Here is a 221140-nt window from a genome sequence, read left to right as displayed (position 1 = left end):
GGGGGGGCCTCCCCGGGGTGGTCCCCGACCCCCCCAGACGGGTCTGCCCACGGTTGTGGCTTTGCACCCTCCCTCCAGGGGACGGCAGCCCCCCGCGGAGCACCCCGGGCTGTGCGTGGGGCAGGGGATGTCCCCGCGAGAGCAAGGGGACTGTCCCCTGCTCCCCGCCCGCTCCCGCCCTCGCCGGGCTTCGGCTTCGGGCTCGAGGTTTCGCGGTGTTTTTCCTCCCCCCGCCCCCCCGGGAACAGCCGGGCAAGGCCGCGGTCGCTGTGTGTGTCCGTGTGCTGTGGGCAGAGGGTTGTGCTGCAAGTAAGTGAGAAAACCTGCGTGGGGAGAAGAATCGTTTTCTGGTCTGGGAAGATTTGGGGTCACAGGTGATACAAAGAAATAAAATGCTTTTGTGTTGTCATAAATCTGCAGCATCCCCAGATCAAATTTAGAAGATCAGGAATATAAGCAGGCAAAAATGGGAGACCTCTCCAGCTCCTACAGAGCCTCCATAGCTCTCCCCAAGCTTGGCTCCCTTCACCTCATGCACAGATCCCAGGCACGAGCTGCTTTCCCCTCTCCTTCAGACCCAGGCTCTCCTCAGCTCCAGGGACAGCATCATACAGTCATAGAATGGTTTGGGTTGGAAGGGTCCTTAAAGATCACCTAGTCCCACCCCCCCTGCCATGGCCAGGGACACCTCCCACTAGCCCAGGTTGCCCAAAGCCCCGTCCAACCTGGCCTTGAACACTTCCAGGAAGGGGGCAGCCACAGCTTCTCTGGGCAACCTGTTTGTGTCTCTCCATCCTCACGGGGAAGAATTTCTTCCTTATATTCAATCCAAATCTACCCTCTTTCAGTTTAAAGCCATTACTCCTCGTCCTATCACTACACTCCCTGATAAAGAGTCCCTCCCCATCTTTCCTGTAGCCCCCTGTAGGTACTGGAAGGCCACTCTAAGGTCTCTCCTGAGCCTTTTCTTCTCCAGGCTGAACAACCCCAACTCTCTCAGCCTGTCCTCATAGAACTCTGAAAGGGGACCGGTTATGGGAACGTGGAGCAAATAGGGGATTTTTTAGAACTTCAGAAGAGGGTCTTTGGAGGGGGGGAGAGGAAGGAATTCCCTAGATTTGTTCCATTTGATACTAGATAGCTTTTGGCTGTAGACTTCAAGAAGTGAGAGGATATAAATATTGAGGTTGATTTGCTTTACACACCCAGAGGTCAGCCAGCTATCCAAAGAAAAATGTAACTTTCCAAAAGCCACTTCCTGCCAGTGCTAATGCATTGGGTTTCTCCTCAATCTGTGCTGATAAAACATCAACCAACTTTAAAAAGTGAAAGTGAGCCAGGTCCTGTATTTGAAGGCTACAAAGCCAAATGTACCTATTTACTCAAGCTTCTCTTTATAGCCATAGATGTGTCTAAAGAAACTCTGCCAGATTTGGAGCCCTGATTTTCTGTAAGGAGATTTTTCTTTTCCAGGCAAAAGTGAACCCTGCACCTTATTGAGTGCTATTTCAGCTGGAGCCTGAGAACACATGTCTTGCAGAAGCATCAGTCAAAGCTGGTTACAACTTGACTGCTCTGCCTTGGCAAACACCCGATTCATGCTGTCCTTGCAACAACTTGTCCAGTGAGCGCTCTTCGGGTACTTTTTTACTTGTTTTATTGAATATTAATTGTATAGTGATGCACTTGTCTTTGATACTCCATGGACACAGCTGAAGGCAAAGGGCTGCATCCAGGCTGTGCTGTACTTTCCTAACTTCTGTGCGATGGCTACTGTAATGCATATCCTCGAAGTGAAACAAAGCATTTCTGACTGATTTACTACTTTTAACTGCCAGATTTCAGTCTTGTGTTTAAGGAGGGAGAGAAGAAGACACAATATCAAAGCCAAGCTCTATTACTTGAAGAATTATTTCAACCTCCCTCTCGATCACTTGAGACTCTTCCACCTGCCATCAAATTCAGCAGAAAAAGTTTCATGGAGTCTTGACCTTTTGTGCCTTGGAGAACACCACCCTGCATTATCTCTCCATGCTCTTCTCACTGGCTTAACTCTCCCATGAATCACACAGCTCCTCGTCCCAGCGTACACAGCACTGCAGGCACCTGCCTGGCTTTGTCAAACACAAGCACAGGTCCCAGCCCAAGGTGCTTGTTTTCACTTTAATTATGCATTTCTTAACTAGCTTGTAAAGGACTTTGAAGATACGACACTAAGTATTACTAATGCTAAATGGTATTATTGGACAGGCATAATTTGAGCAATTAAATACTTATACCATAAAAAAAAAGGTGCAGGACACAAAGGTAGAATTAAGTCACATATGCCTACTTTATATCCAAATCTTCAGCTGTTGATTACCCAGTACAGCCTGACACTCTGAAAATAAGTTTTCATCTCTCTTTTTATACACAGCCTTCCAGCTAGGAACTGCTAAAGCCCTGTGCTCAGACTAATGCTTTGACAGGTATGTGGGCGCTGCCAGCGAGGCTAGCAAGTGAATGCCATGGATCAGTCTTTGTGAAGCAGTGTGAGCAGGGCTCTCGCCTGCTGCCCACGGGTGTCCAAAATGAGCTGCCTGCATGGATGCACGGGGCACTGGGGAAAAGATCTGCAGAGCAGAACTGCAGGCTACAACCGTCAACGGTGAAGGTAACTGTGATGGGGATGAGAAGCCCTCACAATTCCCACGTGCCTCCTGAATGAGTGTATGATCAGTTCAGCAGTGTGTCTTGTCCCAACCTTCCCACACCCCCCCGAACAGCAAACTTGCAGAGCTGGCTGTCTCTTGGACAAAGCATCCAGGTATCTCATGCTCACAGGTCCCATGGGGATGAATGGCATGAGCTTCATGGTAGGACATCCCTTCTGTAACGCAGAATTTGCAATACTAGATTCCAGCACTGGAGGAAGGTCAAATGCCCCAAGTCCACTGGATAAAGTGTTGGCTCTGAAGGTTAGTGACGGCTGTGTAAACTATGTTTGTTTGGATATTCCAAGTCATGTTTGCTCTCTAGTCTGCCAGACAAACCTTTGGCCCGGTGACCCTTCTCCTTCCCCTGTGTGCAACCCCCTGTGCCATGCTGGCACGGTCTGTCCGCCGGAGCTGGAGCTGGGAGCCAGATGAAAATTAGCCCAGAAGAAGAATACTTTGTTTTCAGCTGGATTGCTCCCAGGATTTGATTGTGGTATGGACACACAGAGAGGTATGTCAGCACAACCGAGGGGGCAGCAGGATCCGGCACAGAGACAGGAACACACAGCACAAGCTGGAGCTGGGAACAGGACAATACAGCAAGAGAACAAGGGAACAGCATGGTGCCAGAAACCTCAGCCTCCGTGCCCAGCTGCTCTCTGCTCACCCCATCCCTCGCAGGAGAGAAAGGAATTGGGAAAGGGGAGGGAGGGATGAGAGTAGAAACTCACCTTTGGACTTTCCTACCTTCCACCCTGCTGGCACAGCAACGCCGAGGAAATAAGGCTGTGGTTTTGCAGACATCGTTTCTGGTGGCAGCGCTTTGATGGAGCGAGTGGGTTACGCTCCCTCTGTTGTGCTGGTGCAGCTCTTTGTGCCGTTGTGTCATCAAACAGACTGGGAGACTGCTTAAAAAAAGCAGCGCCCTCCCCACCTCAGTTATTTTTACCCTGGCTCAGTTCCCGGGGACAATTCACCTCGTCTCCACCGAGGTGCAACTGGAGGAAGAGCGTTGGAGTGGGAAGGTGTAGCCAGAAGCAAGCAAACAGGGGTCTGCCTAAATCCACAGTGCCCCTCAAAAAATGCCCATGGCCCAATGCCTTGGGGAGAGTTTCTCTTCAGCAATCACGGGCAACTTGTTTGTCAGAATTAGGGAGATCAAAAAGGAGGAAAGAAAGGTTCAATCCATGTAGGCACGTGCAGCATTTGCATACAGTTTTCCTCTGCAAAACATAAAAGGAAATCTGACTGTAATCATGTTAGAAATGTTCCCTTTTCCCCTCCCATTTAATCTAAACGTTTATGTATGACACTGACAACACTGTGTGAAACAGCAATCCAGCAGACCACTTAGGCATGGATGCTGCCTTTAACACCTGACTGTTCCTGCTCAAGTCACTGGAAACACTTAGATGGTTAAAGTTGCACATGCTTAAATGGTTTGTTAGGTCACCAGCTAATTTAAGGACAGAGAAGCACAGCTCCAAAAGAGAAAAATAGGTTAATAACACTGAAGTCGCAGCAAATCTGTAAAAAAATCTCCTGGAATAAGTTCATAATTAGTAAATCTACACTTCTCAAAGTAAATATCCTCACCTTTTCTTCAGTTCCCTTTTTCCCCTGTTTTTGCCTGTGGACTATCGTTCCTGGCTAAAGACAGGACAAACTGAAGAATTCTACACTTACAGATTAGCGCCTGTACCTTATAACGGCATCCAGGAGCCTGCACCGTGCACTGACATCTTCCTACAGAGCACTGCATGAGTGAGGTGTTTCAGGGGGGTAGCTGTCTTAAGGTAACCAATGCTGAACATGCAGTTTGGTGTGAACTCCCAAATTTTTCAGAGCAGTGGCACTGGACTCCTCTCATACGGAGGCACAGCCCAGGTTAGTCTCCTGAGGACAGGTACCTGCAATCTGAACTGAGCAGGGCTCGTTTTGCTCCATTTATAATGCAGGCACTGTGCATGAATAAAGGTTTCCAGTCTACGTTTTCCCACCTCCCAAAGCGCACCAGCTCCTTGGTTACAGGCAAGGTGGGTTTGTTACGCAGAGGCAGAACTTCAGGTTCCACCTTGAAAATTAAAATTCAAAGCTGAGCACCCCCAGCCCTCAATATCAGCCTAGTGGAGTCTCTTGGATCACAGGTTTTTACTGAGGTACCTCTGACCTGTCAATGTCCTGCTTCAGGTACTTAAGTGCCTTTGTGGACCCCACTTGAAGCCTTGCATTCCTGATGGGTTTATGGGGTTAGCAGACTGTGTTTTAGGAGTCTGTTAGACTCCTGATAAGATCCGGTCAAGGTCGTAACAGACCTTTAACAGTCTGTAAGACCTTGACCCAATCTTATCAGTAAATTCAGGCAAGGTTTCCAGCTCAGAATGCCCTTATCTTAATCACAAAAGTTTATCCACTTTTTTCACTTACGTTAGTCTGTCTAATAAAAAATACTACCTCTTTTATCCTTAGACTGTTGCTATTGCAGCACTTGTACTGCACTGTATTTATAAGAGAACTGTAATAAGCCTGCATTCAACACCTCACCAGTCCTATCAGCTTTACCCTCATGCTCCCAGGCTGGCTGTTGCCTCCCAAGCACACTGCATCCCACCAGCAGTTTGGCATCTTAGTTTTGGCTCTATTTTTTAGAAGCTGGGTGAGAGAAACCTGCCAAGAAACACTATATTAAGTCAGCTATAGCAGAAGCTGGAGAAACAGTGTAGTGGTCAAATGCCAGGTCTGGATTCAGGAACCTGCAGGATGTACAAGGAAATAAGAGCAGCTGGGCAAACAGCTTCTTTGCAAAATAGCTCCAATGGGCCATCTGCAAGCTACAGGTGCTTGTAAAGCAAAACTAGTTAGCAGAAGGCGCCCCAGGGCTTATGCATTTTTCATTTGATGGCCTCCTCTCACCCCTGAAGACCTTTCTCTGAGGCTCAGAGAAGACCCTTAGTAGCTTCACTTTGAGCAACAACTGTTTTAACCTCTTGACAGCCTTTCCCTTCCTTGCCACCTCCAGGAAAAAGCTCCTTCTCTGTACTTACAGGTCTTGATAGTTGTAGGACACACCTGGGATGAGGACTGCAGAGACAACGTCAGCGTTTGCCTTCTGCTCATACTATCTGTACTGGGCACCCTTCTTGCACCTCCATCTTCAGGGAACGGCACCTTAAGCAGCTCTTAGGCAGCAGCAGTTTGATCTGCCTCTGCTTCCGCAGCAACACCTACTTGGGTCTTGGGTGGCTACAGCCCATTTTCAACCATGATTCAATGGAGAACAAAAAAGCTCTTGAGGGTAGGAAGTGGGGCTAAGGCTTCTTTGGAAGCAGGATTTAGTAATCCTCATCACCACCTTTAAAAATCAGTGCCCTTGGGCCCCAGCCAGCCCTCAGCTCTGTCAACATCTTTACTGCCAACTTTACTAACAGCCACACAAATGTAAATCTAGTGTGAGAAGAGGATTAAGCCCATTCTGGTTTTATGGCCTATGAAATGTCTACTGCCCTGCTGCCACTGTGCAGTGATACATAATACAGAAGAGGAGAATTCAGGCTGCTATTGCATCTTCAAAATTTTAAAGGAAAAAAATGTAATTCCAGAAACTTTACCAGCCAGTGAAGTGTATATGCATACAATGTTTCTTCTAAGTAAGAAGCTAACAGCCTGTAACTTGCCAGATGCTGGTTGAAGTACATCAATTTTTTCCTGCAAAATAAGATTAGCAACAGCAATTTTCCATGCATTCAAGTTCAGGATTTTGTCTGCAAGGGAATTAAAGCTCAGGCGAACATGAGCCTGACTGGACACTGCCCTGCTCCATGTACTGCTCTCACTTGGGATGAGACCTGTGCAGGGAGCTATTTAGGAATCCCACTAAAATGATTATTTCTTCACTGATAATTCAGTTGGCTGAGAGTTGCAAGAAGGACTAAGGGAATTCGATTTGTTGTTTCTAAAAATTTCAGTTCAATGTGGGTTCCTGACTCCCTTAGGCTAGAAAGGCTAGAAAGGGTTCCTTTACTATAGAATTTATGATTGGATTTCAGCTCTTGGGCTGGGAATATATTTTAGTTCGAGGTTTCTATAATCTTAGAGCATGGCTCAGATCTCTTAGCAGGATCGCAATACTACTAAATGGTTGTTATGATTATTAACAGTGTAACTCCACGGAGACGTCAGCGGAAAAACAGCCGAGCTGAATACATATTTCAACTAAAGATGCAGAATTATGCGTATTTATGCACAAGCCTGAAAAGCAGACTACATTTAAAATGCACTTCAGGGCAAAAGATACAATTAACTTTTCATTACCTTTAGTATTTTCCAATTTATCCTGGTCTCTAGCTTGAAAGTCTCATTCAGTGCTTATCTGTGTAAAGTTGCTGTTGTCTTCAGTGTAAGGTTTTCTGGGCGACTGTGACTTTTTTGGTCACAGGGAATAGGTAGGGACTATAATGAGATATTGCACTGACCCTCGAAGACACAACTGACAGCATTTGCCAAAATGGAAATCCATCTCCCTGGCAGCCGCTCGCATACACTATACCTCTCTGTTTCAACTTTCAGTCCTCCCAGTGAAAATCTCTTGCAGATCAGAAAGAAAAGTGGCACATGGAAGTCAGACTGCAGTGACCTCTTGTTTTGGTATTCAGTGCCGTTTCTTTTGGCATTGCGGATATATTTAGTAAACTGGCATCTGTTATAATTTGTGTGGGGACAGTTCCCATATTTTGAGAAACATTCGCTGTCCTGCATCGCCTGGAGTCCTTAAATTGCTCTTTCATTTACACACTGGTCTATTTTAAAAGCAGCGTTAGGGGACACGTCCTCTCCCTTAAACCCGCCATGAGGATCCTGAGCTACCAAACAGTTGTGCAATGGCACAGCAAGATTTTAGCCAAGTCCTCTTCTCCTGAGCAAGCGATTTGGTATTTATTTGTAAATAGTTTTCCTGAAACCAAGGGAAATGCATGCTAAATAAGACACTGTTGTGTTTTCTGACTCTGTGACAGACTGTCCCCTGAAGCATGGCCCCAGCCCTCCAGCAGAATCGCCCTCCCTGTGACAGGCCCGGCTGTTTTTGGTTGTTGAGGCAGCGGTGCTGGGCACTGGGGGACCTTCTGCTCTGCAGGAGCCCATGAACCACCATTTCATCACATGTGGGCAGCCACCAGTCACGCGTTAGTACCAGTCATGGGTTTGCTTGCTCATCCGCTGCCCAGGGCTGGCCGCCAGCAACACCTTGCTTGCAATTTTTGTGGGAAAAAACTAAGTGTGTTATTTTGTGTTTAGCCCAAACATCAAGCTGTCAGCAATCAGCAGTCACCCTCAAATCTCAAAGAAAGGGAAGGAAAACGACAACAAAAAGAGCCCGTACCAGCACAAAGCTGGGGTTAAATGATTGGGATTGGTGCTGTGCTGCTGTCATCCTGCCCCAGCCCCTGAAGGGCTCCACAGGCAAGACCCCACAACCCCCTGTGTGTGTCTGGTGGGATTTTGGTAGTGGGGATCCACTATCCCCATCCCCTGCCCTCTGCACCACTTGGGGGGAGGAGGGAGAGAAATCAGGAGCAAACCTGAGTCCAGGAAGAAGGGAGGGGTGGGGGGAAGGTGTTTTTAAGATGTGGTTGTATTTCTCACTGTCCTACTCTGATTAGTAAATTAGTGGTGGTGGTGTTCAAATTCAGTTGATGTTCTCTTTCTTTCCCAATCAAGTCTGTCTTTTGCCCGTGACCATAATGGGTGGATCATCTCCCCCTGTCCTTCTCTGGATCCCTGAGCCTTTGGTTTTATTTTCTCCTCCCCATTCCTGAGGGGGAAGGAGTGAGGGAGCAGCTGTGTGGTGCTCAGTTGCCCTCTGGGCTTAAACCACAACACCCCAGTTCTCCCCACACCACTCCACAGCCTTGCAACCTGCCATCCCCACCCTGGGGATGTTGAACCCCATGGCTGACCTGTCACGGTGAGTCTGCCCACTGCGCTGGCTGCCATCCCCAGAGATGAGCCCGGCTCAGAGGCAACCGATCACACCTCCTACAGCCAGCTTTGGGCTTCCTCAGGGCAGCAATAACCCCTTGTCCCATCTGCTGATCAGGGTTACTCCTCTCATTATCACTCCTAAATTACTCCTGTCATGGGCTTGCCCTGCAGCAAGTCCCAGAGGTCTTATTCAGACATGTACTATCAAGACTGGGTCTTGGTGTGCAGTGGGGAGCTAAGCTGCCCCCTCCAGCTTTGGGCACCAGAGGAAGCTGCTGGACATCTCCCAGCTGCCATACAGTGAATCCCTGGCCCTTATTCCGCAGAAATAAAGTAAATGCTTTTTCCAAATCTTAATTTCTTGAGAATATCTACTGATCCATAGGCCAGTGCAATACATTATCATGTATCATATACTGCTTGCCTTGGAAAAAGCAAGGTTAAAGAAGTACACCTTGCAGGCATGGCAGAAATTTTGCGATGATTGCAGTTCTTCCAGGACTTGTTATTATTAGGGTTTGTAGTGCATAACATCCAGCACTCTCCTGTGGCAAAGGGTCATATTGCTGCCACCATCAGAAAAAGGGTAAGAGGAGCCTGTGCACGGCCCTGGAGGTGCCAGACCATGCAGGAGCTCATTCCTGCTGGAGTCAGGTGGAGGGTAGACCGATTCAAGCCTAAGCTTGTCAAACTGGTGCTTGAGCCTTCTCAGGGTTTGGTGGGCAGGGAGCAAAATGGTCCCAGTGAGTGTCTGGAGGAAGGCAGGAGCAGAGGAGTCCTCGGCAGAGCAGAAGCTCACACAGATGAAAAGGAGGGGGCCAAAGAGGGGCATGAAGAGCAACGAAGTCCTTGGAGGGCCAGGGCTTGGGTGGAGGGTGGCTGAGGCAAGACCTTGCTGGTGCTCCAAGAGGTGTTCCCATCCTTCCCCACTGCCTCCATCTGAATAGTCTTCACTTCTCCTCTGCATCAGGACTGGCACTTCTGGGACCCATAAATCCCAGCTTAAATGAGCCAATGCAGCTGCAGAACAGTCCGGGAAAAGGCATGCAGTTGATTTTCAGTTGGCTGGCTGGAGCCAGCGCAGGGGTCCATGGTTGACGGATCAGAGACGTGGGGACAAGCGATCAAGGCAAGGAGTGCAGCTTCTGGTGTCTCTGCCCACATGGGTGAGTGTGAGCCAGAGTTTTGTTTAAGCTGATCTATGTGGGGCGGTCACAGTAGGGTGATCCCATCCTGAGCTGCCTCAGCCGTGTCCTTTCCTTTCATCCTACACCAGTTCTAGTGATGAGAGGCCCACAGGGTGAGTCAGCTTAACTAGCAGATCCAACAGAAAACTACTAGGAAGCCTTTCTTTACAGAGAGAGTGGTCAAACACAGGCTTCCTAGAGAGGTGCTGGATGCCCCAAGCCTGTCAATGATTAAGAGGCATTTGGACAATGCCCTTAATAACATGCTTTAACTTTTGGTCAGCCCTGAAGTGGTCAGGCAGTTGAACTAGATGATCGTTGTAGGTCCCTTCCAACTGAAATATTCTATTGTATTCTACTCTTTCATGGAGGTGCTTTCTAGGATGCTTCTGATCAATCAGATCAGCTTACTGAACAAATACATCCCATGGTCATGTCATCACTAGATGCAATGCAAAGGGAGTAATCTTAAGTGTGTGGTCTTGTGATGTGGCTGAGCCCGTTTACCTGCCTGTGGCCCCCGAGGCACACGGCCAGGTCCCCATTCCCCTTCCCCACCTCAGTTCTGGCTGGGCAGGACTGCAGCACTGGCACAGGTACTCACTGACCACCAGCAATCTTGCTCTTCAGGGAGCTGAAGCAACCAACAGCTTGTTGCAAAAACTAAAAATAGCTTCTGCCTGGGCTGGTTGAGCGCCCCAACTCATGGTGCCAGTGAGCACCAAAGCGAGGGATGAGGGGAACTGGATTTGCCAGCAGTTCAATGAGCTGAGCTGTACCCCAAAGCCACCCCTCCAGAGTTGGACCATGGCAAGACCTGCAGTGCCAGCTGGTGGGCAGAAACCAATGCTCACAACCAGACGTGCCGTGAACTGTCCTGCCATGTGGCAGCATACGCTTCTCTAGCAAGATGCAACGCAGGGCTCCAGATGTTTCACCAACCCAGAATGAAGAGCCAGGTCAAGGTCTCTCCAGGCAATACAAAACAAGCTGCAGGCAGACATGCATGAGCAGACTGTATTTCTATAAATATTACCTCTTACATCTCTTAGAGCAAAACTCAACTCTTGCTAGCGCAAGGGAAGGTAAACTGGATGTGGGAGAGCACGTGCTTGTTGGAGCAATGAAACAACTCATCTGCAGGTGCCAGATGGGCCCCCGGGAAAGCCCTGTGTGACACAGAGATGCTGTTATTCCACTGCCATCATGGACTAAAACAAAATGTAAATCTCTCCCAAGTTCAAAGTATTACTCCCTGCTGTTTGAATGGCAAAGTTCACTGTGTAATTTGGCTCCGTGCTCCTTATTCACTTCAGGCAAGTCCAAAAGTGAAATGGGAATGGGGTACGAAACCAGAGCTGAAACACAAAGAGAAGTTGCTCATCGCTGATATAGTTCATGCCATTAAACCTTCATTTTCAGTGCTACTAATCCTTCATTTTCATGACAACTTTGAAGATCCATTATAATTATACTTTAATGAAAAAACTGAATCCAGAGATGTAGCTGCAAAAGGGTAATTGCCTACTGTGCATTGTATTTAGAAAAGGCAATTAACTGTATATTCCAAGGATGGATTGAAAAGATTAATTTTAACAGTGCCAGAGTTCAACTGTCAGGAAATCTTAATTTTAAAAATCTATCTAGTTTTTTTATTTTCTTTTACATTGGGTCTCCATAGTTATTTCAATTTTTAAAGAAAGACTGATTTCAGCGACTGTTAGAATGAATTAGATGTGACTAACCAGGAGGGTACCTGTAGCTTTTACTTATTCAAGTGTATCTGTATCTTACATGCATTTATTCACATTCCTAATTATCTTTTTAATAAAACTATTAGAAATGGTGAATGATGCTTTTTTTTTAACAAGGTTATTCCCACTTAGGTCAGACTGGATGGAGGTTGGGTTGCAATTAAAAATGAGTAAACAGATACTTTAAAATTTATTTTTACTGTACAAAATATCTTAACTGTCCTGAATACATATGGGAAAAGACATAGAACTTTCACTTCTAAAAAAAATAAAACCAACTGATTTTTTAAATAGAGGAGCATTTTCTGTAATTGGATTTGAACTTTTTTTTCTGGGTTTCAAGATTTCAGAAGTGCCAGCTCTCATCCTCAGCCATCTTCCATTCTTAGGTAAGAGGCAGAAAACAAGTTTTCCTCCTTTTTCACCTGTCAACAAGTTCCTTGAGCTATCTTTAACTAGGTAGCTGGATAAATTGAAAATAAGAAACACTCTTTCTGCTCCTGCAGAGCAGGCTCTTGTTGAAGCCAGAACCTTGCCTCGTGCCAGCGCTGGGTCCTGGAGCCTCAGACCAGAGCACCCTGTCAGGAGACTGGCACTGCAACCTTCAGTGGCTTTACAGCTATGTTAAACTGTGGCTGCCGTGGGTCATACTGAATTAAAAATAACCTTATTGACAAAGGAGTAAATACAATTAAAGCACTCCATTAATCTTAGTGGGTTTTCAGAGAGTGGTGCCAAGAGCTGGGGTAGTAGGTGGGCTCCTGGCAACACGTATCAGCGTGACAAATCCTCCTGATGTAGTCAAAAGCATTTTGGTGCAAATCTACAGAAAGTGTTTCGTCCAGGTCCTGGCTGGGAGGGGAGTCTCCCACCAGCACGGGGAAGGCCTGTCTAAATGAAGGACCTTCATTAAATGCTTTTAATCAAGACCCATGTGATTTGCAGAAGCAACGATGACATCTAGTGGGGAAGTGCATTAGTCACGTTAAGGGGGAATTGGAGGTTAATGCTGCGGGCCAGCAGGTAAGGGGTATGTGGGAGGGATTTTTCCAAAGAGGAATTACCACCACCGTTGCTAGTGGTTGGAAAGGCACCAACAACGAACGTTTTGAAAGTCCATCGCAATGATTTGTAAATGTTACGTGACCCCGAGTTTCTGGGGCAGAGCTGATACCTGGCACTGAGACCAGCCCCATTGTTTTTCACTCTGTTTTAAGCATTATGGAATCCAACCTTCTTGTTCCAGCCTTAAAACTGAAGAGTTAAAGCAGCAGAAGGAAGAGATCTCGCTGTCAAGCTTAATTCCACTTTGCCTATTTTCTACTACAGAGATTACTGCCGCATGCTTATGGAAACACTGAATAATGGCATGCGCTATATATTGCTGCTCTGCAATCATATCTGACATTAGTTGGGAAAACTTGAGAATTCACAATTTTTATGCCTGTAGTCCGTACCCCTCTGTGTGCTTTTAAAGGAATGTTTGCCAAGAAGTTGGATTAGAAGAGAAGTTAAAGGAGAAGGTGTTACCCTAGAAACCTGAAAAGGCAATAGCCAAGTTTATAGTCCTGATAAGAAGAAAGATATCAAAGGGAATGATAAGCCTCCCACATCTTAGAAATGAGTGTGAGACTAAGGTGGGAGAGCCCGTGGTGAGCTACCAGGAAAACCTACCACCAGAGCCAGCAAAGAGAAGCTGAAAAACCAGGAGAGACCTGTGCTTTTAAGGTTTATTTTTCTTTTTCAACTCAAAGCGCATGAGGTCTACCCATAAGCATCCTGTTAAAATTCCTCTAAGATCCAGCAGAGGTGGCTTCCAGGGGCTTTCCCAGGAGAGGGGCAGCGAGGCAGTATTGGCAGGGCTGCCTGGTCCCACAAACTGTGCAAAGAGCACGACCCAGGCACCTGTGAAAATTCTGCTTTTTTCAGTCTTGAATATAACAGACCTGTAATCAAATAGGGCACATTCTCAGGCAATATGTAGTAAAGAATGTCTGATTTTCATTGACTTAAGGAAATTCCTTAAAAAGAATTGATTCCTATGACTGCAAATAAAATTTACAAAACATGCCCTGTTTTTTGACAAAGAAAAAATTTAACCAAGACCTTAAACAATGAGTTCAGTTACACAGAGAGCTAGAGCATTCCTCAGTTTAGACTTGTTCATTAAAACCTAACAGTAATAGAGAACTCTGGGATTGTTCAGGATTACTGTAGTGTTCAGCCTAAATCTCAAGGTAAATACTTGCGTCATGTTTTGTGCTCTGGGAGCGTACTGAATAGGCAATAAAGCTTCTCCCTGAATAAAGGGTCTTGTGTCTCACAATATCCTTTTCAGCTGCTGCAGAAAGCCTGCAGACCCTGCAAGGCTCCCTGCCTGGCTCAGGGAGAATGGCAGGACTTAGATACGGATGGATGCTGAGTCCTCCTCATCCACACACTGCAGATGTGCTTCTCTGAAGTGATTTCCACTGCGATAGCTTCTTTTAAAGCAAATTGTCTTCACAGGCAGTTCCCAGTGTCCCATGTTCTTGCAGTCATACAGTGTGATTTTACTCATTACATTTCGGTGACTTTTTTTTCTCTTTGTTTGCCTTTGCAGTTTAGTGCTTTGTTAAAGCTTTATTAGGACCCTAACTTGAAACTCAGCAAACCTGCTCACAGACAAAGCAAAGATGCAGCTGCTGGAAGAGGACAAAAAGTAATCCCTGCCAGCACTGAGGTGTGTTTGCTTGCAGCAGAGTAAAGTGGACTGCATGGAAATTGTGATGCATATCAAACAGGCAACCACATCTGCATTTGACTCCCTTGTAATATTCTCTTCCAGTCTCAGATACTAGATCTAGAGACTGAAACCAATTCTCAGCATTGCCTCTTTGGCCAGAACAGTACCAGTATTTCAGACTCACCATATACACTTATGTCTTTATTTTCTCTTTTCAAACACCCAGGCAAGGCACACTAGTACCCTCCTCAGGGCTTATGGACCACAACAGCTACACGCAGCGGGGCACTGCTCTGCCTAGCATGAGTACAGAGGGTGGTAAAGCTGCTGCCTTCGTACATGTGCCAGCTCATGTCTTGCAGCTCCCAGCAGCTTGCAGGCAACCTTGAATGTTACTGATCAAACGCCTTCCAGTCCCATTTCTCTTTTCCATTAACGTTATCACTCAGTGTGCAAACTCAGGGCTCTCCTCTCCTCCACATGACACCAGCCGCCCACACAGATAACCGAACTCATTGCCGAGACTCAGGAAATCTCCACTCAAGGTGATTAAGCAGCAGTGCTCCTTTTTTACTTATTTACCAACAGCGGCTTATTTTTGTCCCCACCATGTGCCCACAAAGCACAAGAGAGTGCACAAGAAGTAGGAGAGCAATGAAAGCAGAAGGGTTCATTTCCCAGCTGTGTATTCAGGGCAGATGTGCAGCTTCCAAGACACAGGCTCTCTTTAATCTCTCCTTACTCAGGGCTCGCAGTAGTTTACTATGAATCAGTAACTTCTTATAGGTTACGCCTGTATTCTTGCTATCCTTGTCAAGCAGTACTTTACTCCAGGATTAGCCTAATTGACTCGAACAGGCTCATTTGTGACCTTTGAAAACTCCCTGCAAAACATGAAGGACAAGATGCAGAAGTACCGTGTGAAATTTGCTGGCCTGTGTTACACAGATTGACAGAGCAGATAATCAGGAGAGGGTTCAAAAGCTGTGAGTCCTCATGTCAGTGAGGGGATTTGCGGAGGAGAACTTCATGTAAATGGTTGGAGAACTTGCCCTGTGGAAGGGCAGCAAAGAAACTTCACTGAAAAACCAGACACTGGGATGGTAACAGCTTGGTGTAAGAGGTTTGGGTTTATTTTTTCCCCCTTGAAGTAAATAGGAGGCTGTTAGATTTCTACTGATTACATTTTTTCATGAGAGACGCAGCAAATGTTTAAAGGAGGGATCTGCATTGAGGGAGATTTGGGAATCTGGGCATACCAGGAAAAGCTACTGCAGAAATTTCATCAGAGAGTGCTCATGAGATTTCCGCGTTTCTCTTTACCATCATGTGGCCTGGAAACCAGAGTGACTAACCAGAGCCTTTCAACAGTCTTTATTAAAGCTTGGAAATGGGTGATGATAAGGCTGCTCTGCCTGTAAACAGTCTTACTTAAGGATACTAGCATCGTGTGAGATTTCCTGCATGACTGTGGTGTCCATGTGGGTGAGACTTGCTCACAAATCCCATGGTTTTGGGAAGGGCATCAAGCAGCTGGACTGAACGTGGCCCCAGTGGCTGAGGTTTTTGGGAGAACGGAGGACCCACTGCACAGGTGTGTGCAGCACAGCGCCAGGGTCTGCAGTCGTGCAGGATGTCTTGACGTGGAGTGCTCACAGAGACAGTCCACTGAGATTTTGTCTGCTGCACCTCTGGTAATCTTTAGCAAACAGAAAGGACGTAACCAGGGAAAAGCAGCGGATGTATGGGAGCTTTGAGTCCATCTGTAAATGCTTTCAGGCACTCTGACACACCCTCCCACATCCACTCCCCAGTTAGCCTCCTATTCTAATTAGCGTTAAAGAGCAGAGAGAGCCAAATGTGAGTGTCCTGGGAGGCTTATATGTGCTTTCTCACACTCACACAGGTTTCTCTTTACCTTCGTCTGGAAAACTGACTAATTTACTCCAAGCTATGTCTAATGTTTGCGCACACAAGCTGGGAATGCTGCTCCTCACAACCCTACAAATGGGGCACATTTCCAGAATATCCTTTCCAGGTCCCTTTTATTTTTTGCCACAGGTTTCTATCCCCCTGGTTTAGGTTACTTTTTGCTTGCACCATACCTGCCTCAGGGATGCCTAAAAGGCTTACAGTGGCCAAGTGCCACAGAAAGAAGTTAGTGTCTTCAGAACAACACCCCATGGCTTGGAGCAGGTCTCGGTGTGCACAAGCCACTTGTTGGGTTAGTTGTTCTTGCTCCCCGCTCCTGCATCCTGACCTCCCTGGCTACCAAGCTCCATGCCAGCCGGGGCAATGCCGATACTTCCGGATATTTTCCTACACGTTTTCACGCCTCCTTTAGCTCAGCAGACGGCAGTCTTGTCGGTGCACATTCGTAAATGCTGTGATTTATTTGATGCACAGATTGGCACATTTATGCACTCACTACATGTAGTAAAACCTCAGTTCTGGTGTGTGAGTACAGATGCATTTATGTAATTGAACATTTAGGGGTAATTACTCTAATTGCCTAGCTTGACTTGTTGAGACTCCCACTCTGAAGATGAAATTAATTTACCTAGAGAGGCTTCATCTTCATAGTCCCCTTCATTCATATCTACCCCTTCCACAGCCAAGGGTCTTCCCATAGCTCCTTCCCTGCACTGTGACCCCTCACGTTAGAGGTAGGCAGTGACTAGGGCTGCCTAATCCCCAGAGCCAGATGCAGGTGTCACGGGCGGCCTGCAGTAAGGTGTCTTTGCTTGCACAGCCCCACGATTTCTAGCAGATATATAACCCAGCTTGTCATGGTGTCCCCTTCTCCCTCCCTCTGTCCCCACTCAACAACCAGCACAGGCTGAAGAATCCTGCAGGGTCTGGCTATGCAGTGTGGGTTTCTGCAGATGTGGATGAGCTAATCCCTCCGTGTTTGCAAAACTCCCCAGTCTGGGTGTTCACAGACAAATCTGCAAATGAAAAAAGACTATGGCTTGAGCACAAAGCTGCAAAGACCTTGACGTTATGAAAACCAAGCCTCCGGCATACAGGTTGCAACTTCGCATTTTGACTATTTAGATAAGAACGTGCTGCCTGTTCTATTACTCTTTACAAAGGCTCAGGTTTAATCATCGATGTGCCGAAAGGAGATAAGCCTTCATTCTTGCAATAACTCCGCTGCTTCTGCTGAGGTGAAGGGTCCTGAAGGAATGGAGCCATTGTAATTATTCACCAGCTCCTCTCAGCCTTTTTGAAGAGGCAGACTTTCAGGTGTCGCTCACGTGCTGTCCTGATCCAGCTCACCCAGCAGCCTTTTGCTAAGGGGGTGAATTTTTGTTTTCCCAAATTCGACGGCTTTCCCAATTCAACAGATATTGAAATTATCCTCAGAAAAGTAACCAGTGGGATCCAGAATGGAGATACAGCTAACCAGTGCTCTTCCTTAGCTCTGCAAATGCGTTGAGTTGTGCTTTAAAGCCATGACATAGCAAAGATTAAAATAAACAGTACAGATGCTTTATGGGCTTTCTTCTCTGGGCTCTGGACAGCTGGACTTATAGCAACTTCTGCATTTATTTGGACAGGTGGAAAGAAAAATGGGGCAAACTCATTTATTCTCTTTTAATTCTCTGAAATATCTCTAAATGAGATTTTATTGTGTACACAGTGTATATAAAACAGGCAATGATCCAGCATAAAGCTCTGTAATGCTGTCCTTTGGAAATTTATTTAGTAAGTTTGTGGGTTTCCTGCTTGTGTGTAATACACATGCCAGACTCCCATGAGTAATAACAAATAGCCTTTAGAGCATGCCACAGCACGGTGGCCCAGTGTGAGAACAAATCTTTCCTTGAAATTCAGAGGTGCCTGCTCCTGCTTGGCACCATTTCTCGGTACCACTAGGTGGCTTTTCCACCCGGTAGTTCATACTCTTTCTTCAAAGTTACAAGTACAATGAATCTGCTCATAAGTGCAACCATCAAACTGGTGGAAAAGAGAGAAGAAAGCCAAGACACCCTTCAGCAGATGAGCTCTTAAATTCCCCGTACTTTTACAGTGAAATCTTTACCAATCCCTTGTCTGTCCTTCTAATGTTTTGCTTCAAGTTAGTTACAGCTAGCTAGCTTACTTCTAGATTTGGAGTAGCATAAGGTATCTGCTCAGATATATTCCTGCACAGCTGAGAAACTTTGCAAAGTACTGCATGTGTCTAATTTCATGATAGACATTTTTGTATTTCATCAGAATAAAAGAATTAGTAACACAGAAACAGGATGCGTACTGTCTATGACATGCATTGTCTCACCGTGTTCTCAAGAAGAGTAAATCCAGGCTGGCCTTTTCAGGTATTTCACTCTGGTTTTTAACTTCACTTAAGCTTTTTAACCTTAGATCTTTACTCACATCCAAACACTGAAAATATAAGGCTACTGATAGTATCTTTTTCAAGTAGCACTCAATGTGTCAAATTCTCTCCAAAAAGAAAAGCCCTGAGGGGCTCATTGACTGGAGTACAGAACACTATGGGGGGAAGGATGAGGGTCACAAATTACAGTTTTTCTTTAAGTTAATGTTGAGTAGCAAGCATTTTATTGGAAGCACAACACAACTGAGTTGGGCAGAGACAGACCTGAGAGATATTAAAAGTTTGGCAGAAGAACTCAGGATTTGCATTTTTCATTCATTTCAGACATTTTTTCCTTTTGCATATTTAACACTTGCTTTCTATTACAAAAATGGCCATATATTTACTGGAGAGAAACCATGGAGCTCTCTCCTGAAAAGTACCCTTCAGTGGTATGAAAAGCTGCATCAGCAGCTCTTTCAGGCAGAACACAGTGACAAATGTGGGATTCAGACGCAAATTTTAGGGGGGCTAATCCTGCAACTAATTATACACACATCAGGTAAGATCTCAAAGAAGAAAGCCAGCTGCTGACAAAAAGGCTGGAGAAAGCTCCTGCTTTAAAAAACAGTAGAGAGCCACGTTTGGACTTGATTACCTGTGTAAAAACTGGTTCCCACCTCCAGATAATCAGCAAAGATGGATCCAGACTGGCAAGGGGTTGAGAAAAACTCGGAGCTGCTCTGCATTGATGCAGCATTACTAGCTCTTGGCTGCCACGTGCTGATTTGCACCGTTTCAGTCCAAGTCTCTGCCCCGATTGTAGCAGTCAGCTTTTTACACCAACTGGTTTTTGATATGCAGCATTTCCAGAGGCCTGGACTAACAGCAGATTTCTGAGGGAAGAGGAGGATAATAGTTAAATCTATTGGAGCAAACTGGCGCTCAGTAAAACAGGGTAGTAATATAGCTGAATAAATAAAGCAATTAGGGATACGTGATTTTTTTTTCGTTATACAAGTACTTTTCAAGCAGCCTTTATAAAGCATAACCATCCATGGTATAATAATCCCCTCAGACCCAAGTGAGCTCTGCCTGAGCAGCCGACTAAAAGCCAAGTTATCACATTAGCCTGATGCTGATTCCAAGTCAACATATCCTGCTCCCAGGGGCTTTTCTGCGGGGGCTTGGCACTACACGAAGGCAGGCACACAGCTTTCGGTGGGCATGGATCACAGGCAAGAGCCGTCTGCAGTATCTCAGTGGATACCACACCAATGTACCCAGACCTACCTGCAGTACACTGTGTAGGTGAATGTCTAGGCTGATCTTTAAATTACAATAATCCTAACCAAAAAAATGTTTTGATTTGTCATGCTTGAGTCCTTTCATCATAATCTGTGCCTTTGCTTTAGTCCAGCACAGTTTAAAGCACCTGCACAGCATGAACATAAAGCCTTGCCAGTCAGTGCCGGCAGAATTTCACTCCCAGCAAGTGCTGGTAAAGCTCAGGACAACCTCTGATCTCTTGGCTGTCCCTCAAGCTGTATTATCTCTGCAAACATGCGCTTCCCTTGATCTCTATATAATCTTTTCCCAGACAGAGTAATTAAAAAACAGTTCCATGTCTTTTCCCTGGCTTCTTTTAGCTAAGCATTTTGCAGCCTCCCTGCCTTGTGCCCACAGTCCATAAATTTTGTCCTGTGGGGTTTTTTTTTAAAATCAAACTTTGTACTCCTCTGTCAGCTCTGCTCTTTATCCAAAACTTTTTTCAGGTGAAACGCTCTCTTTTCCCCTCTCCACCTCGGGAAGCTTTATTCACATGCCTGAAGAGTGTCTGTGGAAGCAAACTTTGATCCCTGCCCTGCATGGTTTTTAAACACTTCCCTTCACAAATTTCTATCATCCACTTTTAACTCACTGTGCTCACAAGCCGGAGCAGAGAGCTGGATGCCTCTCCCAGCCTGGCCCAGCTGCTGGGGCCAGGGTCACCTCCTGCCCACGAGGGCCCTGTCCCTCTCCCAGCCCTTGGAGATACCCACTACACAGGCTGGGGCTCTTGGCCGTGGGAAGATCTGATATGCTTTCCATAGGGCCAGTATTTCTGTTAGCAGGTATTCCTCTTGCAAGCTTCTCTCGTCATCTTCAGAATCATTTTCTTTGTTTTTATGCCTTTGTGAAATAGTCTTTTGCTAAACGTGGGACACATGCATGCTATGGTGTGATATTTCTTACTGTTTTGGTATAGTTAGAGGACATGTAGAGGGCTTTGACATCTAGTTTCCAGCACAACAAACAAAGGTTGTTATAATCCTGTATTCTCAATGACTTTCTTTTGAGTGCTGTTAGACCATATGGGGAAGAGTGTGAAAACAGCTTTTGCAAAGTATCAATTTTGTTTTATCAAGGACTGTGCTGGCAGTTTTAACCTCATATTTTAATTGTTCACAGTAAGGAAATATCAGTGGATTCAATGTAATATTTTTCTACGTGGGTGCCAAGGTTCCTGCATCTGAAAGGCTACACGAAAATTATTCACAAATGCTGTGTTGTATAACAGCTTTTCTGGCACTTCTCATCAGTCGATCTACAAAGGAAATCAGTGTCCTTATTTCCCTGTTATTGGTACAGAAGCACACAGAGGAAAAAGGACTTGATAACGTTTATGCCTGCTAACAACATAATAGCTTGCAGAGGTGTTAAAGACTTCTGTCTCCTCTTGACTTTATTTGGAGTTAAGGGAGCCCTGGAGGCCCATTAAGCAACTATCAACCTTGACATAAATAATTTCTTTACATTTCAATCTATTGTCTTTACAGAGAGTATTTCAACACTAAGAAAGGAAGTTGCATCTTAATTCTATTTGCAGTAGTTTCACAGGCTTCTCAAAACTCTTTTCAAACATTCTATAACCTTGCCAAGATTCAGACATTTTCAACTTTCAGCACTGAGTGCAACCCCTGTGACTCCAAAGGGACGTGTGAGCATGATGCATAAAGATAACTCCTTGCAGAACCACAGCATGAGTCAGTATCTTCACTGGAAATTAAACATTTCATAGTGAGGTATTACAAAGAGGTATTATTTTTGTACTTACACATTTGGGAGCATAGTGTGGCTGCTTTAATTCAGAGATCACTTCAGACTGAAAACCTACACAGACTGCGTTGTACAAAATAACCCCTAAAGTAAAAGGTGACATTTTCTGAGGTTTTTTTTAAGTACCACCCAGGTTCATGCATACAGGCTTCCTCCATTTTTGCCTCAAAAGAATACTTATATTAGTAACTGTATGTGGCCAAAAAAGCAGCTGAAACCTGAAAGCTATAAACGACTATTTATACAAACTTTTTAAACTTCAGTTTTTAAACCATTTAAGCCAAAATACATAAATCAAGCCAGATTTGTTGAACACATGGCTCAGGTTCAGTGACACAGATCATAAAACTTACTCAGGTAGGCTTACACAGAACCCGATCTGAGTTTCAGATTTGTGTTTTACGCTGGCTTCAGGTTTTTTTGCAAGTATTTTGCATGCCCTAACAAATACAACTGTATTTTAGCTTTTACAGTGTCAGTGTCCTTCATGCACCAACACACTCTGCAATCTCTTTCCTCTGCTCTGAGGAGTTTGGTGCCCATGTTCGGGCCCAGCTCTGTAACCTGGGACAAGACTGCAGGCAAAAGAGCTGTGAGAAGTCTCTTCCAGGCTAGGCTATGCTGGGCCTTGTGCCTGATCCTGCCCTTGCCTCCTTGACTTGCCTTCCTGGCTTGAATGTGGTTCTACCTCCTTGCTGTGGCTTTGCCCAGCCATCACTGGGCTTCAGCTGATCCCAGCTGCGGTCACCAGGGCTGCTCTGCTCAGCTTGTTGGGGTGCTGCGTGACTGTGTGCCGACAGACACTGAGCTCGTATTAAGAGAGTCTGACACGTGGATTTTCCAAGTACTTGTTTCAAAAATCAAACCAGCTTGTTAAGTTACAGAAAAAACTACTGCATCTTCATTAAAAACCTTGCAGGTAGTTGTTATTTAGCTAAACAACGGGGTCCGCCACTTGGGTGAAGTACCATTTGCCAGGATTTCGCTGAACATGATATGCAATAGCAGCATGATAAACAGTCTCTTGCACCATCTAGATGCTATTCCTTTCTGGGTACGGAAGTCCTGCTTCCATTTTAGTGCTTCCAGTTTTGTTGGAGAGTGGTGATTTTGTTGAGTTAAGAAGGTGTTCTTATTAAATCTGCACTGAAAATAGGGCTGTTAGTCATTGCTATACCATGTTTGTCTTGTTCTTTCCATTATTCTTTGGACATGACACAGAGCAAGACGCTACTAGCATGAACACCAAATCTTGCGGACTCAGGGGCTGGAAATTTCTCTAGAATAGAAGGGTAAGCTCTATTTACATATTGGATAATACACAGAAACCTGTGATTCTATCTACGAAGCTTTAACATTTTAGTTAGGCTTTGTTTATGATTTGGTTGTGTAAACGATATTGGATAATTATTTTCATACTCATCCAAGGACACATGATATGTCCTCAAGCAACTGCGTCACTCTGACTTTGTGTCTCCAGTCTCTTAATGAAGTCCAAGTTCACTAGGAAAAGTGAGGGAGAGTCCTGTCCTAGGCAGGACTTACAAGCCATATCACACAAAGAAATTACTCTACTAAGGGAGTGATTCTGTCTGGATTTTTTTTTTTCCAGAACAGATCCAATTTTGCCCTTGTTACTGTCATTGTCAGGAGGACTCTGGCAGTGCTTTTCTTCAGCTGGCACTTAAACGGTGAGAAAAATATGGTGAAACACAGTAATATGGCCTTGGTACTAAGTGTTACTATGACCAGAAGTGCGAATGCTCCACCAGTGCTGATAGGATCAAAGAGTAGGACAGAAGTGGTTGTACAGTTTGTGGCTGCAGAAGTTGTGCCAGACACACTGTGTGAGCAAAACCAAAGAGAGTTTTAAGAGTTCTCCTGACTGCACACACGGGTTCAGTATTGACCAAACAAATGCAGTGGAGAAAGCAGACAGAGCTAATGATAACAAGGCATGTGAAAAAAGGTGTACATGCATATGTATACATCTATATCTAGATATATAGAGGTGAACAGCAGGACAGTCATAAGGCAAAACCACATTACAGAAAGTGAGCATTTTCAGCCTACAAGAAATAAGGAGAAAACCACCTGATTAGCCAGAAAAACGGCAAAATTTAAGATGAGGTGAGTAATATACAACTCCAGCCCCTTCATGAATAGTGTTTTGTCTGTGTTTGTTGTCTGGCTAAGCTGGTTTTAAAAGCCCCTTCATCAGCAGTATGTAGTTGCTAGCACAATAAAGGTGCAAAACTAAACAATCCTTAGAACACTCAGGCTCTTAACTGATGAACCCATATTGCAAGTTCCTCCAGTTATGTTTAGTTATAAAAAATATTTTTCTAAAATACAGTGATCAAAAACATATGCAGTCTCCCACTGCCTCCAACTTCTTTAAAAAATGCTTCTCTTACTGTACATCATATTTTACTGCTTGCTTTCCAGCAACCACAGCAGATCACGAGGGTGGTATTAGAAGATGTAAAGGCAAACTAACACAGAGCTCCTGCATCCTAAAGTTATGCTTTAAGCATGGTTGCATCACAGCTCTGTGAATCAGCAGTCTTGTGTTCTTGGTCAGCTTCTACCATTTACATATCCTGACTCCAAATCCACAGGTGCTTTTTTGTTGCATGACTAATCCCACTGCACTCCAAGGGCAGGACTTAGGGTGCCCCCAATACAGTACTGCAGCTGCCAATACCTGTTGATTCAGATCACCTAATCAAGTGCCTCTGCTCCCTTTTCAGTCAAAGCAGTTAAGCTCCATTGAATGCAGATCTCCTACACCCCAATCACCAAACTGCAAGTCATGCACTGTCTTGCAAGATCTCTTTCTAGCCCTCTGTCTTTTACAGCCAACAGTCTAAATTCAGGAGGAGGGATAGAAGATGCAATGCCCTGGATTATGCCATAACCTGGTGGCTGCAGCAGCCTTCTGAGTAGTGAATGGGCTGCATCCCATCAGGCCAAGATGAAACTGAATTTAGATTTTCCACTCCCAAGCTGACTATATTTATTAAGCTGTTATGGGAAGGATGAGGTCTGTGCTTCTCTTCCTTCATCGTTTTCACAGAAGCCTTGTGGTTTCTCTGTGAACGGTGCTGGACTCAGCACCACGAGGCTCCAAGCATGCATAGCAGAATCGGCTTCTCCAGGGATTCGGGTGGAATATAGACACATCTTTGCTGTGTTCCCAAACCATGTCAGGATTCAGCCAAGAGCCTGGCCCTCCCTGTCACTGCCACCTCTGCAGTCATGGGCACTCCAGCTTAGTGACCTGGGGAACTGCCAGTACAAATGAGTAGGCAGCAGGAATTTTTACATACCTCCAGGGTCAGACAGCTGCCACAGCAGGAGATTTATAAGTGGCCAAATGAATCCACCTGAGTCCCATTTCTGGTGCCCAAAGCAAATATCGTAGAACTTACCCATTGTGATAATGCACTTCTGTAAGGACTTGGATGTCTGAGGGAAAGTCATATAACCCTATGTATTTTAACTCACCACCCCTAAAATTTTAATTACTTACCTCATTATGATATTTTAAGGGATAATTTACATTTGAGGAAATATCACAGACACCCACATAATTCTGAGCACTTTCTGTGTAATTAAGAAACGCAGCAATGTTCATGCTACCCTGAGAACGAGAGCCTGCAGAACTACTGGTTACATTCAAAATACTTGTCATACAGGTTCTGAATTGCCCTGGGATGCATGGGTTGCATTACCTGGAAAAGGGTGCAGTGGTAAGGCAAGCAAGTCGTTCTGAGCGTCATCATGTGTGTTGAGCACACCTGCCTTTCCCTGAGACCCTCCCCAGGACTGGGAGCACGTAACATCCCGAAGATGGAAGAGGGAGGGAGGTGGCTCACTGGCATTCTCAGCAGATTGAAAGGAGAAGGCTCTTGGTGATGTTGTGGATGTTCTCAATTCACCTGCAACAAACAGGACCATAGTGAGAGTGAATTAATACTGGCTACCACATTGTTAAAAGGCCTTAGAAAGATCCTTCCCAGGCAAGACCACTAGGTATTTACATCAAAAGTGGGCATTCTATCCTGTAAAAAAGTGAGATCTACCCACTTATTTATAAAAATACTCGTAACTGACCACCATCAGTAGATCCGGTATCACACATAATTCAAGATATCTCACTTTTAATCCTGCCTGAGGTGTGGGATGGAGTTTCAGAGCCATCCTTGCATTTAGTTTGTTACCAGCTAACTCCAAAGAGCTCTCTCATCAGCCTGTAGACTCCCTCGTCTGTCTGTCAAGGTATCTGCCTTTTCCATTGAATTGCAGAAGGAACATAAGGGCTTAATTTTGGCCTCTAGATAGTAGTTTGAAGGTTAGGAGTTAAAATGAAAATACTACAGTACTTAACATGCTCACACATACACTTTTTATTGGCTCCAGATCAGATCTTCATTCTAATATGGATGACCTCATTTATAATAACAGCTATGCTTACAAATGGTGCTCCTGAAACTCAAGAGAATTCATAATTAGCATGAATTATGAATATATTCCCCAAATTGTGGCTTCTTTTCCACCTCTGAATGGAAAATTAACAAATGTTGTCAGAAAGAACCCTAGGGAAGCTTTCACTCCTCTAATGATGAGTAACTTGACACACCCTTGAACATGAAAGGGCTCCATTTCATAATCTTGGCAATTTGGGATTTTCCAAGAAAAAAAGTACAGAACTGATTAAAACATGCATCTGTGCATGCTAAGGCAAATTCCCATCTGCTGTGTATCTTATACTTTGCATCCCAATTCTCTTGTCACATCAAATCTGCCTTCGCTGGTGATTTATTTGGGACATACGTGTATTGCCTGGTTTCCTGCACATGAACTTTTAAGCCTGATTTGAACATGCTACCTTTCTCCTCCCTTTCACGTCCGAGGATGCCACGTGGTAAACTCTCTGCTCCTGCTATTCAGGTTGATTCCCATGATTTCCTTCCCATTAGTGTAGTGTGGGGAGCATCCCTTTGATGAGTTTGAGTAATCAGAATGGGTCTAGCCTCTTGAAAAGGTGCTTTTTCCTTTTTTTTCATGAAGCTGTCGCTCCTAGGATGTGATCACCTTGTCTCTGATGGGGGTCCTGGGCACCCCCCTACTCTGGCTTGTTTTCATCCTTGGACTGGGATCTGCTCTTTGAACTGGCCCATCAGCGAGCGGGTTCTGCTGCTGGGAGACTGGGAGCTGGGATCCCTGCTGCTCTCGGCATGCTCCAACAAGAAGCTTCCCGCAGCCAAGAGTTCTCGGCAGTTGTTTGCCCCTGCAGCACAGCAGGTTTGCAGACACGGCTGTAACTCCCACTCTTGCACACAAAATTTGATCCAATATGCAATAATTGCCATTGATGCAAGTCAGCGTGAAAGAACTTCTTCCTTTCTTAAAGGACAAATATCTTTAAGAGACCTGCAGAGATTACAGTGATAAAAAGGCTGCAAGTATTTGTAGAACCACAAAAGTTCAGATGATGTGTGGAAGAAGGAACCCTCTAATTCCGGGCTGTAAGTTGATGAAGAGCTATGCACAAGTTTGGTTTGGTTTTTTTTTAATTCTATCCCTCCTCTTCTGTCTTGCTAGTAATAAAATACAGCTATAAAATAATGCAGTGATGGTGCCCAAACAGGCACATGCACTGGGTTAGTAACTTATCTCTTCCATAGACAAACAGCATGGATAATAAAGGAGAACATGAGAATGAAAGCACAGTCAGCTATTCCAAGTAAAAACAACCAATCTAATCCCTGGTAGCCTGAGTGAAGAAATACCTTCCGAAAATGAGAGTTTCACACCCACAAGTAGGTATTATTAACCCAAGCTTTTGAAAAAGTAGGAATCTAAACCTCCTCATCTTTATTTGATTTCTTGATTCTGAAAAAAGAACACAGCCACAAAGCAACAAACCTCTCCCTCGCCTTCCCAAATGTAATTGTTTTCAATTCCAAATCCCGGGATGAAGAGGCAAAAAGACCAAGGGTTTGTTGTTGCTGTAGGATTTGTTAGTCTCTTTGAGATACCACTGGGAAAATGTATCTCCATTATCTCACCATACAGACAGCAGATTACAAAATCAAAAATCTTAAATTACAGGAACCTGGGAATATGGAAGAAATGGAAGTATAATGAAACTGTTATCAAATCTGTATCTCTTTCCCAGCTGAAAAATGAAGGGGGTGGTAATTACATATTCCACTCCCTCATAGAGTTGTTCTGAGGAGCTGCCAATTAATGACTGTAAGACACTCTCATGTTATAATTGAGGACATACAATAATTTAAGATAATGTCAAAAATTGAATAATCTCATTTTTAACATAATAGAAACACTCCTTAAATAAAGTCACCTTACCTGAATTATGTTTGAAATGGCATGTGACATGGTTAAACACATGGATTTAAGTTCACAGAAGAATGAAGACTGTAACAACTACATTCCTAGAATAACTTTAGAGAGGAGACCCTATCACTGCAGTCTTTTTCATTACTAATTTTTTGTTCTTGTTATAACAAATCACAACAACATACACCTTGCATCTGCATACAATTACCTAGTCACTAAAATTCTGTGCCTTCCCAAGATTATGTGCCAATATAGACACGTGGAGAAAAAAAGAAAAACCAGTCCAAGCAGCTGGGCAGATTCAGTAATGATGGGCATACCCAGCCCTCATCTAAATGAGGCGGCAATATAATAAGAAGTACGTCTTGTGACATGAGAACATGTGCTGCTGTGCCACCCTGTGCTAAAACAGGGGCACACCAAAGCCACCCGATTCCATTCCCTGGAAAATTCAGGCTTGTAACCCTGAAGCAAAACATCCACCATTTAAACAAAGCCTGTACTTTCTGCTTGTGTTGCTCATGGTGCTATTGCTAAGTTAATGTTCTTTGGGCCTTCATGTTTCAGTTTATCTAGTCTGCCAAAGGATCAGATTTCTGAGGTACTCAGTGACCTTTCCCTATCGTACTCAAATGCTACAGCAAATTAATAGCGTGTGAACAATTTAACAAATTTACAAGAGTAAATAATACAGGGAAGGTGTTATAAAACCAAACAAAAAATAAAAAGGCACTCTTACATATGGAACTTTGAGCATTATCCTGCAGAAATAAATGTATAACCAGGCTAAACTGAAATCAGGAGATTGCAGCAAGTCATTGAACTAACTCCAGTTTGTAAAGTCTTTAGGATAGCAATCAGAATACCAACAAGAAAGAGACAAGAAGCAAGCCTTACTCTTTCCAAGCTACTTAACTTTTTTTTACCCAGGAAGAATAACATACTTGTTAGACCTCATCTAAGAGAAGTGCTACACTGAGTCATTAAATACATTTTTACTAAGGATAGCTAAATTCTAAGTTCCATTGAAAAGCTATCAATTGAATTCATGATGTAACTTGTACAGTTACATTCATGTAACTTGTACAGAGATAAGCTATATTTTAATAACTTAAATTGCTTACTAAGAAAGTACTGTGCAGAACTCAGCAATGATCAAGTACAGCATTAATGAGCGGAAAACCCTTCCATATGTTCTCTCTCCCACTGCTGTAATGGAACATTAGCACTTCCCCAGTGCTCCTTCACTAAGCTATTGCAGTAGCTCAAGAACAAATTAAAGCACTTTCTGGAGTTTATTGTTTACAGTAATATGTATTAATTGGAAAGAATATACATTTCCTTATTCTCCCATGTATTTTTCAAGACTAAATCTTATGATAAATACACTCGTGCCTTCTCAAGTCTGGGTATTCAACTCACCAATTTATTTTAAAAAAAACCAAACTGGTCCGATTAGCACATTTTATTAGTTTACATTCAAAATTGTCTAAAATGAAGCCTTCCTCTGCCTCTAGGCACTTTAACGTAATTAATAATATTACAAAACCCTAGCAACATTAGAATAATGATTTCAACAGGAAACTAGTCATTCAGACCTTTACAGATACTCCTTTCCATCTGTCCTCGTTTCGGCTGGGATAGAGTTAATTTTCTTCCCAGTAGCTGGCTGCCAGGTTACACCACAACACCATCCTTCATCATTAATTCTCTTCACAAAATGCTATCAAACAGATGTCTTTTCCACAAAAAGATGACCAGATTCAAGCTATTTCAGATGATGACAGAAAACAAGTCCCACAATCCTGGAGAATGCCCTGCCACCTGCTCCTTCAGCTATATTAGGAGAGAAAAACAACTGGCTGCTGATGACTCAGAAAAACTGGTCTCCGATTGTTTAAAGTTTTACAAGGCAGAACTAGGACCTTAAATATACTCAGTAACCAGTGGTCATCCAAATGAATGCCAAGCAAGATGTTCTGCTTCAAAAATGAACTCCTGGTTCTGCTCCTGTCACTTGGGCAGGGTGGTCATAGCAGCAGCTGTAAGCATGATGTATTCTGCACCTCATTTGCCATTGATTCCCACAGCTGTCTTGTCAAATATTTACAGCCTGTGGGAACGTGGCTGCAAGTACGCTGGTTTGCCAGGCATCCTTGAAAATGCATGTGTTACGGGTGTCATGCTCCGACGGCACTCGTGTGGTAAGCTGAAATGTACTCAGAACAGCTTTGGGGCCATCTACTGCAAATACTCCAAAGAAACACATTTTCTGGAAAAGTTCAGTTATAGGGTGCACTCCACACTCCTCTTGGAGTGCCCACTGCAATGGTTATTTAAATGCGCATAGATAATTTAAAAGCTACTTCGGTATTAATGTCATGTAACACACACACAAACACTTTCTGCTTTTTTAAGTTACCAATTGTATACCATAAAGACAAGTCTCACTTTATCCTTTGTAATCACTGATTTTTTTTCTTCCCTGTACAGTTATTCAGATCTCATTCCAGAATTCATCATCAAGTTAATTAACAGATTTCAGTTTGTTCTGTGTTTAAGGGGAGATTGTTTGTGGCTTGACTCTGGGAAAATGCACAAAAGAAGGCAGCAGCTTGTTTTTCAGCTCCTGTCTTTGCATTTTCTGCTCAAGAGCCAGGAAAAAGGAAAGCATGTAAATTAGGAAGCACATGTATCTTGCAGGATTAGTATCACACATTTCTCCAAAGGCAGAGAAATGACAGCACACCTCCCATTCTCAAGATAGAAAAATTGATTATGTACCATTTCGGGGTGGTTTTATTGTGTTTCTCTGCCAAGCTGCTGATCTGAAATCTTATTTATATTTCATTCATCCCTCTTCCAGTAATAGCAGCTCCTCCATTGGTAATATAATTGTTTACGTTATGATAATGCCTCAAGTGAGGTTAAGACTGTACGAGCCAAACATATGCAACATATAAATATACATAATGTACAATATAGGAAATCTATCAGGATTCATTTGGTGTTTTCGGATTCTCTTGGCCTTGAGGCAATTTTACATAATTGATGTTCAGGTTGTGAAATATTTCTTGGAGGATTATTATCCAGACTATATGAAATTTTCTTGTAAGGATCTATTCCTTCAGAAGTTGAAATGGAAATGCAGAGAATTTTTTCCAAGTAATCCCAAGAGTGTAAACTTGGGAAGCAAAAGGCCAAAACCTTTAGATATTGTCTTAGTAAGTACATTCTGCAGGCAAAACCTTAATTCAGGTCAGCTTTTTTATGGAGCATAAGTATTTCAAGGAAAAAAAAAATTGATTCTAATGCTCATGGTTATTAATGAAATGTCTGCTTCTGGCATTTAAAACTTACAACACGATGGTCCCACTAGGTTAATCTGACACTATGTGTATCACGGACCATCAGATTTCAACCTGTAACTAACCAATAAAATAAAGCATAACTTCTGCTCCGCTAAAAGATAACTTTCAGAAATATATCTAATTTTCAACAGAAGACATAAAGCGATGGAAAATCCTCAGCTTCTCTTGGGAATGTGTTCTGGTAGTTAACCATGTAAAAATGTGCATCTTACTTCCTCTTTGGATTTGTCTGGCTTTTGCCTCCGGCCATTACTTCTTATTATGCCTTTCTTCAATACATTAAAGAGCCCTTTAATATTCTGTATTTTCCCCGAGGAATGTTCCTATACACTACAATCAAGTCACCTCCCAATCCTCTTTTAGATAACTTTTAACAGCCTGAGCTCTTAAAATCTGACAGTGTAATGCATTTTCTCCAACCATCAGAACATTTTGCTTCACTCTTTTGCTCTCTCTTATTTTCCAATGTGCTGCTTAAAAACTGAAAACCAGAACTGTACGCACTACCCTGTGAGTGGTATTGCTGAGGCCAAACACGAGAAGCAAAATAAACATTTTTTTATTACTTTGTTTATACACTGATTAATCCTTTTCTGTCATAGCAGCATACAGGACAGCCCTTATCTGACTGCTTACTTATCCTGACTCTTAAATCCTTCCCAAAGTCATTACCTTCTCATGATATAGTCTTCTATTCTCCAGTTACAGCCTCCACACTTGGTTCTTAAGATAGACAGCTTTATATTTGGCTGGATTAAAATACACTAAGTCTGAATGAGATGCTTCTACCAACCATTCTGATCAGTACCCTGTCCTCATCATTATTCAGGACTCCATTAATCCTGGAGATTAATTTTTGCAGCAGCAGGTTTAGATCTGCTTCCAGATCATTGCTTAAAATGTTGTACAACATAGGACCTACTACTAGAACCTTTTCAGACACCATCTCTTTCAAATAAGTTTTCCTACAGACTTTCTCAAGATCTGGCAGCAAATTCCATTTGCATGGTTTATTGACACTGCATGCACCCAATGTGTGAGAATATCATGCAGTACTACATCTGTGTCAAGTACCTCTTCAAAACAGTATTAATAGCTATTTTTACTAAAACACTGTGTAGACTTCATAGAATCATAGAATGGTTTGGGTTGGACGGGACCTTAAGGATCACCTAGTCCCAACCCCCCTGCCATGGGCAGGGACACCTTCCACTAGCTCAGGTTGCTCAAAGCCCCGTCCAACCTGGCCTTGAACACTGCCAGGGAGGGGGCAACCACAGCTTCTCTGGGCAACCTGTGCCAGTGTCTCTCCACCCTCACAGGAAAGAATTTCTTCCTTATATCTAATCTAAATCTACCCTCTTTCAGTTTAAAACTGTTGTCACTCATCCTATACCTACCCTTCCCAATAAAGAGTCCCTCCTCAGCTTTCCTGTAGCCCCCTTTAGGTACTGGAAGGCTGCTCTAAGGTCTCTCCAGAGCCTTCTCTTCTCCAGGCTGAACAACCCCAACTCTCTCAGCCTGTCCTCATAAGGGAGGTGCTCCAGCCCCCTGATCATCCTTGTGGCCTCCTCTGGACCTGCTTGAGCAGGTCCATGTTCTTCTTATGTTGGGGGCCCCACAGCTGAACACAGGACTCCAGGTGGGGTCTCACAAGAGCGGAGTAGAGGGGGAGAATCACCTCCCACGACCTGCTGGCCACACTTCTCTTGATGCAGCCCAGGATACAGTTGGCTTTCTGGGCTGTGAGCGCACGTTGCTGTCTCACAGACAGTTTTCCATCCACTAATTATCTCGAAGTCCTTCTCCTCAGGACTGCTCTCAATCCACTCACTGCCCAGCCTGTATTTGTGCTTGGGATTGCCCCGACCCATGCACAGGACCTTGCACTTGGCCTTGTTGAACTTCATGAGGTTCACACGGGCCCACCTCTCCAGCCTGTCCAGGTCCCTCTGGATGGCACATCCCTTCCCTCCAGTGTGTCGACTGCACCACACAGCTTGGTGTTGTCAACAAACTTTCTGAGGGTGCCTCGATCCCACTGTCCATGCCACCAACAAAGATGTTAAACAGTGCTGGTCCCAGCACTGACCCCTGAGGTCAGGGGCCACTCGTCTCTGCTCTCCACTTGGACATCGAGCCGTTGACCGGAACTCTTTGAGTGTGACCATCCAGCCAATTCCTTATCCACTGAGTGGTCCAAGAGCACTTGTATTATATTTCTTCTTCTCAACGTTTTATTATTTGAATTCCCCATCAGATTTTCTATTTTGGTTAGGATAGCTATTAAGCTAACTAGTCACTCAGGTCATACTGCTCACCCATTTCAAAAATGGTACAAAGCAGCACATTTATCACTTGTTTAACCTCCTAAGGCAAGATACAAATACACTGAAGTATTAGCAAGCCATAGATCAGTATTAGTAGGACTGGCAGAAGCATCAGAGAGCACCGGTGACCGAAGTTTGCATTTCTCAGGGCATTTTCAGCAACTGTAGACTTTCAAAGTACCAAGTCTTCTGGTTTTGCTGAACTTTTAAGCCATGCACACCCACCCTGGAGGTGGTGTGGAACCTCCTTCTGACTATGGAGAGATGGGGTAAGGCACAACCACTTCCCTCACACCCAGCAGAAACCTCCGTGAGGCGCTGCCTGCTGCACATCCCTGCGGGTAACCCACCACCTCCATCGGTTAAATGGCCTGATCGCTGGGGCTAAGACCACTCACAGTCTCCACTTGAAATCCACTTTCCCTCTCATGTTTACACCACCAGATTTAGGCTCCTGGGGTCGATCCGGGCAGAGGAGGGCAGGGGCAGCCGGGCGCAGGCCTCTGCTGACACCAGACATGGTGGCCGAGGTGAGGGCGGCCCAGGTGAGAGTGGCCCAGGTGAGGGCGGCCCAGGTGAGGGCAGCCCAGGTGAGGGCGGCAGCAGCTCGCTCTAAGTCAGAAGGCAGGACAACTAGCTCGCTGGGGGCCGGTTGTGCCGGTGACTGGGCTGCAGTCGGCGAGAAGGAACCGATGCGCGCCGGGGGAGGCCACGGGTCGCCGACCTCCCTCGGCCACCTCCGCGCCTCCCGCTCGAGGCCCGAAGCATGCCGCGCGCTGCCTCGCGCAAGACCGAGCTCTGATTGGCTGTCTCTCCAGTGAGGGGCGGGATCTGGAGAGAGCCTCGGCCAATCCGCGCCGCGAGGAGGTTTCCCGGGGGGGGTCCTCGCCCGTGCGGACGGGGGTTGTGCGCAGGCGCGGCGGGGCGGTGACGGCGGGGGGAGGTGGCCGCAGCGTGCGCGCGCGCGTAGAGAGAGCGAGGGAGCGAGTGAGCGACCGCCGGGCGGAGCGGGCGTGAGGGGCCGGAGCGGCGCGGGGAGCCCAGCCCAGCCCAGCCCAGCCGAGCCGAGCCAAGAGCGGCGGTGGCGGCCCGAGCCGGGGGTAGCCGGGCGGTGTCCGTCGCTCTGCGGAGCCTCGCCCTCGAGCGGGTTTCTCCTCAGGGAACGGTTCTCCTCCCCTCGCCGCGGCGCGCTCGGGAGCCCCCGTCCCTTCCGCCGCCCCTCAGGCGAAGCCCCCTCAGCTCCCCGCCCGCCGGCGCGGGCAGCGCCTCGCCGCCCCTCAGCCCGCCCGCCGCGGGCGGCCTTGTCCCGCCGCCATGGCTCTCTGCCGGCGCCTGGCCCGGCTGGCCGCCCACCTGCAGGACCCGCGGAAAGTGGCCGCCTTCCAGCGGCTCTGCGGGGTGGAGGGGCCTTCGGGCTGGGCCGACGCGGAGCAGCGGGCCGGCGGCCGGGAGCCGGTGGTTAACGGCGGCCCCCCGGCCGCGGAGCGAGCGGGAGGGCAGGGGCATCCCGCCGGGAACGGGACCGTGCCCGGCGGGGCGGGCCCCCCGCAGCGGTGGAGGAGGAGGCCGCGCCGCAACTCCCTCACGGAGGAGGACGGCAGCCAGGAGTTCTCCACCCGCAGCCGCTTCCTCTACTATCTCTTCAGCCTGGGCACGGAGCTGGGCAACGAGCTCTTCTACATCCTCTTCTTCCCCTTTTGCATCTGGAACTTGGACGCCTGGCTGGGCCGGAGGCTTATCATCATCTGGGTGTGGGTGATGTACCTGGGGCAGTGCACCAAGGATGTCATCCGCTGGCCGCGGCCTGCCTCCCCGCCCGTGGTGAAGCTGGAAGTCTTCTACAACTCCGAGTACAGCATGCCCTCCACCCACGCCATGTCGGGCACCGCCATCCCCCTGGCGCTCCTGCTGCTCAGCTACGGCCGCTGGCAGGTAATGCTCACCTCCTTGTCCTTCTCCGTGTGTTTTCAGCCCCGGGGTATAAGGATGTGAGAGACGAGATTTCTTTTGGGAGGGGAGGTGGCTGAGTTTGTTTGGGAAAATGTAGAATTCGTGCCTTTTTCCCTCGGCGCGACACCCACCCCCAACCTCCCTTTTCCTTTTAATTTTTCTATGATCTAAGCGAGTGCTCAGGTAAGAAGGGCAGTTCTAATAATTTTGCCTTCTGAATGGAAGTTCTGAAGACTTTGTGAATGGTTAGCTCCGTATGCATTAAAAGTCTGTGTTAACAATCTGCGTTTTCTTCTTGTGAGGTTTTTTCAATTTATTTCTCGTGGGGCGAGTGTTTTGCACAAAGTTTGGATAGGCATCTGATATTTTTACAGGCGTTTGGTTTTACTGACAGGTTTTGGTGCAGAGCCACGGACTAAAGGGCTTTTTGTTGATCCTTCTTTGCTTTTAGTCACTTTGTAGCTTGAGTCAGTCTGTAGCTTTAGCCTTTTCTTTAATGCTGTCTTTTAGTTTCATTACCCGTAAACTGGAAATGGTTCATTACCTGTAAACTGGAAATGATCAAAATGTTTTGAGTAGTACATGTACTTTCAAAAGTATTTACAACTATTAACGTGCTAATAATTAGCAGGAACTGATAATCTACGATCTTTTCAGCACCTTAATTCAGATAAATCTTTAAATCTGCCTGTTGCACTTTGGGTCAATAGATTAAGTTAAAATAACACTGATCATCTGGTTTATGCAAGCTGTAGCTTGTGGTTCGGCGCCTGCTGTTAGCAGTATGGGCATCAGTAGGAATTCCAAAGAAAGCACTACACGTATTCAGCTCTCTAAATCACTGCACCACTTTAAGTAGTAAATGAGTAATTGCTTTCCCAGGCAACAAATGTTCAGTGTAGGGTTTTGACGGCTGTGTGTGTAATGTTTAAGAAGTTATGCAATAAGTCTGCTCTTAAGTCGTTAATGTTTACAAATTCTTATTGTAATACCTGCCTGTTTTAAGTCAGATGTATGTCATCTTGGTAGAGAGAACTCTCTTTTTAAGTATTATGCAGGGGCTGAGCTCTTGTCTTCCCAGTTCCTGTTAAAAATCCCCAGTTGCTTGCTGTCACAGTGTGATGCTTTGTGGTTCTATCTGAGCATATAGAACGGGTGCCTGAAAGGAAAGAGATAGTTGAAGGTTAGAGATTGTATTTGGCCTCTCTAACCAAAGTTTATGTATCTACTTCCACAAGGTGATAGAACGTCTCCAAAAGAAAGCTATTAGGGATTCATATTCTTTGCTAGGAAAATGTGAGGTATCACTGCTAGAGTTGTGCAGGCATCGAATAATGCCATGTTTTGTGGGTATTTGAAATAAATATTTGGAGTTCTGTCACTGAGATGCTTAATCTTAGAGTTGTTTATTTTTAAATGACTAAAACCTGAGTATTTGATTATTGCTTGTTAGATGTGTAGGGCTGATGTCAATTGGAAGAACGAACTGGATTTCTGTTTCTTTGCATGTGGGAAACCCCATTTAGTACTATCAGTCAATTAGCTCAGCACAGACTGATGTCACCTGTACAAAGGAGAACCTGGCTTGATTGTGTTTATAGAACCAGCAAACTGACAATGTGTGAAATGGTATTTTTGCCAGTGAACCAAGTTCGATCTTAGGTTTGCCAACTCTGCAACTGTGGTCTGTGAAGTACTGTACTAATTGACTAAACATATTTATAATGAATGCATGTTAAGAAATCATAACCATTCAGCCTTGTTATTATTCATTTAGAACCATGCTTAAGAAGTGAGGAAGCAAAGTGAGTCTTAATTTTAACTCCTTTTTCCTACGAAATGGGTATGAATAACAGACCTCTCTGAAACCAACTTGGACCATTTCAAAATGTTAACTTTTTCAAAAAATCCCCCTTCTAATTTTTAAATTATTTCCAAATATTAAGCAAAAGTTCACCTATGGCATATTGAGTATATTTTGATTCACCTCTAAAGAGAGTTAAGCTTTCATCTAATGCTTCTGATGTTCTCCATATTTTACTTGCATTGAAAGGGAGTAGAATCTATATAACAACTTTTTGTCATGCTTTTCTGGAAGTAGATGGGAGTTAAGAAAGACCAACCTCAGAACTTCTTGGAAAGCTATTAACAGTAAAGGATATATAAATGATAAATCAGTAATAACTCTGAATTTTATTAAATTATACATATTTATCAGTAGATTGTTAGATTTAAACTTGTTGGCAAATGTTGGGGTACAGTCTTTCTTCTAATCATGATGAGTCCACATCTTAGGACTGTTTGTTCAGAAAAATCATAGTGGAGCAAGACTGAGTGTGAATTTAAGCAAATACAGCTATAACGCTCTGCAGGGACTTTTATTCTGGAATACACATAACTTTAATTGAGCTTATCACTTTGAAGTTTATACTAAACCAAAGAAAGCCACTCTTGCTCTAAAAAAGTTTATTCCAGTGAGAAGGGAATCGCTTTCCTGTATAGCTTATTTGGAGTTTGCTTTCGTTGGGCTATGACTTCCTAATATTGTGTAATGTTTTCTATCAAAGACAATCTGTGAGTCTTTCCATTCAACAACATAGAAAACAGGGCAAATCTGCTCTTATTTTTCTAGGTATGGCCCAAATTGTCCATTTAAAAACAGTATTCTGATAGGTTTTCTCTTAACCTGTTGAATTAAGTTTGTGTTTCCTAGGTTTCAATGCCTATCAGTACTCCTATTACAGTTATTTTCCTTTCACATAGTATTCAAAAGGATTTTTGACTATACACAGTAAAACAAAAATATTTGCTTATAAATGCAATTGTTCAAATATTTTCAGAGATGATGTATTTCAAAGATGGTTGTGACAAATTTTCCAAGTTAGAGACTTTGGACATAAGGAATACTCAATGCAATCAACCTCCAGACAGAAACAAATTATATGTTAAGATAACTTTTGTAATAGTTGACTGTTCTGTCTGTTGTGGAATATAGTTTTTCAATTTCTCCTTGTATTATGAGAGCTCGCCTGAAACTTTGGATTCCACTTGCATAATCTTTATATATTTATTTAATATTGTTAAATTTCAGCAGGGAAAAACACTTGTTTCAATGATGCTTCAGTCACCTTGAAATACAAAGCTCATGCCAAAGACTTGTAAGAATTTAGGAGTGTTACAGATGTTGATATTTTTCTTTCTGTCTTTGAAGCTCTGATACCCTGAAAGAGGAGGACAAACACTTCAAAGACAGTGAGTTTATAGATCTTAATGTGGTGTAGGAAAAAGTACCCTTTATCACGTTGGGGAAAACCTGCTTTCTTTGAAATATTTACAGCTTGAGCTGGGCTGGCTTACATTGTGTCCTGAACAGGGAGGAAAAGATAGTGTGAACTGCTGGTTATCTACAAAATCTCCAAAAGCCTAGGACTGAGACTACAGGGAAAAAGTTGTCTTTATATTTTATTTGATTACTTTAAAGTGCTGATTTCAAATAGATATCAATACATATGTTATTAAAAATGGTGCTTGAGTTAGGATGGTACCTGAATGTGTTGTAATCTGACTGGTTTATTTTAAGGAGGGGGAAGAAAAAAATCAGAGAGACAGAAAATACACTTTTCTCCCAGAGTTCCTCCAGGATGCAGCCTGGCTCTATGAGTAGTTGGCTGGATTAGGAAGCGATGCGTTCACACTGCTTCCTCAGCTCTGCATAAAGAGCTCAGTCAGGAGCTGCTGACTCTCACTGTCAGATGTTGAACAAACTTCAATAAGCTGATATTCAGCAGGAGCCCAGAGCCTTGATTGATGAGTAGCTGGTCTCTGTAACTACATTAACCAATGTTGCTTGAGTGGGTTTATCTTCTGGAGCAGGTTAGGTGGCTAAATATGACAGCATTGTCCTCCCTGTGTACTTGTCTGCCAGTGTTTTATATGCAAATCCTTTCATCAGTGACTGTCTGTCCACCACACTGAGGATAATGTGACCTTAATAAGCACTACTGCTAAACCCACAGTGAAGTGCATCTATTCTGTAATGGTTTGAGTGACACACCTGAAAGTTTTTTTCAGTTTTCATTTACTTAGTGCTCTACTGACTCTCCATAGTACCAGTTGTGTAAGAATGTCATGTGGTACCATGTCAAACACCCTTCCAGAAACCTTCCATCTGCACCATTACTTTTATCAATGAAAGCTGATGAATCTAATCAAATGAGATGGGTTTGAGAGGATCTGTATTGGGATTTCAGAGATCTGCATCGTTCTGTGATTCTGATTGACCACTACTAAATACTACCTCTAGAATTGTCTGCCTGTTCTTTCATTTCAAAAGGCTAACCTCTCTCAGATCCCCACTGGGAATGGGGAATAATTGGTTATCTGTGTTGGGTGAATAGTCCAATCATGACACTGCTATAGTGAGAATTTTACAGAAAGTGGGCAAATCTAGTTTTAAGTGTCTGTCCTTGTTGAAAGGCTTGCATTATCAGCAGGATTGATGTAATGATAAAACTGGAAGCTACACGTAGGAGGCCATCTTATATACAAAGTCTGTGTATAAGAGCAAGTACAGACTCCTGTCAGAAAGAGATGCTTCATCTCTCGGAGAAGCCTCAGTGGATTTTGGTTGAAATACTAAAATCTTGTGAAGAAACTTAGGCAGAGATACATGCTTATCTAATTGGTTTTCTTACATGTGTTTCTTAAAATAAACAATCAAACAAAAACTCTTCTGACATAAGCATAGCTGAAGGGGTGATAAAACCCAGAATTGTCCACACAATGAAGAGCTCTTGAGAAAGAGATGGGAATTTGGAAGGTCAGCACTGGCTTTGTCTTGTGTATTTGAGTTGTAATGTCATTCTTTCGTGGACCATATTAATGCCTGTAATTTATTTGTAAAGGAAGCTGGAAAAAGTTATGTAGCCTGTTTGTTTCAGGTGCTCTTAAAACTTTGAAAAGAGCATAGACAGTTCTTACAAATCCCACTGGGGAATCTCTGCTAGAGGAATGCAACAGCCTGTTCTGTTGAACTGTGTTGATTGTCACTAAATGTATTTTTCAGTTCTGCATAAGCAAATTTTTAATTAAGGTACAGGATCTTGGGGGGGAATATGTAAAAACAAATGCTGTAAGATTAGATGCAGAGTTTTTGATGAAGGAAGGATCAAAGAAAATAGTTCTCAAGCAATTTTTTTTTCTGGTGGACTGTACTCATGTAAATCACTCCTAGTACTTTCAAATAGGGTGTGTTGATTAAATCTGAGAAAACTTCACTTTGCAGAAAAACTGTGTTAGGGACGTAAATAGAGCAAGCTGTAGGTGATATTTGCTGGGTATGTTCAGGGAGGGATTGTTTTGGTAATAACTGCAAGGAAAAGAAGTAACAGGCTCTAATTCCTATTATAAGTCTTTAATTTCTTTTCAGGTGATGTGTAGCAGAAAATTAAACCTTTTAACTCCCTGCAGGGTTGACATTGAAGTCTTTATCTTGGAATTTAAAGAAGGGGTTCTTATAATGACATGTAGCACTCCCAAATTTTTATGCTTTTTTATGTTAATTCTGGTCAGTGGAAGAAATAAGGAAATAATTGATGAATGTAGCTTAACCAGTGTTATTTACCCCTTGGCATCTTTTGAAAAGGCATTTTTTGTCTGTTCGTTTTTCCTAAAATGACTCGTAAGTAGTCTTTCCTTTTTAACCATCCTTTTCTCCCTTTTCTGCTCCCTCCAGAAAATCATTTATATGCTGTGCTGTTTGTGTTCATCTGGCCAACTGGTATCTCAGTCATTCATGTAAACATTTGTTGTAGCTTTTCATATGACTATTGCTAATACATAGCCCAGATATCTTATTAAAAGCATGGTGCTGCAAGTGCTGCTTGGATTTTTTCAGTGAACTCTGGCCCTGAATGATTGTCCAAACTCAAGCTGAACTTCTGAGCTATCATATGATTAAAAAAATATCATTGAGTAATACTGCAGAACTCTGAAAATGTTGGAAAATTAGTTTGGAACCCTTTGTGAATGCTGGAAACTTCTCCAGTGTACAATGTGCTTTTAAAAAGTAAAGAAATGAGCATCTAGAGTGTGTTTTAAGAATGTTCCATTATGAAAGAAGGAATTTTCTGACCTAGGTCAAAGCTTTTAGGACAGATTGTTTCCTTATGAGCATTTTTAAACAATGGTTATGTTATTAAGACTCTTGGCAAAAAGTCAGACTTAGGGGAGGGAGGAGGATAGGCACTTGAGGGAAACATTTTCTATGTGATCCAGTCAGAAGTTTGCAAGCCCTTTTTGGAGGATGTAATTGAATAAAATGGGATTTTTCCATTAAAAACATGGTGCATAAAATTCTCAAAGACTTACTGGGAGTAGTTTCACTGCTGCTTTCCAGATACGACCAATTTAATTCAGTTTGATTAAAACAAGATTCTGGATATGGGAACAAAACTGAGACCTGAGAGATGAATAGTCTACTCATTCAGCTTTATTCCTAGCTTTTTAACCTGATTTCTTAAATTCACATATTAGTTAACCTTTTTTATCTTTTTTTTTTTTAAATAACATGCTTGGTCATCTGTCTCTTAGTTATATACATTAAGACTGGGACACATCATAATGGGTATGATGCCTTCAAAGAAGCATATCCATTCAAACCTTTAAAAGCCAAAATGTCAGTAAAGGTATCTTTTCAATCTCTGTTGCATTTGTCTATCTCCAATCTCTGCCTTGCTGTCAGTTCCATCTGCCTTCACAAACATGTATTTATGCATATTATTAAAGTTTTATTCTGGCCTTTGGAAGAATATTTAGCAAGCTGGATATCAGTGATTTGATCTAATAGGGAACGTGGGGTACTTTTCTCAAGGAGAAAAATGCCAGGTTAATGTTGAGTTTTGAGTCAACGTGGTTTTTGAAGTTCAGACTGAATATTATGCGAGTGTCTTTATTTTTGTATAAGGTTAAGATCTTCAAATCACAAGTTTGGGTTTTTTAATTAGAAAAAAGCAATATGCAGTTCAGTACTCAAAATTGTTGAGGTGACATGGTAGCTATGTAAGCATAATGAGTTTTTGAGGACATACATACTATGGTCTTAATTGAGGGCATGCAGGCAGGGTTTGAGACGTTTGTGTCTAAAATGGGTTGTTCCTGAATATCTGGCTCTAAGTGGCTCTGAGTACAGTCAGGAATGAAGATATGTCAGTTCTGTTATCAGAAAGAACAAACTGAGAGAATGAAACCTGGGTTTTATGTCTACCTCTGCCAGCTGTGATCTCTGACAACCTTTCAGATAAATCTGAAAGGAGATATGATACAAGTTTGCCTTCTGATGCTTAAATGAGTAAGAATAGCAGTGAATTGGGGAAGAGGGTGGAAGTGAACTTGTGATCTTTTGTCCTTTGTGCCACTGTAGGTCTGATTTGGCATGCAAGGAACCATGGGGCTAAGATTGCTGTAATTCAGCAGTCTTGCTTTAATATCTTTAAGTACAGACTGTAAGTGTGTCTATATACAACTATATAGAAAAGATCTAAAAGTTTATAACTCAAAGGTAATTGATGACTGTTACTTTTCAAATTTGTGAATGCAGTAGTTTCCAAAATGAGACTCAAGCAAACATAAAGAAAAAAGAGTGCTTATGGCTTGCTTCCATGAACACTTGAGATTAGTTTATATTAAAGCTTTCACACTAGTCTTTCATAAAATGTGCCTATTTTAAGTAGAAAACATAGTAAAAACTGGTGTTTTTTTTTCTTTGAAGATTCATTTGAGATTGGGAGAGAAGCTTTGTGAAATTCACTGTTTATTATAAAGCAAGGCTGATAAATATTAATACTCTTAAAGCACTATACTAATAGAAGATGTTTGGTATTTGGGGTGATTTCATATGAATAAACAGTGAGAGGTTCCAGATGCACAAGCATGGTATACCCAGTGTATATATGCAAGATACATACAGGCAGTCATTTTCTAGATGAAATAACATTTAGAAAATGCTTGCTGGTACCTCAGTATTGCATTATTTTCAGACAACAATTTGGAAGTGTATTTATGGTGTCAGCTTTTTTGTAAGGATCAAGGTGATATCCCCTGTTATGACTTGGCATGCTGCTGAGCAGTCTTCTTGCTGAACTAAAAGGTGTGTGGGAGTGTTAATATTCTCCTTTAGTCACCTTGTACACTTATCCCTACATGTGAAGACAAAATAGGCAGTTGCCTTACCACCTCAAGGCAGATTTTAAGCAGGTGCTACCAGTTCAGTGGTGTAGGAATTCTTGAACCCAGTGGCTGCTTTTAAAAGCTATGAGTGAAAACAAGCCAAGGAGGAGGCAGGGTATTGTGCTTTATTTGTGTTGAAGTAGGGGGGAGGTTCTGCTTGACTTCAGCTAGTGTCTAAGGAAGCCAGTGAACTGTGGAGCCCCAGAGGATATATACAGCTTTATGATGCTCTGCAGGTGGGTACTGGGGTTGTGGGAAGAAAATCAGATCAGTTATGTGGGCAGTGCAGGGAGGTGTGGATATAACATTGGAAGAAACCAGGACAGATGAAGGTTAAAACCTTCTTTAGATCAAATTTTATTTCTGTATGTATAAAGATGTCTTTATCTAAACAGATAATTATTTTTCTGACTGATAACTGAGCTACAAAAATAAACTGACAGTTGCCCAAGTGTGCTGGTTACATAGTGGGAGCATAGAGGAGAATGCTTGGTGTGGGAACTAACCACAAAAATCAATTTAACTGTTGTATTGTGGAATATTATTCCAGAGGAAATTAGAATAATTGTTTCCATCTTCTGCTTTTTTTATAGTGGACTGGATATAGTACAGCTAGGTATACTGCAGTGAATAAGCTCTCTTGGGTGGAAAGGAACTGGGTTTAGGACTTCTGTGATGATTATTATCATGCATTAAGAATATCATAAATCAGCGGGTGCCTAATACTGCAGACACATTTGTGGACAGGTCATGCTAAAGCTGTTTCAGTAAGAATAATTTGTCTGGGTTTAAGTTAAAAATTCTTAATTACTTTAAGAATATATGAATTGGGGTTAAAAGTATAATTGGCTTTTTGTTGGGGACACAATAGGGAAGTGTTTGAGCTCTTGGATACAGATGCTTTGCTACAGAGGAACTAAACTAGCCAGTGTTTTTAGATGTTTTAATGGGTATTTATTCTCAATACAATTAAAAACAGAATTAGAGTGAGATATGTCAGAACCAAATATTCTTTCCAAGATTTTCTTCAAAGTTGGAGTTTCTGACAGTTTCCTTCTTCAAACACCCTTCCCTTGAGAGTCCATAACTGAGAGCAAGTATTCTTTTCATTTTCAGACTTTATCCTACTCTTCATGCTGTTTACGATGACCAGCCCAGGACTCTTAAAATAAGACTCCTCTTGTACACCTTTTCCTTCATACACCTTGTTCTTTGGGTCTGGCTGTTTATTCGCTTTAACCTCCCCCCACAATCCCAATTTTTTACCCACAGTATCATTAGCTGCTATATATAGCCTGCTGAGCCTGACACTTCATTGGTCTTCCTGCTAAAGCTCCAGCTTCTGTTTCTGTCAGGTATTTCAGAAATGCAGGAAGAGTCTTTAATAAAGAGAAGCCTTACCCCTAATAGGAGCCCGTAAGCACAAAAGGTGTGTGCCAGGAAACAAGAATGAACGTATGGTATCAAGTGATGGGCAAAACCATTTGAAACTTTTGACAGATGCATGAACACACGCAAGCTCATTCTACCACCAAATAATTGTGATACTATTAAATTTTTTGGCCAAGAGGTTTGTGTTGCTTCAGGAGGTAGTAAGTCTTCCCTTGCTAGTCTCTGACAAACAAGAAGTCTGTCTTCCCATGCTTTCGGAGAATATAGGGGATACCTGTCCCTCTGTATACAGTGTTCCTGCTTTGGGAGTCCTCTGCGGGGAGAGTGGAGAGTTACTCCTACCCAGAGAGCAATGGAAGTGATGGTAGAGATGTAATGGGGGTGAGTGGTGGGGCTACATTTGTATTCTTGCCGGGCAAGACAGGGTACACTGATTTCTCTTGTGGCTGCTGTAACAATGTCAGCATCTGATAAGTCTGCAGTCATGCCTGGAGTGCGACCTAGTTACTGGTGTCTTGCCCGTTATTAGTGTAATTCTGAAAGGCGGGAAACTGAATTTGTTCCTTCATCATTTCAGTTAGAAATGAATCATTAAGTACACAATAGTGTTTAGGTACGCTTTGTAGCTGAATGTAGTAGATACAAAGACAAATGTTGCTACAGGAATTAGAGTTTAAACCAGATGTAGCACAACTGTGAGCTGGGCACTGAGAATTGATTTTAATGTGAAATCTGTTTCTTATGTGAAGTGTAAGCATCCTGATTTTCTGCTTGAGAAAAATTCTTTAGGTTTGTCATGCTAACATGGTCCTGGAGCTGAGAATTCAAAGAATGTTGGAGTAATGTGAAAGATTGATAATCTGCTCTCAAACCTTCCACTGAAGGACTGATTTTGAAGCTTGTCAATCTGTTAAGTGACCTTCATAGAGGACTACAACTTTCTTCAATAAGATTAAAGATACTTTCTCTAATGTGTTGGATATTCCACCCTTCAGGCTGCCTGTAAAAGGAGCAAGGGAAAGGGCAAGAAAACTGCCTGTAATTCTTAGTTTTTATTCTGGAGTTTGAAACATCTGGACTGCTTGTTTATATTGAAAGTTTTTATTGTTGCTTTCATGTAGGAAGTGAAGCAATTTTGGAAACATGCCATTTTATCTTGTGACTGCTTCTTTTATAGAACTAATAATTATTTTTAATACTGAAAAAAGGAAGCTGTATCCTGTCTTGCACAACATTTTGCAATATGGTAGTGGGGAAAGTATTTCTTAATGTGCTTTAGGATGTGAATTAGCATACTTTTATCCAAAACCTAAGAAGGTTAAAATATTAAGTTTCTACACATGCTGATGTGTGTTTATTAAAACAAAGTACTTTGTTCCTGGTAAATGGTCCTTATTAATAAAAAATCTTCTATCAGAAGATGGAAATAATTGGTAATAATCATTTGATTTTTTTTTTTAAATAAACATGGAATGTAGGAGGAAATTGGGTTTGTAGAGAACAGAAAAGTTTAGTATTCTAGGAGTTTCATACTGATGGTCAGAGATTGAGTCAAGGATTGCAGAAACTCTAAAACAGTGCGTAAGGGATTGAATTTATTTGTAAATTATTATGAGTTCTTCCTTTTCAGGAGAAAGGTGAAGCTACTAGATTCTGCCTGGATAACTGTTAACAATACTAGTATATTATATAACTGCTTCACCCAGTGTAAAACTGTTCCACAGTTATAACACAAGGCTTGTCTCTGCCCATATTGCCAATTTAGGATATCACAACATGGCAAGACTAACTGCTACAAAGATCTATTAACTTCTTACCGCTTTGTCTGAAAAGATATGACCAACACACTGAAATTCATATACCCTGAATGCAAAGGAAGAAGTTGAAAAGCTTGACGTAATAATGTTTTAACTTTATGAAAAGTGGACTTACTTGAGGTGGTCTAATAGCCTTGTGTAGGCTAGGGCAAGGAAAAGGTTGCATTAATTGGAATGAATTATAGAATTATTATAGAGGGATTTTTTTCATTTCTTTTTTCAAATTCTAATACAATCTCTCCATTTTTTCCCTACCAGTATCCCCTTATGTTTGGACTGATCCTTGCATTCTGCTGGTGTTCTTTGGTTTGCTGTAGTCGAATTTACATGGGAATGCATTCAATTTTGGTAAGAAAATAATCCTACTAAACTTACTTCAACGTTGTTCTGATTTCATAAACTTCCATCACACTTAAGTTTTTACAGTGCACTAAGTGTATATAGATTTTTTTTTTAGAATGTCCTACCATATAGGAACAGAATACTTACATTTCTTCAGCAGAGAAATTGAGACAATAGCTAAAAGTATATGTTGAACTTCTGTTAATTTATACTTTCATAAATGCAGTTCACAGTTGAAGCTTAGCTGATGTTTAATAGCAGTTTCAGTGCAGAAATAGATAACTGCACTAAAGCGTAGTTTTCCTCTACAGAGTAGAAATTATTTTGCAGGATGAGAAAGTGGCTGTTAATGTCCACTTGGGTGCCAGGTCAGCTACTCAAAGCATGTGCATTTCAGTGCCATGCTAAATGCTAGGGTTTCACTTACCAAAGTTTCTAAAACCAAATAATAAAGTTGTCATCTTTGAAAAACTGACCTATTTATTAAAAAGGATAAAAAAATAAAACTGAAACACAGATGCATGTAATATAAAAAGGGGAAAACAAGACACTACAAAATGGTAATTGGAATGTAAGATGACTAATAAGGATGGTTAAAGAGTTTTTTGAGGATCACGTGCTGGAAGGAGAAAAGCAAACAGACAGGAAGCAGTAGGCCCGGTAGCGAGTTGTAAAGCAGGTAGATGAACGCAGTGTAAAAGGAGTGTGTGAAAATAAGGCAACTCAGAAAAACTGAATGACACATTTTGCATTAGTGATTAGGAGGCTTCCCAAGTCAGAACCACTTGTGTGGAGGATGATGGGCTGAACTGATATTTCAGCCCATGGTAATGTCATCTGACAGATAATGTCTTAGAACAAAGTCATGCAACGAATAGTGATGCATCATGTAGACTTGGTTATTCAGCAGTTTCATATCTGAATCCTCAATAGTGTTTGAGTGAATACGATTAACCACGTGTTGCCTGCAATACAAATCAACCATCGTGCCAGAGTTTGGGGTGGGGGGTGTAGGGTGGCAAATACGGCAGAAAGTTGTGTCTGACTTTCATATCAGTCAATTGTATTAGAGCTTTCACCAAGCATTCAATTAGTACATAAAAATGATTAATTGAAGATGGAGCAATACAAATACTGCTGACAAAAGTCCCAGCTCCTGGCTTGGATGAAGAGTTGATAAGCATATGAATGAAGCTGATCCGGTTTCTAGTGCTTGGATTTCTAAAAACCTTTCAACAAATTCCTCCTTAACAACTAAAGGTAACAAAAGTTGCAGATAATACTGTGCAACTGAGTGATTAATCAACAGTAATTGAAATTTAATGTTAAATTTAAAAATGGAGTAACCTTTTAATTAAGAAAAGACATTTTTAAAACAATAAAACTGAAAATCAAATATGAAGCTACAGAAGTTACCTCTTCCTCTCCTTTAACAGTTGGAAACAGTTCTCCATTCTTGCAGTATTGTTAATTCTGAAGATGGAGTGGAAAGTCTAAGCTGCTCTAATGCCTAGCTGCAGTGGGCCTTGCCTGCCTTACCAGCTGTTGCTGCCAGCCTGCTTGTGTGTTGGCACCCAGGCACTTAGATCCAGCATTGAGCTGTTCCAGCAAACTTAAGTTGGCAGAACTTATTTAGCTGGGCTAGCTTTGTGCTGACTGTAGGTTGGAACGCCCCGGTCCTGAACAAGGACCGTTGTAGCCAGCAGATAGAATCATAGAAGAATTACAGAATGGTTTAGGTTGGAAGGGACCTTTAAAGGTCATCTAGTCCAACCCCCTGCAGTGAGCAGGGACATCTTCAACTAGATCAGGCTGCTCAGAGTCCCGTCCAACCTGACCTTGAATGTTTCCAGGGATGGGGCATCTACCACCTCTCTGGGCAACTTGTTCAAGTGTTTCACCACTCTCATGGTAAAAATTTTTTTGCCTTATCTAGTCTGAATCTACCCTCTTTCAGTTTAAAACCATTGTCCCTTGTCCTGTCACTTACAGGCCCTACTAAAAAGTCTGTAGATCTACAATTTTGATCATGGGTCATTTGATCTGATCATGATGCAGGTGTCCTATTAATAAGTGACTAAATGCAATTCCTTACCTTATCTTTAACATAAAGATTTAATCTCGTATGGTAAATGGGAAAAGATGGGAATCCAGAAGTTGCTTTTAGCAAAAGAGCAACTAGGCTTGTCTTCTTGCTGATGTAACAATATTTTTTTTTTTTAATAGTTACTACACTGAAACCATATTTTTCTCTCTCTTCAACAGGATGTTATTGCTGGATTTCTGTATGCTATTCTTATCTTGGTTGTCTTCCATCCAGTTGTGGACCTGATTGATAACTTCAACTTAACTTACAAATATGCACCCTTAATTATCATCAGTCTCCATTTAGCCCTGGGCATCTTCTCTTTTACTCTAGACACCTGGAGCACATCACGAGGAGACACAGCTCAGATACTGGGCTGTGGTGCTGGAGTAGCCTGTGGCTCTCATGTTAACTACATAATGGGTCTAAAGCTAGATCCTCCTCCCGAGACCTTACCTTTATCTCTTTCCTCTCTCACTGTGACTGTGTTTGGAAAAGCCATATTGCGATTGTTGATTGGAGTAATAGTTCTGTTGTTAACAAAAGTAGCGATGAAAAAAGCCACTATTCCACTGGCATGTAAAATATTTCGCATACCACATGATGATGTACGGAAAGCAAGACAACGCATGGAAGTTGAGCTTCCCTATCGCTATATTACATATGGAACGGTTGGGTTCTCCCTCATGTTTATTGTTCCTTGCCTCTTCCATTTTATTGGTCTGTCTTGATGCAGTTTTATCACTTTAAATAGGGAGAACAGAGCTAGTTGCTTTTTTGAAGAGGTGCACTAGTTTGCTAAGGGAAGACCAGTGAGCTTGGCTTTAGCAGGGTCTTTAACAGCAATGCATAGCAGGCGAAGCATTTAAAGAACTTTGCACATCTTTGGGTATGGTGTGGGGCCAGAAGTCAAATATCAGGCCACGAGAAGTGCTGAACTCTATAAATGCTATGTCTAGACTTAATTGCTGTAACAAAGTCTGTGTGTGTGTGTGATGCAATGAATGTACCTGGAATGTCTGTCACACTGTACCTGTATACATTGACATTTTAACAGGTATGTCTGACAGCTAATCAGAAAGCTCCATTCATGATCTGTTTGCCATTTCATAGTAATTTATTCAAGTTGTTGGATCATAGACTGCTTTCCTTTATTCTGTCCTGAAGTCCTGCTTCAAGATGTTTCAGCTAATAGGCATTTCTAATGGACCAAACTTGTAATGAGGTTGAATTTTTCTAAAAAAGAAACAGAAGCCTTTTTCTTTAGCCCCCTCTACAGAGCAAAATGTCTGAATTGGCTTTGGTAGATATCACTAGCATATATGTGATTCAGGTACTGTATTTTATGGTTTAATTACTGTGCCTTTCTGTTGCTAAATTAAGAAATGCCATATATACTGTGATGTAAAAATGCCTAATTTTATTTAAAATCCTACATGATTAGGCAGATATTTTTAAATGTTGGATCGTCCACCTTACTGGCATGGTTCAAGTTAACCAGAATATTCAGTATAGCCTGATCAAAATTGCATAAATGAAATGACCCAAGAATCATGTCCTTAGGTTCAAAATGTTGTAAATGGACAATAATCCCTTTTGTAAGTATTTTTAATGTGTAATGTAAGTTACTGGAAGAAGATATATTTTTCTGGAGATTGTTTATACAGTGGACAGATATTCAAAATTAATTATCTAAATGTGTAAACAATAAAAACACCCCATTCTGGAAAGAAATGGGCCTCACTATTCCAAACTAATTTAGAAGGACCATTGTTTTTAGATATTTGCTTAGAAAATATAATCCTTATTCTAGAAAAAATATATGTATTTTTATGCATTAACATACTATATTTAAAGATGATGAGCACTTTTATGCAATTTACCTATAGGACAATATAATGATCAAATTAAATTTTTAGTCATTCTGATAGGCAGATTGTGAGCGGTCAAGACAGTATGGTCAATGCATAAACGGCTTGTGCATATCTAAATTTTACCAAATTATTATGCACTTTTCAGCTTTCATGTTGCTTTTCCCAGTAACAAGTAGAATATGACTCTTCAACTGTAATTTCATGTGCCTCTTTTGTGTTTGATTTTGACTATGTTAATGCGATGCCCACTTTGTTCTTTCCATGTCAGGAACTGTCATATTGCAGCAAGAGCTGTCTTATTATCTGGCCAGACATGAATTGTTTAGTTCTGTATTGTACATTTCTTTAAGGGAAAACATCATTTGGTTTGCTTGGGAAGTACAGTGATTAGATAGAATACAAAGCTTACATTTTTTGTAAACAACATTTGGAATCGGAAGGGTTTTTTGTATTGGAGATCATATCTCCAAACTGTTAATATGTAAATTAACCAAATTAACTTTGTATCTCTTTCCTGGGAGCAGTCAAAGTTACGGTACGCTGGCATTAGATGATGTGAAGAGCTGACTTTTCTGATGCATTTCTTCAGTGCATTCAGAATGCACCACTATGAATGTATTCAAACCGATGTATTCAGAACTGATAGCGTGTTAAACAACTTCTATAGTTGAAAAGACCTTACCTAGTACAAAATGGTTAGCTTGTTTCAGTGCATATTTCCGGATTTGATTTTTCTATCTGTTCTTTTGCAGTTTAATGCTGAATGTGCAGTAAAAAGTAAATCGGTTTCCAAGGTTTTGAGGGGAGGAATTTCCCACTGGTTTGGCTTTGCACACTAAGATAGTGATTAAATAGCTGGGGGGAATGTATACAAAATGCCTTACGCTTAGAGCCCTGAGCAAGTGGTGTATTCCAATTATACTAAATTAGTCTGAGGACCAGTGAAAATAGGATAACTTTCTCTGAAATTTAGGGCATATTCTCCTTAAATAGCTTTACAGTTTGTAGCAAAAAATGTTTAAATTCTAGCACAGAAGTGTGCAAAACTAATTTTTAACCTACATATTCGGCTTCTAGGAACTTCAAGTTTACAGCACAAGAGCGTTCTTAAAGCTGTCTTTTCTAGCTGTGCTTGCTCTGTTTTACTGTTAATGGAAAATAAAATCTACTGTGGAAGATCTAGAATGGGTGAAAAAATATGCAGGTAGGGCTTTCAACAGTCTAAGGAAAATTGCACTGTAGCTTATTCTCCTGTTACTCATAAATACATATTTTATATTTTTATACATTGCATTGGGTAATCTCAAAATGTCATGTCCCATGTATCACATAGTCTAGTACACAGGAAATGTATATCGGAATGTTTATACAGCACCTTTATAACCCTGTCTCTAAGACTGCAACTACTTCACTGAAGTTTACGTGAAAAAAGTTTTACTATTCTATTTTCATGTTTTATAAGGGACTAGGCTCAAGAGGACAGTTTAGCACAAAATATCATGCAATATGAATATTGTTATAGAATAAAGAACTACAGAAATGCAAAAATTTAAAAATCCAACTTAAATATTTGCATTTTAGTATATTTTTGTTTAATAATAAGCCAAGATTCCTTCAAATCAGGCATAAGAAAACAGCAGGTAAAACTGGAGCACTTTCTTTGCCCATAGCTATTCCTAGAGCTGAACATGAAAAAATGTTTCTAGTATGAGCATCAGCTGGTACCAAATTATTTATAAATAAACTTAACATAGCTTTAAAAGGTAGTTAAATGTCTTTTCAGAAGGATGATACACTTGAAACTTTTCATGAAGTGGTGCAAAAACATATTCATATGTCACTGCTGGTGAACTTCCTCAGTTCCAGGTTGTATAGTCCTAAAGAGAGAAATACTACTACTTTACAGAAGCAGATATAAATACACATTTATTACAAAAAGCTACGAGTTAAATTTTTCTTATTTGATTACTGTATGAAATAAAACCTGAAACTACACTCTACGTGACTGTTAATTTGGCACAAAATTCTGTTTTCCAAGAGGCTGAAGAGACTTGAATTAGTCTTAGACTGCCTTAAACATAGGAGCAGGATTTGTTATGACTTGGCCCTCAATCAGAACTAACATATGCATAGCATCTTGGGTAAGTCCTAGAATCTATTATTTTGAAAAAAGTTTCATGTTTATAAAAAAGCTATTACTTGTGTTTCTGATACCATGAACTGGGATTGAAGTGTCTTTGTCCTGTGTGATCACTTATGAAGCTCTTCAGTCTCTGATCACATTTGCCTTATTACCTTGCAAATTGGGGAGGGGACGAAAGGGGAAGGTGGAGAAGCTATTTTAAGGTAAATTGGCAAACCAAAGGGAGTTGTATTTTGGTTATTTATTTGGAAATTTTTTTAAGCTTACGTACAGCTTTTCTCCTGAAAAAAAGATGCCTTTCTTTTAAAATGGCATCTCTAAATGTGATATATGGTTTTTGTTTTTGTTTGTTTTGGCTGTTTTTTTACCAGAACAGTGTTAAATTGTCTGGATTTTAAGAGCTATTATGTTTTCCTTCGCTACTATTTTTTATTACTGCTTTCAGTAATTTTTACTCCATTTCTTGCTTATTTCCCAGGGAGCCTGAACTTTTTGTAAGCAATTGCTACTGATCTGAAGATTGTAATTTTGAACTTGTAAATACTTAAGGGCTGTTAGTGGCTGTTAGCTGCTCAAATACGTAAAAACAAACCTTGCATGCTGTAAGTAAATACATCTGTTGTGCTAAAAGTTGTTTCTGTTTCAGTATTTGCTTTCTCAATACAAAATTGAGATTCATTTATTTTTTTTACACACAATACGCAAGAGATTTATTAGTTCAGTGGTCTGAAGGGACATTGCTGTCTAACTCCTGTTGACTTTACTGGGAGTTCTGCATCTAGTTCCTTCCCATATTACACTGAGAATGAAACCTGAAGGTCGGATCCATGCTCTGACATATGTGTACAGGCATCAGTGTGTGCAAAGGGACTTACCTTCTGAGGTGTAAATGTAATATCCTTGCTTTTGAGGTCTGAGAGATTGTTCTCTTTGAAATCATACTTACCCCAGTTTTCACGAGACTTTTAAAGGGCTTAATGTGGAAGCTGTTTCTTAGTAGTTGGAATTGGCTGCACGTTTGCAACCCTTCATTGATGCTTTCCCCTCCATAGCATAATTGTGCTGAATGACAAAATCCCAGAATAATGTCAGGAGATAAAATGATGACGAGAATTGATTTCTTGGGGTATTGTGACTCAACTTTACTGTAATTGATTCTTGGGTGGGTTTTGGGTCTAATGTGGAATGTTTCTAGTTTATACAATTTATTTATCTGTTCTACAAATGACTTTGAGGAAACTTTGACTTTTTTTGTGGGAGGAAGTCTCTTTGAATGAATTCATGCCAGAACTTTATTCTAGTGAAAAGCTTAAGTGGCCTTTTTGTTTCAGAAAAAATATAGAAGCCTATTTTAAAATTTACTGTAAATACCATATTTGTCAAATTGATAGGTTAGTTGGGACACTAATGTTGTTTTTTTCCCTGTAATACTACTTGAAACAAAGGCAAACAAAGCTTAATTTGGAAACAAAATGTGGTATTTTGTGACAGAGGATATAGCTCTTTAGCTATTCTCTAAAAAGCGAATATCACATGCTGGAGTTGAAGCAAATTTAACTGTGCATTAGAAAAATTTCTTTGCATTCCATTCTGCACCAGAAGTAATTGCATGTTGGTAAGAGTCCATTTAACAAAATGAAGCAAAGCAATACGTGTTTGCAGTATATAATTAGTAACTGTTCCTGTAGTATCAAAGAATAGAGAGTACACAGGAGAATACTACCTTAAAGGTATTGACCAGTAAATGTAAATAAAAAGTCCTATCAAGTTGGAGAATTTTATTAGTCACTAAACTTTGACTAAATTAGTCACCAAGTTTTTCCCACAACTTTATTTTTGTTAGAAAGTGTAATGAAAGACAAGGGTGATATTCCTGAAGTGGAAATTAGAACTTAAGACAATTCTAGATGTCTAAAGTATCATAACTGAAAGAGATCAGGAGCTAGTAACCTGAAAAGTAAGAGCAAAGTCTGAGGGGGATTTATATTAAACTTAATGCACTTAAAAATGATGCCAAAATTTGGCCTATACTTGATTTATATGAAATCTGTAGTACAACATATAGAGATATAGATATAATATATTGTGTATTGGAGTTTAATTTTTTATGTATAGATTTTTCTTGTTACTGCATTTCCTGATAAAAGCAAGTGTTCATAAAAATAGAAAACAGCTTTGTCTGTATAAGGTAAGGCTGTATGTTAGTAGTATTTTGGGAGCTAATGCAGTTGTAATCCCCAGTCTCTCAACCTCTTGGAGAACTTTATTTAAAAAAAGTACTTTCAGATGCAGGCCCTGAGTTAGTTAAGGATCATATAATGGTTGCTGTATAATAGTGTACAACTGATGTTTTAAAAATTAATACATCGGAACTTTTTGTTATATTATTGTTAATGATTTTGTACTCATTGTACACTTTCTGCAGTTGTCAACTAATATTTAAACCCATATTGACTGGTAACTGAAGTGTCTAACTTCATCTGCAATGAGTGAGTAATAAACTACTGTTGGATTCAAATGTGTTCTGTTGTCTTTATTCTTGCCAGAGCTAAGGGACACGTGATTGGACACATACCACAAGTGTAAAACACTGATCACAAGAAAACTTACATTCATATTATCATATAGCATATATATCATATAGTAATGTTCATATTATTGTATAGCAATAATTGCCTTTTAAGGTGTGGGCTTTAGATGCAAAAGTTTAGGAAAAAGAATAAGGAAATACCGAAACAAGGGGGTTTTTTCCCACAGCCATAACATCTGGACTATTTAGTTTCATATACTAAATAAAACAAGCTATTGATTAAACTGTATACAAAGATTTAAGTTGTATCTTTCTATAGCTCTCTTGTTGCACACATAATTTGGAAGCATGCTCTTAGGCTAACTGACAAGAAACTTGCTTTCTAGGGAAGTGCCTGTTGTGGGGAAGACTGTCCTGCTGAAATTTGGGTTTCCAGTGGATATCTGATGGATGTTTTGACTTACGCTGCAGGGTGACTTTAATGAGATGGCTCAGTCAGAATCCTCATAGAAAGCAACCACATGAGTTTGTATCCTGTTTGGTCACCTCCTGGTAACTTCGGCTCACTTCCCAAATCTGCCTTGAAAATTGGCCAACTGTGGGTATTCCCCCCCCCCAAACTATTGGATATTTACAGATTTTCATGGAATGCATATAGGCGGTATATTTGCATGAGCTTTACCTCCTTAGTAAACCAAACTAATTGCAGAATACTATTAATTTCAAATGCTGTGAATTTTGTTTCACCATAGTTGCAAGATGTTTTGCTATGTAATATATAAGCATGAGAAAGTATTAGTGCATTTGTATGTTTTATTAAGTAGCCTTAAGTTATTTGGAGAAGTGCAGCAAAAAAATACTAGTCAGCATAACTCTCGCTTCCTCTCTTCCTGCAGTTGTGCCATGCCCAGTGAGGAAGTTTGAGCAGTTAAGTAATGTATCTGAACAGTATTGCAGAACATACTAGAAGAGGTGGGAACTGCCCCTTAAAAGGAAGCTGTTACGCTATTTCAAATCCATTTATTTGGCACTGTACAGTGTCCTTGTTTTGCTAACTGGGAAGACTTATGTGGAGCTAGTGCAGAAGACTCTACTTTTTACATAAGGTAAGACCTTACACTTTTATGTTAAGCAAATCTCCTACAATTTGCAGAGTTCGTGGTGATTTTTTTTTTGTCTTACCAGGGCCTTTTTGTCCTGTTAGAGCTGTCAAAAATGTAGATAACCAGGATGTGAATTCCAAGGACCACAGAAAATGTTTGATCTCTTGGTTATTAGTTTCTATAAGTTTCAAGATAATTTTCAAGATGCTGAGACAAAAAAAATCCCAAACCACTTGCAGAAACACAAAAGGATAAACTCAAAAGAAAGTACATGATGAAAACCTCAACAAATGTAACTAAATTTAGCACCACTTTGATGGCAAGATTTAATTCATCCTTCCACTGAGTTTGTAACTGTTTATGGTCTTTGCTGGGGAAACAAAGGTTTATTATAAGGACTTAACTTGTTTCCAAAGCAAAACTCTGGTCCCTTGCTTCATAAAATGACTTATTAGTGCTTGGTCTTTCTAATTCTTCATTCTAAATAAAATAATTTTGAAGGGATTTGGAGTAAGTATTCCTTCTCTGCTTAAACAGCTGATGGAGCTTAATTGATACCCTTATGGCAGTTCTAGTTTATGCCATGAACTGAAACCAGAAAGGTGTAATTGGAACTCTTTTGATTAGCCCATTCTGGCCAAATATTACTGAACTGATAACTAAATCTCCATAGACTTGCAATTTGGATCTTCTCAGTTGTACATTGTTTGTTTCTATTTCCATGAGGCTTCTAGATCCCAAGAGTGGACAAGATACAGGAGAATTGTGTAAACCTTTATAGGTACAAATCACCTTTAATAGTCCTTTGACATCAGTTTAGCCATGATTTGCACAGAGATTCTCTGATTTGCCTTTTCGCTTGCAAATTACTTTGCAGAAAGTAAAAGCAAGTTCCTGCCCAGAAGCTTAAACCTGCAGTACACAGGAATTGTCCCTTCCTCCATTTTACATTTTGTAATAGAATCTTCACTGTGCTTTAAGCTTAGTCTGTGCAGAATAGTTGGATGTAGAAACACTTATTTTTCTCTTCTGAAAGATTTTCTTATCACTCCTTTAATTGTCAAATATTTATTACACCCTTTATTGACTTAACTGAATGCTCTGACTTTATACGAGTGACTTATTCTGACCACATGCAATAACTTTTCCAGATGGTGTGGCAAATACTTGGTTTACAGATGATGTGGTTTTGGTACAGTATAGAGCAGGCCTTGCTAGGTATGGCTGGTATGCTTGCTTTTGCTTACCTCTCATGTTCTGACCTTCCCTCCCCCTTCTGGGACTAGTACTTTCTTCTGTCCCCACAACTGTTGAACATGGATCACATCCTAAAGACAAATCTTTAACTACATAATAAAGCTCTTAAGATTCTGGATCGGTGGGGTTTGGTTCCCCCCCACCCTAAAGTGCATGTACATTGCAGCAATTTGTAGCAGAGCCAAACTTGTTTCCTTAATCTCAGGAGGAAAGTAGCAAACTTCCTTTACGCTGCCATAAAAATCAGTGAAAGGCTGCTGTTTAAATAGATGCTTCATAATGAAATTCAGTGAAGTTTAGACAAGAGCAAACTTAACAAGAGAATCTCATTTCTGTGGATGCTATCCTAAACTCATTAGTTAAACAGAACTAAAGCATTTTTTCTACTCCAGAAAACCCTACAGATTAGTGATAGAAAAGGGCAAGTCTGCAATAGGTGAAATTACCTACAACTAGATTCTGGTCAGCCTTTCCTGGGTGGGAAAGCAATGATTTCTTGATTCTTTATGAGTGGCCACTCTTTCCTCCCAGCCATCTGGTGCTTTCCAATGTGCAGCCTTCCTGTATGCTACACACCATTTTTCCTCCCTTTCATGGCCACCTACTACTCATCTACTCTTCAGCTTTTTCCCTTCAAGTAGCTCCAAAGACCAACATCCTACCAAACTTTACAGCCATACTTCATGCTCGGTGATACACCACAGCACAAGGGCCCTTCAACTCACAACAGCACATTCATGTGCCAATCTGGTTTCCTTCACGTGGTCATCCTCTGCATAGTCGTGTGTCTCCATTCTGTGTGGCTGGTCTGAAATGTGCAGAGTAAGGTTGTACAAGATGAGAAATAGCAAGGAAGTATGTCACTAGAGCATTGCAGGAAGAAAAAGGGCGGATTCTGTCTAGCAGAAGTAAGATGTTGGCATATGGAGGAGAAAAGGGTTGTGGGAATGGGTAAGGGGAGGGCCTAAGGGATTAACAGAGGTGTTGGGAAGTAGTAAACTGAGAAAGAAATTGAGTTGTGAACAAGGCATGAGCTGTAAATCCTTTGCCCTTTTCAGAACATCCTTGGGGTTTGGAAAGTCTTTTAATAACTTTTAAAATTCCTTTTTGCCTTTTTTTTCCCTAGCTGATATGCAGTTATGTCTGGATATACTTAATATTAAAAAAGAAACTAGTTAAGTTTCCCAGAGTTGGAGAGTGGGGAGCTATCTTGGCTTAGAGTTGTGGTCACCTGTTATAGCAGCTAGAGAACAGTCCATGGTCTGTACTAATTCTAATGCAGTTTGATTCCAGGTAGTCTCAAATTTAAGTTTGTAGGTGGATTTAGCAGTTAATCTTCTCAGAATCTTACCCCCCCCCCCCCCCCCCCCCCAAAAAAAAAACCCCAAACCGAACTCAACAAAGTTTATCTTCTAAAAGGTCTTTTCCCCTTAAATGTGTAAGGCTAATTTGACATAATAGCAAGCATAAGCAGAAAGTACGTTCTGCTTCATATCAGTTAAAGACAAAAAATTTCCCTGAATTATTTAATACATCACATGTTTAATCATCTCTTCTGGTATGCCAGTAGCCCTATTTGGATAATTCCTGCTGTAGAGAATTCAGTCCTGGTGGCTAATCAAGTCCACAGCTGCCTTGGGAAGAATGCCAACAAAATGCCTGTTAAGAAGAGTTACTTCACAATTGCTAATCTCATACTGTTAAGCAAAGGGATGTAATCATGTTTGCCTCATACAGAATGATTAAATTTCAGAACATGATGACCTAGATTTCCACTGACCTGCAAAGATTTTTAAACCAAAAATTGAGAGAGGCTGTTACCTGTGCTTCCACTGTATGCAGTATGTACTTTAATTACTCATTTTTGGTGATTTACTATTTATAGCATTATTCATGCTGTAATGGCTACTAATTGCTTAGCAGTTATTGCTGTGGACTGTGGTGGATCAGTTGCAGATGCTGAAGCTATAAATTAAAGCTATTACTCAAACTGACACCTGCTTTAAGAGAATATTTCTCTGGGCCAATGTTTGTAGGACATAACGCTGTCTCTGATAATTTTTAATAAAGTTTGAGGGAATAAAAGCTGCCAACATCTTTAAGACAGTAGTAAAAGAACAAAGTCAACCAGTTTAGTGTTCAGACTGATTGCATTCCAGTGCTAATTAGTACTGCATTGTGCTTGCCTTGCAGCAGCAGTTCTGTTCTTTCCTGACACATTGGCCTCGTGACAGTATTGGGATTGTGTCTAGACTTCAGGATGACTAACCCTACTAATATATAATTGAAAGAAAAATAAAAAATTCTTATGGTCAGGTTTGGCTTTTTTCACTTAGAGGCATGTCCAGGCATCTCTTTCAAACATGTTTGCTGAGATTTCTTTCTTGTCAATGCAAATAAATGTCTATTTCAAAATTTATATACAAGATACTTCAGTAGTTATGCAAACACTGTAGCTGTGATACAGCAGTTCTGAAATATGTATCTGGTCTGATGCTTCTCTCTCCTGAACTTGGACTTTTGGGGGCGTAGTTGTCTGTAATTGATCTCAGCGTCAACCAATTTCAATTGGAGTTAGAAAACAAGAGCTTGAAGCAAAGATAGAAATGGTGTACACCCCCCCCCCCCCCGAACAAAAAAGTTGTACAGCATATGGAATGTGACAAATCCATGCTCTTAAGAAATTGCCCCCCCAAAAGTCAATAGGTGGCAGATTTGAGTTGCTTCATAATGCATGTCTGCTGTATTGAGGAACCTCACACATGAATGTGTTGGCTTAATACTGAGATTCTTGGGAAAAGCTAGAAATAAGAGTCATGGCTCAAGCTAGGCTATCCTGTTTAGTGTCTGTCTAAATACAAAAAGCACTGAGAATGCTGTTAGGTGAACCTTCCCTGGTGCACTTCGGGTGCCCTCTGCTACTGCTTAGATGGAAGGCTCCTGCAGTTGCATCAAGTTTGATCTTTCTGCTTCAGGGAGGAATAAGGAATTCTTGCCACTAACAAAATTTCCAATGAAAACCCAAATCGCAACACATCTACCCTTACTATGGGTGTTCAAAAAGACCAAATGACCAGGAAAACAAATACTTATGTGCAGTCTGTTCTCCCTACCTAAGCTATGCCTGGAACATCCACTCAGCCTTTTAGGGATAGTTACAGAGAACAGTTGGGCAGCATGGGGAGCAGTAGTCCACAGTGCATGGCCTAATTTCTGCTTTTGACAGGATCAAATATAAAATCTTAAACTGGCACTCTGTGCAGGTCATGAGAAATTGCGAGCATTGTTACCAATAGCAGCATTATTAAAATTAAGAATTCCTGCAGAAGACAGATGATGGACACAGCTCTTTCACCACAGGATGCAGAAAGTTAGCTTAGGTTCTCTGAAGTCAGAAGCTGCTAACTCTGAGCTGACCTCTAAAAACTGGTGTCCTTATCCAACAACTTGACTCTGCAATCAAAACATCCTTTTATTGTACGATGTAATTAGAGGATATGATTTAATCAAGTACCTTCAATAAATCCAGGAACTTGATAATCATCAGTCATGATAAATTTGCCTCATTTTTACATTTTGTGTCAAGTCCTGTAGGTAGAATTGCAAAAAGTGATGAAGTTTGCCAACTCTCCCTCCACAACAAACATGAGAACTGACAAGTGAAACAATCCAATGAGCTGTAACTTTTAAAGATGTTTGAAATAAACCCCTCTTTCTCCAGCAAATCACATTACTTTCTAGTACTTCAGCTGCAGGAATTTGCTGATGGAATTATGTTTGTTAATCCCTGGTATGTAACACTTCATCTATATGCATGTACCAGTTAATTAAAAAATCACTGTACTATAGAAGTTGGTATAGGTGGCCAAAATATAGTGCCACATAAATAACCTTGACATCTGGATAGATAGACAAGTAGTTAGGGTACAACTGCTTGATTTGACAGACCTTACCTGAATTGTTCCAGTTAAAACTGCAACAAGCAACATTCAGAATTATCAAGCTCTACAAACATTTATTTATGAAAGATCTTCAAAAAAGTAATTTCAACTACATCTAGATACTCTCATTTCCTTCTCTGCTTTGAATGCTATACATAAAATGACTCTAAAAATAATGGCGCTTTCATTCCCCCTTTCTTTTTTTAACTTAACTTTGCTGGGGGGAAGAAACACTTGTCACTGACCTGCATTTCACACAATGCAACCCAAGCGGAAAAAAAACCCCACAAGATGCAAAAAATGTTTGTGGTGCATTATGGTAGCACCCATAAGTTGCTGGCTATACTCAGGGACAGCTGTGTCACAACATATGTTGTGGCATTATGCAAACACACAGCAAAAAATTCCTGTTCTAAGAGAACTTGCTGTTTGAGTACTTGACCTTAGTCCTGGAGTACATGACACTGAAACTCAGATTTGTTCAGACTACTTCACTTTCTTTTAAGGTGGGGATCATAAAGATTAATTTCTCAAAATGCCTTTTGTTTTAAGTTATGTCTGTGAAGTAACTGTCAAGAGTTACAAGTGCTCTCTAGAGCAACTGCCATGCAATTACTGTGGTGAACTTCACAGATGTGTTTCTCCCTAATATATACTGTGACTCAGCAGTGTTGGTGTGCTATTGAGAAGGTTGTACTTTCTGTTAATATAGCTGGTTTCATCTGGGCGTACTGAATACCAAATCTGTGGCTGTAGAAGTATGGCATTCCAGTTGATCTTGCAGCTGTTTTTACTACATGAACAATGAACAGAAGGTATTTGTTGAATCTGCAGCAATAATCACCCCAGGAAACTCAGATGAAAAACTACTAACTAAAAATATTTTTCATTATAATATTGTAATTTACAATACAGCCTTAAGTATTATAATGTATATTTTGTTCAATTCAATGTTGCCTTCAATGAAATCATATACATCTTGTTTTGAAATTTTCAGAACAACTCTCACCAATTTGAGCAGTGATTAGTCCTGGGCGATAGACTTCAGTGGGGCCAGGCTTCACAACTAGGATGGAAGGTATTTACTGTGAAAACAGTAAGTATGTAATTTGGGTCTTTGTGCTTTGATGTCATGTGCTTAGATATTTTTCTATCTTCAGTGCACCATACAGGAAAAAAAATGGGCCCCAAAATAATTGTGAAGAAGCAAAAATAAACAAAAAAGGGTACTTTTTCATGGTAGTTGGTCTGTCTTCTGTGATACCTGCTTGGCTAAGAGGCTTCTGTGAACTGTGCACCTGTGACCCCTCACAATTACTAATAGCTGTATTAATATCTGGTCCTAATATTTAGATGGCAGACTTTTAAGCTGAAATCTAGGTGAATCAGCAATGCCTCTGTGAAATACAAGTCAAGTTGATCATCTCATGGTATTGCAGAGAGATCAGAGAAGGGTATTCTCTACTCATAGAAACCTTATTGTGCTGGTAGGTACATAAATAGCTGCAGTAATAAAAACTAGTTATACTGCAACATGTAGAATTAATTAAAATTTTGCACACTACTAGTGGCAGGCAACTGAAATTGTCAGTACTTTGAAGTATCTTTTGATTGACTTTCTGCTTTCATCACATGTCAGAGTTAAGAAGGCCATTAAACTGAGGTACAAGTTGTTATTTTTATAATGTTCTGTGGTTATTATGCATATGACTTGACCACATTATTAGGTTTATATAAAGCTCTTTATCTTGTTAGAAAAATATATAGTCAGCTCAAATGTTTAGATTTTAATTTAAAAAATGGCAGTGGAAACTAAGCTGATGAAAATATTCCCATGTTTAAAAATACTTCTTAATTTACTTATTTATCTATTATATTGGTAATATTATTTACCACAACTTACAGCATTTATCAGAGAAGACCACAAATCTGATTTTAACTAGTACAAAAATAAAGGTACAAACTATTTTTCTCACTGAATAACATCCATCTAAGATTGTGGACTGATGCAGTACTCTGGAATTGGGGCCAAGCAAACAACAATGCTGAACAGTAAAATAAGAATAGAACAAGGAGTTTTGAATTCTAACCCTTTGGGCAATATTAAATCCAAAGTTAAAAGAAGCAAATGGTAGTGTGCTATCCTTTATCTAATAACCTGTATATGCTAGCCTATTAAACTGTAATTAAAAAAAGGAAAATACTATTTGGAACTTTAATTGGAAGAAATGAAAGTCTAGAAAAATGTTAACAGTAAGTTGAAGGAAAAGGAAGTATAATTAACACTCCTGTCCCTCTTGTTTGGATCCCTCCCAGGAAACAATCCTTTCTGCTCCTGCTTTCTGGAGAATGGCAGCTCTGCCACACACCAGCACACCTACCAGCTGAGGGACTTGTGCATCGCCGTCCGTCACCCCAATAGCCTGGTATTTCCCCACATCTCCACAGGTATCAGTTATAGACAGTGTCTGTTACCGCTAAAAGGCTGTAATGGGAAATGCAGTCCCTACTCCAGTTGACACACCATGCCGTGGGGTATGTAGAGACAGTGTCTCATTACAGGAGCAGTGCACTCGTCAGGGACAGAAAAATCAAGAAATAGGCTGATTTTAATTATTAAAGGCCCAATTCTCCGTTTGCTTCTAGCCTTTTGGGTGACTCTTGTGCTCTGCTCTGTGCAACATGACATCATTTTCTTTTCGAGGCTCCTGGGGCCGGTGCCAGTGAACCAGAGTGATGCCCGAGAGTGGGCACCACTCCAGCCGCGAGGCTCTGCTCGCCGCCGGCAGCTCGGGCTCTCTCGGAAGACGCCGGCGGCGGCCTGGCACCCACCCCGGGCCCCGTGGGCCCCTCTAGGGGATCTCTCACGCAGCGCCAGCCGCTGCTTCCCCTTGAAGGGCCGTGAATGGCGCCGGGTTCCCTCAGCCGCGACGCCTGGCAGGGAAGCCCCGCCCCCGGTGCCATGGCAACGGGGCGGGGCTTTCGCGTGCTGAGCGGCGTCGCCGGGAGCCAATCACGCTGTGGCGATTGAAGCGCGGGCGCCACGCCCCCTCCACCACCTGCACCAATCCCCTTCCTCTGCGTCGCTTCCTCTCCCCTCCGCCAAGGAGGGAAGATGGCGGCCGGCGGCGCGGCCGCACCAGCCAATGGGGTGCCTGGGGAGGGTTCCGGGGGCCGGCCCCACAGGGGGCGGGGCGGTGCGCACGCGGCGGCCGGCCGAGGTGCGCGGCGGGAGGGGCCGGCTCTGAGGGGCCGCGGTAAGGACGCCCTGGAGGGGCCGGGCCGGGCCGGGGGAGGGACCGCCGCGGGGGTCGGGGGGTTCACTGGGGCAGCCGTGGGCAGGGTCTGCTGTGTGGGGAGGCCGGGGGGGTGTGTGTGCCTCTGAGGGGGATCGTCTCGGGGCGGTGGGTTGTGGAGGGTTGTTTGGGGAGGGTCCCCTCGGTTGAGGGTGGGTCCCCTCGGTTGAGGGTGGGGCCTGTGTGCTTTGGGGTGGGGGAGGATGCGGGGTGCCTGGGGCGGGTGGTTTGGGCTGGGGGAGCAACTGCCGGGAGGTGCCCCTGTCCTGCCCCTGTGCGGTCGGGAGGAGAGAGGGCGGGTCCTGAAGTTTCCTTCCCTCACCGCTGACTTTCCTTTTTCCATTAGGCTAAACTGAAGCATCTCTTGCTTTGCTGGTAGTGATGCTGCCTGCGTCGCTGCTAAAGCGTGAATAAAAACATTCGACTTACACTGTGAGTTCATCCTGTTACTCAGTGAAGCCTGGAAGCTTAGAAAGGCACACTGTGCTCTCAGAGCACTCTGAACAGGAGTGAGGGACTGTTGGAGGGTCGACACTGGCCTGGTCACCCTTTCTAGCTTGGATGCTGTGTCTGGGAGAGAGTGGGCTGGGATTGAGCCTGGCGTGAGGGCTGGGTCAGTGTATTGCTAATTTGGGCAGGCACATCTCATTAGGGTTGTGACTGGCCACTTACAGGCTGTCAGAGTTAGTTAGGACCTGTATTGACAGATAAAATGTTTATTAAAATGTTATACTGGTAAGTACCAGCTGACCTCATCTAGGTTTGGTGAAGATTGGGATTTTTTTAACAATAGTCTAAAACAAACAAAAACAAAATCTAGAAAAGGTCAGAAGAGGAAATAATAGGTTCAATTTTTTTTTGTTGTTTTATTTCCTGGCAAAAAGTAAAACAAAACTTTTTTTATGTTTTTGAAGAAAGTAGAGAAACTACTGCTAAAGCTGTAATACATATATCCTTAAATGATGTTTTATATAACTAACAGGTATTTCAAATGTGCTGTGTTGGAGAATGAACGTTTTTCCTACAAGATACAGGGAGTGGAATTGTCAGAGCTGTATTATGTTACAGACTCACATTCTGTAATTCCAAATTAATTTTTCCTAGAAATGTATATTTGGAAGAATGCAGAAACACAAGGTCTTTTATTAGTATGCTGGTTTTTGGGTCTGTAAAAACTTTGTTCTTAGAACTAAGCTGTGTCAATGCCATTTATTTCCTAACATTTTAAATGGGTTTCCTGTTTGAGAGCAATCGTCAGATTCAGTGAAGTGTGTGTGCAGAGCAGCTCCTATAAGATAATTGTCATTGCTGACAGAGTAACTGAAAAAGTTTCTGTTCGTGTCTATGCCAAGGATTGCTTTCTAATTGCTAATTTTACATAATGCTTGTTTAAACTTTACGTGTTGGTTTCTGTTTGCTTAAAGACTGTGGTAGCTGTTTGCATTTTCCTTCAGATATCTTTTGATGGGGTCAAGTAACAGCCCTGTAGGGAAGGTGGGCCTAGGACTCCTCTGCAGCCTCTGTATACGTAGACAATGACACAGGGCCTGGCTGTTTCTTGAGTGTTCTCAGACTTTTTGGAAATTATTATGTTCTTTTTTTGCCACATAAGAGTTCAGCTGTACATGGGATGATCAGTGGTGTTCAGGTAGTTTTTTAAATGCCTTAAGTATAAGTGATTTTTTTTAAAAGTTTTTTTTCTTTCACTCTATCAGTCTTGAGGGCATGAGTCCATTGCTGGACAGCCCTGGGATCTGGTCTGTACCTGACTGCATGGGAGGTCTTGTGTAAAACCAGATTGTTGTTATGTGCTGGCAGCATTTCCTAGCTGGGTTCTGTAGTTTTGATATGCTTTTACTGTAACTATACAAGTAATGGGATTTCTGAGGGTTTCTTGAGGAAAAAGGCAAGCAGGAGATCAGCACTACCATGCTGATTAGCTGTGTTGATGTAGAGTGGCCTGTGCACACTTCTAGGACTTGGTTTTAATTGGTGAGTGAAAAGACATCATCTGTGTGGGTCAGCTTCTCCTGTGTGATGACAACTCTGTTAGTGGGCTTCACACCAGACAAAAAAGGTGTCAAGACTTGTGAATCAGAGACTTGTTAAGGCCAGGTTTTGGAGGTGAGTGTGTTTTGCGACTTGCAAGCAGTTTAGGTGCAAGATGGACAGTGGAGGACATAAGAAAGGCAGTAAAAGAGTGTGTTGCCTGTAGCCATGTGGGGTTAGGAAGTTCAGCTTCAAACATGCCTTTGACCTCTTCAGACTTTAGCCTGACCCCACTATCCACTTCTCCCTTAGCTCTTCCCCTGCTCCAGTTCCTGTACTCTTTTCCTTTAACAGAAGGGTTACATAAATTCTTGCTGGTGCATTTTCCTCTTCTATTTACTCCTGCCACCTCCTTTTCCTTCCCCGTTCTTCCCCTCAAAGCTGCGTAAGACTCTTCCCTCCTTCTCGCCTGCAGCTGTTGAAGCCCAGAGCAAGGACAGCTCTACTGCAGTGCTTCACCTACCACCCAAGCAGGGCTGGTGCTGGTTCAGATCAGGCAGAAGCGTGTTTTGTTAATTTAGGGGTCTGGCGCAGTCAGCATGCAGAGATGGGACACGTTCAGTGCAATCTGTAGAGAAACTTAGAGCATTAATTTAGGGCTGCTTAGTTAAATATATGTGGAGGTAACTTAGTGCATGGACATGACCAACCAGTGTGCTGACTAGCTTCTATAATAAATGGCAGGGCTTGTGAAACTGTGTGTAGAAGATTGATGCTTTGGTAGATAAAGCTTGAGGCTGGGAGTGAAGGATGTCTGACACTGAAATGTTCTTCAGGTTATATTTCAGTATTTTGGATGAATTGTTTCTATGATGTATTTTTGCCTTAGCTGGTACTTTGATGCAAGTTTCAACAAAATATTTTGATGAGAACAAAGCAGGAGATGGGGGTGGACAGCTTGCTGGAAAAAGAAAGTAAGCCAGTCTTATAGCACTGAAATAATCATGCTCAAATTGCAGGAAAAATACTGAGTAATTTCATTAGACTGTTCTGAAGGTCCCAGCAGGTAATGTGTTTTCTGTCCTGTTTCTAGGCCTTGTGGGATATTCGAGTATTTTCAATGATCAAAATATTTTGTAAGTACTGTCAGGAAGCAAATACCGTGCAGCTGTCCATTCTTACAAGTTTGCATTAATATTTTCTTCAACACTCTTCAGTCTGATACATTTTTATTCTGTTTCATTATGTCAGGTGTTTAAGTCATTATCTAGCTTGATCTCCTTTGCGAGACAAACCATCTGTACTGTTGTTTACACCCTTTACAGGGTATACATAAATTTATCTATCCTTTTCATATTAATCTGAAGACACTTCTTGCAGACTGTTAATATTCTCAGATTTTTGTTATTTTTTGTTACACTGTTTGTATTCTTGAAAATGTTTTGAGGTGACCTTAATGTTTAGTTTCAGGCTAGAAGTTGCAACAGATAGAGGCATTAAAGAATTTTAAAACCTCTTAGGCCTTATTGTTTTGCTCTTTGAGTCTTGTTTTATATAAGACTTCACTGTGGCCTTACAAGGACACTTATTTTTTTCTTAAATTCTCTAGTTTTCCAGCTAAATGAAAACTTAATGAAAAATCAGAACTAAAGGGTTCTGGAAATTCTTCATTTAATATAGCAACTGAATCTTATCTGTGAAAAACCAGGTGCCTTGAAACACTCATAGTTCTTATGCTGGATGAAAATAGCTGATTAAAAAAAATAGCTTTAAAGTAAAATTACGTTTTTGCTGTATTCTTGTGTGTAGAAGCAATTGAATCTGAAAATGTTGAGCGTCTGTCTTGCAATTTCACTTTTCTTTTAGATGAATTAACATATTGCTAATACCTGTAGCCACTGCTGATGTTTTTTTTTTCTTCAGCAGAATCATAATATTTTTTTTTTTAGTTTATTAGCAACTTTTCATTTGCACCTCTCTCTGAAGCTAGCCATAACTACTGTGATATTTCTTTTTTCCCATGCCTGTTATTGCTAGGCAAAACTATCACTCAGCTTCCCATTAAAAATAAGATGTGGAAGTGCTGTACAGTTTGTAAGCTGTTAAATTGGTGAAATGACAACCCAGCATTTAACTAAAATTGGCAAATTGCTTGCTGGATGAAGTTATATGCTGGCAGTACCTGGAATAGGAAGCTTCGTATGCTGATTACTTCTTAATAATTTGAGGATCTTTCAGTAATAAACACATGTGTATGTTTGTTGCTATGGGAATGACTGAGAGCTGGATTTAAGTGTTGTTATTCTTTTGTGAAATCAGAAGGGATAAGCAGATGGCTGTGAAAGCAAAAATTCTTGTTTAGAAACACGCAGCTCTTTTACTAACAAACCTGACTTACTCAAGTTTTGTATACAGTTTGTGGAAGATTTTTTTGAGGTAAGTGAAGTTGATTTTACTTTACTCAATATGTCAGTATATTTAAGGAAGTACATGATTCAGTTTTGAAAGGGGGGAAAAATAGATTTAAGGAAAAAGTGAATTCAGGTGGTTTAATGCCTCAGGTAACTATTACCATGTCTGTGTATTGAATGTTCCTGCTTCAAGAATGTTCATAGGAGCCAGATGTGAGTGTAAGATTGCGAGAGGAAAGGTTTTATAGTTGTGGATTGGGTTTGTTCCCACTGCCCTTCCCTGGGAGAACTTAATGATGGGTGTTTCTGGACTTGACATTTGCTGGATGCTTAAAGAGCAAATACAAACGCACAAAAGTCAGTTGTTCCCTGTATGCTTCTGTGTGTGTTGCATGGAAATATGAGAGTCACATCTCGCATTAGCATGAAGTCTGAAAGATCAAAAGGTCTGAATTGAATTCACAAAAATGAGATTTTAAAAAAGAACGTGTAACTTATTTTTAATCTCTTTGACAGATCAGAAAGAGAAGGTTGCAGTGTAGTTGAATTTGGTTTTTTTTCTTCTCCAGTTTTTGCTGCTAGACAGTTCTAAGTGAGGGCTGTGATTTTTGATTAATAGTCTGATTTGAGGACCTGAGGCTTTTAAGAGGAAAAGAAAATGCTGGTACCTTAATGATGTTCCTTGCAGTACTTCAGGCTTATTTCCTGTGCCTTCCACTGTAAATTACGTTTTTGTTTCCTTGAATGTCACTCTGCTGGAGGAGACAATCAGCTTATCATACTCGATTAAAATGAGTGTAGGAATATATAAATGTAATAAAAAGAATAAGTGCTCTCCTTCTGAATCGGTGATCTGAACCTGTGACTGTAGCTGCTGGCGGGGGGGCGGAGCTCCGGAGCCGCTCCCGAGTGTTGGTCACCAGTGACACCCCGTGGGCTGAGTGCGAAATAACAGCGTGTGGCCCCCGGCCGGCAGGACTAAAAGCCTTCAGTTCTACGCCGCAGTGGCTGATAAACAGTCAAACTGGAGAGGGAGGCCTTGCGTTTCCTGCACAACAGTCTTTGCAAAAAGAGGCGGCTGTTTGGAGGGGCACGCTCAGGTCTTTAGTCTTTTATCCCGACAATTTCAGGGGTACGGGGCGAGGAAGCCACCTTACGCTGGAAGTTGTGTTCTCTCTGTGCACGTAGGTGCCCTCTTAGTACAATCTTAATGCTGCTTCTGAAACTGTGCAGTAAGCAAATGTCATGTCTTGCTATTATCGGTCTGGCAATGTAGTATCTTCCGGGAAGAAATGATGAGCCAGCTTATCTCGTAGTTGCTTGTTTTCCAGTCTGCCTTCCTATTTGTGTTCTTTGCTGTGCAAGGGCAGTTGTGGGTGCCAGGCTGATGAGATTATAAAAGTAGATGAAGACACTCAAGGTTTTTGCCCCTGCTGTTCTAATTAGAAACTATTTTGAAAGATAAACTTTATAATTTCTGCTCTAAATTTTATTTATGGTCAATTTATACTCTTAAAGTGTTGTGCCAGTATTGTTCTTGAGTAGCTCCCCTCCCTCCTCAGCATTTATTCCTTTGAAGTATTTGTAGATAGCAATCGTATCCCCTTTCAGTCTCTCTCTTTGCCAAGCTGTACAAGGCAAAGCATCCCAGCTACTTCTCGTAAAATAAACAGTCTATTCCCTGGATCATCTAACCCATCCTCCTCTGCACTTGATTATGGTTTCGTTATCAAGCGATTGGCTTCAGCAAAGAGCCCTGCTGGCAACCTGCTGTGACCCTGCGAAATATGGACTGACTAAAGCATTGAGAACAAACATGGCTTGAGATCAGGATTATTAAAATGCATAAAGTTCTTGACTTTGGTTTTTATCCTTGTCTTGTTTTAGAGCAACACTGTCTGCTGAAGATGTTGGAAAAGTCTTTGTGGATCTCGGAAAAATAAATTCCCCACCCAGGTCTTAGGGATTTCTGAGTGCTAACAAAAACATGTAGTTTTTGTTGTGATTTGCCAGCAGGGATTGCCTGTGTTGCTGCATACAGTAGATCTCTTGATCAGAAAGTGGTAGAGTATCAATACCTACATACTTGCTCTTTTGTCCTTCCCTTTCATGATTCCATTTCTTATGAGTGAGTCCTAAATCACTCTCATAGTGAAAAGGCAGTTGAACATGAACTTCCAGTGCAGTATGGTGGAAAATCACTGTGCACTTGGATGTTGTGAAAAGGGGAAAATAATTTTTTTATCTGTGTATGGCATTGGTGAAGCTAGTACTGGAGTGCTGCATATGATTCAAGTATAAACACTGTCTAAAGACTCTTGAAAACAGCTGAAGAGAGTGCCTTTATGGGTACAATGTGCACATACGTGATGCCTTAGCATCTTTTATGGAGACTGAAAAGTAAATTCTCTTGAACAGGCTAGAGTCAGCGTAGCTCTAAAACCTTTTATTTCAGCCCCTTCTATCCTACTGTTGTCACTTAGATGACATCTTTTCCTTTTGTCTGCTACAAAGCATTGAAAATTGAGCTTAGGGCATGATAAGGATTCAGCAGAGCCTCCAGCTGTCAGGCTGTGCACAAAGAGCGTGTTTGGAAATTGATAGTCAATGCATGGGTACACAAGGGTCTCCAGTTTCTCCTGTTGCTTTGATACTGGAGAGGGTCTGACAGATTACCTTGATGGGGTGATGTTCTGGATTAGCTAAATATCAAAAAGGGATACTGTAGGATGTGACTGGCGAAGATACCTTAGTGATGTGCGTGTTCCTGGGGAAGCAAATGAGGAAAAAGAGAAGTCATTTCTCCTGCTTAGGCTTGACAGATGTTTGTGCTTGTGCAAATACATCTGGAACTGCAGAGGATTGTTTAGGCAGTGATGTTAGTGTAGTGTTAAAAATTGCCAAGCACGCAAATGTCGTATTTGGAAAATACTGTTGCCGCGTCTGCACGTGTAGGGGAATGTCTTCTTATCTGTTCACCAGCAACATCCCAAGTGAAGATGAGGAACTGCAGTAGCTGATTTAAGCTTGGGTTTTTAAGAAAAGAGTCTTGAAAACATAATAGTCTTGTGTTTTGAAGAATGAGCTCTGGTAACAAAGTGTACTTAAGCTAAATTACTGTTGTGAAAGAATTTCTAAAATATTCTGGTAAATAAAACATTTCATCTCATTATAGGTATTTTAGCACCAGTGTGTGGTAGTGGGAGTTATTTTTCCTGCTGTAGCTAAGTTTCTTTATATCCTTTTATTACTGTTGCTGCTAAATTTAGGCTGAAACTTCCCAGGCTTCCTGTGGTGTAGAAATAAAATTCTTTGGAAGAATTTCAGCAAAAATTATTAATATTTGGGAAGAATCTTCTTACTTATGTTCATTTTTTTTATATGAGGATGTTGGTACCAAGTTGCAATGTCTAAATTGAAGGAAATAAATGGTGTTATTTCAGAGTCACTAAATTATTCGTGTAGCTGCATAAGTAATTTTTTCCTTTCACCTTTCTCTGTAGGGTGGGTGATTGGGGTTGCCCATTCATGTGGTGGTTTTGTTAAGCTTAAAATGGCCCTGAAAATCATCACTCTTGGAGTCCTTTCTTGTAATCTCAAACTTGAAAGGACACTGAAGCACTTTTTGATTGTGGAATTTGCAGGTGCATTCCAGCATTACTGTGGCTTTTGCATTTTATCTTGTAGTGTAGATGTTCAGAACAAGGCTTTTTCTTTCGAAAATCTGCTGCTGACTGTACTTACTAATGTTTGTGTACACAAGTATTATGAGTTAGACAAACACTGTCTTTGTTTTACTGATTAAGAAAGTAAAGAGTGAATGTTGCATTTTGCTGGGAATTACTCAGTATGCTGTTCTGCCAGAATCGGCACTAGTAAGTGTTTGTAGGCCAGGCTCTTGTTCAAATTCAGTCGGATGAATAGCTTTATTTCTGTCATCTTTATCTGTGAGATGACCATCTTGGTGCATAGCTCTAGTGCCAAGTCAAGCAGCAAGCTGTGTGACCTTTTAACAAAAGAAAATGCTGTTAGTGAGGAGGTGTGTGAGAAATAGTTCAGAGAAAGGTACAAACCTTCTCTTGGCTGCTCATGGTTATATTGTGGAAATGTGAATGGAGAAAAACTTCATAGACGTGCAGGAGAACGCTGTACCCTACATGTTTGATATCCAGCAGTTGCTGGCTGTACGTAATTGAGAGACTGATTAGTTCTGTATCTTCTTTCCTGTGCTTATGGTTACAAAAAGTAATGTCAGTATGGTGTCTATGGTGGGAGGTGCTCACAAGAGAAAGGAAATTACTTTTCTGTAGTCACTGTGGTCTGATGAGATAAGCACAAATGCAGAAGGCTGAGACTTGCATTCTCTTCAAGTTTTGTGGTGGGTTGACTGAATAGCCGTGGTTACGTTACAGACACCAGGACACAGAGGTGCTGCGGTCTGAAGCTGTGAGTTATCTGGCATCTGCTGGAGTTGGGAGCACTGATGTTTGCATAGCACGTGGGCAGTGAAGTGTTCTGGAGCTGGTGGATGCACACATCATCCACCTGCCGTTCCTCATGGGGGTGTTAACACTATGCTGGGTCCCATCGCGGGAGGAGGTCTCTGTTAGACAAAGGGCGGGTGTCGCAGAACTGGCCATGACTCCCCTGCTTGACGCTTACCCTTCTTTTAGAAGGTGATCTGGATGCCTCACCCCACATGTTGTCAGCGTGCTGGGCTCGAGTACAGGTTAGGCACTGTCTGTGCCTGGGAGAAGAGGGCAGAAGGGAGGAGGAGTCAGCACAAACCTCATATTTGACCCCCGTCTGGGAGACTTGCTCCAGTGCAAAAGCCAAGGCTCAGCGCTAGGACAGTTTTCCTGGCAGCTCTGGCCTGTTCTGTAGAATCCACCTGCGGATGCAGAGTTTGTCGTTTACCTGTTCAGAGGCTGTGAGCGTGCAATTTGGGCATAGCTCAGCTTTTGCAGAGGGCTTTTAAATACAGTATTCTTTACAAAAATAAAGGAGACTATATAGAACTTAGAAGATAAATGTCCCGATTAGAGTATCTCTGTAATTTAACCTTTGCCTGGGAATCTTTCGGATCTATCTTTATACAATAGGATTGCTTCTGCTGCAGCTTCTGTCAGCTTGATCTGAGAATAGCCGTGGGAGTAAAATAGAGCATCTCTTATCCTCTTACTACCTTGCAGTCTCCTTTATTGGATGACCACCTCATCAACACCTGGATGCAATGACATCCTCTGCCTGGTGAGGTCACTACTAGGAAACTGTCCCCTCACAAGGAAGTTCTCAGTTGGATCCAGTTCCTCATGTCAGTGTGATTTTGGTGACAGAGAGCTTGCTTTGAAGCTCCTCTGTGAGTAGGTCTCTGTCACTAGCGTGGAATCGAATGAAAAGAGAAGACTGAAAAAGGAAAATTCTCAAACATGTATGAAATAGTTTGACAGAACTTCTTAGTGTATTTAGGAACTATGTTTCCTATGTTTTATGTCAGGATTTCCTAAACTGTCCTAGAGAAGGTAGTTTAGGTATCTGAGCATCATATTTTTAAAATTTTCACTTAAATTTGAAGCCAAAATTAGTATTTCGAGCATTTTTATAGTTTTATATGTTGTTTTCTGGCTTATTTGAATTTTTAAATTGTATTATTCTACACTTAGATTTTTCTTACAATGACTTGTCATCTGAGGCCTTTGCAGCTTTTTACCATCTCTTTGGTTCATGAATTTATACCAATATCAATATTGATTGAAATTGATATAAGTTTCAGTTGCTCAAGTTTGAATGTTAAATTAATTGCAATTTGGACCTGAAGGCATAGCTAAATATTCTAAATCTTGCCTGCCTCCACCATATTTTCCAGTGTTGGATGCAAGATGAGAATAGGTCTTTCTAGTTGGAATGCAAAATCTTACACCTAATTTTAAAAGTTCTCTTTTGATGAAAATATTTAATGTATGGTTTTTATGATTTATGCATTTAAAACTATGCCTGGTCAAATCTAAAAGTTGTTTTTGTGTTCTCTCTGCAAGGATATCTGGTATAACATTCAAAAAGAGGTTTTCTGTATTGACATGAACACCTGCTTATTCCCCCAAAAGATGAGTACATAAAAGTTGTAGTTTCCCTTTTTTTAGATTATCAAACCCCGAAGCACTGAGCACCTGTGACTTTTTTTGCCTTTGTTCTCTCCTAGCTCTGACTCTTATTTGTTCCCTCTAACCAATACTGCACTTTAAGGCCAGTTCCTTGGCTCCCTGTTCCACCTACAGCTCTTCTCTCCACTGCTGAACAGGATTGTACCCCCCAGGTCTATACTGGTGGGAGGGTAGGAGTTGATTTCATGTAAGGCAGATAGTTTGATAGACCTAATTTTTTTGTTCTTCTCATTGACTTTGTTGTGGCAGTGTTTTATCTTTTTCATCCTTTCAGCTCTCTTGATATGATATTTTTCTCTGTACTGCAAATGCAAAATTACGTGGAGTTGTTTTCTTGCTGTGCTTTGTGTTTGGAAACTAGATGTAGCTGATTTGAAAGGATGAAATAATTCTCTTGGCAGTTTACATCTTGTCTCTGCGCTTTAGCCTCTCGCGCATCTTATTCCTTTCCTGCTTGATAGACTAAATGCTGTTCTCTTTGCCTTAAAATGGCTTTGTGGAAATGCTGGAAAAACACCTTAGCTCTCTGCTTTGGTAAAATAACGAAATCAACTATAGGAGTTTGTATCCTGCAGAAAATATGCATGCCTGATGGGTGTTTTGTGCTTCCCCTCAGCGCTGGGCTGATCCATCTTCTGTTGCGAAGCGGTGCCAGTGAGGAGAGGTCTCTAAAGGCATTTTGCATTAGTGAAGTGCAGCGTACTAATGTGTTCTCCTCAGCCAACCTTGCGCTTTGCGGTTTTGTTTTAAAATGCAAACCACATGTAATGTTGCATGCATGAATTGCTTTCCACTGCCCAGAGCTCCAGGTTTGTTCTTAGTTTGTTCTTGAACTTTTAATAATTGTGAAAATAAAGGGAGGGTCTGTTTGTATTGTTTATAGTAGGAAAGAACAGCGCAAGATTTCATCTACTGCTGTTCAAATCCCTTGCTATTTTTGGTATTTGACCTCTGCAGAGAAGATTGCCAAAACTACAGGTTGTTTTCATTTTTATAATGTGTTTCTACCCTCCTACTCTTGAGTTACTCTTACGTTACTGATTAAATCTTTGAGAAAGTTCCATTTCTCCCACATTTTCCACGGTATTTTTCAGAGAGGTAATTTTATGTTTCTATATGTTGTTGAGCTAACATTCCCTTTTGGAAATGAGAACTGTGCAATTTGGCAGCATCTTGTGTACACCACTAAAAGGAGAAGGGAAATAACTTATGAATTGCTGGTTTATTTTTTGAAAAACTTTCTGGATTGAAGAGGGCTCGTGAGCCTGTTGGCTTGAGTAGAGACTGCAGCGTTTAGAGTGCTGCACAAAGAGCACAGCAGTATGCACTGAGACGATATTACAAGTGTAGTTTGTGCGGATAGGTGCTTACCTTTCATTTCTCCGTCACTGGAGAGGCCTGCTTTCAGTACTTCTGGCTGTTTGCTTCTGGTCCTGCTGTGTGGTTGTTTCCACACTCCACTAGTGAGAAATACATACCAAAGGCATGTGACAATCTTGTCCTGCCTCTTTGGCATCCCTTCCACTTCACGCCTTCTATTCTAAAAAAATCAAGCTTATTTCTTTCTTAAAGGAGCCTTGTAGGATGCCCAGGAGGTCAAAATATTTTAGATTATTTCAAAGTACTGTATTCTGAGTTCCCAAGACGTAATGAGTTTCGAGTGTCCTTCAAGAAGCTTATTGTTTCTGGTAGTTGTGATATCAAGGAGACGTGCAGGCGTTGCATATAACTGTGAAGTTAATTCATAGAAAAGATCCCATGAATGTAGTTCCAGAGGACTAGATACAGTAACACAGAAGTTTTGGGGTTAATATGTAGAAGGTGGCTTTACCTTGCTCAGGGGTGCAGATGAGAGATGCAGCTGTTACACGCCAGGAATGGTGATCGCGGAGAATGGGATTGGGCTGCTTCTTCAAACACAAGTAGGACTGGCTGTAGCCAGACACCTTCAGCCACGTACTCATATGTCAGCCACGTGGTGGTATTTTCCTGGCACCTTAACGTCACCTGGAGTTTGTGTTGAGACTGTAGCTCCAGACCGTGGGCCATTGTGAGCTGAAATAAGTAAAGAACCTGAATTTAATTAACTACCTCATGTTCTGAGCAAAGGAGGTACCTTGGGGAAACAAGAGGTCTTGGCCAGCACTCTCAGCGATTTCTTCTGCGACTGAAACAGCTCAAGAGCAAGCTGTCTGTGCCCTGCAAAGGCTTTGTGTCACACAGTTTGTCACATTAGCACGAGCAGTTTTTCTCATTGATTATCACAACTGGCTGTTGTGCTATATCCAAAGTATGTCAGGTTTCAAAGATACTGAGCCAAAGGATTCTTTGTGGCCGAAACAAACCAGATAACGTGTGTTGTTGAGTTAAGGAGTGCTGAACTAAAAGTGCTTCACTTCTGCAGAGCACCATGTGCTTTGGAGGTGGCTGCAGTCCAATGCTTAGTTATCTCCTATTGTGTTTGGAAGACCATTGTTTCCTATTTGTCTAATAAATTTAACACAGATCCTATTCCTGCCATTTAAACTTTCCCATCAAAATACAACAGTAACTTCCCCTTCTGAAAAGGAAGGGCTGGCAGCCACACCCTGAAGTTTGAGCATGAATTGTTTATATAACCTTCAATCACAATTTCATAATAGTCTGAAGACTTTCTTACTAGGGCAGACATTTTACTGAGGTTTTAGCAAAAACCTGGCTGCCATCAAATGCAATTTTAAGGCTTCTTGGTTGTTGAGTCGAAATAGAATTGAAAACTGTACCCTCCAGCTTCCTGATGATATAAATTGCACATCTATCTGGAAACATGAACAGCATTTTCTGGTATTTCAGAATAGCTGTACCTATGTCATTCAGGGGTAAAAGCTTAAGAGCTATCTTGGGCTAGTTTTATTTCCCAGAAAATATTATTAAATCTGTATGAACATACTTTTGCAGACTCTGGCTTTTTACAACTTCTAGGTACTTGCAGGTTCCCTCCCCTCCTGAGCAGTAAAAGCTCTGACATGAGTGTTGTAGAAACTGCTCGTTGAATAATATTCTCTATCAAATTTGGTAATATTTAAACAACTGTAACTTACTTTCCAAATGGATGACATTTGTCAGGAACATGTCTGTTTGAGTTTACTTGGGCTTTTGAGTATAAAAAGTCTGAATATTTAGAGCTTGAAATTTGGGTCAATCTGGAAAACTAAATTTTTCTTACAAAAGGTTTACAGAGAGAACCCAATTTTTTCAGTAACCATAGCACTACAGGATAGCTGGTTTTTGAAAACTCCTTTCTCCACCTTCAAGCACGTGTTTTCAAAATGGTATTTAAATAGAAGCATCCATTGTAATTCTTCAGTAAATTGGGTTAAGTAGAAGTTGTCCTTCTCAATATTAAAATATTTTATTTCTCAATTTTAAATTATTTATTTGCATGGGAGTTTAGTGGTTTTGTGTTTGAGCACTGTAGCAAGCAGTGTTTGAGAACAGTTTGCTTTATGTAATAGTTCTAGTAAAAGCTTGTTCCATTTGAGGACATACCCAGGAAAGTAAGTAAGAAGCAAGCTCTGTGGGTAGGGTTGTACGCAAGGTAATGCCAGAAAACATGTTGAACTTCTTCTCTTCAGAGGGGAAAGGAGTTTCCACAGGATGTCTGCGTTTTATGGCAAAAATTACTTGTAGATGTGCTCTGAAAGGTTGCTTTGATGTAGAAGATTAACCTGGGGACCTCGTTGTCAGGATATTACTGAGGCAAATAGCTTAGTGAGATTATTTGTGACTTGGGAATTAAGCTTTTATGAGTGTGCCTACTTAAGCTGTTTTTTAAGAATTTGCTCGTTTGACGTGTACGGAACAGGAGGAGGGAAAGCAAAACCCTGAAACTACAAACACCACCAAGAAGAAAAAAAAGCAGAATGCAGTTTTGTCACAGCAACTTCTTCTTTGTTGCTGGTCTCTCATGGACCATTAAAATAATTACCCAAAAAGAAGCAGTACATGGAAATTTGCTCCTTCCATCCCTAAAAATATAGCCTGAAGAGTTTGCAGAAAAATTTGTGATGGGACAGCTGGGAAGGCATGAGAACATTGTCTTGCATTCTGGGTCTGCCAGTTTTTTACTCCGTTTCTGTTTGGATTTTTTCAGAAAGAGTCCTTTCATACATGTGGTAACTAGGATTGGGTGCTGGCCTAGTCCTTAGGGAAAGAAGGAGATTTCTGAGTACCACGTTACCCTTTTTTGCGTTAACTGAAATATCTGTACTGGTGAGAAGTCACTGGAGCGTTGACCCCCTAGAACCTGCTGTGATTTCCTCAATGTTCATTTTTTTAACACTGAAGAGTAGTCTAATTGAACCTGTAATTTTCACAGAAGTCATTCATGTGGATGATTATGCTTGCTTAACATACCCCACCTACATCTTTCTTTTAAAAATGACTGTAGTTTGTGAACTCACTAAAACCATGTATTGTTTATGGTGGCAAATATCTCATTTAAATTTAAATGCTTCCGTACTTTTTCTGACTCTAAATTGATGAAAGCCTTTGCTGCAATTACAGAATTGAATTTTCCTTTGTGTTATAGAAAGGAGAACATGCTTTTTTAAATTTTTTTTTTAAAAGGGCACATTTTTTTTTAGAAAAGAATCTGTGAAATAGTATGGGTTTCTAGGAGGGTTCAGTAGTGCCAGAGAAGAATTGCCTCTGAAGGGAAGATTTTTATCAGTTGCACTAAGAGCCAGCGTTATGTGGTTTTCTAGGAGGCTCCAAAAACATTTAGGTTCTCAGAACTGATGAAAAAGCCAAAGGTGCTTAATTCCAGTGAATTCCACTGATGTCATGTGGCCTGTTGAGGTGGTGTGTGGTATGCTGACAGGTGTTTATGTGCGTCATTGTGCACCTAAATACTTGTAAAATTTGTCTCATCTGGCCGTTTCAGACTGTAGTTCTACATAATTTTGGTCTCGTTCTCTGCCTACCCTTTGCACGTCCCCCAACAGAAAAGTTCACCTAAGAAGAGTCCTGCAGTTGTACAGATGCAACTATTCGTGGGCTGTGCCTCCGAGCAACTTTTTAGAACAAAAATTATTCCTCCTTAGGTAGTGGTGGTGACTTCTATTTTATCTCTGCTTGTGGAGAACATCACTTTACTGTTTACTTTATAAAAATAATAAAGCAAATTTAGCTAAGTGACTTTCACAGGATTCACAGACAGACTATTTAATCTTCTAAGGGGATTATATGATGTAGTGCTTACAGTCACAAGAGACTGAACTCCTTAACTCAGGGAGCCCTTTCCGGTTCTCTGTTTCTGTAAATGAAATTGTAGTGGGTAGGACACCAGGATAACTGAATTTTTACTTCATGCGTTATCTCTGCACAAGATGCTCTTTCATACATATTTTTAAAGCTAATATTGTTTAGAATGTCATAATTAAAATTCACCTTGGATTTTATTTCTCACAGGTTCCTGACAACGTTAGGAGCAGCATTTGATGAGATGACTGCAGTGGAGAAGATCGAGGAGCAGCTTGCTAGTCTGTGCATAGCAAAACGTTCTACGCTAAGTGAGGAACCTGCTTATTTACTGGATATAGATGTTTCCAAACCTGCTCAATCTGAAAGCAGTCGCTTTGTGGCAGTTTCGTGTTCCAATAAGTCAATTAGGGTATATAACAGGGAAACGTTAAACTTCCTGCGGGAGTACAGTAGCCATCCAGGGGTACTGAATGGAGTCAGATTTGCACATGCGTGTGACAGCGTAGTGTTTTCAGCATGCAGTGACGGTACAGTAAAATGTTGGGATATTCGTTTAGCAGCTCAGAAAGCTGTGCAGGTGTTTAGTGGCTATCCCTCCAACGTTTTCATCAGTTTTGATATCAACTGCAGTGATCTCATAATTTGTGCTGGAACGGAAAAAGTTGAAAAGGACACGTTTCTGGTGTTTTGGGATGCAAGAGGCATTACAAACTGTGCCAGCGCAACTAAAGAACCCTTGGGAGTCTATTCTGAAAGTCACAACGATGATATCACTAAAATTTGTTTTCATCCTGTCAAACCCAATTTGGTAGTTTCTGGGTCAACTGATGGGTTGGTTAATGTGTTTGACATTAACGAGGATAATGAAGATGATGCTTTGATATCAACTTGCAATTCAGATTCCTCTGTAAGTTTTATTGGCTGGTCTGGGAAGGACTATAGACAGGTCTACTGCATGACACACGATGAGGGATTTTGTTGGTGGGACATTGCTCAGTTAGATACAGAAGAACCAATAACGCTGTTGCACGTTCTGGACGTCAGAGACGCAGTCTGCGTTGAAAACGACAGCTTGCATTACCTAGTAGGTGGCTTGTACCACGACAAGGCAGACAAACTCTTTCTCGTTGGGGGAACATCCACAGGAAACATTCACCTGATCAGCTGCGGCACGGCAGGACTGAGCCTGGCGGGTACCCTTTGCGGGGGACACTCTGCCGCTGTTCGCTCTTGCTGCTGGAACCCGACAGATGAGTCTCTGTTGACGGGTGGAGAGGATGCTCAGCTGTTGCTATGGAAACCTGGAGCTGTGGAAAGGTCCCTCGCAAAGAAAGCGTCTCTGAAGATAGCTTCTTCCGTGCAGAAGAGAGTAAGAGTTCACAACAGCTCCCTCAAAAGCAGGAAAAAGTAAAATTCTGAAAGTGGGAGTCTCTGCTGTGTAGAGCTTTCCTGGTGTTTAATCTCTCGGGCAATACTTGGCTGTGCTTTATTTGGGGGTATTCAGTGGAAAGAACGACGATGCTTGAATTCTACCTGGGAATGCGTTTCAGTCATCAGAAGAATGCCTTTCTGTGTTTGTTTTTGTTTTTGGTTTTGTTTTTTTTTAAGTTGCTAATATTAATCAGAAAAGAGTAAATGTTTGCTCTTGAGTTCTCAAACAATAGATCTTAAATCATATTATATAAAAATGTTTCTGTGGTTGTTTAATGTCTCAGCCAACACTTTTAATGTGTAATATAGGCCTGTGGCTTGCATAATTTGTTACCTTCCCACTGAAATTCCCTGGCATGTTTTAAAAGCTTTTGTATTTCATGCTGTATTTTGCTTTCTTTACAGAGAACTTAAATTGCTCAATATATTAAAAGATTTTATGTCACGTCTTAGTGCCTGAGGGAATTACTTCTTGATGAAACAGAAAATAAGTCCTGTTTTGCACTGTCATATCACTGGTTTATAACAAGCTCATAAAGAAGCAGTTGATAGCACCATATTTTTCATAGCAAATATATGAATGTATTCAACCAAAGAGGAGCACGTGATTCCAAGCAGCTGATTTTTAAGTGTATGAGAACTGTTAAACTGGCATTATTTCCTGTGTGAAAATACCCAAGAACCTTGCAAGCAGCTTCATTCTCTCCGGGTAAGTGCAGATCGGGGGGGTGCACCTGGAAGACTGGGCATATCTTCAGTGGGTTGAAGAAATTGATAGGTATAATTACACCAGTGGTGCTTAAAATCCCAAATCCTGCATTTGAAATAAGCTAGTATCGGGTGCTAAGTGGGAATGTTAAAACCAGAAATGAACGCTGTCTTCTGAGACTGTAGTTACAGAGTAACAGACCAGTATGAGGAGACTTTAACAAAACCTTTTAGAGGTTAGTGTGAGTCCTTTAAGAAATGTCTCTCTCTGCAGAGAGTTTTTATGCTTAGACACCTCCCTCGGACAGCTTTGTTTTAGTATTCCATCAAATACCTATTAAGTGCTGCAAAAATTGCTCTGTACTTCTGAAGCGGTGGAGTCTTTATGTTTATTCTGCTCCACTGGCAGGCTCCAATCTGTGCATCTGGCTCTGCACACACAATTACCTTCAGCCTTCTGAGGACCATCGCAGGCGAATGGTGGTTGGTAATTATGCCGTAGTTAACATATGTGGACTACAACTGAAAACAGCACAAGAGTATTTAAGAATTGCTATATGTTATAGAATAGTTGGCAGAGGAATTCAGAGGGGTTGGTTTTATTTTTTTGCCTGAGGGTAGATAGCTAATTCTTTCAAAACAAGTTTTGAATGTCAAGTTTTGAGGATTAGCCTGGAGTTCAGAAAGGATTTCTGAGATACAGAAGATACTTCTGGTATACGGTTACAGCTGTGCTGGAGATGTCTTAATCATCTCTGGAAACAAATCCTATTCACCCAGAAGTATCAAGTTTCCACATGATATGTTTTACAAACTGTTAATGTCCTTCAGCCACAACTCTGAATCCACAGTTGTTTTGAGTCTGCCTGCTGGTGATAATTGAGATGATTCACTTGCTTTTGTAACTGCTGCTTATTTAAAAGTGCAGCTTCAATTTAAAAATCACATTTCTCTCAACTTCTTTTTTATTACTTGTGTTAAATTCAAGTTACGCCCAACATCCTTATCTGTTGCTTTTCAAATTACTTTGTGCTATTTTGAGACAACTCGGGCAGCGAGAGTCAGGGCTATGATGCACCTGGATCGTGTGCCCTTTCAGGATTTATTCTCCCAGGTGGACTAGCTATTGCCTGTTTCTGTGGAATTCATAGTTTTGTAACTGAGTAGACCAAAAGCTTCAGCTCCCTCTGAATTTACAGTAATGCCCTCACAGGCATGACTTGGTTCAGTACCAGTCGTGAGGGTGGGGAACTAAAGGATGATTCTGAGGCCTGTTTCATTGCTTTTGTGTGTTCATACACTCTTTTCCTGGTTATCTTGACACTCAGTGGAGTAGGGTCACTGGGTCTAACGCTTGATTTCTTCAAGATGGTGTGTGCTACATACAGAAATGCACACTGAGGGAGCTTTTGGTTGCCTCCACTTGCTTTCAAGTGTCCGTTGAGCGAGATTCTGCTGTGCTCTGCCAACTCTCTCTGAATTAAAACAGCAGAGACGGGAGCTCTGGTACCGAAGTGTTTGAGGTGCACAACCTGTATCTGTTATCTTGCTTCTGAATTAGATTGACACATAACAAATCAATATCCATCACAGTTAAAGCCATGCTTTTCTCCGAGAAGTAGATTTCTCCCTTTTACATACATAACTTAAATAGCAATGGAAGGGGAAAAACCTATGTGGATATCTTAAAATTCTGCAAAAGCACAGCAGCTCTCAGGAGACTCAGGCTTGTATTGCCTCTGAAAATACTTGATTATTTTCTTTTTCTTTTGTGTTGACTTAATTTCAGGTTAATATCCATAAAATAAACATAGATGGAAACCACATGTTAACAAGTAATTAGCATTGCTTGCTTCTATAAACTGCAAATGCTATTTTATAGACCACAGAGCACAGGCAGAATACATATGTCATCGTATAAATAATAATTGTCTTGAAATTAGGCAGGTTAACATGTCTGACTGTATGTAATCTCTTAGGTTAGTTTTGATGTCTCTAAGTTGGCTCCAGCATTGTTAAGAAACATATTTGACCTTTATAAAACTTATGTAATTGAAACTTATGTGCTAGTAGCAGGCATCCAGAAATCATCACCATGTGAATTGTTTAACCCCAGGGGAAGCTTTCATTCCGGAAGCAGTATCAGATTTTTTTCCAGTAAATGAAAAGCAAAAATCCAGATAGACTACCTCAGTGCAGAAAACAGTGTCCATCTTTATTCAGAGGTGATAGTAAACCTGTTGTACAGTATTTCTGAGCAGCAGGAGATTATCCTGCTGCGAACACATGAAAATAAACTTACTTGCATTTGGCACGTTCCTAAATTTCCTCTTTGTTTCTTTTTCTTTTCTCTGTAAGTGAAATCCAACACTTGCATGCTCACCATCGTTGTTTGAGGTGTGCTCCCATTGAATATGAGCTTGTTGCCTTTTCTTGAAGTACTGTTTTACTATTTCATTTTGTTCAAGTAAAAGAGATGTCAGGATGAGAGAGGAGGAGAGAGCCCGCCCCCCTAAATCCCTGGGCATGACATCACAGGGAATGAAATACTCCAATGAAAGTTAACTCCATCCTGGTCGAAACCAGGACAGTGGGTGATTTCAGCAATTATTTCAGTAGAGTATAGGGTTTGGCCCACACTTTGGGATGGCAGTGGAAATTCTTTGACAAATCTAAAGGTGTCAGTTCATTTCTAGGTGGAATTTATTTAGCCAGTTGTCAGTCATAAGCTATTTTGTGGCCAGCTTGTATATGGCATGTGTGTTCAAACAGACATAACTGCATATCTGTATTAAAATCTTAATTAGCAAAGATGGTGATACAGGAAAATGTTTTAAAGAGAAAGTGCAAGCTTTCAAACTATGTTTTTGAATGGCAACTTTCTCTTGGTTAGTGATCTTATGTAGCTCTGTAGGTCATGCTACTGTGTGAAGCAGTATGTTTTGTCATGTGAAGTGCTGGTGCAGAAAGAGGCTTTCAAAGGCGTTAGAGGCCGGGCACCTACACACTTACGTAGCTGCATCTTGTGCTTTGCGGTAAGGCACCTTGCCCGCTGGAATGGGGGCCAGCCCACGGGTAATGGGGGCTCCGTATGGATGCAGTTAGTTGCCATGTCAGTTATTCAGCAAAGCTTTTGTAGTCCTGAACAAATGGACGCTTTTGGCCCACCTCAGAAAGCTCATCTGCGTTTGCCATTGCTCATTTGGAATTGCTTCTCTCCATCCCTTCGAAATGGTCTTCTCTTACTTGGCTGCTTGCTCTTTTTTGGGGGGGTAATAGTGAGTTGTGCCTTGATACCTGCTTTTCTGGAGGGGCTGAGTCCTGCCCTTTCCCCCATGCGCTCTCCTGTCCTGTGCACAGGCTGCTGGACTCTGCACTTCTTATTACACCAAGTAGGGGGTGGGAAGCAGAGAGAGGGAGAGAATAAGGGAGGTTGGCCCCTGCCAACGGGGTATCTGTCCAGGGAAGCTCCTCAGATAAGGAGTCAGACCCTCTATCTTTGAAATACGTGTAATGGCTTGTTCTTGAGCTTGATGGAAGCAGGATGGGACCTTAAATAAAATATGCAAGACATAAACACCTTTCAAGCATAAAAGCCAGTTCCTGTTTGTCCGTGAGATGAACAGTTCGGCAGGGCAGTGTGCAAGAGAGGCAGAAGGTGTTTGGTCACAGGGGCTGGATATTCTTAACTGCTGCTAGCGGTGAGGAGAGCCACTGGCCAGGCCACGACTGATACCTCTACCCTGCAGGAGCCAGTGGACTTGGGGATTTCACATGCCATAGAAAAAAGGAAGGCAAAAGTGAGTGTGGTGAGGATAACGGAAGGTAACAATTTGATCTGTGAACTTACAGCTGTCAGGTGATTATACAGTGCTCCTTTCCTTGGCTGCTTACCAGAACTATTTGCAGATGACCTAACAACCAATTGTGAGGATATTTGGCAACTTCTTGTTTTCTGTTTCCCTTTTCTATACCAGTTTGCAAACTGGCACAGGTGTGTCAGCTAATGGGAGCGGAGTGGGGTTAACTTCAGTTACTGCTGCTGACGGCCTGGCCTCAGCTTGCTGTCATGGTGTTCTGTCCTACATGGATTTCAAGACATGCATTTCTTCAAGTTGTGTGCCTTTAGATACATTGAAATCTGTATTTTGAAAGTTCTCTACTTTTCTGGAAACAGAATGACAGAAAATATTATTCTATATACTCCTGTTGCAATCTTGGCACCAATATTTTTATGGGAATATATTACATTTTCAATTCAATATTAATTTCAGTCTTATTTTCTCATGCTCTGAATAAAGATTCAATGCTGCTAAGATCCCATAAAGGTACTTGAGCAGCCTGTTGCCACAGGAACTCAGAACTGGCAATGAGAAATGCTGGGAGGAGTTCAGGAGAGTTCTCAGTGCTAATTTAAGGTGATAATTGAGGAAGTCTAATAACAGTGGAAAAAAAAGAAGGTCCAGGGAACTCACAAGACACAAGCGGATCACCAAAGGGGCTGTCGCACTCCAGGCAGCACACTTGGTATTACTGGTACTGACAAGTGTGTTAGACTGCAGCTGAAGCACAAACACAGACCCACAGTTCACTATTCTGGATGCTTTTAATACAGAAATTCTTAATTACTAACGGAGTTGAGTACCTGTGAGTACAATGTATGTCAACACTCGCTACTTCAGATCCAGATTAAAAAATACGGAATGCACACATAGCAGGTGAAGTAGCTGAAGGGACTCACTGAACTTCTACTGGGACTTCTGTGGGGTGCAGTGCCTCTACATCAAGTACAGTGGTTCTGATTTCTTTCTTTGGTTTCAGTGCTGCAGATATATGAAGAACGAAGGCAGAAAGGTAAACCAGTAAAGCGTTTGTAACACTTCCTTAAACTGTAATTATTCCTGCCAACATTTATTCTGTGCTACTGGATGTAAAGTTTGCATTCAGAGTTTCATGTCTCTTGTTTTAGAGAAAAATGCTTTCTTTCTTTATGTGCTTTTGTTTCTGCTTATCAGAAGCGAGGGAGGAAGAAGTATGGACCCTGGACTGGAAATTCTGGCTCTGTCAGCAACTACCCAGCTGCACATGCCTCTGAATTATGTTCCTGTGTTTGAATCTGGTAACAATTGAAGATGTTTCTTGGGTATTTCGGCATTGCAAAGCCTGCAATACTCACCGGAGTGCTGCAGAGGATACTAGTTGATATGTGAGCTGATTGCCATGTCTTGAAAGAAATTGAGTCTGACATGTTTTAGGATGGGAACTATTACTTATAAATGGAGATCTCAAATGTTGTTTTAAAATTCTTTTACTTGGATATCTAGAGAATGCATAGTGTAACATTTTCTAACAGTAATTTGGGGATCATTTGAAGGAGGAAGCCTCAAGACTTCACTATAACAATGACCTTGGTGAACTGCCTCAATTTAGGATTGATAAATGAGAGGTCAGGGGAAATGGGGATGTTCCTTGCTGACGTACAGTATTTTTTTTAAAGTTTGCGTAGAGGTAGACTTGCAGTAGGAACACATAGAAACAGAGTTGCATTTGCTATGCTACACTTTTTAAAAATGTATACTTCGTATACTTGAACATGTAAATGTAACAATTATGCTACCAATGAGCCCGCAGATGTCAAGCAGTCGTATGTTTCAGCATTAGATCTTTTTGACAAAACTAAGAAGGGAACAATTATACTCGTCATTATGCCAGCACGGCAGAGACAATACCTGTAAGAACAACAGTGTCCTGGATCAACTATGATGGTGTGTGTGCTTCACACCCCCAAAATCTAGTACTAGTCAACCCAGTTTATTAGAAAGAAATGAACATTTAATAAAACAATCTTGTTTGGCTAAATGAAGACATATAATGATGTATGGGTCAGAAGGAATACCTCTAGACAGCAAACCACCAACAAGGTCGTAATAAAGATCTTGGGTAGTCTTCTATATGTGGTATTAGAGTGACAAGAAGATTAAATGATTGTTGGAATTAATTCTTATAGTTGGGTTGAATTTATTGAGTCCTAATTGTTGCAAATAGTAGAAAGTATGAAGGCAATTAAGAAATGTAATAGGAGCACACAGGCTTCTTACCACATGCCAAGGAATGAATGGTGGCATTTTGTTAAAACATCTTGGCTAAAATAAGCCCAAATCCTTATTTATTTTTACTCGTGTTATTATTTTAACATTTCTGTTGTGGTTTATTGCCAGGATGCCTAGACAGTGAGTGAACTGTAACTCTTGGTTGTTACGAGCTAGCTCGGTGGCATGTGCAGTGAGTGAGAACTTCTCTTCCCTTTATGCATTCACCTGCCATCCAGGACACTCGTGTTTCCCAGTTTTCACCTTTTGCTCCAGATGTTCTAAGCCTGCATCTTTACTGTATTTCATTTAAGAATTTGCTCCCATTTATTTTCTAAACTGTTTGAATGCCCCATTCAAATGAGACATAACTGAAGTATTTGTGGTTTCTTACAGGGATGTGTAATGTATTAGACACATTTGCTGATCACTAGATTGATTAACTTGGTAAAGTTAGCACATAGAGAATTACCTATTTATGCATTAATATGGCAGTTTTAACTGTCCTGTCAATACTCCTTAAATACATCAACAAAAAATCCCAAGAGTTGATTATAGTTGACAATTTCTGTAGGTGTGGGTGTTTTTAAAGAGTTTCATTTATGAAGCAATTCTGAAAAGCTCCATAGTCTCTTGTAAATGAAAAGCCAGTGTTTTCCAGATGGCTCTATAAATAAATTTGGTAGATGCAGAAATAAATAAAGGTATTTCAGGAGCTCCAGGCGTGTTTTTGCACATAATGCTATGGTGAGCTAACAGAGGAAATGAACTTCCTTCTGTTTGCAAAATAGAAAAACCCTCAAGTTCTTAACGTTTTTTCCACACTGCTGGGCGAGTTAAGCTACGCTGCAGGTTTTTCTTGTTGATCACAGGTTTCCATGTGTACCACGTTCATGAACCCTCCTACAAAACCTCAAGACCACAGTTAGCCCTAGACAGCTCATGCAGATGCAAACCAGAGCGTTCTGCTGGGTCAGAATCCAAGGCATAGGGGAGCAAAGCGTACACATGGAACTGCCCTGGAGCAGAAAATACGAAGAGCAGTTACTGCTGTGTTTGTGTCATCTTTCCATTCTTTTTGCTATTTTTTAAAAGTTGGCTTAACTTACTATGCAATCCGGGGTCATCTTACTACAAAAGAGGAAGAGTTACTGAAGTTCTCGAATATCTCTGAGAACCTCCTGTATTTGTTCCCTGCCTTGCTCTTCTTGATCTCAAACTATTTTTGTTCTTTAGGCAAAGCTGAACTTGACAGTTACCAGGATGATTTCCAGCTTGCCAGCGCAAGCACTGGGACAGCACCAAAGAAACAGGAAACATACTGTTTTAAAATCAATGTTTTTAATCCCCAAACTGCAGGAATGTAACTGAGTGCTCCAAAAGCAGTGTTTTGCTTGCTGACATTTTGGGCCATGTGGCTTCATGCAGCGCATTGAAAAGAGTGGAAAGTGTAGTGCCTTGTTACCTGTCTGTGAAGGGATCTCGCGTGTACACACACCTGCTGAAATGGTGGTCTGAGAGCTACTTGGTGTAACAGATCATGGAGGAGCTTCAATCGCTTATGAATGTGATCAGCTATCAGAAAGGTCTTAATATGGTTGATATTAAAGCAACTGTGTAAGTGGAATGGTCTAAATATACACTTAGAATAATAAACTATTGCTAATCTTCTGGAAGAAAATGGTGCTCTGTCATTCAAAGATTATTTTTCCCAGATTTCAGACAGGATTTAAGGTGGTGTGGTTTTTTTTTTTTTCCATTATCTCAAGTACAACTAAAATAAACCAGCTTCTTTTTAAAGGTATGTTACATAGTTATTCTCAAGGAGTGAAATTAAAACTTCTAAACTTCAGAACCCAAGCAGAATCTAGGTTTCTAAAAGTGCAGCTTTTTATATCTATAATATGCATTCTGTTTTGTCAAGATTGTTTCATTATTATACATATCATGAGCAGAATGGACTTAAAAATCATGAATATATCAGCTTTTAGAGAATGATACAAAATAGCATCTCTCTTTAGCTTCCCTAAGAAACTCTTCCCTGAGTGCCACTAACTGGCTTCTAACCTGTGTTCCTACCTGCTCATTTTGTTGGTTGTGGCTGGAGGCACCAGTGGAGGCCAAGGCCTCCCTGTACAGATAAACAGCTCTGTACATGCTGTACCTGGTGCTGTATGGGTAAGCAGTGAGTTGTCCTGCCAGAGAGCTTGTTGTTTAAGTGTGTCAAACAGAGAGTGGACATTGTATTTTTCATTTACCGACAGGGAAAGTGAGGCAAAAAGCTCCCCGGTTGCACATAAGAAATCTCTGCCAGAACTGGATCGGATCCGAGAACTCCTGCTTCTCTCCCTTTCCTCTGCACCACAAGACTGTTGGTGCTTTGGCCTCTTCTGGAGTTTATAATGTTACCAGAAGAGGTAATTTATTTTGTTAATTTAAAGCTTTGAAGCCTCTGTTGAGGTCTAGAACCCCAGAGGACAAAGAAACAAGGAGCACGCAGCTGATGTACTGGAGGGAATAAACCACACATGGACAGAAAAGGAAGGATAAAGAGATGAGGGCACCAGCTAGCCAAGTCACAGTCGTAAAACCAGAAAACCCTAACCTTTCCCCAGCCCCTTACCAATTTTTGTCAAGCTTTTGCAGACAGGGGTAGCAGGGAGGGGGATGCGCGCATGGCTTTAAAGAATTCTTGAAAGAGAACAAAGTCATGGTTTGGTGGTGGCTTCCTGAGAGTCCTCTGGGAGAGTGAGGGGTGGCAGCAGGGGAGAAAGCAGGAAAACGTTCATTTGAAAGTCAGACAAAGAGGTGATGGAAACTCCTACTAGATGTGTATCAGCCAGGCAGGAGTAAGACAGGTGTAACCCGTGTGGCCTGTCATGTGCCCCATCAAGGCTAAATTGCAAACTCAAGGGCTTCTGTAGGGACAGCAGGGGGACACTGAGGCCCCAGAGTCCTGTCTTCCTACAGCAGAAAGCCTCGGAGAGATGGCATGGCTCCAAAATGTGCGGTGATGTAGGGATACCTCTGTGGGGTGTGAGACTGCAGCACTGTGCTGCAGGCAACAGATGGGTAACGATGAACCTTCACAGGACCCAGTGGGCAACTCTTTGGAGGGAGGGGAGGAAAAGGCAAGATAACTGCAAACAAGGTGTGCAAGAGGAGCAGCAGCAGAGGGGCAGCCAGTGTCAAATGTGACGGGACGGAGGAGGAAGCAGCGCTGTTTGGGAACTGGCCAAGACGTCATCCATGGTATTTTATGATGATGCCCTGCAATGTGATCTCTGTTTACATTTTAATAGATCCATTTAGCAAACGCAGTGGTAGGATTCCTGCCAGCTCTGTTCAACCAACTTTGTTTTCCTTGCTAATGAGCACCAGTGGAAGGCAAGCACAGACAAGCAACTGCTTGTGCCAGTCCCACAGGCAGCTGTGCCTGCGTGTGGGGGAAGTGGGGCTCAAGTTTGTGCTTAGCTCAACTTCTCTCCCCTGAGTAAGGATTTCTGCCAAGCTCTGCCCTCAGACATCTTTACCCTGTGCACCTGTATGCACGTGTCATGTTACTGGAGTACAAACTGTCCCAGTAAAACGCCGCAGAGCTCGGCCCTGCTTTCTCTCCCCCTGCCCAGCCACACACCTCTGAGGCCACATCACAAACGTCACGAGTTGCCCATTTTGCACAGCTCAGCAGCTTACAGCTGGGGAACCCTGAAGTGGGATCTGCTTGATGGAATCTCAAGGCAGCTCGGCAGACATGGCAGTGCCTGTGTGACTGCTACACAGCTTCAGTAGGTGGCAAAAAAATTCCAATTGCAGAGTATAGCTCAACAGCAAGTGATTCAGGTTGAGTGCAAGAGGCAGAAACCTGTTCAGAGAGAGTCTGAGTGTTGGTAGAAAACTCCAGTTGGTGATCCTAAGTAGCCCTGAGATAAAGTTGAACGGAGGCTTTTTACCATGGGTGATGTTAAAGCAATCTTGTTAGGTTTTTGAGTGCTTTTGTCCTTAAAGAGCCAGAGGGGAGAGCATTAACAGTGAGTCTGAGGCAGGGATATGAAGGAGATGGCATGAACTGAGAGACCATGGGGCACAGAGAGGCTGTCACCTTCTGACCTCTGTTGTAGTGACTTGACTTGCCCGCTCTGCTCCTCTGTGGATTTTCTAAACAGTGGTAGCTCTTAATACCACGCACACTTGGGGTAACAGCGTGAGGTGTGTGCAGAAGCCAAGGCTGTGCTTCGTTGACATTGCTCATTATGTAAGAAGACCTGATAAAAGAAGTTTATTTCATTTCACTTAAGTTGGATAAACCCATGGAGCTCTCATGCAGGTCTGGTTGCTAACAATTTAGTAGTGTTGTATTTAATGCTGTAAAGGCAATGACAATGAAAATTCATCATTCTTAGAAACCAGGGTAGGTCTTAAATGGTTGTGATCATCACAGCCTCCATCACAGGAAGGCTGGAGATGGTTTTTAGTACTGTATCAGGTCTGGCTGAGGTGGAGCTGATTTTCCCCATCGCAGCCCTCTTAGTGCTGTGCTCTGTCTCGGTAGCTGGAAAGGTGTTGATAACACACCAGTGTGTTGGCTACTGCTGGGTGGTCCAGGCACAGCATCAGGGCTGTCTCTCCAACATTCCCCCTCACCAGTAGGCTGGGGGTGGGCAACATCTTGAGAGGGGACACAGCCAGGACAGCTGACCCGAACTGACCAGAGGGGTATTCCATACCGTGTGGTGTCTGCTCAGCAATAAAAGCTAAGAGAAAGGAGGAGGAGTGGGGGGCACTTGTCATTATGACATTTGTCTTCTGGAGCAACCACTACACCTACTGAAGCCCTACTTCCCAGGAAGTGGCTGGACATTGCCTGTTGATGGAAAGCAGAGACTAAATCTTTTGTTTTCCTTTGCTTCCACGCACGGCCTTTGCTTTTGCTTTATTAGGTTGTCTTTATTGTGACCTATTAGGTTTTTTTCCATCTTATTTTCTTCCCCGCCCTGTCCTGCTGAGGGAGGGGAGTAGTAGAGCGGCTTGGTGGGCACCTGGCATCCAGCCAAGATCAACCCACCACAAGCACACGTTTAGGTTTTCCCCAAGCCATGGAAACCACAAGACACAAACCCTAAAACCTTCTGAAAAATGTTAATTGGGAAGCAAAGTCACATATTGCCTTCCTCTCCCTTGTATACTTTAATAACATGGGAAAAAACCTCCTCACACAACTGCAGCCCTCACCTCTTGAGATGCTCTCAGGTGGAGCGAGGGCAGCTGTTGCCCTTTCAGAAAATGGTACAAATCACCTGGTGCAATGCTGCCTCTGAATCCTTTGTGATATTTATACTATATTTGTATATTATAATGCTTTGTAATAAAATTATACTCTGGGGTGTTTGGGGTGTACCAGTGCAATTCCAAGGGCTTCAGTCACCTGCATTGATGCCAGTATTGCATGGGGCAACTGGTAGGAGACTCACCTGTGAGACAAGCTGGTGGTGGTGATGTCACTGTACCACTTGCACCATGAACCTCCTTCAGACTGTGCTTACTGAAGTGGATTCCCTTAGTCCTGGGATGTTGGAAATGAAATAATGAGTTTTTCCAGAAATGAAATGGGGTTGGTCAAGCTGGCAGCTCTCAGTGAGACACAGAAGTGAGACTCAAGAAAAAAACCCCAACGCTAGTTCATTGTGAAAATTATAGTCATTTTGAGGGCACTTTTGGTGTTCTGTAAGTGGGGTAGTGGTACCAGACTTTACACTTACTGTCTGACTATGTAAAAGAAACTTACCTAATGTGTTTTTCATCTGGGACTAAGAATTTGCCAATTTCTTCCTGTCCTCAGTTAACTTAGCCTGACCCAGATCTAGACTTAGCTCCATAAGACAACTTTTTCATTAATTTCAACGTTGTCTAAATGTTTGGAGTAAAAATTTGTATTTCAATGTCTTCCCCGATGTTTGTTTTACCGTTGTTTCACTCTTATTGAAGTTTTGCGTTTGTTACTTTCTCTGTAAGTAAACAAAGAGTAAGTGCCAATATCATTACCTACCTGCAAGTTGTAAATCCTTAGTTGGCTTGAAATGTGCACCTAGCAACACAGCCTGCATTAGTAACGTAGAAATATACACAACAGACTGAACTCTACAAATAGTTGTCATTTCCCTAACTTACGGTGCTTTAACTCAAGTACAGTACATAATACAGCTTGTGTACCACTGAAATCTACTCACATATGAAAAACTTCCATCGTTAAATGCATAGAACTCAGGCTTCAGCCATGTTTAGAATTTCTTTTGGAACAGAGGCTTCTGTAAATACATTAGAATTAGTGGTAAAATTAATTAACAGCCAAGAATATAAGTATCTAATCCTGCCACACGTCTGTGAGAACTGCTGAATTCAGGTTTGGTGGGATGACTACACAGAGTGGGAGTCCTAAACTCGTCAATATTTTCCTTGCAGAGATCATAATGTAGAGGAAAAAAAAGCGACCCCCTCTCCCCTGCAGCATGTTGTTGTTTACATGTGTATATTATAAAAGTCAATTCTCTGTAGAATTATTTTCCACATAACATTAAAATGATAGGAAGCTTACAGTCTCTCTGAAGTGCATGTGAGTGTGGGCCATCTAAAGACAGGGTGTCTGTGGTGTTCTGAGGGGTATGTGCTGCTTTGGGACCTTAGGTTCAAATATGATCCCCTAGAAAGTACAAGGCTGGCTCCATGGCCTCTCCTCCACAAGACCCTGTAGTCCTTCACCTCTCCCACACGCTGGAGAAAACCACAGGAGAGAAAAGAGAAGGTTGCAGAGAGGGTGCTTATCCCTGCTTGAACAGCCTGTGGGCACTGCAGACTCTGCTCTTCAGTTGAGTGCATATAGGAATAAAATTTGGTAATAACAATATTTATTACAATAATCAACTTATGACAGGACGAATGCCTGGGAGCTGAAATTGGACATAATTCAAATTAGAAATAAGGTACATTATAATGGCAGAGGCCAGAATTAACCATTCCAGCAACTTGCCTACAGCCATGCAAGACCATGACACTGGAAATACTAAAATTAAGACTGGATTTTCTTTACAAGAAATGACAACTACTCATTTACTACAGCATCATGTTTAGACACTGATAAATATTTTCTTTTTTTCTCCTCAAAGTAATTTCACTGACAAAATACAGAATGGATCTTTTAACTCTTTAGCTAGGAGTATTAACTTTCATTGAATTCTTCTCCCTTCTCTTCCTCCCAGTTGAGAAATTTTCACTCTTGTTAATTCACTTTAATGACTCTCACTAAGGCATCATGCCCTCTACACTCCTATAAACTCTCAGTTTTCCTTAATTCGAAAGATTAAATGTTTGAACTTCAAATTCAAACACTTAAAAAGATGAAACCATCTCCCTTAAAACACCTGTACTAGCCTGACCTTTCTAAATCTGGCTCTGAAGTGACACTTGAGCCATCAGCAACACTGGATTGTTTCAGAACTGTGTGGATATGGTCCATGCTGCAGATGCAGCTCTGTGAGTGCAGAGTCGCGTTTGTTTAGTGTCTTTGTCTTAGTTTTTGAGTACTTTTCATAATAAAACTACAGACAAGAGCTCCTCTGCACTAAGGAAGGAGCCAAAGGAGCTGAAGGAGCCAAAGGATCAAGTAGCTTTTGCAACCATTTCCCTGTTCACTTGGTTGCCTTGATAGCAGCATGTCATGAAAGCACTCCCAGCTCTGAACGGATGTTGGAGGGATTTGGTGAGTACCAAAAGAGCAACTTGTGTAAAGAGATAGTGGAGCAATTACCAAAGCAATTGCTGAGGAAGATGCCGTAACTGTTAGTAAAGAATCTCCACATGTAGGACAGTGTCATCCTAAGCAAGAAAGCTCCAGGTTTCACCTTCCGGAGCAGAACCAGGTGCTCCACCTGGAGAATGAAGATATATCATTATTTAAGCAACTACTCCAGAGACACCTTAACATTACTGCCTCCTGCTGCTCACTGCCGCGCTGGGACAGGCTCAGCGCTCACTGGGTTCGATAAGGGACTGAAGGAAGGGTAACACCTCAGTTTTGGCTTCCAGAGGGTGCCTGTGCGTGTCTGTGGTGTATTTTCCATTTGTTTGGCTCAGGTGTATCATTTATCAATTTTCAGGGAAAACCTGCAAAACTGCAGTAACTTGATGCATCCTGGGACATGGGAACGACCAGAAGCTAGTAAAGGACAGTATGGGGGCCAGTTCTTTCCTCCTTAGAATGATGCATGAATACACTGAAGGTTTTTAACTTGCATTTGTAACAGAGACGAGAGCAGCAGGAACAAAGATATATTTAAATACATACTTCTATATTTCATAACTATATTTAAAAGGTGTTAAAGAACAACAAAGTTATGGGCGAAAATGATCCCGAGAAAGAAACGGAAAAGAAATAAGCAGTTCACAGGAAGAGGGAGAACTATGAGATGGGAGAAACTTGGCTGTGTATCGCATTGAGTAGTGGTTTTTTACAGTCTAATACATGTATGTTTGACTATGGTATTTTTGCCCTGATTTCCTCTGAAGCACTGCGAAGGAATAGTTCTGGTTAAGCTAAAAACAATGGAGAAATGGGTGGTATTTCTAGAGGAGAGGTATTTTTCACTTACTGGGAAGGTTTCAGAATTCTGCTTGCAACATTGTTGGCCCTGGTTCCTCTCTCTTGTTTATATTTTGAATTTTCAAGTCACATACTGAATTATGCCAAGTGACAGAAGGGAAAATGTCTGTGTGGAGCAAAGTCATGCTCCCACGAGGAACTGGCTTCCTTGGCATATCAGTGTTTTCAGGCACTAGTGACCCTCTGAGCAAAAAACGGAAAGAAGAAAGATGAGCCAGATTTTCAGACAGGCACGCACAATTAAACACATTTGAATGTGCCTTATTTACGCTCGTAAGGGGTTATTTGTATTTCTCTTCTGAACAGTTTGAGCCTACTGTAACCTTCTTTAATAGCCACAGAGGTTGCTGCCCTCTTCAAGGGCTTGATTAGCTGGACGGTGCTTTCATCCCTTTCAGCAGCGATGGAGCCGCTGACTGGGTAGAATAGATTCTGGGCAGCTGTAAGGCAGGCACAGTAGTTACAAGTTAATAGGGGAAAAACATGAGCTAGACGTAGGATACACATATAATGCAGGATCTGTGCATGAGTATGGAGCAAGAAGGCGAGAGGCTGAGTGTGATTACTAAAGGCTTCTGGCAGCACACATTTTAGGCTGTGATTACAATTAGCATTTTCAGATGCAGTTTCTCTCCCACTTAAAATTTGCAAGACTGTACATATGGCCCATTGCTTCTTAATACAGCAAACATCTGTAGGAATTATATATGCTCTCATGACTTGGCTTACACTTGAATCCAACTTTCTGGGTGAGGAATAACTGCTTTTGAGGACTCATTTGACCACTGATATAATTCATGATATTTTTACTCAAGCACACTTGTGCCAGAACGGTAATTTTTTGTACAGAGAGAAAAGTTATTCTGCTTTTGTATATATCTATAATAGTATAAACTACCTAATAGTATAAACTACTTAACAGTATAAACCTATATATAGGTTTATACTATTGTCCAGCTCCCCAGGTGAGAAAATAAGTCTACATGCATAAACATGTGTCTTAGTGTAATAAGCAAAATGGTTCACGGATGCTTTTGCTGAGTTTGAAAAATTCAGTGAGAAAGCTGAAGAGGCACAGCTGTGGTAAAAAATTGCAAAAAAAAAGGGCAAGTAGAAGATAAACTTTGTCATTTATAGTTTATTTAAAAAACCCTGCAAGGGGGTCAGTACAAGCAGTCCTCCAATCTTTCTTCTGGATTAAAGAACCAAAACAAGAACTGGAATATTGCAATTAGCAAGATATACTAAATTATTGCAGAGTTCAATGAATGCAGGTAGTCCACCTGATTTCAGTGCCCATCTTTCTGTGTCCAGGATACATAAGCCAAAGCAAATGGAAACTCCTCTCTATTTAATGGAAAATGTTGATAGGTTGTTTTTTTCTGTAATATTGATTTTTCTGAGCACAACCTTTTGTAAAAACCCCATCATCTCAAGAAACTCTTTGGCTGCACACACCAGTCAATGACACTTAGTCCCATTAGTGAGAAAATGGACACAACCACCTAGGGAGTCTCTCTTCAAGGAAACAGAAGAAGCTGTTGGAAGACAGGCTGAACAGAGTCTCATCTCTTACTCAAACTAGTTGGAGATTTTGACCAACAGTGTATTCTGTTTAACCACAGACAAACTACTCCATGAGGATGTTCCCATTATGGGGAGTTATACAAAAAATATCATCGTTGTGACCAGAACGCTGGTGAGACCTATAAAACCTCTGGTTTTACAGTTCTCGTCTCCTGGGTTGCTCTGAAATGACCAGATAGTGAATTGAAGGTCAAGATGGCTCATGATAAAGTGACAGAGTGCAATAGACATGGTACAAAACATCTTAAAATACAATGAAATTTGGCTTAACAATAGTTTGTTAAAAAACCAATGAATTGTAAAGGAAATTGGAAATGTAAGCAACTTTGATTTAGGAAATAATAAAGACTCAATGGGTTTTGGAGTGTGACCAGTCTATTGGATATCCTTAATGAAAATATGCATTTGAGACCCACTGGGAGCCTTATACATTGGTATGATGGAGGAAAATACCCCATGATATACGCTCACTGTGTACTGGGTTTTCGTGAATCAGAGAGGTTCTGGCTGATGAAGGCACACAAGGCTAGCTAATGCTAGACTAGCTTGCACTCAGCCATTTTGGTAAATAGTGTATTTGGAGGAGAAACATCAGAAATTTCTTAATTCTTCAGAATTACTTCCTAAACAAATGATGTAATTTTTAGGGCCTCTGAATGCAACAGAACAGATGTGTAGCCCATTGAAGATCACCCATGCAAAAAAGCTAGTACACAAGTTCTAGAAGAATGCAAGTGGGTCTTTCAAAAGCTTTTTCCTTTGATGCTTAATACTGAACATGCAATGGAAAGTGGGCACAGGCAGCTGAGATCAAGCCTGTTATTCAGTAGAGAAAAGTTTTAAACAAGAAAAGATGAAGCCCACTCCCAAATTGCTTTTCTCTCAGGACAAAACATCCTCAGCATTGTTTTCAAGACTTAACAGAGACTACTTGCCTGGACTTGCAGCCAAAGTAGCTCCCTTCCCATTGCTTCTTTTTAGGAAAAAAATGAGATGGGAATGTGTCCCTGCACACACACACACACACATATACAGGGTCAAGTCTCAAGCTGGCATTGCTGCTAAGTCACTGGGGCAATTGAAGTGGGGCTTCAACCCCAGAGATGGGGTTAAAGCACTGACAACATCAGTGTACTCCTGCTGCAGGGAAATCAGGCTAAGACATACACCTGTGGCCTGTCTTGAACATCAGCTGAGGTATCTCCTGCTGATTCGGCCAGAATCCTGATCAGGGACTGGCTCTGAGCAGTAAGGTGAGATCCAGTCATTCTAAGAAATACCATCTAGCTCCAAAAAATAGTTATTCTCGGGGTAAAAAGTAAACATGCAAAGATTCTAACAAACAGAAATATTGTACAAAGGACCTTCAGGCTTGACGATCAAGGACCTACATGTGGAAGCTGTTATCAGCCCACCCGCAGCTTTGGATGGATCAGCAATGTAAGGTATGCCCCACTGTACATCCATTCCAAAAAGCAAGAGGGTCTGAGCTCTGAAGAGTCTCCATGTAGGACTGATCTGGGCTAAACGGCTTTGTGGCTAGATCAGTGTTCCCACCTGCAAGAAGTATACTGGGTTTGGATTCCAGAAATAAGTCTGTTGCATGGGAAATGTGAGCCATCCTATTCAGCACAGTTTGTAAAAGTAGCAGCCATCTGTTGGGGTTTATAGAAGGCTGAGAAACACAGGATGTTTACTTTTATTCAGATGTGCAGTGGATGTGCCTTGTACGAGCAGACTTGTTACAATACTAATAAAACAACTGGGACATTAAGCTCAAGAGAAAAGCTCGTTTTATGTAGTAAAATTGTACTTGAGCAAGACAGAAAGCATTACAAATATACATGCACACTTGCATATACATAATCATTTAAGTAAAGGTCAGCAGAAAACAGGCCAGACAGAAATTCTGAACAAATACAGCACTAACTCTGAGACTAAACTGATTGCTTTCTGAGATGTTTTATGGAAACCACTCCTGAAAGAAACAATCTACAAAAGGTAAGATAAGGAAGGGTCCAATTTCAAAATAAACCTACATGGCTAAATTATGAGCTGAGATTAATTTAGATAAACTCTCCAAAAGGGGATTTGGCATTACCGCCAAAACTGAAACGTGGGTGCGTACAGTGTGAATCCAGGACCTCTAAAGATGAGGCAGAGGCATTCCCTTATGATTGACAGTGATGAGCAAGGCCACATAAGACACTCGAGAGGGAACTGGGCTCAGGTGTCTTCGACTGCAGGAAAACGTCATCCACAATGTGAATAACTTCATGCTGCTGCGAATGTTAACTACCAAAGGGGAAAAATTCCCATGAGAGTTCAGAGGATGCAAGCAGAATTCTGCAAATGCTAAGAGAATGAATCCAAGAAGTAACCAAAGATGCAGATGGAGACACTGGCAAACAGCATTAGCAACAGCTAAGGTTGTTTTTGCCAACAAAGGAAAAAGTTAAGTATAGTAAATCAAATAAAATTAAACATGTAGCAGCAATAGATGCCCTACTTTTTTCTGCAAATGTCTTTTACCATTTTTTTTCCCAGGAGGTAACGAGTATTTTTGTAAATCTCAGTTGAAAGCAGACTACCTTACTTATATTTCTGTCTAATGGCTTGAATAAGCAGATAACATTTCTGATGGCAAATATCTTTGCAACTAAACTAAAATAAAAGAATTCTGTGTATATGGCATTCTAGTTGAAATATCCTGTAGATGATCACCAGCAGGACCAACACTAGATGGTAATTTTCTTGAAGAAACAATTTGAACGGGATGATAGGCAATGGTACCATATGAAAGCTTTGGCATGCGTATTTGTTAGAATTCTGTCAATTTGTTAAAAACAAAGAAGTGAGTTGTACTGGGGAACAGGAGGCAAGTTAAATTGCTTACATATATGTATCAAAACAGCTTGCTAAGTGCAATGCTACCAAGAATTATGACAAAATCGCTAAAGCATATTCATTGTTGTGTATTAGAATAGTAGTGTGCAACTTCCTATAACATCCCAAAGAAAAATAGCTGGATCACATTGGGAAGAGGCCTGATGTGGGTTTCAGTGGGTGTGGAATTACATTTGACGCGATCAGAACAGTTTGAATGTCAAGGAATTAAATTCTGGATCAAAACCTGTGTACTTTGGAAGAAAGTTTGGTAACTCAGAAAGGATGTTTTATGTAGATGGAGAAAATTTATTTTCATATTTTCCAGGATGTGGCTTACATAATTTTTTAAGACCCTAAATGAAGCTGCAGTGAGCTTTCAAGAAAGAAACCAAAGACCATAATATGAATTTGACCTAGGTATAAATTAGTGAAAAGAAAAAAAAAATCACATTTTAAAATTGTACTCAAGCAGGCATTGAACAGCATTGCCCAGGAGTATCTCACACTCAAGCTACAAGATGGTGATTAAATTTCACGAACTAAGCTCTACAAAGATTATAGGTCTAACAAATTTGTTTCAACAGCCCATCATTAAAACCCAGTGACTGCAAGACACTGGAATTATTCTAAAGCAAACTTGCAGGGAGGAGCTTGTTTGAAGGGCTCTCATTAGCCATTTGTGTACTAAAAGCTCTCAATATTAGAATGTCATTGTCTAGCGTATTTTTGATGGACTTTAACACATGAACTACAGATGTGCACCTACAGAACTGCAGTTGGAGATGAATCTTCTCAGAGGTAGGAGCTCACCCAGAAAGACACATATTAGAACTAAACATGACTCAGAAGTGCACAATTCCGTTAAATATTTATTTATTCAAGATGAGCGAACAGTCTATGTGATCTGATTATTTTTTATCTCTATTTGAGCTGAAATGGCTCAAGGGGGAGCCATAATTTCTTTGAATGTACTAAATATAGCTTAAGATGAATTTTCCAGAGGTGTCTGCTGGTGCTGCTTGGTGCCTTAGCAAATCATGGTTTTAACTCCTCCTTGCATCTTCTTAAAAAGGAAAATCTCAACTCTTACTTTTGATCTTCTCTCATTCAAGTCTTGGCTACTGATTCTTGCTGTAAATTTTTCCAAGACCCACCTGACACTGGATAATGTTGAAAATTCTCTAAGTGTGGGGACTGGATAGCATGTCAAAGAAGCCACTCAATAATGATGCCAAATCTTATCATACATATCACAGATTTTATATTGGCTCAAATTCTTCTATATTTACTGAGTTGTCTTACCCTAAATCTGGTGTCTAGACTTCTCTATAGAACAGATTTTTAAAGTTGATAGTGGTGCATTTTTATTTAGCGGCAAATAAGCTTCTACACTCATTAATGTGTTGTATATGTAATGTATGTGCAATTATGGTAGCCTGTTAAAGTACAAGGACAATTTAATCTCCTTGGTACCCTTGGGCATCTGTTTTTTAAAATTTAGTTTTATTTGAACCTCTTCATACCTTTTGCCTCTATAACAGGATGTGAAAGCTTGTAATATTCCATCTTGCCAGGTAACACAAGGAGAATTAATACAAAGCAGTTTTGAAAAATAAGTCACTCATTCACCCATCTCCAGTCCATCCAAGATCTTGACAGATCTCTATCAAATTCAGCCCAAATTTTTTTTCTTCTGAGCTCAAGATACCCAGTGTATTAATCCTCTCGTTGTGTGGGAATTGTACCAAGACATCCTATTTCTTGGCTTTCTCTATATTCTCTAAATACAGTCTATACCAAATTACACAGAGTTAAAGATAAGGAAGGCCTCATGATGGATTTTTACAACGGTATAATGATGGTTCCTGTTTTATTCACTATTCCTTTCCCAACCTTAGCATTCTTGTCTCTTTTTGTCATCAAGTACTGGAGAGGCTTTAATGCCATTCCTTCTCAGTGTTGCCTAAAAATCAGTTCCTATCAACGTGCTCCATTAAAGTGAGACATTCTCATCTCTCCAACCAAGTTTTTAAACTTCCAGCACTTGCAGAGAACACCATTTTTGTTCTTGTTCCAGTTATCTATTTTTGTGTGGTCTGCTTAGCCAGGAGATTGTTTAGGTGGTTCTTTGCTATTTTCTGTCTAAATCTAATCAATTTCTGTCTTTTTCTAAGATTCATAGCTTTTGGATTTCAACTCAGTTCCTGTCGCATGTGAAGTTCTTTTCTTACTAGTCATTTATAGGGTATCTGTAATTCCTGTACAGGATCATGAAAGAACTACAAGCCTCCTTATTCACATAATTTTCTCAGTGGTGAAATTATCCTATTTGTTTAACCCTGACAGCAGATCTGGGAAGATTTTAGAAAATGCTCTTATAACCTTTCTTTTCCTGTCCTTCCTATTTCAGCAGTGTTCACACAGATTCCTTTCCAGTGCTTCCCTACAGTAATGTCTCTAGTGCTGGGGAACAGGCAGCAGGGCTGCCTACCTCGCACCCACACTGCTTATGGCTACCCCCGCTTACGGTGGTTTTGCTGGGTGCAAGGGCACACCTGCTCATGGAGCAGACTCCCAGGAGGGATTTGTGTTTAGACCTGTGACTAACACTCAGCCACTTCTTTCCAAGTAGCTTTGCTCCTGATGTCTTTTAACAAGTTGTTCAAAAGCTCTGTGGAAGTGCCCTCGGCACCCGTACGGCCCTTCCGCTGCCCAGCTTTGTACCACAAGCTTTGGAGCCCATCAGGACTTACACTTTAAGCTTATTTAAGTGCTGTAAGACTCCCTCTGATGTTAAGCATTCCCTACAATGCTGAGCTGAGCTACAGACTGCAGAACACTTTCATTTGGCATAATTTGAAACTTTGAAAGTATCTAATAGGTTAAAACTGTACCATGAGGCAAGATAAAACAAGTGGACAAAAATACAACACAAATACTTGCTTGTTCTCTTTTATAACAAACAGAACAAGATATCTCTATCTCAGCCTACTCCATCTTCAGGGTCTCTGTCCTGGGGGCAAATCTCAAGTGTTTTATCAACTGCTGCTATAACTGTGAGAGATGCACCAAGCTTGGGAGGGAGCTGGTGGGTACTTCACTGGGGCTGTGGGAAGTGCTGTGAGAGCAGCAGTTCCTACACTTAAAGCACGGCTGGACACCTTAACCACACACCGGTATTTTACCCGTTTTATGTTTGTTTCGGGGTGTGATGATGTAGGAAGCTGGGCCACAGCAGAGGGTGCTCATCTGAAGATGATGGCTTTGTACCGGGAGATGAACACATCACTAAATGCAGAGATAACTGAAACGAGGAGACTTGATCACAAAGTGAAAAAACAGAAGCAGATCCCGTTTCACTTGGGATTCAGACATACCCCAGTAGCACAGGAGACCATGTAACACAGGGACAGGTGCTCCGTTTCCAGTAGTTTTGGGCACCAGAGGCAGCTCCGTGGGTGCTGCCCCAGCGCAGGAGGGAGCGGGGCGGGGCAGGGGTGATGGAACTGGTACTGGAACCTTTAGAGGCAGTTGTGGAGTAACCGTTGGAGGAGGAGGTTGGCTGAGGAACCCACTGCAAAGCCCGAAGAAGACAAACAGGCAGCGAAGGGAAAGTAACAATTCAGAAAACGAGGCTTAAAGGAGTGCCGGGGGCCCGAAGGCAAGTTAAGGCACTGTGGGAGGGGAACAAAATAAGAACAAAAACGTGAATTGGGGAATAAGTGAAAGCAGTGTCATGCTAGGAAGAGGCAGCTAGCCAGCTGCCCAGGCGAGCAAGCTCCTACTTATCTTGCCATGTTGACTACAGAAACAGACTTCAAATGACACAGTGTCTATAAACAGAGAGGAAGAATTAGTTCTCATTCTGGTACTTGTGTCTATGACCCTAAAATCCTTACCCCACACATGCATCAGGAATTCAGTTCCTGAGGGCCCTGACAGTGTTATCGCATAGCTGATACAAGGAGGAGCAGTAGGCAAAAAGTAATAAGCACTTGCTTATTATTGCAGAAACTTGGTATGGTGATTACAAATGTTGCCAAAAAGTTGGACATACCATTCCTCCCCAAAATGTAAAACATATGAATCAGACGTCAACTGCCGGCTAAACAGACTAAATAGAATGTTTTCTCATCACACATGAATTGCATTCAAAAGTAAACAAAAAAATCTCAGATTGTGCTGTTTCAATCAAATTGATGGAGCAGGACAGTTACTTTGATGCGCTATTCCACTGTGTTCATTTTTGTTAAAAGATGTACCAGAAAAGCCTTGTTCGCATGCTGATTTGCCTCTTCAAACAGCAGTGCTGCTTCCTCCATAATGCTTTCTCTTTCTGGTCTTTTTCCTGCTGGCCTGAATAATTAGTTCTCTGGGGAGATCAAGTCTTTTCTTGCTTACTAGTATTGGAACAGGGAATATCTGAACTAATCCCATGGTACCCCCAATAATGCTCCTTTTGACATAGAGGAGATCCTTTATGGAGCATTATGTGACCTTACTGTAGACAAATACATGTCAGATGTGCTACGTGAAACATTTACAAGCTCCAGCTAGATCCATTTATGTTTATCACTCAGTGGAGCAGGACTTCCACAGTGGTTTCTATGTAGCAATCCTGTTTGATAAGCTGCTATGTAAAGAGCAGAATGCTGATGGGGATGAGAGCTCCGTATTCCTGCCTGGGTGGCCGTAACAGATGGTCTGTAGTGGAACTTCAGTCACACAAAAAAACATGAAGCGGCCCAAATCTGAGTCACTTGTACAAAATCTCTGTTTTGGAGGACTCCTGACTGCTGTTCTGACTGTTCAGGTGCTAAAAAGGACAATGCCTAACTGGTGAGGAGCTGGCCCTAAAAATTCCTTTCTAAGCTATTTTTAAAAATCCCTTTTATAGGACAGTAAGGCAGTATAACTTTTAAAAGGGATAGGCTTGTCTTGTGCCTTTGACAGCAGTGGAGAAGCACTGATCAAAAGAACTTATCATTGCTTGTAGATCTTCAGGAAGGGCTGCAGATATTGAATATGTGCATATTTTTATATATATGGCTACACACTTGTGAGATGTTGGTCATGTGAACTTTATCTGATGACAGTTAATTTTTATTCTTGCAAATTGATATTATATGTATTTATATAAACACATATATAAATATATACAGATACATATCTACATAAAACACCAGTAGCACTTGTTTCTTCTCCATCTCTGGGATTCACATAATCATTTTTAAAGTAGCAATTTTTACAAAATATAAACTAAACAGAGAATAGGAGAAGTAACAGTGCCCCTTTGAAATATTAGCTGGTTTTAGTCTTAAATCTCCTCACAGATGGAGACTTTACAGACCAGAGTAGAAAAAAGAAAGCAACCTGCAAATAAAAGGGAAGCCAACTCTGTAAACTGTGACAGCCAAGTGAAAAAGAAAAGGTAAGACTTCTATTTATTCACTGATAAAGCCTCTATTTTTCTTGAATTGTTACCATACAAACATCTGATATAAAACACATCACAAAAATGTTTTACACAATCAAAATGGACAAAACATACCACATGATGCATTTTTCATATAAGAAATAAGCCAGCTGAATGCATTATTTACCAGCTTGTTCAGCTTTACTGAAAAACAAATTCTATAGCTGACTATTATACAGAGACAGAATGAAAAGTAAAAAACTCTGTGTGCACAGGAGAGTGGATTTGGACAGCAGTCTTGATTTTTATCCCTTCTATGGCAGTTATTTTAGTAAATACCCACATCACATGCTTCAGTTTTAGATTTTTAGTGTTTTAGAAAGATAGATTTCATTTCATACTGGGAAGAAGTACAACCATGTAAAACGACATGCTCAACTTCACCTAAAAGGCCTAAGTCTAGCCATCAGACTGTGCTAGATGTTCCCTTTTGCAGAGTACGCTCTCAATAACTTTATGAGCTGCTCGTTGCACTGTTCAGGCCACATCAAAAGCAGCACACAGGACAGTGAATAAATCTGAGAATTAAAGTACATCGCTGACAAACACAACTAACAGAATTAAGTACATATAACAAAGCAAACCATGTGCATCTGCAGGTTCTGTCCCTCACTGATGGGGGCAACAGGAAGTTACACTGTTTTTGCAAAATTTTACCTTATATTGGTATAAACCCCCCCGACCTACATTCTTTGTTATTAACCCTTGCTTGCATTTAGATAATTTTAGCTGGTCTGGTTTAAGTGAATTTAACATTTTAAATATTTACAAATATGTGCAAATCTCTCTTACAAATTTAGGGTTATGTAACCATTCTGTAACTGCAGCACAGTTCAATCTCAGTTAAGTTTTGGTTTTTAAATACAATTCTTCTGAGAAATGCAATTGATATACAAAGGATGACAAATTCTACAGTTTTCTGAATTAAAATCATGTGGAATTTCATTTTCAAAAATGCCTTGACTGATTGATTGCCCACCTGTCCAGCAATAAAAGTGAAGGGATAGCATTAGGGCTGTTGCAGTAAATCATTTCTCAAGTAGCATTACTGTCTACCTGAGGAAGAAATAACTGGCTTGGTAGGTCAGCAGGAATGGATGTGGGGGTAAAACAGGTCAGCAAAATTGTGAATAGATCATACTGACTCAAAAGTATGTGTACTGGCACATGTAAACAGGAATGTAGTCTGTGACAGGCACGACAGCAGATGCCGGTGGTGTTGAGGCCTTAACTGTAGCACCATGTCCAGTCTTGGGTGCTGCAGTTCAAAAGAAGATGTGAATGGTTTTGAGACAACACAGGGACAAGAAATAAGCATCTTGAGAGGTTTAAAACTGTGACATGCGAGGAAGGACTGAAGTGATGTGCAATTGCTTAGTCTATAGGTAAAAAAATTTAGGGGAGACCTATTTCTTCAGGTATGCAAGAGGCATACTGAGAGACGAAGGGCCAAACTGTTCACGTCCACTACAATTACACTTCAGTAGCAGTGAGCTTTCAACTAGTGTTCCAGGTTCCTCAGTGTGAGCTGGACCAGGGAACTTACCTGGCTAAAAAGAATCAATTTTGAAAGTTTCACAACTCAAAACTTTTGAAAGTTTTAAGAAAACATTCTAAATCCAGTCTGCCACAGTCCCACCTCCTCAGTTATGCCAACACTAGTACTCACATACCTGGAGGATAAGCCAAATCAAGAAGCTGAGCGGGACAAAAACTAAGTATCCTTTGTAGGGTTAGTAAAGCTCAGAGGGTTCAGGCACTCACTGCCTGCACGAACAGGGGGAACCTGACTGACCCATCAAAGCAACCTGCTCTCAAACTGCCCTTAAGCTCATTTCCTAAAAAAAATGACTGTACCTCAGAGGGTTTTTGTCACATCAACACAGAACTGCTGCTCATATGAGTCATTTTTTTTTTTCTCCAGAAATATAGGGGAAGCAGTGGATAGTATTTTCAAACGTAATAATCAAATTAACACCGTTAGTTGTATTTTGGGGAAAAAAAACCCCAAACAGACACCAAGCCATCAGATAAAGACATTTTTAAAAAATATATGATATTTAGCAATCCTACATAGAAGCACCCGTTGTGCTGGCTGCTATACATATAAATACGCTTTTAAAAAACCGCAAAATGATTCGGGCAGCAATCATACATTGGCCGCTGGCTAAAGAAACCCAAGGGTAGGGGGTGCAGGGCTGCAGAAACCCTGTCGCCCAGCAGCAAGCCACCGCTTCCCAGCTCTCGTTACAAGCAAAACAAGGAACCTGCGGGCCGTGCCTGAAGCGGTTGGGTCCCTTCGGCGGCAACGCGGCCTCTCGCCCAGCCAGGCCGGCCCCGGGGCCCCACGGCGGGCCGGAGGGAGGCCCCTCCCGCCCACAGCCCTCCCCAGGAAGGGGGCTCTGAGCTCCCCTCAGGCGGCCCGGTGCGGCGGACAGGGACTTTACCTCCGCGTTAGCAGGGTTTTACCTCAGCACCGCCGGGTTTTTTACCTCAGCCGACAGGCCTCGCTCTGGCGGCGGCCGACGCTCGTCCGCCTCGCCCCCGGCCCGCAGCGGGACGAGAAGGGCGATGGCGGCGATGACGAGCCGCTCGCCGCCGCGCCCCGCCCCGGCCCGGCCGGCGCCGCCCCCTCCCCCGGCAGCGCTCCCCTTTCCCGGCTGTCCCGGCGGCGGCGGCGGGCGCCAATGAGGCGGCGCGTCCCGGCGACAGGCTCCAGTGGGCGGGCGCGGGGGGCGGGCCGCGGGCCGGGGGGCGGTGGCAGCACGCTCGGTTGTGAGTGAGTGAGTGAGTGTGTGTGTGAGTGAGTGCCATGGCCGGAGCCCGCTGAGAGTGACAATAGGAGCGAGCCGGAGCGCGACCCCGACGCCCACCGGGACGCCCCCTCTCACCTGAGCCAGCCGCCGGCGGAAGAGGCCTCCCCTCCCCTCGCTGCACCGCCGCGCCGCCCGCCCGGCCTGTCCCCCCCACCCCCCCCCCCTCCACGGCCGCCCGCACCGCGCCCGCCGCTCCCCCTCGGCTCGGCCCGCACTCGGCTCCCCTCGAGCCCCCCCCCCCCCCCCCCCCGCCCGCCTCCTCAGGGCCCCTCTGCCGGGCTCCGCCGGGAATGTGAGTGAGGCAGCAGCCATCGCAGGCAGGGGGCCGCGCCGAGTGTATGGGACTGAGCGGAGCCCGAGCAGCCGCCCGCTCCTGAACCCGCCGCCAACGCCGCCCTGCGCTGGGGAGGCCGCCAACGCCGCCGAGGCCTACAGGCTCCTGCGCCGCCGCTGCCGCCGCCGCCGCGGCAGGGACCGAGCCCGGCGCGTACCACCCTCGGGCCGCCGCCGCCAGGCATCGGCCGCGCTCCGCCAAGCCCGGCTCACGCCGCCGCCGCCTCCCTCCCGTCTCCGGCTTCTCTACCAGGAGGGTCAAGGTAACTCCATCCCTCCGTCCCTCCGCGCCGGCCGGCGGGGGAGCGGCGAGGCGGCGGCGGTGCGGGGAGGAGGCGCGGGCGGGCCGAGGCGGGAGGGGGGGGGGGGGCCGGGCCGGGCGGCGGTGAGGAGGCGCGGGGGGCTGCGGGGAGGACATGTTCCAGCTGCGGTGCTCCGCGGCTCCCTTCTGGAAATGACAGCCGATAGCAGCAGGCGGGAGGCAGCTAATTACACCTCTGCTTCCCCGGGCGCGGAGCGAGCCTCTGGCTCCCTTCCCCGGTGATATCCGTCGGTATTTTTACGTCCACCCGCCTCTCCGGGCATTACACCCTCCTCCCCCCCCCCCCCCCCCCCCCCGGGACCAGCAGATCTGATGTGCGTGGCTTCGTATTTACCAAAATACTTCGGGAATAGAATAAGATCCCCTGCTGAAAGAAACAAGAAGCAGTGGCTGGGTTTGCAGCTTTCCCACTCGCACACAATAAATAATCTCGGGCTTTCCCCCCCACCCCCCCACTGTTCGTCGAAACAGTGTGTTTCACTGTGATAGTGTATTCAGGGGAGCGAATGTTCATTTGGAGAGATGAAAAAAAGATCAGTGTTTACTGTAAGGTTGTTAGGCTGGATGTAGTCTTGTTGAATTAGAATTAGATTTTAATAATTTATAAAGCAGGTTAGGGAAACTGTTACTAAATTTACAGCAGAGAAGTGTCAGTAAAGCTTCTTGCTGACACAATGATCCTGCAGTTTAAGTGATCTTTTAGTCCCTGTCCATTATTGTTATTTTTTTTTTTTGGTTAGTAATTGAATTTTGAGAGAGTGTGCAAACATTTCTGCAGAAATGGTTACACTTTTATGATTCATGTGTTGAGGAGGTGAATCTTTTTGTTGAGATGAAACAGGGCCAACCAATTCAGGTTTTAAGAATATGTTTTTGCTGATATTTCCAGAATTTGGTTTATGTAACAGGTAACTTTGTATGTTTTTTGGCGAACTGTTGAAATCTTAGAAGTGGATTGCTGAAGTACAGGCCATTCGATTTCAGTTTATCTGACTTCTTTATTTATTAATCTTGACTGGGGTCTGAATGCCCTGGTGATGGTGGCATTCCCCCCCCCAATGATAAACAAGACTGCTTTAAGGTACAGGTTCATGTTGCTGATAGTGTATTATATTTAGAAAGCATAAGTTGGTAGTGAAAGAATACCTCAGGAGAAATCAAAAAGATGGAATAAGGTTTTTTCATTATTGTAATGCCATCTGCACAGTTCAGCTTCTGGGTGCTGCACATGCTTCCTCGAAGAAGCTATGGAGTTTATACTTCCATTTTTGATAGATTTAGTGCAAGCGATGTAATTTTGCATTAAATAGTTCTTACCTTTTGGAACTTGTTTACACTGTTGCAATAAATCATACTTTCTAAAGCTTTTCTTATGGAAGGCAAACCCAAATAAGGTCTGTTTCAATGGATTTAGTAATTTATGAAGCATATGAGTAACCAAATATTTTAATAAAATAAGTACTCAAAAGTGTTCTCGATATTGTGGCATCAACTTCTTTTAGCATACGAGTCACTTCGGTAATTGAAGTCAACAGACATTGAGGATGAGTAATGCTTTCCAAGGACATGTTCTAAGACCCTGATCCTGCAAATGCTTATGCCGATGCTTAACTTTGCACGAGTGTGTAGCCTTACTGAAATCAACATTGCTGCTCTTGTTAATGAACCTGTTATTAACGCAGATAGTTCTGTTGATATCAGTAGAGGTGCACATGCTGGTGAAGTTAACTGTACACAGAGCTGCTTGAAATGTGTAGGCCTAAATTCCTCCTATCTCGTTTCCCTTAAGTATTACTCACGTATTTCACCAAGATGTGATGGGCCTTTTTAACAGACAGGCCAAGACTGGGAAATACAATAATTGGATGGATTAATTCACTGTTTAAATGTTTCCTTTTCGTATTTCTTATTAGTATGGAATTGGCTACAGGAGTACTACCAAGGCGAGTTTTATAGGAAGAAGCAATGCTTATTTCTTAGACCAGCTGATACAGTTGGGAAACAAACAAACTTTTGCTCACAGAAACCTTTTTTGGCTCTCTGCCTCTCCCTGCAAACCTCGCCTGGCTTATGCCCTTAGTTATGTCTACCACACTGCTATTCTTACAGAAATGCAGAATGTGGAATAACTGTGTGTAAAGGTACTCACAGAAGAATAAATGGGTATTTCTAAAATGGAGAATAAGGAAGTAATATATAAAATTTGTCAGTGTTAGTGAAATTGTGAAGCATAGCAGTACTTTTTGCTATACTTTCTCAAATTTCTAAAAAATCTTGTAAGTAGCTGTGGCAAATAAACTGAATTTTTCTTCTGTCCTATTTTTTTTTTTTGTCTCATGCATATTGATGACTTTAATGCCAAAAAACCATTTCTACCTTTTTGTGTACCCGTTCTTTAGCATGCATGGTCCCTTGCAGAATGAGTAGAAATTACTTTGTCCCAAAGAATTAAGGCTACAATCCTGTGTAAAGTCTACAGGTGTATGAAGTTCTATTGATGTAACGGTGTCAGCATTAGGTTTGAATTTTTCCTGTTGTAGGATTTTTGGCAAATGGGAGACACAGATAAAGTGAGTGAAAAGAATTATTACACTGTTACATTAAGTTTATTCCATACAATTTATATGTATGTTGGTGGGTTAGCTCTCTTAACAGTCTATCTGGGTGAGTTGTCAGCAGGAGAGTGGTGCAGAAAGATTTTTGGAAAATTTAGGTTAATCTTTACAACTTCTAACATTTGTTTTCCTTCAGTAGGGATATGTCCTCAGCACCAACTACTCCTCCATCAGTGGATAAAGTAGACGGATTTTCTCGGAAGTCCGTCAGAAAAGCCAGACAGAAGAGGTCACAAAGCTCCTCCCAGTTTAGGTCTCAGGGCAAGCCTATCGAGTTAACTCCCCTGCCTCTGCTAAAAGGTAAGATCAAGAATGATTTTTAATAAATAAAACAATTTTACTCTACAGCTAACTTCTAAACTCAAAGTATTCTATTGCCAGAAATTGCAGGGAAATTTTGCCAGCAATGAGAAATGTTTTATGCCAGAAATATATGTATTTAAGCTCTGCAAAATATTTTATCTGTGACTTGAGGGTGTGGTAATTGTTTGCAATACTTTTGAAAGTTTTTAATGCTAATGTTAACCCGTAGCATGACTTGAATTGTCAAGGCACTCAGGCTATGTGTGAGTATTTTAGTTAGTGAATCCTCAACAGTTGATGTAAATGAACCATAATTTTGGTAAGTGTAAATTGTCTTGTGAGCAGAGGGAAACTGGTTTTTAGTATCTTTCCTTGATGGGTAGGTCTGTAGCCTGTGACAGTGGTGCCAAATGCAGCCCACAGGCATATTTTGAATGTCCTCCAGCAAGGTATTAGTGGGGAGTTGGGACCCCCTCTCATACCATTTGTGAATGGGTAGCTCCCATCTCCTGGCTGCTGCTGGGTATTGAAATTGAAACGTCCCATGAGCTGCAGCCTCTCGAGAGGAAAGATGCTGCCAATCAGGTCTTGGGCAAGATACTACTGTTTGGAGAGCCTGTGTATCCCAGCTCCGGTTGAGTTTCTGCTGGCAGATTTAACCTCTAATTTGGGAAAGAAAATTATGATCCAGCATACTACTCTTGAAAGGATGCCAGTATCTCTGTAATATCTTGAATGCTTCCCCTAAATCCCAGTTGTCACTGAATTTCAGTACAAATCCAGGGGCCAAAAGCACCTCTCAGAATTATGTCTGTCTGGTGAGGAAGGGGGAATTGCCTTTCAGAAGTGTTTCTTTTCCACTGAATTCTCAAACGATTTATTTAGTTTTGTGGACTGTTTTAATTGTTATTCTTTTCTGCTATAAGTACTGAAAATAAGCATGGTTGGTGCTGATAATTCTGGAAAATAGCAAGATTAATAGGTTTAATATTATGTCTGTCCCATTTTTGCTTTGTGGGTGAGTGTATTAGTTTCTCTACCTGTTTGACAAATTTGTTAAGAGTACTGAAATTCGTAATAAATGTGTAATTGCACTTTGGTTTTGGTCTTAACCCCAATTCTTCATAAGAAGAGAGGAGTTTCAAAAAAACCTCCCCAAACCAACCCCCCCAAAAACCTCACGCCTTAACGTGTGTCTTTTAACTAAATTAAAAGTCAGATTCTAGGATTAGTTCTGGTGGAGTTGTCATTAAAATATTTGGGGCTTCTTTCTGTGGGATACCTGTGAAAATGCACAAATGGCTGTACTGAGTCGAAAGAAAGGTCCATCTCGCCTCATGCATTGTGCCTGACGGTGACTGGCTTGAAAGCATAGAGGAGAGAAGAAGAGCGAGAGGCCTGGAGTGGTGCTGTCCCAGAAAGTTCCCCCCCTTCAGCATTTCTCAATTTTAGGGTCTGTTGGTGCCAGTGGATTTGACTTTGTAGTCTGCAATGAGTAGTATTTTATGAAATTTTCTCGTTGTTTTGTGACAGTATGATAACAAAGCAAATGCTCCTTTGAAATAATTTTACAGTTCAGTTTTATACTTTTGGAGGTTGTTTTTGTTATGCAGGTCATTTCCTTTGAAAATACTAGTTGCTACACTTCAGAAGGTGAATAGAGTTTATCCTTTGGTTTAAATGGCTAGATTACTGAAAAACATTGAGATTTGTATAAATGAAGAAATTGATGTTACAATTATTTCATTCTATCGTGTAGTCCCATTCGGGGAATAAACTAGGGATGTGCAGAAGCATAAAAAAATGTTACTTTGTCTGAGGACCTGGCCTTGCAGAAACATAGGCATATGCAGGTGCTTAATTTGACTACTGTAGCTAGTCCCATGGATTGAGATATAAAACTATAATAAGATAAAACAAACAGATGGGGAGCAGAGAGTGTTGGTGAGACATTTATGATTAGTGTCATAATGAGTTACAGTGGTCCAGCTTCAAATTAAGAATCTGATCCTGTGAGTTAGTTTTCCCTCGTTGACTTAATGCGGATTCCCAGAGGCACAGGGATCTACCTGTGCAGATTAATTTGCAGGATTTGGGCCTAACAATCTATGTGGAACAGCAGTGGTATTGGTCCCTGCTGGAGCAACACTGGCAGTTAAAAATCACGCTACTGTTTGGAAATATTCTTGACCTACATTAATATTTGTAGCATTCAGGCTTATTAAACCTGAAAGAAGTGAGGAAACAATTTTCTCCTGCATTTTTCGTACCTTTCTTGGCCAATTGGCTGAAAGTCCTAATTTTTTAAACTCTTAGATTTACACTTATCTTCAAACAAATGACTAGTCCTATTACTTCAAGTGAGTAACCATATGATTTTCAATTTTATCTTTATTGTTTGTCTTTCAAACCAAAACAGAGAAGAGATTTCAGCAAAATAACTTTTTGTAGTCTCAGAAAAATGAAATCAGTTTGGGGATCTACAGTTGCTAAGTTTAAATAAACTTCTTGTTTTAGGTAAATTTCAAGTTTAATTAAACCTCATCAGAAGTATTTCAGTACAGGAAACTTTTAGAGGACGGACCTTGATTGCAACATTAGGCATATTTCATACTCATGATGGAGGGGCTTTGCTGACAAAAACGTACATGCTATGATACCTTTTTTCTTTTTTTTTAATAAATATATTGCATATTGACATTTGCAGACTGCCTTCTCTCAAACAGCACTTTTATGGACCTCAGTGTCTTTGATTACAAGAATCATGTATGCAGAAAACTAGATAAATGCTTAGTCCATTCTTTGCAAGTTTTTATACTATGCCTGTCACCATAATGATTTGAGCACCTTCCAGTAGTGTATTAAGTGACGTGACTACACATCTGTCACATCTTATCTGCTCTCATTGCTTTCCCTAGGGGCAGAGGCACATATAGTGAAATGGCTTGTTTTGGTAGTGTTTTAATGCAGTCTGTTGCCTTCTGTGAACATACATGCCTGTATTGCAAAAACAGGTAGATAAGTCAGCGTTGTTGTTGTTCATTTGGTAATAAAAATGTTTCAGGAAAGAACAATAGAAGAGACAGTATGTCTTGATGCTGTGTACAACTGATGGATAACCTGCTATTTAGGAAATGTAGTAAGAATTGGAATTTTCAGTATTGCTTATTCCAGGAAAAAAAAGTATAGAGAAATGAAGTTGTTACTGTTGTATTTATTTATTTATTAACAGATGTGTGTATGTTTGTATTTTTTGTAAACAAACATTTAATGTATTAAGAAAAATCAGATGTGCCCTCTGAGGAGGCTCTGTTGGGCTGAGTTTAGGCTTCCAAAAGCCAAAAAGCTGCTCTGTTAGCCTACACTAAACTTTTCTGATACTTTAATTATATTTTTATTTATTGCATTGTAACTAAATCTGATTTGGAGTTACCTTTTTTAATATGATTAATGTCCAATATAACACTTTGAAACCAGCCTTTTCTCCTTTGTTTCAAGTGTAGAGGAATGGGATGAGAAGTGCAGATAGGAGTTGATACAATTGTCCTGAATTTTCAATGTGTGTACTCTTACATATGTTTCAATCTCACATGCATTTTTAAATGTTTGCGTGCTCTTGCTTGGGGTATCTTGCAGTACGTTACGGCTTTTGATTTTGGCTTTACTTTTAAAGAGGCTATTGCTATTGTTAAGGCTGGCTGGTCCTCTAGGTTTGTGATAGAGCAGTTGGGGTGAAGGGCCCTTTTCTGGGAATGAGTACTTCCATCTCTGTGCCTTAGTCAAACCCAGCCCAGGTTTGTTAACCAAGTTTGTGGCATGCCTCAAATCATGCTCATTCTGTAGAGGAAGACAGTATTGTGTGTGCATTGGATAGGAGTATTATTTATTGGAGGGTTATTTTACTTTCATTTTGTATAGATACTCTTTTTACTTAGAAGTCTCTAGAGGTAGATCGGTAGGAGCGCAGTGTTAGAGAGCAACTGGTTGGAAAAAAGTATATTGTAGTACTGTACACGTGAAAACTAAGGAATTTTAGTATTACCTGTAAAAGGGGAAGGGGGAGTTCGTTTGTGTTTCTGCCGGTATCTGTAATGGTAGGGGAGTGTCCAGAGGATGAAGACATACCTACAGGTGACTAAAAAGATGGTATGCCTTATGAATACGTGTTTAGTACCTTGGGAAAGGTACTGGACAGAAAGCTTGCATGTAATCCACATTATTCTTCCCATCCCCCTCACCCTCATTAAAAATACATAAGTTAGGTAAAGCAAACCATCCAAAAGTAAGACTGTTAAATTTTAAATTAATGTATCCCATTTTTGTAATTTCAAGGCATGCCTATTTTTTCCTATAATTCTCCCACATTTTCCATGATCCAATGATCTAATATAATTAGTGTAGTTTACTTTCAGATTTTGTAAAACTTTTGTAAATTTTTGTTGAAAACAGCTCAAAGTATGGTTTTTATTTTTAGATAATTTTTCTTCCTTAAAATAGGCACTCAGAACAGAAGTTCTCTGTCAACAATACCAATTGCTTTTCTACCTCAATATTATGAAATTTATTGAGCTTCTAATACATTTATCAGATAGTTTCCATGGCATTAAAGAATTGCTGTAGTGGCAACAAAAGAGCATTGCGTACTCAAAAAGGGGAAATCTCTTTTCACTTGCTGTTTGCTTTTGATCATTATAATATTTCCCTATAGTTGAGATTTTATTATAAGCTTTTCTTATGAATCCTATCTATAGGTCAAATGCTGAAGTTCCTAAATAGTGAAAAATCCTACCAACTCCAACAGACTCCAAAAGTGAGAACTGCAAGATGTGCACCTTCTTTTTCAAATACAATTACTTTTGATTTTTTCAAAATTGCCTTTATCATAAAAAAAGTCTGGCTTTTTCAGACTTACAGATACTGCCTTCAGAACTGTACATATGGGAAATAGTTATGATTTGAGTCGTAGAAGAAGAAAGATATAGCTTCTATTTTTCTGTTGACTTCCATGGGAGTTGTCTGCTTGCCTTTTCTGTGCTACTCTCCATTTGTGAAATTTGGAAGGCTCTACAGATACCAATGAACTGTTAATAATATACCTAAGCTAAATACTTTGTCCTCACTTATAAACAGGAATTCAGGGTCATAGTGGTTATGACTTTTCAAAATAAAATTTTGCTTTATTTCCATAATTGGAAATGGGTCCCAGGACTCTTAATTCATTGTGTGGAAGAAACGCTGGAACTTGGTTTGTACTGTGCATAATCAGTGGTGAATCAAGCATCAATCCTAGAAGTACTTTTAGGAATTTTGTGCCTATTCTGGTTGAAATAAATCTGAACATAATGGGCCATCTCTGTGTAAGATTTGGGAATAGGGCCACAATCCCAAAAGGGAGAAGGATTTAGCCTATTCATTATTTTTTCTTAAGATGTGAGAGGTTCTTGTCATACTTAATTAACTTCTTCACTTTCTCTTGTGCTCTTGGCAGGTGTTTTTTTAATATATACTTAACCTTATTTTTAATTTTTTCAGCATCTGGTGGTTGTAGGATAATTATTTCAAATAATCTGAAGTGTTTCTGTTTCTAAAATATATTTGTTTGATGGTGTATAGAAAGGGCCATATACTAGTTACAGTTTGTCTTTCTGAATTTTTCTCATCTTGTTACTGTCTCCCACATTTGGAATCTAGTTTTATAGAGCTACATTTGTAGAGAATGGGCATGTGTAGAAATGCTGACTTGAAGTTAAGATCATAGTAAAAGAATACTCCCTTATCTTAACAGTGTCTTAGTGAGACTGCAGTTGGTGAGAAATTCTGTCAGCTTAGCCCTGATCTTCTAATGTTTCCATTCAGTTGTCTTTATTTCTAAGTCTCTTTAGGTCTGACAATTTTTCTGTAGCTGTGGTGGTGGTATTTTGTTTGTTGGTTGTGTGGTTTTGTTTTGTTTTGTTTTTTCATTTTAACCCAAAGCCTTTACTGTAATTATTTTACTTCTGGAATTTCTTAGTCTGCCTGCTGGAAATGTTAAGTGATGGTCATCCCCACCTCTTCCTTTTCTTTTTTTTTGTATTTATTTTTAAAGTGGAGTAACTTGTATTCACTGTTTAAAATGTATTTCTGTACTCATCACAAGATTTAGTCTAAAATCTTGAAAATTTTCTGTAGGAATGTTTAGACTTTACCATCATCAGAAACTTCTGTTTTCAGTCTGTACAGTATGTCTCTATAATATGTTTCCCAGTATTATTTATTTCTCTAATAATATTACAATTTTCTTTCTGTGTCCAAGTGTAACCCTATAGGTCTGTAATAGAACCTCCTGTTTCTGTAATAAGTACCTCCTTTATATTCCTTTCCCAAAGTACCTTTGACAAATGTAAGTTATGGTTTAGCCATGCAATTATTTCTATATAGTATATATGATTGTTGAAGTATAGTGTTGCCTTTATAATTGATTACGATATGGAGCTTTACAGTAGTGAAAGGTACATTTTCTATCTCTGGAATCATGCGCGTATTTATAAAATCTGTGTTTGTGTATATTAAATGTGTATAATACATACCTGTGTATATATATATTTAATGTCATACATGACGTTTAGCTTTTGAGCTTATTTTCTGTTCTGTTTTTAAAATTCAGTACTTATAATGGGATACTACTTCTGTTCCTTGGTAAAGCTTTATAGTAAGTAAGCAGTCCCTTCCTGTTCATCAGTTGTAAGCTACTGCCTCCTGAAAAAAGAGCACTTTCATTTATGCTTTCTGGGGAGTGGGAGGAGGACAGAAAACTATTTTTAGATTCAGGGTAACTTCCCTTCACCTACAGTATTTTCATTCAAGTTATTACTGTTTCTTTGGCTCAATCAGGCAAAAATCCTTAGAAGTAACAGACAAGAGGAGTCACAGTGAGTTTTGGTAGGGTTGGGCATTTTTGGATTAGTGGTGGGACCATGTAATCTTGGTAACTGTCTAATTCACAAATATCAGGAAATGGGCACACATTACTTCATAAAAAGTTAAGGAAAATGAATTATAAAATACTAGAATCTTTCAGAAGGATATGTCAGGGCTTATCTTAGTTTGAAACCTCGCTGGTTCGAAGTGTCAGTCTTTGTTGCAGGTGCAGTTACATGAGGGTTTTTTCTGTTTGGCAAAGCTTCTTTGAGAAGTTCCCAAGCATACACCACAGTGCACTGCCTCGCTTCTGTGCTGAGGCAAGCGTCTGTGGGGCCACAATGTAAACCAGATAGTTAAAAACATTTTGCCTCATCCTAATTTTAGTGATGTGCTTGATCCTGTGTTCTCTCAAATAGTTAATTCAGCAGAACTGAAATGGTGAAGTTATACATAGGGTTGATAGCTTGTGTGTGTGTGGTTTTCTGCTTAAAAAAAAAATGTAGAAAAAATTGCGACAGCTACAGTCTGAGGATCTTTATCAAGCGTTTTCAAAAGATAAGGCAGCTGTTCAAAGAACTGGTGTAAAATACTTCTGTGCCCTTAGTTGTTGCACTGGATTGAAAAATTGTCTGTTTTGAGCAAAGTCTTGAAGTCAAACTACAGGGGAATCAGTTTTGATCAGGAGTAATAATGATTTACAATAATAGAAGGTTTTTCATCAGTAGGTTTTTCTAATCAGTAGTGACGTGTGTATAATTTTTAAAATGCATAAATTCTTAGATTTGTTTAATATAGCAATGTATTTTTTTCAATCTCCTGTAGGAAGTTTATTTTTCAGTCACAGTATGTCTGATATTAACTGTTATATCAAGTTGTATTGCTGGAAAACAAAGTGTAATATAATTTTATTTTAAAACACTAACATGATGTTTTCATTAATACATTTTTATAGAAAGGATCATTATTTTGCATTTATGCCTTTTATTAATTTTTACTACTACTTTTTTCCTTTTCAATCTGTATGACAGGTTCTTACCTGTGGGGTTTTCCTTGCATGTAAAGTGCATGGTCCTTCCCCTACCATCTGCAAGAGTTGGGAACAGAGAAAAAACACAATATAACAGAGTTGGTGTACCTGGTTAAATGGGCAGAATGTGAGAAAGTGAAAGGGATCCTTTCTGGGTAGCTTCATAAAAGAAGAAATAGAACAGCAGATTGCTGTAAAGTCAGAACATCATTGGACGTACTGCTTGCTCTTCTGTAACAGTAGCTTGTTGTGTTCCCTGACCTGAAGAGCTTGTTTTAATAACTTAATGTTGGACTTCACAACTGACCAAGTTACAAGAGAAGTGGAGGCAAGCAGTTATTCTGATTATAAAGGTTTGTGCATAATTAGGGGTGGGTTTTTTTGAAGAATTTTATGAAGTCAAAAAGATGTATCTGCTGAAAAACATCAGTTGCAGGCTTAGCCTTCCTTACTTGATGGGTGTTTTGCAGAAGCTAAAGTAAATCATCAGTGGTATGTCAGGGATGATGAATAAATGTAGATAATTGTGTGTACCTACTGTTAAAAGTATTAATTTTAAGATTTGACCCCCCAGTTGGAGATAATGGTTAAGTACTTGGATACAGTTATTTTTATTCAGAAAAATCAGAAGAATAAGGTTGAGTTGAAATTATATGTTGTCTGGAGAACTACTGTACTGTCAGATTTTGATTAAAACAATGAAATAAATGTAAGTTGCATAGTTATCAATTTTATGCTTTTCATTGTGAATAGTGACTAGGTGTAAATGTAGTTGGTGTAATGGGAGGGAAGCATTTCTTTAGGTATGCTTTTATCATAAGGCTAAGAAGATCTGCCATAAGAATTGTTGTTCTCAAGGGGTTTCTAACTCTTTTTGAGGAACACTAGAAAAAATGTTTAGTGTCATTAAGAAGAAGTAACTGTGGTTTGTGTTGGATGTGGTCTGTAGTTTTCTGTGGGATTCCTGGAAGATTTTCAGGAAGTTTTAGGGATACATTGTGTGAGATCTCTTTATTTTTTCACCATGATTGTGATATTTACCTGATCTGAGCTGGCCTTTTGTTTGGGATTTCTGTGCCTTGTTTGCAGTGTCATGAGTTTAATTTAACATTTTCCTGACTTTCTTGGCTTCTTTTTTGTGTGTGCTTGTACCAAACTTGGATTTTCAAGTTCTAAAATCCAGGTGACAGTAAATTTATTTGTTGCTTTCAAGGTTTTGAATATATTTTCATATGGATTACGTTGGAAAACTACTGCAAGTTAAATTTCTCATATTACAAATTGATATTGGGGATAGTCAAAAACTGAGGAAAGGATGATTCCAGATTTTAGAGGAATTCAATATTATTTTTCTTTCATGTTACCCAGTAGGATGTAATGTGAATGCATAAACTTCTGTTAGTTTTTAAGTTTAGCTCACATATTCTCCACTTTCACATTCCTACAGCGGGGCATAGATGTTGTATGCAGTCTCTTTATAAATAAGAAAGTGTATTTAGTAAGTGTTTTCTGACTTCACAGAAAGTTAACTGTTCAAAACTGTTTATGGAGACTATGTTTCCCCACAAAAGTGCAAAAGATGGTGATTACAGTTGAGACAGTACTTGAATCTCTGTGGAGAACATAACTTACTTGTTGAATATTGTCAGTGTTACCAAGGAAGAGTATATTTGGCAGCTTGTTATCTTTGGTGTTTTCAAATAACATTTTTGGGATAGCTTTTTGAAGAAGTTGAGGTGATACTGTGTTACTAGTCATCTTGGTTCTCCTTCACTTTTCCTTTATTCCACCCAGCCCATACTTCTTTCTTCTTTGCTTGTTCTTTATCACTGCCTTCCTTACTCCCACTTTTTACTTCTTCCTATGATCTGACAGATACAATTCACTTATTTTTCCACAAGAGGGTGATAAAACTCACTCTTACATGTAAAAACAAGCACTCCGGGTGGGGTGGATTGCAGAGGTTTTTGAAAATCTCAATATAATAAAATCAGCTATGTTTATAAAGAAAAAAAAAAAATCTGTTCATCTTCTTAAGCTCAATTGGTGTATTACAGTGGTTGTTTGTCTGCACTTCTGGAGACAAGACTAGACCTGTCACGATGGAGATCCACCCTGTGAAGAGCATGCCAGCTCCATCCTGCCTCTGCAGTAATCAGACCTTACTGCAAGACAGTCTTCCCTTTCTGTTATTCATGCAATAATTTTCCTTGTCCTTTGTCCTCCATGCACTCTCTTGGTTTTTTTTTTAAGTTGTGTGTTTGTTTTTTTTTTTTTCCTCCTCCCCCCATCCTGCTTATTATTAGAAGAAACGGAACCTTCCCCACCAATGCTAGGAAACTGCAGTGGTTGAAATTTCTACTCGTCTTTAAAAAGTGCAAAAAGGGTGAAAAGGCAAGGCAAAGAGAGAGAGGAAAAAATAGCCACCACTGTGATTTGCCTCTAATAGAGGATCTTAGTAGAAATCTGTATCTGCTTTTGGCAAAACCTAGACCTTAACAGGTATTTACTCAAGATTAAAAGCCACTCTAGTTTCTCTTTTTAGGACTAGAAAGAATGATGGAGAGAAGTGGTTATTAGTCCTTCAGAGAAGAGTAGCTTCAGAATTATCTGTCTTAAGTGATGGAGATTGTGGCTAAAGTTCTGGCACCTGGCTTTGTCTCTTGGAAAAGCAATGCAATTGTCTCAGGGTATCTTGGATGGCAAAGTGCAGCCTGTGAGGTATGTGGGGGAGGGTTGGGATGCAGGACTTTAGATGCACTTCGAGGAAGAGACAGTGTATCAGCGTGGTTGTTAGCATATATTTTGGATGCCATAATTTAAAAAAAAGTGTCTATTGCTGTAAACTGCTTTAAAATATCATTTGAGCTGCCAGATTAAATCTGGTTAGCCACAAGTAAAAAGAACTGCAGCAAGTCCCTTAATATTAGAGAAATGAGCAAATGGGATCTATGTTGTGGGTTAGGCATAAGCTAGGCAGTGAAAAGGCTCCTGGAAAAATTTTAGACATTTCATTGCAGTGAGTCAAAAAGAGTCTTAGCAAGGAAGGAGAAAGGAACAAAATGTTTGAGGTTATGTTTACCCCATCCTTCCATTAACTGTGAAATTTCAGGTGACGGAGTGAAATTTCTCACTCTTCCTTAATTTCAGGAAGAACAAACAAATGCCCCAAATAACCAAAAAGATGCAGTCTTTTAAGAAAAAGACAACCACAGAGTCAGTGATCTTGTCAGAGTATCTCAATATGTTGTCTCCCTCTAATAGTAGGAAATTGCAAAGGCAGAAGAAATGTGTTGAATTTCCCAGGACAAGTCTGTTCCTCTTCCTGTTCTTTCAGTGTCCTGTTGTCCCTAAACTACCCCATCCATAATGCACACAGTCAAGTTCAACAAACAGCGTTTGGAGCACCTTGCTTCATGGGCAAGAAGGGCCAAGTTGAAGGTTTGGTTCAAGTATCTCTAAATCTCAGGTGGGACAGATTCTTCCAACTAACACACTTGAGGGGGACAACCTCACCCCAAAGCAGCCCTTCTGCAAAAATAAAAACAAGCCCCACAAAACTCAAATCATTCTTAGAATTTCTGTATATGCTTCTGAGCCGTTTCTGAGAGAGTTGAAGGGAATTGGAGAGATTCTATTTTATATTAGCAAGGTAAAAGTATTTTTCTTAACGTTTTCAGGATTTTCTCCTAATGAAAGATGCCATGATACCTAGAAAGAGAAGTGGCTAGAAGCAGGTTTTGAAGTATCTCTAAGCAAGTTTCTTTTATTTCCTGCTTGGTAAGGAACAGTCATCCTGTTGCAGAAACTTTCTCAGGCAAGGATTTTGCAGAGAGGAGGACTGGCATGCCTTTCAGAAGAGATCCTGAGGTGACCTCCTTTGACATGAGTGCATCATTGGTCTCCCCTTGTTTTGCACAGTTGATCCTAGCATGAACAGGCATTGCACTACTGCAAAAATTCATTTGAGAGCCAGCGTCTTCAAAGTTACTTCACTTGTGAAATGTGCCAAAACTTCATGGTCAATAAAAAGTAAATGGCTTGGAAGTGAACATATTTTCATGTTTATTTGTTTTTGGATAAGCACTACGCTGCTGGCTTAAAAAACTCTGATATTTCAAATATAACGGAAGAGCTCTACAACAACACGTAATATACAATAGTAAAGCACAGACTGTTTTTTCATTACAGCTGGTCTTTTCAGATAAAGCTTTCAGTACTTGACAGTGTTTTTGCTCATGTAGTTTTAAATGTCTTGAGCAAGAGGACCTACCATGTGTCCAGAGCTGTAGCAAAGATGGTTGAATAGAGTGCCCACCCGTGTGTGTTTCCTTTCGGGAGGGGAGGCAGATGGGTGAAAGGGAAGTAATTCAGACTTCCCCCCCATTCCTAGGTTCAGTGGCTAGATAGTCAGTGCCTTCCCCTCTTTTGAGCTCATGCCCCATTTGTGATTAATGCAGTTTTTCTGCATTGTTGTTTCCCAGGTTTCTTGTCCATATTGAATATCTATATTTGGGATTATTTTTCCCAAATGTATTAGTTGGTCTTTTTCCAAACTGAATTTCACTTTCTTTTCTGGCCATGTAAGGAATTTGCTTGGGTTCCTTTGTATTATTCCTGACTTTACTGCTACTTAATGTTCCCTATTTAATATCCTCAGAAGATGTTATCTATATGCTATTTTAATCATATAGATCATTAAGGAAGTTAATAATGTCTGGACTAAATTGATTCTTACATCTCACTGGCATTTCTTTCTAGTTGGATACTTGGAGATTTTTATCCTTTTATTTCTAGACTTTTCGGCAGTACTGTGTTTCTCAGCCTCTCCTATCCAAAAAAACTGGAATCAGTTTTAAACATTGGACTTTTGGGGAAAGCAGAAGTGTGATTCATGCTGGAATAGAGTAAACTTTGTAAATCCAATCACAGCTGAAATTGAAGCTCTGTTATAATCGTTGCGTATATACCTCCACATTGATTTCAATATGCTGTCTTTGTACTTTAATTTGTACAGTAGTAGTTCTTAAATGATAAATTATTAAGTAAATATTTTCCTAGTGGAATGTGCTTTCTATTTTTGTCTATCATCTTGAGAACAGAATGTGATTCCTTTCTGTAGGGTCAGCTATTTGAAATACTTGCCTGTGTTTGTTCTAACTGCATAATCTATAATCCTCAATATGTCTTTAATCCACTTTATCTCCTACTGAACTGTATCTTTGGAATAGGGAAGAATATAGTGTGAGAGATAGAATCTAAGGGTATAAAGATTGGGAAGATTAAATATATTTCTGAAGTCACTATTGATAGATTTTGGCAAATAACAGATAGAAAAAATGACTATGAAATCAGATACTACTCATATTGTCATTCCTATGGAATGAACAAATAAGTAACAAAGAAGTTTTACAGTATTTCGTATCTGGAAATATGATAGAATTAAAGATGGAATTTGCCACCTGTTTATTCTTAAACATCTCCTACAGTGTTAAGGGAAAGGAATTGATTTATTTTCTTTTGATTCTTTATGGTTATTGTGTGAAGTCGAACTTAAAAATGTTTACTTTTGTGTGCATGACTAAGGTGGAAGCCAGAATGCCTGTATTTTAGCACTGACCACTTGAGATTGAGTGGATGCATTAACCTGAATCAAATTTAGCTGTGGGTTCAAGGAGGAGGGTGCGTGTGCATGCACACGTGTGTTTAGAACTCTGTTCTTGAAAGAATGAGTGCGTCCTGGTGTTGGTTAGTAGTGTTTTGGACAATTTGGTATGCTGGTTTTGTTAAGGATTGCACAAAGAGCTTCTGTTGTGATTGCTTCATTAGAATAATGGGGAGAAAAACTTGAAAAAAAATTGTCTCTAGCCTACATGTATTAATAGGCAAAATATAATGCATTAACAATATTATTGGTGCTGTTGGGGGGTGTCTATTTTGATGGACTTGATAAACTGTGCATTTTTCAAGTAGGAGAATAGGGAAGACAATCAACTATCAAAATTTCAGAAGATTGTTTTTAATTACCTCAAAATAAGCTTTATTTAAAACCACTATTTTTGTGTGTAAATTTCAGGTAGAGTATTTTATTAGGTGAGTATTGAAGTGTTAGATGCAAATACTGCTGAATTTTTTTTCCCACGTGTTGATGTTGCTTTTGTATGTTTTAGTAACTGACAGCAATTGAAGATCGTTAAATAAGGCAAGTTGTCAAAGGTCAGGTTTCTGTGTTTGTCTAATACTAAGGCATTAGGTATCATTTGTCAGAGGACAATGGATTTCTCATTTCGCCTAGTGACAAATAATCTGATCTTAAAAGGTCTTTGGGTTTGGGGGTGAGAATAATGATCATGTTAAATGGCAAACTTGCACAGCACAGTTTTTCGTTAATGAAGCCACACTACATAGCAGGCCTGGGTTCCACTACCACCAGCACTTGGGTTTTTTTAAGTAGTTGGTGTTAAACAAATATTCCTGTTTTCCTCTTTTAGAAGATCAGCAATGTTAAGTAAATCTGGCTCATCAGTCCTGATGTTTGTTGTTCTTGCAAATGGTTAGGAACATGCATAACACTGCAAACCCCACATTCTTATAACACTAAACAGAAGGAAAAAGTTGCGGAATTTCAGCATTCTATAGCTGTAAAACTTCTGAGAATCCCACAGGGAGATGTAAATTGGAGGGGAGCTCATTTGCTTGGGTAGAGATTTCCTTTATAGAAAAAAAAGACACCATGTAAAGCAGCATGTCCTTGTCTGCTACTTGCCCTTAAAACTGATTCCATCTAATCCATTCCCTGGAAGGGATGGGAACCTGCTAACAGGGCAGCAAGTGATTCTGAATGCTGAAATACAGATTTTGCACCTGCATATGCCATTGCGATAGCATCCATGTGGCTGTAGGGAGGGAGGGGCTGCATTTTATTTTTTCCAGTAAGGAACTAAGTGGGAATTTGCATTTTTTCCTTTTAGACAACGAGAAGTTTTCTACCAGCTTCATTGCTTAAATTCATATTGTGCTTTCTGTGCTGCCATACCATTTTCAGTAAAAGAGCAGTTGCATGGAGACAAAGAGGCTGCTGATTTAAGTCTCAATAGAGAAGTCTGTTAGGCTTCAACTGTGGGAGGATACTAAATGTAGCTAAGAGGTTGGCAGATGCTACCTGGACCAAACTACTTGAAAATATTAAGCAGCTGTTTAGTAGGTTTGCCTAAAAACCATTTAATGACTGGAAAAATTGCTGGGAAAAATGTGACAGAGTTTTGGTTTAAAAATGTACTTATTGCCTGGAAGTAATTTGCTGTTTGTGTTGAATAAAAAAAAAAGCAGAGGTCAGCTACAAACATTTTGCTAATGTTGATGTGAGGGGAGCAAAATACAACCCTAAGCCCCTCTTTCACTTCCCACCTGTCTTACAATTTTTTTGGTAAATTATGTCAGTTTATGCAACATTTTGGCTTTCATTTTCAAAGGGAGTAATACTGTTTCTGATTATGTAAGTTAAGCCGAAAGCTGTGGAGTGTTGTCTTCTGAAGTTTTCAGAAAGCTCAGTGTATCCACTTCTATTAATGTTTTTCTAAGCTGTAACACTGTGAAGATATACCTAAAGGGTTTATTTTGCGCTGCAGCCTTGAAGAGCACCATAAGGAGGCCAGAAGCAAGGTGGTGGGACTGGCCCTGAATTTCTGCTGGGTGCATGCAGAGCTCTGTGTACGGCCCAAGAGGGGAAGCTTCCTTCATCTCTGCTTTCCTCATCCCTGCACTGGCCTCCTCTGCAGGTTGGATAGTCCTGGGAGCTGCCCTGGCTTCTCGCCTTGTTGCCAAGCCAGAGTGTAAACGCTCTTTAGCCATACCATTTCAGCCCTGTGAGACATGGTGTGGGATGCATAACATGAGCTACCCCAGCACTTTTTGTTTTTCCTTTTGGCAGGTGGAGAGGGGAGATAAAGTAGTTGTGTGAAGCTGTTGTGCTGCATGACTAAACATAGAGAAAAGGCCTAAGGAAGCCATTGCTCAGGACGAGAGTAGTTAATTTAAGCAGGGAGTATGAACTTCTAATTCATTTCTAAGTGTGGTTCCCTTTATGACCTGTTCCATGGGGAGAGCTGATTACAGGATCTCTGTGCTGGGTCATTAAATAGTTAACATCAGTGGAGATATTTATGCTTTAGAAGCTGGTATTTGCACACGTGTGGGTATAAGCATTTCCAGTAGAACACATTTGATACTTAACCTGGAAAAAAGTCAAAGAGGTGATTAGTGTTTTGTACCTTTGGAATAGGTTTAATTTTGTGTGCCTAAAGCTTCTAGCAGGTGCTGTAGAAACTAGGGAAAGAAATTATCTTTTCAGCATGTCCCACCCATATTTCACATTGAGCCACAAAATAATATTCAAATGAACAAGAATCTCTTTGATTAAATCTAAATGGAAAATGTGGTTTTCCATGGCCCAGTTATTCCAGAAGTGATTATTTTATTGTAGGCAAATTTAACTAAAACCTAGGAGATTTCTGCAAAATTATCTGAAAGTAAAAATATTGTTCTCTTTTAAAGTGAGGCAAAGAAATAGCAAGAGTTTTTTCACAGAGTCTGTGTTGATCTCGGCTACTAGTTCTGCTTCTGATAGAAAGGGGTTTTCAGTTTTCATAAATATTATGTCATTTGCTTACTAATTTGTTACTATACAGTAATGTGACTAAAATTTCTGTACAGTTTCATAAATCTTCAGTTTTTCTTGTAGAATTTCTAAAAATTTCTTTCTGAAAGTGTACTTTTGCCCATGTGAAGTGTTGCTTTAGAACTTCTCTAGTAGTCCCTTGCTGTTTGTCAGGGGTGGTTTTTGTGCCCTGGATCAGCTTTTTGCTTTGTTCATGAATACCAACCCAAGTTTGGCAGAGTTCTGAGACGGCGGAAGATTATTTTGTGTGTAACAGCTAGATAGGGTTATCATAATTAAGAATGATCAGGCATTTAGCATCTATCATTAACTAGAGTGTGCGTGTGTCATCATCACAGAGCAAATGAGGATGATTTGTTTCCTCTTAGGTGTGACAGAGGCATCAGTGTTACTTCTCTCTGGGGCACTGGTAAGATCAATACTAGGATGCATCATGGGGTTTGGGACTTGGCGCACTTGAAGCTGTAGGAGAATGAGAGAGATGTGACCCATTAAATGATCGAAGACCCAAAGAAAATGCCTTATGCAATACAATTTGGAAAAAAAAAAATCTGTGTGAATAGTTTATCACAAAGTTTGAGAGTAGATATGGTCAGTCTTACAGGGAGAAAATACTGGTCAAATACAAGAAGAGCTAATGCTGTTAGCTAAAGCCAGAAATTAAGCATGCGTTTTTAATAATAAGGAAAAATATGAGCTGGCAGGAACACTTAAAGTGATGTTAGATTCTCTGTCTGTGTGCTTCCAAATCAAGAGTCATGACTTTCAGAAGAGTTGTATTTTATTTGAACACAAGTTACTGGACTTAATTCATGGAGGATTGCTTCATTAGGAAATCTTAGGGACTGTTTCATTTAGGTTAGGCTATCTGCTCTGGTAGCCCTTTCCAGCTTTCAGTTTCCTAAATCTGCAGCTGTAAGGCACCCAGCTTTACCCATTTCAGAAGCTTTGAAAGTCTGTGGAAAAGTCAGTAAGGGATTTGAGAAGAAAAATGAGGCATTCATGGGTTAGACAAGTTAGATTTTTCCATGGAGAAATTAGACCTTGTTGTTTCCTCTGCTCTGTAGATCTTGGGTTGTTAGTTGTTCAAAACTGCTTGCTCCTTTTGCTGCTCAGCCTGAGACACTGGGTCATGATTTACAGAGTGGATGATGACTCAAAGTGCAAGTGAACTTGGTGGGAACTAGTCCTGAATACTACACAATGCTAAGTAAACATTCAGAAAAATCAGGATGTTTCAACTTGGGCATGGAAAATTAATGAATGCCTTTTAATCTGAATCTTTTTATTTCTCAGTGTTCTTTTAAATTAATAACTCGTGAGTAATACAGCATAAAAATGTCAGTCTTTAAAAATGTTATTCTTGTTTGGTTTGAGAAAAACAAGAGACAAAAATTAAATATGACATTATACAAACTCTTTAAGATTTGCTGCTTTTATTACAGCTAAGTAACTGAAAGATCGCTCTAATCTTATTTTAATAGAAACAAATTTGATAGAATTCCTTTTGTCTTTCTTTTGAAAAATGACGGATTGTCACAAATATATTTCAATAGTCTTGATTAAAAGTAACAATGCAGGCTGTGAAATTCAGGTATGATCCAGGCTGGAGCCCTGTCTCATCATTGGCTAATCCCGAGTGTGAAGTCCCTTCCTTCTCAGTAAGATTTTTTTTTTTAAAGTAATAAAACTTTCAAATAAATTATTATGTTTTTGAGTTCATTATTAGAATTCATTTTTACATTACGCAAAATTAATTTTTCTTCATAAGAGTGGTGTGTTGTGTAGTATTTACTGAAATTCATAATTAGTATTTACTGAAATTCATAATTTATTTAGTTGCTTCATCAGATCAATTTCTTCTCATTAGCACATTTTAGGAAGCCTCGCCAGGTTAAAGTAGGGCTGTAGATTTAAAATAGTTTGAAACTGTGATCCTGCTTAAGCTCTTCTATTTTTTCACTTCCTTCTGCCTGCCCTGAGCACAACTATCTTTCCATGCCCTTTCTCCTCACTTTCTTTACTGCTGAGAAGAACACCAGTACCACATGCATTTGTATCTTCATTATCAGCTGAAAACAGTTCAGTGGCAAAAGCCTTGAATGTTCGCTTGGTATTCCCTTCTTTGGGTTAAAATCTTAGGAAATATGGAACAACTTCTCCCAGTACTGTGAAGTAATATTTTTACAGCACCAAAAAGTTCATCTGTGTGGACTTCTGCTATGTTTATTCCACTAATTTTGTGGTGTAACATGCAGTAATTTATTGTGATGTGTTACTTGTCCTTACACTAACTTTTGCCCTTCTTAGGCATTTGCCTTCCCATTTCCAAATATATGTCTTAAAAATAGTCAAGCAGATCATTGATGGTGGAAGAGAAGGCTGCCCTTACAGAAATGAGTGAAACCTCAGGGATGCTGATGATGTGATTTAAAAAAAACCCCAACAACACCCCCACCCCCCACCCCCCCCGAGGTTTCATGGCTGTTCTATACAAACCCCTTAAAACTCGCTTTTGGATTATTTTTAAAAGTGAATTTGGGGAAATGAAACACAATTATGTTGATGAATCCAAAATTTGTGGAGACTTGATATATACTTAAATACAGGTAGTGAACTGCTGAAATGAAAGCTGTTCAGTGTATCTTGAAAAATGATTATGCTCTCATTCTCTGAAAATAAAGGATTGTAATTTGAGCCTGCCTTTTTAAAAGAAGAGTTTCCTGCAATGTTGTTTCAAGGTAGGGTTTGAAAAAGGAAGTAATTTGTAAACTGTTAAAACACAGTTAAGTGTCAAAGCAACAGAAGAATAAAATTACTCAAAATAAATAGTTGCTCTTATTTTGAAAGCAATGTCAAAGTGGAGGAGCCTTCTTTATGCATAGTTCCCATTGGCTGCACAAAACCCTTGTTTCTGTGGCTAATGATAGGAATATTAATAATATAATTCATGCCTTGTCATATTCTGCTGCTTAATCATCTTGTTTGGCACTCCCCCGGCCGTGTTGTGTGCGGCCATAATTCAGGAATGAAAGCTCACTCGGGCACTGGTATTACAGTCCAGTAATCAAAGAGGCTGGGATTATGCAGATAATGAAAGGACTGGCCAGCGTGTGTTTACCCATGAAAACTGGAGTGAAGTTGGAGACAGTAAACAGCCGGGGAGCTGCCTTCCGTGCCGGACCATGGCTGTCGCTCCTACGTCACGGCTGCTTTAAAGATCCAGGGTTGGTAAGCAGAAACCGAGAGCGCTCTCGGGTTCAGAAACATGTGTCAGCAGTATTACTTGAAGTTTCCACTGAGAAAAACTTACAAGCCTTTAGTACTGTCGTCTTTTGTATGCTGTTGCTGCTGTCAAGAGTAGTATTTCAAGGAGGTTGCTAACATTCTGTCAGAAAATACTTGATTTATAAACAGTTTCCTGGACCTTAACATAGAGTAGAAAGATAGAGGGGCTATAGCATGAATCTGAATGCAAATAAAATAGAAAACCAGTTTTGGTTTTTTTAACAACTACAATTTTAAATTCTAAATCTCACATTTTCTCAGAGGCTAGCACTGAACCTTGTGAATTGCTTGTGATTCCAAGTGTTGCTATCTTTGGATAACTTTGCATTTAAATTTCGGAGTAGAAAGCAATTGCTTGGCTCCATACTGAAGGTGGTTGTATTCAGGGGGCACTGTAATGAATAAAATGATGAGAGGATAAAAGGAAGTGTCTAAAACAAATGAAGGGGAAAAATGAGTTTAGTTGGGTTTTGTTTGGTTGGTGTTTTTTTGATTTTAAAACTCAAGAAGCCCTTTCCCTTTCTTGGTTTTTAAATGGTGTCTCATCTTTAGGGTAGTGTAGGTTCTTCCAAGATACCCATGATTTTTTGTGGTTTCCATGCTCTTGTCAATGCATGAATAACAAATAATAGAATGGGTGGGGAGGAAGTTGATTGTAATTTGCCTTAAAAGCGTGAATGTTTTGACCTCAACGATTGGCAGTTTGAAAAGAATGATTTGCTGTGCTGTTTGTGTGAGTGTTGGGTTGTTTAGTGTTAATCACCAGCCAGTTATGAATATAATTCACTCGTTAGACAAGTGAATTAGACTGTAGGCTAGTGTTGGACTTTTAAACATACCTTCAGTAAGCACTCAGGTTAAAAGGAGGAATGGATGTTCTTTAGAGTCCTACCTTGATGGAAAGAAGCAGTATTTATCTTGTGGATGTAATGAAGGTAAGATTTTTCAAGTAGTAGAGGTCTGAAAAAATTAAAAAACTTTTATTTTTTTTTATTACAGTTTCTTACGTACTTAAAGGATGGCTTTCCTGAGGTACTATTTTGAGTGACTACTGATTGTAACGTTTTCATGCATAATCAAAGGATAAGGTGTTGGTGGTTTTTTGCTGTTATTTTGTTGTTTTCTGTTCTTTTGCTTTTTCTAATTGTTTATGTTTCAGGTTCTGAGTTTTGTATAGGATGCTTTTTGGTTTGGTTTGTAACTTGAGGCAGCCTTCTTAAGAAGTTGTAAACTTTCATTGACAGGTATCATTTAAAAATATTCTGTCTACATATGCTGTAAGCAGTAGACGAAGAGGAGAGCTGATCTTTATTTTTTTAAATGATACTTTTATTTGGCTTGTATTTACAGATGTATGATGAGCTTTATGAGACAGTGAGTGGAAATTAGTTCAACTTGTAACCTGATCCTATATTCAGAATTCTCCTAGCCTTGAGAGCCCTAAGATCTGATAAAGTCTCCACGTTGTAACAGTTTTTCCTGCATTTCAGAATTAAAACTGGTTTTGTCTTATTCAGAAACAAGTCCAATTTGATTGTTTTAGCACTTTGCCTGATTAAGGATTGCCGAATCAGGTCCACTATTTGAAAGGTGGGCATGTTAAGGGAGGTGTGTGTTGTCTGCGTTACTCTGGATAGTGTGTTAGGTGGTAGGTTACATTAACAAGGCAAGGGCTGATCTCTGTGTCGAAGGATGTTAAGAGGGACTATATTTGTATTTTAATTCAAAAGAGAGTTTGCAGTCTATTTTATTTTTTGCACATCTCTTTATTGAAGTTAAGACAAGTTTTGAAGTTGTCATTGAACATGCCAGGGCCTGAGTTGGTTCTCCTCCAGTTGGAGGTAGAGAATTAGATGCAGAATAAAGGTAAAATTGGCTTTTAAAAACAAGTTAGAATTTCAGTTTTCCAAGTTTTTATGTGAAAGTTATAAATCCAGGAGCTTTTGTACCTGTCATGTGTTCTTAAGTATTTCTATAGGAAAAATATACTGTGTTTCTCTTTGGTTTAAGAAAGGACACAGGCATTACTTATTAGGCATAGATGCTTAATTTCAAAATATCAGTCCAGTGGGAATTTTGTACGCTTCCTGTTAGCCAGCGTATTCTACCCCTTGGACATTCTGAAAACATCAGGAGTTTCAATTATTAAAATACATACGTCTCTTCTGGTCATCAGTTTTTGGTGGGTTTTTTACCTAAACATTTTCAAATAGTTCTAAAATTCTAAAATTCTTCTACAGAATTCAATGAGTTCATTACTTATATTAAGGAAAAAAGCTTCCTTTTTTGTTTTTTTAATTATGTGTTTTCCTCTTTTCTCTTTTTTCCTCTTTTCTCTTTTTTCCTCTTTTCTCTTTTTTCCTCTTTTCTCTTTTTTCCTCTTTTCTCTTTTTTCCTCTTTTCTCTTTTTTCCTCTTTTCTCTTTTTTCCTCTTTTCTCTTTTTTCCTCTTTTCTCTTTTTTCCTCTTTTCTCTTTTTTCCTCTTTTCTCTTTTTTCCTCTTTTCTCTTTTTTCCTCTTTTCTCTTTTTTCCTCTTTTCTCTTTTTTCCTCTTTTCTCTTTTTTCCTCTTTTCTCTTTTTTCCTCTTTTCTCTTTTTTCCTCTTTTCTCTTTTTTCCTCTTTTCTCTTTTTTCCTCTTTTCTCTTTTTTCCTCTTTTCTCTTTTTTCCTCTTTTCTCTTTTTTCCTCTTTTCTCTTTTTTCCTCTTTTCTCTTTTTTCCTCTTTTCTCTTTTTTCCTCTTTTCTCTTTTTTCCTCTTTTCTCTTTTTTCCTCTTTTCTCTTTTTTCCTCTTTTCTCTTTTTTCCTCTTTTCTCTTTTTTCCTCTTTTCTCTTTTTTCCTCTTTTCTCTTTTTTCCTCTTTTCTCTTTTTTCCTCTTTTCTCTTTTTTCCTCTTTTCTCTTTTTTCCTCTTTTCTCTTTTTTCCTCTTTTCTCTTTTTTCCTCTTTTCTCTTTTTTCCTCTTTTCTCTTTTTTCCTCTTTTCTCTTTTTTCCTCTTTTCTCTTTTTTCCTCTTTTCTCTTTTTTCCTCTTTTCTCTTTTTTCCTCTTTTCTCTTTTTTCCTCTTTTCTCTTTTTTCCTCTTTTCTCTTTTTTCCTCTTTTCTCTTTTTTCCTCTTTTCTCTTTTTTCCTCTTTTCTCTTTTTTCCTCTTTTCTCTTTTTTCCTCTTTTCTCTTTTTTCCTCTTTTCTCTTTTTTCCTCTTTTCTCTTTTTTCCTCTTTTCTCTTTTTTCCTCTTTTCTCTTTTTTCCTCTTTTCTCTTTTTTCCTCTTTTCTCTTTTTTCCTCTTTTCTCTTTTTTCCTCTTTTCTCTTTTTTCCTCTTTTCTCTTTTTTCCTCTTTTCTCTTTTTTCCTCTTTTCTCTTTTTTCCTCTTTTCTCTTTTTTCCTCTTTTCTCTTTTTTCCTCTTTTCTCTTTTTTCCTCTTTTCTCTTTTTTCCTCTTTTCTCTTTTTTCCTCTTTTCTCTTTTTTCCTCTTTTCTCTTTTTTCCTCTTTTCTCTTTTTTCCTCTTTTCTCTTTTTTCCTCTTTTCTCTCGTCTTCTTTTTTTTCAGGGTGCAGGAAGCCCAGAAACATAAAATTATTTATGATGGTTATCTTAGACCTACCCAGAAGTAAAGGGTTAATGGCAGCTTGCTAAGTAGTGACAAGAAAAGGTAGGATGATCAGGAAAGGGGGAGAACCAAGGGAAGTTGTTGCTCAGTCATGAATCAGGAAGCAGAGAGGAACTGGCCAGACCTGTTGTAGAAGAGGAGCTGGGCTGTGTCAGGTGCGGTGCAGCGGAGGGGAATTAGAGCTGCCTGATACTGGAACTGGATTGCATACAGAGAGTACAGAGAGAGCTCTGCTTCAGCTAATTTATTCTGCAAGTGAGAGAGAAGTGCTACTGCAGGCAAACCGTTTGCGGTATCTGAGCTTGCTCTAATATCTAAACCACTTTTCCCTCAACTTTTTTAACTGAGCACTTTTTAACACTGGAAAAAGAAGAAGAAAATTCAAGGATTACTTAGCATGCTGTTACTTGGAGCTAGTGAGGATGTGGAGAAATGATAATAAAATTTTATTTGTGAACAGGTGAAGTATATTATTGTACAATAATACAATTTTGTTTGTCTTTTAAGACAGTACTTTAGTACTTTGAAAATACTGATGCATAAATTTGCATCTGTCTACAAGCTGGTTAAATTTTGGAGTAACTCAATTTTTTTCAGGTGATCTGAGCTCTTGAAGGGAGGGCTGGGGGTAAATACTTGCACCATGACTGCCCTAAGGTGGTGCCGATGCCTCAAGGAAGGATTATCTCGTAGTGCCCAAAGCAGAAGAACCTGCCATTTTTGTCTTCATTGCACAAGCAGCCTTTTTTTCATTTCCTCTGTCTTACTGTATCCTCCCATTAGGCCAAGGAAACCTGTGTGTCCAGGTAAGGCTGTGTGCAGTGAGAGAGGACAAACTGGGCTGTTCTTTGCACCTTATCTGAGTGAGGACAAACAACTCGGGACAGCTTCTCCATCTCTGGTAGGCCTGGTTGAGTGTGGGAGATGACTCTGACATGGCAGAAAAGCCCCGTGGGCAGTAGGGACCTGCTAGTCCAAGCCAGGGGGGAAGCATGCTCGGTGGAGGCATGCCATGGAAAGTCAGTGGTGTCCTCTAGCAGCTGAGCCCAACCCAGGGCATTTGGACTGATTGGAGCTCAGTACCACCAGAGATCGCTTGAGTCTCTAGGTTTGTCACAGATATTGTAGCTCTGAGGCTGACTCACCTGCCTGCCGCATCTCCCTCGGCAACTGGAGCCTCTTGAGCCTCTTTTAAAGTGATCAACAACCATCAGGCCTTGGTCTGTGCAAACTGGCTATGCCTGAACATCCCATGGAGAATGTGTGTAACTAGGAATAACCATGTCCTGTCCCATCACAGCTGTGCCCACAGCTGGAAACTCCCCTACATTTCTCCAACATTTTGAATCAATAAGCATGAGTCTTGGGAGTTGGAGAAAGAGTGAGGGAGATGCTTCTGAGCTGGTTTCTAGGGCCCAGGTTGCCTGGTGCTCCTGTGATGGGCTCTACTTGTCCTATAGGGGCTTGCTCTCCCTCTTCACTCCTTACTCCCTCCGGGCCCTGAATGTCCCTCACAGCGCTGTCATGGGAAGCAAGGATTCCTCATTGGTTTTGAGGCACCATACATTTGAACCCAAATAGATGTGCATGCCTTTTCTAGAATATAATTAACTTCAGTTCTTGCTGTATTACTTGAGTCCTCAGTCTGGACCAAAGTTGTACATAGTCATACGGAACTGTTTCTTTAAAAACAAAAATAACATCAACCAAACCAAACAATGCTAGTGTGAGAACGGGAGGTAGGGATGTGTGGGGCAAATGGTGGTGGTGGTTTGCAGGGCAAGGATTTTGAAGTCTGCTGTACGTGTTCATTCTTTTTAGCAGAATCACATCCTTTTTGCCTTCAAGTGCAAAGAAGTTCCTTTCTCAGCAAAACAAACCATCATAGAAGCATTCAGTTTCTCATTTGCAGAATAAATCATTTCAAGTTCTCTTGGGTCTACATGGAAAAAGTACTCCACCATTTTACTAGATGCTGTGTTCTCCAAAACATCCCATTTTTTTTAAATGGCAATTTCTTAATGATCCACAGCTGAAGGCCCTTCCCTTTACTCTTGGCAGCCTGTGCCGCCTTTATGGGGTGGAACAGGATCTTTCTTTCGTCCTAGGAAATAGTATTAATCCTGCCAGTATTTAACTGAATCCAGAATTGCTAATCTGTTGAAAAGCTCTGCTTTTAGTTTTTACAGATGATGTTCAGGACAACTGATAGTTGCATTCATGTTATCAGAAATGCATGCTGTGTTTGTCTGTGTAACCTCAGAATTTCTAGAAGGGATTCATTATATTAGTATTAAATGATCATGGTCTTCATTAGTAAAAATGAGTCAAGTTCTCTTAATAAAATGGTAATTTTCTCATTTGCGTTCTGTGTTTCTGAAGTAATGGGTTTTAAATACTCGGCATTTAAATTTGCCTTTCTAGTGGAATAAAGTATTACAATGACTGTAAAGTAATTTAGAATGAATTTAGATCATTTAGTTATTTACTTTTCCCACTGTTTTCCTAGTAAAAGCTGCCTAACTAGTCTGTCTGTCTCATCATCTGTTTTTCCTGTTTGTACCAATTTGGTTGATAACTATGCAGAAGTAGAATAGTTGGGAGGAAATTCCAGGATGCTTCAACTTAACTTTTCATTAATAAAATGATTAAGAAGTAAGCAGGGCTTGCTGAGTTGTCCAAAACATCATTTTGTAGCTGTGAAACCAGCTGTTTTATGTCATGTATATAAGAAAGAATTCTGTGTGGGAAAACATGTTTCAGAATGATTTGTTTGTGTATATTGTCATCACTTGTTTTACTCTTTAAAAATCCAACTTTACACGGGTTTTCTACCATTCCTTTTGAGTAGATCCTTGCAAGTTTACAGATTGGTCTAGGTAATGTGTGTGTCGGGGGTGGGGGGGAAGATTGCTGAATAGGTAGAGTACAGTTGATCTCTAGTGCTACAGCTATCTCCTATTTTATGTGGTGCTTCCTTACAGGATTTAGAACTTTAAATGCATAAAACTCTCATGTGGGAAGGTCATTACTTTAAAAAAAGTGTGTGAGTGAAGCTGCTGTAGAATCTTAGAGGTTAAATTCTGATTAATTTGTATTAAACTCTGGGCTTCATCTTGCATGGGAACAAATTTACTGGAAGCTTCCTCATTTTAATTTATGCAAGTATGAGGCATACCGATTCCTCAATGCAGCAGCTCAGAAAGAGTTACTCAACTAGGTTACTTTTCCAGTTGTGACTAAGGGGCCAATTAGCAGCATCCGGAATGAGACGGCGGTGCGTAGGTAAAAATAGATGGCATTTGGAGAAGCTGGGGGCTGTTTTGGAGAAGGTCTTCAGCTGCAGACTGAGAGGAGCAAGACAAAGAGGCAAGCTTCAGAAAGGAGTATTACAGACATGATTGTGAGAAACTCCATGAGCAGGCAAAGGCAGGAGCAGCCCAGAGGAATGACAAGAAGCAATACCAAATTGTACCCTCAAACGGAAGGGCCTCTGCTGCCGAAGGAATGCCTGAGCTGGGTTCTTCACTCCCTTCTGACAAGAGAGAGAATTCTAGCATTGATATGAAAATGAAACAAGCTGTAACATCCTCTGAAAATGACAGGAACCAGAGGAGTGGGAGTAAAGCTCGCTAGATTGTTAGGTCTTATGTGAAGGATTGATACTTTAATGCCTCTGTCAGAGGAAGGAGTAAGGCACACAGAAGTGCTGCTTCAGTAGGTTTGCTTGAAGGCGATTAGTTGACTACTGCCAGAATCTCTGAGACCAAATAATTAAGTAATATGCCAGGTACAGGGAGGAGAACTTGATGGCATGGGATTGTATTTTGCTTTCTAGCCTTTACAGCTGTAGCCGTTCTGTGACCGCTACAATTTTGACAGTCCTTCTCTCTCATTTCTGTAGGATACAGAAGCCACTGGGTTAGTATAGTTTAAAACTCTTTTGTTCTTCACTGACCTACTTTCACTGCACGTTGGCTACTGGATTTGGAAAGGGCCATCTGTAGATGTGCCTGCTGATACAGCCTGAATGTAAAGTGAAGTGAATGTAGAATGCTGTCTGCCTTCCCTTGATAAACTTCAGTAGTTACTTAAAATACTAATTTTTATTGTAAATGGCATGCTCTACTTGTCATTTAATAATGCATTAGTGAATTTGATATTTCATGAAAAATAAAGATGGCAAGAAAGGATGCACCTGAAGTCCTACCTTTAAATACACAGAGGATGTGTGTAAGTTAAGAGTGATAGTAAGTTGAGTGCTAGTGATCTAGTAGTGAGACTGCTACTTCCTAGACAGTGTAGGCAGGCTAGAGAATGTATGATCTGTGTATTCATATGGGTAGATACAAAGCATGTTTGCTGTACTATACATGCTTTCTTGATCAGTGATCTGTACCTGCAAAGACTATAGAAATGCCTTTTAAAAGTTCTGCTAATTTATTAATAGAGTATTTGGATCACCTCACTTATGAAGATGAGCTTTCAGACTTACCTATATATGTATAAACCTGCAAAACACACACTTTTCCTGCTGAGTTTTTCTCCATTAATTTTTCGTGGAATACATAACTGCTGAGATTGCTCTTCCTTTTTTTTGATTAGTAAGCAATGAGCTTTCTGCCAATTAGACCAAAGGTGTAATCGCAATTCTAATGAACCAGCGTAACACTCCCATTGACTTCAATTTGGCCAGGATGCCAACTGAAGATGAAGCTTGTGACCACAGTACAGCTGAGGATAAATATTGTTGGTAATCTAATTTCAGCTTATCTTCAATAGAGAAGCACCTTAACTAATGGTTAGTTTGGAAGAGCTAGAGTGGGTAGCAGTTGATGATGAAGAGTATTGTTTGTTAACCACAGAGGAAATGTTTTAATTGTATTTAATGCCTAAACTGTTATGCCTGGTGAATATTTGTAACAGTCTAAGCTAATAAAGTTTTGCAAAGTGACTTGATGCCCAATAGAAAGATGCCTTTGGTTACATTAGTTTCATGACATAACCTTGTCTGTGTAGTTTTCAGTTTTCTCAAACTTATTTATGAATCATAAGAAATAAACTCTTATTTGTAGTGGGTCAAATATTTATTTTTAAAGGTAATATAGTGTTGTAGAATGATAGTCATATGCCAGAGGAGCTAAGTAATCTCTAGAGAAGTTCATTTCGGGTGCCAAGGCCCAGTGATCATCAGATAGATTTGTCTGTCCAGTAGCAGTTGGCATTTCTCAGGGACAAAAAGACCTATGATTGATATGCATGGATGCAGGTAAATATATTCTGCCAAAAGAAAACTGCATTTTTTTATTCAATGTTTTTGGAAGAGGTCAGAGGTAAAGATGTTCTGAGAAAACATTACTGCACATTATGGTAATGCAAGGCTATGATAAGGGTTCTTGTTTAGACAATTACAAATACTCAGAAATGAGGTCTTTGCTCTCTAGAACCTTGTGTTACGGAGACAAAATGTCTCTACCCCATTTAGGATTCAAGCAGCAAGAAAAGGTTGCTGTTTAAAAGATAGAAAAGTGGCCTAATACTCTATGTCAGTCAGATTTCCAAGTTTTAGCAAAAATACCAGGTTTAGGTATAACAGAACAGTGGACTCTCAAGCTGAATGATGATTACTAGTAAATGAATCTCTCATGTTGTTTTAAAACTGAGTTGTGCCATTCTGTGATGGAGAAGGTCCTATTTTTAAAGGAATAGCTGGTATTTTTACGTAGACATATGTAATGACAATGCAAATAACATTAAATATCCAGCATAACACAGACTAACTTGACATCTTATAGGGTAGTATTATAGAAATGTCATGTTTTTCCCATATGTTTATGAATAGTTCCAGATCCTGAATAATCTGAAGATCGCGAGGTTGCTGTAGAAATGGTCTAGAACAGGGATATATTTCTGTGTACCAAGGAATGTGGGAGAGCTCTACAGTAATTGTAAAAGCAAAATAAAATAAAGTTTACTTATTTAAGGTCATTTAGACAGATCTACTGGACTTGGCAATATGAGAAAGGGTGTTCCCTTAACTAACAGCCTGACTAATTTGAGTTATTGTCATAAGGTATTGGATAACGTAGTCTGTGCCTTACCAACGGGCATATCTCAGGGCAGCTGGTTGAACCTAAGCACTAGAAGGCCTTATGCAAGGAACATATCTCGAAGGAGGGAATGATGTGCTAACCTCCTTTCTTGACGAAGAAACCGTGTGGATTGCTCGTGGATGCAAAGTCCTCACGTAGCATCTTTTGAGTAATGCTTTCTAGTTTCTAAGTTGGCAAAGAGATGTTATCCCAGTGTGTAGATCAAGATGTACCTTCAGGTTTTCCTGTTTTCTCGTGGCTCAGCCGGGATGTAGTGGGGGTTATGTTCTTGTGCTCTGGAAACACCGATGAGCAGTGAGTGCTGTGGCTGGTGTTCGTGAGGGACACGCCGCTGCAGATGCATCACCCCCTGCAACCCTGGCTTGTTTTTGGCATAACATTGAATCCAACTGAAGGTGTTGTGTCTGATTGCAGAGGATCTCAGTGGGCTGAAACTAGTATTTAGAAGACTAAATGAATAATGAAGGCCAAACCTAGTGGTATTGTTCTTCTGTCATGCCGGAGCTTTGGCAGTAAAGAGGAAACGTGTGTAAGAAGTTGAGCTTTCAGTGGGGGCCATTTGGGGACTTCAGAATGAACTCCCAGCTTGTTTCCACATCTTCCATCATAATTTTGGAGTATGTTTATTAAATTTTGTCTTTCTTATACAAACATAGCATCTTACACGTGTCCATAAAATTCTTACTCCATTACACACATTTCTCCCTCTATGGAGAGAATGAGAGCAAATGCATGATGAACAGTTGGATTGTGTAGTGCATTACTGGAAAATGTTGGGAGACTTTTGTGGTAAATTAGCATACAGTAGAATACGTTCTTGACTAAATTTATCCTATCAAATGAGAAGGGAATTTAAGTTATGTGTTCAGGGTTCAATTAAACTCTTCTAAATGTATAAATAGGGTTATAGAAATCTATATTTTATATGTATACATATTATTGAAGTTAATAAATGTAAATATTTTTAAATAAAAGCCAGAGCTGTATGTGTAATAGCTCTCACTTAATTACTTCTTTCACTGGAGAATTAAGTACTCCTGTGACTTCTGGGGTAAATTAGTGGGTCAGTATCAAGCAGAGTAGCAATCCTGGCACTTACTCTGAGCCCATTTAGATGAGAGTTATGGTTTGGGTTTCCTATGCTTTTAGTTCAGTTTTTTTACAAATGTCTAAGTATTTCTGAATAAATTTCATAGAGCAACTCTGTAGTTTGAGCAAAATGAATATTGCATATTTTTATTTGGATGGATGGTAGTTTCAGAGCCCTTACTAAGCAGGGCATAATTTTTGCACCCTTACAGGAAGCATGTAGAGATACATAATTTTATCATGATTTCATTATGTACTTAATGCATCAAACAAATAAATTCCAATGCAAATCCTGAACTGCCTTGTGACCGCAGTTGGAGTGGAAGGTAGCTGTAAGATTGCAGTGGCATGTTTGTGTTCTTGTATTTAATGATCAGTATAGAGCAAAAGCTTCTCATGTCATGCAGAAAAAAATTGTGATCTGATAAGAATCTTATCAAGAAGAAGACTATAATCCTCTTAAGGATTCTTCTGTCTTAGGTCAGCAGGCTGTCGTGATTTTTTTGCAAAGGTATTTCTTAGTAGCCTGGAACTTGTAAACATTTTCCTGGGTTTTAGAGTTTTTGCCATCCAAGGAACCTGGAAACCATGAGACGTTCATTATAGATTGCTCGTCTTGCCGTTTTCTGATGTTTGCCATTCATTTACAATGCCAAAAAAAAAAATTGCACATGATAGAGCAAGATAAAGTTGAAGCTGCAGTGTAATCCATCATTCTCTCTAAAATTAACAAAGTACAAGATAAAAGTGATACAAGCATAGCATGACAAAGTTGAAATAATGAGCTGAGAATTGTGTCTCTATTGATGTTTGGAATTCCAGTGCTCTACTAAGAATTTAGGAATGGATGGAGGATGGCAGGGTCCTAGAAACTATCTGGGCAATTAAAAATACACTGAAAACCAGCCTGAATGACTGTTAGTGATTTTAAAGGAAAGGAAAATGGCAGTAGGGTGACCCAGTGGAGCACTAAATTATGTTACCATAAATTTGGTCTCAAAAGAACCCTCTGAGACTTAGTTTGAAGTTTTTAGAAGGCAGGCATTCTTTATTGCAGCGCTGGATGCACGGGGGATTGTTCCACCTAACGTGCATGCACTGAAACAGAAGTTTATCCTTTATATACCTTAAATACATGAATATTCATGCATTTTTCCAAGAAGTCTCCGCCTTTCTGTCTATCGATTACATTTACATAATGATGGCCTTGCAAAATTACACTACATATGCGCGGGGGTCTCGGGTGGTCATCGGTGGTCGTCTGGGGAGTTAACCCCTACTCCTTTTTCCCTTTTATGGTCACGAGTCTTTGGAGGACAATTTCTTCTCCTTGGATGTTTCCCAACTCTGTTGTCCGGCCAAGATGTTCTTTCTTATCCACCTTGTTTGAGTATTTCTGCCAGGATGTATCTATTCTCAAGGTTAGGATATTTTCTCTGTGCATTTAATCACTCAGGCCTTGTTAAATGCAAAGTTCAGCATTGTTTGGTAAAAGAATTTCTTAATGTTTAAGGTATAATGGATCACTAATTGTTACAGGCCTCAACTTGCAGCCACCAACTGCTCACAGGCATCAGCTAGCAGGCATCAACTCCCCCCTTTGAGACTTACAGGATATTACATTATCCTTATTCTGTATTAATTTCCTATATTTGATACTAAAGCATAATTGTGAACAAGAATTACAATGTTGAATCATGATACATGTTGGAACACAGATACAGATTATCATTGTGATTGTTACAAACAAATTTTTCAACCTTGTCTAATTTGGTAGCCAAGAAGTAAGTTTGTGCTACAATTTTTCAAAGCCTCAGGACATATTTGCCTTGGTGACCTGATGCAGGACCTTTGTCTGGTCCTAAATTTCTGCCAAATTCATGGAAATTCTACTATTCTGATTTACATATACACAACAGCTTGTGTTAATCACAGTGCAGACACCCTCTCGTGAAGCCAATAGTAAGTCAAGGGCTATTTGATTTTGTAATCTACCTGAGATAAACTGGACACTTCAATTTGTAAGGATGGTCTGTTATAGCATTGTGAGCCTTTCTGGTTTGTTTAAGGAAGATGCTCACCCATCCACTCTGTTCATGCAGCTTATTAACGATTGTCATATTTGGACTAGGGCTCCTAGGGCGTGCACTTCTTTCCATCTTAGGGGTAGTATTTTCCAAGCTCAGTTACCACATAGCTAATACCATCCTATTCCTTCTGTTCGGGGTACAGGCCACCTAATTGAGGGTTTGGTTTTGTTTTGTTTAAACCGATCTAAGAGGGCTAGATCAAATTGTCCATCTGCATATTTCATGTAACTGTTACACCCCTTGGTTAGTCTTACATCTATAGCATTGTTGTCTTTACAGTATGGAGTTGTATCATTTAGATGACATCGCTGTATGTAAGTATAGTTATAGGATACTTGTGGTTCTTCTATTTGGAGTTCTTGTTGAGTATTTGTATTAGCACTGCCCCACTGAAAAGTCTGTGCTCATTTTAATTTGTCCATAGCTCTGGCCTCGAGTAATGGTAATATTATCATGTAAGGGGGTATCGTCAGGGATTGGAATCCTTGTGTACTTTGGTGTTCCTAAGGAGCGTTCTGGTAAATGTGTACAAACCTAACAATAGATTCTGATTCTATTTTGGTTCTGGCCAGACTTGACCCATGGCTATCGTAATTGTCACAGACCAAACATAAAACTCAATTATTTCCTTAATTTCAATTTAAGAGGAGACTGCTGCTCCACTACCCATGGGGTGTGAGAGGTAGATATGGCAAATATCATTGGTAATTTGTATTGGAGTTGAAACAACAGAACCGTAAGGCGGGAAGAATCTGTGACGAGAATACCCAGGCCCAAACCACACATGCGCTCTGAGCTGGGGGCGTGGAAATCCATTTTCTTGCTGCGTATGCAGACCCCAACTCTGGCGGACCAAGGTAGCGTTGCCATCAGCTGAGTGAAAGAAATCTTTCTGTTGGTGAGATTATTTCACTGACCATGAGGGCTGCAATCAACAACCATGACAAGCTTCATATTGCTGGAACCCTGGCAGTAACGCTAAGAAGGCACTCTCCTGTCATGACAGAGACGCCATCTGTGAACTGATATTACTAGAAGAGTCGCAAGAGAAGAAGACAAAATGTATACAATTCTGTTACTTCATTTTGGGGCACTTACTCTGTTACCTATTGCTGCAATTATTCTTTTAATATATGTTTGTTTGCCTTGCGATTGTCATGGTAGACAATCAACTCCTCCTTCTGATTCTTCAGAGCCATAAGCAAGTTTTCAAACTCAGCCTGGGACACATTTTGATTTTGTAAAATCAGTTAGATTGAAATAATGTTATGGTTAAAAGAAGATGTTGTTAATTAGCATAGCTACCATGTGATGCATGATTATATGTACTGTCACTTCTATTTCTTCTATACTTCTTTCTAATTGTTATGTGCATATCACCCCCGTGGACAAGGACTACGAGGACTTCAGGAAACAGTACCAATCAGTGTTTAAGCCACGGGATGGTGTGGCAGATGGATGGACTGACATTTGCCTTAAATATTTCTTGGTACAGGGAAGCAAGAACGAGACACGGGTTTCTAGCCCTGTGGAGGTAGGACTGAACAATGTTCTGTGGCTTTGATGACTGTCAACAACTAACTGCGCAGGTGTAGGGTGCTAGTTCGTTGACTTTGAGGAAGGGTCTTGTATGATGTGACCCCTGGAATAGTCTCCCTGTGACCACACGGAACACACTGAGCCTCTGCCGAACCAGACTACACCTACCATCGCATGACACCACACTCACCATGCATATGCATGAAGTTTCTTGAACTGGGCAGAGACTTTGGGACTCAGACTGTATGAAAATGGTACCATCAGGAGCTAAGGGGACACTCCCTACCACCAAGACACCAAGAATCAAGAGGACCAACAGGATACCGCTGGATCCACGGGTGGTGATATCTTTCTCTCTCTCTCTCTCTCCCCCCTCTTTTCTTTCTCTTTAATGAATTATGACTAGATCCAAGTAAAAATGTGTAGCATGGAGCTTGCTTATCCAGTTATCTAGTTAAGTAGTTGTCATTGAGTTATTGTATCTAACCACTTGTCTTGAGTCTTGTATTAATAAATTTTTAAACTGGTTGGCTGGTGTCGTTTCACCAAATTCTCTGTTCCCCAATGTACTTTATTATGTTCCTTCCTATCAATTTCTCTCATCAAAGAGGGTGGGATAATTACCTGTCCAGTAAGCATAACGGCCCACCTATTCAACCTGCTCTTTGGCCTGTAACTGAGTTATCGATTTACCATCCTTTTTCTCATATTTGGGTGATGTGTCTGGTAAGATTATTTCTTTTTCAGGTACCAGGGCTAGGACGCCTTTTTCTGCAGCCTCCTTTGCAGCTTTATCTGCCAATTGATTACCCAGTTCTGGTGTGGTTTTACCTGTCTGGTAGGCGTTACAATGCATAACTGCAGTTGCCAAATGCTGTTGGTTTTGAATGCTTTCCTGTAATTCTTGGATCTGGGGGACATGTTTAGTTGCAGTTACTTGTGCTGATAACAACCCTCTTTCTTTCCAAATAGCCCTGTGGGCATGGACTACCCTGAAGGCATACTTGGAGTCTGTCCATATGTTGGGTCGTTTTCCTTCACTTGGGTCTAGTGTTCTCTTGAGGGCTATTAATTCAGCTTTCTGGCAGACATCTTTGAAGACAAAGTTCGTGAATCTATTACCTTGTCAACGGTGGTTATGGCATACCTGGCCATTTGCTTTCTATCTTGAACAAAGCTGCTTCTGTCGGTGTACAGCTCCTAATCCGGGTTCTGTAATGGGGTGTTCTTGAGGTCTGGTTGACTGGAGTAGACTTCTTCGGTAGTCTGCAAACAATAGTGCTTTGGCACTCCTTCTGCTTGGTCAGTCGAGAGAAACACAGCAGGGTTAACAATTGAGGTGGTTTTAAGGTGAACATCGTCCTGTTCTAGCAACACCACTTGGTATTTTAACATGCGGCTGGGAGCCAGCCAATGCCCCCCTTTTTGTTCTAACACAGTAACCACCATGTGTGGAACATATACAGTAATCTTTTGTCTCACAGTAAACTTGCAGACTTCTGGGATTAGCAATACTGTTGCTGCTACCATTTTAATTGCTTAAATGTAGTTCTGCCGTTATCAGTTCAATCAAGATACTCATTGTGGGAATCTTTTAACGCCTCTATAGTTAATGATCAGCAGCACCATCCCACCATTCCCAGGAACGCTCGTAATTCTCTCAAGTTTTGGGCTCAGGGAGGCAGCAGATAGCCTTTTTGTGCTCAGATCCTAGCTGTCTCTGGCCTTTCAGGATTTCAAATCCCAAATATGTAACTGATTCTTGGGCAATTTGGGCCTTGTCCTTTGACGTTCGGTATCCGCTGATGCCCAGGAAATTCAAAAGGCTTGTGGTGAAGGCAAGACATTGTTCCTCAGTCTCTGCTGCAATCAAAATGTCATACACATACTGTAATACAGTTCTTTGATTTTTTTTTTTCTTTTTTTTCCTCCAAATTTCTAACATTTTGCCAACTGACTTCCAAAGACTGTCAGGCTATTCCTAAAGCCTTGAGGTAAAGCTGTCTGGGTATATTTTGTTTTTCTCCCTGCTTCTGGATTTTCCACTCAAAAGCAAAGAGCTCCTGACTATTAGTATCAAGGGGAATGCAGAAAAAGGCATCTTTCAAGTCTAAGGCTGTGAACCAACCCTGTTCTTCAGTGAGGGTTGTTAACAATGTGTATAGATTTGACACTACAGGATGAATATCCTGGGTTATCTGATTTATTACCCTCAGGTCCTGGACCAACCGGTAATCCTTACTATTGGCTTTTTTAACTGGCAAAATGGGGCTGTTGTATTTTGACTCACATTCTACTAATAACTTGTACTTTAAGAATTTCTGAATTATTGGCACCAATCTGTTTCTAGCTTCCAGCTTTAGAGGATACTGTTCAATTCTTACCAGGGATGATCTTGGTTTAAGGTGCTGACTGACTTACGAACAAAGTAGTCAACTGTTGATCCTTTTTATTCACCAATCTGCCTGCCCCTGTATTTAGATTCCAGTCTGGTTTTTATGCTGGCATAAAACTGTCTGGACCATCCCTTCTATTTAGCCTCTCTTCCTCCTCCTGAGCTTTTTCTGAGCGTTTTCCTACCTAGTCCTACCCGCCACCAGACTGAAACCTTCTTCCTTGTCAAAACTATCTGAGTCACTATCCCTTTGTTCCTTTTGCCTTCCGTTCACCCCCCTTTTGCTTCTCCAATATATCGCTTTCACTTACAATCAAACCACATTCCTTATGTACATCATAGTTATCCCACAATGCAAAGAACAAATTCACATATGGCGTCTCATTCCATTTTCCTTCATGTTTAAAAAACAACATCAGTTGCAACACAGTATTATAGTTTATACTTCCGCTCTTAGATCATTTCTCCTGATCATCAAAAGTATATAAGGGCTGTCAATGATTACAATATTCAATCAGTTTCTTTCAGGTTAATGATTCTCCCCCAGATCTTTCCAGTGTTTCAGTATGCAGTCTAAAGGACCAGCCTTCAGCATTCCTTCATTCTGTGATTGGACAGAACCCATCACAGAAGAATACGATAAACAAAATAGTACAATAACAACACAAAACAAAATAGTACATAACAACACAAAACAATAACCTAACATGGAACTACAATACACAGCTTAGTGTATTAACCATGGGGGGACTCCGCTATTTGTTTCCAGTTCCTTAAAATAAATCCTAATGGAGACTTTATCAAAATATTATTTTTAGATTGTTTTGTGCCCATCTTAGTTAAACCTTATTAATATACAAAGCCAAAAACCATAATCTAGTGCACAAAGTCAGAAACTGTGATCTAGTAAACAGAGCACGTAATCTAAAAATCATAATTCAGTGACCAAAGAATGTAATTCAAAGTTACCAAGACTAACGGGTGGGACTTGAACTCGCAGTTCTCCCAAAGGGGACTTGAACCCCTATACAAGTTTCAGACCAGGTGGGACTCAAGCTCACAATATTTCAGCCCAGGTGTGATTCAAGCCCACAATATTTTCAGACCAGACGGACTCAAACCCACAATCCTCCGATACTCTGGGCGTCCCCATTATAGAGCATGGAGTAAGGGGTCTCGAACCCTTGTGGCTCTTTCAGTGGGACTCTAACCCCAAGCCAAAAACCCAGGCGTCATCCAAACTTTTATCTGGTAGCACTTACTTGAGAGGGGACTTGAACCCCTTGGGTATCCTTCTGGACCAACCCTGCAAGGCTTTCACCACGTCTTACAGACAGGCAACCGGAAATCCAAAAAGAATGCCTTTAATCCTACCAGGGGATTTGCTCCGAGCTCTTTGGTCCAGGGATCGGAGGTTCTTCCTGAGAATCCCTCGGTGCTGGCTGGAGGTCCTGCAATCCCACGGATCCGTTGAGATTCAGAAGCAGGGTCCCATCTGGGGTGCCAAACTGTTACCGTAAATTCGGTCTCAAAAGAACCCTCTAAGACTTAGTTTGAAGTTTTTAGAAGGCAGGCATTCTTTATTGCAGCGCTGGATGTACAGGGGATCATTCCACCTAACGCGCATGCACTGAAACAGAAGTTTATCCTTTATATACCTTAAAGACATGAACATTCATACATTTTTGAAGAAGTCTCCACCTTTCTGCCTATCGATTACATTTACATAATGCTGTTGTTGCAAAATTGCACTATGCACGTGTGGCATCTCAGGTGGTCGTTTAGGGAGTTAGGCCCCTACTCCTTTTCCCCTTTTATGGTCACGAGTCTTTGGAGGACAATTTCTTCTCCTTGGATGTTTCCCAACTCTGTTGTCCGGCCAAGATGTTCTTTCTTATCCACCTTGTTTGAGCATTTCTTCCAGGATGTATCTATTTTCAAGGTTAGGATATTTTCTCTGTACATTTTGATCACTTAGGCCTCATTAATGACAAAGTTCAGCATTGTTTGGTAAAAGAATTTCTTAATGTTTAAGGTATAATGGATCACTAATTGTTACAGGCCTCAACTTGCAGCCACCAACTGCTCGCAGGCATCAGCTAGCAGGCATCGGTTACTATTGTGTAGCTTTGCTCTACATCTGTAATTTGAGAAATAGCTTGGAAAATGAGATGGCTTTGTTTACATGGTGTTCCTGTCTCTGGTCTTTGTGATGTGTTTTAGGGTAGAAGAGCTAAGCAAGTAGGTAAGTTCAGCTTATTTTCTATTTGCATTTGCTCCACCTGTAGCTTTTGCTACTCAAAAATTCTGTGTTTAATTCTGGTGTAGAGCTCCTCCTGGTAACAGCTGAAAGGAACCAGTGGAAGGTTCAGCACTAGAGGCATTACCAGCTTGAATTAAGCAAAGGTATAAGGAGTGATACTTCGTTACATACTAATCCTGGAGTCTCAGGAAACCCAAGGGCAGAGATTTTTCATGTAGAGTCTTGTGTTTGTGATGGAACATGATGTTAAAATTCTGAGATCTTTGGGTTTGTGGACATTTTGATTCTTAGCCTAAGAATGTTCTAACACAGCTCTGGGAACTCTGAAACTCCACCAGGTTTTAGTTTTGTGTCCCAGCATATTACTGGGTTGGCTTTTTACACGCCTAGCTAAATTAACTGGTCAGTACCTAGAAAGAACTGAAAGCAAACAACCAGAAAAACAAAAAACCCACCCACAAATCCTATAAATGTTTATATAAACATAGAAAGTACAAGATGAACAATTCCTGGAGTTGTTTTTTTTCTTCTTCTTTTTAAAGAATGCTTAAAATCTACCCACATACACACCCCGGTTTTTTTTTTTCCCCTTGCCTTTGGAGAAGACCTTGAAATGAAAAAGTTATGTCTTTCATATCTAGCAGTGGAAGGTTAGGCAGAAGGTGTGTGGCAAAGGTATCCTGATAATTTCTTCACTACCTCAGGTCAGTATTCTCAAGTGGCAGGACAAACATGGACAGCAGCTCTCTCTGGTGACTGTTCAGCAAATGAACAGACTTTGACTTTTCTGAATGAAGGTTAGCTTGTACTTTGAAAGTGAGATTCAGTAATAACTGACCTAAAACAACTAGCATAAACTTTTTGAGTCAGTATAAAAGAAACTTGTGTCAGTCCAGGAAAATGGGCCACAATAATTCTCAGTCTTTCAGCATAGTATTTTTGTCTTATTTGGGGATTTTGTGCCATGTACTCAATTTAGAAAATTGAAATAACAGTTATGTGTATTTTTGCCAGACTTTTTGCTTCCCTTTAAAAAAAGGTAAAAATTGGTAATCATCATTTTCAAAACATTAGTAAAAAGGGAGTGTGGAAAGAAAGCAACCTACAAAACCTGTGATAAAGTGTTAATTTGATGTCGATGCAAACTCACAATAAATAATGGGATGGGATATATTAAAGATGTCAGAGTGTCAGGAACCTCCAGATCTGTAGCTGCTTAGTCAAATCTAGCCCCTAACCACTAACACGCATTGCTGTTTTGCTTAAACATTTTAAACTCCAATTTTTTCCTTTTAAAATATTCTGCTGCTTTCATTGTGTTACCTATTCCCCAAATAATTTTTTCCTCTCTGTATTTTCCAAGTCTGCTGCTCACGCTCTACCTCATTCTCTTTCTCTCTTGGTCCTTTAATACCTTTTTATGTTGTTGCTCTGCCTTCTTTGGCTTCCCACTCAGTTCCCTTCTCATAATATTCACAGTTGTTGAAAAGTGTTGTCAACTTACCAAAGGAAGAAGGTATTGCTGCTTCATTGTGAAAAGACACTGTTACTACTAAGTGGTGATTATTATTACTAGTGTGAGGGACACTATATACTAGCAAATATCTTGTGAGTCTCTATTTTTGTGGGACCTAGAACAGCAACTGGTGTACCCAAATACCCTGGTAATCTCGTCTTCTATTAGTTGCTCATGAATTATGACTATCTACTATGTATTTCCTTGATTGCTTATCATTATCCAAGATGTTTGATATAACTTTCTTTCATAACAGATTCATCATGTTAAGTTAGTGATGAGTAAGAGTACCCAAACTTGTAAAACCTATGGCACCTTGGAAGCTCTCTACTCACTTGAGGGTGACACATCATTGATGCTAATTTGCAGTAATACAGTCCTTTTGCAACCAGTATGGATGTAATAGTATTGTGCTATGGCTCATCAGTAGCTTTGACAACCAACCTTGGTCAACTTCCAAGTTGAAAGATGTTCACAGCACAGACACCGTTGGTGGAGTCAGTGATGGGATGAACAAGTGTTGGTCACAGTTTGACAAAGCATAGCTTAAAGGAATCTTTTCCTTGACACCTTGCCTGCTATGGCTCTGTATTGAGCCCTACGGGTGAATGTGAGGAGGCTTGAACTCTTGCCTGCACCATGCCTGCTGTGGAAGTATGCAAAAAATTTAACTGAAGTTTCATGAACTTCATAGTTTTTAAAACTATACTTTATCGAAATTTTTCTTATTGGCAATGTGTTTTTAAGTTTTGGTCTTGAGATGAAAGAAATGGCAGCCCTTCATCCATGTGTTCTAGTAGGGGGCTGAAGTTCCTAAGATTTTTACATAAGTGAGTAAAGGCAGAATTTCAGTTAATGTGTTTAGAAATATATCTACGCTATGAAATTTTGGCCGTGTGTAGCGTTATGTCTGTGCCCTCTTGCTTGTAATGGTATCGCATATCCACTCAAGGTGCTCAAATCATAGATCTACACGGCTTTCATAAAAACCTCTCTGAAATGATCAGAGAGTATTGCCAAGCAGTAGAGGGATTTGCAGTATCCAGGATCCCTGTGGAACTACCCAGGAGACTCCCACTTGATGAGAACTTGTTCAATTTGATCAAGGAGAAATTGACGGTCAGGGAAATAATACTCAATTTTGTGATTGATTATCTGTAGAAACACTGATTATGAGGAAAAGTGGTGGAGTATGTCCTGTTTTACACGTCTAATTGTGCATTTTGAATGTGCTGGAAACAGTGTTGCACTTTTCTTTTTGTGTGTGTTCACTCATGAAAGTCAGCTTGAGTTTGTCCCACTGTATTTATTGCTGTGTGAATAATGCGGTACTGGTTAGACTTTACATATTTGGAACACAATGCCTAACTGCTGCCCTGCCTGTATAATTATTAAGTATAGAGAATGGGTTGGGAAAATAGCTTTGAAAAAAGCACCTATTATAAATGAATGATTACTGACTTCACAAAGCATTCATAATATTGACAGCCAGTCACGAAAATTAAATGAATGCAATTAGGATAGTGATTACTTTTCTCAAGAAATATGTGTAAGAAAGAGAGGGCAAACATTTGTACTTCTTGGCATCTTAAGACCAATATTGTACTGTGAAAAGTGGCTTATAGAGATGTGGCTTGTTATATACTAGGGTATATGTACAACAGGACCCTGAGTTAGTGAAAGCTTTGAGCTGAGTGTCGCTAGATCTTCTCTTGAAGTGAACTTCTCTAGACCAAAAGACTTTCAAATTCAATTTTGCAAGTTTTATCTGAATAAAACCTAGAAAGTTAGCTTCTTACAAAATAGAATCTTCATAGTGACCTGTGGGGGATAGATGTAAATATAAAGAGATGTATGCACAACTGCCTACGTTGTGCAGGTAGGTCCTTGCCTCAGTAGTTGGTTATGTTTAGCTTGGTGGCTTGGTGAGTGGCAGCAAAGCAGGTGGGATTTCTTTGGTTTTTTAGAGCTTTTTTGGCACAAGCGGATTTTACTAACTTAGAACAATAATGATCCTAGTTTTATTTAATAACTGGAAGATACAGAAACTGAAGAAAAATTGGGAAATTATTTTGCCATTGAGTTGATAGGCAAAGAATATAGAAAACAATCTCGGTGGGTGGAGGCAAGTGGATACACAGATCTCATGCTGCAAAATTATAAGGAAGTTCTTTAATGTGAGTAAAAAAAAAAATTACTATTAATCTTTATGTCCCCTATTCTAGACTTACTTCAGTTTTAGTACATCCTTTTATTTTTCATGCTTAACATGGTGGTGTTTGCTTTTACTAACATACGAGAAGATGATAGTAGTTCTTTATGCAAACATCGTCATCAAGCTAATTAATAACAGTTAATGTATATACTGGAAACAATAGTTACTCTGAGGGAATTTTGATTTTAATTATTAATAAATGTTCTGATAGTACATATGTGGGTGCAGGGTAGCATGTGTGAACATATCCTAGTTTTGCTTAATATTTGATATGTAATCTGCATCATTTGTCTTGGTTTATACTAATTCTAGACCCTATCCTGTCTTGCGTCTGCAATCCCGTGATTTTTCCCTACAGTTGCTGTGCTGGTTTAAGCAGCTCAATCTCTCCCTGCATCTTCACTTCCCGGTGTTAGATCCTTCTTTGCAAAACTACAGGCTAAAGTGGATCAGGGAATTGGTCCTGGTGTTCAGCATCTCCCTCTTGGTTTTTTACTACCACTGAGAGGAGAAGCATAGCTCAGTTCACTGGATGCAGCTTTGCTCCTTTGATGCATAGATTTACTTTTCTATGATCCCAAGTCAGTTACTTGTAAATTATTTTAATTAAAATATGAATGTAGTATAAACATAAATTTTTTTTACATATGTTAGAGACTTGCAGTAAAAGTATGCTATCAGATTTTTGTGTCTTTATTTGATAAAAGGATGCAGAAGACAGACTGCAGAGATGACTGATGAGAAGGGATGGGCTGGTTGAATTTGTATTATTTTGAAAAAAGGCCATTAAGAGAGAAACTGAATTGCTTTGACCATTTTAGAAATAGCATTTCAGCCCTTGTAGTAACAATTGTTATTCCATGCCTAAAAAAAATGTACAGTACTTTCTGTCAATTTTTCTGATAACTTTATAAAACACTTGATTTTGTTAAAGGCTGTGATTCTATCTGGATTACCATTGTTAGATGTGTTAGTACTTGCTTTCATTAAGCCAGTTTCCTTAGAATCTGTGAATACTCAAGAGTATTTCAAAAGCTCTGTACTGATTTAAAAGGCTAAAGAGAAAACTTACAAGCCTGCAAATTAACTCATAGCAAAGACCTGAAAATGAGAAGAGTTATCAGTCATTCAGATGAAAGTTTATCTTTCTTTAAATTTTGATTTTAATAAAGGTATACAGTCCTGTGCACTGGACATAAATCACACATGCCACTTAGTAGTGTCAGTTTGATATTGTTTGATATTATTTTATAGATTATTGAAGTATCATAGATATTTACACAGATTTATTAGAGCAGTTGCTCAATTTTCAGTTCTTTCAAATGAAAGTGGATACAATGGTAATATTGCAGGTTATTAAATTTGGGGGCCTAAATGTTTGGCTGTGCATTAGCACAAGAGTAAAATGTTGCAGAATTCCTTGAAAACTCTGCATATCCATCTGCTGAGAAGAAAATGATTTGCTGTTTTTCAGTAACTAACTGTGAACATCTGTAACAAACTGCATGTTTAATTTCAAGTCATTGCGTTAAGGAGTTCAGCTCTGCTGTGGACCTCAATCCATCTGCACCCCAAGTACCAGTGTGCTCCCTGCTACAAATAGTGGCATGAGGGTGGCCGGGGAAGTCTGTTCTTAGTGATGTTTTGGAAAGGGTTGTACAGCTGTGAAAGAGGCATTAGAGAATTAAGGGAAACATGGAAAAATAAAATAAAAAAACCCCAAACAAAACAAACCCAAACCAGAGAAAAAAACAAAACCATGGCATGGTCTCTGTGGGAAGGTTGGGAACATGGAATACTGATTTTACTGATTTCTGCTGCCCTTTTCTTGTGCTGTGCATATTAGGACCCCCTAAAATTGACTCTCTTCTATGTTCCCTGTTTCCAAGTAGAAAAAGCTAGGCATTAGGTGTTATTTGGTTCCCAAGACACCCCAAATTCCTAAGAACAGTAAGAAATACTATTGCATTATGCTTCTTGCAATTTTATTTTACAGTGTGAATGGCAACTTCCTTAATAAAGAAAAGCAGATATGACCAGAACGATCAGGTTTTGGGGTTTTATTTCACGGGGCCTTGGGGGTTTTTTTGTTGTTTGTTTGCTTGTGGGTTTTTTGGTTAGGGTTTTTTTTTTTTTTACTTTGCCCCTATAGTTTGCATGGCTCATCAACGTGGTAATGCTGGCATGAAATTCATGTAGTGTTCTAGAGTGGTTTTTCTTGAGAAGAACTTAATTATATTTTTCATTTTGTTCCCACACCTCCAGGTACTTAACTGGAGGAAAAAAGAAAACAAACTTTTATTAGTTATTTTAATGCTTTAGTCATTTTTAAATTTTTGTTTAATACCGTCCCAACTTAAAATGAGTCTGATCTTGAGTCATTTGAGTCTGGTTATAACTTGTGCTGAACTGTATCTTAATGGATTTCCATTTGATTTCAGCCCATTTTTCTTTGACTAGGATATCCTTGTCAGTCAACATAAATGTATGCAAGCTATGTAGAAACCCCTGTTATGTTCATGTAACGTCATAGATTTTATTGATACCACCTAAATGCTTTCAAGTTTTATGGGGGATTATAGGTAGCATAAGAAAGAGTGGAAGTTAGAATTAAACATAATACTCTTGAAAAGTAACCGATTACACTTTTATCCCTTCTTTTTTTTTTTTTTTTTTTTTTTTTTCCCCCCTCCTCCAGCTTGTATTTACAGTCGGTCTTCTAAAAGAAATTGTTAATCAATTAATTGTTGCCTGCTTGCTAATAACAGTGAATTCTGAAGTCCATTCTCCTTTTTTGTACTATATTAAGGCAGGTAATCAAGAGAGCAGTCACAAGTACTTTTCTTCCCCAGGCCCTTTATCTCCTGTAAGCCTGTAACCTTAGAAAGGTTGCTAAGAGAAGTGGTCTTTTTTGTAATGGGTGAGGCCTAATGATTTTCTCTGACTCCTTGGCTTATCTTGGGTTTCAGTGCTGCCTGCTGTGAGGCATTTGGGAGAGACCTGGCCAGTGGAACGGCTTTCGGGTGACCTGGTTTTGGGATCTTCAGTTTTTCCAGAGATGTTTGGGGGGGGATTCTCTCGCGCTTCTTGTTGGAATTCTGCAGGACCGCATTTTTTGCATCTTCTGTGCCACAGATGAATATAGCCTGTAGGAATCTGGGGCGAACAATTATGGTGTTACGAAGTGTGGTGTCATAACTATACCACTTTTCCCTCTACCTTTACTTTCCTTTGGACGCAGCAGTTGTAGACCTTACCCAAGCCTAATGCATATGAGATTGGTGTGTGCTGACTGGTATCATCAATTGAACCTTGCCAAGATCTTGGTTATTCTTTGTGGGATGCAGTTTGCTAACATATTGAATCCTGTCACTATGGCAGTGCTGTAAGCAAAAGAAGAATCAATTGTGCTTCACCATGTCAAGTCAGAAAACATGTAGCATCTTTATTTGTACTGCAATCCATGTTTATTCTTTTAAGCGTTTAAGCAATGAAGAGAATTGATGTGAAGTACGTTGGGGTCCTTGCATCTCTATCAGAACTTTTTAAAACTATGCAGCTATATACTATGACCTTGTAATATTTCATAGGTCTTTTGAACTTGCAACTAGTAACTGTTGTGCACGTGGTTTTAATTAAAACAGAGGCATGGTACTTCATCCTTAAAACTACTATACTATTACTAACAGCTTCCAGTGTTTACCAGGTATTCCTTAACTTGACATATTCTTGTGTCAACAATAAGAAGCTCCACATTAGGTTGACTTTTCACTAGTATGTCCAAGTTTTGAGCAACAAACATCAATTCTTTACTATTAAAATTTTTCTAGTTAAAATCAGCAAATTTTTTAATTTATGTGTTGTATTGTGGCTTGGAAGGTCATTCACTGGATGCTGGTGCTGACAGAGCATTTGTGCCTTTAAAAAAAAAAGTAGATCAAACGAAGGGAAGTGCCCTCTAATCTGAGGGCATCCTTTCAGAGTAAAAATGCACATTTCATTTCTGCAACTCTGCTGTTGTTAGCCTCTTGTGTACATGAACATCGGATAAACTAAGCTCTCTGTGTACTCTTTTGATGCACATAGTAAACTAACAAACCACTAAGAAGTTGACATTCCTTTTATTATTTTATTAAGTCTTTTAACTGCTGAGAATTAAGAAAACAGAGCAAAAATAGCAAGTAGTATATTCTGCTTACTTTATTGGTCAAGCACATACTATTTTGTGTGAAAATGTTCCTATTGATGCATGTTATATGTTCATAATACAGCAAATAATCCTCACTGTGTTTCAGTAAAATCGATTTTGCTATGGGAAGTGTCAACATGGGGGTAATGATTGAATCTGAAAACTTGTTGCAGAATTATAGTCTTGCTGTGTATTCATATACATATTCATGTATATTCATATAGAGCTATAAATGACACTGTTTTTAGAAATACCAATTAATCAAACTTGATCTGTTTGACAGTTCTTTCATCCTTCTTTGGAGTGTAAGTTAATGATGGTGAATGTCAGTCTCCAGTGAAAGTAGCGGTGTATCATAGAATTAAGCCTTGAATGGTGTTGTGTTTGCATTCTCCACTTCAGCCTGGACGTTTTTTGTGAACTTTATTTTCTTAATAGCAGATGATGATTAAATTGCTTCTACAACATGTTGTTCAAGATCTCAAACACACAATAGTAGTAGAGTTGCTATAACGGGTTCGTTTGTTAATCTGAGCTCTGTTTTACAAAAATTGTATGAATGCTGCTTTCCTTTGAAATTGATCTTCAAAAAGAAATCCTGTTTTGTATAATAAGATGCCAGACTCACAAAGATTTCCTTTCTTGTTTCATAGACGTTCCATCTTCAGAGCAGCCTGAACTGTTCCTAAAGAAACTTCAACAGTGCTGTGTCATTTTTGACTTCATGGACACGCTTTCAGACCTTAAAATGAAAGAATACAAGCGCTCCACTCTTAATGAACTGGTGGACTACATTACAATAAGCAGAGGCTGTTTGACAGAGCAGACTTACCCTGAAGTAGTTAGAATGGTGAGTTCCTTCTTTCTCATGGTCTCTTTAAATCCACTTGCAATTCCAGTTACGCATTGTGGGCGAAATTGAACCCTGGAGTAGGTGGATTAAATGAGGCCTTTGATTTGTATTTTCTACTAGACATCACTTGGGGATAATTCTCCAAAGAAAAAAATATTAATTTTTATATATTCTTAATTAAAGTCAAGTAGATGATGGTTATTATAGTGTCACAAAAATATGAAAGGAAACCTGGATTGTTTCTTGATGGAGAAGGCTAGCAGCCATAAAATCAGAGTCCCTCACATTTCCCCCCACCTACCCTCTCTCTCTTCCCCAGTGTAAATAATGGAATAATTTTTGCAAGTTTTTTATCTTTCTTTGAATTTTATCCAAGCTCTTCAGTGTGTACTTTAGGCAGAGATAGCTTAAAGTATGCACAGATAATGATTTTAAATAATAAATGCTAAAAATGTTGTATGGGATCAGTGTGAAAATTTCCTGGTTGTATTATGTGGATTCATAGCAGCTGCCGTTAGAGTGAGCAAGATTACTCAACAATAAAGCCATACCTTGTATATATAAATTGTCAAATAACAATTTTCAGTTTAAAAATGGAAACAGTAGCAGATGCTAGCTATATGGTGAGGAACGTTCATTGAGATTGGCAAAATCAATCACTGCTTTAAAATGTTTACTCTCTACTACCATACGGAACCCTTATAACCTGTTATCTAAATGAGAAAGCAATTAGTTAAATGTAGATTTGGTGATTTTGTTTCCTAATGGTACTGTGTGATCATGGAATCCACTGGCTATGTGCTGTAAGAAAAAAAAATGAATAGTTTTTACATTGCATTATATATGCTCTTTATTTCTTTTCTGACACACAGATACATGCTGTGTTGCTTGTCTGTAATATTTAAAAATAGCTGTAAATTGTGACAGAATCATCAAGCAGCTAATAGTGAAGGAAAAAAACAGAATTAAGGGTGTATGGAAAAATCTTAATATGGCTTCTTTGTATGTATGCATTGTCAGAAAGCCTATAATTGTGTGAGCAGATTCTTCCCCTTCTCCCTCACCCTCCTTTTCTCCCTTCTTTACTGGACCAATCTTCTGAATGAACTGCTTTTCAGTCTGCTGTGTTATTTGTTCAAGCATGTGATCTAATGCACCATTCAAATACCAGTCTGAATACAGAATTACTAGTTCTTTGCTGAATTCTTCTGCTGGTGCTGCACTGTAGTATCTAAATGGTTTACTTGTACTGCTTGTGATGAACAAATTATATCATACCCTTTGTACAGACAGGATGCTGATGCACAGGTAACTTCAATCAAATTGGGTTCTTTTTCTGTGTATAGAGGATGACTCCAAACTCGCCTCCTGCGAGAATTTGGTATTTTTTTAAAATGTTTCTATTAGTGAAGTTGTATTGTTGCATCGACTTTGGTTATAGTTGTTTACTGCAGCAACATTTGTAGAATAAAGACTCTGCAACTTAGTGTTATCTTCGGTTGGGCCCCAAGAAACAAGAATAATTTGATCTGTATCTGCTCGTAAAATTCAATTTAAATCATAAATCACAACCTATGAAGCAATCTGAACTTGAACTGTAGAAGAGATGCAAAACCCCTTTGCTAGCATGTCCAGCTGTCCCTGGAGTCCCTTATGTTGATTCACAAAGCAGTTTTTATCTTAAGGAAATGAGGCATTGCCTAAATAGTTTGAAAAACATGGTTTTAAATAATTTTCTTAAATATAGTCTGTTAACTGATATGGAGGAGTCACTGGAAGTAAAGATACAGTGTGAATTTTTCTAGTGGATTTCACAGATATTTGTTAATGGAGCTTCAGGAATTCCAGTTTCAGTTTAGCTCATTTTTGATGGAAAACTGTTCTATCTTCTTTTTTTCTAGTATTCCCCTCATCCTTTCATTTCATCATGCCCTTCATCTTAGTTTCTTCTGCCTTGTATGTGGGCTCCAGTGCTGAATTTATGCTATGTTTTCTCTTCGGTGCCAGGGTACTTACACAGGGGGGGACTGATAATGTTCTCAAGTCCTTTATCTGGCTACCCTGTGGCTCCTGACTGCCCAAACCTAGATTTTTTACAAATAAAAAGATGCCCAAGTAATTAGGGAAACAGACATGTTTTTTTCTAAAGAATTTCCTGAGAAAGTTGTAATACTTAATTTTGTAAGAAACTCTACCCTACAACAGACACCTGTGCTTTGATGAAGATGTAAGCTATTGGAAAGACAGTTTCAAAATTGGAAAGTTGGCACAGCCTAATTGTGCCTGTGGCAACCGGCAGTGTTCTTGGTGTATATGCTCTTGGAAAAACACTTTGGTAGTTGTATTCCATGTAAGCAGAAGGCTGTGCTCTGCTATTGAATTTATGTGAGTGAATCCACGGCAAATGCATGAATGATTTCTTTCGATCATCCGAACGAATGCTAATGCAGTGTTTCTACTCAACCACATCATCAGGGCTTTTGTGCATTGCAGGTATTGTGTATTTTACACATACGCTATCTGGTAAAAGTGGTATTTTTCCTCCTAGTCTTTGCCTAGAAAAGTAAGACATCTTCATCACTTTAAGTGTAGTTATACAGGCCCTAGAGGGAAACATAGGACTCCTAATATTCTATAAAATAAGTTTTTGGCACATATTGCCTGGTGAATAGACGACATTAGTCACTTTGTGCTGAAGCATCATGTTTGGTGTAACTTGTTCTTTGCAATAAGTGCATGTTCTTGTTTCATGCAGAATTGTGCTCATAATCGTATACTGAGACAGTCTTAACTGTGCACAGTTGGCTTCATGAGTGAAACTGTCACCTTTATCTACTTTTGAGGATTTTCACCTAGGTCTCCAACTGTGTTCACAAAGGAGCTGTCAAGTTGACAGTCTCTGACCTGTCATGGTATCTATGTCCTGGCCAAATTAGTATCCCCATTGACATCACGGGAGTGCTTCAGTTGAAAGATCAGTATCTTAAAACTGACCAAAATGGAGCACAAGTGTTCTTTGTCGCTTTGGAAGGTCTCCACCCTGTTATGTTTAGTGTTTATGAATCCAGGAATTAGTATTTCCTGCTCGGCCCTTTGGGCTACTGTGCTTTGGAGGTGAAGTATTGTAAACAGGTGAAAAAGAAAGAAGCTGTTTTGTGATTTTTGACATCATTTAAGAGCAGAAAAAAAGGCAGACAAGCCTGAAGCTGATATTTAAAAAGTTACCAATATTTATAAAGTGCTTTCTTATCTTAATTATCTAAAACATCCAAAAAAGTGATATCTGTGGAAAAGCCTTTTTTTGTTGTAAATTTTTATAACATAGGTATATATTAGTGTTCTCTGTTCATGACCCAAAAGGAGTTTGGCTTTACAGATGCTGGGATAGAAAAACATTGCCTGTAAACTTCTTCAGAAACTCTGACTTTTTTTTTAATTACTTCTAAATGTGGTGGTGTTACGGCGTAAGGGTTTGAAAAACAGTCATTTGTGGTAGCCAGCATAACAGCTCCTGGATATTGTTACTGTCAGTCATCCTAAATACATGCCATTAAAACCTTAATCCCTAATCGTAATATCACGTATTTTCATCTTGTTCTCTTGAGCACATGATATGGTGTTGTATATAGCTAAATGTGAAATCACTTGGCTATTTGTCAACCTGTGTGCATGTCCACTTCTCTAAGCCACTCTCTTTAGCTTGATACATACAGAAGTGTTTGGTATGTTATTGGTTATTTAAAAAAGTAAAATAAAATTTAATTTACTAATGGCACCAAAGCAAGCTTGCAGTGGCCTTGTCACTGTCATCAATATCAGTTGATGGGAAGAGCGGTTGGGGTTTGTGTTAATGGCCCTAAGCTGGACAGATTTATTCAGGAGGGTATTGCTCAGTGTGCTTCCCCTGCAGTTTGATGTGTTGTTCAGAAGGGCATATGACATTCTTTAGAATTAGTCTAGTCTTAGGAAAAAAGGCCCTTGCCAATTAAACCACACTCTGCTAAGAAGGAAATGCCAGTAATATGACTTTATGAGCCAATAATTGGACACTTAATCTAAAATTTGTTCCTGTCTGAGCAAAATGTGGAGGCTTAAACTAATGATGCTGATTTTGCTGGTAGATTAAGCAATGGTAGTTGAATGAAATAAATGTTTGTTATTATCTGTGGTATCCCAAAGGGTCTATGTAGTAGAGCTTTTTGTGTTTTCTGGGTATTAAGACATAGATTGAGGAAACTGATGTCTTTCATTTAAAAAATTAGATGGGAAGAATTGACAAGCTGTTAAACTGAGAAATCTGGATTAATCTCTTTGTTGATGAGCATCATTTCAGCTCTCCAACTTGTTTCTTAAAAACTCAGCCCCTGACATTTACCATGATGTTTATGCAACATCTGTGGATGGTTGCCAGTCCATAAGAGATGGCTAATGAAACTTTTTTGAGATACACCTTTTAGAATGGAATAGTAGTACTTTGTTCTCCTCTCTTTTAAGTGCAGAAACGCATTTGGCTTCCTGTTGTCATCTTTATCTTTTCTGTAATGACAAATCAAGTAAAAGAAGACTGTAATCTCTATAGCCAAAATGAAACATCATATTAGATATCTTCTGGCTCAGAAGCTATGTTGAGCAACACAGTGAAAGAAACTTGGTTAAATGAATACCCAAATCAATACCAAAAATTACATTTTAAAGGTCAGATTCTGATTTTTTTTTACTGACATAAATCTAGAGAGATTGCATTCCCTTTCCTGCAGGTTTGTCTCAACAGATGTGAGGGCAAAGTCTGATTAGGAGTTTGTGACAGACCTTTTAAACAGAAAGAATATCTTGTTAAGCCATGATTTTTTTAGCATGTTGAAGAACCTATTTTTAGGAAGTGTTCTAGCTGTTAGACTTCATAGGCATTATGAATTTCTTTATTTTCTATAGCTTTAGCTATAGCTTGTGACTAAGTATGACACTCTGCTTGCTAAATGTTCATCCTGTTTAGGGTTTTCCATGTTAAAATGTTCTTGGATAGAGATCTTTTTGTAAGTCTACCTATATTCAGTCTTACCTTTTTGATTTAGCAAAAACCCTGTGCACGAAATGCTGTTGGTTCTTGTATTAGAGTTAAAAATATAATACTGAAAGCCATTTTTAGTTTAAGGAATGTAAATGAAATCATACACTCTTACAAAAATTGACAAATAATGTATCTTTTCTAATATGAATTTTATATGTCTTCAGGAATTCTGTAAAATATTAGGAATTAATCTTAACCTCAACTTTTGACCCCCAAAATAGACTTTGATTAAACATTGTTATGTAGGTACAGCCATGATGGAGCAAGCATGCTATCCAAGTTTAAAGAAAATAGATAAAAATCACATCATATTTTAAATTCCGTTCTTGTTTCTTTAATGTGAGGGTTATCAATTCTGTAAAAGCAAGAAAATAATCTAACTTTGGGGTTTTATGCATTATTTCCAAATTCCTCTGTTAGATGCTTTTTATTATTCACGTTCTCTATTCACCTAGTTTGTACAAAACCCATAATGCTTATTAAAAGAAGAGGCTCTGATGTTCTGTGCTCCTCTCAGAAAATCAGTTGGAGGCAGCTCCTCTTGCAGTAGTTGTCCCTAATAATTTTTCCCGACAGTATGTAATTACATTTACCCGTATCCATTATTCCTCCTGTTGGTTACACAGGCCTTTCATTCGTCAGACTTTATCTGCATAATAGTACAGTGACTAGGTCTAAAGCAAAGAAATAAACTGGAAAAACATTTTTGTTTCAAGAAGTACTTGTGTTGACTCCAGCTATTTTTTATTTTTTTTTAAAGGAGTGTATACCCACAACCCTCCCTTTTGGCTGTGTCATCTTCTTGAATACCTTTTGAGCATTGTGTCTGTCAATAAGCACAATGTGCATCTTCTGGGGATTGTTTTCTTGGCTTTTGAATTTTTTGTTTTGTTCTTCAGTTTGGAGTCCGAGACAGTATGAGTTTTGTAATGCTGTCTAGAGTTCAAGTTCATGTATTGGCAGGCTTTCACTTGATCTGATGCCTGCTTTAGAGATGAGGGCCTTTTTCTGCTGGTACTGTGCTTTAATTTGTCCAAGATACTTGAGTTACTGCTATGATTTTTTAGATTGTATTGTATAGAATTAGCTGGGCACACATGAAATAAATAACTGTTCCACTGGATCATCTCAAAACATAGTTACACGGGGACAGCAATGAATAGGGTAGTTACTGGTAGGGTACCCTGTTACGGTTCAAGTCTAGGTGACCTGGAGTGGAATTTTGGAGCTCCAGTTTCCAGCAGCGAGGAAGTTTTCCCCGGGGCTGCTGCCTGGGGGTGGGTCTGTGCTAGCACTTCTAACTCAGATTGTGAGTGTGCTCTTGCGGTGGATCTCCCATTTGTTGTGATAGAGAAGTCTTAAGGTTTGTAAATTTGGTTCCTTTTGAACGTGTCTACTCCAGGAGTGTACCTAATGCTTTCCGACTGACTAATAGGCTTCAGTGTAAGAGGTCACTAGAAAGAAACTCCTCCCTCCAAACATAGTAGTGTGGACATCGCACCTGAGCACCAGCTCTTTTGTTCTACAAACCTGTTCCTATTGCACTTCTTTGCCAGCAGAAGCACGGCCTAAGCACCTCAGTTTTGCCACTTGCTCATCTGTATGGATGGCAGCTGCTACCACCACTGAAGTGGGTGATGGGAAGCTAACAAGTTTAGGAGTCCTGATCTAGAGCTAAATTCTTGCAGGTTATTGATTGAATTTTTAGCAGACTTAAAGGTCAAGAAAAGATGAGAAGGATTGTTTTCCCCCCACCCTGTGATCTGGATTGTTGACTGTGTTCACAGTCCAGTGTAGTTCATTTTAATGCAGCCAAGTCAAAAGTAATGCTGCTGGGCAAAAAGAAGGCATATAATATTAAACCCTGAAAGACTCTATTCAGGCAAGCAGTGGTGCAGAAAAGGACCTGAGCATTGTGAATTACTATCATGAGTATCTTAATATGAGTTTCTGGTACAGTGCACTGTTCGAAGAAGTGAATGTTGATAAATTAAAATGGCAACATGTAGAAAAAAAAAAAAGAGGGAGATGGTCAGCCTTTTTATACTACCTCAATACATTTGTGTACAGGTAGGAGCTCGAAGGAAGCAAAAATAATCCCAGGATTAAAAACAAGCAAAGAAACCAACAACTGTCTATGTTCAGAAGCTGTATCTTTCTATTTAGCAGCACAGAGGTTGAGAAGTGTTATGTCTATATAAAAATACCTATATATAAATAGATATGTACTGCATATGCAAATATATATACAGATGTAGAAGAGATCTGGTGGTTTAAGAAGAACCAATGGGGAATCAGGGAGATTCAACCTTGAAATCAGAAGCAGCACTGTGGTTAAATTCGTAGTAAAACTAGGAGAAGACAGCTGGTGGAATAATTTATAATCTTTTAAGATAAAATTAGGTATTACTTTTTGTAAGATGTACTTTAGTCAAACTTCTGAGAACAATTCACTGGGTTATATGGAGATATTATAGCTGAGTGACTGCAGTAGTCACTTCAGGCTCTAAAATATGTAAATCCATAAACAATATTTAAAAAACCACATATGCAGATATATTTCAGAAGGACAAGTTTTGTGTCTGTTCCAGGGGCCATTGTTGTCTCCCAGTTAGCATAGCTTCACCTTACGGCTTTATTACATTTTACTGTTCCCGTATGTTGTAAATGAGCGTGGTAGTTTAAACATTGTATGTGCAGAGATACTCAGTTTCAATTTCATGTGTACATGGGGCTTATTTGGATGGTTCCACATACTGGTAAGAGAAGAACAGGTGTTCCCTGTGAGCTAATTGGGTATTCACTTAGCCTGTTTTTATATAGCTAATATATTAAGCGTTCCTGCATGTATGTTTGTTTTCACTTAAGGCTTCATTCAGGAAAACTATTACTGGTAAAAATCTTTGTTTCAGACAGCACAGAGTAGGAGCACTGAGCTGAAATTGAATTTGTGAAATGTTTCTGTTATAGCGTTGTCATTTTTATAGGGCTCTAGTGAGGGACAAAGAGAGGACTTCTCAAAACATTTATTCCTGACTTCAGACTTAAGCCTCTTAGAACTTTATTTTCTAAAAGTTATTTCAAATATAAATGTGGTGATAAAACCAAAGGTTTCTTAAAGGTTGTTACTTATAACTGTGTATTCATAGTTTCATAGTTCTGCATTGCCAGGTACCAGTCATCAGATCTGTTTAGAACTTGCAGCTCATTCTTTGTGGGGGTATTGGAGCAGCCTTCCCTATCTTCTTGTTTGTTTTTAATGGATTGACATTGATTTGTAATTGCCTTGGAGAAGTTTTTGTCTTGCTTCTGGTCAGGGTTATGCCTGACTGACACACTGACATGGAGCTTAGAGGTTTCTGGGCATCTCTAATTTAAAAATCTATCATTTCAGCATTTCCAACTTGATCTTGGAAATTTTGGATTCAGTGCCAATGTGTAGATTTTACTGATTTGTTAAATTGGTTTCTGGCACTTGGGTGTTCAAATTCTGCAGAGTGGGTGAGCAGTGATGTACTTTTCTCTACCCGGTTTGGTGTGTGCTTCTGAAAGGGACAGTCATGGAGAACAGCGTGCAGATGTCTTTGAGGACATAATAGGGGATATCTGTCATGATACAACTTCGCAGAATATTAGAGTTCTGGTTTGCTTTACAAAAATGTCATCTGGATTTGGAGGCATTCCTAATCAGTGGAAGACGGAAGTCAGTATTGATCAATAGTCATTTGTGCTGGCTGTGGAAGAGGAATCATCGAGGATTGTACATGCAGGCTGGCAGGGATGTCCTTTGGCTTGATGATCCAACAGAGGTCAGAAGAGAAATGATTCAGCTATCCAACTGAAGGAATTTTGGCATGCTGCTTGGGCCCAGGGATAAATACCAAATAGCTACCTCATGCCTATCTGAGAAAAATTATTCTTTCCAGATTTGATGTAGCGTATTCCCATCTTTGTGTGGTGGCTGTCAAAGTCTCTAACGTACAGCTGGGCAGTTCATGCATGGAAGAACTTGCTGCCTTCAGTTCTCCCTTAGAGGCTTATAAACATTAGCCACCCAGAGGCTACTGATTTAGATAAGCATGCTATAAATTGACACTGCATGTAAATGAGCTATCATGCTGTGTTGTGGTGATTAATGTAACTGTAATGGCACACATTATCTTTTAAAATTATGATAACCTGGGGAAATCATGTAAAGATAACCTGTTCTGTCTGTTCTTCTCAGGAGAATATCTGCATTTTGGCTCCATATAGCTTATCTTTACTCCTAATGCAAAAAAGAAAATTAAAGAGAGCAAACTGTTTACTAGGACCATATTCTAACTTGCATTGCATTTACTCCTGCATGTTAATTTTTTTATGCAAAAAACCTGCTTTTGAGTTGCCTTGAGACTAGGCTTTTTTTAATAGGCACTCTCCAAAAATCATACCGGTTTTGTTACAAGCTCAAGATTCAGGTGTCAGGGCTGGCACGTAACTAATTGTTGCTGAACCCTTCATAGTTCTGTCATGCTGTTAAGGCCCTGGCACTGACTGCTTGAGGCTTGGTTTGACTTAATTTAAATCTTACAGGAATTTGTCTTGGTTTAGCTTTTCATTCTGAAAGTATGTACTTTTCCTTGCAGGTTTTGCTTGTGCCGTAATTCAATATTTGTTCCAGTCTCTAAACACAACAGCTGATGAATACTTATGTTTTTTCTCATATGTTGGTGCAAGTTTCATTAATTTATGTATGGTTAAATTTGCAGAAAAATTTCTTTCTTGTTTCAAATTAAGTTTAAAGCAGAAAAAAAAGGGCTACAGAATGCCTATGGTTTTGCTAGTTCCCTGTTTTGATCCAAATCCTGAGAAAGCTGGGATTTTTGAATGTGAAGCATTAACCAAAAATGCTTCAGTAAGTATTGCAGTATCCCAGATGTTCGGATCCAGGGCACCGATAGGTACATTTCCCCCTTTTTACTTGGAATCCTTTGGGTTATCTACCCTCTTTTGCCCTGTGCTCTAACACAGAAACAATTGTCCCACTAATTCTGATCACTTTCCTCCTTTCCCTGCTCTTTCATATCAGGGATAGTAGAAGGAGGAGCTCAGGAATCCTGGAGGAAAGGCAAACTATAATGTGTGTATTCTCTTGAGAGAAGTGAATGAGTCAGGGGAAGAGGATGGAGAAGAGAGAAAAAGAGTAGCTCCTAATAAGTGCTGGTAATCACTTGGCAGGTATGCGTGCAGGGCAAGTAGAGTTCAGCGGCTATCAGCACCGGCTATAGTAAGTGCTCTATCTGTTAAGGCTGAAAGCGAATTGAAAACATGTGATTTAAATACACGGTGAAGGCTTCTGTAAAAATATGTAGTTTTACTGTAACTGTAGTGAAATACACCCTCTTGTGGTAAGAAGGAAAAAGTCCAAGCAAAAACCCGTGTGACCTCTTTTTTTTTTTTTTTTCTGTGCTCACTGGTTTGCCTTACGCATCTTTTGTCTTTCCCTTGTGTTCAGTGAATTTTCCTCCCTAGTATGCACGACGTGTGCTTTCCTACAGTTTTCTGTCGTTTCATCTGTTTATGCAGTACCTGAGCCTGTTTTCTTTGTCTTGCAAATTCTAAAACTTCACTCTATTTCAATCTGGTTTTATCAGTATTTGGCTCATGTTTAAACTCTTGGTTTTAAAGTGCCCTTTCTTAAGTTGCCAACATATTGAAAATATGCCTTACAGACTAACTTTAAAACATTTACAGGAGTAAAAGGCTGGAAAAATAAATAAGGATGTTGAAGAACATACTAGTTTTGTTTCTTAAATAGCTTAATTTGTCTGAACTACTATGAAGGGGTCATGTATAGATGGGATTAGGAGATAACATGCTGCTTTTCCCAGCTGTTTGATTAACCAGCTTAGAGATGGGTCAAATGCAGTAGCAGAGTGCAAAGACAGCACAACATCACCTTCAAAGTGCAGCAGAGGCCATAAGCATGTTTGCAGTTTATTAGATTTGCTGCATAATAAGGTGTACGCTCCATTCAGCACTATAATTAACCCAGGAAAGCACTTCGGTTCAGTCTTTGCTGGTAGCATGAACCTCACAAAGCCAAGCAGTCTCAGCAAAATACATCTAAAGATTAAGCAAAGTGAACCAACCATGAAATAAAATGTGGGCTAAGTGTTGAGCAAATACTATTTGTTGCTTGCATTTAGTACCAAGTTCTGTACTTGGCATGAGGTGTCCAGACATTTAATGTGTGAATAGTGCTGGCAACTCTTAACAAGTGCTGACAGATGAGACCTTAAGAAGATACCATTAATGTTTTCCCTGTGCAAAGGGAAATAACCAAGTGTTGCATGAAAACACTTGTCAATGCATGTTGGTGACATTTCCCACAACTCCTAAACGGTCATGGCTCTCAGCCCATTGATGCCCAGCAGGATTGGGAATTACATGTCAGTGGACTCATCTGGAATGTGGATGACAGAAATGGTGGCAGATGGGGTAATGCTGGGATATCAGTGGAAAGAAGAAGCAGAAAGACCCAGAGAAGGGAAAGCCAAGGGTGGTGACAGGTTTGTAAAGGGACAGTTTCCTTAGACCTGAACTTTGTCAGACAGCAGGCAAAAGAAATACTGATTATGTGATGGAGGATAGACTAGGTATAGACGTACTAAGTCCTGAAATCTAGTACCTATTTAAAAAACAGATCTCATTATACTTTCTTTCACTTTTCAGGTATCTTGCAATATCTTCAGAACTCTCCCACCTAGTGACAGCAATGAATTTGATCCAGAAGAAGATGAGCCCACCTTGGAGGCATCGTGGCCACATTTACAGGTTTTTGATCACTTATCTCAGAACAAATGCTTATCATTGCTTAATGTATCTAATAATTTTCTCAGCTTTTTTTTAACCTGTGGATCAGAACTAGTTTGTGAGACAGTAGCATTTATCAATATTGTTCATGGCTATATAGAGTACCTACAAAGACAAGAGAGTACTTTGTGAAATTTGCAACATGTTAAAGCTTTCTTTCAAAATTGTATTGATGCTGTCCCTCATATTCCTGTTTTCCTTCATTGATTTAAAAATTATTTTGCTTTCCAAACTGCTCTGATGCACAAGTGTTTTTCAGCAGCTTCAGCAAGAGCATTGTGGGGATGATACTTCTAACAGTTTTGCTTTACTGAGGGTAGTTAATTTTCATACAAAGCTACACAGGTGTTAGCAGCTGATCAAAAAAGTGAATGAGAAGCTACATCCCTGTCTAAGTCTTCCTTCCTCTCCCCGGGCTGAGGTTTGCTTTCAGGTGTTTGTAGCAAGCTGCATGCTCAGTGCTGTGTATCATCCCTTCCTCTGTACCTCAAGTGTCAATGCAAGGTATTGAACAAAGAACATAAATTAATTTTGGAGAAAGCATCATTGACGCTATTTCAGTAAATTACTTTGTAGAAAATATAGATGCAGATCCTGTCTGTGTTAGGATGATGGCTTACACCACTAGTAAATTTAGAAGAAGTTTGCCTGAGTAACAGTTTGTGGAGTCTGGGAGTTTCTGTGAGCAAAGGAACACAGTTGATCTCAGCTTGAAATGAGGTTTTTATTTGACAGTTGTATGCACAATCCTTGCCTGTGAGCAGTTTGTTTCACTCTTTTGTGCTCTCAAATTTAGAATCTGTTGAAATGTAGGTTTCATCCCTCATTTATATTTAAATTTAAAAAGAAAAAAAAAAAAGAATATTAAAAGCTTCAAGGCATCTCTGAACAGCTTTGCCTGCCTGGAAACAGCACAGGCATACATGCCTGTTATCTTGTGTTTGTTGATGCTACTGCTGTGGTTTTAAAAGTCATTACTTACATGGAGATGATGGAATTTCTTAGCCAGTGGATAATTTACCATTGTCAGGAAGAAATGCACGAAAGTATTTGTCAGGAGTTGATGGAATTGATTTCCTGATGATTTAAGATTAGTTATGTAAGCTGTCACTTTTTCCATGTCATATTACTAAATCTCTCTCCCCCTTTTTGCTTTCCTATTGCTTCCTTTTAGAAGTCAAGAGAACGCTTGACATAAAGCGTCAGCAGCAGAATTGCACCGTATTGGTGTTTTCATGGAAAAGTTTAAAATTATTTTAAAATGTAGTTTTTAGCTTCCTTTCTCCTTTCAGTATCAATATTCATACTCACTGAAGTCAGAAAGGAAAAAATGTTCAATGGCTGCTCTCCTTCAGCAAGGAGAGTTACTAGCTGGTAGCTTATCTGATCAGTGACGGGTTAGAGTTGCTGTCTTTTGAAGCCACAGTAGTCCCTGTTTCACTTCACTTCCTTTTTGCCTGTTTTTTGTACTTTTTTTTTCTCCACTAAATGAAGTCTGTCGCTGTCCCACTGATTAGTTTAGGTGGGGATGAAATTGCATGAAAGTAAGCAGGTTTTCTCCAGCCCTGAGGCTAATCTTTGCAGTAAGTTAGGAACTTCTGAATAAAATCCGGTTTGTATTCTTCTTCTGTGTTTCAAGTTGTAGTAGAATGCTACTCTAAGCAGTTTCTAATTTAATTTAAATATTTCTAACTGTTTTACCAGCCCTTTCAAAATTGTAATGTCTGTATTTGATGTGACTTCAGCAGTTCAGAGGGCGGTTTAAATGTGCTTTCCAATTACTCTAGGAAGCTTTGCAAGATGATAACAAGCATTACGTGATGGCAGTGCCTGTTCTTGGTGGTGGAGTATCTTTGACTGGAGTTAAATAAAAAAAACTAACTTAAAAAGCTCATTTAATTAATTCTAAGGTAGCAACTTGATAAAGGAGAAAGATATTTTTCATTTTAAAAAATCTTTTCCTCTGTGAAAAAATAAGTATTTTATTTTCTAGCAAAAGAATTTAGGGAAATACTTAAAAATATAAAGAGGAAGCAAGTCATAAACTAAACCATCAATATTTTTTTTTCTTTTGCAGCTTGTATATGAGTTTTTCATACGATTTTTGGAAAGCCAAGAATTTCAGCCCAGCATTGCCAAAAAGTACATAGATCAGAAATTTGTATTGCAGGTAAGCTGATCTGTTTTCTCTAAAGCTTCATTTTGCTTTTGAAAAAAAATTTCTCTAAAAAGATTTTGTTTAGAATTTGGAAGTGTAACTTTATTTGCAACAGAAAAAGGCTAAACAAGCATATACAATGAAAGTTTCAATCTGTGGAGGTAGGGAAAATATGTGTGTGTGTTTATATGTCAGTCTCTGTTGCTATAGATATATAAAATAGTTGGTTTGGTTCCAGTTTTGATACCTTAGTCAAAATACTTGATTACTGGTTATGAGAGAGAGCTGAAACAGTAACTGTTGAAAAATGAAAGGTTTACTGTCAAGTAGTCTAAAAATGCTGCTATCTAGAGAGACTACTTAAACACCAGTTTTAAAGTGTCTTGATACTGTTAAAATATTTCTGTTGGAAGGGGAGAATATTTTTCCCTTCTATCTCTGCTGGAGAGCTGGCAACAGGGGCAGAAGTTCATTAACAAACCTATTCCCAGCACAGTACTGAAAACAGTGGTCGGGGAGAAAGTAATTCAACAGGCCATATAAAGTTCAAGCTCTATTAAAAGCATGGAAAAAGGAGGAACATCAATAATAAACAACATTGGCAAGGAACGGGTAGCTTTATTTTTGTAGTTTGCTTGCCATTGTTCTGGCTAAATGGAAGAGATGGCCTCTGTCACTCAGTCAGCTGGTAGCCACATATTTTACATGTATTTCATCTTTCTCCTCCCTGTGTACAAGCTAGGCTTCTTGTGTGCTTTGTTATTTCACTGGAAACTACAGTACTTGGTCTTCTCTGCTGAGGAGTTTTCATCCAGGCCTTGACAGACGCCAGAACAGATAAGGCTGAAGGAAGATGTTTTCTGGGATAAGCCAGAAAACTCCACAGACAGGACTTTTGTCTTCACCTTTCGGGAATAGGCCTGTCTTGTGTTTTCTGTTCCCATCGTGAATTTTTGTATAACTGCAAAGACAGAAAGAACTTTGCGGTTAATGCGGTCTATAGCTTGCTTTTGAAATCAGGGAAATTTAGAAAGATTCCTACTTAGTTAGAAAAGGGAATTTCCTTGGGGGCTGAGACTTGAGTAAAAGCCGAACTAGAAGTGGCAGGAGATACTCAGCATTCCTGAAGACCTTTCTCTCACCCCTTTGTCATGGACCTCTTTTTTTCCCCCTGTAGTGCTCAGGCAATAAAAATAATACTTTTACTGTCTTTGTATGTTATTTGTATAAAGAATAACTGAAAAACAAAGCAAAGAGAGCAATTTCTATGCTTAAATTCAAAGATTCAAAGAAGAGACCTTGGTTTCCTTCTTAATATCACAAGACTTTCTTCACTCTGCAAAAGCAATGGGATATACTTCTGTTTTTATTTTATCCATCTTCTAAATACAAGAGCGTTTTTCATCTGAATCAAACCTCTATGGTAAAGTTTCCTTTTTGTTCTTCTAAATACTGATTTGAACAAGGTTTGCACCAATACGATCATCCACTACCTGGTGGAGATATAAAAACGTGCATGGGCACTAATCACTCTTGACAGTTTTTTCAAACTGATTTTATTTTCTTTAGATATAGCAGAATTGCATTAGAAGCAACACTTGTGTTCTACTTCAAAATGTAGAGAAAATAATTCCTAGATGTTCCTATTACATGCTGCTGAACTTGGTCATGACTGGCAGCATCCCACTCACGCCCTCTCAAGGCGTTCAAACCTGTTACAGTTTGGCACAGGAGAATGGGTCTAAAGCAGTGATTTTTATTTATTTGTTTATTTAATCCTGTTAAGTCTTTATTAAATCTACTAAATGAAAGAATGGTAACTACTGAAAGAGGGAAATAGAGATTTTTAAAACCTACATATCTGAAAACGTACAATACAACAACTAAGTGTTCAAAAGAATTCTAAGAATTCATAAGTTCTTGCCACATGGTTAGATGATGTGTTTCTATGTATTGCTATATACAGTGTGTCAATTTAATATTCACATTTTTCTATTAAAATTTCTGTTGAGCCTTACATATACATGCAAGTAGATATGTTTCGGTGTGTATAAGTGTTTGTGTTTAGCCTGTAGGAACTGGGGTGTTCTTCCACTTCTTATTCTATTTGTTGTGCCTCTAGAGTAACTCCTAAGAATCTGTGACTGCAGATCACTTACATAGGAAAATCAATTTGAGTTTTAAGAACATTAAGCATATTTGGTGTTTTATGACACTGACAACACGTGTGACAAGTCTTTGAAATCAACTTTCTTTCTAAATTAAATTGTGTTTTGTTTTTTTTTTTTTAATTTGAGTGTCTTTAATGAAGTGTTTCTTGGCAGTAAGAATGCCTGTATGAAAAAATGATACAGTTCTTTTAATGGGCATTTTTCAAGCTTTTTCTTGTTTGCTTGCTTTTTCCTTTTGTTATTTGAATATAGATGTGTTTCTGGCTTGCAGCTGTATGTTTTGATAAAATGCTGTACTTAACAGTGTAACTGTTCATTTCTGAAGCCTGCTTATATACAGTCTGAAATGGTTGGCAGTGGTTGCTAAGAGACATACTATTCAAATATATCCACAAGTGTCTGTGTTATGTAGGTTGCTATTTTGGAAAATTTATTTCCCTTTTCTATGTTTAGTGTCAGAATAGCCACGTAAATTATGGAAGTCTTGCAGCTTATCCATAAAAATAAGATTTTATTGTTGAAACCTGATAACAAATTGGACATACTAAAATAATTAGTCTTAGTTCAGCAATGTTTCCACAGAAGATCTGTATGAGAGGACTGGAAATAAAAATATTTTGCTCTTAAAAGCAATCCAATAAGAAAATTAAAAACATTAGTGTTTCCAGCTGTTTGCTATCTTTGGGTGAAATTTGCTATGTGGGGAAGGATGAGGTGACTTTACTTAACTGAAGGGCTAATTGAATGAAGCAATGTGTTTATAACCTCTGGAGGGCAGCTGAAAAACCTCATCGTTTCCTCATGGAATTCCCACCGCAGATTCTTACTGCAAGGAAAAGAAGGTGGGTTCTCATTACAAGCTACAGAAACATCCAAAACAATCAAAAAGAATATGTACATCAGTCCTAAACCTGGATGTTAGAAAGCAAAATCCCAGATACCTTAACAACTTTAAATCATATTTTTCTGTCTTTTTTCACCTTCTCGAAGTTGTGTAGCAGTTTACCAGAGATCAGGTGGTATACATACACTGACATATCTACTTATGATAGGTATTTATAATTCATCTATTTGTGAATTCAAAATAATTTTGTTTTCTGCCGTTCCTGCAATAATTTCCTGACAACATCTTACACATTTGTAACACCTCTTTGGCAAATTGTCTTAATTTCTCTTGCAAGACAGGTACTGGTTGACAATTTCTTTTTCATGCAAGAGATATACTGGTTGCTTATGACTGCTACCTTAAACATCCTATTATCTGTGCCTTTGGGGTTAGGGTGGGGTATTTGGGGTTTGTTGGTTGGTTGGTTTGGTTTGGTTTTAAATAAAATTTACCTTCTAACTTATTCCAAATGTCCGCCAGAATAGCCAATGTTGTGGTGTCAAAAAAGTTGAAGGGGTAAGGGGAAGCTCATACTTTTGTAGTAGAGGATTCAAGGGGAATAGAACAAAGATCTAGGTGGTATTGCCACTGCTCATTTCATGCCTCGATTCTTAGAGGCATCTTCAGGTGTCAGTGTTTTGGGATATATTTTGTACAGTGCAAGACACTGGATGGCATTCTCTGTTGACTGAGTACCACATAATCATTTTGCTGTTTTAAAATCTCAAATAAGAGAAGAGTTACTTAGTAAAGGTAGGTTTTCTGGAGGTGGGGTGGGGTTTTTGTGTGTGTGTGTGTTTTTGCTTTGTTTGGGTTTTTTTCATTTGTTTTTCTAAATTGGATATTGAAGCTACCATTTTGTTCATCCTGGAGGATTAATTCCCCCAATGCTTTGATTTGTGTCAATTGGTGGAGATCCTGTAACAGCAGATTGAGTACTGGCATAGACTTCACTGTTGAGTCTTTCCACAGTGTGAAGGCCATGCGGTCACTAGGAAGGCTTACAAGCTCATAATATAAATTACAGGCAATTAGAAAAATGTGACCTTGACACAATGTTGTGGGAACAAAATAGAGCAAATGAGGATCTTTTAGTTCTGCAGAGTGAAGGAATGGTGGATGGTAAGAGGCAAACTGTCTTATTTTGTAGATATGATGGCATTTAAGAATTATTTTATTTATTTTTGGGGAGAAGGAAGGCAGCATTTTGGAGCTAGTTAATCAAAAGTTTATTAGTTGTTTGAAGATTTCCAAAGTTTTGTTATGTCAGAAGTGGAACTTAATAAACTGAGTTCCGTGATATTGTACTGGGGTTACAACAGATTTTTTAATAGTGTATTTCTATACCTTGTAAGAATGGATATCACATTCTTACATGCGTGTGCTTTCATGAATTTAACTTTTATATAGGAGTCTCTGTGTCATATTTGTCAAATGTCTACTGCTTCAGTTCTCTTTTTCCTTTAAACACAGCTGTTGGAGCTGTTTGACAGCGAAGACCCTCGAGAACGAGACTACCTAAAAACAGTCTTGCACAGAATTTATGGCAAGTTTCTGGGTCTTAGAGCATTTATCCGAAAACAGATTAATAATATTTTTCTACGGTAAGTTGTGGAAGAAGGTACTTTTCACTTACGAACATTTTAGGAAACTGATATATTACTTATATTTAACTCTTCTTTTTTTTAGATTTGTTTATGAAACTGAACACTTCAATGGCGTAGCTGAACTGTTGGAAATTTTAGGAAGGTAAACGAGTCTTTCTTTATTATGTATCTCAAACTTCCCTTCTGGACACGTCAGAATAGCCTTGGATTCGGAAGAAGTATTACTATAAGCCCTGATGCTGAAAACAGATGTGCACACATGCTCATCTTTAAGCCCCTGTGTAAATCTCTGTCACATCTTTGCCAAAAGTATATAACTGGATGCAAGTTACAGCCAAAAAGTGTTGGATTGATTTTGTTTGTGTGTATGTGTGTGTTAAATTTTGCACTTCATCCTTACATGCTGCGGAATTTTTTTTGAGCACACTATCAGTGTGAATATTTTGAGTAAATCTAATTCTGGCAAGTTAATTACTCAAGAACACCTTGCTTATGTGAGTTTACAGACCACATAGACAAGGTCTTATCTGTTTGGCAACAGGTTTGTGCAGCTGTTGATGTGATTATTCCTAAGTCAGAGCAGAACTGCTACATAGATATGTACTGCACTGCTAATATAAAGCAGGACAAAAGTCAGCACCTGTTTACAAATGGCATGAGCCTACTATTTGTAAACAGGTGCTGACTGCTAAATTATTTTAATCTAGAAAGTGCTTGTTCAGACCTCAAGAATGTTTTCTGGGATGATAACACTAACAGATATTTCTCTTCTGTTTTCTAGTATTATCAATGGTTTTGCTTTACCTCTTAAGGCAGAGCATAAACAGTTTCTGGTGAAGGTGCTGATCCCTTTACATACTGTCAGGAGTTTATCACTCTTCCATGCACAGGTATAAATTAATAAAATACTTTCTGCTCAGTTAGAATGATGGGTTTTTTTTATGGTTGCTTTGGAAATATAATTGCATAGTACATAAAAGGTAGGGGGATAGTTTTGAAATGTGGAAAAAATGCAATAGATTTTTAAAAAATTAATTTAATGTGCTTTACATGATAAATGTCTTCTGTTCTGATTAGATAATTAAAAGTGTAACATACATCTGTAATATTTTGGGGATTTTGTTTAGTAGTTAAACTCTCTCTAGGTTTTCCTCTCTCCTGTTTTCTCATTCTCACAAGTTTGCCTTTCCCATTCCCTCTCCCAAGAGGATGTTTGGGTTTCCTTAGTCTTGTGCTGTCAAGGCTCTTCTTCACCCTGGCAACTTTCTGAATACTAATACCCACCTTTTTGTGTGATCTTTAACATTCTCCCTCACAGATTTCTTAATTATGCATTTATGCTCTCATATATCTTTCCATACATTCAGCTTTCATGGTGTAATAAGTGATACCTGTTGCCTTTCTCTCTGATTTTCAGATAGTGCAGTCTTTCTTTTGCTGATAAAGCTATGCTTTCTAAATATGTTCCTCCAGGTTTTAGCTGTGTTGGCTCGTCTTACAAGATTTTTCATGATTTTGCCAATGTAGGAAAAGTGTAAAAAGATGCAGTTTCAGACAGTAGCAGAAGCTCCAAAACATTGGTCGTAAGACTGTATTTAGAATTCGAAGTTGCTCTGATTTTTATTGTATATGATACTTTGTCACCCTAATTTTTTTTGGTAATGTACTCTGTTGTTTCTTATAAACTGAATTTTGAGTGGATTTGCTCAGTGCAAACTATGTATCTCAGTTTAAAATTGGATGCAATTTGAGAAAACTGTATAGCATCTTGCCTTGAGTCTTTTTTAAAAAATTGTTTCTTTGTGGTTTCTTTATAGAAACGTTCTAACTTCATTTTCTTAAATCTTTACTGCTTCACAGCTGGCGTATTGCATAGTACAGTTTCTGGAGAAAGACCCCTCACTCACAGAACCGGTAAATATCTCTTTCATACTTTTTTTTTTTTCATCATAAACTACTTACCCTGTTGAGAGAAAAGTAACAAATCTAACTTTTTGTGCTTATAATTTAGGTCATTAGAGGTTTAATGAAATTCTGGCCAAAAACCTGCAGTCAGAAGGAGGTAAGTGATATGCTAGAATTAACAAAACATAAGAATTATTTTGGTCTACAGTATAATAGACAGAGTATCTTTAGATATTTCTAGGTAGATAGCACATGCTGTGGTGGATCGTGGTATTGATTCTTGTAGGTGATTTTTCCATAGTTGAATTCTGATTTTTCAAACAGTTTTGACTATGAAGAGAAAAGTTTGATAACCATGGTTTCTATTCACAAAATAAGCACTAGTTCTTCTGCAGACAATTTCTTTTTGCTTTAGAAAAATAAAGAAAATAAACATAGTTGAGGATACATTGGAAAACTCTGTTAGATTTGGAATTGTTTGTAAGTGAGGATAGTATTTTTCCAGGGAGGATGAAAGATATTTTATTGTCTGGCGTTTACCTCCTAAGTATGTAAAAGATGCAGTTAGAGCTTTGCATTTTTATTTCAAATTCTTGATGCAAATCTTAGTTTCTCTAATGAGAATTTGTGACACAGCAAAACAGTTATTTTGAATATTGCTTCCAAAAATAAGGTAAAATTAAGACACTCTCCTTAGTTAACAAAGTTTAAGCCATGGTCAAATTCTGTATGAGGCTAGGTTTTCAGCATGGATATACTGGTGCAGTTCTGAATTTTGTTGTAAATACAGTATTTGCACACACTCATCTTCTGTCTTTTAAGAGACCAAATCCAGAAGCTGCTAAAGGTAGAAGTGATCACGTTTTTTGAGAGAGGATCTCGCTGAGCTAGTGAGGCTTCCATTTCTCCCTGAAGTGGTGGAATTGGAGGGTTACCAGCATTCATTTTGCTGATCAAGATGATTCAGAGATTTTTATATTCAATGCTTCCTTCCCTGTCTTTAGGTCATGTTCCTAGGAGAGCTGGAGGAAATCTTGGATGTAATCGAACCATCACAATTTGTCAAAATCCAGGAACCCTTGTTTAAACAAATTGCCAAGTGTGTTTCTAGCCCTCATTTTCAGGTCAGTAGTAGAGGTTATTGTTTGTATAGGAATGTATTGTCTCAATTTCAAACATAACACTCCCCAAATGTAACTATTACTTTATGTTACGTGTTAAATATTTGTCTTCTGGATTTTGATGGAAGAGAGGGTATGTTGCAGTGGAAGTTTGGTTCTGAGTTCCATGAATAACTTGTTAGATGTGCGTTGGATTGCAGCACAGACCTTGCCATTCTTGAGCCACATAAGGCCTTAAACTGTATCCAAGCAGACTTTGAGCCCTTCTGACTGTAGATGATGGGTACTCACCATGTGGCCTTCAGACTGGTAGACCACATGGGATGTATTTGCTCCCTTTTCTAGTGCAGTATTGTGCAGCATTCTTGTTTTCCTACTTCCTTCTGCAAGGAGGTGTCTGGTTAGAGGTGATAGAACCCATAGCCTGTTTTCTTCACATCACGTAACAGGAAGAAGGGTAATGAATAGAATTTAAGTTGAATCATATGTGAAGAGGAGATAGGATTGATGGCCTGTAGTGTCTCTGTATTAAGCTAGGTGACCTATTCTGACACAAAGGCAGATGTGTTTTAGGCTCTTCCTTGGACTGCATTTGTTTTTAGCGTAATTTAGATCAGTGTTTTCCCTCCTACCCGCATATCTCTTCCCCAGGGTGATTATTGTCATTGGTACCTTCCCACACTTAAAATTTCTCCCCCCTTGTTCAGCCCAGCTACTGGGCCTTTCCCTGTCTCCTTCCTCCAGTATCCCAGCACTGCTCTCTTCCTTCTGACTGCAGTCACAGGATTGAGGGAAAGGGGCGATGGGAAGTCTGTCTGCTCTCCCGTCCCCTCCACAGCTGCAGCATTAATGCAGCGTCTGCACCTGGTCTTCAGTGAGTAACAACGTATCACTCAGGGGAAGAGAGTGGATGCTGAGGGATCTGAATTATAGGATAAAAACTTAATTCCATTAATGCATGTTATGCTACTGATTAAAGTAGAATTTTAATTCCAAAGTTAATGATTCCTGTTAATTGATCCGTGTGAAATTTCTCTGTGATTTGTTTTTCCTTCAGAAAATGACAAAATTATAGGTATCTAAATTCCTGTTAATATTTTATTCCTTTGACTCAAAGGTGGCTGAAAGAGCGCTGTATTATTGGAATAACGAATACATCATGAGTTTGATAGAGGAGAATTCAAATGTTATACTTCCCATCATGTTTTCCAGCCTTTATAGGATTTCTAAAGAGCACTGGAATCCGTAAGTTTTTGCCATTACACTTTATCTTACCATTTGACATAGCACTGATAAACTTGGGGAATGTCTGCTGAAGAACATCTGAATGGGAGAGATCCAGATTCAAAGCTGGCATGAGCAGATGCAACTCCATTAATGCCATAATAAATTAGTCTGTACTTGAGCTTGTCTCAAAATGTTTTTAATTAACTGGTATGTGTGCAAAAATCAGTACCTTAGGGATAAAAATAGACCTTCTCAGGAGTTGGAAAAAAGAGAAATTAGATGTTACATTGTTATTGAAGAAAAAGTGTTGCTCATCAAGCGTTTCTCCTACACAGTTTTTTATAACCCGGTTAACGTCTTCAGCCTGATCGTAAATTGTCTAGAATAGTATCGCTTGGCATTAATAAAACTTTGTGGCTGTATCATGGATGATACTGATACATCTGGTAGATCTCTGGTACTGGCATATTTCTAAACATCTATGAAGCATATAGACATCAGTATATTCTTAGGTTGGGTTTTTTTTTCTAAATTTATTTAAATACAGCTGTTCTCTATTACACACGGTAATAGAGCAGTTACTTCATATCGATGTCCTGTTAATTGGGCATTTTTATTTTTAAACTGAATGACCTAGTAGAAAGTGTTTTAATGAAAAATACTATTACAGTTAGATGCCATGTATTCTACACTTCAGTTGAAAAGTTTTTCTAAGTCAAGATGATTACTGTTTAGTAAACCTGGTATTTTTAATGAGTTCAGGTCCCAGTTGCTTTAAGTTCTTACTCTAAAGTATTTGTAAAATATTTCATCTTTTGAAACATTAATCTTTTTGTTCTGTACCTACCCAAACTCTCAAGTTTGTGTGCTTATAGGATGAATCTAATGCTACTGGAAAGCTTCTGTAGCTAACACTGGTCACAAAAAGACACTGTCCATAGCATAGTACTACATTACCAGTCTCCAACCTGCCCGTGCCCCTGCCAACCCTTTATACTATGCACTGGGTTGCTTCTGGTAATGAGAGTATTCTAGTATCCCAGTTCGCAGAGTTTTCATACCTGCAGGAATTTTGTACCTTTGACACACAAGCCAGGTGTAAGATACATGTAAAATAATGAAGGTTTTTAAAGAATTTTTATATTTCTATGAACATTTAAAAATGTAGGCAGCAAAAATAAAAGCTTATTGAAAGAGGTGAATGGTAGACAGGGGTGCGTGGGAAATGGCACATAGTTTGTCTGCTATGTAGGTTAGCTCCAGAGGTTCCCGGCACCTGTAATGTCGATTCACTGCCTCCTGGCTGAAGAGCGGTTTCTTAAGCAACCCCATGTCTGAATATGACAACCACAGTAGTGGACCAGGACTGGGATCTCTCGATTGATAACCTATTCCAAATTCTTTGAAAGTTTTTTAGACTTGTTTCTTTCCCTTCTTCCTTTTCAGTTGCTTTGTTGTTTCTTTATCTTCAACTCTGCCAGAAAGGAATTTTGACCTCTAGATAATCAGACTATTGGCAGACCCATTTTCCTTTGGAAATTCTAGTATATTTTAATTAGTTATCTAGTCAGATGGTGTAAAAGAATAAACTGATTCTACCTTTTTTGAACTTTTGTGGGACAGAATGCCTTTGAAGCCTTTTTGAAATTATTATTATACATAATTTCTTCCTGTATGAACAGATCATGCCTGTCATGTTTTATGCAATTAAGCAACTCAAATTCAAATAAGCAGTGGTGTATTGGTTCTTGTGTAAGGTCTGGAACAGCAATGAGCAAAGTAGGCAGAGGTCAGAGAGAGATAGAGATACAGATACTATATATTTTTATATATATAAAATATAGCATTTTTATTTTTTATATATATATGTATACACACACAGAGTTTTACACAGATACTGCAGCATTCATGTGAAGGATTTGTGGGTTTTTGTAAGAGTTTTTTGCTGTACCAAAGTGAAAATGAATATGAAATGTATGAGTACAAGGAAATGACTCTTGAAACACTGCCTTGTATTTTGCATAGGTGCACTGAATATTCAGCTTCATAGGAAAATCATAAGGAAATATGAATCACTCCAATTTCGTGTACAAATCTATTCTTTCTGCCAGCATTGATGATTTGAATCCCTGGAGTTGCATTCAGAATTGCCCCGCAGCATGAGTTTGTAGTTATATGTAGTATCTTTCTGTTGTTACCTTTTACCCTAGAGTTTTGGTTTGCTCCATTTAAGTAGTCAGCAGAGACATGAAAGCTGATTTGCACCTGTATATATGTTAATCAAAAGTAGTTTCACAGAAATCAAAGAATTTACATTATCATACTTGCAAGAGCAGAACTGGTCGCAGAAATGCTGGTAAGAGAAGACACTTTTATTTTGTGTTTGATTTCACCCAAAACTAATAGATTCCTTTCTTTTTTTCTTTCTTAATGTTTCACAGGGCTATTGTGGCTTTAGTCTACAATGTGTTGAAGGCATTTATGGAAATGAACAGCACCATGTTTGACGAGCTGACAGCCACTTACAAGTCAGATCGTCAGCGGTAACTTTTTAAAGCTTTTTTTGTCAGCTGTGCATAAGGCCCGCTGTTTAGTTTTTCCCTTACACTCAGATGCAATTGCATAATCTCACACGTAATAGACACAATGCTCCATTTGTCCCCTTGCATGCTCTTTAGCCTTCTCCTTGTGAGATGTCAGATAATATCACGTACAGGTTGTTCTTTACCTGTTATGAAATACAGTATCCATTGCCTTGCTTGGGAATCCACATTCCTCACGGAATTCCTTTTGGCTCTTCATTCCAAAAGACTTAAATGTATTAAGACCTTCAATAATAAAAGAAAAACAGGGGTTTAAAGATAACACTTTGCTTAAAGACTTCAAAAAAGTTACAGTGAGGTTGGGAAAGAGACATGAGTGAAAACCCTAAGATCTGATTTTCCAAACTACTGTTCGTAGGCTAGATGTGGTCTTAAAGCAGAGAGGTATCCCTCAATTCTTTCATTTCTTATTCAGAGGTCTTGCTGTATCTGAGTCCTAGCATGCAGAATCCTTTAGATACACCACTCATACGATCATTAGTTGCACCCTAGTAAATTGCTTTCTGTCTTTTCTCCTGTTTCCCTTGATCTTAATTTTCCAATTATAGTGCAACATCTTTTCTCAAAAGTTTCAGCTTATCCAAAGCGTCAGGTTTTAAAAATGAGGAAACTTCAGCAACTCTGAACATTTTGCAACTTAAGTCATACCTTTTCTGTGACTCAGGGTTCTCCCAAGCAAAGCAAAGGGTTTTGTATGTTATCAGACCTTGTTAGGTTAGTCTAGTCTCTAAAGGCTCTTGGAGGCCGTACTTTTTGAATTGTGTGACTGGAGTCATACTGTTGTTTTGTTCTGCTTCATTGTTGTAAAATACAAAGTTTTATAGGCAAAAAATATACAATTAACTGGTTAGTTCATTATTACAGCATTAAGATGCTAGATGAATTCTAGATAGGTGTTGATAAATAAGGCTCAGTCAATAGGGACAGCTGAGACAACACTGCCTGGTTTTCAAGCAGTAAAGGCAGAGATGACTGGTCATCTAATCCAGCCATTTACTGAGGGACCTCAGTGACTTAAATCTATTTGCAATTGCACTTTGCCCCTTAAGATGAGGAACTCTGCTCTTAACAGGACCAGACACTGTAGTAGTATGCCCTGTGTCTGGATAATGGGTGGCTGACTGAACTGCACAAGGAATTTTTCTGCACCTACTGATGTTATATCTCCTATCAAGGCTGGTGCTAACCATTTCACTATTTTTATTTAATACTTAACATTTTAAAACATGTAAACGTCTGAATGTATAAACTGCTACATTGACCTTAATGTTTACAGAAAATCTGTAACATCTTAGTATAACCACATTTCAAAAGGGTAGCTTTGATATCAATAAAAGCTTGAGGAGAAGTATGTTCAGTAATAATGACTATGATAGGTCAAGTAGGTAAGTTGGATGAGGTGATCATCCTGTAACAGTCTTTTAGGTAAACAGGCATATATTTCAAAATGATTAGAAGATAAATATTTGGTAAGTAGCCTGAAAATGTCAGACTATTTCACTTATTATATCTAATTTTAAATACTTCCTGGTGACAATGCTTTTTTTTTTTTACCTGTTCTTCAGGGATTTGTCTGAAAGTTGTTTGTACTTTTTATATGTTTAAAATACTCTTGGGAAATTAAAATTTCAAATAAATGAGCCAGATGTTGGTACTTTGACTGAATCAAGATATGTAGGAATGTTTCTAATCTGAAATATCTTCCAAGAATTCTCTGATGTGACTGGCAGAGAATCTCTATCTCTGTAATTGTTAGATTTCCATTTCATCTGAAACTACAAGGTGATGTAATAGAAACTGAAAGCATTTTGTACTTTGCAGCATCAACGTGATTTATTCAAAGTAAGCTATGTCAGAGACAGGAAATTTAGCTAGCAAAAAATGCAGGTAAAGTAAATGTTAGGTTAGCTGTTTAATTTTATCAAATCAGCCATTAAAGTCTCTTGTTAAAGCAAATGCTACATAGATCTCGTAGGAATTCAGTAAGGAAAAAGAGTAATCACTGAACAAAAGGCTCGTCTTGTAGGTTGAACTTTCCCTTGACCGGTGCCTAAACTATATGAAAGCCACCAGTCAATATAAGTAAGAACAGTGATTCTAAAAGAATAAGGGAATGCTTGGTCTGGAAAGTGGCTGTTATTTATAAGATTTAAAAATCCCTTGCTTAAATAAATAAACATGAAAATAATTAAATGCAAGTTAGCCCTGAAGTGTTAATTTTATAATCAATTTGCTTCCATAATAAAGGTCCACTGCATTTTTTTCTTCTGCATTACAAATTAGTGTCTGTGAACACTGTCACTTTGTTCAGCTTATGTTCTTTTTGTACTGCTTGTTTAGTGATACTTATGTAGGTAACAAAAATCAAAAGCAAAAAAAAAAGAAAAAAAATTAAAAAACACATTAGGAAAATTGCAGTTGTGTTCAACAAAATTAGTGCTGCTAATTAATAGCAACTATATATTTTTTAACATAAGTATTCTACAGTCTTTTCTCCTGCTAACTCTTTGTTTTATTTCATCTGTCAGTGAGAAGAAGAAAGAGAAAGAGCGTGAAGAACTGTGGAAAAAACTGGAGGATTTGGAATTAAAGAGAGGTCTTAGACGTGATGGAATAATTCCAACTTAACAAAAAAACAAAACAGCATTATTAACCTGTGGAGTCACACATTTATGTAGTAGAAGATGGAGCAACAGTTTTCTGTATTGTGCAACTTTACAGTAGATTTCACATTTGTTTCATTATTACAACAGCACTGTATATACCTGTCTCTAAGTAAAGGAAAAAAAATAAGGACTTTAATCCAAAGTTTGGACAGCAGATGGACTTCTCAGAACTTTGCAAACATAATAATTGTTTTAACCCTTCTTTAAATCCAGTCTTCAAAGATCTGTTGATGAAAATTGCGATGTCAAATTCCATTGTCAGGACCTGTTCCTTATTTATCGTTAGCAGAGAGTATAATACAACTTTCAAATGTGAACAATCTTAAAATTTAGCTTGTCTTTCTGCTAAACTGTTAAGTGTATTTATAGTAAAAGAGAAAAAAGACTGTCATTTCCTTATGAGTTTGTGTAACATCCTCCTTCTCTGGATAACTTTACTGTAATTTGACTTCTTTTCCCTTTGCACATCTTCATAAGTTGAATGTCCATTCAGATCAGGGCCATGAAAAACATAGGTCCTGAATAAAAGTTTTGTTTACTGGTGTGAGCATTGTTTTTAGTACCAGGCTGTCTCTGGTGCTTCCTTAATTTGAACGTTAGGAGTTAAAAAAACAAGTAGGTGATAAACATAGTAGGAAAGGGAGCTTTGGATTCATGCACCTATTTATTGCAAATCCAAATTAGGGTCCACAATCCTTTAAAATTGGGCAGCGGTAACAACCTGGACTTCAGAACCTAACCAGTATTAGTGATATGGCATTGGACACGCATACCAGAGTTGTTTTAGAAATACTAATTGCTAAATTATTACAGTATGTTTTTATTGGACCATTTCAAAAGAATAAAGACAAACGCTAAACAGTGCAAGCATGAAATTGATCTCCAGTGGACATGGATCTAATTGGAAATTGAGCTGACATAGCAGTTTGGACTGTTTGGAGTTGTTGCCTTACTTTTTAATATGTATTTATAAAGTGTTCCAGCAAAAGAGGATGTAGCCTCTAAGAAACATACTATAGTGTTTTTGTGGTTCTAGTACTATTACTCATCACAGTACCAGCCCTATGGTCTTAGCTGGAAAGGATTCTGGATAATATACTTCTGCATTCTCATCTGGATGCTCATTCCTAACTACTGTATTTGTTACCAAAAGTGGTTCTACAAATGCTACTGAAAAAAATTCTGGAAATCCTAATGTTCTGAGTATTAATAATAAAGTTTAAAATGCTTTTATATCAAAGGTGCATTGTGACCAAATTGTTTAAAACAAAAGAAAAAAAAATTACAAAAACAAAGAAGAGGGCTGTATTATAAGTATACATTATTGGCTATCTGCTTTGTATTTGAAAGTGGAATCTTACATCTTTGGTAGGTAAAATGCTGATAAGACTTATGTACAGTATATATTTAGCTAATGCAGTTGCATTATTATATACCGAAAGGTATGTGTTTCAGGATTTTTCTCCAGGATGCTTTTGAACTGTTATAGACATATGACAACAGTGAATTGATAATCCTAAACCATCAATCCAGCAGTATTTACAGTATAAAACTGAATTGGTGTTCATGAGTCTTTGTGATAGTTGCAAACATGAATTTATGACCTGTTGCCATTGATAGAAATACAGTATAAATACAAGCTTGTATATTTTTCTTCCTACCATTTAAATATACAGTAGAATTTGAAGTTTTCTTGTTTTCAGGCACGGAAAAGAGGTAAAAAAGAATTCCCTCCTAGACTACTGACTGTTTCAGGATTATCAGGTCACAATTTGTACTCCTGGGTCTGCGCAGGCAAATGTTGTAAACTCAGCGATTTTGTAAAAACTTGACACTGTTAATTCTGGGAAAAAAAGTGGAACTAGTCATATGCAACACCAAACACAACATGGTTTAATGGAATTAGTATGAGCTTCTTTTAAGAACACTGACTGGGACGCAATGTAAATTAGGCAGTTACTGTCATAGTTGAAACATTTTATTTTAAAGTGCTGAAGCAAAGGTGCAAGCTGAAATACTGAAGATTAAATAAATTTATAACAAATGATGTCCCTTAGCCCATTGATTTTGACAGTCTTTTATTTCTGTTACCAAAAAATATTTGCTAGTGTGATTTCTGTGTGAAATGATCATGCTTTACAAGAGGGTGGACTTAAACTCATTCTCAAAGGCTATGTTCAATTGTGAAAAACTGAGATAGAATGGAGGAAAAGAGATCAATGTTTTCCACCTGGTGGAGTAAAACACAATGTGAAATCAGAAAAAGCACCTTGTCCTATACTTAGAGTTTAGGTGAGTGTTGTTTGTTCATAACTATTTTTGGTTTTGACATGACATTCTGGTATTGATCATACAAAACTGATGAGAACCTGATGGGTTGCAATATTTTGTTACCTCTGATGTTACCTCTGATGTGGGGATAGTGGGGAGTATCTAAAGTTTATAGAGGATTTATCACTTCCGAGAAGGAATGTTTCTTTAAAATGAATGAGACGATGTGATATTAGTCACTTGACTCTAAAAGGCTGAAACGACAGTAGGTTGCACTGTGTGATGTACGTGAAGAAGCACTTGCCACAATGATACCACCGTACCCCCGGGATCCACTGCCGCAATCCAAATGTGATGTCCTGCCGCTCTGCAGAGCTCCCATTGGTATCAGTTGGAGTTGTAGGCAAAGAAGAAGGCAGCATATGGGCCCAAGTGTGATCAGTGTGTCTATTTAATTCTGCTTTTGTTCGCTTCTTGAGTTCCAGAAACTACCTTTATTTGTGTAAATGTTTTTATTAACTGCTCATGCAGAAGTTGTTGGGTGGTCACTCGTGTCCTGTACCATATTGGTTGCAGGAGAAAGGATGGAATGCTCTCTGGTAAAAGGAAGGAGCTGCATTTTCAATAATAGGGCATTGGATCAGGTCATGGGGATATAACAACTGTAAAAGTAAAGTTCCACTCATACTTTAAATTGAGCACACATTGCTTTCTTCGTCTTGCAAGTCTTCCTTATTGTTTTCCTTTCATTGTTTTTGAGTGTTTTTTGTTTTTCTTCCAAAGGTTGGAATGCTTTAAATAAAAGTATTCTAATGCCGTTGGAGTGTTTACTAGCAGGGTTACAGTAAATTTAATCTTGGTTTTGTTAGCATACATAAAAGGATTTAATTTATTTTTTTATCTCCTCCTATATATGGAAAAATAGAGGGTGTTACAGCCAAGAATTGCTTGAGTAAGAAATACAGCAGCTGTACTTAGATTATACATGCGTAAGTGCAGCCTCAGGCGCTCTCACTTTGTGGAAAGGAAAACACATTAGGAGCTTTAAAAACCTCTTTATTATTTTGTGAGGAGGAAAAACTAGATTCTTATCCCCCCAAATAAAACTGAAATAATTTGCTTTTAGTTCTGTCTTGGAGAACAAAGATGGCCTTTTCTCTTAATTGTGTAACAATGTCATCCCAAAGCAGTTGCCCTAAGATGAGACAAAGGCGACAATGCGCAAGATTGAAGAATGTTTTTATTTACATCTGGCTTTTTTATTTTGGCTCGTCTGCTTCCCTTAGCAGCTCTGTAGTGAGCCACGAATTAGTTTTTCTAGTTGATATGTGCAGCAGATTTTGTATAGACCAGTTTTTCGTTTTGAAGTCTATGAAATAGTATCTCGAAACAGAATGGAACTGATTTTGATTGAAAACTTTTATCCAAGTGTTGCTTCCCATCCACAGAAGCATACACTTTTTATCATGACCTCTCTGAATACAAGTTTTTGTTATTTGGATCACTTACTGTAAATATGTTGTATTCATAACCTCATGTAACGATGAGGAGTTTTCAAATATAAATAGTATCGATACATTTCTTGTTGTTGTCCTATTTTTGATTGTAGTATAGCGAATGACCTGTCATGCTTTTTGTTTGAAGGTTAGCATTAGATTCATAGATCTTAATATTTTAGCATTTCATTGTTTAAGCAGGAGAGGGCAGCAAAAGTTCATTTTTCCCCATAGGAATGCTCTGGTCCATTACTGTTTTTAAACTTAGATGCATTTAACTATCTGTGGGTAGGGGGGAAAAATGAAACATTTTTTATATATATTAAAAGGTGCATATGAAAATATATAGACTGGTCCAACCAGACTGTGAAAATGTCTTCTACTCTACATCAAAGTAATAATAAAAATACCTTCCACCTCTGGATAAAGTACAAGCAGGTCTTAAGATCTTGGATTCAAATGTCATTCTTTGGAAATAGTTTACTTTCTTAAAAATGGTATCAAAGAAACTCAAACTCAATGGTGCTCCCAGCTATAAATGTGTAATCCTCCTCTTTTGCACATGCTCAAGAGGCTCTGTACTGTGGGTGCATCTAAATAAAGAAGCAATGAAGTGTTTTCCAGGTGCTTGGCTTTTTTTTCCACCTCCTTCCGTCTAAACTTCATGTACGTTTTCAACTGTGAACTTCCAGTGATCAGATACCCATTCACACGTATTAAATGTAAGGATACTTGTCTAACAAAAAAACACCCAAACTGTGAGGTGGTAATTTTAAGTTTCTGCCAGAATTACCGTAGTAAACACTTAGTTTTCATTAAGTGTATTTTTTGTTTTAAAGGTCCTCTCATGATGATGAGCATCCTCCTACTGCACACAACCGTGCCTGTGAGGGAGGTAAAGAGCAGTGGATGCAGAAAACGGGCATTAGATCCACACGGTGTGCTTTAGAAACCCCTTGAGCCTTACACCTTGAAGCTGGTGAAGGAACTTGCTCTTTTATAGCATCATTCTGCTGTTTCAGTCCTCATGCTACTGTGCCTTGCAGTGTGGAAGTGAGGACAGAGGCTTAAGACGATCACGTACGTGGGAAACACCCTCTGGAGAGAACCAGAGCTAGAGCCTGGTAAGGGGCAGTGCTGGTGAACAGCTTTAGCAGAAGCACGGTAGATACACTGTAGTAAAACTGGAGACAAAATGTATTAAACATCTGATTTTAAAATGCCAGTTTCCTACATGAATTATTCCAGTAGCCTAGTTCTTAAAAATTCTTTCCATTTTGATTTTTTCCCAATTAAATTTTCAGCAGTTGGATGTTGTGTGCTTTGTTACAAGAGCTCATTATTGCAAATCTCCTTAAATACTTCTAAGACAATATTCAGATCACTCAACAACCTCATGTCTCTTTACTTTCTTATTGCAAGGCACGTGTTTTGCAAAGATTTTTAAAAAAAGAAAAAAAACGTGAAGTAAGTTGGCCTTCAGGGTAGGATTTGTCTTCAGTACTTGCAAGTTAGAAAACAACCTTTAAAGGATTGGAATTAAAAACTTAAATTAGTTTCCTACTTTTGGTAATGATAATTGCTTTTTCATCTTTGTCTTTCCTTCTCAGGAATTCTCATATAATAGCAGAGCACCTAGTTTATCTTACAATAAGTTTGGACTCCAGGTCACGAATGTGTGGCATATAAAAGTAGTTTTGTGTGCAGGCAGAGGCTGTTCCCAAGTCTGTATTCAATAAAGCAATAGCTTGAGTATTAAACTAGAAACTGATAGAAGGTCTTGTATTATGAATTTGGAGCTATCTATGGTTTTAAAGATTAAATGCTGAAGCCAAAGCGAATATCCTGAATTTGTTAGTAAATACCTTGGAAGTGTACTAACCCACTGTGAGTAGTGACTGCAGGCCTTTCTGGAAGTCTCTATGACATGAAAAATGGTCGTGCTGAAACTTTATTTTTCTGTAGTTTGTTTTTTTCCCCCATTCATTTTATCTATTCAGTACTTCCCCCCCCTCCCTCAAAATCACTGAAGGTGTGAGAAGTTAGGGATCACTCAGGAAGGATGACAAACTTGCAATCATTTAAGGAAGTGTATATATTTTGTATTGCTAGACAGTGGCTCATACCTTTGATACACACTTGGAAATGCCTGGGAACTTCTCTTGCCTTATCCCTGAATCTGGGAAGGTCTTCCAAAAAGGGAATGAGGAAGGGATATTCTGAATCTTGTTTTTGAAATTCTTACGTTGTCATCACCTGGGGCAAGTTTTTGCTTGTGTACAAAGCCCCTCCACTTCCCCGACAGAGAAAGCAGCAACCCTAGAGGTAGTACTTACAGAGCATCTGGCTGGTGGCGTGGTGCACTGGGGATGCATGTGCCAACCTGCCAGCCAAAGCAGAAGGAAGCTCAAACGTCACTGCCCTGACAGCAAGGAAGGAAAGTCGTTGCGTTTGTACAAGGATGCGTGCAGACCTCCAGCAGCAAAAGGCAGAGGTTACCTGCAAACCTTTTCCAAACTGAGCAGGCGGGGGTCAGTTTTGATTCTTCACCTTCTGGCGAAGTGGATGTGGTTTAGCTGTTGTAAGCAAGCTGGTCAAACAGTCCAGCTCAATTTTGGGTATCTTGATAGGAATTCTGCAAAAAGTACCAAGTAGGACTACAGCTTATGCTCATCTGTCATCCCTAAGACTGTGCAATGACTCCCCTGCTTTTCTAGGTGTTGCTTTGGCTATGCAGATAATGTGTGTAAGTGGAAAACGGCTGTAGACTTAACTGCCTCAAACCAAGATGGGCATCTGCATTATATAGTCTTCCATTTCAGGCATCTTGGAGGCAGCAGGCTAAAGTCTGCAGATGATAGGTCTCAGTGTAAACTGAAACTTGGCAAGACACACCCTTGATTTCTGGAGCAAGGAAATGTGGAATTCAGACAGTCGTAATTAGTTTATTAGTCCACAGACTATTTCACAAACACAAAGGGATATTATTGCTATTTGCTGTCCATGACACTCATCAGACAGTAATTGTCATGGTTAGTGATTATGCACTAGATTGTGAACATCAATTCTGGCCAGACTAAAATTACTCTCAGGGATACAAAGGAAAGAATATTTCCTACTGTAGTGTGGTGCCCCACACCACCCCCCTTTCTCCTTGTGCTGCTGAGTGATGCCAGCCTCCTGCAACAAGGCTCTGCAAACAGAAGCGTGAAGGCTTGCCATGGACTGAATTTAAGTAAAATTTGTTGTTCCATTCAAAATTGTTATAAGGGGCACAGGATTGGTGGCAGTGGACCAGGGGGTATTTTAGCCTTATCCAAGCAAATGCCTTTCCATGTGGTTAGCTAAAGAACTGGGATTTTTTTTGAGAGGTCCTGTGGAGCCTTGTTCTCACCGAACAACACAATGTAATTCTGCTTTAGCAGAAACTGTGTTAAAGTTTTTTTACAGATGAAATTTTATTTCTGTAATGACCTTCAATCTATTAAATCCCCCTAAAATTTTCAACATGAATCAGTAAAAGACCCTTCCCCTGCTTCAAATCCCATTGCTATTTGATTATTCAGTTTGTTGATAAAGTACTTTGAAAACGTTGAAATATATAAATTTGCTCCAATATTTAGAAATGCTTCTGCAATAAGTGCAACAGAACAGCTAAAGATCTAGGAGATAAGGGCTTTGATTTGACACCCTAATGCTTACATTAAATCATCCAGGGAATAATTTTTTTCCCTCCCCTTTTTATTCCCCCACCTGACCTATTTCTGTTTTCTTTTGCTGTAGAGCTAATTCTGCTGACGGTAAATTTGGATATGTGCAACACAGAAGCCAAATGAGAGAAAAAAGGAGCTGCTAGCAAGAGCTGTGCTTCCAGAGAAGGTCCGTGTAAGTCTCCCTTACAGCACAACCTTCAACGTTCCTCCCTCATGCCCTCCTCGGTGCATGGAAATCAATGTCCAGTTATCCCCCAAAGCTCCTACAGATGCAATGCCTTAATTTAGGGATGTCTGAGATCAATATCTGCAAAGATCAGATCCTCACAGGCTGCGTAAGCCTTTTTGATTCTTCTGCTAATACAGTTCAGACAGGCCAAGCACGTGTGAAAATTCTTGCTGGTTTGCAGGTTTTTGTCAGAATTTGGGAGAGCAGAGGTGGCTGGTTGTTCTGTGGCATTTTAGTCCATGATCTTTCAACTTTTTGGACTTCTTTTTTCTCTGAATTTTCATCTGGTTTTGTTGCAATGACTGTGTGTTAGTAACTTTCCATGTAGTCTAAATGCACATTAGTAACAAAGATCGAGCTGTTCTAGGAGCAGCACAACTACCGACGCTTGGCTTCCCGTGCCTCTCCTGTACACCTTTGTAGGTACGGCTTATAGGAGCCAAGTCTGAAGCACTGACTCCTCTGGCACGTAGTTGAGCTTAACTGGGACAGAAGCTGCAGAGAGAAGAGGGGAACTGCCAGCAGTCAGGTGCATGTGACATGATAACACAGAGTTTATTTTCTTAGGAAACTTTACCGTGAACTGATATTAGGCTCCTTGCCTCGATTATGAGAAGTGCTGTTCCAACAGCAGTCCCCTGGTTTACATCAAGTGCTTCACACTTGACCAAACCAAGAAGGGCCCCTAGCATTCAAGTTCAGAAGCACACTATCTTGCAACAGGTATCAGGTATGTACAGAGTCTACCCTTTCGTTTATGAATTCAGTGCCTAGGAAAAGAGATTAACTAAATTATTTAGACTGTTAAGACACACCCTCCTTTTTTTTTTCTCCCCTTTTCATCAAGTATAATTTATATCCCTGCTAAATCCACCATCAATAAACTGCTTTCTCTTTTCCTAGTCTAAATTACCAAACCAGTTTCAAGTCATTGGCAATGAAATGTATACAGTATATAACTTAACAAAACAATATCCAATCCATTATTGGGATTTGAAATCTAATAATTAAATGTAAATGCTTGGATTAATTGTCTAGGAAAACAGAACATATAAATAAGCCATTTAAAGTAATACTGCTATTTTCTTTTGATCAGGCTTCAATTAGTCACTGATGTAGGATATTCTGTTTTGGTTGCATCATTATTGCAGCAGGGAGTGTTAGCATGAAATCCAGATCCTGCAGTAATAAATAACAACTCAATTTCCAATGCTTAAGCTGTCATTTCTGCATAATCATGGGATGACTGATCAGCTTTCATTGTTGATCATTGTTGAACATAGGATAGTTGCAAGGCAGAGCTGGGAAAAGTATTATATCTCAGTGCATTATTGAACAGAAAAACAGCAACAAAAAAATCAGATGCAAGGACGTCTTTTTCTTTACAACAATATTTTTCAGTACCCAGGATGTGCAAAATACAAGTAAGGCTTAGGAACAGTGATTTCAAGCTTGCTGTGGAAATACTAGCAGTCAGTTAAAATTGCATGACCTTACTTCCATACTGGCCTTTATCCATCTGTGCTGCCTGACTTTGCGGTGAGTGAAGTGGCCAAAACACAGCTCTGAAATGTATTTTCCTTTACTGTAACCCTGAATTGTTTTCCATGTGTTCACATTCTCTCATTCCCATCCATTATTCTCATCAGTTTGTTCATGCTAATACATTTTCCAAGTAACGTCTTACTGTCTGGAAATGTCTCTTTGCAGAGTTGGGGTGGTTATCTTTTTGCCTGCAAAAAGAGGATTGGGCAGCGGGGAAGGAGAGGGGTTTCTGGCATCCCCGTGCCAGTGGGATGGGAGTGTGAGCGATGCAGGGAGGACATACGTGCTCTGTATGGGTATGGTTCCTCCCTGCCCCGGGCCCTGGGAAGAGCAGGCTGTGGGGTAACCCTCACCAACCCGCCCTGGGCTCCCTAGTCCTTAGATTTTCCATTCCACAACCCACCTCCCTGAGCACCTCAGTGGCTGGACACCTGATCCCTCCTTGCCCCAACCTGGCATGTGCACTCTCTCATTCACAGTGTTCCTCTTATTAGAGACCATCCTTCATTCATCCTATCCTAAACTCATTCCTTCTCCCTCAAGAAGCAACGCTTACTCCTTATTGCCAAATCCACTGCAGCCCCAAACTACATGTCTCTGATCTGGAGCTCATGTAGGCTCCTGTTGTTTTGTTTGAGCCTGCTTCTCCTGCCCTCCAGAGCTCATGCTCTCATTTTCCACCCTTCTGTGGGATCCCCTGGCAGGTCAAGTTGTGCCTCTCACCTGGCTCTTCTAGAAGAAATACATCCTCTCCTTTGTTTCAGAGTAACACGCACCTTTTTTCTACATGCCCTCTCCTCTAAGTATCTGATTGATTAGGGGTCATTACTGACTTGCTATGTCCAGGTCTTTCACATCCTCATGTTAGCAGAGTTTGTGCCTCTGCAGAACGGGATTCTGTTTTTATCTCAAAAGTAAAACCTGTGGTTTTCTATCCATTTAAGTTTTCTTTAAAAAAATAGAATGTTTTATTATTTTTGCCTTGGGTGCACTCATACTTGCTTGAATAATGGAGATCTTCCCTCTTCTAAGTACAGAAACATGATGAGACAGATTAAGTAGAGCTCTTCTGTAAACTGCAGGACTTAATTCTCTTCCTGCCAGTGTCAATGATAGAAGTCCTGTTGCTGTCACCAAAAGTAAAATAAAGATCTGTGAGGAGATTGGACAAATCTGCTGTGTCTATATGGGAAACTGCTCAGGAGTGATGTGGACTCATTTCCTCTTCCTGCAGTAAATTTATCCTATTAACATCATCTACTATTGTGTGTATATTAGCTGGGTGACCTCTAGAAAACTTTTATGGATATAAGCTGTAGAGAGAACATGTGATCCTGGTTTGCTTCCCGCCTGTCTTACAATGATGCACCCATCAGCTCCAGAGAAAAATTGAATAAATTTATGCTGCATTATTTGTGAATGGTATGTGAGCATACAGTTAAACATTTAAGCACATATAATAAAACCCAACCCCTTGATGTTAAGTAGAGACAGTTTTTCTAAGGCTGTCTAGACACAATGTCTGCATACAAAACAATTTGGTTACGAACAGGGCAGCATTGTTCGAAAGATGATATTCTGGTACTGGGGAAATGAAAAGGAATTTTTTTTGCTTTCAAGAGCAGGGAACTACCCTTTCCTCATGCAGTAGTCATTTCATGACCAGTGTCACTAAGATAGTGTCTCTTCTCCTCTGAGACTCTCCATTATTATCACTTACCTAAAATATGCTCTCTTGAGAAAAAACTGCTTACCTAGTCTCTGATGTGAGAAAAAAATGGAAATTAAGCAGTGTAACTTCACTTTCTTTGTCTGGAGAATGCCAAATGTCTACAGGAGAGGTATTTTTTACAGGCTGCAGTAAACATCAGTATGATGCTGAGAAGCAAGGTGCGTACTGTTGGCACCCTGTAATGGAAGTGGACTGACATTTTGTAGACCATGGAAGGAGCTTGCATGAAGTGCACCGCTCTGACCCACACCTGCAGTGGAGAAGGGACGCTGGGGAAAACTGTGGGTTTGGAACAAAGTTTTATAATCAGGAGTGCTACGATGAGGTGAAAACAAAGACCAGATAAAATCCATTCCAACATTTATCTTCCTTCAGGGATGATCAGATGTTTAAGAAATTAGAGAAATAAGTAATTTTTGAACACGTCAAATCTGTCTACATCCAGGAAAATGCTTTACTCCAGTCGTCCCAGTGTATCAGGATAGGGTTGTCATAGCCATGTCAGTCAGAGGCTGAGTCAGGATCTCTTGCTCTGACTGCCTCTGCTGTTCTGGTGATTGGACACTATAGTTTTGTCTCACAGGCTAGCAATTTCTTGGGTTTCAATGAGCACTTCACTGATGCAAGATTAATGCATCTGACATCCCCCAGCAGTAGCCTGAAATGTCATTCCATATGATAGGAATTTGGAAGGAAGGGCACCCTGAGAAGTTACCTGTCCTTCCCCAATCTCCATAGGTGTGCGACTACTTTAAGCTGGCCTCTGTGTGGGCGTTAGAGAAGTTGGGGTCCTTCTCTTCGGTGCTGAAGACAGAGTAACAGAAGCAGTGAGGAACTGTATTTAATGCATCCACTCATTTCCTACTTCCATGTACCAAACAGGTTTGGCAAAGGAGAAATTCTGAATAAAGCCATCTCTGGATGAAATGCCACAAGCCCTCTTCAGGCACATATGAAGGTTCAATGCCCAATGGCTTCAGTGATAAAAACCCCTTGATGATGATGATAACAAGACCAAACCCCAAAACTGAATTCCTTGGACCATGGTTTGAAGTTCCCGCATTCTTGTGACATGGAGAATCCTTCTCATTCAGGAGTTGCCCTTGGGTCAGACAGGGAGACTGAGTGGGCAAAATCTTTGCTGCTGAGCCTAAGTCACTGCCTGTTTCTTACGTATTAGAAGGAGGTTTTGGAAACCTTTGCCTCAGACAGAAACGTGGCATGGACACAGACCTGCACATGTAATCAAACAACCAAAATGGGGGAAAAGAACAGATTAGCCAGTTTGAATCAATCTGTCAACACTGTGGCTCCTTGGATTAAGAAAAAAAAAAAAAAAGGTGCTTTCTCAGTTGAAAAAGACTGTGAAACTATGATGTACAGAAGCTGTCATTGTCACTGAGACATTTTGCTAGTTCCACAAGAGTTCTCCATGCTGTGCAGAGAATATCACTCAAAGCAGGAAAACTGATAACTGTTGGACTGTGGCCCTTGGGATTGTACTAGTACCTATGCCTTTGCAGCACCCTGGGGCCAATCTCTGTGTGGTGGGTTTTCTAGGAGTACAGGCCAGCATAGTTTTCCCCTTTCAGTGTCAATCGAGGTTTGGCCATTGCTGAAAATTTAACCTAATGTGCATATCTTGAGTGGTGCTAAAGGGCCATAGGTTCAGAAATTCAGTTCCATACAACTGGAGCCTGTGGGACATCTGATCCCTTAATACAGTCATCACTGACGCTAATTAAAGAGGCAAACCTTAAATTTAATTTTCTAGCCTTATATTTAGGGTCAAACCCAACATTTTACTATCTTTCTAGCTTAATCTGTGAGTCATTTGTAATGCATTTTCCTTGTAAATCAACATCTGTATGTTGTATTCTTTACACATCGAAGGGGTTCAGAGTTTTTTAATATTTCAAGTTGAGCGGAATCCCTGGGGTACAGTTTGGCACACTACTCTGAAAACATACCTTTTAGTCATTTCACTGCTGGGTTTCAACTTAAATGTCTGTTTGAAGATTTAAACAGCTGGATTTCAGTGTCTGTTTGCCACATGCCAGCTGCCGGCAAAGCAAGAAATTATTATACTGGGTCATGATTTACATATTTGACCTTTGAGCATAAGAGGATGCTTTCATTCTGCATTGTCAGAATCAAATACAGTATGAAACCCTGTGAACTATGAAACTTGTCTTGTTAGACTGTCAGATCTTTATAAATTAATCTCTGGTTCAAAAGTGTCTTTAAATGACAAAAGCATTTTGTTTTTATCAAGATTTATCCATCTAATCTAATTAAAGTAGACATAGCTTACAGAGTGCTGAATATAAAGCATGCTTGAAGAAAAGCACAAGTGTGTAGCAATAGCACCATGAAATTGAATTTGTGGTACTCTTTCAGTTAATCTGTATTGAATAATCCATATGCAGAAGACTACAGGCTCTAACCTGAACTTTCAGCTCAAGTAGAAAATTGTGATCTGTTACTACTGTGGTATCAGAATTTGTAAATAAGTTATAAATTATAATGAGTGATGTGTTCCTGATGGCAGAGAGCTATTCGCCTCTGGGACAGAGTTGTGTTTCAGAAAGCCCTGTATGTATCAACACCCTTTCATGGTCAGAGCTGGAGTTGGCATTTCACAAGTCACGGCATGTGTGACAGCACAAAAAATTTCCTATGCAATAGGGTGCCTGCTGTTTGCTTGGTTTATCAGAGTGGTTTTGAGATGGATTGTGACTAAGAGATGATATTCAGGATTCTTTTATGATAGCTGTAAAAAAGGAGATACTATATGCTCTTCCAGCATGGCCCTCACGTTCTTCTTTCACAAAGAACATGCTTGGCTCTCTCCAGCTGTGTTACAGCGGAGTTAAAATGGAGACCCCTGCAGAAAGGACACGAACATGATTGCAGAGACAGTTATAGAGTGATGTGGCTGTGGTAGTGATGCTTATTAGGTGAAAGGTGGAGCTTCGTCATCTCTTGCTCTTCCTGTCTTCCTCTCCTCATAGTTCTTCAGTTGCTGACAAGTTGGTGACCCAAGATAGACAGCAGCAAACTGGCAACCCTATGGTCACCTAAGCTGTCTCTGTATGGTTGTGGAGTTTGTTTCTCAGAGACTGCTGGAACCTATTTTTCTTTATGACCTTGTGTCTCTGTGAGCTCTGCTGGTCCTGTGACATGGGATGACTCTGTACCCGTGAGGAGCTTGTTAAAATCAGTGGGAACAGGGTGATGAATTTAAACTGGAAATAGTCTGAGGACTCAAAGTGTTGACTGAGATCCACATTTCCCCAGAGGGTAAAAAGAGTTCAGGGTGGAAGTTTTGGTTCTGTCTGCTGTTGAAACTTCTTGCCTGTTACTGTCTGGGTCTATGTTGTGCTGAAGTTTGGTTTGGCCAAGTGCCTCTCCGGGGTTTGGGAGTCTCATCATATTTGTTTTCCTGGCTGGATTTTGATTAGTTCAATAGTTCTATGAGTTTATTCTAACAAGATTCACAGGAAGAGACAGTAGCTTTGTTTCAGGAGGTTTCATTTCCAGCTTTGTCTAATTTGTAAACTTCACTCATCACCAAGGCAATGTTGGAAACGGAACATTAGCACTGGTGGTGATGCATGTCAAAGTGAGGTGTCCTTTTTCCAGTGCTCTGGACATGAACAATAGGGAAATTAATGAATTAAGATAATGTATCTTTGAACTTCTCTAGTTTTGATTAAGAAGCTTCATCTTTAACTTCTGAGCCCAGAGGAGAGGATTAATGGAGCTATGTCATTGCCCACTAGTCTGTCATAAATGCTGAAAATGTTCTTTCAGAAGACCATTAGAGGAAATCTATGGAATGCACAAGTGATTGGAGTTAAATTGCTTATTGCCAGTCATGTATAGTTTACATAGCAACTATATTTATTGGAGAATCTTTTCACATTGCAATGAACTCGGAGCAGATCTCCAGGCAATTAATTACCTGGTATACAATTAGAGAGCTCAATTCTCACCCACATCAGTGTTTAGCCAATTCCATTGAATTTGAATTCTTGAATTACACTGGGTTGAATGTGATCAGCATCATCACCATAAGTGAACAGTCTCACAGACAAGAGAATATAGCCACAGTTGAGGACGGTGTAAAGGTACACACACTGTCACAAGTGGCTGTGAAAACTGAGAAGCACATTATCAATCGTGTGCAATATCCACAGCCAGTTATTTAGCACAGGTATGATAAAGGCAAAAACAAAGTGCAAGAATAAAGTGCTGCAGTGTTTAAAGCTTGCATTCCAGATCCCTAAAAATATAAAGCATAACATAGTGCTATCATCACAGAGTAAATGTCTACTGTTCTGCTACTTATATAGCATTTCTGTCCAGGTTGTTTAAAAAAAGTATATTGCATATAAGTCTATCAGTCTATTCACCTTAATTGTTATTATTTCTGTCAACCCCCTTGGCTGTTGATGGCAAATATGATCAGTTAATGCTTTTCCCCCTGCATTGTAACAACACATCAATGGTTGTTTATATCAATGGTTGCTTTGCCTGTTTGGGTAGCTTCCCTTGGCAATAGTTCTGCAGGTGCTGCTCAGGCAGTTTTCTTGGTTGATTTTCTCCTGAGATAGGGGGAAGTGTTAAACAGAGAGCAATGCTAATCTTGGAAGCTGTCATATAGAGGGTGCCATATATTTTCACACTCCACCACATACTGCCTTGCCTTGTAGATGTCAGAAGGGCTCAAAACTTGACAGGAACCTGGGAGTTACTCAAGGACTTCATGCCAAACAAAAGCCAGTGTTCTCTTGGAGAGTTTGCACATCTCCGTATTGAGGATGAATTTTGCATTAATAAGACCCATTTTTATTTTATTTCAGGGCGTGGTAGTCAACCATGATCAATTGTAAGTTTAGGTGGTGGCTGTCATTTCAGAGCCTGGTTTTGTCCCCCATTTTTTTTTTTCAGTCTTAAATTGTCACTTTTTCACCAAATATTTTTTTCCAAGCTCTGTTCATATAATGTATTTGGCATTGGCAAACCAAGGAGAGCAATCCACTTTTCCCCTAATTAGTGGTGTTTTACTCATTATTAGGAGCTATGCTTGATAAATACACCATTCCAGAGCAAAGATACTGTAGCCTTAAGAAAACAGTTGCCTTACTTTCCTAAGGACCATGACTGAGGAGTTCCACAGCCTGGGTTTGGGGTTCTGCCTTTACTTTCCTCCTCATCCACTCCAGATAATTTTCTTTTTTCCTGACATCACTGTATATATGACAATTCCTAAACCTTCAGGGAACTCCCCAAGAACAGGAGAGATATAGGAAAACTGGTCTGCTGTGTCACTTTTTTTATTTTAAATTGAGGCTAACCTTGTATCATTGGGTCAGGGTGTATTTTGTTGAAAGCCGTCCTTTTCTTAACCATGGACATTCTTAACTTCCTATTTTCCTTTATATTTTTCTTTCTGAGTTTTTCTTCCAAAACATTTTTCACAGAATTTAAGGGTTGAGAAATTATTTTCTGAGGTACCAAATATATAATAAACATGTAAACTATAAATTTTAGTAAATGTATCCAAACTATAATACAGACTGCCTATGTTGTATAAAATCAGGTTATGATCAAGAGTCTGAACTGAACCTTCAGTTTTGCTATGGATTTATCTTTATTGGAATTTGTTTTGGGTGCAATACTTGTATGTTAGAGATGCTCATTACAAATTTTAGAAGCTCCGGCTCTTCTAGTGGCTGTAGCGCCTCTGTATGTCTGTCCTGGATTGAATCCCTCATAGCTACAGGCCTTTTTCAGCAGGGTAGTGTTGTCTCACCATGTTAGAGGTGCCTCAAGCAAACTGTGGGTTAGCATTTTTTCTTCCTGTTAAGCCTCACTCTTGGACTTCATTTTCCAGGTCTGGATGGAAAAGGAGGAGATGAATGGTGTTTCCTTGCAACAGCAATGCTAGTAAGGCAGCATTTGTCCTGGAGCAGCTATGATATCGCTGCAGTCAGTGCAGTGCTATTTCACAGCAATTCACGTCTCCTGGACTAGATTTTTCAGGTCTCTTCATTGGGCTGTTCTGCTGTTTGTAATACAGGTACCCCCACAAGCAGCAAGAAGTAAGTATCTCTTCTGTAAGATGGGTCATTCCCCTAAGAACCAAGTGTGATATGATTTACTTCCACGGCAGGCTTGACAGATCCTCTTTTCTGACTTCATTCTTCTCACCCCAATGATCATGCAGCCAGTGCCAGTTTGTGTTGTCTTAAGCTCAGGAGGCGAAATGAGCAGACAGTCTTCTAAAGCAGGAGAAGTGGCTTTGCATGCCTGAGACCTTCAGCCAGGAGTGGTGTCCAGTTGTTAGTAGGGAGAGTCAACGTTTATCTAATTACCATCTGAGAATACATTTCCTGAGTGCTGCATTGTGCTTTCTGGGCTTGCAGTTGGCTGTATTTGTCAGTGTTTCTATGAGCTTTACTCACTTCCTTTGATTTTAATTTACAGATCAGCCATGCTCTCTCAAGGTTAAACCTACTTTGTCTGTTCCTTTGCAAACCAATTCTTCACATTCTTTAGAAATTTAGCAAATGACAGAAAGTCCCATTCCAAGACAAATACGCAGCAGCTGTGGGGTCTGATTAAAGTATCTTAACGCACTTGCTTGTAATGCTGTTTTCAGGCCACAAAGGTTATCTTTCTTTCAGCACTACCAGCAAAGAATAAACAACCTATTGAGACAAAGTCTAATGATGGCTTGTATAGAGAAAAGTGAATCTGGTGCTAATCTTTTCAGTGAGTTCATCAAATTACATCTAGCATACATAGCTTCATCTCCTGCCTGATAGTTTACAAACCTGGCTTTATAACTCATTCTGTTCTAACCTAAATCCCAACCTCTCTTGGACGCCTGTTCCTGTGAACTTGGCCAGCAAACCCATACTACCTTGTTTCCTCATCCATTTCTTCTTCTCTGTTACTTTTGAAGCTACCACCACCACCCCCCCCCCCCCCCCCGACATTGGTAAGAGCCAACTTTAACTTGTGCTTATTTCATCTGCTTAGACTGACTACAGATTTTACTACCCCTTTCTCTGTGTCATCTCTCTTGTGTGCAGTGTATTAAGTATCTCTTGTCCAGTCACTGGTTTGGCTTGCCTGAATGGCTACCAGTTTCTTCTTGGACTGTCAGCTGCCTATGTGGTTCTCTGCAGTACTCACTATGTGCAACTACTCAACATTGTTGCTTCTCTTGGTCTGTCGCATTAGATAGCAGATCTCAGCTCCTTTCTCATGACTGATCCAATTCAAACTTCTAGTCCATTAAGTCCCAGTTCCTTACTGTACCTCCCTGCCTACTTCTACACTCTTCCTCCTCCAGCCTCTGTTTGCAAGGTATCTGAGGTCCTGTCCCCTTCACACCCTCTTCTATTGCTTTACTTGCAGGGCATCTCAAGAAGAGCATTTGTATGGCATCCACAAACTCTGCTCTTCAGTTTCTCCTCCAAACTCAGCAATGTTGTTGTCCACAAGAAGTGGGTGAACTAAGCTGACGTGAAAATGTTTTTATCATTTTATTCATCTCTCCATAAAATTTTGTGGGAAATTTTACTTCTGGTAGAAAGACCTAGAAATCTGGGGCAAAACTAGTCATGCTAGGTTGAAAAAAATGAATCTATGGTTTCTGTCTGAAACGAGAAGTTTGGCACCTGATATGAAAACCAGTAATTTTTCATTGGAAAACCTAGTGGGTTTTTTTGTTAAAATAGTGCTTATAATTTTTTTAAGCTACTCCAAATGCTACACAAAATATTGACATAATCATTGTCAATATTGCTTCACTTATGTATGAGCTCTCACCTTTCCCCCCCACTATTTGTTTCTCTCTCTGAGTTGTGAATTAATCAGGATACAGACAAGTAAATAAATACTCCTTGCAGACGGTTAATACTAGAAAAAATACATTAGGCCATGTTTGAAGTTGAGGGTCATCACTGAAGGACAGGAATGGAATTAAAAATTCCCTGCATGGCTGAGAATTGGGGTGTTCATGTTAATTTATCTGTTTGGATAATTTTAATTTGGGAGTTTTATGTGATGTTGAAGTGAACAGCACCTGGTATTGCTCTGGTTTCTGTGCATGGGAGAGGAGATAGGGAAAGACAGCATGAAGCCACATCCAGAAGGCAGTGAAGAGCTTATGTGTGTCCAAGCTCTCTTGCAGCTATGGAGTCCCCCATGTTTTAGGCTGAAAGCCCAGAGGTGTTTTGAATGAGAGGTTGTTTTTCTGAAAGCCTCTTGGAGCATATGGGCTGAATATCAGGACCTTTTCCAATGACAGGTCAGTAAGGGGCCAGTTCAGGAGCAAAGCATCCTCCCTGCTGGTAGAAGCTCCCAGGTTCCACCTGGGAATGGTGCTGTTCTGCCAAGAGCAACTGGAGTCACTGGGAGTCCAAGGTGGGCTCTCAGGATTTGCCGAGAAGTCCAAAGCCCCCTCAGGATTTGCTGGGAATTGGTTGACTTAAGCCCACAAATACTTTATAACCACTGATGTTACACATGGTGGAGGGCTGCAGCAGGCTCTCATGGCAGTTTTAGGGCAAAGCTGATGAGATTCACTTGAGCTTGGCTGAGGAGCAGACAAACCATAAGTTATCAGTACTCATAACTCTGACACCTTGAACTTCACACTTGATGTTTGTGTTCTGCCTGTCCAGAATTCAGAGAAAAAGCCATACAAACCTGAATGGATGAGTGGATGCACAATCCTCATGAGACGTGCTCCCCTTGTCAATCTGTTCCTCTCTCCTCCTGTGTGTCTCAAAAAGGGAACAGGCAGGTAAGTGGTGTACATATTCACCTTTAGAGGTATCTATATGTCATCTTTTATTTCAAATCGATGTAAAAGATCCAGGGAAAGAAAAAATATGCAGCTTTTAAATTTCTGATGTACACTGAAGGCCAAGTGTACATGTAGGTGGTATATTTATTAATTAACTTAAATAAAAAATCCCCCACAAAGCAATAAGCCAACAAAACTCTGCCTGGGAGAAAGCCAACACTCATGCTTTTCATGAGACATGATGCAAATCCTTCAGAAATTGGTGTCTATCCCATGAATAGACAGGATTTTCAAAAGAGAACATAAGTGAGGGTCTACAACTTGTCTTTTGTTCTCCTTTATGAGGTTATTCAGTAGAAGTGGAGATAAGAGAACAGAATCCCGGTTAGCTGAAGTCAGTGAATCCAAACTGAATTACACAAACTGAAAGTCCAGCACCTGTTTTTCTAATCCAGAGAAGAAAAGGGATCTGTCAAGACTGGTTGATCTGCCATCTGGCATGTATTTCCTGTACCTGTCTCTAATCTTGGGCTGATTTTTGCTGGCACATTTCCAGAATCAAATAAAGTGAACTTATGCCCAATATTTTCACTTTTACCTGCTTTCTCTGCAAGTCAGGAACTTTTAAACTGTACATTTTTCAAAAGCCTTTAAAGGTTTCTTTTCTAGCTCTATTTTTGGTCATCGAAAACTACTGCAAAAAAGCTTTAAGGTTTTTTTGTAGAAAGTTGCTGATATTTTTAGATCTGTGGCAAGACTTCGTCTGTTCCTCTTGACCTCCCTGTGATCTGATTTGGCTTTGAATCTCCTGCTTTTCCCTATTGGTTTCAATGGAAGAAAAAGGTGTCCAGGACATGCCTGGTGATCCCATCTGTGGAGACAATTACAATACCTCCATTCAACATTCCTTCTCCAATGTCCCATCTGATAGGTCTTCACTTGAAGCTGGAGTCCTTTGCTGCTAGCAAGACTGTGAATGATAATGAGTGAGAATACTAAGAAAGATCTTAAACATCCCATCCCTTCCACCTTCAGGACAGTTTTCAAATTTTTAGTAAAAATTCTGTTCCTTTCTTCTTTGTTCTTCCTTTCTTGCAAAAAAATCTTTTTTTTTTTTTTTTTCTGAAGCTCTGAAGAAGTTGTTTCCCATGTCGTGATGGCAATATGGCAATAGCACTTAATGCCTGCTGCTTTTCTGTGTTTCAGGAGGTGTTTGCAAACACTGGGAGGCTGAGGTTGGAAGGAGACACTCATGTCATGCCTGGAGACTCATGGCTCAAGAATGACCCATGCTTGGGTGCTTCCCTATCTGGATGTGCAAAGCTTAGCCCTCTCACTGCAGGGTCCAGGGCAGAGTCTTTGTATGGCTGACAAAACCTAAGCCCTGATAGGGACCTCCTGTGATGCTGCATTAGAAGTATGTGGTTAGGAGGAGTAACTTTGGGGAGGAAAAAGGTGAAAGAAGGAGAAAAGTGAGGATGATAGTCTGATTTGGTTGTGTTGGTGCAGACACCAACACTTCCCATAGGCTTAGGTAAAGCTCTGCTGCCATTTGCCATCTCTAAAGAGGGGCCAGTGACTTGGTTATGCAAAAAGTCCTGAGGTGTCAGTGCAAGTCTTGTTTGACTGTGGACAAAAGAATTGCTTCCTTCTTTCTTTTCTTCCAATCACCATTTCCTAATTTAGACAGAAAAGGCAAATCTTGAGGGTGGATAACCAGCGTTTTACATGCCAGCTTGTGTGCATGTGACCAGTGTAATTTATTGATCAGGAAAATAGCAGGGCCACGTAGTAGCAAGAAAAACAGCCAAGCAGGGGTGGCTCCAAGCGGAAAAGGAAAACACGGCAAGTGCTCTGTGGGTTCCCAGCAGGTGTTAGCATGAACATGAGTCCTGCTGCTGCACCAAATGTATGTTACTGACCTAGGAAGTGAAACAAGGGCCCTGAGCCATGGGTTATTCACCCTGAAAAAAGGAGAGCACCTATGTAATACACCTCATTTGGTCTTGAATGCTTCAATATCCCATTTCCTCAATGTCCATTTGCTGGTTTCTGTAGCTCATACTACAGAATGCCTGAATGCAACCCACCAGAAGTATACATGTGATACTTTTAAGGTAAATTAAGAAACTCACAGTAATCACTGCTTCATATTTGATACTCGTAGTAATCACTGTTTCATATTTGGTAAGAGATGCATTTTCTGGACATCAACAGATGCTGTTTTGGGTTTGTTTTGTTTTGGGTTTTTTTGTTTTTCTTTAAAATATTGTAGGATGGAGTTTATTTAAATCAAGGTTTCCTCTGTGTTTTCTATTTGCAGGGTTGGGTTGTATTGCTGTGGCTGCCTTTAACAGCATCACTCCGAGGTGTCTGTAATCACAGAAAAGGCCCTGCCTTTTCTGGATCTGCCTGGGTATTGGAGCAGTCAGCGCTGGGAAGTCACTGTCCAGCTGCAGGGAAGGGAGGTGACTTTCCCGAGGTCACTGCGTGAGCTTATGGCTGCACTTCTGTCACCCGCTCGTCTTATATGAACTCACTGACCAGCAAGTTTTCCATATACCAAGGTTCCTCGGCTTCTCCCTGTCCTATGAAAAGCTGAAATTTGTGTTTGCGTGGCAAAGGCAATGGACACAATTTCCAAATTTCCTTTGCACAGTGGTGCTTACCTGTGACAGCTGCCTGGCTTGTCAAGAGAACATTTGCTTTTCTTGCAAACTCACACCTCCTCCCTGATCCCTTGCCTTGTTTGTACAGAGCAATAGAGTAAAAAAAAGGTCTTATGCAGTTGACAAATTCAGGGGTTTGCTTGCACAAATATTTGAAAAGTCTCCCTTCAGGGTGTTTATTCAGGGCTTGTTAATTAGGGGGGTAATGATGATTTCAGAGCCAGCCTCCAATCTCCTCACGAAGGTGTTGCAATTCCACTACGGAAAAGAAGATCCATTTTGGCCTAGAGCATGCTCATTATTTCACTCACCAAGATACTCCTTTTGTTTCAGGGCTGATGTTATGAAACCCTTCAAACTAATCGCTGTTGGAAAGGAGAGGCTTGCTTTACAGTCAATGACTTTGATGCCTGTGGTAGTTCAAGTAAGGATCTGCCTCTGTCTTGCTTTGATTGACAAGACCCTTTCTATAAATTCGAGCAATTAAGCAACACAGTAGCAGCTGCTAGGGAGACCTACTGAGCACAAAGCTGACAAAGATTTTCGTGCAGGTCTCCTGCTGCTCACTCTGACGTCCTGAAACACCATCTGCAATTTAAAACTGCAAAAGGAGATCTGACTCCAACAAATCAGGTGAGTGTGCTTCTGTGTTTGCTCCATGTCATGGATCCAGCTCATGAATAAAGCAGCAGGTTTTGCTATAGTGGCAAAGAATAAATGTTTGATTTGTTCTGAAGTTTGTCTCTTCTGCTCTCAAATTTTTAAAAATAAGGAATTTTAGCATTTTTTACCCTGTTGAAGGTTATATATAAACATGCACTCATTTAACCACATGCAAGACTGTATGCATGGCAATGTATATGAAGCAAACTTCGTGTAGTGATCTAAAACTCTGATTGAGCTAATTTAAAGCATTTGGTTTAACAGGAGCCTAGAGACTCAAACATCAGCAGGCCAAGATCATTTAACTTAAGTCTATCCAGCTGAGACACAGGCCAATGAACACAAGTTTGTGCGCCCCATGCAGTAGCTGACTTTCTCAAAATTAAATGTCAAGTCTGGGGTTTCTAGGTGGACGTTTTTAAATGCAGTGCAAGTACGTGAAGTATAAAACACATCTTGTAGCTTAGAGTTACTTTCCAGCTCTCTTTTTTTGACAGAGAAAGTATTCCAGAGAGGCTGGTTGCTTCCTTCACTGAGACAAATGCAGCAGGTATCAGAGCGACATGGCAGATGCTGGGCTGCTTAGAAGGTGTGAGGAATTTAAGCCTCCTCTTTTCACCTTGGCCAGGTCCCCCCTTGTCTTACCAGCCCTGTTCACCAGCTTAGCAGACTTGGTTGGATCTGAGCTGGCTGGTAGGGCAGTGTGTGCAGGAGGGACAACCAGCCTCTGACTGCAGCCCTGGGAGTGGACCAGTACAAGCCCAGTGCTCAGGATATTGGTAATGGCAGCTCCAATAACACTTCTGGAGGTGCTGAGGTTATAGCACAAATTCAGGGGTGCTTAGCTCCTAACTCAGGCTAAAATGTAAGTGGGATAAATCCAGAATTAAGTGTCCAGGTCAAAATGCTTGTGTTATATGTAGACCTAACCCTGCTGAATGCGTGGAGCTGCAGCCATGCTGCTTTCCCCCCATGCAACAAAGAAGGGAACCTGCCACCTCCCACAGGTGTGCATGACAGACAGACAGACAGACAGAGCCCCTCCAGACTGACCCTGTCAGGGCCAGTACTGTCAGGGACGTCAGCCAACAGCATGTGTGTGTACTGAGAGAACAACCAAAGGCCTACATGGCTATTGGCCTGGTGCAAGCTCAGGGCAACCCAAATGGGATGGCAGGAGAGCATGTGCTGCAAAGTAAACTTCCAATATAGAGATTTCAGTGGGTCTGAGGTGCTGGCTGGTGGCTTTATCTCTTCCAGGCAAACCCCACTGCTCTGCAGGGAAAGTCTCCATGACACTTCTTTCTGTTACGGACTTTTCACTAAGACTTTTCACTCCTGGGAATAGGTGACCCCCCATTCGTACATCTGCCCATCTCTAGGGATGAATGAGGATGGGGAACAGTGTGTCAGAGGGGAAGAAGGGCTGTCCCAGCTCAAGCTGAGCCTGTGCCCTTGCACTTGCATGTCTTGCCTCCTGGACTGTGCTGGCTCCCCCAACACTTCCCTTCTCTCCCTTCTGCCTCAGCATGAAGCTCCACTGTGTGATCCTGGGTTATCTTCTTCTCCTGCTGCTGGCCAGCTGCGGTGGCACACTCAAGACCTCTGCCATCGACCTGCGGACCTTCATTGGCTGCGCTGTGCGAGAGTTCACCTTCCTGGCCAAGAAACCTGGCTGTGGGGGGCTGCGGGTGACAACGGACGCATGCTGGGGACGCTGTGAGACCTGGGAGGTGAGGCTGTGCCCGGGGCTGAGGGTGGCTGGCTGGCATTGACATCCCTGGGTGGTGCTTCCCACCTCAAGAAAAGTCCTTGAAAGAAACCCACCAAACATTGCATAGCTTACTGTAATCTACTGAACAGGCAAGGGCTGTGTTCTGCTCCACGACCTCCCTGCTACCACTATCATCAGTGTTCCCTGTCAGTTGTTCCTCCTTCCACTGCCTCAAAGGGGATGCACATCCTATGATGATAGTAATGAAGCACTTATGTTATACTCTTATTGCAATTTGAAAGCCTCTTACAGCTTGAACACTTAAGAAGAGGTCTTTATTACTTTACTGGAAAAAATTCCTTTGAGATTAAGATGGAGACCCCAACTGATGGGTAATATAGTTTGTTCCAAAAAGCAAATCCCAGAGATAATGGCTGTTTCTAATTTGGTCCTGTTCTAAGTCACAGTCCGGTCTAACTATGAAATAGTTATGTTTTGGGGGCATACAGGGGGAGAAAAAAGAGCATAAGTACATCTACACACACTTCAGAGAACAGGTTTCTGGCTGTCTTTGCCTTCTGCCACTGGAAGGCTCAAGGGGCCAGATCCATTTAATTTATTCACAAAAGCCTCAAGCGACTCCAGAGGGATTTTGTCCACGTGAAGACAATGGCTCCGTATAAGTGACCAGAGGAGGGGCCAGGGTCTGTGTGCCAGCTCTTACTGCTCTCTTTCACTGCTTGGTAGGATGAGGGGAAAGGTCACTGGTGGCCAGATTTCTCCAATGAGATAACGTTCCTTTGAGGGACCTTTTGTTTCCTGGTTCCCTCCACTCTCGAGCTCCTCTGACAGCACAGACCTTGCAGACTTTCTTACTATACTGCAATACCACTGGGATGTAGTTAAGCTGAATGCATCTGGTTGTAGGCTCAACAGCTCCTAGAAAGCATGGTGGTGTACATGGATGGGGGGTTGGTAAGAGGGAGGGTGTCTGGATATCTTCTTGCTGAAACATTGCATCTGTTTGTTTCCATGCCATCATTCTCAGTTCCCAGGGCAGGCTGTTTACACTGCACAGAGGGAAAGAAAGAAAAATTAAAATGTCTCCTGGCTGTGTTACCTTACGCTGTTTCCCATCTGTGCAAGGGAGAGGATGACAGTGGGCTCCCATTTCTGCTTGCACTGCCCTTTCTTGGAGTCTTTGCAAATGGGTACCCCTGTCGAGGAAAACCTCACTTTTCAGTGAAAACAATGCCACTGTGATACCACATGGGAGTGTGGGTTTCAGGGTCTTCAGGATCCCATCGTCTCCTGATGGCTGAGATCTCTGGCCAAGATGTTTTTCTCATGAGGAACTGCAGACTTCGATGCTGGCTGCTGTGCTGAGTGCATCCCCCATGGTGTACATCCATGGGGCCTGTGGGATGTGCAGCTTGACTGGGAAGACTGGTCTGGCTGAGAAAAAAAACAGCCACTTGGCACCTGGGTGCACCTCTGCTTTTAGGCAGCTTGTGCACATGGGAGGGTTTCCAGCAGAATGCATTTTCTTTGATGGAAAATCTGTCCTTTTGGAAAAAAGCAGCTGCTTTTGGCAAACATGCATTTGGTTGAAACACAAGTATTCTGCTGAAAAGCAGCTTTTTGGGTAGGCTTTTGTCTTCTTCAAGTAGCTTTAATTGGAGCTTTATGTTTTAAACAAACAGAAACATGCACATACACCCACTCTCCTCCATGGCAAGGCTCCAAGAGGCAGGTGTTGAAGGATGTAATCTAAAAGTTATTTCCATGGCCCCTTCCACCTGATCCAGTTGCTCCCCTATTTACACTAATCCCCTTGAGGAAACTGCGACTCCAGATGTTTGTCTTGCTTCTTGCCTGAGGCCAGCATTTCTCCCCCACAGAAACCAGTGCTGGAACCACCTTACATCGAGTCTTACCATCGTGTTTGCATCTACAATGAGACCAAGATGATGACGGTGAAGCTGCCCAAGTGTGCCCCTGATGTGGATCCCTTCTACACCTACCCGGTGGCCATCCGCTGTGACTGTGACATCTGCTCCACTGCCACGACCGAATGTGAGACTGCCTGAGCTCTCCTTTCCCAGATCAGGCAAGGGGGGACCAAACTCTTCCCTGGCTTCATATCCCTGCTACCACCAGCATTACAGAGAGTGTAAGTCAGTCCAGAATTTGATCTCACACTGTAATGCTCCTAATCATTGACTTTTCTAGGCAGACGAGACTTAAGCCCCTCTCCTCATTCTCTCCTCTCTCCTCAAAGCATTATTGCTGTAGAAATGTAGTACACAGCCTTACAGTAGCAAATCTTGTGGTAAAAAAAAAAAAAAAAAAGCAGTTTCCCTTCCTTACAGGTTTTTCACACTGTATACCTCTGTTCATGCACAAAGAGCACATGGACTAAACAGTCACTGGGGGGTGAAAACAGGCCACAGCAGCATTACCACTTCTCTAACAGCCTCTTTATTCATGTTGGGTTTTAGCTCCTTCCCAGTAACGTAAATGCAATTACCAACATTTTCGGCACCTCGTCCCCACTGTTAGTTTTATTTACCCTAAGGTCTATCAGGAATAACAGTCAAAGAAAAAGCCTTAAGGCCAATGAAATGGAAATGGTATCCAAATTGCTACCTTGAAATTAAGGTAAATGCATATGCAGCCCTGACTCAGTAAAGTACTTAAGCTCATGATGAAGTATTTTGCTTAATATCAGTGAACTTTTACAGTTAAGCATGTATTTCAGTGATTTGCTTAATTGGAGCTATTCTGTTGAAAAAATCTTGCCTCACAAGAGACAATTTCTTGAAAAAAAAAAGAGATACACACATTAAATCTGTAAAGCCAAAAGTGCATATCTTCCCATCTGTTTTTGTCCAGGGATAGAAGGCAAACTGACTTCACGTAGAATCAGAGAGACTGCAGAGCCCAAGGAGTCTCTCCTGACAGTTTCCAGAGCTAGAGGGACCAAGCCAAAACATGACAATCATGATTTGGTTTCAGCAAGCCCCTGGCTGAGGTGGTGGGAAAGAGGGGGCTGCAAAGGGTGTTCCCACACTTCCTTGCACCGCTCAGCTCTGTGGAGACCTGCTCCTCTGAGGGTGCACACAGAGCTGGGGGGCAGCCAGACGTGCTCGCAGGAAAGCCATGGAGTGGCCAGTAATTTGGCCAATGTGGGTGAGACAAGCCCAGGGCAGGAAAGAGAGCAGACATGCCCAAGGATGGTTCACACCTCCTCAGACCCACTATTTACAAACTAGGGGACACCTGGGAGCTACTGCAACAGCCCCTCGGTGACCACAGCCAAGTAAGTGCCTTTGTCCTCTGGTTCCCACCTGCAGGACAGATCCATGTTCATCCCCCATTTTTCCCCTGAACAAAATGGGAAATTATGTGAAGGTAGGAAGATTTGCCAAGTGGGAGAGGCTCACAGGAGCTTACAAAACAAAGACACCTTCTCAGATAGCCATTAGGAGAGAATTGCTGCTGAGAGTAATATCTGCACCTGCCTTCCCCTTAATTAAGTGTCTTGTCTTCTGGATGCAGTCACCTTCATTTCCAGGAATGTGTGCTTGAAACTTCCCCAAGTGTCCTGTCTCACTGAGACAGATTTAATTTAACCTGTAATTTATTAGTTGCCATCATTTTTTTTTTTGTCTGTGGAATTTTAAAAGCTGAACTGTGGTTGAGTAGGAAGGAGGTGATTTTATCACTCTGCCTTCTGTAATTCTGAATAGAGACTGCTGTGTCAAACAGCAGCAAGAACAGTTTTCTGCTGATGGAGAGATTAACTGCCCTTTAAAATGTCCTTGTTTTTTATTTCAGATTGTATCTCACAGTTCCTCTGATCTTGTTATTGTTCTAACTGGCATCACAACTATTATGGGAAACCTGCAAATTATTTTGTGTCCTCAATAAACCCCAAAATTATAGTATGAAAGCAATTTAAAGCAATGTGTCCCTCTATTTATGCACAGAGATTTCTCATGTAGAATATGTACAAGCTCCTACAAGCTCTTTGCCAGAGCTGTGAACACCTGCAAAACATCTCCTCAATGCTGATGGGAAGTCATTTACTTTGCTGGATTTCTCTCATGGAGCCTGGCTGTGCTATAGTCTCAGGATTAGAAGTAGGGTCAGAAAGTGGCAGAATTCCTTCCTTTGCAGCCAACAGGAAATATGGACTGTACCCGGATATGGTGAGACAGTAGAAACCTCCGTCAGTGTTCAGAAGAAAACACTGCATGGTGTGAAAGAGGGTTTTGACTGATGCAGTAGCAGCCAGACTGGGGGGCGGAAGAGGAAGAGTGGGAAGGATGTATTGACTGAAACCAAGCTAACACTTCTAGATGGTCTCTTAAGGAGGAGTGCAAAAGTGAATGGAGATGCTGTGGATTTGTTGTGGGTAACAAAAGCACAGCCAAAGCCAGAGCCCACCAACCCATTCAACAGGTACACATCCCTCTTCGTCCAGCTCTGCTGGGTTCCCACAAGTGGGCACACAACAGTGACTTTCAAGGAGCCAACTTCATTCCTGTTGCTGATAATTACAAATCTGGGGCTTTTTTCCAGAAGTACTACTAGATCTTAATTCTATTAAATTTCCACTAATTTTGATACTGGTGACCAGGTGTTTTGGCTTTCACATCCTTTATACTGCAGCTGGGATGGTATTTCCTGCTCAGAATTTGCAGGCAGTCAACATTACCCGCACATTTCAGAGCCTGTGAAGCCCCTTCCCAGGCCATCTGCATCTCCTTGGGGGCATTTTAATGCTCTTTAAAGTCACAGATTTACATCTTACCATCCCACCTGTCCAAAGCAGTTAAACAGCCCTCTGTCTTTGGTGCATAAAATTGCAAGGAGTGTTTGTCACAGAGGCTGTCACTTCCCACGTTCTCTCTCCCATGAAAACCCCTACTGTTTTTTTGTAGCACATTGGTTGTCCCTTTCACCTGGACACTGACCACTACCACCAGACAAAAATTCTCACAGACTGCAACGTGGACCTCTTAAAAGTGTCGTTTGCCACTGCACATTTAATCTGGCATGACTTGCACTACCTAAAAGCAAGGGAAGGAAATTTTTCTCTACATGTATAAGGGGAACTTGACTTCCCTGGGAGAATTGTACTTGCAAAGCAAGGAGAGAGAGAGAAGCTCCTTTGCAAAGCCTCAGCGTTGAAGCGTTCACAGCTCTGCAGCCCCAGCTTGAAATACCTGCTGCAGTGAAAGGCTTTCTGTAAGAAAGGAGGTGGCTGCATCTGCCTGCTCAGGAAAAAGAAGGTACAGATATGGAGAAGGTATGACTGTGCTACTTGGGGACTGTATTTGGCTCTTGGCTCTGCCGTAAACATGCCCGGTGAGAAGGGGCAAATCAGTGGATATCTTTGTGACTCAGTTTCCCTTCTGGACACTG

The 221140-nt window shown here is 40.2% G+C and overlaps 4 protein-coding genes and 2 long non-coding RNA genes across 15 annotated transcripts; 4 read left to right on the top strand and 2 right to left on the bottom strand.

The window, feature by feature from the left end:
* The first annotated feature begins 34787 nt into the window (after positions 1-34787).
* On the top strand, positions 34788-56182 carry SGPP1 (sphingosine-1-phosphate phosphatase 1). Its single transcript, XM_074869022.1, has 3 exons — positions 34788-35766; positions 47478-47567; positions 49827-56182. The coding sequence occupies exons 1-3, from the start codon at positions 35149-35151 to the stop codon at positions 50376-50378; spliced, it is 1260 nt and encodes a 419-aa protein (XP_074725123.1). The 5' UTR covers positions 34788-35148; the 3' UTR covers positions 50379-56182.
* A 1062-nt stretch (positions 56183-57244) lies between these two features.
* Positions 57245-83472, top strand: WDR89 (WD repeat domain 89). 6 transcript variants are annotated; one of them, XM_074869017.1, is made up of 4 exons: positions 57245-57300; positions 63493-63591; positions 64812-64943; positions 81804-83472. In XM_074869017.1, the coding sequence occupies exon 4, from the start codon at positions 81838-81840 to the stop codon at positions 83005-83007; it is 1170 nt and encodes a 389-aa protein (XP_074725118.1). In that variant the 5' UTR covers positions 57245-57300; positions 63493-63591; positions 64812-64943; positions 81804-81837; the 3' UTR covers positions 83008-83472. The 6 variants fall into 6 exon arrangements, with proteins under 6 accessions (XP_074725118.1, XP_074725119.1, XP_074725120.1 ...); XM_074869018.1 differs by lacking the exon at positions 57245-57300 and adding an exon at positions 63184-63310; XM_074869019.1 differs by lacking the exon at positions 57245-57300 and having other exon boundaries at positions 63396-63573.
* LOC141943528 (uncharacterized) lies at positions 77558-78767 on the bottom strand. The gene is made up of 2 exons (XR_012628987.1): positions 78184-78767; positions 77558-78081 (listed from the first exon to the last, which is right to left on the bottom strand). It is a non-coding gene; the product is annotated as an uncharacterized LOC141943528 (long non-coding RNA).
* Positions 83473-85930: 2458 nt separating the features above from the next.
* On the bottom strand, positions 85931-110996 carry LOC141943527 (uncharacterized). Its single transcript, XR_012628986.1, has 3 exons — positions 103720-110996; positions 96052-96129; positions 85931-95387 (listed from the first exon to the last, which is right to left on the bottom strand). It is a non-coding gene; the product is annotated as an uncharacterized LOC141943527 (long non-coding RNA).
* Positions 110997-111194: 198 nt separating this feature from the next.
* PPP2R5E (protein phosphatase 2 regulatory subunit B'epsilon) lies at positions 111195-192901 on the top strand. Of its 5 annotated transcripts, none has more exons than XM_074869012.1 (14): positions 111195-111841; positions 114652-114815; positions 162379-162575; positions 174361-174462; positions 176579-176671; positions 181190-181320; positions 181406-181465; positions 182105-182213; positions 183184-183237; positions 183335-183385; positions 184233-184352; positions 185467-185594; positions 188018-188104; positions 190708-192901. In XM_074869012.1, the coding sequence occupies exons 2-14, from the start codon at positions 114659-114661 to the stop codon at positions 190805-190807; spliced, it is 1389 nt and encodes a 462-aa protein (XP_074725113.1). In that variant the 5' UTR covers positions 111195-111841; positions 114652-114658; the 3' UTR covers positions 190808-192901. The 5 variants fall into 5 exon arrangements, with proteins under 5 accessions (XP_074725113.1, XP_074725111.1, XP_074725110.1 ...); XM_074869010.1 differs by having other exon boundaries at positions 111197-111841; positions 114655-114815; positions 188018-188119; XM_074869009.1 differs by having other exon boundaries at positions 111197-111841; positions 188018-188119.
* A 22621-nt stretch (positions 192902-215522) lies between these two features.
* On the top strand, positions 215523-217973 carry GPHB5 (glycoprotein hormone subunit beta 5). The gene is made up of 2 exons (XM_074865255.1): positions 215523-215726; positions 217609-217973. The coding sequence occupies exons 1-2, from the start codon at positions 215523-215525 to the stop codon at positions 217795-217797; spliced, it is 393 nt and encodes a 130-aa protein (XP_074721356.1). The 3' UTR covers positions 217798-217973.
* Positions 217974-221140: the final 3167 nt, after the last annotated feature.

The sequence above is a fragment of the Strix uralensis genome, chromosome 4 (assembly GCF_047716275.1).
Source record: "Strix uralensis isolate ZFMK-TIS-50842 chromosome 4, bStrUra1, whole genome shotgun sequence".
Taxonomy (NCBI): Eukaryota; Metazoa; Chordata; class Aves; order Strigiformes; family Strigidae; genus Strix; species Strix uralensis.
Note: the sequence above shows the minus strand (reverse complement) of the source record. Positions and strands in the feature narration are given on the sequence as shown.

Excerpts from the sequence above, each read along its gene's own strand:
- GPHB5 (XM_074865255.1), top strand. The coding sequence starts at position 215,523 with ATGAAGCTCCACTGTGTGATCCTGGGTTATCTTCTTCTCCTGCTGCTG. Across the intron at positions 215,727-217,608 it reads GACGCTGTGAGACCTGGGAG|AAACCAGTGCTGGAACCACC; the intron begins GTGAGGCTGTGC and ends TCTCCCCCACAG.
- WDR89 (XM_074869017.1), top strand. The coding sequence starts at position 81,838 with ATGACTGCAGTGGAGAAGATCGAGGAGCAGCTTGCTAGTCTGTGCATA.
- PPP2R5E (XM_074869010.1), top strand. The coding sequence starts at position 114,659 with ATGTCCTCAGCACCAACTACTCCTCCATCAGTGGATAAAGTAGACGGA. Across the intron at positions 185,595-188,017 it reads TCTAAAGAGCACTGGAATCC|GGCTATTGTGGCTTTAGTCT; the intron begins GTAAGTTTTTGC and ends AATGTTTCACAG. Across the intron at positions 188,120-190,707 it reads TACAAGTCAGATCGTCAGCG|TGAGAAGAAGAAAGAGAAAG; the intron begins GTAACTTTTTAA and ends TTCATCTGTCAG.
- SGPP1 (XM_074869022.1), top strand. The coding sequence starts at position 35,149 with ATGGCTCTCTGCCGGCGCCTGGCCCGGCTGGCCGCCCACCTGCAGGAC. Across the intron at positions 35,767-47,477 it reads TCAGCTACGGCCGCTGGCAG|TATCCCCTTATGTTTGGACT; the intron begins GTAATGCTCACC and ends TTTCCCTACCAG. Across the intron at positions 47,568-49,826 it reads TGGGAATGCATTCAATTTTG|GATGTTATTGCTGGATTTCT; the intron begins GTAAGAAAATAA and ends TCTCTTCAACAG.